The following is a 202,674-nucleotide window of genomic DNA, read 5'->3' as shown; positions in this document are numbered from 1 at the left end:
CCTGATATTCAAGGGACTTTGCTGAAAGAGAAAAATTATTTATTTCATGGGTTTTTCTCTTCCTATTATTGCTAAAAGTGTTTGTCTATCATTCTCCCCTGACATCTACACAGTGCATAATTTTGTGAGATCACCCTTGGCTGCTGCGGCACTCATTACCTCACAAGCAGCAGGAGGAACTTCAGGAAGGAAATAAACTCCAGAAGCAGAAGGAATCTGAAGAAACCCAAACTTCTTATTTTCACAAATACATCTCTGAGAACAGAATAAAAAGGAGAATAAGAAAGAAGCCAAACTGTGTATATAGTGGCACAATCTCCATTATGATATCGCTATTTTCCTTTTGCAGAAGACCAGAACATGCAAATGACAGAATCTCATGCCTATGAGATGCTCAGCTTTTTGGATGGAATAATAAAGCTTTAGTATGTGCCCCAATGTGCTTCTAAATGTGCCACAGAAAATAATTTCGTACCATCTATCTATCAGTTCATAGAGATCTGTATGTGATACTTGGCTGCATCCAAGTTATTTGGTGGAAGACAGATACTGACAGCAGAGAGTTTGTAAGAAGGTGAAGGTTTCTGCTTCTGCATTAACTGACTTGCATATTTCGAAAGCTGACAGATGAAAGTCTATACAAACCTCGAGCTACAGTACCTACTCTGCTCACTTTCCTTCCCATCAGTGGCATGCCACGCTAATTTACTACATGTGGGTTGAATGCTAGTGAGCAACAACTTTCTTGGATGAAAACTGAGTTGATTCAGGAACTAATAAACGAAAGTTACAAAGTTTTAATATTATGGCACCTTTGTTATGCAGAGCTCAAAGTGCTTTAATGAAACTGTTGCATTATGCCTCACAAAACTTTTATCTATGTATTACAGAATGATTCATTACATTTGATGAATTAATCAATTTTGAAGCATAACAAATATTATACTTTTGAAATGCAAATATGAGTGTTGTAGGCCTGATTTTATTTTTAGGGAACACAGGAATCGGCATACGGAAGATGAGAATATGAGGCCCACATTTTTCACTATATGCCATGTATATTTACACAACTTATAATTATTCTAGGCTTTACAGGGTGTCAAAAATAACGTACCACTCAGCCACAGTACAAATTTTGTTAGCGACACTCTTTTCCCCACAAATCAAGCCACCTAAATCAGGAGGAAGGACAAAGATTGGCAGAAAGTTGTGTTACCACCCTTGTTTTATCATACAGAAACCATGGCATGAATTTACTACATAAGGTTAGGTAAGAAGTCTGTGGTGAAACGAATGAATTCTGGGGAAAATATTAGAGAATGCTCATGTTCTGCCTTAAGCACAAGGCACATGACTTAACCTGAAACACCCTGGGCCCAGTTCTGCAGAACGGCGAATACCTGGGTGCGTTGCCCGGTGCTGGCAGACGCTCACGGAGGGCAGCACCGCACTTCACCACGGAGGAACGCCAAGGGAACGCTCCTTTCGAGAGCGGGGCCCGCAGCTGCTCCCCAAGCAGCACCTCCAGACCCGTCCCGGGTTCCCCCAGACCTGACTTGCAAGGCGCGTTCCCCCCACCTCAGGGAGCCCTCAGGAGCTCAGCCCTGCACTGACAGACGCCGGCGCCTTCCCGCCGCTGCCCGGGCCGCGGGAAGCGGTTCAGTAACGGCCGTCCCCGCCCCAAGTGGCCTTCGGTCGCTCTAAGCCTTTGGGCCCCGCCTCGTTAACCGGACTCCCCTCCGCCATCACAGTGACGCTCGGAGCTCTAGAGGCCAGGCGTGGTTCGCGGCTGTTTACTTGGGGCTGGAGAAGGGAAGCCCCGAAGTGCAGCCGGAGGCTGTGGTGGCGGAGGACAGCGGAGCTCCCTGACACCCACTAGGGCCGGGGCAGGCAGGCGGTGAGGAAAGAGCCGCACCGGCGGGGCGGGGAGCGGCAGAGGAAGTCTCGCGAGAGCGGACGGGGCCGGCCGCCGCCGCGCTCCTCCCCCTACCGGTCCCGGCGAGCGAGGCCTGCGCCGAGGCCGGGCTGTGCCGTGCCGGGCGGCGGGTAGCGTCGGGGAGGAGGCGGCGGCGGCGGGCCGGCCGGGACCCGGCCCGGCCCGGGGCGCTGGGCAAGATGCCGGGCGGACGGGTGTGCGCCGCCTGCGGCTGCTCGGAGATCGAGGTGGACGCGGCGCGCGGGGACGCGGTGTGTACGGGCTGCGGCTCGGTGCTGGAGGACAACATCATCGTCTCCGAGGTGCAGTTCGTGGAGAACAGCGGCGGCGGCTCCTCCGCCGTGGGGCAGTTCGTGTCGCTGGACGGTGAGCGCCGCCGGGGAGGGGCGCACGTGCGTCGGGCCGGGCCGGGGGCTGTGGTGTTGTGTGGGGCCGGGGGGAGCGGGGCGGGCGGCGAGGGTGCTGGGGGGGGGGCCGGGGCAGTGCGTGGGGAGCGGGTGTGAGAGGAATAAGGGGTAATGTATGGAGAGAGAATGTTGGAGAGACAGGGGAGGGAGTGTGGGAGGACAAGGGACAGTGCCTGAGGGAAAAGGTGCTGTGAGGGGTATGGAGGACAGGGACAGTGCTCGGGGTGAGGGCGCTGTGCTGGAGGGTAGGGTTCTGGGGGTGGTAAGGACAATGCATAGGGAAGACGGTGCTGTGCAAAGAGGGTACAGGGTTAGCGCGTGGGGGGCAGGGTGCTGTGCAAAGGGATGTGGGGGACAAAGCGCGCGGAAGAGTGTGTTGTGCAAAGGAGGGACAGGGATGGTGGGTGTGGGAGCTAGCGCTGCACAAAGTGGGCATGGGAGATGGTGCATGGGGAGGGAGGACAGCGTGCTGTGCGAGGTGAGACAGGAGTGGGGTGGGGGGAGGCTGGGACGAATGGGGGAAAAGAGCTGTAGAGGATGGGAGAGATGTTTTGTGTTTGACAGGAGTAAGTGCATGAGGGACTGCTGTGTAGTGTGAGGTGGGTGCATGAGAGAAAGTTTGGGGCTCTGTGTGGAAGGACTGGGTACACGGGGAATGGGGAGGTATATGAAATTATTTGGGGCAGAGGACAGCAGAGTTGGGTGTTTGATGGGTAGAGGGAGTACCTGGAGGCACGGTGGCAGTGTGATGGAGGAGAAAGGCTGGAAGCGAAGGGTCAAGAGTCTCCTTCAGTAAATAGATGGGTTGAGGTGTTTGTGTGAATGCCCTGGAGCATAAGGTCTGCACACCTGGAAAGGGCCACGAGAAGAGGATATGGTGTTTGGAAGGGGAGAGAAGGAAAATGCATGTGGGGAATGTGCATAAGGAGAGAGAAACGTAAGCAAGAAGTATGGGAAGGAGCTTAGCGGTGAAACGAGGGGCAGCTGATGGATTGTATGGCTGTAGGGAAGAAAGAGAAGTGGTGGAGAAGACAGCACTGCATATTGGAGTTTGGGAGTTTACTGTAGACTAGGATTTGTCTGATGCCATTCTTGTCTTCCAACTCAGGGTGCTGGCATTACTTTTTTATAGCTTATGAGCAGCTCTTCTATCCTTCACTTTTCCCTGTAGTGATGTGGAGACTACATTTTTAAGGGCTTGTACTGCTTTTTCCCTCCCACCCAAATTATGCAGGACAGATGGCATGCAAACAAGAGCTCATTTCGGGATGCCTTTATCCTACGGGGGAAAAAAATCACAAGGAAAAGAGAGAAGCGCACCATACTGAGTCTTTTTCTTCTGAATGAATGAATTGCATGGTAGTTTCCGAAGTTTCTTTAAGGGACTTTTTCCCTGTTGTGCAAGTCCTGAGATGTTGCTGTTGGCTGATATTTTTTGATGGGTGGTGCATTCATTCCTTGATCTTTTAAAGCTAGTTACCTGTCATACCTTACTCTGAAAAATAATTCTAGCACCCATGAAGACAGATAAGCACTGGGCTGATAAGTGGGTGTGTAAAACTGAAAATGTAACTGGATCACATTCTAGCATGCTTATGGTGGCTTTATCTGGCTGGCACAAGGTGTGGTTGCAGGGGCTTCCCTGTGTGTTCATACTGTGATCTTCTAGCAAGTCCCCATGTGCGTTAATGTATGTATTTTGGTGAAGTGTTGTTTGTGGAAACAATACAGCAGGACTTTCAAAACAATGCTGTCTGTAGATTTGCTAAGTTACCACAAGGATGAGTGCAGGCCCTGTTTCACACAGTAAATATTTTAAGGAAATTTGAATGCGGGTGGTTTAGGCTGGTATAATTCTTTATGTTCCAAACCAGATGCTTCTGTTGTGAATAACTTTTTTTGCTTGATGTACAGAGTGATGCAAGCTAATCTGAAAAGATGTATTTGTGCTGTAGTAACAGTGTCTTCATGACGTGTGCTTATCTATTATACTTGTATGACACTGATGAAAGTCCGTGGGAATGGGGAGAAAAGTCCTTTCCTGTGTAAGCAAGACAGAATTTTTATCTTTGAGTGTTGTGCTGGCTGGAGAATTTCCAGTGGAACTTATATTTCTTTTAAGTCAGAAAACATGTACTTGCTGAAAGCAACATTTTCTGGTAAGCTATAGCTTTCAGTGACTTCTGATTACATAAGCAGGTTTCCATCAAAGTGACCTGTTTTTAGTACCTTTACCTGTCATCTTTGTTGGCTTTTTAGGTCTGTGGCTCTGAGGGATCCCCTGGGTATGAAATGCCTCAGGCTGAGGCTCCTTGGACTGCAGTCTGGTGTTCACATGCAGCCCTAATGCGTGAAGCGTTTGCATTGTCAGGGGTGCCTGGGCTACTGTTTTGGAGACCCTGGCTCTTGGTTGGTAGGGCTAGGCGACTCAGAGACTGTTGTCTAGGTATGGCAAAGTATGAGGGCCGTCAGGTTCTCTGGTGCAGAGCTGGGAGTTGAATGGGGCTGTTGGTGTCTGTGGAGTTCAGAGTTCCTGGTTGTGCAACAAGATGCCCCATACCCTTCCAAGATCCATGAGGGCTTCTATTTGTGCGATAATATATGTCAAATAGTTATAAATGCCTTTATTCATAATTTATTTTCATCTTCATTATAAAGAAGCAAAAGGGAGTGGAAAGCACTGAGACAGTGTTGCTGACTTCTCTTTGGTACATCTAGCAAAACCTTTTATTTTGCCAAGCTGTGTGGTAAGGATTCAGAATCTTGGATTTGTTTGCTGAAGGAGGAAGAGTCGTGCACTTCTCTATGTTAATACAAAGTGGCCTGTCTAGATCACACCAAGACCTTGCTATTAAGCCCAGCAGTCTCCCTATAAAACATGGGAAATCCTTTCTTTTGTTTTCTCAGGGTTGGAAGAAGGTGTGAGATCACAGTTAAGTTTTCCCAGGCAGTATTTACATTCAGCTATCAATGTGCCTAGTGTAGGAAGCCACAGCCTCAATGCTGATGCCTTTCACAGAGAAGTTTGGTACAGCTGATGTTTTCCAATGCAGGTGTGTGTGAGTTTGTTTCTTTCTATTGTTTTGACAGTTTTAACACCTGATCATTGGTGTGCTGAGAAAGTGTGGGCTTGTGCTTGGATGTGAGTGAGAGGTTTTGCTTTGCTACTGCATGAAGGTTGGGGAAATGTAGGCTAGTAAGTCTGTTGGGCAAAAGGGTAGAAGCAGTGAAGGACAAAATAGGCGGCTGTACAGGTAAATATGGGGGAAGGATGTTTTTTGGTGAAGTGGCGTGCCTTGTGGATCCTTTGGAGCTTTCTAAAGAAGTCAGTAAGTGGACAAAGCAGATTGTTGGATTTGCAAAGGGAGGTCAGCGAGATCCTTCACCGGAAGCTTTTGAAGAATCTGAGCTGTCATGGATAAAGGAAAGTACTTACAGAGCAGAGTAACTACTCAAATTATAAGAAACATAGACTAGAAATAAATAATAAGTCTCCTGAAAGAGTTGACAGTGAAGTTCCATACATTCTGGGCTGATGATCTGGAAAACAGGTGAATGGTGAGTTATTGAGGTTTGCTGGTAACACTAAATTATTTTGGGTAGTAAAGACTGTAGAAGGACCTGTTGCTCTTAGTAGCTGGGTAGTAGGATAGCAGACAGGATCGAGAGTTGCAGTGAGAGTTAGGATTGTTCCTTTCTTCCACGTGTGAGATGGTAGCATCTGGACTGGCTACTATAACATGGGAAGGAGATCCCTATGTCTTAATGGATAGCTCTGTAAAAACATTTAGCTCAATGTTCATTCACTATACAAAAAACCCCCAACAACCAAAACAGAGTAGGAAGGGGAATGTTAGAAGTTACCAGGAAAAGAAAATGGCAACATATACATACACTGTTACATATTCACAGCACTATCTGCAACTTAAATACTGTGTGCAGTGCAGGTGTGTTTCTCTGTTTTCTTCCCCCTCCTCAAGAAAACCTCTAATAGAACTAGAAAAGATTCAGAGAGGAAGATGGGGTGATGAAGAGGAGGGCTTCTTGAAGAGCTTCTCCATTAGAGTGACTGAACAGACTCAGCCTCTTCAGACTGGAAAAGAGATGATTGAACGGGGGCATAGTAGAGGTCTGTAAATACAGTAGAGTAGCATGGCAAGGATGAGTGATTGTTCACTATCACATAATGCAAAAACTAGGGAGCACTAAGAAATCTAGCAGCTAGCTTATTTTAAAGGTAGCAAGTAGGAGGTTCAGAAGTATTAAGATGTTTTTTTGTTTGGTTGATTTTGGGTTTTTTCCCAGAAAAAAACATTTAATTAAATTGTGAATCTTAAGTTGTAGATATTAAAAGTTTTCATGAGGTAAAAAATGATTGGGCAAACAGAATAAAAAAGTGTCATGGCCACTAAAAAACCCCAAACTATTTCTGGCTCAGGAAATCCTTGAGCTCTAGACTCTCGGAGATTACTTGAGAGAAGTATCGCGACAAGCTTTCCTCCTCTGTTTTGTGTAGGTGTGTATATTAATGGACTTTACCATTCAGAGGCAGGGTACTGGACTAGACAATCTTTTGATCTGACTTGGCACATCTGTTCTTTTGAGTCCTCAAAGGATGGTCATGTTCTTTGAGCTCTATAAAGATGCTTTTGAGGATTTTGACCATTCTTTTAAAACTGGTACAAGAATTGGAGGGCTATGGTTTTGCAGCATAAAGCGTAGGTGTCCCTAGGTATTAATACTGGGGTTTTCTCAGCTTGTGTTTTGGAAGGTGGTGAACATAAAACTCCTCTGACTTTGACAGATACATAGATATGTTCTGTCTTGAAAATACTTAGCTAATTTTTCTGATCTCCTTGTGATAAGTAGGTGGTAGAGATACTTAAAATTGCGAGAGTCTGTGAAAAGAAGTCCAGAAATGCAGACTGCAAGGCAAAGATTTATTTAGAGTAAGGTTTATGAAGTTGCATATGCAGTACTTTGTAAAAAGGACCATGAAATCTTACCTGATGGTAGTCAGGGCATATAAAAGGAGATAGCATGCTTATATAAATACACAGAGAGCTGGGCTGCCCCAGTCCTGTTGAGATGCCCTTTGGAAATGGTTATGACCTATCTATCTCAGTGTAATAACACCAGTGGTCTTCATTGCTATGGTCTTGATGGAAATGGAGGATATGATCGCAGGTTAGCCGAATTCCGCAATTCTTATTAATGGTGTTTGTCTTGGGGAGTGGCAAGTTGTCTCTTCTTGTGAAGTACCTGTCACTTGCTGGGTCATGAGCTGGTCAGTTCTTTGACTACCAAAGGAATGCTCTAGATGGGGGCTACTGTGTATCTTTCTATTGATCTTCTGAAAGTCCTCACAAAGCACAAGCTAGTGAAAGCTTTGATAGGCTCTGTACTGGTCCGGTTAGTTCTAATTCTTACTTCTGTTGCAGGTGGTCATGGCTGGGTAAGAGTCCAGCCTCAACACTTAACCCTGGCCATGTTACTCTCTTGCAGCTTGTGAAGGCCATGCGTTGAAATTGAGTTTCTGAGCTTGACTGATTTGACCCTGGATAAGTCAGATACTAGTGGAAAAGGGTTGCCATGTGCATTTGAGCTCCAAGGAGCTCTGTCAATTGCACAGAAAATGTTTGAGGCATGTGCTTTTCCTTTCTGAGTCTAGTTTTGAAGAATAACTATCCAACTTTAATTGATAGCCAGTTCAGGCTGTCTCAAAAGAGGTTGTTCTCTGTGGCTTCTTGTCCAATTTGAGGAACATTTAAATTAAAATTCCTCATTCTGCTAATTGGAGTGAGTGCATCTTGGTTTGTTGTGTTTTGTTTTTTCTCCTTCATACCTAAGTTCTTAACAGAGTCCTATCAGTCATAACATTTGAACGCATCACAGCATGAAGTACAGCAATGCAGGGTGTAAGAGTGAGCTACGCTTCTCCCTTTCCTCTATAATGTAATTGCATCCTGGAAAATGGAGGTCCACCGAGCCCTTCGCCAGTCTGCATCAGTTTTATGGCAGCTGCTTTTGCAGAAAGGCAAATTAGGAGTTGTGTGCTGCGTTTGAAGGCAGCAAATTCTCTGATCACTTTTTCACTCTGTCTGGGTGGGAGTCCCCTGTCTTGTGGTAGTTGTTGAGAGAAACTGTTTTCATAAATATCTTCCATGAGGCTAACAGGAGAAAAACTAAGTACAAAGCTGGAGAGAGTGAGAGGAGGAAAGCCCAGCATGGAGCAAACATTGATAGTTCAGATCTTCAGGTTTTTGTTTAAAGCAGCTGAGAAAGTGGAAGTCTGGGGCTTCTGACACTAATCAAAGGATGAGAAAGCAGTCCAACCTGAGAAAGCTGATGTGCAGCAAGCTGGAAGACCCAACTGAGAAAATACAGCATGAGAAAAGGGCACCGCAAGGTGTGCTGAGCTTGTGATCCTGAAACGTATTAGAAGCTCAGCTTCTTTTGTTCCAGAAATTGCCTATAAAAGCTTGATAGTATGTTGAGAAAAATAGCATCTGATAAGCTTCTTGGGGACAAACCATAAGGCAGTCTGGAAACCTGCCCTTCGGAAGCGTCAGGGATCTCTGTGTGCATATGGTCCAGTGGCAGTGAGCTGCCCACTTTGCCAGGCACTGCTGGCCCTTGCTGTTCCCTCTTACCTAGCGCATCTTCCTCAACCAGCTGCCCTTTTTTTTACAAAACTGACAAAAACCTTGCTGTTTTGAGACCTCTGTCGCCCTCTCAGGTTTGTCTGAAACCACGCAGAGAGAGGACAGGGCTGGGCAGCGCTGCTGTGTGTGCCATTTCCCTTGGGGGAAAACAGGATAAAAAAAATAGAGGTTAGCATAGTGAAATGTAGCTTCCATAGACTGAGGCAACAGAACTGTGGGATGGAGAAGACAAGTTGGTGGAGCTAGGGGCATTTATCAGCTCCAGATGAGACCTATAGGATGCTTCACCCTCAAATGCACGTTGTGGAAAGCCTCAGTAGGAGGGCTGCGGAGTAGGCTGGCCATCAAGGTGGGATTCTTGTCCCACAGGACTTATTCTGCCTTGGGGTCTGAGGTAAATGAACGTCACCGGTGTGTCTGCGCAAGACTGAACAGTGTGACTGTCTTAAAACAGGTTTACTGTTTTATGGTTGATTGCTTGGAATTTCTATTTGTTTTGGTGGCTTTTGATTAAAAAATATGTAATAAACTAAATTAAAAATGCATATTCTTTTCTTTAAATGCTAAGCTGGCATTTGTTATTTGGGATTTACAATAACAGGTGCGAATTAAAGTCTTTTAATGATTAAGCCAGTAGGTTTTAGGATGATGACAACTATACAGACGTAGTCATAGAAATGGGAGGCTACAAGGGGCATTGACAGCATTAGTCCAACTTCAGCTCACATGGAGCTCATGGCTCTTGTACAGCATACATATGTTAAGACTCTCCATCTCCAAAAGTACGTGAATTTGCAAGATGCTAATTTGAGGCTGGTGGGAAGAACGTTGCTTGTGGAAGGTACCTGCTTGCTTTTGCTCATAGGGAGAAAGGAAACTTGTGAGCTAGTAGCCCTTAACACACCAACAAGTGTTTGTTAAAACTTCCTAGTGTAGGAGGCTCCACAGCATTTGTAAGTGGGCTGTTTCAAATGTTAGAATATCAAGTAAAAGTTTCTTTCTGCTAATAGGTTTTTTTTTATTGCAAGTAGATTATAAGCAACTTGATACAGCGACCCATTTGCACTGCCATAAATGTGTAATGTGTACTCTTACTCTGCAGTGTCCCTTGACAAATTTAATATAGCTTGCCCTTTAGTAAAGCTGTGGTATGTTGAGTTTTTCAGGTATGCCTATGGAAGCTTACTGAAATATTTTGTATATACTACTTTATCCTTAAAAACTTCTTTGTTTTTACATTGAGGAGTGTGAGCTACATTAACCTCAAGTGTAGAACTTGACTGGGGTTTGCCTTGATCTAAGTATTTCAGTCTTTTGGGGTTTGTGGAAATGTAAAGTTATGGTCAGCAAACTGGAAAGAAGAGAGGGACTAGATACAAGGAGGAAAAAGCTTTCATAAAATTTAAGCTAAGCTTACTAGCCATTCATCTTCTATGCTTTTTTTTTTCCCCTCTAGAACTTTGTAAGATGGACAATTACTGTCACAGTAAGTGCTAGTGAGGCAGTTGGTAAAGAAGAGGAACTCTGTATCAGATTCTGTGGTTTTGTCTGGTCAGTTGTTACATACAATAAAGGATTCTTCTGTATTTTTCAATATTACAGAAGTGGAAGGAGTGTGTGTGGGGGTTTAATTAGTAGTTGTTAATTGGTTTCCATATAGGATATATTGATAGACCAAATCCCGACAGAAAATATTTCTTGTAGTGCAGCCTTGAGCAGTCCTGAAGCAGGTTCTGCTAGTAATACACACACTAAACTTGAAATGAAAACTGGATACTGAAAAGTGAAAATAATATCAGCAAAATTCTTCTTACTTGTGGTTCAGATTTCTAGAGATGACACTAATTCACAGTTAACTTTAAATTATGTAGAGTGGTCATGGTGTAACTTGCAACACAGAAGAAAGTATGGATGTGTTGGCTTTGCAGATCATTTTGGGAAATCCTGAAGAGTAGTTAGCTGGTTTACTTCGTGCTATGTTTTCTCATTACAAAACTAATTCGTAATCATGTTGTGTTGGGAAGGAGGAGGGGAAACTTGCATCTGCTTCATGCAAAAAAATGATTATCCATTACATGTTTTAGGGAGATGAACTGAATCAATTTTTGCTTCTCTTCTGAAATCCTCCAGGTGGCAATCTTGCATCAGTTAAGTGTTTTTTTCTGGCACTGAGTCTTTTATGTGCTGTCCTTGTGATGGCAACAAATGCTTGTTTGAAGTGCTGCAGAGTATACTGCTGTCGGTTGTGAAAATGCTGAATCTTGCACGTAACTTGGACACAGAGTGGTTTTATAGACTTGTGCAGCTCTAAACTCAGACCTGGTGGACGCAACAGTATATTTATCTTTTTGGTAGTTCTGAAAATAAGCCCATACATAGCTAGCTGTGGTGGAGTAGATTAAAAGTTTGTCTATGTAAGTTTATTCAGCAGTACCATTTCAGCAGGCTGTGGTGCATGCAGATCTGTTAACTTCCCTGTAAAAATGGCTGAGAAAAGAATTATTTCTGTTACAGACTTCAGTAGTTTTGTGCGTTCAGAGAACACATCATATTGCTATTGTAGGCATGAATTGTAATAGGACATTGACTTACTCTCCTTTTGACTTTTATGGTCTAACTTAAAAATTAATGAGCTTCCTACTTATCGCTAGATTATCTAGTCTACCCTGATTATGAAACTGTTGGTATGATGCAGTCTGCTTTCTTTACCAGACACAGATTTTATGCTGGGTCTGTAAATACCTGGGTTTTAAATGGCAGGTTTTTTCCTACCTTGTCCTGAAGAAAGGGCTGGTATTATTTGGTTTTAATTTCACAGGGAAGGATTTTGGTAGGACTGGTCCTATCAAATAGCAGATAGACTTCAGTTGAAGTTGCAAGCTGCTTCAATGCTGCCTTTCCTTGCTCTTTTATGTAGAGGAAAAAAAATCCATAATGCTGGGAGTGAATCTGTTTCTTCTCCAGGTGTTGAATCTGAAACTCAGCATGTCACTAGCTCTCAGAAAAGTGTCCTTTAAGCTGCAGATGCCTGAGTGGCTGCTCTTTGCCTCCTGTATGGAGGGATGTGATAAGTGGTGTTCCTGATATCTGTTGTCTTGTTGCTGTTCAAGGATAGCACAGACTTCAAGCTTTGCTTGCTCCTTTTACTGCTTGAGGAACGTTTTTGTAGAGAAGCAGAGTGATGTGACTTCCTTTGTTAGTGAGTCAGTGGAGCAAGCCAGAAGCAGCCAAGGTGCCTGGGTCTTAACCCTGCTCACGGCAGCTATGCCCTGGGCTGTGCTGCAAGGAGCAGGTGTGGGGACGGCTGCTCTGGGCTGCTGGACGGACGGTCACTGTAGTTCAGAGCTTGAGTCATGTGGGGTTATGGGCTGGGTCTGCACCTGCATAAGCTTTGACCGAGTATCATCAAGTTTCCAGGTATGTCATCTCCTGCATCTTCAATTCTCTTCTTTTGGTATCTCAAGGTGCTGTAGCCCACTGAGAGGACCACTAAAGAATTGAGTAGCTGTACTTTTGAGCTGCCTAACACATCTCTCCACACCTTCTGTTATCCAAGACTTCATGTAAATGTCCAAAGCTAACTTGGAGAGGAGGCTTCAGTTTTGCAAAGCTGAGAATCTGCATTAGTTTCTAAAAATAATCAGTAGATGACAATGTACCTTGGAAGGCGCCACCTCATGAAGGAGGGTATTTGAGTTGGCTTAGGGAAATGTTAGTGTTAACGTTGAAGATTTGGCAGGCAGTACTTGAAGACACCAAATACTTCTCGGATATATTTTTGTATATCTTGAAAGCTGAATGTGAAAAACCAAAAGCCTGTTTAATTCACTTTTGAAGTTGCAGAGGGAAAAATGGAAAAGGTCAAGAAATGTAAAAATTTCAGTTAAGTTGGGATGTTAATTTGGTTGTGCCTAGCGATTGCTGTTCCTTTCCTTTGTACTTTTTAAATGACTAGCTTTGTAGGGATTTTTGTCTTTAAATGACGATTTCACAGGTTTCTTTTTTAAGAGTTTATCTTTTTATTACCCAGCTGAACAGTTATGTTAATGAGTTTGGTTTGCATTCTGCCTGTAAAGATTAAAGCTGATGGTGAGACTTCATAGTCAATGGCAACGTTGGTTTGCAGTTCTGAGAGTGTAAGTGCTCAGCAGACTAGTTTTCTGTTGGTTTTCAAAGCCAAATGCTAATTAGAGATGTACAGGCTTTCCAGTTAACGCACTGAGAAATGGGCATATAAATTCTGATAGCAGAATTTGTCTTTCAGATAGGTCTGCTGGTATCTGCTGCAGACTCTACAGCTTGGAAAGAAATGACTTTTATGTACAATGTTACATCCTGATGTCTAATGAAAAAACATCTTAACAAAATCACTGACATCTCAGCTTAATTTTATTTTGTTTGTATTCTTTCTGGATTTTAGCTTCTGAGTAAGTTAAGTTATTTTTGTTAATAGTCTTGTTTATCACCACTGTAAGATTGTTTTTGCACCAGCTTTTTAGTAGTAAGAGGGAATCCTGTAAAAGAGTTTGTTTTGGCAATGATAGTCCAGTCGAGTTCTGTATTTTGATGTATTCAAAGACAGAGGGGGCTGAAAAGTGGAGCCTTTGTGCGCAGGAAGGGGCAATGGTGCCTTTGACCAGCAAGTGCTGGATGAACCTGCTCCCTCCAGCCCGCCCTGCTGTTTGCTCCTGCTCTCGTCCTCCAGTTTATGGCTGCCACCTCCTCTATTGATGCTTGAGCGTGTGCTATCCTGCTGCAAATCAGCCAAGTGAGGTAGCCTGTGGTAAAGCAAACCTTAGAACAAAAAAGAAAAAGAGAGTAGGAGGCAGAATTTCTGAAGTTAGATTTGCTGCTGAAGGAAAGGAACATGAACCTCTTGCTGCTGTTGATATTTTTTTTTTTTTTTTTTGCCAGGTAAACCATTCTCATTAAATATACACCAAAAATGTTAAGTGTGCTAGGGTGGTTTGGTAACCTCTCTCTGTTTTGCCTCATTGGTTTGTTTTGGACCATTTCTGCAAATATGAGACTGTGGCTGTAAGAATGGCAAGGAGACATTGCTGTCTGTAGTAGTCAGGAGCAAATTCAGAGTTGTGAGGGTTACCTCTATACCCAGTGAGGAGGTCACTATTGAAATTCTTTCACTTCTAATTAGGATGTTGAACTGAAGTACTTAAGCTGTGGGGCATTTACGTGAGAGCTTCTGATTACTGTTTGTTGAAAGGATCTGTTAATGAAGGGAAGGCACAGTCAGTTTCTGTGGTGGATAGCCCTGGAAACCTAATTTAAAGGTTGTATGGAAGATTAAGCTTCGAAGGCTTATAGACAGTAATTCTGCAGGAATAATAGATTTTCTGGGATTTTTTTCTCGACATAGATGTACATTAAATGCAGCTGAGAGGAGACTAGCTAAGAAAGTCTAGCAAGAGTGAACAATTTAGGTCACAGTTTCTCATCACTCGTACCTGCTATGGAAATAACTTACTCAGCTGTGTAGGAGAAATGGCCTGAACTGCTTTCACTTGGCTCCTCTGTATGTTTCTATCCCAAAGCCATTCTAGTTTGTTCTAGAGGACTGGTATAAGATGAGAAAACGTGGCTACAAGAACTTGAGGAAAAACTGTGGGCATCATAGGCAACAAGATGACTTTTTTCCCTGTTCTGAAGAGCAGAATACTTGAATTGAGTAGAAGTCAAATCACTAACAAATTACTTGTTTTCAGTCCTGTGCAATTTAGCTTTTTGGTCTCACTTGCTGTTAAGCTGATAGATTCAAATATCCTGCTTGAGGTAGCCTGACTGTTTTTTAAAAACTTCCTGCTTTAGTGGGAGACTATTTCTGTCCTTGATAGTTTAATTCCCTGTTCTGCAAGATTGGTTTGCTTGAGTAGTTCCATTGACTCCCAAAGGACTCTGCATTCAGGCTCCTCGGCATTGGCACGGGTGCCTAAACCAGCCTCTAGTTTATGCTAATTTACAACTCCAACTTATTTTAGTCTCCAGCCTTTCAGGGTGTAAAAGTAGCAGTTCCAGACTTGCAGTTTTTGTAGCCGTAGTTAAACTGAAGTTATTTAAAAGTGTTACGTCTGTAGTAGCCAACACAGTCGTTATTGAATGCTAAACGTATTTTATGTTCTGTACTGCCAGTAATTAGCTATTAAAATTCTGTATTGAGTAATCTTCAGATAAAAAATATTAACTAAGCAATTGTTTCATCATTTACTTTGAGAAATATTTTATGGTATTGATTTTCATGTTCTGCCTAAAATAGGGGTTGCGACACTTTTCTACTTTCTTTGGAGCTGAGATTGGGAGGGCTTATGGAGCCATGTAATTCTTAAGGTATCCCAAGGAAGAAATAAATTGCACAGGATTTGTACTCAGTCTTAAGCCTTTCAAGCACTTCTGTTGCCCTTCGTAATGTAATTTGGCATGTTGTAAATTATACAGATACTGAATGTAGTGGTACAATAAATTTTCTTTTAATACTTTAATTCAGTTATTGTGTTTGACATGTCTGTCTATATTTTTTGTTTGTTTTTTTGTTCTCCTAATAGGTGCGGGCAAAACACCGACTTTAGGAGGAGGATTCCACGCCAATCTGGGAAAGGAGTCACGAGCACAAACGCTACAGAATGGTACTTGCAAACTTTAGTCTTGTTGATATGGCTTTTTTTTATTAATATGGTTGATTACAATTAACTTTTAGTTTTGACTGTGACCTCAAAACCTTGGGAGGCTGCTCATTAGTCAGTAGACAAGTCTGCCTAGTGCTGATTTTACATTGTGCTCTCATTTGGTTGTTATACCTTGATCTATGAGGTCAGGTAGCTGGCTGACAAAGGGTAATGGCACCTGGCAATGCTATCGTAGTTTAAAAGGGCTTTTTCAAGGTGGTCATGCCCATTGCACCTTTTGTTATCTGTTAACCTCTTGTGGCTTTTTATTTTATCAGTTTTCAGGGTTCTTGAAATGCTTTATGCATGTTTATTTTTAAGTGTAATTGTTCAAATGCTTTTGTTTTTATGCAGTATAAGTGTGGGATAATGCATATATTTATGCACATTTAATAGTAATCGTGCTTAATATGTGACTGTTGAACAAAGAGGATAAAAAAGGAAGAAATATTTTAGTGTCCAGAGGATATTTAAAGAAATATACATTTTAACTGAGATCTAAATAATCTACACTCTTTAAAGAGAGTGAATGATCCCAGCTTTTATTCCAGAAACAGAATGGTGTTCCAGTTTCAATTGCTGTTACTCATATCAATGGACAGGAGTTGTCATTTTTTGGCTAATTAATACTCTTGTCTCCTGACTCTTGGAGATGACAGCTGATGGACTGTCATATCAAAGACTCAGAAGCTGACATGTAATTAACCAAGGGATGTAGATGGGTTTAACTGATATGGTGCTCATTTTGGGGGGATATTTTAGATAAAGGTATTTTCCATAATTAAAGTCTTATACTTGCAACAGAAAATCTTATTTGATATTATGCCTGCATAGCCAATAGGATAAGATTGATCTGATACTGTATCTCCATAGCTATAGAAAGGTTAAGATTGATCTGTGTTATTGAAATATAGCCAGATTGCTTTACTCAGCATTATTCAGATGATTTATATACAGATTGTTTTATACAGAGAATGTTTTATTCAGCTGTTTGTACTGAACAGTATTGAGCCCTGCTTGTTTGGCAGAGTAAAGCTCACACTTTGTGAGCTAGTTTCAGTGTTAGTCCAAAGTTCCTATTTTACAAGTTTTAAAAATTCCTGTATGAAGTGTAACCTATCTAAGCAGTAGAATAAAACCACTACAATACCTTTTACAGTTAGTGAAGTTTGTCTTTGGATGAAGGCAATTTAATCAAAACTGTAATTTTGCGCAGGCATTTCAAAAATAAATTGGCTTGTTGTGCTTATGGACTGCCCAGTTCCTTATCTTTAATTGTAGAAAAGCAAAATGCTGAGGGGAAAAAAATGCTGTCCTGTTGCTTCTTGGAGTGTTTGAATCCTTCAAAAGCCCTTTTGGTTATGCTGAAAGGTAACCGCAATTAAAGACAGTGTAGGCGTTTTTCTGGAATCTAAACACAGCTTCTTTCTCGGATGAGTGTTTGCTGGGGAATCTGTCTGAGCATCTTCCTTCCCCACAGCTTTTGTGTGTGGGGCCCCCCTAATCACACACAATGATTCTGACTTGGCTAAAGTCTATCAGCATCATATACAAGAAATTATAGTTGCTTTAAAAGAAATTATCTCCCAAACAGTTTTGAAACAGGAAAATAATTTGTCTTTTTACCTATACCTCTCTGAGACTTTCACAGGTTTTCTTCTCTTTTCTTGTGGCTATCCTTTATATGAGAAAAAAGTATTTGGTCTTTGATTTTTGTAGCCGACCTGCATTTGTCATGCTGCCAGTCTGTCTCTGGGAAAGTTCTTTTCAACGAGCTGAGTGATGTTCTTGCTTAGTCCCAGGCATGACAACAGCAGCTGATATTTCAGGTAGAGCAATTGGTGTTTCAAAGGCTTTTCTTTCTCTGCTGTATAATGAGCTAGTTGTCTGCTGCACTTAATCACACTTTTAGCTTTACATAGTTTTTAATTGCAAATTGAGCTATGGCAGTGAACTTACAAAATCTCACCCTGTCACTGTGTGCCCATGATCATGGCTTTTTTTTTTTTGGTGAAATTATGTTAATATCCATTGTGTTTAGACTTGAAAGGGTAGCAAGGTAAATGAACTTACTGTATATATGTTAAAGAAAAAGTATGGGGTTGTTCATTGACTGAAACTTAAGTGCAGTGATAGTTGACTATTAAAAATGAACAGTTATCCTTGGAGTGCTATGCTGTCTGATCAGAAAAAAAAAAATGCTGAGCTACTTATTTATTTATTTGCTGGTACTACTACGTTTGCATTTCTAAACTTAACTGAGTTGCAAATGAACTGCTGAAATTAGCTCCCGCCGGGATGCTGTGCAGCACAGCTTGTGAGCACGCTTCGGGAAGCCTGTTCCTGCAACTCGCTCGTGGCTCTTACGTCAAGCCTGCCTGCTACCTTCAGTACTGTAAGCAGATGATATTGTCCTATATGGTGCTCTGTACAGGCTATTGCCGAAAGGAAGAACCAGACTCTGAAAGCAGGGATGGGCGGTGGAGCCCAGATTGCTCTGGAGTTGTCCCCAGTGGATTCAAGAGCAGCTGAGAGCGTGTGTGTGTGTGGTCTGAGCGTGCTGGCAGGTCTCACACTGTGCCTGCTCTGCTTGCCAGCAACCTGCAGGCTTGACACGATGCGGGGAAAAGTCCAGCAACTCGCTGTTTTTTAAAAAACAACCACCTCCCCCTGCTTTCCCTTCCCTCCCCCATGTAGTTTGGGCCAAATTCTTCCTTGCTGTAACGTCTGCCTTTTCAGGGGAGGTGGAAGGGAGGTGGTCTGGGCTCACTGTCTCTTATTTAATCACTACCAAAGCAGCTGGGGTTGGCTGAATGTATGGTGCTGCTATTTTTTGAGGCTCTTAATGAAAGGATGTTTAGAATTAGATGAAAAACAGTTTTTCATGAGAATACCTAAAGCAATAATTTTCCAATTTTTTTTCTTTTCGTCCATTCTAAAGTGAAGAAATGCAGAAGTAAAATCTCCCAACAACTGCTCAACAGTTCTGGACTCTTCTGCAAAATCATTTTATGCGTTGATGTTTTCATTTATATATATACACACATATATACGGGTTTGCCCATGGCTTTTTACATATATATATATATGCGCTCTAAACAAAGCCATCAGCAAAGCCTGAAGGTTTTATAGTTTCCAGGTTTATGTAAGGATGTGTAATACACAGAACTAGTCTCCCTTAGCACACATGCCTTTCCTCACTATTTATAATGCGGTGGTGCATGGCAGCTCGTAGTCTCTGCCTTTCTTTGCTGAACCAGCTGATGTTTGTGGGTGTTCATTTGGGAATTGACTGCTTATAAAACCTGGAGTCTTGTTTACACTTGCTATAATATTTATGCAGAAAAGACCTAATACTGTTGTATTTGTTGATAATCAGTTTGATTTTCAGTGCGCAGTAGTGTGCTAAGCTCCACAAGTTCTCAGATCCACAAAATGCTTTGTATCTGTTCATATAGAGCCCATTTTTGTAGTAAAAACCTGCACATCTATGAGATGTTGAGAAGAGGTGTTTCAACTTTGTTTTAAAGGATTTCATGAAACAGCCAAACAGTACTGTTCTTGTGAGAGAGAAGAATTGTGAATAAAATAGTAGTTTTAGAGAGGGGACCATTTGACAAGACTTCTTCCTCTGTTGTCGGAGCCTCTTCAAAATGCTACAATATTGCCCAACTTTTATAGTTACTTACAGGGCTGAAATGCAGAGTTCTGTCTCTTTAAATCTCATTTTACAGCCCTGCACTGCATTACATAATCTCTCTAAATAGCCGGTTTATTCTTGTTTCCTTGCAGGCAATCTGCTCTCACTATATCCATGTCAGAGTCGTAGTTACAAGGGAGTTGTTCTTGACTTGGAGCTCTGATACTTTCAATAGTCTTCAGTGGCCAAAAAGAAAAGGGAGAGGGGAAGGAAGGTCAATGGCGTGATTATAACTTGAAAGCTTCAGTTGCAGATATTCAAATTTGGTTTAAACTAAGTTTGAAGATTGCAGCTGCATCTAGCTTAATCCAATTTCTGAACTGTTGTGCTGTGTTTCTAATTATTTCTTTAAATGAATGCGTGTTTTCCCTCAGTCCTCTTAAATACCAAAACATAGCTAACAGTATTTTAATGCTAAATGGGAAGGCATTTCTGAAGATGTTCTCTAAAGCATTTTCAACTGTTTAAATTTAAACTATTTGCTTAATTCTTTAACCTTCATTGTCATCACTAATTTCATAGCTGGTTTATTACAAGTGATTGTGGAGGGCTCTACTTCCTGCCAGAACTATACAGTGTGAATTAGACCAGGACAATATATTATACGCGTGAAGAATAGAAGTATCCAAAGAATAGGAACAGAGAATGCTATTTAACAAAACTAAAACAACAAAAGAGGAGAGGATAGTAGAATCCTAGAATAATTTCGATTGGAAGGGACCTCTGGAGGTCTTAAAGGTGGTGGCTTTGAAGTTGCATTAAGCTGCTCAGGGCCTAGTGCAGCTGAGCTTTGGGTGTCCCCAAAGAAGGATATGATACAGTCTCCCTGGACAACCTGTTCTCTAATGCTTGACCACCCTCACAGTGAAAAACTTTTTCCTTGTATCTAGTCAGAAATTATTTTGATGAAATGTGACTCTTTGCCTCCTCTTGTCCTTTTGCTGTGCATCTCTGACGATCCTGGCTCCATCTTCTTTATAACCTCCCACTGAGTAGCTGAAGACACCCATGAGGCCTCCTGCTTAGCTTTCTCGCCTTAAGACTGAGCAAATGCAGCTCTCAGTCTCACGCCATGTGCTCCAGCCTCCTAATCATCTTAGTGGCTCTCTGCTGGACTTGCTCCAATATGTCAGTGCCTTGTCTTGTGCAGAGGAGTCCTGAACTGGACAAATTTCTCTAAATATAATCTCACAAGTGCTGAACAGGGGATAATTATCACTTCCCTTGACCTGCTGGCTACAGTCTTAATAATGCAGCTCCAGGATGCAGTTAGCCTTCGTCACTGCCATTGGGTGCCGATCAGTCATGCTAATCTTTGTGTCCATGAGGAATCTAGATCCTTTTCTCCAAAGCTACTCCCTAGCCAAACAGCCCCCAGCCTGTATTGTTGCCCTTCTTCTGTCCCAGGTGAAGAAAAAAAAAAAAGGCATTTGCTTTGTTGAACTTCATGAGGTTTCTGTCAGCTCAGTTCTGCAGCATCTTAAGTTTCCTCTGAATAGCAGCTCTGCCCATCAGTGTATTGACCACTGTCCCAATGCGATGTTGTCTGCAGGCTGGGAAAGGGAGCCTCTTGTCCCATTGTTAATGAAGGCATTAAACAGTACTGACCTCAGTATCAATCTTACTTGTAGGTCTGATGGTTAAGGTGCTGACTGCTGCCCTTTAAACCTGGCCAGTTTTTCACCCAACTTGCAGTTTGCCTGTCTAGTCTGCATCTCCTCAATTTAGCTGCCAGGTTACTAAGGGAGAATGATGAAATGGGATGTGGGAAGATCAGTGATTACTGTTTACCTTGACTGCAGTCTGGCTTTTATTGCAGTCAGGCACAATCTGCCCTTGTTAAACCTGTGCTGGCATTTCCCAGTAACCTTCTTACCTTTGTGCGTCTGGAAGTGGTTTCCAGGTAGATTTGTTCCATAGCCTTCCAGTAGTCTGAAGGGATGCTGACTCACCTCTAGTGTCCTACTTCCCCCTCTGGAAAAAAAGCCTGATGGTTGCTGCCTTCTAGTCATAGAGAATCTCTCCTGATTCCTACAACTTTCTAAAGCTGGCAAAGATGCCTCTTTTTCCCCGTTCCCTTAGCATCCTCAGATGCATCCCATCCAGTCCACTTGACTTGTAAATGTAGAGTTTGCTTAACTTGTTCAGTCTTTCTCTGCCATACGTACTGCTTCCTTTCCTCCAAAGTCACATAGAGACCTGTGAGACCTGAAAACAGACATTGCAACAGAGACCAACGAGGCTCGTGAGCTGCTATAAAGCCAAGCAGCCATGCGCCCTGTCTGCTCAACTTCCTGCACATCAATGTGGAGCATCATTGTGGGAGATTGTACTTGAGGACTGATCGGTCCTCCTGGCCCCTTTGGCCTTCATGGCAGTACCTGAAAGGGTCCTGCTTACCACTTCTCTGAACAAATTGAAGCTTGTTCTCTGAAATCCAGGGTTGTCATTATGTGACCCATCTTCTTTATGCTCCTCAAGATCTTAGACTGTATCGTCTCGGGGTTGCTGTAACCAAGCTTGCCATTAAACTTTACATTCTCTACCACTTCTTCCTTTCTATGAAGAAAATTAACCCTCTCAGCTGAAACCAGGGCATAGGTGTATCATGGTGCTTCACTTCACCTGTTCCTGACACATTCTAGAAGTCCACTGTTTTGCTTGTGCCCAACTGTGATTCCCTTCCAGCAGATGCTGGGGTGGTGACACTTCACTATGAGAACCAGGACATCTTCCTGGTGTCTAAAGAAGGCTTCATCTTCAGGATCAGGTGGTCTACAGCAGGTACTCATGACAGTGTTTCCTTTGGCCTCACCTCTCATCCACACCCATTAACTCTATTGGTCTGCCACTTGTTTTTCAGCAGAGCAGGTTCAAGCTGTTCTTTGTGTAAAATGAGTCCTCTGTCACCTTCCTGTCCTTCTTCTGGAGCCTGTAACCATCCATCTCATGAGCTGTTCCACCATGTATCACCCCTCAGTGAATTAATAGTTTTGCAGCTGTGCATAGGCTTTGAATTCTTCCCGATTGTTTCCTTTTCTGGATGCAATCTCTTCTTTGACTTTTCCTCCTGTATCAACTCCTGTCTCTGGCTTCAATTTCAATAATGAAACTTCTAGTCTAGTCTCTCTACCATTTTCTCATCCTTCTTGCCTTCATTTCTGTTGGGTTAGAAGCTAATCCTTATCCTCCCATCTCCACTTTCAGTTAGTACCTTATTGGGTTTTCTCTTGTTGTCTTTTAAACTAACTGTTGCTTAAAGTTCTCCTTTTCTGAGTTTGTCTTGTATCTTCCTAAATTTCTTTACTCGCTGAGGCTTTGAAAGACTTCTAGCTAGACCATTGCTTCAGTTTTACCCTCTTTGATCTACCTACTGCCTTGTCCCCTGTGAATCCTTTGTTATCATTGACAACTTCTGTCTCATTCATTTTCTTTATCTTTCCAGTTGATGTGTTAACTTTCGCCATCTTTCTTTGAAGGAGGATAAGGGGCATCTTCCCTTCTTCATTTGGGATGATCTTACTTTTTTTGTGTGTGTATGTGAGTGTGTTTTGTTGGTTTTTTGGTTTTGGTTTTTTTTTTTTTTTAAGTGCAACCTTTTCCTTTGGTAAACTACTTCATTCTCAGCATACCTCTTCCATCTAGTCCTACGTCATGGCTTGAGTTAGGGTGGGATTCAGCTGTCAAAGTTCAGATGTCTGTGTGAGCTGGTTATCCTGAACTCCTTTCAAGGTCTCTGCATAGAGGCACGCAGATTTAGGGTATGATTAACTTAATCCCAAAGGAAGTCAAATGACTCATTCTCTTAAGTGTCTATTTCTCTTCACTCACTGAAAGGAGGTCTAGATTGACTAAAATCATATGCTGATCTCTGAAGATAAGGGTGATGAATCCTACACTTTGGTGTCTGCATTTGTGTATCTCCTTGTTGACACAGACTTAACATGGCTAAAACTGAACTACTGAATTGCATCCTACTGCTCTGCCCTCTTGCATGTTAACAAGTTCAAGCTTCCTCCCTTTGAGGCCACTCACGGCTTTCCCTCGTCCTGTCTTGTAGATGCATCCTCTCCAGCGTCTGCTGAAACATGGATGTGTCCTAGCCATAACACTCACATATTTATTTTTTGCACAAGTGTCTCTTGACTTTCATTGCTCTTCCACTCTGATCAGAACAAGCTCCAGAGCCAGGAAAGCAGAAAAGTTGTGACCCGAGATGTTAAATCTTTGGTACCTTAACATCTTCATCAAAGAATTTTAAGAGGAATGTTATTTTCCTAACCCATTTGCCCATTCATGTTTGTGATCGCTTAAAACAGTTCCACAGGGAACATTTGTGGTGTTACTGGGCTGTTGTGTTTGTGTTCCAGCTTGCTGGACCTCTGTGCTTCTGAGACTTGCTTGAGTCTTAGTAGGTATGGACTTCCCTGGTCCTCTGCTTTGACACAGGCTCTCTTAAGTCACAGAAGCGTAAGCCACAGCTCAGAGGCTGGAGTCCCTGATGGCTCACCTTCAGGGTATCTCAATAGCTTACACGCCTTTCTCAGAACTTCAGCTTTCAAGGTTTGCAGGCAACTTCACTAATCATCAAAGACTTGAAGAGACAGACAAACTACTTTTTTAAGAAACGGAAACAAAAAACCCTCAGAGGCAGAACCCCCACTCTTTAGCCATTGTAAGTTATTCCAAGAATTTGGATAAAAGCAGTAGAATAATGTACTTCTCTGCGTGTTTCCCTGTTACTCTTAGGGATCCATGGAGTTTGATTCAGAGGCATCTGAGGAGGCCAGGATCCTTCTGCTACTGTGGCCTCTCTTCCAGAGCATGGAGAATCTCATCTTTCTCAGATGGCTGATGAGATCCTGTGCTTGATGGATCTCCAGTTATCTTTTGTCAAAAGACCAGTCAAGTTCATCAGCTGATCTGGGACAACCTTTTGGTCATGCATTGATTAATTAGTTCCTATTTGAGTTCAGATTTGAAAATTTTTATTGTCTTAAGCCTTGGCCATCTTTGTGTTTTGATAGGGAATGATGAATAAAGTACCTGTCTGAGAGATGCTTTTGATGTGCTGCTTGTCCTTACAGTGACAGTATCGCAGGAGAAGAATCCATGTCTCCTTTACTTAAAGGATCTCAGCCCCTCTTCATTAGAAATGTAACAGATCTCATTAAAGAGCAGAAGATCTGCTGGAGGTACTGTAATGGTAGCATTTTGCTAAGAGACTGATGGACAACCTAAAACTTTGAGCACAGCATTCCACCTGGTTGAAATACGTGAGTCAAGCTATGCTGGTCTTCCTTATTTCGTTCCTGTGTTTGTGTAGCCAGAGGAGGGAAAAATTAGAAAAGGCACTTCTGAAATTTCTTGGAGCTGTTGGTTCAGTCTGTGTGTAGACTCAGAACAATCTCTGTTGTTACTTCTTTTAATTTTGAAGATTGTCCTTGAAGTTGAAAAAATAATGAGGAAAAAAATTGAATGAATCAAATGAGTAAACACATGACTTCTGTTGTCTTAACTAATAACAAAATATTTATGCGTTCTGGAGTTAGACATCTTTCATGATTCCTTTGCTCTGTCTCCTCTCCTGTCTCTGCTCTGTCTCTTAGTTTATTAGTTTTCTGTGGGCAAGAAAACTGTTTTACCAGGGAAGCACAAATCTCTACTTCATTTTGACAAACAGAAGAAGAAATACCTTCTAAAATTCTGCATGCTTGTGAAGTTTCTTGCTTGGATATTGAAGTTTTGGCCTCTCGTATCTTAAACTTTCTTCCTGTTAACTTTGACGATTTCTACATGACAGAGTAGGACAATATATATCACGTTTGTGGAATTCACTGATGGAGATTTATTGCCCTACAGCCTTGTGTAGGTAATTGGAACCTGTCATTTCTCTTGAGAACAATCCTTTATTTAAAGGCAGTTTACCTAGCGGGCTAATGTTTTTTAAAACATTCGCTTTTTGTAGTACCATTCACAAGGAAATGAACTCGGATATTAATAAGTCTATCTTCCTTGTACAGTGTGGCAGAAAATAGGCAACTGCCTCTCCTCCTTCCTCCCCCTCTAGTAATGTCTATAAAATTCTGTGCTAGTAATCTGCGTTTTCTAACAAGCTTCTGAATTAAACTATTTTAGCTTTGGAATGTTGTTAGGCAAACTTAAAATATACTTCAGGTAAGGTAGCTTTGGTTTAAGTTCATGTAGCTGCTGCTGTCTTTTTTGATAGTGGAAAATGTGTGCTGCTTACATGGCATAGGACTGTCTTTTAAATGTTCAAATGTGAGTTTCGAAGTGTTTGTGTTATTTTACAGGCACTGTCGTTCAAAACCTGAGGGGGAGAACGTTGTTGTTCAATGCTGTGTTCTGTAATAGCACCTAGTTCCTTTTTCATGTGTAGAAAGTGCTATCTTGCTTTGCCCTATGAAATAAATTGGAGAGCTGGTGATGTGACAGTGCAGGGAAGCATCCCCTAAGCCTGAGGGTCTGCAAGTGTGCTTTGCTGGTGGAGCTATTGCAGTTTTCTTGGAAGATGGCTTTTCTTAAATAATGGCCACAGCATTAAACTTCTGGACCCTCTATAGAGTGAACAAATAACAGAAAAAATTCAGTGCCTGTATATGCTGTTTTTATAAGGAAGACTATGATTTATTTGCTTGCGTTCTTGCAGACACGTTTGTACTAATTTCACCTGCACTTTGCAGCTGGACACGCGTTAGCTGTGATCCCAGGCTGCTTTCATCTCGTCATGGCTGATGGTCTTGGAGGAACCAGCACACGTCTGTTGGTGTGGGACAGAGGTGGCATCAGCTCAAGTGTGTCTGTGAAAGGACGTGCAGACACGTTGTACTCCTGTTGTAGGGCTGTAATAACACCTGTCCAGGCACATCTGGCACAGTATCTCACAGGCATCCAGCGGTGGCCAAGGGAGCTGTATCAGAGCAGTGCATGTAGTGATGCTTCTCCACAGCATTATCACCTCATTCCTTGCGCAGAAGTGCGCGTGTAGCTTTGTGTTCGTTGCCTTCCCGGTTGTGTGATGTGCCCTCCCAGATGGCCGAGCACTGCTGTTGCAGACAGGACACAAAAGCCATTCAGGCAAAGGCTCTGCCTCCTGCTCAATCCCATTGCTACAGCAGACTTTCTCAGACAAATACAGTACACTGGTGGAAGACCCAAATGTAAATGTAGGTATTAGATACAAATGAAGAGAACCTACAGGATTGTGTACCAGGTACGAAATATGTGTTTGGAGGGAGGGTCCTATGTCCAATACAGCCACACTGGCACATGCATCAGCAAACTGACCTATGTCAACCTCCTGCTCAAAAAAAGAAACCCCAAAAAATTTCAAAACCAAACCTTGGTCCCAGCCCGAACCAGAGCAACTCTGCACACACATGCAAGTTATTTTTAACCTGGATGATCGCTGTGCGGGGATTTGCTGTGCTCCCAGTTGGTAGTTGTGTCAGCCTGTAGAGCTGACGTGCCGTGGTGCGTGGGTGGGAACAAGGTGTTGTGTAAAGGGTCAGGAATGCCATCAAGTGGTATCGCCATCAGAGGCCTTTGTCTTGTAGAGCTGCAGCTCTGGAGTCCAGTTCCACAATAAGCATCTCTAACAGCAAAGCCAGTTTGATCCCTGCCTTTCCCATCCATCCTGACCTGCCCTTTCCCGTCCAGATATGCTGGGCTTTTACCTCTGGCAATGCATCTGTTTACTGGGGCACTGGAAAGATCTGGGTTTCACAAGCAAAAATAAAAAGAATCAACCCTTTTTTCTTTTCTTATTTCCGTTTTATCATTTCACTCCTTCACATGTCACCACAGAGAGGAGGAGGGAATGGATGATGTGGAGATGAGCAGGAGCCTCTTAAACCAGCTTTGCAGCAGGAGGCGCTGAATACAGGACCACGTTGTGAGCGTCTCTTTCATTTATTTTTTTTAAATATATTTATAACCCCCTGTCCTGTTACATTCAGTCCTGCACAGTCAGAGTGAAGGAAGGTGTTTTGTGTTCTTTTGGCTTGACTTAATATGAGTGGGAGGCTTTTTAGAAATGTTCTGTTCATTGACTGCTGCTAGCAGATGGATGCTCTCTGCTTGAAGTGCCTCAGGCCTTTATATCTTCCGTTTTCTCCCCCTCCCTCTTCCCAGCACACACCCTGGAGTGCGCAGGCTGTGCTAATTTAGTCGCAACTTAAAAAGGAGTGATGAAGAAGAAATGCTCAACTCTAATAGAATTCTTGTCGCTCGTGACGTCTTTAGGGAGCACTTTTTCCTTTCGGGATCTCTAAGGATTTTTCCAGCAATGTATATTAGCTGTTCTGCAATACTTCACTGGAAGAGCAGTAAAATTCTTAATTTGTTAGGACCAAAATGCTAATTCTGTTGATATATTAATAAATTCAGAATATACAGCATACATGATATCCAGTTTGATATTTCAAGTGATTTCAATAACCTAGGGTTAACTGTTTCTAATTCTGAGGTGGCCTTTCCATCTATATAAACTATAAACCAAGCCTTTAATCAAACAGTTCATTAACCTAGTGTATTAAACCATTTGAACAAATTCCTGAATTTTACTAAACTGGCTGTTGCTATGTCAAGAGCTTTCCCCACATATAGGTAGAAGTCAGCTGATGTTAGCTCTGATGAGTTTGGTTTGTTTTCTTAACAGAATCACGAAATGTTACTATTTGCTGTTACAAATTGCATATATTTTTAACTGAAAAAAATTCCAAACTATACACAACTACATTTAAAGTCTGTTCTTCTATGCTGACTGCTATGCCTTAACTTAGTGGGTGTCTTAAAAATATTGTACAGCTAAGACACCAGGTGGTGCTGTTACACACTGCTTCAAACACTTTTTCAAAATAAGTTTAAATTCTGCCATTGTCATAGTTATTCAACTGTAATTTCATGGGAGGAGCGGTGAGAAAGAGAATTTCTTTCTTTTAATCATATCTTTAAAGTAGAGCTTTTCCTGAAAATTTTGGGTTTGCTCTTCTGCTAACTGCTCGGAGTTTCCCAGGCGTAGTTTAGGATCGCCTCCAGTGTAAAAATGGTATAATGGGATAATTTTGGAGGTTGAAAGCTGGGTGTGTGGGACCATACCTAGGCTGCAGCCTATGTGATTCCCACTTGGGCAATGACTTCATTAAGTCATGAGGAAGGATAACATGCAGGTACTGCTTGTTTTATTACAGGTGGAACAATGAAGAGTGATGTCTGCTCATAAGCTGAATATAATCTGTTTCCCGAATGACATTTAATTTAACCTTGTGAGTTTTGAAGGGCAAGAACTCCAGCCTGCTCTGGGAGGAGATTCCTTATTAAAAAAAAAAAAATAAAATCCAGGCTCCTAATACGTAGCTTCTTTTTGATGTCTTCAATACATGTAATGCTCTTCCTCTTATTTAGAAAAAAGTTCAGATTGTACATATAAAATAAAGTAATTTTTTTCCCTCTACAGTAGTGCAGTAATTAGAGTTGTAAAGAAAGTTGCTTTTTTCCTAAGGCTTTGCAGAACTGGCTGTTTGTGGATAAACTGTGGAATGGGAAATCATGAGTTTAAAGTTGCAAACTATTCCTTCATCTTCCTGGATGAAGATTATTTCCCTCCCCCCCTCTTTGTACTCAAATAATTGAATCATTTTGGACAATAAAGATAACATAAGTACTAGTCTGCATAGACTAAACCTAAGTACCATCAGCCATGTAGGTAGAAATGAAGGAAGTTTAAGAAGGAAGGAGGAAGAGTTGTCAAATGCATACCTCTCCTGAAGGCATTATGATTGCTATCATTTTAGATGTAATTTCCTACACTGAGAATGTAACACTTGAAAAATGAATTATATTGTTTCCTATGTAGCGATTTTTTAAAAATTTGGTTTTCTAATAGAAATTATAAGCAAATGACACTTATAAAGTAGGGACAGAAGTACGGGATGGTCTCCTCGAACCCAGGCTCCAGCGTGAGTAAGGACTGCCAGCGGTGCGGTGAGGAGTTGGGTTCAGCATGCTTAAACCTGGTTTTGAGCTATGCTGTTTAGACCTACTCTGGATGCCAGTGGGAGCTGTGTTTGCTTGGCATTATTGTTTGGGATCCCAAATATGTACCTAGGAGTCTGGCTTTAATCACCTAGATTTAAAGCCTTCATGCTGTTATAACAAAGCTATCCCAAACAAACACAGCATAAATTGAGAAGGTAATTGATAGCTTAGCTGTTTAAAGTCAGTTCAGAGGATTCCTGCGTTTTCAACCCAAAGAGGCTTCTCTTAAGTTTGAACAATGATCAAACATGGATCTTTCTTCGAAGAAAGGTCGTTAGCACTGAATGCAACAAAACAAGTGGCTAATTGTATTCAAATATGTGATTCCCTAAGAAATTATGCTAATGAGCATGTAAGTGATTTTTGTTTTTTTAAATAAAATCAATTAGGAATGGGATTTTTAGAAGCAAGCAGTATATTCTTCCTTTATGTGCTCTAAAACCACATGGTCATTTAGTAGTACATTTGGGCAGTATATTATGAAATACATAATATTAAGAAAGCGGTTTAGGATCATAGTCCCAGTTTCTGGGGGTATACACAGAGCTAGGTTCATGTGTAGGAATTAGACACACGTGTTCTGTATGACTGTCATTCATTACAGAGAATGTGTATGAATGGTATTTACACTGTACCTTAATTGCTTTTATAAATCAATATTCAGGGAAAGAATTCCATGCATTTTTATGGTAGGAATCGGGGAAATTACTATTGCTACAAAGAGAGCTGTATAAGGTTCAGTAGTTTGCACTTTGTTTTATAGTCCATTTAGGATGAATTTCTGAGAATGGGTTGCTCTCCAGACACTGGCTGTTAGGTCTGGTCTGAGGTGGGGTTTTTTTGATAGCAGTATAGAACATACTGAACCCGAAGGTCATTTGTTTCCTGTTCTTGCAAAATCGATGTGTAAGACACCGCTGCCTTTGATGTTCTTCCTTTTTAGAAGGCATCACGTTATTGTGTCTAAAAGGGAGATGTAAACACTGCAGAATCTGTAGCCACACTCTCATAGGGTAGCACGGGTGCTAAAGCATGGGTGTTCATCCATAGCAGTCATCCTGGTACTTATTTTCAGGGTTTTGCAGAGCCACTTGACGCAGAAAGGCATTTCTAGTTCCTTTGGGCATGTGTGCATGTACGTATAAGCTTATACAGATGCATAGAAATCCTTTTACATGAGAAAAGACACTTTGTAAATCAGGTTAGGAGCTGATGTCTTTGCTCATGGAATATGCATACTGCATCTTTTGAGGGAGTACGTGGACAGCTGTAAACTTCTGCTTCCAAACTCTTTGTAGCATCTCAGACAAATCAGATGAGTTGCCTGTTACTGATGAACAGCTCTCGAGGCTTGCTGCTGTACTTCTTGCCAGTGCTTGTCGCACTTCCCTTCCTTGCTCTGGCTGATGCCTGTAGAAAACTGTCTGCTTTTTCTTCTTCCCTTGATTTGTGGCTCAGCACAAAATCCAAAGAGCACTGGGAGCTGGTGCAAGGGGTAGTGGTGGGATGGATGGGGGATGCCGGATTTCTCCTTTCAACTGTCTCTGGTAACTTCATTCTCTGATATTTTACCTGATTTGGTATAAGAGAATAAAGTAGATTTCTTCTAATCATTAAAAGATTAAGAAAATGCTCTTACAAAATAGAAATGATGAGTACAGCCCCAGCTGCTCCAGTAGTACCTAGTTTTCAGGCTGATGCTTTTGTATGTTCTCTCCTGTTTCTTACCCTAGGTTTGCTGTGGAGTGAAGAGAGGAAAGCAGACTTTATAGGAAAAAGCAGTAAATCAGTAATAGCTCTTAGTTTATCATTCACTCCTCTCTAACTACCAGCCTCCATTTTAAATGTGAGATGAATCCTCAGTACTTGCTAATCCAAATTCATCCTCATTTCTGAAGGTGAGCACAGCTATCTTCCTATTGTCAGCAAATCAGCATCTGTAAATAAGGGAGATTTTAGAAGGGTTGCCTTGTTATTCTGAGCCCTATGCAGCTTGCCAAATCTAAGCAGGTGTTATGTTTGCTTACTTCCCTGGCTGTGAAAGCTCTGTGAGCTCAGGGAAATAGCTAGAAATAAAATTATTGAATGTCAGCTGAAATCTTGTAAGTGATTTCATAGCGGTACTAATGTGGGTGAGTAGCTTTGCAAATACAGTCCCTTTCCATCTTAACAAAATATATTTCTATATCTAAAGGCTTCTTTCTTTTGGGGGGGTGGGAGGTGGGGAAATAATCTGACATTTTTAACTGCATGAAATCTTTGTTTTTAAGCTTAAATACAAGGAAAATAATTTATAAGCTTGCTTAGCGATACTGTGGGAAAATAGGTATCTTGAGACTATTTGAAATCATCTCAAAGTAGATTTAGAAACTATGGTTCCTAACATGCACTAGGAAAAAAAAATACTGCTTCTGGTGCAAGCTGAATCAGTCCTTGAGCGTGTCAAGAAAGAATACCACTTTTCAAGTGATTTTTGGAACAAATCCAAGGTGCTTGTGAGGTGACGTTTGTTGTCTGAGTGGTCTGTGTTATTCCAGCTGGCCCTATACTAAAAGTTAACTCTTGCTTGCTGCCAGCTTCTTTCTTGAGAGCAAATGGGAATCTGTACCTTTGGTCAAAATAAAGTTGTTAGACATCCCGTGGGTCATAAACATACTTCTGTCGCTTTCCATTCTCGGTCCATGGTGAGTCTACCATGCATTGATGGCAGATGGTCTCCTCAGGGATAGTTTGCACCCCATTTCAGATCCTGGAGAACTGGGAACAAAAATAACCTTCTTTCTGAAGGATTACAGTGGTGCTCACATGCTCTTTTTGCCATTGACTAGACAGTTTTCCTACTGTACGTGTGGGTAGTTTTGTTCACCCCCCAACTCTGCTCTTTTTGATCTGACATGTACAACAAATTTCAATCCAAGATCATTGCAGTGTTTGATACTAGCTTTAAGAAGAAAAGGAAACTTGACGTTGATCAAGGTCTTTGACACAGAGAAATAAAGCTTTGAGGTTGTTTTGGGTTTCTGAAAAACATTGATTTGCCAGGGAAGTCAAGTTGTGGGATTACAGTGACATTGAATATTAAATCTCAAATACAATCCTAAGAAAACTTCAGCAGAAGATAAAGATGAACATAAGGGAGTACAAGTGGTGACATGGAAACAAAAATCAAGTTCTTTGAAGAGTACATTTGGAGTGGTTTAGTCTCCTGTGCATCTTGTAGCAGATGTGAAGAACTGCCACCTGCCTCTGTGGTTCAACGTGGAGAATCGTATGTGTTTTTTCATCTCCTCCAGACATACTCGCTATTAAGCTAAGAAGAAGGATCCTTATGTCAGAGATATCCATTCCTGATTTAGCCTGTGGAAAGCATAAAAGGGAGGCAACATAAACTTCAACAACATTTTGTTCCAAGTGGCTGTTATTGAGTGCTGTGATTTCAGAACGCTAAGAGGCACAGTTACCAGAAGCTAAAACCGCAATTGATTTGGGGCCCTCAGAAATGTTTGGCTGTACCAAGTTCAGCTTCACATCTGTAGGAGTGTGGCTTTCAATAGAGTTGAATACTTACCGTAATTAAAGCTGGATTTAATGAAGCGGCACCCGTACTTCTTGTTATGTGATAATGTAGTAGGATGGTGTTTGACCATACAGAAATGTTAACTTCAGTGTGTCCTGTTGCTGTTGTAGCTGCTAGAGCCATGGATATGTGGACGTAAGGTCATCTTGCACAACGCTAGGCAGAATTTCATCTGCCTGTCTGGTTTTCCTAATGCTCTGGAGTGAAATACAAAAGGTAGGAAGGAGGACGGGCCAGATTGTAATTGTTTTGTGGAGGAAAAACGTGATCCTTGAGGTTGATTAATGTAGCAGTAGAACTTCTGAGGCCTTCAGTGAGGAGCTGCTTGTAGCATAAACAGGTCTGAGGCAGGCAGTTGACTGAAGTGTTTGTTTAGTCATGTGGATCTTAAGAGATCAGTAAATAGAATTTACTCTATGGACTCCACCAAAGCAATATGTTAGTTAGATTCAAGATGATGCTGATGTTAAGCGATTCCTTAGGGCACCTTCCTTGATTGCAGCTCCACAAAGTCAGAGAGGACAACAGTAAAAACTCATTTTGGTGTTTACAGCACTTGCCTAATTGAAAGTCTGAGGCAGGTAGTGGTTTATAGCCAATTTACTTAAAACCAAGAGATTTTTCCAAATGCTGTCACTAATCAGAAAAATGCTATAAAATTGAGACTTGTCTCTAGTCAGACAATATTAAATTCAGATAGATCATTCTCACAACTGGCGTAAGAACTATTTCTTGGGTAGATTGCAATCAATATTCTACCTTGTGTTGAACATCAGCGTCTACTCACTAGGAGCAGTGACAGTATCAGGGGAGAAGGATCCATGTCTCCTTTAATGAGATCCGTCAGGTTGCTGCGTAGCAATCATCACATAAATCCACCGATTTCTGTTTAAGTCTTTAGTCGGTATGTTCTCTGGTAGCTATTTTTCACCATGCCATATTACCTAGGGGAAAATGAATTAATAATGCATCTAGTCTTGGCTATGTATGTTTAATGGATGATCTCACATCCTATCTTGGAGCTGTACTGCACAGAAAAAACCCTGTTGTAATTGATCTTTGAGGTTTAGCATATAAAGAACAGAAAAATGTAACTGTGCTTACGCAAAATTTTCTTTAAGTACTAAGGACTGGCACGCTGGAGGCAAGTGGATTGTCTAGAAGAGCAAAAGAAGTTGGTATTTAAAGATTTGGTTATGGACTAAATTTCTCAGACTTTGTTACATGAACAAGTTTTTGGTAGGGTATTTTGTTGGGTTTTTTTGGGGTTGGTGTTTTGGTTTTTTTCCCTTCCTTCTCAAATGTGGTTGATACAATATTTAATTTCGGAAAAGTAGAATGGAGTGGTGACTTCAGGGGAAAAAAAAATTAAGTAGCGGGAACTTGAGTAGGTGGATCTTTGCTGTACAGGTCAGTTTGGTTGGTCTGATTGACACTGGGTCTGTATTGTTCTGCTGCCAAACTGCAAGCAGGCTGGCAGGCTGTTGTACCCGGTCAGCAGAGATGGCTACTTGGGGAGGAAAGGGGGGTGGATTTTTTTTCCCCTGTTCTGTACATCCAGAATACAGAATGATTCTGTCATGCAATCTCTCTCTCAAGCTTTACAGTTTTTGCAAAAGCATAAGAACTTTAACCTAGTAAATCATCTTCGCCCATTTTTCTTATATGGGTTCATTCCATATCATGCATTTTTTTCTTGTGTTTTTCCTTTCCTGGATTCATGTGTTCCAAGCTGGGGGTTTCCACCAGTTCCCTTGGGAAACTATTATGAGGTCCAATTAGTTTTGTTGTAAGTTCCCGTTAACGTGGTGCTCACATTTTCCTTTAATTTCATGTTATTAGTCCTTAGGCATGAACTCATGCTTATATCTATTTATGGCTTAAACTTCCATTGTCTTCCAGAAATCTAATGATCTGGTCTTCTTTTAAGAAATCATGTTTGGTAATTTGGTGCAGGCTGTATGTCCAGTCTCTGGGTCTTTAAATGCCCCTGCTGTGCTGTCCATCTTTAATTCTAGGGTGATTAGGGTTCCTGAGGAGGAGAGCAAAGTCTAGTGAGAATTCCTTCCTCCCCGAAAAGTTGCTGATGCTATCCTGTATGTAAAGAATAGCTTTGTATAGATGGAAGAGATCACACATGTACAGATAGATGTTATTCAAATATGCTAAATATTTTCTAAGAGGGCCACATTGACTCTGAAGAAATACATAGGGGGCATTGTAATTTTGGAACGGTCTGTACATCTGACTTATAGAAATGTTATTGTTTAAAGAAATATAAGGCTGTTCCTGAAATATGTGCATTCTCTCTTTAAACATAAATATCCTTTCAACTCCAAGCTGAAGTAGATAGCACAAGAGACTGGCTTAATAAATAGCATCACTGATTCACTACATTGTTTAGCTGAGATTTGTGGCAACCTTCTCTTTTTTTTTTAGTTTTAAAAGGAAGGAAATGCAAAGTTGAGGCTGAAGCACTGTTCGTAACTTCTTCCATCATCTATGGGCAGTACACAGATAAAATTATCGCGGGCAGTTGTAGCTCTGATCTAAATAGGCCTTTTGTAGTGGTAAAAGAGAGCAGCCCCTCAGATTCATACTCCTTGCTTGTTATCTGTACCTGATGGACTCAGCTGCCAGGGACAAACTAAGGGCAGAATTTCATTCTTCAGCTGCAGCATGAATAAAGATTGATGCTCTCTTACCTAACTGCCAGGTTTCTTATCCCTTCCATATAAAGGAAGAAGTATTTGACCGCTCTTGTCAGCTTCATATAAAAATACTTTAAATAAGTATTAACCTAATACAATCTTTCTTGCTTTTGTAACAGCTCTGTGCCTTTCCCAGCTTGATTTCGCTGCTTCGCTCTTTCTGCTTCCATTTTTAGATCATGTTTTATCTCTTATGCCTTTGATATCTTTAATAACTGCCTCTTTTTCTTCATCCCCCTCAACTACTTCTCTCTGCATTCCTTTTCCCTTGGTCCCTTCTCGCCATATTTCCATTTTTTGAGATTATTTGAGAAATTTGCCAATTAGTTGATATTTATGAAATTTTTACTTTTGGAATTACTGTCTTATACATCTTTGTCAGTCAGGTAAAGGCTGGATGATGACAGAGTGCCTTTTGTTAGTTTTGCAAGTAGAATTAGAGGGGGAAGGAGAGAAAAGAAGAAGGGAAAAAAAAGAAAATGACCCAAAACCAGAACCCAAAAGTAGCTTTGGGCTTACAGACCTTTTTCAGTCCTGAAGAAGAAGCAGCAACCTTAAGTCAAGCACAGGTTGAGAGCAGAGTGAGTATTAGTCTCTGTCAGTAAGGTCTTTCCTGCCTGCACAGCCAGATGATGGAGAGTGGAAATAACTTACACTAACAGTTGTATTTTGACAGAACTACTGGCGTGTAGAGGAGCAGGCTGAACTCTACGGGAAGAAAATTGTTGGGCACGTGTCTGAGGACAAGTAATTTATCAGACATGTTTTATAAAAGGTTAATATTAAAGGTAGAGAAGGAAAGTAGGGAAGGTTTGCTCAGATGTGCTCTTGGCAGGAAAAGGGAAAGGCTGGGCTGGCTTTTATAGCAGGGAAGGTGGATTAAACAGGAAGATTTCTTTTTTTATTTTTTTAAACAATCTTAGTATGCATGACCTTAGCTAATAGTTGCTGCAGTGCAGCGCAGAAGTGGTAATTGTTCAGCTGTGGTAACTCAATTACTTCTGCTCTTGTCCCTGTCCCTTTGGTCTCGGTGGTACTTCTGGCTAGGGGATACCTTCAGCTCCTGCGTTCTCCTCGTCCGTGTGAAGCACCTCGACTCCCGGGGCACCTCTCCTCCTGCCTGCTTCCGTGGTGTCCGCAAGACTCTGAAAAATGGCTCCTGTCAGTTTTCACTCTTCTTTGCCTTGCAAAAGCCCTGGTCTGCAGGGAAAGCACTAGAACTTGCTGTCAGCTAGCAGATAACATTGCACTGATTTATATGCTGCTCGCATCTGTAAAGTTTTCCATTGCAGCAATGGATCCTTTTGTGTTGAGTCTTCATTTTTGTTTTGTTTTAAAGATGCTGATAACTTTTACCAATAGGCAACGGATTTTTTTTTTCTATATTGTGCTGTGTTCTTGAATTTTTCTAGCAGTGTAGATTGATTACAGTTGCTTGGTAGTGAAATGCTTTTTGCTTTGTAGGTATGAAACAAGTTCTGATCTCTCTAATAATGCTAGCATTACGGGTTTTTAAAACTTTTAAAAAAGTGAGCTTTTCAAAACTGTCAGATTATGTCATGAGCAAATCTTTTTCTTTTTTTCTTACAGTGATGTAGAAATTATTTTGGATGGTTGAAGGTAGTGCTTGGATCAGCAGTAATGCTGTGTGACAGCAGAAATGTTTCATTTCTTGTTATGACAAGAGTAACAATTGGTAATTGATAAATGTGGGGGAAAAGCTTTACATGTATATAGATATAGAAAAATCTCTAAGAATAACTGTCATTTAAATGTAATTTAAAAAAAATAATAAATCACTGTCCAAACAAAACAGAAGAAGATTAAAGCAAAGCCTAGCTGATGGTGCTTTCAGAAGGAAATCTTGCATGCTCAAAAGCTACCACTGCCTAAAAGTTCTTGGTATCTTAAATTTTTCATTCTAATTCCCTTAATGTCAGATAGGTAAGGACTATGCTACATTAATCATACATGTGCTCACAGTTCTTGCCAGTAGTGCAGCCTTCCAGCTGTTTCAACTTTGAAACAGCTGCAAATCTTACGTGAGTAAAAAAAATGCAGTTTACAAAACTTTTGGAATTAAAAAAAGTCCATATTTGCTTGCTTCCAAAATTAATCTCAAACGACCTGAAACGTTCTGATATACAAACAACAAATGAACATGTTAGCGTTTGTTTAAACTGTGATAAGTCAGACTTTTGTGTAAGCACACTTGTATGAGAAGAGTGGCGAGGGCTGGGAGCAGTAGCAGGGGAGCAGGAGGAAGCGTGGGGATGGTGTGTACTTTTCTCTTTGACCCATTTAGGCTGCAGTCTCACATCTGCTTTAAGTTGACCCACGTGTACGCTGCTGCTGACAGCATTTCTCCTCACCCCAGCCACATTCTGCCACCGTTAGGGCTTGGGAGGCTGCTTGTTGAACTATATGAGGGAACTGGTCCAAATGAAAATGGAACTTTTTGTTGTTTGGGCTGATTTTCAGCAGAGCAAGTTCCCTCATCTGTGTTAGCGTGTGGCCGCGTAAATGTCGTGCCGGAGGTGGGAAACACTGTCTGCCCAACAGCTTGGGCTTTAGCTTGACTTAAAACATTCATGATCCCATGCCTTCAGATGCTAGTGAATCAACAGACTGGCTTTTTTTGTTGCCTTTTTTTTATTTTTTTAATGTCAACATTGGCTGTGATTTTCCAACTCTTGACAACAGAAGTGAATTTCAGTAAGGACTTCATTAGCTGGTTCTTTAGCTGTATTAAAAAAATAATTAAGGATAAGAAGCAAGCTGCTGTCTAAGGATGATGGGACAAGAGTAGCAATAGGTTAGGTGCAGCCCATGAATAAACCGTATGGCTTCTAGTCTGTTGTTTTAGATGGATAATGGGAATGAAATGGCAGCAGTAGAAATACCACCTGCAAGGGAAGCAGAATTCAAGAACTGAATGCAAAAAGTCAGAGGAACCGCTTAGGATGCCAAATTTTTCAGAGTGGGTAAAGCAAATTAATCCAAATGGCCCGTTGAGGTCTATGCAAAGAGGCTGCCCACGTGGGAGTGGTATCATATAATCGGGGAATGGAAAAAGTGCTTGAGGAGGGGGGTGGGAGAAGTTACGTGGGTGCTTTGCAGGCTTGCTTTGACAGTAAGGGAATACAAGAGCCAATTCTGAGGGAATGAATACTTCAAGAAGTCCAGATAAGTGCTGGGAAGAGATGTTAACAGCAGATTTTCTAGGTGAAAGAAAAGTAGCTTAGTATCAAATATTTAAGTGGTTGGAGTAGTGACCACTAGCTGGATTTTTAAGACATTAATCTTAAAGATGCATGTTAGTTCTCTTTAGCTGAATGAATGAATGAACATTTGACATGCAATGGAAGGGCTTTACCAGGAGAGACGGGGAGCTGCACCTGGTAGTTGTGGTGCTCTCGTGGGAGGCAAAATGGATGGGCTGGACTGTTGTCAGCAGGCAGAGAAATTGAATACAGGTCTCTGTGCTGAGATAGTCTGGTTCTGGCCCTAAGAAGATAAAGTGGAGGCATCAATCCTTCAGCAAACAGGTCTGGATTAAGGCTTTTTTAATTTCACAAGGTTATTTTTAACAAGGATCAGTATACTGGTTTGGTTTTCTGTGCATCCCCACAAACAGTTGTGCTGGCGCAGCTGGTGGAATATCACAGGGAAAGGGCCAGGAACTGTTTTACTCTGCTGAGATAAGAGGAACAGAGCATACTCTTGGGCAGTCCCCGAAACAGGTCTGCCAGGTGGCACAGGCACCGGGATGCATCAGTTGGAGGGGGACCGAGCATGCACGGACCTCAGGTTGCTCAGCCCTGGGGCTGACACATCCCATGGAGGAACTGGGAATTCTCGTGTGAAAGAACACGGGTCTGTGGACATGGGGTGTGCCCGCAATTAGATGGTGGCAAAGTGGGGATTTGGGGCTAGGCTGAAGTTAGGCAGAGCGTGGGAATGAGGCCAGCACGTTCATCACTTTGCTCATAGGCAGTTAGGTGTTACTGGGAATAACTCGTAGCTATCCTTAATAAAATTAAAGTTGGTCTTGTGCTGGGTGAGCACTGCTGTAATGTCCTGCTGTTCATTGGCCTTAGTCATTACCGGCTCGCGGAGATAAAGCTGCTTCTCACTCTCGGAGCTGTGCGTGTTGCTGAAACTGCTCGGTGTGATCGCTGCAGCCATTGCCTCCTTGATTTCCTCCCTGCCTGCCCCTGTTGTTTGGGTTTTAAATGTTTTCTTGTCTTTGATCATGGGACTCTACCCTTGATTAGGTTTCTGGGACCAGCCTTCATAAGAGTAGCCCTACTGATATTCCTGGACTTTCCCTGTTGTGGCTTTGTTTGTTTTACTTATTTGTAATACAAATAACATAGAAGCCTGGCATGGAGCAAAGAGCAGGAAATTCATTCAGGCTTTGAGCTGGGACTTGCTGAAATTGAAAGATATAGCAAAGCATGCAGGCATGCCCACACAGAAAAACTACTCTTTTTTTCCCTTTTTCGGGAGTTCTTTTGGGGAGCCATTTCAAAGAAGGAAAAGGAGTAAAAACCCAAATGCAGAATAAAATCTGCACAGATAATTCAGTCGGTAAAGTAATTCAAATTCTGGAAATGAATACCCGAGCAAAAGCCATCCAAAACGTTTCCTTTAATAGAATCTAGTGTTTGTTACCATAACAATCCTTTTTGCAAAAAAAAAAAGAGGATTAGTGCTGTTAACATGACTCCATTGCCCGATTCAGGTAGTGCTAGTTTCCAGGGCCCCTCGAGCAAATTGCAGAAAGGGGGGAAAATCTGTATGCCTGGATTGTGATGATGCCGTTTAGTATCGTCATAACAATTCATTTAAGCTCTGGCTGTGTACTGCCTGTTATTTCCCTGGAAACTTATGCTTTGTATTGAAAAGTGCTGCTTTAAAATAGCAGTGTCAGTTTGAGGGGAGGGTTGCAGATGAGCAGGGAGAAGCCAGATGAGAGTAATATATAGCTGTAGCTGCTTGACATTGCTGACTTTTAAGGGATCCAAAAAAAGGTATGATTCCTTTTGAATAGGGGAAGAGAACAAGATGTTTCTGTAGTAACGAGATCATAAAAGAAGGAAAATTGCTTGTAAAGAATGGGTCTGATTTTCCCCCTTTTTCTATTTTGCTCCTATTATAACTTAAGCTGCAGTTTTGCTATCAACTGCCTCTTGTGTAAGCATTTAATATTACCAAGATTTTCTGCAAATCTATTTTTGTGACAGTGATTTCTAGCCTACACATTTTGTTTTGTAATAACCACTGTTTTCTCCATCAAAAGAATAGAAATTTTCTGAAATAAAAGGATAGTAGCATTCAGCGGTCCTATCTGAACTTGTCAGTTCAGGTCTTATGTGCCAGTTCAAAGCATTGAGGTTGGCATTGGTTGAGAAGATGATGGCATTTCTTTCAGCATGTTGGGAGTAGATGGGTAGAAGCACTTTTTTTAGTAGGCTTGGAACTAAAAACTGAAAAGGGCCTTTTGTTTTTAGATGCAGATTCAGGAGCGTGATAAACTTTACTTGTTGGTAGCCTGGGAACTTGATTTTGTGTGTTGCTTACAGAAGTAAAAGCTTTTCTCTCTCTCTCTCCTCCACCTGCCTCCCCCTCCACCCCGATGGTATGATGAGCCTTTGAGAAATAAATGGGAACTGCCTGGTATGTGTCCTCTGTTGCAAAATTTCTGTAGTTTCTAGACTTTTGTTCTTTTGCTCTTTAAAGGAGAATAATTTTACTGTTTTACTGGTGAGGGAAGGGCGAGGATTTTTGTAACCTTGCTGATGAACTTGTCCTGCCTTTTTAAAAAGACACCGTTCCTTGTCCTTTTCCCAAAGATACTTAGGCACCACTTTAATGCCATCACTAAATTGCAAGGGCAGCACGAAGTGTAAGCTTTGACCTTAAAGGCTCTGTTTCTTTTGGTTTAAAAAAGAATCCCAGGATCTGTCAAAAACCTGTAAGGCCCCAAAGAGGCGACTCTTATTGCAAGTTTTATTAATAAAAGATGCACCAACTAAGAGACTTGTTTTACCCCTGTATATTTAGCCTTATATGTTGTACTCTAGCCTAGCAATTTAGAAAAAAATGCAATACTTCTGACCGTTTCACATGATGATATTCCTCTATAGTGCTGAGGTAGTAGTTGCAAGTTTTTAGGGTAGTATCCCTCTCAAACTTTTTAAAAAAAAAAACCAAACAAAACAGTTTGACTGGACAAAATGGATAAGAAAGTCAGGAAGCTGTTGTCTAGAGTTTTGTTTTATAACCCAGAGCATGGCAGGGTTTAAAGGTGTGGCAGTTCTTTTCTATCCAGTAGAGCAGTTCAATTAATTTGAATTTGTAACACTGCGATGTAATCTGGTGAATAGCAAGCTGAGCAGATTGCTAATAAATTGCATTGTAATGTTGGATACTCCCACTGTTTTGGCTGGGATCATAATGCTTGTTGCATTCTCGCAGATAGCTGGACCAGCTCACTGCACACTGGGACCATATGGTCAAACTGGCGGAAAGGGCATTAGCCAGCCATTAGGGCTGATGGAAGCCACGCTGGTAGTCTAGAGCAAACAATAGAGACAGTCAGGAGATAACCAACAGACAGAGGGGTATAAAATGCCACCCAGCTAGCGAGGAGCAGTGGGAGTGGGAGTGCATTGAAGGGCTGATAGACATAATGCAGTATTGTAGGTTGGCTGGGGGGAATTGCTCCTCTTCCCAGCCCTGTAGCTTGCAGCTGCTGTGCAGCTCCCTCCTGCACTGCCCATCTTGCTGGGGGAGCAGTGGCTTGCGTGAGAAGGTATCTGAATGCTGAGCAAGGTTTGTGGCTACCGTTGTACAGTTATGAGGACTTGTCATGTTGAGGACTTGCAGTATGAATGCGTATTTGGCCTCTGTTCATGTTTGGCTTTGTCAACAGTAACTGGGGCATTGGATAGAGAATTTATTTTGATCGGTTATTTTCTTACGCCCAATTTCTTTAAGTATGAACGTGCTCTTCAGATACCAACAGATTAAATTGCTGTATTTAAAGTTAAATAAAATATTATGGAGACACATTTTTTTCTATGATTTTTCAGCTCTGGAAATGTCAGATTGATGAGATTGGCAGAAAAGGTGGGAAGTCACAAAATTACATACTTTTTGGTTGTCACCTCGCTGGGACGAGGGCACTGTACAACAGTTTGGTACTCTACTGCAGTACTGCGGCAATAGTTATTTAGCTGATGTGTGCCTTTTCTTGAAGATACCTTTTGAATGGAGATGCTTCTTGAATCTGTGAAGGAACCAGAAGGAGTACAAGGTATCTTGTGTTCCCTGCGGAAAAATCTAGAAGCACAATTGCTAATGCTAACTTTTCCAGCTTTTTTTTTTTTTGTTAGTGTTACATAAGATACCAAAAAAATAGAATTTTGTTGTCATGTTAAATTCAAGAGGCGGGGATGATAGTGGGGGAACAACAAAGCTTTTGATCTTTCTTTAGTAAATAGGAGACTGGTTACAGAATGTAAATATTTATCTTAGATGATGCTATAAGCAGTACATTTCTTTCTCGCAACAGATAAGGACAAAACCAAGTTAGTCATCAAGATGCACATAATTTCTAAGATGCTTCTTGTCCTGTGTTTTTCATTTTGGGGATCAACATGATCTTAAAAGTTCTTAAAAGAAAGTTGTCTTATTTTTCCAGAAACTATATGACTGACACAATGCTCCAAAGCAGCTTGAGGGAGTACTAGCACACAGAATTAAAGCCTTCACTGGTCTGCTGAAGGTTGAGTAAAACATTCAATGAAATAGCATTTCGTAAGCGGACGGATACTTTTCTGTGCTCTTAGATCTCTTTGGTATTTGTCAGTAGACAATGACTGGTCACCCCTAACGTAATTGCATTTTAAAATATTGATGCTGGATGAAGAGCTCAGCTAAAAAAGCATATATTACTCAAACAAGCATACCGTTTACCTAGGATGGATTATGATGAATTATATTTCAACATTTGAAATTAAGAAAAGGTTAAATACTCAGAGAATATTAACAGTAGCTTGGGGATGGGACCAGCTCAGTGGGAAAAATAGCTTATGAAAAAAATGAATTTCAAGTATCTTCCTCAATGTTATTTTTTTCTCTTCTGGTATCTTCTTTGTTTCTGAAATGCCCTCCGAGTTGTGGAGCCCTGGATGAGAGTGCTGTTCTTGGGAGAAGGATTACCTCATAATGGGGACGGGCCAGGGGATGGCTGGGGCAGAAGTCTCATTGTCTGTTGCTTGTCTTGTTCTTACTCTGCATCTCCAGCTCATTTGGGCTGTTCTCTGGTGTGTGCCCAGGACCGCATCAGCTGCTGCTGTGTTGGTGGTATGGGAAGCTTCCTCATCACCTCTTTTTGCTTGATGGCCTGCGCCATCCTGGTCCTTGTGTCCCTGCTTACCAGTTCCACCATTCGCCCAAGAAACATTCAGGAGTGCATGTGGCTCTTCCTTGGCATGGGAGCCACTGTTCTCTATGTTTTTACAAAAGTTTTACTTAAAAGCAAAATTCAGACAACACTTAAAACTGCTGAAATTGTTTCTTGTTTTCAGCTGTCTTTGTGACTTTGAGGATATTGAGTTGGAGGACGTTCCCGTCTTACTTAAAGGGAATGCTGTGCACTTGCTGCTGCAGTCATTCCAGTCTGGATCTCCTTGCAGCCAAGGGAGAGATACATGGGCATGGTCATGTCTATTTATTTATTTTTAAATGGTTTTACATGCCTAAAATCTCTTCAAGTTGACAGTTCTTTGTGTCTTCATCTCAGCAGCCATGCATGGCAAAGTACAACCAGATAAAAGAGGAAGCTTGGGTGACAGGAAGAGGTGGCTCTCCATAGCCTCGTTGATCCATGCTGGCCTCCATGGTTGACTTGCTCAGGGAGGGGAGCAACTGGGGAAGCTGCTTTGCTGCCACTGCAAAAATGAGTTTGTTGGAGTTTTTTTTCCTCCCACAGATAAGAACAAACTGATGGATTCTTAGAGTTATTAAAAGCCTTGAGCCTGCTTCAGCGTACAGATTGTGGAGTGTGAAATAAAATTCAGGGGAGAAAGAGTGCTTGTTACTATTTTAATTGAGGGAAGATGCAGTATTTGTATTTGAGAGGCCGAGGCTGACGAGCACCAGTCCCGGGCCTGCTGATGGCAGTGGAAAAACATTTCACTTAATGGGCTTTGGATTATTCTTGAGTAGCTTATTGTACCCACACCTCCTGCAGAAGGTGACGTATCCTTCCTCTGTTGTTACTTCTTCATCCAAATGTCTTACACCTGGTTGACCAACGTGCCTTAAAGGAGATCTCGTTGGTGATTGCAGTAATTGTCACTTGTGCAGGAAGGAGAAGCTCTGGCTTTGTGGCAGCTCCTCTTTGGCCTGAGTCTTGCTGACCCTGGCTGCATGTCTGGAGTCACTTTTTATTAAACCTGAATTGAAGCAGTGTCTTTGGCAGAAGGTTGTTCAGAGGTTAGGCTTTTTTACCATGTTATTAGTGATGATGGAGTAGGGATATGCATAAAATTAAGATGCGTGGTCTATGCAGGTGCTGGAGCATCGTGTGGTCACCATCGCTTTCTGTGAGCAATGGTGGCTGAGGCACATGGCAGGCATTGTGCCCCCCTTCAGCAAAGCTGCTCATGACATCTCTGAAGGGAACAGACGAGCGTTTCCTGTAAATACACGTACTGGAAACATCTGCCAGGCACATTGAATTGAAGGATTTTTCTTGATGTGCTGTCTGACCCCATATGCAGAGGAACTTCAGTGCTCTGTTTTCCTCATGACTTCCCCCATCTTTTTCTTAAGCTGTCTTTTCGGCACACTCTTCCGAAGCCAGAGCTGTGAGGACGGACCGGACCTCGCTTCCCACATCTGTCCCAGCAGCTGTACCGCTTCCTGCCATGAATCATCCGAAGCACACTTTTTCCTTAAATTATTTTATTTAAAGGTGAAGGCACATTTGTTTTACTGAAGCCACAGACTAATCTCGGCAGTCTGGCAGCCAAGCCTTAAATGAAGGCTCTGGTGCGAAAGCGTTTGGAGGAGGGAAGTACCTCCCGTCGGTGGCGATCACGGGCAGGCCTGGAGCAGAGCTCCTTTCCTTGTGGGCTTTGGTTGTGGTCAGAGGAACTGCAAACTTCATCGCTTCTTGGAGAGCTGCAGCAAAGCGTCTCCTCTGCTTGCACTCAGTGTCCCACGATCTCTGGTGTTCAGAAGTTCGTTGCTACAGCTAACCAAGTGCTAATTGTCAAACAGTGTTAAGGGAGGGGGGCATGATATTTTGTCTGAGAAGTCTCGGCTGTGTTTCGGCTCCTCTCTGGGGCTGATGTTTGCGGCTTCGTTTTCCAGGGCTCATTGGTTCCATGTATTTCAATTCCAGCAGTCCAAAATGAGGCATTTTGTTGTCCTAAGCAGCTGAGGATATAAGTTCCTGAAACTTGAGAGGTTATTGTATTTCACACAGAGATGAAATCCAAAATCCACCCCCTCAGTTTTGTCTTTAATAAAACTCACCAAAAAACCCCCAACCCAAAAGCACATTAACTACAAAATTGTTGATAATTCTTTCTTTTTTTTTTCCCCTTGTTAATTTTTCTAGGGAAACGTCAGATTCACCACTTGGGAAACCAGCTTCAACTCAATCAACATTGTCTGGATACTGCCTTTAATTTTTTCAAGATGGCTGTGAGCAAACACCTAACGCGGGGGAGAAAGATGACCCATGTAATTGCTGCATGTCTCTACCTGGTGTGTAGGACAGAAGGAACTCCTCGTATCCTTTTCACATTTAAAATAAAGAAATAAATAAAAGACATACTTTTAGCAAGTCAACTATCCCAGTTAGACCTTGTTTCCAAATTTGAAAAGGTAAGTGTTTAGGAGCTAACTTTGTCACTGTTGGTTTTATGTAATGAAGTGAACGGGAGTTTTTTCTGTGGTTCAAGTAAAATTTTTCCCTTTCTAAATGTATACTACTTAATATTTACAAGGAGCTATAAATGTCACTCTGCCTCCCATCAATAACTCTAAATTTCTTCGTTCTCAAAATTTTCTTCTACTATAAAACAGCACTTTTCCTGTGCTTTGTGAGGGATTACTTGTTTGTGATGTATTGTTTTGTTTTTCTTTTTTAAAACAAATGAAAATTAACCCCAAGCCTCCTGCAGTGTCAGCATTAAAGAACAGATTAGAATTCCGGTGGGTTTTCCATCAAGATATTTGGATTTCCTTCTTTTAATACTTGTGAGAAGGACAATGTCTCTCCCATTTTAGTTTTGGGAAAAAGGCATTTCATAAATTCTGAAATTTGCTCAAAGATCATACAGGAACTCAGTGGCTGGAGGTGGGACTGCACACAAGCCAGATTTTGCAAGTGGTACTCCTTGCTCTACACCATCCCTGGTTTTGTATTGGAGAAATTCATTAAAATCCGTGTAAGCTTTAAATACTGATGACCATCCAAATGTATTTGTTGTATATATTTCTGTTTCTTTTATGTTGTGTTTCAGTTGCGGGAATTTGGAGTTTAGTATCAAACAATTACTTCTGTGTTATTTTGGTTCTTTTCTACTTTAAAGCAGTATGTGCATATCATCAGTATTCTATTTGATTTGATGCTTTTTCTGGATTGTTGTTCTCATTCTGTATTTTAGCAGTTGAACAGCTTAGCTTTCCTTTTAAAAGATTGAAATTTTTTTTTAGTTTCAGAAACTACATTCAGTATTCTAAAATTAGTGCTTTCTGATAGTGTTGTGGTCATTGCATTTGTATGTTTTAAAAAAAAAATGTGGTTTTGCAGGAATAATGGAATTAAAAGGAAGGCTTGCCTATTAGACTTGTCTTTTCTACTGTAAAATCTCTGTGTGAACTTTGAACAGTATAACTCTTATCATTACCATAAAGATGGTGTTGACTTAAAAACATTGCTGATATTTTTTTATGCGCATGTCACATTTTTAAAGTAATTTATTTACAGTTGTTATTTGATACTACTGAATGATAGTCTGGCCATAATACGCAAGTCCATTTTTCCCCGCTGATAGTGATAAAAAAAACATTGGAAGCAGGATAACCTGTAATACGCAAATAGGTACATTGTAGCATAGCAGCCATCTGGGCAGCAAGTGTGGCTAACTTGGCTAGCAAACAAAAAAAAAATTCCTTTGTTTGTTTTATATCTTTCTTTAAAGTATTTCAGCATGTATCTCAGTTACATGCAAGATGCATTGGTCTGGTTGACACTTCATAAATACCTAAATTCATTTCCCAACTTTTTTCGTTAAATGGAGATTATATCCTTTGTGATATTTCGCATAAAATACTAGGAGTAAAGTATGCATAAGACTGCAAAGATGGGCTCTGTCTTTCTATATCAATACCACAAAGTACTCCATCTTCATTTGCATGGTTACTGTGCCTCCTGGGAATCAAGAAGTGGTAGTGTATGGCTGTATGGCTCAATTTTGTTAGTGTTGATTTTTTTTAAAACTCCATTAGATAAACTTAATTTTGTAGTTGATATTAAGAACTTAATTGTGTTACTTTGGGAGACCGAGTTCCGCTTCTGCCTGTGTCCTGCTGTTTGGGTTTTTGGTTTGTGTTTTGTGGGGGTTTTTTTAGTGTTTAAAGTCCAGTGTAGTTTGAAAAACAAACCCCAAATAAATTATGGATTCTGAACATTGAAATCTAAGTTCCTTTTCTGTTATCTTATCCTTTCATTAGAAGCTTGAAAACCTGAGAGTTTACTGACCTTTGAAATTAAAATAGGTTCAAGCCTCCATAGATTAATTACGATGATCATTATCAGTGTGTTATATTTGTTTCCAGGCTAGATCTGGCAGTATCGAAATGTGCTAGAGGAGGCAGGTGTGTTCCCAGGGCCGTTGGTCCAGAGGGTCCAAGAGCACGTGTAGAGGATGGCCACGTGATAAGATGCTTTAGCGAGAATGAAGATTCACGTTCAGGGAAATAAGCTTGCACTTGGTTTTGACTGTCAGGAGAAGCCAGCAGAGGATAGCATGGAAAGAGAAGTATGCTGTATAATATACTGTACAAAGGACATACAGTATTTGTAACACTTCAAGATTTATAGACACTGCTAAATAGATTTACTGAGATTAAAGTGTTCATTGTCCTTGTGTTGGTTATAGAAGTCTTACGAAGAAATTTGGGAGAAATTTAGAGAAGGAAGTTAAAGACTAAAGATTGGTGAAGGTGCATTAGAGGAAAGAGAGAACGTGGAAGAAGTGAAGGGCAGGAGCATCCTCAGAACGCAGAGACAGCACCTTAGTTTAGGGTGGCCCAGATGAATTAGTGGAGTTACTTGGGAGTCGTAGAGGAAAGAAACATTACCTGGCAACAGATTAGTCTCTGGAGTAGAAGACAACATGCTGCTTAAAAAATATTGTGGTACAAGGAGCAATGTGTATGTATGTGGCCTGGGGAGGTACAGTGGGGTGCAGTTGGGCTGAAGTGGCAAGGAGCGTTGTGTTCTCTCCAGTGGCAGAACCAAAGGAGTGGGAAGCGTTCGGAGAGGGAAAACAGGATTTAATTGTGTCTGCATTGAGTTCAGTTTGAGGGAGAGGAATGTATTTATCTGACATGGATATCTGCTTATTCTTCTATTTTCATAATGTACATGTTGCCAGCCAGCCTCTGTGAAAATGTGAGGAAAACTGGAGCCAAGTCTACTGGTGCAGTCTGAATTATGCCTGAATAAACCTCAGCCTGAAATAGGAAAACATTAAGTTCTCCTTGGTTCTTATGCGTTAATTAATGCAAAATGCAAAATATTCCAGTAACACAAATGGTTTTAATCTGAAAAAATAGTTCTAGAACTTAAAGAGAACATAAAAGTTTATTTATCTAAAGTGTGGCTTTTATTTATAGTTATTTAGAAAATGTAATATATTATTTGAGATCTGAATTGATTTTACATCAGTTTATGGTTTTTATTAGCTTATTTGACACAAACGCCCACAATGCAGCAACTTTTACATAGCTTTTCATTTGCCTTGCTTATATTACTTGTCAGCATTAATGTTTTAAAGGGAAGATGGCTTACTAGCTATTAGCTGAATTTGGGAGGTGTTTCATCCTTTTGATGAGCTACTTATGAAGACAGGCTGAGAGAGTTGGGCCTGTTCAGCCTGAAGAGGAGAGTAGGCTCCGGGGAGACCTTAAAGCAGCCTTCCAGTATGTAAAGGGGCCTACAAGGAAGCTGGAGGGGGAGTATTTACAAGAGCATGGACAAGGGGTAATGGCTTTAAGCTGAAGGAGGGGAGATTTAATCTAAATATTAGGAGGAAATTCTTCACTCTGAGGTGGTGAGGCACTGGAACAGGTTGCCCTGAGCAGTTGTGGCTGCCCCATCCCTGGCAGTGTTCAAGGCCAGGTTGGATGGGGCTTTGGGCAACCTGGTCTAGTGGAGGGTGTCCCTGCCCATGGCAGGGGGGTTGGAACTAGATGGGCTTTGAGGTCCCTTCCAACCCAAACCAGTCTATGATTATTCTCTTTATAAAATGTGTCTATATTATCAGTGTCAGAAGTAAAGGTATAATGCAAAAAATACATCTGAAGGAGATAGTGATTCTTAAATGCTAAGTTTGATGGAACTGGTTGTCCTGCTCCCAGGGGCTGAGCGATGCTGAGTGTTTCCAGTGACATCTGACTTGAGCTGGCACTGCCAGTGCTCTGGGCATTTCAGACTCTGGTTCTTAATTTGTTTCTTGGAATAGTAACAGTCCTCAGTTGTTTCTCTTTAATGTTTTGAACAGCTTTTCCACCCCTACGTATGTTTGAATGGAAACAAAGGGCTCTTTAGCTGGTCCTGCCGTTCCCGAGAGAGGGGACTTGGGAGGAGCAGGGCAGAGTGTTCGAGTGACTTACGGGCTCGGCTGTAACCCGGGGCTGCCCCGGGGTCACTTGGGAACAATGAGAGCCTGGCCAGGATTTTCCAGGTGGAATATCAGTTTGTTTTAATCAAGGAACGTTTCATGCTGTTTGTAATCCTTTTTACTGTACACAACTGTTAGAAAAACTGTACAACTGTCCACTATTTTTTGGTAATATTTTCCAGTGCTACCACCTGGGGTTTTTTTTACAGCAACATTTTACATGGTAAATGTCTTTTATCCCCGCCCTCCCACCTTTTTATTTATTTATTCTTTTCCTTTGAAGCTCTCTGGAAAATGCTCCCTTAGTTGTAAAGCAAATCCTGTCTTGTTAGAACTTAGTAAATAAAACCTTTTCCACATGAGAAGAGTCCTCGCAGAGTTCCCTCACCAGCTATCTTGTGTAAACATCCCTCTGTTTGCCTCTGGAGGTAAATTCAGGGCAGGTTTTTCTCCCCCACTAGTAAAGCTGATAAGTCTCGATGCCAGGGGGGACTCGCTGAGCCCTTCCCACCACCCAGGGCTGGGGCAGCCTCCTGAGCTCGGGGTTGCTCATGTTATTCGGGTGGGCTTCAGCAGCTTTGTGTGTAGTCAGAGGAGAGAGCCCCGGGGTAGGTCCAAGGCAGCCAAGTGAGGCCTCTCTTCTGAGTTGTTTGCAGAAGAACCTTTCTGCTAAATGTCTAAGAAAAATAACCTCTTAAATTTGAGTGTTGGGAGCAGAAGGCTGACAGGAGGTTTGGTGCCTTGGTGTCTTTGATGTGTAAACTTGTGTTGGGTGGGAAAGCGTAAGGCGCTTTTCTCCTCCCCTGCTTCCTCTGCCCCGTGAACCTCCCTTTTGTTTGAAGGAAGATCACGAAGGCATTGCAGGATCACAGCAGGCAAGAAGGATTTGGAAAAAAAAAAAAAAGGGCATCTCCTTGCTGAATGGGGCAGTACTTTGTTATTTCCTATTTGTCTGCAGTACTTGCACTTCATTGCCAAGCTATTTGAATGCCTCCTGGTTTAATGTGTTTATTTTCATGTCACAGAAAGGGAAGTTGTGAGTATTTATCTTCATTTCCAGGTGCAGAACTGAGTCTAAGTGACATGTTCAAAGTTACCCAGAAAATCTGTGATGGAGTAAGGAACCGGTCTCTTTAATCCTAGATCAGGCATCAGCTACTGAGCCTTTCTGCCTTGTTGGGCTTTGCAAGAGAAGTTCAGCTAATTTCCTTTCGAGCATTAGCAGGCTCTGTTGGCTTCCATACTGTCTTGGGAAGCTTTGTATAACCTCGCCATGAGCGCCTTTGATGGATACGTTCTTTGTTTCCCTACTAACACTTCAAGGTCTATCTTTGCAAGCAAAAGGGCAAGACTTCCTTTTTTATTAGAAATGAAAAATTAGATCTCTAGCCATCTTTTGACCTCTGCTAAAACTTCTTGGAGCCAGCAGTCCCTGGTGTTCCCAATTAAAAAGTTAACTTTTGAAATTAGGCTTTAATCAATAAAACTTTAGAGCTTTGGTTAGGGAAGTTAATAAAACCACTTTCTATTTCGCTTTGGTTAAGGACTTTCTTTTTAGTTACCGACCTTTTACTTTTGATTAAATACAATTGCATTCAAAATGTGTTTTGTTCAAGTGTTGAGCATGATAAGGACATAACAGATTAAAAATGGATTTTAAATTGCACAGTTAAAAATACATATAATATTTACAAAAGCAAATTATTTCATTTCATTAGATTTTTTTATTTTTTTTGTGTCTGTGTGGTCAAGGACACCAAGATCTTCATAGAAAGTTGAATGGAATATTTTCAGTTGGAAGGGACCTACAATGATCACCTAATCCAACTGCCTGACCACTTCAGGGCTGACCCAAAGTTAAAGCCTGTTATTAAGGGCGTTGTCCAAATGCCTCTTGAGGCATCGACCACCTCTCAAGGAAGGAAGCCTGTTCCCATGTTTGACCACCCTCTCGGTAAAGAAATGCTTCTTAATAAAGCATTTGCTTGAACTTGAAGTCTTAGAAAAGCCTTGTCCGCTTCATTTCAAAATGAAGTTTTAAAATTGGCATGCTTTCAGTGGCTGGATTTTAGCCGGGAGAGTTTCAATCTCTTAATGAAAAATTGCCACCTTAAATATGGGGCAACATGAGCCGCACCCTACTATTTGCATCTATTTCCAAATAGTTCCTGTGTTTGGTAATGCTGGGCTTGTGTGATCATTCCTATTTGGTACCACAGGAGAAAACGCTGGAGATGTAGGGAAGAGGGCAGTCAGGGCAGCAACAGAAATTTAATTTCTGCACCTTAATTTCTTCCCAGCCAGGGTTGGGACTGCTGAATTTCAACAGCAGGGCTCGTGACCTGAAGCCAGCATATCCAGTCTCCTTTTCCATGGAGTGAAGGAGAATCATACGCTTTTTCACTTGCAGTACTGTCTTGCGCTTTTTTGCCGTATAGAGAGATACGTATAAAGGAAGTACGTTGCAGAAAAAATGAGGTGTTTCATGTTTCCCATTGGTGGGAATGTAAACTTTTCCTTTCCGTGTGCTCGTTGCTGTTGCGTGCTCCGTTGCGTGGCTCCATTCTCTTCCCCGCTGCATCCCTTCGCTGCTAGGGCTGCTCCTGGCTGCTCGTGGACGGGCAGGAGGAGTCGGGGCTGTGTCACTCGCTGGTATCTTGCCTGGCCTCCAGCTGTACTGCAGAAGAGCCCGTGTTTCCCTAGGTCCTGTGTCGTATCTGTCAGTCCCCTATGGATGTCTTTGTAGTATCTGAAGTGATGCTGGGTATTTGAATTGTTCCACTTGTATCTGGAGGATTTGCAGTGAGAATTCCCTCTTGAAGAAAATAACCTGAAGGCTTTCAGACTGGTTGTACGGCCCTGCACCTGGGGGACAGGGCTGGGGAGATGGTTAGTGGCCCTCAAGTTCTCCTCTTGTCCCTTGGCAGGGGGGAAAGCCATGAACTTACTTGTGCATGACTCAGTTGTGCAGGAAACGGGTGAGTGTGATTGCTGATGAGCATTATCCTTCAGGGTGCCCTGCTGCTGAAAGTCATCGAAGCTTTCCACAGGGAGACCATAATTTTAATATGGAGATTCTGTACTTGGGTGATTTTTTTTTGATTTTTTTTTTTGTTCCTTTAAGATTCTGAAAATATAAAAGGGGAAGGGAACTTTACATTGTGGTGTGTGTCAACTCAACATCTTACCATTTAAATCCTTGTGCTGAATGCCTATTATGGATGCTGCAGGGAGGGAGGGGAAAAGCTGCTGTAAGTGCAGCAGTGATAATTGACCCACTTAAGAGAGCTGCTCTAATTTTGCATGTTACAGCATCCTGGAAATTCAGATAAGAATGTTGATCTCTCTAGCTAATAGGATTTCTAAATATATCATCCAAAAGAAGCAGGAGGATTGTAATTTTGTGTGTGTGTGTGTGTTCAGGCTGATGTTTTGTTTAAGAATTGCACACTCTGAAAATCTGCTTTTCTGTTAACTTGTTACTAACTCAGAATAAAATAATATTTGACCTCTGGTGCTGGCAAGGGGAGACCTGATCCTGCTGCATTGAATTTGCTGGTGAAATCTCACCAGCTTTTGTGTAGAGAAGTGAGCAAGTTTTTTCCTCTCAGGATGTTGGTACCCAGCAGGTGGCTCAAATTGTCAACTTTTCCATAATGCAGCATTAAACAAAGTATCTGCAGAGATGGAGAGGGGGAGAGGGTCACAAGATGGCCTATCAAGATTACAGATTTTTGGCTGGTTTTGGTAGCTTTGTTGTTTGTTTTCCTCATTTAAGGGAAATTTTGAACAGTAAAGGTCAAAATAATCCTCATCTGAAATTTGACTGCAGAGATACTTTATTGCTTTACAGAGCAGAGTGTTTCAAATCTCTCTCCGGGCAGTTATTTCTCAGATCGTATCAGTGGGTATGACTGCTGAAAACCATGGGGTTTGTGCTCAATAGAGCTGTTGCACCTAGATTGTTTTAATTTTGGAGGTCCTTCACCCTTGCCGGTCATACCTCTCTGTGTTGGGACAAAACCAGTCACCATGGCCCCCCTTTGAAAGGAAGGGACAGGCTTTACTCTGTAGGCTTCTGTATCAGGTCCACTGGAGCCCTCGTCACTGTGGGCTTGAATCCCTTTATGGCAGGTAGAAGAAGCGTTTATTGTTTGGCAGTCCCACGCTCCGTCACCATTTCGGCCTTGTGTAACGCAGAAGTACTTACAGCAGAAGCATCTGAGCCAGATTGTTAATGCACGTAATAGTGGTCTGTTACTGCGTGCATAAAAATAATAATTAATAAAATTAATTGCATGGTTTGTCCTCTTAGTAATTAGGTTCCAGTTTGGGGTTTCTGAACTGGTGAGACATTCTCGTGGTAAAGGTGAAACAGGGAAAGGAACAGAAGCCAGGAACAGCAAAGCTACAAAGGCATCGGTAATACCAGGACAAAAACACGAGGGGCAGCCCTCGCTTTCCAGCAGCCCTGAGAGGGGGTGATGCTTTGAAACATGGTGGCAGAGACACGGGAACTAATGAGGGGAGCGAAGGCAGGACGAGTTCTGGGTGATGGATGAGGGCAGGGAAATGTGATGGCAGAGACACCTCCTTCCAGGGAAATAAATACAAAGGAGGGACGATAAGGAAGGGGATCACACCTCTGATGTCTTTGACCTTCAGCGATCCTTACATGCTTTTGAAAATAAATATTTAACAATCTTCTTAAAGCTTGTTTAAAAGAGGAAATGATTAGGTTTGCTTAATTCAGAAGTTTATCTCTGCATCTGAATTTTGGTGCTTATGTCAGCAAAACCAGCATTATAACTGGGTGGTGTTTTAACGTGATGGGAGCTAATGTGTTGCAAGCACCAGCTAAATAAAACCCAGTGTGGTACAGCCGGTCATTGTGTAGCACATTCTTGCTTTTGTCAGAGGATATGCTGGATATGGTGTGGGATGTGGAGGAGACGCTTCCCCTTCCTTCCTTGCATGCCCACCCCCCTTAAGAAAAGAAAGAAAAAAAAAAAAAACGCATTACCTGATGCTTTGTTTAAATAAATCCTGGTAGCAAACATGATCAAGTACGGTCGATGTTTTTGATCCGATCGCTAAAAAATATTCCTGGTTGTAGCCATCACTAATGTTTTCTGAATTTTAATACTTTAGAAGCCAATTAGAAAATTAAATGCTTTCCTTCATTAAAATAATTTTGAAGATTGTGTATTTGCATTTTAATGCAGTAAGAATGATGTCTTAGAAGACAAATTCACATTATTAAATAGTTTAATTAAGATCAGTAATGCAAAATAGGCTGAATAAAAGCCAGTGCATTGAGACCTGTAAGCACTTCTGTGCATGCTATCTGCAAATATTATTTTAGCTTGAGGTCTTCTAAAACTGTGTTTACTTTCATCATATACTTAAGCCTTACGCAGCTTTTTTTTGTCTTCACTTTTTGATGTTTTAAGAACAAAGTGAAGGTATATGAGAGAAACAATATTACCTTTCAAATTTGTTTTGGAAAAACAGGATTCACTCTCATACCTGGCCTGTCCTCATATCTGAAAGTGGTCTTGATAATGATTTCTTACATCCTAATAAAGTATAAGCCTTTTAAAAATTGGTAAAAGTACTTCTCAAGAGCTGTCTTACTTCTTCAGATGTTTGTCACTAGGGTTTTTTTTGCACGACATAGTCTTCATATACAAACTTCATACTGGAAATGCTTCTCAATGAAAGATTTGCAGGATTTTGTAATCTCATGCCAAGTAAAATTGTGAGCTGAGCCTTTCCTAACCTTTTCACTGTTAGCCTGCCTTTACGGCAAGTCCGTGTCCTTCCTCGAAGGCAAAAGAAAATGTCTTTTAAGTTAACTGCCACACTGGCTCACAATTGTTATAAGTATGAATGATGTAATACTCGATCACATGGTGGTATGTCTGCTATTTTCCCCCCTTTGAGAGAGAGAATAATCTTTCCATTTTATCCCGTTTCAGCAGTTTGGGAAAATAGCCTTAAATGAGACGCAAAACAACCAAAATCTTGATTTCTTCCAGAGCTCTGCTTTTGAAGCCAAATGTTCCCTATGCCTTCTTTATTTTGACTTGCTAATTGGATATAAGATGTTGAAGATAACATGTGCTTTGAAGCCTGTGTATTTTCTATTTTATTTAGATTTAATCCTTTAAACATTTGACAATAAAATATAAATTGTGGAGCTCTCATCTTTAGATCAGCTGTAAGTGAATCATTTAAGTTTTCAACATCCTTCCAGTTTGGGAGAAACACAGTAGTCTCAGTGATGTTTTGACTGCATGTGTTGGTAAAGTGCTATGAAATTTGCTAATCAGTATTTTTAAATGGAGATATAGAACTGTTTGTTCGATGAAGGAGCAGCTTGTCTGCCAAAAGTAAAGTCTTAGCTTATGCCTCAACAGGGAGTAGAAATCAAAGTCCTCTTCGGATTCCTTTTGTATTGGTAAGCAGGGAGGGAGGGTGAATAGTATATTTTATGTTATGTTATATGAACTACTCATGATGGAAAGCAAATTTTGAAAGAGGGGAAATATATAGCCTGAAAAAAAATAATCCTTTGTGTGGACAAAAGGATTGTGTCTGACTTATAATATGCTATAATCTTTTTAATGTAAAGAGAACATTGTGCAGTAAAAATATATATTCAGCAACATGACATGTACTACTGAAATGTGAAATTCTTTTATTACTTAAAAACCAGAACTCCAAACATTGCCTCTGTCTTATTGTCAGGAGAATTTCTCACCTTATCTGTTTAACAGTATCTTTCCTTCTATAATTGGTCCTTTTAACTTTTATTGTGCTTGCAGAGAGCCTTTTGGCCTTGCAGTTTCCAAGGGGAAACAAAATTGTTACTGTTGTTTCAGGTACTGGAATGTGTGGCACAGTTCTAGGACAAACAAAGAGCTGGTGTTTCCAGTTGGACTGCAGAAAATTCGAGAGTTACCTGAACTTGGTAGTTTCTGAGAAAGCAGCACAGTGTCCTTGCTATGCAAGGATTTTGTCCCCTTCTAGCTAACTTGCATTAAAAATACACTTCCCCCCGCCCCAATGAAGCCATGGCTTCAGAGTAATGAAGTTCTGCCTATTTGGCGCCGCAGGCTGTGAGATTATAGGTGCTTTTCTGTGACTTTTCCTCTTGGGCGAGAGAGCTGGGCTGTCTGAATTGAGAATATTTCTTTTGAAATTTGCTGTTGAAATCACCAGTGGACCATCCCTGACCTCCAGGGAAATGAGGAAAGAAATGTACAATAATTGTAAGTCATTACTGAAGAAGTCTTCTTTTAAAGAAACATCTGGAGGCTTCAGCTGCTGCGTCTCAGTTGGTACCTGAAATCAGAGAACGCTCTACTCTGTACTTCTCTGCAGTTGAAAGTCTGGTTTTCCCACATGAGTGCTGTTACCTTCTGCAGAATTTAAGTTGAATTTTCTTTTCTATATGAAAATTTCTGGTCCTTAAAGGATCAGTCTTCTAGAGAATGCAACAGATGGACTGCATCTGTGCTGCTGTCTCTGAGGGACTCCCAAATCACTGCATTCTTGTCACATCTGGAGGACCCAGTTCATTGCCAATAATTATTTCCAGCACATATTCAGATTATAGTTTTTCAGTTAAAAAATATTTTTGTCAGTGTTCAGTTTAATATTTATTATCTTCCACCTAGACTCTACTAAGCTCTTACTGTGGCACAGGAAAGCAACTTAAGTATTGGTTGCTGCTGTACTCATTCCTCAGTCTTTGGACTGGTGGCTTCAGTGTCTCAGCTGTTTCTCACAGTCATTCAGTGAAACAAGAGCATGCTCCAGTCCTTGGTTTTTGCTGATAAGCTTGGGAGCCCTCCCAGCAGAGCTGTGAACTGGTCACTTTCCTCCTGTTGAAACTGGAGAAGTTGGGAGTACAATTGGGAGCCAAGAACATTGGCTGAGAGGTAGTATCCAGAACATGAGGACAGCATCAAAAAGAGAAGCTAAAAAAAAAAAAAAAAGAGTAGCTTGACATAAGTGTTTCATCAGAACAGTCCTTCCTTCTTACTGCCAGGTTCTAGGATGGGAGCAAAGAGAATACAGAGCATTTACCACCAGCTCTCCAGCAGTCAGAGAAGGTGTGGTACATACATGGAAATGTTTCTGTGGACAATGTATCTGAAGGTGAAGAAGTATGGAGGAGACAATCCAGAAAGCCTGTCTTATGTGGGATTGTAGAATAATTTAGATTGGAAGGGGCCTCTGGAAGTCATCTCTCCAATTTCCCACTCACGCCCTCAGTAGATTGCTGAAGCCCTACTCTGGTTGAGCGTTAGTTGTCTCTAGCAGTGCACATGTCATATTCTCTCTGGGCACCCTATTGCAGTGTTTTACTACCTTTGTGGCAAAGATATATTTTTTTTTTCCTAATATCTAATCAGATTTTCTCTTGCTGCAACTCACATCTGTTATCTTTAATTCTGTGTGTGTCTGAGAAGAATTCGGCTCCGTATTCTCTAATACCCCCCTCACTAGGTAGTTAAGACAGCATTAGATCTCCCCTAAAGCCTTCTCTTCTCTGGGCTGAGCAAGCCCAGCGCGCTTAGCTTTTTCCCGTATATCACATGCCCCTCAGTGGCCCTCCACTGTAGTCGCTCAAGTACTGGAGTTGTACTTAAGAACCTAGACCTGACCGTGGCTCTCGAGGTACAGCCTCATAAGTACTGAAGAGAGGGGAATAACCACTTCCCTCAGCTGCTGGCTGCACTTTTGGTAATACAACCCAGTATGTGTTTGACCTTTCTTGATGCAAGAGCATGCTGCTGACTCCAGCTGAACTTGTCCATGGTGACCTCCAGCTCCTTTTGTGCAAGCTGTTCCTTAGCTGGTCAGTCCCAGCCTGTACTGTAGCAAGGGGTTATTCTGTGTCGGGCGCCAGACTTTTAAAGAAGTTCAAAGACAGATGCAGCTCCTGTCAGCCCGGTTCTCCAACTTGCCAAGATCCCTCTGAATGGCAGCCCCACCTTCTGATGTACTGACTGCTCCCCCAGCTTGGTGTCATCTGCATACTTGCCTAGGGTGCCTTCTGCCTTGCTGTCTCATTGCTAATGGAGACAGTGTTGCCTCCGGGGGTCCCTGTAGTACCCGTCTGCTAGTTGGACTTTGTACTATTAATCACAGCCTTCAAACTTGGCAGTCTGGCCAATTTTATGCTTACCTTCTAGACCAGCTAGCCACACCATGATGTCTCAACAATTTGGCTTTAAGAACACCATGGCAGACCATGTCTTCAGCTCTGCTGAAGTCAAGGTACGCAGCATCCACCGCAGGGCCAGTTTCTCCCGGGCCTGTGGTGGTTAGGGTGCCATGTAAAACGGATGGGTAGGTGACACTTCGCTCAGGGGTGCAGCTGAACTGTCTTCCCCCTCAGCAGTTTAAGTGTTTGACTAGTGCTCTGTACGGAGAATTTCTCTTTCCTGAGAGTCCAGAGCGATCAGTCTTCTGATGGGCAACACAACGACAGGTGCTCATTGATTTTTATTTTCTATTATTATTATTTTTTTAGGCCTGGTGACCAAAGCCTCTTCCCGACTTGCAGAAACCCCAGATTTGCTTCTGTAAGAGGAGTTAAAAGCCGAGAAGGTAGTCAGGCCAAGCCTTGCCTGGTCTCCTTTTGAAGTTGTTGTTGCTGTGCAATCTGAAACACGAGAATTGTGGGGCCAGGAGAAGAGCAAACAAGTGGAAGCTTTTGTAGGTGAATGGCCAGGCTTTGAGAGAGTGTATACCTAGTTCAGCTTCTTTCTCTCAGGTTATTTCTGTGTGTTTATTTTTTTACTAATATATTTATTATATATGAATATAATGACCTAATACGTAAACAGCGCTGGCAGCAGGACTGTAACTCCAGTTTGCTCCCTCCTAGCTGAGTGTCTTGGTGATGGAGGTGTAGAATTTATCGCATTTTATGGAGAAGGTCAGTATTGCAATCCCCATCTTCTGGTTGGAGAAACTGAGGCGTGGAAGGGAAACAAAATGACTTGCTCATCCAGGCAGTACTAGGGCGTAGATATGTTTGTGTCCCATGTGCATCTATACCTCATACAGTAGTATGCTGCCTCCCACAATGTAGGAGTCCTGATCTGCATATTATTCTCCTTTTAGGTTTTGCTAAGACCCCGGAATAGGCTTTTCCAAGTATATTGGCTAAAACACTTGGAATTTTATAGCTAAAATTGTGAAGAGGAGCAAGTTCTGCAGGCTCGCTGGCTCTGCTGTAGTACTGAGCTTGTTATCGAAATCCTAGGCTGAATTTGTAAGTCTCAGCAGTGGGGGAAAAAAAGTTATCATTTTTCTTGAAAGCTTTGCAAATATGACACAATCAGTGAGCAGCTGTAAACACAAGACTCACAATAGCATTCTCGGTTGTTGTTTGGAGCAGAGCTGTATTTTAGGAGCTTGCCATCAGCGTGCTGTAGAATGTTATTTAAAATTACACTGCTTGGTTACAATAAAACTACTGCAAGACGGTGTGAAAGGAGTCTAAGGAGATCTTTCCCAGCATATCACTGGCAGTTTTTATTTTCCCAGAGGCAGATGATATGTACATCATTACCGATTTATTTTTTTCTCTCTTGTGAAGGATTCCAGCAGCCAAGATAAGTTTACAGTTTCTTTAAAAACTGATAATGAAAGAGCAGTCTCTGTGCTGTGAGAGAGAGAAGAGATAAGTGCTTGCCATTGCTACAGCATTCAAAAGAAGATAATACAGGGATAAAAGTTTAAAATGACACTTCAGGAAAATATTCCTCATTTTCCATCTTGATTAAAACCATTTAATGAAGGTTGTTAAGTTCTAAGAACGTGAGAAATGCCATTTGCAAGTAAATTAACTTCAGTGTGTTCACTAACTGATGCTGTGCAACGTTGTCTTGCGATGCTTTGGGAGTTCCTACTTAAGTGAAGTAAATATTGACAGTAATGCCAACAGAATTGCAGTATCTGTGACAAGTAGAGAATTGCAGCAGATTGCTTACTGGAGACCTGAGTTTTCAGCAGGATATCGGTATGTGTATTCTGGCCCCTTCCTACCCTCCTCTCCCCCCACACGCCTCACCCCAGTAAAGGATTTTCCCTATGCTGCTTAAGCATCCCTTCATGAAGATGAATAACCAGCAAACAAGGAGTTGACACTCACTTTATCTTTTTCAACACTGAGAATTGATATGTGTAGTTACAAATTGATTTTAGAGCAAATTGGTGCAAAATCAAATTAAATATTAAACTGAACAAAGGATTTTGAAGTTGTTATAGGAGCGTCTTAGCTAGGTGTTTTGGATAATAGAGGCATGAAAATTAGGACTGAATCTGTGATATGGAGGGACTGAATCTGTGATATGCATTGCATCTCTTTATTATAAGGAGCTCAGGATATCACGTAGCTCATGAGCCCTTTTTGCTTGTTGTGGACAGGGGGACAATTCTATGTTGATTTGCATATCATAAACCCACTAGTTAGATCAGGATGTTGCATTAAGACAGGATGTAGCTTGGGCCATTCAAAGGCAGGGAGAGGGTCTGAAAAATAATTGTTGACCATAAAGTTAGTTTACCTACTGGAAGATTATAGCTGAAATACATTTGAAAGCGTGTTTCTCTGACCCTTTGGAGAGACTTGGGAACCCCAGAGCCAAAATGTGTATTATAATAGTAAGATAATCAGAAGATTTCAGAGTATTTTACCAAGGAAGGGGAAACTGTTGTCTTCATTATAAAAACCTGATAAAGAAGGATGAAATGTTTGGGATTTTTTTTGCGGGGCAGTGGCAAAAATGGAAACTGAAACCCAGTGTCCTGAGGCACAGCCTGGAGTCCCGTTGGGTTTTCACTTTCTTGGGAAAAACTGATTCCAAAAGGGAAGCGTTTACTTCCCACCCTTTTGTGTAGATAAAGTAAAAAGTATATTAAATGCCTGTGACTGTATTGTCCCTGCTTAATAAGTCATCTCAAACATTTATTGTCATAATTGAACTGTCTGAAAAGTTAGTTGCCTTAAAATCTCAGATATGTCATCTTTCTTCCATGCCATGTAAACTCCTCCCTCCACCTGCTGTAATTGTTCAAGGACCAAATTTAATCTTTTTCTAGGGGCAACTTTCAAGATATAATTTGTTTTAAATTTAAAATCCAGTATATTATGTCATTGAAGGGGAATGTGTCATGTTGAGAATTGTATCCATTTCACTTGTCTCTAGCCCTGAAAGGTATTTGAAATTGGTACTGGCTATTTTTAAAGTCGGAAAAGCTATTGCAGTTCTTGTTCTTTTTTTCAGTTCTTCTTGAGCCCTGTTCAGTTGGGCTCTCAGGAAGTGAAGGTATCTTCTCAGCCTGCTGGTGACAGCTTAAGGTAATCTCTCCTTTGTGCATCGCTGTGTGGTAGGAGTGAAGCCGTGGTTGTGTATTGTGTCTTGTCCACAGGTTGGTACATTCAAATGTGCTCAGTTGCTTCTGTCTGTTACCGTATCCCAAGATACCTGGATAACTGTCCAAGGAGGTAATGTGAGTTTTCTACTCCCATACTGCTAAATAAACCTCCCTTGAACACTCAAAGCATAGCCTGTGCAAGAAGCATTATTCTATATTTGGTACAATGCTTTATTAGTAACTCATTTGGGATAAGCCGCTATTTATGAACCATAAGGCAAGCCCAGTCTAGAAAATGTAACTCTCTAATAAAAATCAGCTTCTGTATACTTCTGTGCTGTTATGACTTATGTAGGCTTCTGCTACGGTGAATACATAGAAATCTTTTTATATTTAGTGTAGGCATTTCTTAAAGCAAAGGCATGGGTTGAGGATTTTTCAATCCACCGGTGTGACGCATCGGTTTACCTCCATGTTTTCCTATTTATTTTATTGAAAATGACTAAACCAGACTGCTTTGAGGAGTTGAGCCAGTGTAAAAGTGGCGCGTTGCCCTGACTTCCAAGCACTGCCTCCTGCCCGCTTTCTCAATACCAGGGCTGCCTTTGGTGCATGGCAGTAAGAATCCAGTTCAAGTAACGAAAGAGGTTTCTACAGGTATGTGCCTACCGGCATCTGATACAGAAGGGTTTATTCCATCATTGTGTTACATGACATGTGCTGATGGGATTCTCTTAAAGGCCTGTGAGAATGGGAAATTTAACACATCCGGTTGTTGTGCTTCCCACCAAGGGCTGTTAAGGAGTCAGCAGCCTCAGAATGGCAGGGAGGCAATTCAATTTTTTTGGCAATTCAATTTTTTTAAGCTATACTTTTTCTTAAAACAAAAGCTCTAGCGTCAGAAATTTTCTGCTAAATGAGTGGTGCTGTTTTATGTGTAAGATATTATTTAATGCCTCTGCACGGATAAATCAAATTAAATGATAGTGGCAGAAAAGTAGCATCTGAGTTTCTGTGCAAACTCTGCCACATCCCAGTGCTGGGTACAGCAGCTGCTGCGCTCCCATCTCAGCAAAGGTCTGCGGAGATAATTCTCCGAGGAGCACTTAATACCAGCACATGAGACTCCGTATGGGGATGAAAGCAAAGATGTAACGCTTGGCTTCTAGCATGGAAAATGTAAAACATTCTGTGTCTACAGACTTTGGTTTTGTTCTGGTTTAATTGAGCACTGTAATGCTACTTTTCGAAAAGTATAGCTGGGTGTTTACTGTGGGCAAACCAGAGCAGTACTACGATGAACCTTCACACAGGAACTGTGTATGTACTTAAAACAAGGAAGGTGTTATCAGTTTTATAAGATTTTGCTTTGCTATAAAGCAGTTATTCTGCAGGCTTTTGCTCCTTATTTGTTTTAAGGTTTCTCTTTCAGATAAGGTAGGTCTTTGTATTTTGGAGCAGGCTGGGGAGAACTCTGCAAACACTGTTACTTTAAAGAGAAATTTGAGAAGGTGGGATGGGTGACTGAGAGATTGTCTCAGGCTCTGGTTCTGATGAATGCTTTAAGCCAGTGTGAGCTGGCGCGGCTTCAGAAAGAAGTCCTCTAGCTTTGCCCTTGCCTGCTCCGTCCTCCCCCAGTCCGTCCCCTGCCTTCTATCAGCCCAGGTGTTTGTCCAGTTCCTGCGAACTGGGGAGTTAATCCATTTTTTTTTTTTTTTTAAAGAAAAGGGGGGAGGAGGGGAGAGAAAAGAAAAAAGTATTTATTTCGGACAGTTCCCTAGGCTGGTGTTTGCTGGATTGCTGCACAAATAACAGCCCAGGGGAGGGGGTGGTGATGGGCCAGAATCCCCCACTTTGGGGCAGGCTGAGATTATTCTGTTCATTCATGTTGGTGTAAAGTGTCAGGCAAACCATAGCTCTAATATATTTGCTTTTTTTTTTTTTTCCTTTCTTCTTTTTTTGTATCTTGCCAAACGCTTCCATTTGGAGTCTTTTGAACAGCAGAGTGTCGGGCTTATGACAGTGCTGGTTTTCCTTTGCTGCCTCTGAGCGAGCAGGGATTTTTCTCTGCTTCTACTTTCTGGCACTTCTCTGTCTCTGCCAGCTGCTTCACACTTCCAAACGTGTGTTGCTGCTGTGCTGAATATCTGATTGTCATCTCAGAATAGTAGTTCTTCCAAATCTTCACCTCTGATTTTGCGAAACTTTTCTTTCACTGTTGGTAGAAGAGTCATAACCTTTACAGACTTTGTATACAGGGAAAAGAGAGAGGACTGAACTCCTTTACTAAATCTTTACTATTGGTGTCCTCCTTCCCAGCTGCTTTTTCTTATGCCCACTTTTTTATCAAATGGACATTCTGTGCAGTTCTTTTGACTGCGCAATTTCTTACCCGCTTATGTGTTTGAACTCTCTTCAGACAGAGGATGTTTTCTGCAGTGATTTTACTGTTTACTCATGTTTCTTTTTCCCTTGCAGCTTGAGCTTTGCTCCTTTCCTGGTGCCTCTCTCCCATTCTTGTCTGCCAGCTCCGCTCTTCTAAGTTCTTCCTTAAACCTTGCTTCTCCTAGCAACCTCTCTTGTTTTCCCTCACCAGCCCTTGTTCAATTTACTGTTCAGGGGACGGGGTCTCTCTTTCTTGTTTGGAGCCTTTTTTTTTTTTTTTTTGTTTGAATATAGCCAACTGTTATTTATACATGGTCACATCATCCAGGTTGAAGATTAACCTTGTGTCTCTCAAAACTTTTAAATTAATATTTACATTTTCATTCTATGCCTAAATTTTCTTTTCCCAAAGTAAATATACTAACTAGATTATCTTTCAGTAGCTTAGTACAGATAGTCTTTGCATATTTTATCTATCTGATATTCCGAATAATTGCAAGTTGACAGTACAAGCATTTTGGGACAAGAAATTTTTTTTACTTTTTTTTTTTGTTATGTTGCGCTGTCTTATAAATTTGCATGTGACTATGTAAATACTTTGCAATATCCCACAAAGCAGGTTATTTGCTTGAAGTCAGTAACACGAGGGATACAGCCTAGCCCCAATCCTTTGAAGACTGTATTCTCTAAGGGCAGCGTTTTCAAAAGTGCTGAATGCTCGCTGCATATTCAGCTAGCCTGGCGTGCTTTTGAAAATGTTCCTCTAAATGGGAATGGCTCTGAAGACAATTATTAAGAGAAGCTACACCATTAATTTAGTAAAACTGAACTGTACGTGCATGGGGGAGTCTGAAGGTCAACGTAGCTTGCAGGCATTGGATCCATCCAGTCTAACCGGCTGTGGCGCCAGTCAGCAGCCCAGTTGCCTGAGATTTTGTCTAGTCACTGGAGATGGAGGAGGGGAGAATTGGTGTCAAAAGCTAATTCAGATCGCAGGTGAGATCTACCCCTTCTAACCCCTTCCGTTCACGCCGTGAAATGAGACAGGCTGCATGCAGCCCAAAATGCCTAGGTGGTCGTACGATGCTGAATTACTGCTGTTAACTTTGTCTTAACTATGAAGATAGTGGCGGTGCATGTGCTGAAAGGGAGCTGCTAGAGAAACATCCTGATTTACCTGGGGAAGGAGTGCGGCACCGCTTTTTGTCTTTCAGTTGGGGATTTTAGAATACAGAATATAGAAGAATACGGTTTTATGAAATACAGACGTGCAGCTGTGTGCAAAGAAGGAAAAAAACCCCACAGACCAAGATGCAATTCTGATTTTGCTCATGCATTAATCTACACATAAATAAAGATAGCTTCTTATGAAAATGGCATTTGTACTTACCTGTTTGATTTGTTGAATGCTGTTTTCATTTGTATACTCGAGTGCAAGCTGTGCTACGTGGACTTCTTTCTGCAAAATTGCAAACTTAAGAAACTTTGGAAATTGGCTCTGTAGAATTTCAGCCTCATAGCAAAGCTTTTATTAGAGTTATCAGAAATGGGTTTCCTACAAAAGAATTGGGTTTGGTTATTATTTTCTAATTGTTTTAGTTCACTGTCACTGGGAAAAGCAATGTTTACTTTAAACAATTAGTGCTGTCAGTCAGTTTTAATTAATTGCTAATTAAAATGGTGTAAGCTTGTAAAGCAGCAGAGATATAATCGTGGTAAGTCATAATCAGGAATCACTTGGTGTATGAAAATATGGAAGGGGAAGTTTGTGAATTGGCTGTTGAACTGAAAGATGGAAAACTGGGTCCGGGGCCAGCCAAATGCTGCCACTGGTTTTTCACCCTGGTATCGCTCCACTTCTATGTTCACCCTCCTCCTGTCTTATCTCCACGTGTTTGTTATTGTAAGTGCTTCTGGGAAGTTCCCATCTCTTGTGTAGCTTATACAGAGCCCTAACACTGAAATTGCAAATACTTCATTTCATTTAGAACTTGAGAAAATTTTTTTTAATATTCAGAATTGTTTTTGCTTTTCAGTCAGATTTTCTCTTAAGCTTTGCTTTTTTGTTTGCAACCAGCTGAATTGCTCTTGTTGAGTACAGAATGCTTTATGTTTAAATATTTTATATACTTAATGGATCTGGTTTTAGTTTTTGTTAGAAACAGGAAGCATTTTAGCTTCAACTGAAAAAAGGTAACGCTTCATTAGTGGACAGCACAGCTCATATGGATGTCAAATTTCTGCTGAGTGGCTAGCAGTCATGATTCCTTGGCATTAGTCCTCTTCCCGTGGTACGGCTGATTTTGTAGTAAGCTTGTAAAAATAAGTAAAAAAGTTCTAAGGGTAACTTAAGAAAACTAACTAAAATAAATACAAATCATCTGTTTGAAGGTTTCCTGATTATTGTAGATTGCCAGACACTAAAATAAAGTTGGATTTTTAAATTTTTTTTTTAGGAGGGGGAACAACTCTATTGTAAATGATAGTTGTTAATTTTAAAAGCATCTTCCACAATTTATGCCTGGATCTCTATATATAAACTTTGGCAAATGGCAGTTTTGCCTCCTGCTAAATGTCAATATTGAAAACCAAGGGGATTTTGCTGCGTATAAGTACTTTAGGATTGCTGGGATATGTAAAATGTAGGTCTGTCTGAAGGACAAATGCATGCTTGTTTTGGTATTTTGGGTTTTAGGTTTCCGGTACTATTCATTTCATCATGAACTTTTGTTTCCTCTGGTGCTGAGAATGAGATCATTATTGCTGTGATTCATGGAGCTCTCCATTATCCACAGATTACTAGATTATAAAGGCAGAAAGGGAGCGTTCTGGCTACTTGGTCTGACCTCTTGCATCACGTTGGTCAAAGGATTCCCTTGAATTAAATCTTTTGAAGTAAATTAGCCTTTAGACTCATCTCATTGTGATTTCAAAGTTTCTAGTGATGGACAGTCAGTTGCATACCTTGGTGAAATTAGCTTAAAGAATGAACAGCAAAGGAAAAGCAGTTGAAACTGTTAACGCTTTTTTCTTTTTTCTTTTTTCTTTTTTTTAAGTTGGGTGCATTTATAACCTCGTGTTTATGTCATGTTATTTTGTATGTGTATATCTATAATATCAGTAGCCTTCTATCCCCTTGAGAACTTTTTCATGTGCTAGCAGTCTCTGTATATAAAATTATTGTTTTCTTTCAGCCTCAAAGAAAACATTTATCTTACGATTGTATAATTTTTGAATACATATTAAGTATTATCTGCTGTTTTCAGCTGTTGTCGTATGTTCTTCTGAACTGTTCCAACTCTGAAAAGGAGTTTGAAAACAACTGCCTGTTTTTACAACTACTTCCTGCTGATAATTGTGCTCACAATATTCACAGTAAAGGCCAACCCGTTGCTACTGCGTGACTCAAATTTCCCCTTTGCTTTTTCTTTGCTGTAGCAGCTACACGTCTAATCAGGGAGAGAGATTGCTGGAGGCTACCTTAAATGAAATCCAGAAATGCCACATTTTTACTGTGACCTTTGCTTACAATTTCACTGGACACTTGAACTAACTTCTCCAAGGAACAAAGCAACTGTATGTTAAAGCATCTATAGTTTAGCTCTAAATTGCTTCAGAGCTGCCTGAATCCTGCAAGTGAATTTCCCAGCTTCTTAGCTCTAATCTCGCGTTGTTACAAATGCATGCAACGCGCTCTGTTTATTCTTACTTGGACAAAAAGGTGGTTTGGTTTTTTCTCACAGTAATAAAGCCTGAGCACTCATAATGTGTTACTAAGTTCAGGTCTTCCACCAAAGTGTTTTTAACAGTCTGAGGGGGATGAAGAACACTTTGGTACACAGAGTTCACGACTGTAACTGAAACGCCTCGGTTAGAGAACTGGCTCTCTGGCTCGCTGCAGATGTGCGTCAGCACCCGGCACTGATGCTGTCCTGACTCCTGTCTCCAGCGCCAGCACACAGACTCTGAGATCCAGGACCACTCAGGTGCTCGCTTTGGTGCCTCAGTAACCTACGAGGTGCTTTTCTTTTGGTGGTGGGTTTTTTTAATATTTTATATAGGTTTTTTTCTTAAATTGTGATGAAATCTATCCGATATGAATGATAATTTTACTTTACCTCACTGGTGAAGGTATCTCAAGGTGAGCATAAAGTAACCAGATGTTTCAAGTCAGTAACGAGCTACAAATATTTTCAGACCTAGGATATTTCTCAAACATAAAATTGGTGTAGTGATTTCTTCCTAGATCTGTTTGATGAGCTGACAGTTATCCCCTGGCAATAGCATTGCTAAAGTCTTTCCATTTTCTCCTTTCTTACTACTTTGACCAAAAAGTTGCACTGAATTCAGCATTGCTCTGTGTAGATTTCTAAGCTGTATTTTTTACAAATTGATGTTGTTAGCAATTTCCTTACTGTGTTAAAATTTAAGATTACTTTAATATCTCGCATAATATTGTCTATAATGGATTTTTGATTTTTTCAGACATGCTGTTTTCAGCTAATTAAATAGCCAGCTATGCTGTGTTTTTTAATGCTAAAATTAACTTTCACCAAATAATATTAACATAATATATTGAATTTTGTAACAACTTCGGAGTACTAAATTCATACAATTTCAAATGCAAAGTAAGGATAGAAATGCTCAAGGATAAAAATTTGTAGTGAGGCAAATGTTTATGTATAAACTGATTACGTTATCTGAATTACTCTCCTTCCATGGCTGATAATACTTAGGAGAAACGTGTACTATATTACTCTGGCATACGTTAAGAGGAACATACGCTAATACTTGCGTTACCACAACGTACCAAACTCTACTGGTGTCCCTGTATTTTGTTTTAATACTGGATTTCCCAACACATTGCTACATACATAAATGCGCATACTGGCCCGCATACATGTTTTCTTTGCCTGCCTCTCTTTCTCTCCTTCTCTCACACTTTACTTTGACACTCCTTTTAATGGTAAAACCAGAACCCTTTTACAAGGTGTATGCCACGCCTGAGCAGCTGATAGGAGATCCAGCATGTGTTCGTTATATAGCAGCGAGGCTACCTTTGCACCTTAAGCTTAATGGTGCTTGGTTGTTTGGGGTTTTTTTTTCCTTTTTAGATACTGCTAAGATACAATGCATTTATAAGTGTGCTTACTTTCAGTAAAATCTAATGGAAACTTTTAGTGGTTTTGGCTTCTTTTTAGCCAGTATGTGTTCCAAGTGTGCTCGTAATGAGTAGTAGACGGTGATCTAATATTTTTGCAGCAGCATAGGATATGATGGAGGGGGGTGAAAACTCAAAAGTAACAGCTGATGTTCTTGGTCAGAGAAGAGAGTAGCCAAAGTGGCTTTCTCTTCCCAGCTCTTTGACTGGTCCTTGTAGAAGAGGACAAAAGAAGCTTACTGTGGTTTTCTTAGTTTGCTCTTCCATCTGTTTTTCTGGGATCATGGGCTCCTAAGCTGGCATAGGAAACTGATAATGTTTATATTCTTAAATGAAGTGTAATAAGAGTGAGCATTCTATCTTGCTGCTGCTGTTCTTTGTTTGTTGTCATTGAGTCTCTCTTAGGCTGCGGTAAATGGTGAGTATTGTAAGTCACACAAGGTGTTGGCTTGTTCATGGAATCACAGAATGGTTTGGGTTGGAAGGGACCTTAAAGATCACCTAGTTCCAACCCCCCTGCCATGGGCAGGGACACCCTCCACTAGACCAGGTTGCCCAAAGCCCCATCCAACCTGGCCTTGAACACTGCCAGGGATGGGGCACCCACAGCTTCTCTGGGCAGCCTGTTCCAGTGCCTCACCACCCTCACAGGAAAGAAGTTCCTCCTAATATTTAATCTAAATCTCCCCTCCCTCAGTTTAAGCCATTCCGCCTTGTTCTATCACTCCATGCCCTTGTAACCAGTCCCTCTCCAGCTTTCTTTTAGGCCCCTTCAGCTACTGGAAGGCTGCTCTAAGGTCTTCCCAGAACCTTCTCTTCTCCAGGCTGAACAACCCCAACTCTCTCAGCCTGTCGTCATAGAAGAGGTGCTCCAGCCCCCTTATTCTGGGAGACCATTGCTCCACATAGACAACTTGTGCAGTAAATGCAGTGGGTGCTGGCAGGATTTTTGGGGGAGTTGAAGGGTTAGCTGGATGCTGGCTGTTAGCAGAAGTGGTGCACCCAAGTACCTAGTCCATATTTGGTTTCTTTGACATTTAAACCTCGTTTATTTCTCCCTTTTTTGAGTTGCTAATGAAATTAAGAAACACTGCCACATTCAACAAGCATGTATATTCCTTGACATCTTCACAGATATGTTACTTGACCTCAGTGACCTTCTTCAGGTATTGTATCTTTTTTTTAATTTGAAACTTTTGTTATATTGTTAAAGTTTAATTGCAAGCAAAGAGCTGTCAGCATGGGCTGTTTGGGATGTTTTAATTTCTCTCTAAAAATTCTGAATTGGAAAAATCACTGGGTGTGTAAATCTGAGTCATTGTTCAGTAAAATTAAATGTCAAATATTTTTTTGCTTTTAATGCTGCAAATAACGTATCAAGAGTTAGCACGATTCTTTCATCAGGATGCAGAGTGACCGCAATGGCACTGGGTCAGATGTTACACATTTTTAAAACAACAGTTGTTGAAGACAAAAATAACTTTTTTGGTAGGTAGTACTGTGTAAATGGATTGGTACACTACAGAGACGTGTTTTATAAAATGTATTTTGAGAGAAATATGTACTTGCTCTGTATGTGGAAATAGAAAGCTGTATTGACATGTGCTGTCTTACCCTCATTCTCCATGTTACAACTGTTTTACATACAATGTGAGTAGGTTAGTTGCATCTATTTTTGTCCTCCCAGCTGTCTTGTTAAATGGCATCCCTCTGAAGACTATTTATTGCTTGAAGCTATCTGCTGGAATTGCAATAATTAAATGAATCTTTAATTCTTAAAATGAGTAACTTTTTTTCTTTTCTAAACTCTTATTGAATTATTTTGATTACTTATAACCAAATACTGCATGTGTAGAATTGGAAGTTTATTTACTTCTAAACACAGGTGATTTTTCATGGTGACTGTTATGATACAGAATGATCATAATAATATGAAGAATAGTCACACAGTGTAAAGAAGGAAGAAGAAGAGGTATTGTATCTATAAAAGAAAAAAAGTATTGTCAGCAGGAGCAGGCAAGAAAGACTGAATGATTTGTCTTTTCTCCTCTGTACGTTCCAGCCAGAAAAGATGTTGAGATGGGGCGTATGAGGACCAAAACCTTAAAGAGGGGTAACTGAAGAGATGGGAGACAGAAATAGATTAGTAGTAGGGAAACAATCAACCCCGGAAAGAGGAAAAAATACAAAGTTTCAATATCATGATCTGTATTTATGTATATAACTGTGTGAAGACTTCTGATGTGCTCTACTTTATAGCTACTTTAAGGTGAATCTGAGCAAAGAGAAGTCTTAAATGTTATTGGTAACTGTAGCTAGCCAGAAAGTCCTATTTAAGAAGGTATAAACGAGCTTTTCAGGTCGTAGCTTGATTTCTCCCTCACCCTGAGTTTGTTTTTAAACATTAAACAAAACAAAAATAAAAAAACCCCACACAAAACAACCCAAAACTTGGTGGCAAAACATTTATGATGCAGGCAGAAAACTTCAGTACATTGTGCTATAGATCAGCCTTTGCCCACAGATTGTGTGCCTGAAAAAGAAAATCAATTAGTTCATGAGATTGTACATGAGATTGTACTGTATGACCTTGAAGTGCCTCATTTTTTTTCAAGGACAGCTCTCCCATGCTGAAGTTGGGATGTGAATGTCATTAAAGAAAAAGAAAGGTTGTTACCAGTAGTAGTAGTGGCAGTATATATTTCCAAAATATTTAACTTGTTCAGACTCATCTGTATAAAATACGTCATACTGGTCCAGGTAATTGTTTTTCTTGGTAAAAATGAGTAAGGTGTCAATTTTATATCAGGGAAAAAAAAAAATCACATCTGAAAGTCTAAAAAATGAGCTGCTGCTGACCTTCAGCAACTCTTACTAAGATGCTAATAGCAAATTTTGAGATTTTTCTTCAGAATTTTCTACTTGAGGCAGCTCAGTTGCTGCGGGAGGTGAAGTGATCCGCAGGGCTGCTAATCATCTGGCCGCAGGAATTTTTTGAAGAAAGTTACCAAATGAAACATTCTTCTAGAGTGTCTACGGAGGCTACTGACTGAATTACAGAACACCTTGAAATAGGTTGCAGTGCATTTGAGGGTAAAAAAAAAAAGCATAACAACCTTTCATGTATTGCTTCATCTAAAAGCACAACAAAAAGTAAGCTTTGTAATTCCAGCTACCAGCAAAAAGAAGAAGTTAAAGCCTGTGAAAACGGCCATCCGTTGCTTCCTTTTGCCGTCTCGCAGCTGGAAACAATATTAGCTGTGCCATTCCGCATCCCACTTATGGCACCCTCCGCATCAGTGACTTTCAACCAGTGTCTTGCGCTGGGAGAGCCAACACCCTCTGTGGTTCACAACGTAAGAAAGGTGGTGGCTTAAGAGTAATACGAAGGAGATTTGAATCTGCTGTTACCTGCAACTCAGTATTTGTTTAATGCCCTATCGTATTTGTGTTCTTCCTCTCTTGTTGGTCTGTTTAGCCTCATAGGCTCTGGTCTGTACTTCTTGTACAACTGCTTTTCCTGTCCTAACTGAGTTGTTTGGGGATTTGGTCCCTGATTCTTCATAAAAAAAAAATAAAAAAGCTGTCCCCTATAGTGTAATGTGCTTTTAGAATAGTATTACGTAGCTAGAACTTCGCAATAGAGGAGACTAATTTTCACTGTTAATGGCACTTTGTTTAAGAAGTTGTACCAGTTTTCCTTTTATGCTGATGACAGAGATGTGGGAGTTTGTCTTGTTCCACCGGAGAACTGCTGCATTTCATAATAGTTTTTGGAGTTTCAAAATTGCTGCCATCTTGGAAAAAGCCAAAATGTCTTTTTTTTTTTCTTTTTTAATTGAAAAGGCAATTTCTTTGGTATTTTTTCTCCCATTTTATCTTCAAGTGAAATATGTCCTATGTCTTGGAAACCTCCTGTTGAAAGTGTTCTCAGATTCAGTATGCCTCTGGTACCTTTAGACTTCAAAGCATTATCTGAAATTTACTGAAAATGTCCAGACGACTGCTACAAGTCGGGCTCCTTCCTTGTGCAAAGCAGAGCCATGCTGCGCGTTGATGGAGTTGGAAGGATGATCGGTCTGTGACAGGGAAAGTACTTGCTTGTTTTTTCAAATACTGAATTTTACTTGCAAATATAATCTTTAGAGAGGTCTGTAATCAGGCCTTTTGTTTGCTTTTTTATTAGTCCAATCTAAGCAACAGGCCTTGCTTGTTTAGGAGACTTGTGAAGCTTGTCTAGCCTTGGCCCAACTTTTGAACAGTTTAGGTTTGCTCATCTGTTCCAGAGCATCTCATTCATTCCACCTGGAGAACTAGTTGTCTAAAGTTTTGATCTCTTTGTGGTGAAATGCTGCCTTTCCATCCTGGGAAATGGCAGTTTCTTTTTTAGCCTCTTGTAATCTCCAGTGTCATGGTCTTTGCAATGTGATCGTAAAAGACTTTGGGAAGAGGTGTTGGCAGTGCTTTGATCTCCAATTTCATCCTAGTAGAATATAATTTTGAGTGTGCCTTGTGATGTGTCCTGCTGTTAAGTAAGGCTAGTGCTTACTGAAAAGATGTTAGACAGAGCCAGGCTCTTTATAGGAGTGCGCAGCAGAAGGATTAGCAGCAATGGACGTCATTAATTAAAATGAGATGTTTTGACGTGATATCAAGAAAAGGTTTTTCACCATGAGTAAGCCAAGTGTTGAAACAGGTTGCGCAGAGCAGTTTTGAAGTTTCTGTCCATCAGGGTTTTCAAGATCCTGAGCGATGTGGTCTGTTCCTATAGCTGACCCTGCTTTGAGCAGGAGGTTGGGCTGGAGACCTGCTGAGATCCATTCCAACCTCAACTACACTACAGTTTCTAGATAAGGGAAAAGGGTGCACAAGGAGTGAAAATCAGTAGTACTTGCTTGGTCTAGTCCTTCTTCGCTCTCTCTTCCACTTCAAAAAAACAACTCTCACCTCCTATTTCTTTAGCTTCAATTTGTCTAGTCAACTAACAGTGCTTGTCCAGAAGGATTTCTATTGCCAGTTATTTTTGGACACTTGTTGCTTTTATTTCTTCTAAAGGCAGCATTGGCCTCCCTGATTCCTCTGTGCTTGTTGCAAATTATTCTTTGACTTGCTTGCCTAGATGGTATGATGAGGGTTTATTGTACTGCTGTGGTGCTGGAGGAAGAATGCTAGGACCACTGCATATGTGACTAGCAAAAGTAGACTTTCCCTTCGGAGTCGCCAGACTGAAGGCAATGCTTTAAAGCATAGCATGGAGGAAGCTGCTTAATTTTGATTTGTGTCTCTCTTTGAACTGTGCTCTGACAAGCTGGGTTTGGTGTGTATTTGTAGTTTTGTGTATTGTCTTTCGAGTTTAAATGTAATGTTCTGGTTGCAGTATGGATTCAGAAAACAAGACGTTTCAGTTTATTGTATGGAGAAGGGTAAAATGGAGTATTTTTTAAAGACTATACTCACTTGCTTTGGTTTTTAATAACCTTTGTTCATTTAAAGTTATTAACATGTTGACTGCATTTGTCTTTATTGCCCCTATGCAAATTGCTATGTTGATTGAGTTAATTTAAACAACCTGGTTGGGACCTTCAGGCATTACTATACGAGAAATGTTAATAATGAATCAAATAACCACAGGTGCCTCTTTCCCCAGCAACAGACACTCTCCTTAAAAACTCATTTGCTTTTCATGCTTGCTTAATTATTTAGGCAAGCAGCCATGGATGTTTCACAGTGCAAATTCTCATTGTGTTCCAACTGCCTGGTCTTTGTCTTTCTAAAAGACAGAAGACCTTAACCACCATCACCATTTGTAATATTTTTCCAGAATGCCACACCATGGTCTTGAAAAGCCTTTTTGGAAATTGCTCATAGTGAAAGAGTATTGACTTATACATTTATGGAACTTATGGCCCAGCAAAAACTTTCAGTCAATGATTGCAGCTTTATTTTTTGCTGCTGTCCAGAAGGTAAAGTGACGTTGTAACTGTATGAATGGGAGATTCCCTGTTTCCCAAAGAGAGTTAAATTCTGGAAGGTGTTAAACTGATGAACAGCTGAATTCCTGTGTTACTGGAAGCAAGGTATTTGTTGTTATTTCTAAAAGTGGAAGTACATTGGTATTTGTGAACACATCAGGCATGATGTGAAAGCAAGAGGAAATTATGAAAGGATAAGAGTCCCTGTGGAAGTGTCCCTTTGAAATCAGCGTCTGATGACTGACAGATGTGAAATGAAGAAACTGTGTCTCCAAAAAATACTGTGAAGGGCGAAGAGTATAACAAGTAGAAGGATCTTCCTGTAAAGATGTAACTGAAAAATAGGAAGCCATTCCTTCTCCAAATGCCCCTTTTAGCTAATATAAAGTGTTCTGTAGCAAGGGCAGAAATTAACTATAGATAAAGGAGAACATCCAGAGAATCTTAAGTTCTCCTGTAAAAACTTTAGAGTAAAACCAGGGGTTTTTTGCAATGCCTTGGTGAGCACATACATTTTGTCTAAAAGATGTCTTCCTGCTGAAGAATCTAGTTGTTGGGTTTTTTTCTAAAAACAACTCAGTGGCAGGCCCATATGTTTGTACATTTACTCTGTTAAATGTGAACTGAATGTAAAATAATATGGTAGAAACTATCAGGGTACGCAGATATTTTGCAATATTCCCTCTGATAGAGGTTGACGCCACTCTTGTATTAGGTGTTGATGCTCAAACCTAGTGATTGCATCAAGTTTAGGAAATGTTCATATCTGAAAATACGCAAACAAAGAGTGCAACTGTTATGAAAGTTTATTAAACAACTGTTATACAATTTTGATGGGAAAGAGTTTGGGGAAATACTGTTTTTCAGTATGATCCTTTTAAATTAAGAAGGGGGAAAGAGGCCAAAGTTGATGTGGTAAGCTTTAAAACTGCACCAATTCAAGTCTAAGCCAGAGACATCCTCTAGAAGGGCATTTTTGTTTATTCACCATTCTAAGGACTCATATAAAATCAGGTTTTATGAATGCAAATGTCATATGGTTCTAAATTTGGAGTGTTAAGCTTTTGATGGATTGGAGTATATGAATTTTTATAAGAAGTTCTTAATGAAGAAAGAACTAGAAATTAAAGTAGGCCTCTAAATTAATTCTCTTAATTTTCTAAGCTTAATGGAGTGCAAAAAACCCATACAAATGATGAGAGTAAAGAAAGACTATCTATATGCCTATTATATATCATATCTCCTCTGTCACAAGATGTATGTGAGTAATAGTTGAAATTAGTGACAGTGGCATAAAATTTTAGTGAAAGGGTTTTCTTCCACTAAACCCAGAAGTTCTTAAATATCATGTTTCAACAGTTCAATGTTGTTACAGATTTCTGGGTGAGCTTTATGTCACCTTTAATCTCCCATTTATGAGAAATGCCCCAGAATATCTAGTAACTTTTAAAGACGAGAAGCGCATTGAGAGGGCCTGAAGTCTCTTTTCCAACTGATTCGCCAGGAAAACTGGAAGCAATTAAATATTCCTGATTCTTTTTGTGACTTTACCCTGGCATTAAAAACATGTGAGCTTCATGAGGAATACAATATAGAGCACGTAATCCACTATATATTATGCTTTCTTTCTAAATTGGTAGTAACGAGAAACTGCAAAGAAATGCACTTGTGATCAAAAGAAAGAAATTCCCTGATGTACCATTTCTATTTGAATTTGTTATTTTCTGTAAATACACTGCCTACACCTTGAAGTTGGTCATAAAACACTGATGATGTGGGTGAAGTGGAAAAGCAGGTTAGATTTAAGTATGTTACTTCTCAAATAGACCACGGATCCAGAGACTGAGTTAGGCCACCGAGAGGAAGATAAACAGTCATCGAGCAATATTATTATGCATTTGTCTTTGCTTTAGATTTAATTTGGCACCCACTTTGATCGTTAGAACTTCCCTAAAAAAATATGCTTCTTTATGCATCTTTGTATTTATTTGTGCTTTGATGATGGCATTTATGGAAAGTTTGCTTGGGAGGAGTTTCTTAGAAAGTGATGTGGATTGATGCGGACAAACATCAAGTATTTGGATGTCATGACAAAAAAAGCCAGAAGGAAAAACACTTGCCTGAATTTGAGTTGGGTTTTTTTTTTCCTAGGCCAAAATGAAAGAACTAGATGAGTTTGTGAAGCCTCTGATGGAAACATCATATGTACTTGGCTCCACTGAAGTAATTTTATTGATTTGTGCAGTGAAATCGTCCTTGCAGAACAAGATCTAAGTGATGAAGTTTAAGATTTATAGGAACTTGGTCAGCCAACTTAGCTGAAACAACAGCCAAACCCCCACTCTTTATGTTAATATTTTTTAGACAAAAGGTCAAACCAAGCCATTCCAAGCTTGCAGTAGTGACTCTAGAGCATCTAAAGCCAACTGAAACACCGCAGATACTTTGCTGTAGTAATGTCTGTTCTGTGCGACTCGTGGAAAGTCATTTGCTCTCAAACTCCTGTCTGAATTGCCAGATTCAGTAGGTGCTTATTTTTCTGTATAAAATTTGGTGACATTTCCTAAGAAATATACTTCTTATTCAAAGGGTATATTTTGTTCACTTCCTTCCCATAGAACAGTATTTCTATGTTGTCCGGTATTTCAGGAAAAAAAAAGTCAGTAAAATTGAAGACTATACTTTTGTATCTACTAGGCCAGTCCAACCATTGGTCAGACACAGCATGGAAGCTACTCAACACTTTCCACTAAATATGGAATGAATTACCATCACATCATGTACGCTTGACTGAGCAGTCACTTTCAGGGTAAACGATCGTTCTGAGGATTTCTTTCAAGTTCTCATTTTTAATTTTTTTTTTAAATTTGAGAAGAATTCACATTAAGAACATTTTCACAGAAAGAAAAATTTTGAAGTGCTAGGTGAAAACATGTCACTATTTTGTTTGTTTGTTTAAATATATATATTTATTTTTGCTAGCTTGGTAGAAGCATCTATACACTTGGGAGGAAAGCCTGCTTTTAAACTAATGTTGGTAAAGCTCTTTTGTGAAACTGAAAGAGAATTAACTTAGTAACAGGATTTGTTATGTCCATAGGCTTGTACCATAATCCACAACTCAGTTGTGTAATCGGCTGCTTAGTAAACACCTTCACTGTCCTGGCACAGGAAAGAGAGGGGCAGTTCTGTTACATAGAAGCAGTAGAGTATATACTATCCTTAAAAATAATAATAATAAAAAAGTATCTATTTGTTTGGAGTGTAGGAGGATGGAGTGTTTTATACTAACTTTGACCTTTACATATGCCTTGGGGGAGCAAGGTGTTCGTGGAGCTTCGTGGGAATGTTTGGGGCTGATTGGGAACTGAAGTATATCCTGCCTTTCTTGCTGACCACAAAAACACATCTTAAGATAGTGAAAGAAAACTTCCTCAGATTTTTAAAATACAAATGTAGTTGCCTATGCTATAAATTGCAAATCAGAGTATGAAGAGTAACTCCTCCTCGCAGTTTACATCTGAGTGCAGCAGTGAAGGAGGGGAGGGGAGCAGGGCTCTGTCCCTGGCTCCTTAGCAGGTTTGGTGTGGTTTAAGATTTTTCCAAAAAAAAATTTTTTTTTTTTTTTTTGTAATGGAGGGTGATCTGTGGCAATGTCCAAACAGTAAGAAATGACAAATAACCCTTGGGGCATGTAGCACCACTCCTTGCTTTGCTGGAAAAGTTTGGTGTGCGCTTGTGCAATACTTAATTATCCCACTTCACGTGATCATGCAGAGTTGAAATTTGCAGTAACTTGTATTTGCTCAGGTTTTGTTACAAGATAAATGACACTTTATATATATACTGATATTATACTAAAGTCTACTTAATGCTTTAAGATGTCAAGTAACAACTGAAAAAATGTGCAGGTACCACAAGCAACACCGAGCTTGCTGAAGAGTATGATGAGCAACTTTTTAAAATTTTTTCAGCATAAACTTATGCTTTGATTTACAATGCTAATTTGTGCAGCTTTTGACAAGCACCAAGTATTATCCTATACCTATGAATACTGCTTGTAATACTTCAATTGAATTTTTTCAAAGCAGGTTGTTTTATGATTTCAAAGTTGGGGTTTTTTTTCCCTTTCTATATAAATGTTCTATTAAAAACGTTTGTGGCTTAAGATTTAAATAATGTCTTTTTTGTCTTTTAATAGGTGAATGTCTATGTGCTGGGAAAAACTTTCCTTCTGTTGGCCAGAGAACTCTGCATAAATGCTCCAGCCATAGGTATTTTTTTTTTGAGTTGACTTTTGAGTATTTGAGGTATTTTATGCATGGTTAATTGACAATAATATGTATGTATGTGTATTTATGTACCAAAGTGGTAATTTAAAAATGAAGCTGGAATCAATCCAGGCAGAAGAGCATTGCTGACCACGAGAGCCTGTTCTCCTTTATGTAAGAGTTTTTTTGGGATCTAGATGCTATTTTCTTTTACAAATAATTTTGTTGCTTTTTCCGAGAGTAGTTTAGGCTATACTAAGACAGTGAACTGACATAAAACAAATTTGTGTGCATCTACAAGCTCGCACAGGCCTGTCACACTTTAGTTCCACAGAGATGCAACATTTGATAAATATTTGCCAAATTTACTATCTGTTCATCACCTGTAGCTGAGGTGTTGAGTGCCTGAAATACAAGTAGCTTGATGGAAAATGAGGAGCAACTTTTTCCAAGTATGTGAATAACTTTTTAATTAGTAAGTCATCACTGAAATCGTAACACAGTGATCAGAAGGTGGGTTTTAACATGTCAAAAGGGTAAAAAAAGCTGTTGTCTAGGCTGTAACTTTTAAGCCAAGGGAATTCATGCCAATTCATTAAAAGAGTGCGTTTATGGAGAAGTCTTGTGACTGTTACCCACCTCTGTGCAGGAATTTTCTTCCTGTATCTTTACCCACTCTCCCTCCCACTCTCCTTAATCTGTACTAAGAATCAGATGCCTTTTGTGTTCAACACACACCCCTTCAGCTGTACTCAGCTGGGCACAGAACTGCCTGCCTTGGCAGCAAGAGAACCAGCAGCTCACATATTGAGCATCGTCATAATGGCATCCAGATAGTATGTGATGGTGCACAGCTATCAGCCATCGTGGTGTGCTGGCTTCGTTAGCATAGCTGGATGTCTGGTAAAACGTTCTTGTTTTCAATAATTCATACACCTTCTTATTTTTCATTACATTTTTCTTTTTTAAGAGTGAACAGGCAGAATTTATATTGCAGCTTAGTTTCAAGGTGAAAATTAATGCAGCTTAGGAAAAGACAAACAGAAACCCTGTCTAAATTAAATGTAGAGAGGTACTTGTTATACATGGAAAAAACCATTGGTTTATACTGGTGTTTGAGTATTCTTTCCAAAGTCATTATGAGATGAGAGATTTATAAAAAACACTAGTATTTTGAATTGGCTCATCTGTAATGATTGTCAGACACTTGAGAAAAACACCTACTTTTATCACTCTGAGAAAAGTTAAGGGTACTAGCTGTAAAATTACTGCTGATAGTGGATGGGGCTGTGTTTTTTAGAAAAAAATAAGAGGGGGAGGAAAGATCCAGCAGCTGTTGTTTAAGGTGGCTTATTTCTAATGAGTGATGTTGAGTGAACTTAAAAGCTGTATTGCAACTATTTCTCTACTGTCTGCTCCTGAATGTGAGGATAGGATGTATATGTAGATAGTGGCTGCCAGAATTACAGCCCTGGGCTAAATCTGTGTGATAAAGCCTGTCACTGCATTAAGCTTCATCTGTAGGTCTTGACTTTGGCCAGTCAAGCAGGGTGCAGCTTGACAGGTGCCAGTGCTTGCTGGGCAGGCTGGAGGTTAACACAGATGATGTGTGTGAATGGGTGGCAGAAGCTTTCAGATATAACCACGGGATGATTTTGATCAACTTAGATTACACTCATGGTTTGTCCGTCTTCAGCTTAGGCAACACACAAAAACCCCAAGCTTCCACAGATGTCAGGTCCCTTTTTTTGTGAAGGAAAATAAAGGCTGCTGCTGGATGGTCTCAGTTAGCAGGCGAGGGAACCTTTGTATTTGTGGTGATTGCTAATGCCTCGTGTAGCTGCACACAGGGGACAGCCTACAGTATTGTTACCCCTGTTAACTGCACTGTAGATGAATTAACAGACACAAGCCATAAGATCAGCAATGATCAAGTACACAGGACTTAGGGCAAGTAAAAATGTTTTATATTTCACAGATTTGTAAACTGCTCTAGTTTAGAACATTCTGTTTAACTCAGCTGCAGTCTGCAAGTTAGTTATCTATATACAAAATAAATGCACAGTACGTGCAACTTTTAACATTTTTCTGCTTGTTGCAGTCTTAATAATTAAGTCAAATAGCTTATGAATAAATAAAATAAGATTAAATTCAAGAGCATTCCTTCACTTATTTGTATAGCCTGATGTAGCAGATAGCTAAGTAGCATAACATTCCATACTGCTGCAGAGTTCGTAGTAAAACTGAAAAATCCCTTAATGTGCATCATTGCAGTATTGGAATACAATCAAGGTGAAATGCATCATGCATAGAAAATGAGCTCAGGTATTTGTCCTCCTTGTACTCCAGTTCCATTAGTACTGTCCGAGGAACACTGGAACTGGAATGTCACTTTCCCGCACTGCACTTCAGTCATTCCCTCTTGCCCAAAGTAACTGAGTTCGTTACCGTCAAGAATAGCACTTACATTGTAAAACGTGTCTTGCTCAACCTGCACAGGGTGTTCAAACCATACAGAGAAAGTGTTACTGGAGCCGTCAGAGGTAAACTTTGTCAGATTTTGAGCAAGGACAACTCCTAAGCGCTTCAGTTCAATTTTGACGCTGTATTCAGCTTTGCCACAGCTGGACCCATACAATCCCAGTCCTGCTATAAATATCCGTTTGTCTACGGCAAACTGAATACTGTCACACCGCCCTCGGTACCTCCACTGATTGCTGCGATATGCAGATGACTGAAACCGATGGCATCGCTGAGGTACAAGTCCTTTTCTTTTTGTCAGCGGAAACTCTAGTTTGGGTTTATTGGCGGCTGTGTACCATAGGAATATGTTGTGAGTTTCCTCAAGGGTGAGGATGTCAGACTGGGCAGCTCCATTGGCAAACTCTTCCAAAGTCATGGTTGGAATCCGCACCAAGTACAAAGCTTTTCCTAGTACATTCCTCTTGTTGCGTGGCGTAACCGGCAGCCCTTGCCTTTTGCATTCAGCCTCTGCCCAGTTGAGAACAGCCTCGAAAACTACCACTTCCTTGGTGTTGAGTGCCTCCCGGGTTACAATGATCTCTAGTGTTTGTTGATCTATCTCACAGAAGCCCTCTGACTTCAGTGCCATTTCTGCTTGAGCATCAATCACTTCCCAGCAGCGCTGCGTCAGCTCTGGCTCCTCAAAGAGCCTGCTCTGAGACAGCAGGACACAAGCGTTCTTCGCCTCTAAACTGGTCTCCAGAAAATTGACACAAGCCTTTGCTAGGGCCGGCACGATGTACTTCTTGGCAGCATACAGCGTAGCCAGAACAGTGTCAGCTTCCAGGTCTATTTCATCACTATACATGTATCTAGATGAGGAAAAAAATAGTTTCTTAGGGAAAAAAATATATAAATCAATTTTTCATGGCCAATATAGTCATCTTTACTGGCAGTGACCCTGATATTCAGTATTTGTCAGCACATTAAGTAAACAGTAATAAGTGTGTATTGCACAATGCCAATTAGGAGATGTATATTTTATAAGCTACTTTGATTCTGTCCACGTAATTAGTAGACTTGTAGTGGCCACTTACTTTAATAGGATTAGAAAGGCTGCAGGTTCCACATCTGGTATATGGATTTCAGATTTGACCTCTGCGAGATCGCCATAAAACATAGCATAGAAGACAGAGCTACCAACTGCCAAAACATACTGGAAAATAAAGAGAGAGAAGCCTCAGTAATACATATTGGCAATAGCTGAGCATGCTGGCTTTTGATAAGAGCTACACTTAGGGAAAGTTAAAAGCTACAGTGGAGGCAGAAGACTGCCTTACACTGCAATTAAAGGGAACACTGTATGTGAATTACTTGTAGGATTAGACGAGAGCCATAATTAGAAAAAAAAATGGAACCTAGTCGTAAGCAGGGGGGAGAAAATGCGCACAGCAGTATTAAAAAACCAAAAATTATCTGCACAAACCTTATGGGCAGGAACTTTCTTGGATGCCCCTGGCGGGCCCACGATGAAGTGAATGTCAGCCATGAGTTCGTTATTGAACATCAGCGCGTTCCTGCAAGCGAGGGGAGGGGGGAGAAGCCCCGTTAGCCGCGGGCAGCCCCTCACCTGGTGCCCCAGCCCCGCTGGCACGCAGCCGCCCGAGCCTCCCGCCGGCGTCCCCCGTGGGTCCATCCCGTCCCGGGCCGCCCTCGCCAGGGCGACCCAGCCCTCACGCCTGGCCTTGACGCAGGTGCACAGGGCCGGGCACCTCTCCCGCCCGTCCGGGGAGGGTCCGGCGGGGCCTGGCCCTTACCTCTCCCGCAGCGTGGGATGGAAGGACTGCCAGTTGGCGCTCTCCAAGTTGTTGTTGTTGAGGTTTTGGAGCTGGGGCGGCGGGGGCGGCTGGGCGCTCTGCTGGAGCTGCAGGGCGTTCTTCTTGCTGTTGGCAGCGGTGGCGGCGGCGGCAGCGGCGGCGTTACTGTTTGCAATATTGGTGTTGGTGCTGGCAGGGTAAAGTTCTGCAGCCATCTTCTTCTTCAGGGACAGGGGCACTATCTCATAGCATCCTGGCACCTTGCCGTTTGATCTCACGCTCTTTTTGGACTTCTTTAAGGTCTCTGGAAGCAGAAGAAAAAAAGTCAAACACTTCATGATCCTGCCATTGAGGCAACCATGGGGCAGTGGCATGAGCGAGAGAACTAACAAATCCCAAATGCGAGTCCCACTATCTGGATATTTTGTACGCTTCTAAATGCAGGGTGGCTTTTTGGTGTGTGTGCGCGCGACGCACCTTTCCGGGGGGAAAGGGATGCTGCTGTATCGGATCGGTGCCAGCGCTCACCTCGGCTTGAAGCGGGGGGTCCCAGCCTCCACGGCACTGCCACGATTGCAGTGGACAACCCGAGCGGGGCTGGCGAGCAGTTCTTTCCCCCGAGGAAAGAGGAGAAAAAAATAAAAAATAAAAAAAAGAGCCAAAATCCAACAACAAAACCCCACAAATCCAGCCGAGGCGGTGGGTCAGGAGCTAGAGTCAATCCACAAATCCTCCGAGTGCAGTAGCCCGGCGAGGGTGAAGCGCAGCCAGCCGCCCGATCCCCGCTGCCAGCGACCGCGCTCCGCTCCGTCCTTCCCCGCCCGGCGGGGGCACATCCGCGGCGGCCGGGCCGAGGCGAGGCGGCGGCTCTCCGCAGTCCCGCTCCCCGGGCGGCCCCCGCCGCTCGCACCAACTTTCGTCCTCTCCGCGCGGCGGCCGCCGCCACACGGCGCTGCTCTTCCGCGCTGCTCCTGCCCGCGTCGGGGGCGTTGCTGGCCGCGGGGCGCCCCGGCTCCTCCGCAGCGGGCGGGCGGCGCTGCCCTGGGCGCTCCCCTCACGGCAGCGGGATGCGGGGCTGCGCGGCTGGGCTCGGCGCGGCTCTGCCGGGCCCTGCGTCCGCCTCCCGCCCTAATAGGCAGCCGCCGCGCCGCGCGTCACGGCAGCTCGCACCAATGGGAAGCGCCGGGGCGCGGCGGGGGGAGCCGCCCCCCGCCCTGCCGTGTGTCAGTCTTCCACGCGACCCGTTGTGGCCCCCCCCGCGCCCGCCCGGGGGCGCCGCGGCACCGGGCAGCGGCACGGGGGCGCGTGTACGTGCGCAGCGCCGAGCACCGCGCCAAGCACCGCCCTGCCGCGCCAAGCCGGCACCGGGAGGACGCCCCGCGGTCCCTCCGCCGTCCGGTGCCGCCCCCCCCCGCCGGATTTACCGCGGGAGGGAGACGGGGGACCGGCCCCGCCGTGCGGCCCGGGGGCTCCAGTGGCGGAGCAGAGCGGGGCGGGGGGACCCAGGCGCGCACCGCCCTTCCCAGCCGGCCCGGGCGGGGGCGCCGCCGCGCCGCGCACCGCCCCGCTCTGCTCCGCCGCCGCCGCGCAGCTCCCCGGGGGGAGCCGGGCCGCCGCGCTGCCCCGCCGGGGCCGGCGCCGGGGGCGGCTGCGGGCGCTGGGGCACGGCCGGGGCGGAATTATTAAAGTCAAGGGAAGTTGCGGGGTTTTTTTTCTTCTCCTTTTTTTCGCAGCCCCGAAGCCGCTGTACCCCGGTTGTGCGGGCCCTCCCGGCCTGGGTCCCCGCCCGCTTTCCGCGGGTGTTTCAGCGGGGACGGACCCCCCTCGGCCGCGCTCTCCGTGCCCGTTCCCGTGGGGGTGGGCGGGCAGCGGGGCACGGCTCCGGCGTCTCTCCCCGGCCCCGCCATCCCGGTTCCCCGTTCTGGTGGGGCAGTCGCTCTTTTAAGCAGTTTCCTACGAGTTTTTCTATATTCCTGTTAATGGCTATGTGCCATCCAGGTGCTTCCAAAAGTCCGAGTCCCAAGTTGCTACCGGGGTAGGGAGAGAAGGGGAAGTCTTCAGAAAAACAGCTGCTTCTGCTTTAAAAAAATAAATGTTTTTCTTGCTATCTGCTTCATGGTCCCTGCAGTTCCAGAAAGCCAACGGGTTTTGCCCCACTGGAGCTCGCTCGCTGGGTGCGGGGGTTTCAGTCCCAGGGGTCTCCCTGAAGGCAAAGGGGACTCGCCCGGGACCAGGACGCCCTTGGTGCATCCGTGCTTGTTTAGTACACGCAGAGGGAATCAAGATGTTTGGGTTTTACAACTTCAAAAAAAATTTTTTTAAATTTTTTCTTAAATGTTTGTATCCATGTGGGACGTGTTTATGTTAACCTTGGCCCTGCATTTAATTTATATGTCAGTAGTATTGTATTCTAGCCATTTATGGCCTCTTTAAGGCTTTTCACTTAAAAGCGACCTGCATATTCATTTTCTGGCTGTTTGGTAGCTTCAGAATTTAAATTAACGATGTGCAATGTTTTGTCAAATGACCTGTGGGCATGAGTGCCGGCAGAAATGTCTGAAGAGCTACAATGGAAATGTGTAAATGCTCCCGAAACTGGGCTCGGAAGAGAAAGCTGTGGATCAGAAAGCTGTGGATCCCCTTCCTCTGCTCCACTCGGGAGGCTGGAGGAGCTGAGTTGGGCCCTCTCGGGATAGTGAGAGATGGGGAAGCAAACCGGGCGTTGCTTTGTAACATCGCACGTGATTCTGTAGTGCAAAAAGCAGGGTTTAAATGCCTGTTGAAGCCCAGGCTATCGCTTCTGAAAGGTTTGGGGTGTTTTTTGATTGTCATATTTTGGAATTGGTCACTTCTGTTGAGCACGGTTTTACAAAATCATACTTGGAAATACAGAACAACTGCCGTTAAGAATCACGGGAATCAGTTAATCTTTCCTAAACCCTTGATTTTTAGTGTTCTGTTTGGGAGGTGATTGCACTCTGGCATTTCTTCGGTTTTGAGGGAGATGTGTTTGGAAGTTTTTGCTTGATAAATGCTTTCATTTAAATGCTTCTGCAAGGCTGACAGGCATAATCACCTACGGTGTGATCTTGGTAATTATGGATAGCAACAGGGCATCATTGTTAGAACTTGGTGCTAAATGAAACTGCTTTGATTAATTGTAAATCCGTCAGATTGTTCCAGTGTTTCGAGCTGAATTTTCATCTTTATCAGTTTAAGTGCCCACATAGGGGATCAGCTAAGGAAATTGAGTTGAGACTAATAGTTAACAATTTACCGTACGTCATGGATTTTCGGTCAAGTGATAAAAGGCTGGCAGGAAATGAGAAACTGATACCTCAAATAAGAGGTATCAATGTGTTAAGTGTAGCTTTTACAAGATTCTTTGATAAATTATAAATTGGTTTAGGCAAAGCACAAGCCGTACTGTTGGTTGGTCTGAAGCTGATAACACCAACACTTGAAATAAGTTTACACATCTGGAGGCAGATCCGTGGCCGATGTAAATTGTCATAGCGCTGTTGATGTTAATTGGGTTCCAGCAATTTATGCTGATGGAGAGTATGCCTCAGTATCTCTGTAATAAACAGCATTTTGTATTGGTGGAATATGAGTCTGAGAAGGAGCTGGAATTAACTTTGAAGGTACAAGTAGATTTTTGTTTGGGACATGGGATTTTAAGCAAATGAATTTTTTTCGAAGCTTAGTTTGTAGGTCGGTATGAGGCGAGACATGCAAGTTACCTTACTCGTTACTTTGCAGGAGATGTTAGAAATTTTAGGCCTAAGTTACATACTCATTCTGCAAAAGTTTAGCTTTGTGCATAATACCAGTAACACTGCTCACGTGTCAGAGTCAGCATGGGCAGCCTTGGACCCTGAAAAGCAGTAAGAAAAACTTTGTGCAGTGCTTTAAAGCTCTCATGTGTATAAAACAAGAAAAGATTTTGTTTTAACTTAACTGAAAAGGTGCTTCTGAAGCTTAGCGATCAGAGGATCTGGCCCAGCAGCACAGTCCCTGTTGTTTGGCGAGACATGAAGGAAGCCAACCACAACAGCCTCGCAGTACTGCTGCTCAAGTACTGTGTTTCCTAAATCAAAGATTAGGATTAGAAATAATTATATTGTTTTCTGTTACAGATCCGTGTTTATATATTCCTCGTTTTGCGCACATGCTTGAGTTTGGGGATAAGAACCATGAGGTGTCCATGACGGCTCTCAGGCTGTTGCAGAGAATGAAGCGGGACTGGATGCACACCGGCCGCCGGCCCTCCGGGCTCTGCGGAGCAGGTATGTCAGATGCTGGATGTATCGCTTCCCCTGCAGCGGCTTGGACAGGAGAGCCTGGGAGCTGGGAACAGATGAGGGAGTTTCTCATTTCCTTGGTGATGCCATATTCTCTGGGTTTTGTGCTGTCAGGCACCTACAGGTTATACAGGTCTTCACTGAAACAGTTTCTGAAACTCAAACTTCATTTTTGCCCTTGCTCCTGCATTACTTGCTCAGATCCTTTGTATCTTACGTTCTGGATTTTTTTAACCTCCTTTCTGGTGCTCCTCTCGCCCCCGCTCTCTGCAAGTTCTAGCTGCTAAAAGGTTTTTTTGTCGGCTAAAATGACACCATTAGTGCAAGCACTTTGATTTGTGTTTTTCCACAGAGTCTTATGCAAGAAATGCCCTCTTTGACCTGTTCTGTGAAATTATTTTCCTCTCCTTCTTCATCTTTTTCCAAGATCCATCGCTGTCACGATGCTTACAAAAAACCTACCGGTTTGGGAGGGCTAGGTTGAAAGATAGTCAGTACCAGCCAGGGAGGTCAGAGTAATGAAGACTGTAGATAAGTCACAGAATTCACGTATGCGCTTTATTTTATATGAAAGGTCTTACATGTGCGTGCTGGAATGAGAAATAGTGTTCGAACCTTAGGGAACCCAGGACTATGCAATCTTTTTGAAATTTCTAGCCTCTTTTTCTTAATAATGCTTGCTTATTGCACATTGCTAAAAATTTGAGTGTAGACTCTGTGGGAGACCAGCCTGATCTTTGATTCACTGCATAGACTATATCCACATGAGCAATTAATTTGATTCAGCAGATATGGAGCAATAGACTGAAGCAGGTGGTGCTGAGTCCCATCCATCCATCCACCCATCCATCCATCCATCCAGTGGGTTTAGTTTGGTTCCCTGGCCTAAATGTCTGTGCCACACGTTGTTTGGAGCTGCGTAAAGGACCAGTTGTTAGTTCAGCTCTCTTGTTCCCATTAGGAACTGGAGCACTTCAAACACATACCTGAAGCGTAGCTCTGGTTTCGTTTCCTCTGAAAGGAATGACTTTTGCCTGCTTGAAGCTGTTCTGCGCACCGAGCCACTGCACGATGAGTGGGGGTGATGCTTCAAGATGGACCTAGCGCTCTGAATCAACGCGCTAACATAAATGCAGGCAGTACTAGTTATCTAGGTGTATAGAGGGTTTGCATGAGAGTGCTTGGGCACTTGGGACAGTGATAGTGGTGACAGCAATGAGGGTAACAGCTTAAGCAGGTTCAGTGTTTCTGTTCTGGCTTCTGGAAGAATTAACTTGGAGATCTTCTTATTCAGGGCTAGTAAATTCTGCTAAAAAGATGGTAACTTTGAAGCTACGTGAACAGTGAGATGTTCTTGTTCTGTATTTAAGTAGCTGACCATGGTTTTCCAAATGTTAAAGCATAGAATTTTTCAAGGTGCGATTTGCAATCAGTTTATTGGATAGGAAGCAAAGTTTGTAAAGTCAAGTCAATCACCTGTGTTCAGGGACGCATTTACAGCTCTTTAGCTGAAGGCAGGGACAACGGGAGGGTATAGTTATCTGACTGTTTTCTGCCTTTCTTCAGGAAATTTTCCTCTTTTTGACATTGACTTTCCCTGCTTATTCTCCAGCTCTGCTAGTGGCAGCAAGAATGCATGATTTCCGACGTACTGTTAAAGAGGTCATCAGGGTGGTCAAGGTTTGTGAGTCTACATTAAGGAAAAGGTCAGTGCAGTTTTATTGCTTTTATCTTTCGTTTACAATACTGAAAAGTAGTGTAGTCTAAAATGAATGTATATCAGAGAAAACCGGGTTCTTTTCCTTTTCAGAAGTGCCAGGAATAAAATAAGTACAACATGTTTTAGCTGGTCACTTTTAAATACTAACACCTGCCTCTTATGTAAGGCCTCAAATGCTTAGCAAAGATGGTAAGGAGCACTGTGCCCATTGAACAGGTGAAGAGTTTAAGGCAAAAAACGTGGGGTCAGAAATGTTAACAGTGTTGTCATGTCCTGAGAAGAAATAATTGATTGATTCTCAAAGCTGAAGTTGTACACTGGGATTTATTTTTTCATGAATCCAGCATATAGTGCTGAAAAGTCCTGTTCTTTAGCTGTTATTGAACAGAACTTTTCAAAATACCTTGCTAAAATGTTCATTTGCAATAGTTTTGCACTGCTAATAAATAGAAGACAACGCAGTGAGTCTAATGGTAAGTACACTGAAGGGGTCAGAAGTGGAATTATCAGCAGAATGTGAGCCTGAAAATGGGAATTTCCTAAGTGACTTTGGCATGTTTTTCTTTAAAATATCTAGTAGCATTTTCCATATTTTGATGAAGTAAGCAGTCGCCCAGTTTCCCTCATTTTAGTTTTGAAAAGTTGTAACATTTTTCCTTGCCTGTAGGTTCAGTAAGAAATCACCTAACTGTGAAATACCATGCTTTCTGTTGGCCCCAGTTGGGAATTTTTGTCCCACCAATAAATTCTGAAGTTTGTCCTACCAAGGTTTGTCTTTAGGAAGCTCCCCTGGTGTCTCTCTTTCCTCCACCTCACTGAGACCAGCCTAAGCACATCCAGCTGAGTCTAATACTTGTTAATAATATTCACTTCTTAATTGTGAAAAATGTTTTTGCCCCAGAGCTTCATTTGTGGAACAGGAGTGATAGTATTTCCCTACCATGCATGGGTGGTACAAGCATAAATGTAAAGTGTTTGAAGTGCTTTAAGGTACTACAACAGTAAGGATGGAGCAGTACAAATGCTATTTTTTTCCTCTGGTCAACAGGTCCTGTGTTTTAATGTGCATTTTGTATGATTAATGATGTATGCACCCACAGTCTACTTCAAGATGCCTTCATTAAATAGTTAAAGAGTTCGTTCTTCCTAAGAAAATAAGCATAATCAATTAGAGTTGGAAAGAAAATTAATTTGAGCAATTGTTTCAAGCGAAGAAATCTTGCTTCAAAATTCATGCTTTGAAATGTTTACTCAAGTCACACATATCAACTAAAATGACAGCGTTATTTACTTTGACAGGGTAAACGTGACAGCTGAATTATTTTCAGGCAGCTATAATTACAACTGTATTTATCACGAATCTATAAATTTGATTGATGTTTTTCAAATAAGAGCATGTTATATAGTATTTAACGAAGGCAAATAAAAAAATACCTTAGAATAACTCTTTCTGCACTCCAATTTTTTCTTCTTCTGCACTCCATTTTTTTCCTCTCTCAAGAATTTCTTTCAAAATGCCATCAGGTAGAAGTTGTCTAAATTAATAAGCACTTGTTTCACGTTCTTAAAAATTTCTTTGCTTCTCAGTTTGATGTACAGTTTTATTTCCTTTTAATTATTGCTATAGTTACTCTGGTTTGTAAAGAGCTACTGCTGCCTTGTGCATTGTGAAGGTGTTGAGCGTAGTTGAGTGAAGGCTCAGTAATGGATGGTGTTGGATGCTACGCTCGCTGCTGATGGCTTTACCCTGACAGCTCTTGAAGTGAAACCAAACAGGAGTCCGGATAATGCTGAAACTTCCAGCTTGCAGGTTCTGCTGTATGGTTTGATTTACTCCCAGTTGGCTACGTGGCTCCTGGGGAAGCACAGATCATTGGAAGCTGAATTTGCTTTCAGTGATGACGGATTTCCATGGCAGAAATCTGCAAGGGAAGGGGCAGCACCGACACAAGGTGCCTTGTCTCCCCCCAGCAGTCTGGGTTGGACGGGGCTGTGTTCATCAGTGGCTTGGCTGAGGATGCGGGAGCGATGCTTTTTAAGAAAGCCCTGCTTGTCTTCCTGTTTCATAGAATCATAGAATCATTTAGGTTGGAAAAGACCTTTAGGATCATTGAGTCCAACTGTAAACCTAAGACTGCCAAGTCCACCGCTACACCATGTCCCTGAGCACCACATCTACACATCTTTTAGATACCTCCAAGGATGGTGGCTCAACCACTTCCCTGGGCAGCCTGCTCCAGTGCTTGACAACCCTTCTGGTGAAGAAATTTTTCCTAATACCCAAAGTAAACCTCCCCTGGCACAGCTTAGGAAGACCCTCAGCAAGGTGGTGGCAGCCCTTCCCTAGGAAGGGCACTACTTCTAATCCTGTGCAATGCAGCTGATGCACCTGTGTAAAAGGGGATTAGATCACCCCGCTGTCCATCAGCTGGACAGATCAAGCCCTATGTGCCCGTAGTCTGTCGCCTCTTTCACCACCATGTACAGGAGGAGTAGCTCTTAGGAGGTTCACGAAAACGTGACACACATATGGGTCATAAAAATGAATGACCTGATCATAAAGGGAATCTGTTTGGGAAGGAAAAAGCAACAAAGCATGGCCCATGGACCCTGTCACTCATCTTCGAATCAAGAATTCTTAATTTAACCATCTGTTTGGTTAAAAAACAGTGTGTGTTTATTTTTAATATGTGTGGGGTTTTGGTAGGATCTTGGTAAGAAGACTTTGTAGTTATTTCACAGGGCCTTCTAGCTTTATGTTTTGAAGCATACAATTAAAATGTAAAGTTTGTTGCTGTTGTTGAAAGTGGATGTATTAAATATTAATAAATGCACTGATAATTCTATCTCATTTCCAGTCTAATTGAAATGATATTAACTTATATATCACTTTATATATTCAAAGTACTGTACAAATATTAACTAATTAGTCAAATTGTTATTTTCTGCATAATCATCTGTGGAGATAGCAGAAATTAACTTTTAATAAACCCAACCCTTTTATTTAGTTTAATCCTCACATTTGTGCCTGTGTTGAATGCACCTGTCTTGGCTGCTGCCTTTTTAACCTTTACATACTCTGCCCCTTCATCTGTTTATTCACCTATTGCATACTTGCTCTGCATACTAAATTCTGTCTTATCTGCAGTGAGAATAATTTTGGTGATATTTGTCCGTTGTGCATTATCTGATACTGTGTGGCCCTTACGCATGTTTGAAGATCTTAGGCACTTCTTCAATAGAAATTAAAAAAAAAAATTAATCAGTTTATCTTTGTTAACACTTGGGATTTTACTTCTTTGCCTTACTCTCTTTATCTTTAAAATGAGCTGCTTTTTACATAAAAAAATATTTCTTCTCGGTTCCATAAAGTACTATCTGTTAAAAACCCTATTTGTTATGAACTTCAGAAGAAGTAAAGCTTCATTTAGAAGGAATCAGAATGAAAGGCCAGAATGGGTTTAAAGGGCTCGTTTTTGAGGTGAATGTTTTTGCTCACAACAAAATAGCATTTTTTGGGAAATAAGCCTTGTTGCAAAGGAACTCCATTTACCAGGCTGGGTGGAGATGCTGCAGGGACTTTCATAAAGGGGGTACTTTGCTCATATCCTGGGGACCCAGCTACAGCTCTTTCAATGATTGCATTGGTAATTTTCTAGAAAAAATTAAAGGTTCGTGCATAGAGAGAAATGTATTGCCTGGAGCTTTTCTTATTTTCATTTCTGCGATATATAGCTCCCATAAACTTCATGTCCAAGCTCCCAGTGCAGTCTCAAGCCGAGTAGGCTTCTGCGAGCGTACGCAAGGTGAGGAGCAGGTCGATGTGTGAGTTCAGAGTCAGGATGGGAAGAGAAGGTAACAGGGAGGCTTCTGGCCAGGAGGTTAAGTTTTCCGAAACACCAAAGCCCAATCAAGGTCAGGACTGAAGGGAAAGGCACGAAGAAGTCTGTGTTCGGCTGTGATCCAAGGAAAGCCATGCTAAAATCCAGTGAAAGGTAACTGGTGAATGGAATGAGAGCTGCTTACCTAAGGTGTTTGAGCTTGGAGAAGGGTAGAGGATGCTCAGTACGTCAGGGTTGTGTAAGTGCTCTTGGCTGAGGTGAGGAACGGAGAGAAGCTTGCAGAAAGCCGGGCAAGTTACTTCGTGTAAAGGAGCTTGTGGTGGTGCCCGCTCTGATCTCGCATCAGCAGCCGTGGGGTTCCTTCGCTGGCCGCTGTTGTGATAAGCTAAGAAAATAAATTGAGGAATATTTTATGTCTCCGGTTAAATAATTTCAAGTGGCTTATAGGTGATTTCTAGAAATCTTTCTAGTATGGCGAGTAAAATACAGCTTGATCCACGTGGGTTGGTATTGCATACCTTGCTAAGTTGGATTGTCTGTTTTAATGAAAAAAGGTTTTATTTTTGAGGAATCTAATTTCACAGGCAATGTTCCTTGTTATAAATTCAGCTTCTATACAGCTAGTGAGCTAATACGTTAATTAGTTTCCTAATATATTTTAATACTTCATATTTATTTAAAAAATGTCATTTCAAAATTATTTGGTGTCTGTTACTTTTGATACAATAATTAACTTATGAGCACTAACTCAGGCTTAGATGTTGTAAACAGTTTTCTCTGTGTTTGACTTTCTTCATCTGAGCGGCTGTTAAGAAATTAAGCAGCGCGCTATTTTTCTGTTCCAGGAGATCATAGAGGGTTTTTGACAGACCACAGCGGAGGAACCATGCTAACGAAACAAAATTTTAAGGAACGCTAAAGTATTTTGTTTCATTAGCATGGTGTGAATGCTTGAATTGGGGGGAAAAAATAAACCAAGAACAAAAAATTCCAGGTGGTTTAGACTGGCAGAGTTCGGGGATGGGCAGGGAGATTTGTCGGCGGGATTTTTGGTGGGCTAACCGTGTGCACAAGTGTTAACCCGAGTTAACCGCGTGTGTACGTGTTTGCAGAATCAGGGCTTTAAAATGTATGTTAACGAAATTGTGATAATTTTAAATCTCTGTTTTGGTGTGAGCAAGTAAAAGCAACTCATTCTAAAGGGTGCTTTTATTTAGTACAATAAATCTTTCAAGGTACCCATTCTTTAACACTTCGAAAAACGACAGAGAGTTGCCAGCAAATGAGCACCATAAATTATCAGTCACCAGTTAATTTGCAGTAAATGACTGTGTGTCTATGCTCTTAGTCCATTGCAAAAAGAAGTGAAATGTATTCATGTAGTACACCATGGAAGTTGTTTAAGTGACAATATTTTTCTTTACGGTTGCATTGGGCCGGGAACACAGACAGACTAATTTAGCACAGCTCAGGTGACAAGTTGTAAGTTGTAAAACCACAGTAACTGGATCACCTCTGATTTTTTCCTTACCTTTACTAATGAGATACTCATTCATATAGGCTTTAAAAATACCTTTTTACATTGTTGCAAGTACATGTAAAATTATGTATATGTTCAATGGTTACATATAAGGAGATTACACTTCTGTTTATTTACATACTGATGGATACTGGAAAACTTTGATTTATGTCATGTAGGAAGCATTTAGTAACTATTTCGATACATGTTCTGTATTAAGTATCACTTTTAGGGTATGTGTTTACATACCTCCATAAACAGTTCATGCATAAACATTGTATGACTTGGAAAAAAATGGGGAGAGAAGGATGATGCAATAGATTGTTAAATTTGTAGTATAAAAAACAGTGATGAATTCACCACATCAGTGCAATTTCTGAACTTCTCTGCTATGAGTGAGTGCCCCGATTTGGAGTGGTAGGCAGCACTGATGAACGTTAAATTAAAACAGTGGGGATATATTCAAATATTTTGGTACTTCACTAAGGTACAAAAGTAAATCCCTTATTTTTCCAAAATTTGCAAATGTTGGAGTTGTCAAATCAGCTGCCGTATTGCTAGAATATTTGTAATTGATATGACAATTAAGATTATGTAGATATCATCGAAGTTATTACTTAGGGGTTTAATTATATTGTTAATTTGGGAAAAATCAGGGGAATTTAATTACCACCACCAGCTTATCTTGCAATAAAGTTTTTTCATGTATTTCTGCTAACAACATGTCAATATTCAACTTAGGGGTTTTTTTAAATCCATTTAGAAACTATTCTAAGTGTTTTAAAAAGACCTCTCACAACAGGTCACTTAAAGGCTGACTGCTCAGGCTAAATTTCACGTTCACACTTTAAAAACCCAGTTGTCTCTGAAGTTACGCCTTTCTGTACAGTGCTCCAGCACAAGGTAATTCTGGTTTACGCTGCTTGCTTTCTAGAGCTGGGTGCCGATTGCGTATCCGTAGGAGGACTATAGGTGCTGTATGGCTCGCTAGACATCTCTGTTCCTCCCCGAGCTTTGCCAGCAGTTTCAGCTGCTTTCCCTGTCTCCTTCGAATAGGGAGTGGAGGCCACTGGGGCTTTTCCTAAATGGTCCCTGCTCAGAAGTCCCTCTTGGGCTTTGAACTTGGACTCCTGAAGCATTTGTGAGTTGGACTCGAGAAGACCTTGTTCTTCCACGTGCTTTGTCGCACCCCACTGCTGCAGAATTTCAATTAAACGTTAAAACCGAGGGGCTAGCTGCACACGGGAGTCTTTTTTTTTTTTTTCCCTTGGCTGTAGACTGCATTCATAAGTCTCCACTGGACAGTATCCCTGAAACAAAACAAAATAATAAAAAAACCCCCATTGCTTATAACTTCAAAATGACTGACCCATTTTCCCTTACTGGGAGCTAAATTAAGTGTGAACAGAATTAGTTCGCTGTTTTGTGCACAGAAGTGCTTTATCAGAAGGTGAGGTGTGGTTTTGTCTGTAAATGGATGAAACAAAAGCTGTGGAGATTTTTCTTTAAAAAAAAAAAAAGGATTGGGATTAGGGGCAGATGACAGCAAGCTCTGGAAAAACTTTTCTCCCAAGGGAATTTGCTTGAAAGAGTTTGCTGTGAGAAACTGTAAGGGGAGGATTTATACTGCAAGTTGAATCTTAGCCTGAGCTGTAGTGGTTGCCTCTGCTTCGACTATAAATAGAAAATACTTGTCTGCCAAATTTCAATTTTTAGAGCCCTTTTGAATTTGTGCCAATGAAATAATATCTTAATTTTTATATCTGTTTATTTTCCTCCTTCTGTGCATAACTTGAAATGGCAACTCTTATTAGATTTTTTTTAGATTAACAAAAGTGCAAAATGAACTTGGATATCATTTTCATGAGGGACTTAATAATAGCCCGTAGCTATTTTTTTTTTTCATGAGGGCACTCCCTCGCCCCTGAAATTATTGTGCTTGTAATTAAGGTTGCGTCAGTTTTTCTTAGCTGCCAAACGAATGTTACCTTGTTTCATGCGGTGTAGACTGCTGCGTGCATCAGTTTGTTGCCTTCGTGGCATGTGTCCAAACACTGGATAAAATTAAAGAAATGTTTAAAAATATGTAGACAGGATATCAGCCAATGTAAAATGTTGAGGCAGGCAAGTGGTTGGCAAACGCAGGTATTTATTTATATCAAGTTAAAGGAGAAAATGTTGAGTGAACAGCTTGCTGTCCCGCAGAGATGGCGCTCAAGCTGTGATCCTGACCATCGGGGATGGTCCTTCATTTCAGGAGGAACGCTAGAGCCTTCTGGTTAAGACCGGCGAGATGTGAAGAAATAATGCGCCGCTCTAAATTTGGGCTTTGCCAGCAGGCTGTGCCTACACCTCCCCAATGGGTGGTCAGCCCTGGCCTCGTTTGGCTCAGATCGGGACTGGGGAAGAGAAGAGCACGGGCACGGGACTGGGCGCTGGTGGCCGGATCGGATGGTTGAACCATGCTGTGCTGTGGGTTTGAGCTCCTTGGTAGCACCACCAGCAAACAGGACGTAGCTCTGCCCTGTCCTAGTGCAGATGCACTGAAGGTCTTAAGAGAGACCCGTGCTGCCGTTGTAGCTCAGGGCTGCAGCTGGCCCTTGAGTCGAAGCTCGTGCCGGCTGCCGGCACGTTGGCTCACCCACGGGCTAACATCTGATGGGTGCAGGGTACGTGACGTGAGTCACACGACACCACGGTGGACAAGGAGAGGGACAGAGGGAGCCTCAGGTGTCCACAAGGAGACGTGCATGGGGTTAAGTGCTGAAACCCAAGCTTGGTCATCTCATCCCCAACCGTGCTTCATGGACTGGTTTTGCTACTGGTGCTTTCTACGTTGCTCCGCATGCCTGGAGGTGTTGCTGTTTTGGCTGGGCTCTGGGTCTGGCTGCTCATCTCAAACTCAGAGCAAGTGTGGGGTAAATAAACTGGGTGTCTTTGCCAAAGTGTGTGTTGGCTTTTTACAGTGGGAAGAAAATAATATTTTAATGAGGTGAGGCTGGTTGGGAGGAAAATCTTCTAGTGGAGGGTGTCCCTGCCCGCAGCAGGGGGGTTGGAACTAGATGATCTTTAAGGTCCCTTCCAACCCAAACCATTCTATGATTCTATGGTTCTATGAAAAGTCTTGCTGAAGTGGGACTACCTGTGAGCGCATGATTCATACACGGAGAAATGGATGACTGTAGCTTAATGATGGTAGCTGGGAAGATCCTGAAGCGATGCATGGATTTGGCATTAGATGAATCCTGAATTAAAATAATAATAACAATACCCTAGCCAGGTTTTTCCTCTAGCCTGATAGATGAGGCTCCCTCCTGGAAGGTGGGTAGTGCACACTGGAAGCCCATTTACGCTGAGAAAGATTCCTAGTCTATTAATTAAAAGCTGGGTGCTGCTGCTGCCAACAGCATCCTCTTCTCCTTTCCAATTTGATCTTAAAGGGAGGAGGGAGCTGGTCCCTGGTACTCCGAGGGAAAGTTTTGGGCTGTCAGTCACTCCAGATACGTAGCTAATTTGGGGCTTCGTGGAGACGCCTGAACTCCAAAAGCGAGGCTAGGTTTCAGAGGCTTTTTTCTCCTCGGCAGCACTGATTCTGGCCGGCACAGCCATGCGTGGGCTCAGCGTGCTGCTTGCTGTTGGTTTTTTGTGGAGCTGCCCGGCTCTCCCTGCACGTTTCACGGCATGAGATGCAGCGCTTGGCGTGGGCTGTGCTCCGGGAGCAGGGTGCCTCCGGGCAAAGCATCCTGAACTTACGGCATGCCTACGTCCCTTGGTATGGGCTGTATGATCTCAGTTTATCAAAAAAGAAATACAGGGACTGATAAGGATATCGGGAGAGAGTGTGGCTTTATGCTCTTGGCTTTGGCCCTGGAGTTGATTGGAAACTGAATTTCTGTCCTAGAGAAAATTCCTCCTTCGGAAGGAGTTTTGTTGCAATTGGAGGCAAAAGAGAAAAACCACAATTGCATTTTGGGGAGGAGAGATGCTGAAAGATCCTGTGCTGGGAGCATTGAATCACCGGTTTTAGTTTCCTAGCTTTGCAGATGGAAGCTGTTGTCAGCTTTGCTTCCTCTGTAAGATGGGAATATTCCAGTGAAGCAGCTGCAGATCCATCATTGCCGTTTTCCCATGGAAAATGTTGATATTATTAAAAGGGCACTTTCTGTCAGAAAAGCGTTCTGCCAGACATTTCCTGACCTGGCTTTGTACTTAACCTTTTGTCTCACTTTCTCCATCTGTAAAATGGATGTGCTCATTCTCAACCACCTGTATAAAATGCTGAAATTTGTGGATGAAGTTATGACAACGTGGTCTCATTTAAGATTCAGTTCCTTTGAAAGGTTCAGTTGCTTTCGTGGCAGTTCCCCATGGAGCTAGTCCTGTCTCTCATGCAGGTAGGAACTTTTAAAATGCGAACATTAAACAAAACCAAAGTATATTGTTGTAAAATTACATGCATTCATCTATTCCGTCTGTGGAACGTGCAGATGATGCCTTTATTTTACACCTGCTTCTGTGTGTCTGGGGAAGATTACTTCTTGTCCCTCTTCCAGTCTGCTGAAGATATGTGACTTTAACATTTGATTTGCATAAATTAATCATGCTAACATATCAGGAATATTTTTGAGCGTACTCCTAAACTGTGATGGCAGATATTTTAGTTTGGGAACCTGTTTTATTGGTGGTGTTGATAACAAAAGCGACGAGACAGGAGGAATCAGCTGCGTTTCCTGTCTTAGTTTGGTCAGTCTATACTTAGTTGACCTTAGTGGCTGCCGTATTTCTGTTCAGTCTTTGTTCGTCAAAAAAAGCGTGTGTTACGTACTCTAATAAATCAAAAGCTAATTTGTGATATGAAAAGATACTTTCTTTGCAACAGATGAAACAATTAGTGCCACTTCGGTTTTAATGTATTCTGTATTTGAGCCAGAGTTTCTGAGGATGACATGTTTATTCTGTAACTAACTTAGCAGTTTGCTGAATTTTGTTACTTTTAAAGAAGTTCTTAAAGATGTTATGGTAATGTACTGTATGCTTTGGTAGGCTGACAGAGTTTGAAGATACACCAACAAGTCAGCTAACCATAGATGAGTTTATGAAGATTGACTTGGAAGAAGAATGTGATCCTCCTTCCTTTACAGCTGGTCAAAAAAAATTGAAGATACAGCAGGTGAAGTCTGAACCAGATGCTCTTTGTATTTCTCTCCTCCCTCTCTATGTTCCTTTTTGAATCAGTTAATACTAAATCCTAACTGGCCATCCTTTGATAAGGGTTAGTTACATTTATTTTGAGGTTCTTAAGAGAAGGTGAGCATTAGTGCATATGATACCAATTAACTAAAGGATATTTTTTTGTTTCACTGGCAAAGGGATAGCTTCCCAGGTTAAAAAAAAAAAAAAGAAGTTTTTCTCCTATATCATTTTTGCTCACTCCTCCAGAGAGATGTGCTCTTTCAGGTACGTAGCTTCAAATACAGCTTCAGACATCCCCTGATGAGGGATTGAAGTGTGCCTACTGCCTTAGCCAGCTGTTGCGGGAGGTGCAGAGTCACTGCTGTAGTGCACATTGGGGCATCTGGGTGGCCGAGTAAAAGCACCAGCTGAGCTTCATGTTTTGCAGGCTACCAGTGTTTGGTGCTCAGCCCACGATTGCTGCATTGTAGATGAGGGCTCAGCACACTCTGCCCACACGTTCCCCCATTTGCAAGCTGATGCAGTGATCCTAAGCACTGTTCTCTCCTTTAGGCTTACTTTCCCGATGCACGTGTGTTTCCCTTCTTGTGCTTAGACCTTTTATCGAAGCATCAAGTCTTTTTGTCCTTACAAAACTGGAGGCTGTCATGTGACAAGTTAAGCTGAGCTTGTGGCATGGAGGTCTTGAGCAGCTGTCCTAATGTCTGCGCTTCTCTTTTATATGCTGCAAGCACCCTTCCACCCTGCTTAGCAAGGATCAGGGTTGCAAAGGTGTAAGCTTTGTAATGGGATCAGGAACCATGCGCTGTTTTTAAGTGATACTCATGGTCAGGAGAAGTGCCATTACATAGAACTTTTTTTTAAATGCATATGAAAACAATAAACCAATTGCTTTAATGAGACTGCTGGGTTTTTTGCGTGGTACACCACCTGCTTCCACAGAGCTTAGTTCTCAGGTGGCTTAATTTCTTTGCAAAGCATGAACTAAAGCTGGCACCAGAGGAGAAGATTTTACTACCATCATGGCCAGTTCTTACATTATTAGTTTTTCAGGGTTTTTGTTTTTACTGCTCTAAATATGCTATCATTTAAAGGTCTGTAGGCGTGTTTATGATGTTCTCAAGAGCCCGCAGGCTGCTCTAGGTCAGTACTTGAATCTGCCATCACCTGTGTGCTATGTCTGGCCCGGGCACTGCGATTGCAGCGCTGTCCTTGCGCTTGCTCACATCTACAGGTGCAGTCATAGGGGCTGACTGCGGAATGGGGCCTTTTAGTTACGGCTTGCCAGAGTGAAGGTTCCTTTTGAAGTATAGAGATGGGTGAGATAACATTTGAAATCGGTCGGTATTTTGAAACCTGTCTGTCTTACCTGCCTGACACTACAAAGTAGTTTGAGTTGGGATTTGAAACCTGCTTATTGCTTTTAAAATACCCTGTGATTCTGCGTCTCTATGTACAGTTCACAAAGAGTACAAGGTTGGGTTCTTTTAGTAATTTCACATTTATTTTGTTTATTTTCATTTCAGCTTGAGAAGGCGTTATCAAAAAAGCTGGAAGATTTTGAAGGTACAAGTTGTGTTTAGTGTAACATATCACTCATTTGTTCAAAATTACATCAATGACTGCTGAGTTTTATTTTTATTTCATCACCACAGGTGAAATATCGAGCTATCAAGATGAAATAGAGATTGAATTAGAAAACAGTAGACCAAAAGCAAAAGGCGTATTTGCAAATTTCACTAAAGATGGTAAGTCTGTAAAGTCTTACGGCTACTTAAATGATAATGGGTTGAGATCCTGCGGGCGGTCTTAAGCGTATGAACTTCATTGTGATAAATGTGATCAGATTAACGGTTGGACTCGATGATCTTAAAGGTCCTTTCCAACCTAAATGATTCTATGATTCTATATATATGCTTCCATGGTACAAGATCTCTATTGAGGTGGGATTCTCTCTGTCCGTTAGTTGGTTCAAGTATCAGTCTTCCAAACAACTACATTGTTCATTACAATGACAGTTCATTAATGATTTCAGTTGTTTTTCTTTCCTGGTGCAGTATAAGCTTGGCAGTGGCACCTGAGAATGTTCCTTTTCATCACTGAAAGTGCGGTGGACTGGACCCTTCTGTCACGGAATCCCCCAGTTGACTAATCGATACAGAAGGGCTTTGTGCAGGTTAAATTGGCTATTTTTTATTTATAATTATACCAGTAAGTAGCCGCTTTCTCTCAAAGCCCTTTTATCTGCCATAATTTGGTAACACAGTATTTCTATTTTAAATGATGACTGTATTCACAAAAATACATTTTAATAGCTAAGGTAATGAATTTGAAGAGCATCTGGAAATTCCATGTATTCATACATTGTACTAAAATATTGTGTATTTCTTCTACAGATTTTCTCTAAAGATTTTTGTTCTTCAAGTGAGTGCCTCTCTATTTATTTAGTTTCTGTAACAGATGGTATGCAATGATCTGTTGGGGTTTTTTTCCCTTACAGATCCTATAGATGATAGTACCTCTAGCATACTTGGAGAGGAGGAGGCAGAAGATGAGGAACTGGAAGCAGCTGCTAATCACTTAAACAAGGACTTTTATAATGAACTTCATGAGAAGGATAGAGCAAAAACAGATGAAGATGGGAAATGCAAAAATGGAAATGAAGCTCTTGTAAGACCACCCGCACTAGAGTCCTTGCTTGGCCCACTCCCCACTGCAGCTAGTCTTGGCATAACAGAGTCCATAAAAGAATGCATATCCACTAAGGACCGAGAGCCTGGTGAGTAGGAGATCCGTTCAGCTCGGAGTGGAACCTGGACACATGCAGCCAGTTGTGGGTTTATTGTATAATTTCCATGTATCTTGATGGTTACTGTGGTAGCTATTCTGTGAATCACTGTATGGTCGAGGTACGGGAGCTGTGAGGCTGGATGGGACCAGTGGTCGTGGTTGTTGATGTTGGCCGTTGGCATCTGCTCCCGAGGAACCTGCAGGAAAATCTGGAGTGCTGTTATTTTCTGAAGCCTGAGAATGTGTATCTCCTAGTCAAGTAGATTTGCAGTCAGATGATAGCTGATGGGCATATTTCAAGCCATGCAGTCTCAATTAGGAAATCGGAGGAAGCAAATTCCTGTAAATATGACTGGGAATTAAAACCCAAGTATGAGAATTTTAGATCAAGGCAGACTTTCTCAGGAGACATTTTACTGGAGTCAAACATGATACAGTCTGTCTCTCTGATTGTGAATCTTTGCAAATGGCAAATATTTAATACGTTTGTAAGAGGAAATAACTGGTTGTATGCTTTTTTCTTTGATACCAGCTTTGGGGGGTGTTTTGGTGGTTTTGTTCCATTTTTCTTAAAACTCCAGATCTATCTGTAACATATAGCCCTGTATAGTACAGTGGGAGCAGGACTGATCAACTCAGGAAGCCAATTTTTCCAGAGTCGTTAAGTCAGACAGTACTGCAAACAGCCAGTCATCCAGGCAGGTTTGTTTGCTTTTTCTTATGTGTGCTTGAGCTTTATGGAGATGGCGGTTTTTGTAATTCCTTTTGCATCTTAACGACTCCAAGAACGGAACATATCTAAAGGGCATTTTATTCTTTTCTTTATCACAGTTAATTTTTCCATCATAAGACACACCTGTCTGAATCTGTTTTGTCAGCTTACTTGGGGGTTGATGCAGAAGAACATTTTGTTATCCAAACTGTTCTGATGCTAATTTCTGTTCGACAGCACCTATTTATAATAAGATACTCCCTGCCTCAATAGATGAACTGAATGCATTCAGATTCTTATTATGTTAGTGTTCATATTCCAGAAACGTAGCAGGACGATTGCACGTTTATATTTTGTACAAATGAAATCATATAGAAACAGTGGAGTGGTTTTGGTTTTAATTACGATTAAGAAAATGGATGGCTCGTGGCTTGTCTTTCTCCTGGAAATCAGCGATTCATGTCAGAGAGAGGTCAGTAATGGCTAGAAGCTGTTGTTGTCTGGCTAGCCAATGACCTGTAAAAATGAGTTCCCAGTGATGGACGTTTCTCAGCTGGCATCGCTATTGACCATTTTAATGGACAGGCTGAGGACTGAGTTTAGAGATGGAACTGAGCTGGTCTAGCCAGGTATGAGTCGGGCTTCAGGCAGGTGGGCAGGAGAGCGCATGGCTGCTCATGCTATGGCATGTCTGCAGTTGCTGTTTGTTTTCTTTCAAAGGTGGAGGATGTGCCAAGTGAACTGAATTTCAAAACCAAGTAGGTTTCAGTAGGTTCATTCTCTTTTAATGCATCTGAGAAATCATTGCGGGTGTTTGAACAAGTACTTATTTTCTTAATAAGTTATGAAGCTCATATGCTGAATCACTGTCTTTGGGTTTATTTTGATTGTAGATCCTGCCCCAAACTTCTTTTTTTTTTTTTCCCCCAGTGACTCTGCTAATTTATTTTAATCATTTAAAAATTTTGTGTTAAGTCAGATTCACTTTGGTTATGACTGTACTGCGGGGTAGTCATGCTGGGGTGCAGGTTCCAATCTCCGAGTCCCTGCCACGTGGTGCCCGCGTGGTGTGGATGCATCTCGGTGTGCGTGTGCGCGTCATCCCCTGAGGACTTGGTTTCCTTCGAGAAGTCATCTGAGTATAGGAGCAGTAACAGAGCCTCGATGTGTTTTGGATGATCGGGAACCAGGTGGAGCAGACAGGCTGAGAAGTACACCCGGCTTGCAGTTTCATGTTATTATGCAGGGTAAAGAAAACCTCCTGTTAAGATGCCTCCCATTGGTCACTTGTGCATCTTAGCTCTGAACCCCAGTGAAAACTAGCGTAGAAGTTTCTGGCACCTCAGGCAATAAAGTCTTGAGTTCTGCCTCATAGCTCTGGGAAATCTGGGAAAGGCTTGTACCTGGAGGTAGTATCTTCTTCTGTTAGGCTAAGTGGTATAGTTGTTAAAAATTAGACAATTTCCAGGTTTCTGAGCCCTTCTTCAAGTCTGAAAAAGCAGCAGCAGTTTTCAAAAGTAAATATAGGATGAGAGCAGTTGCTTAGAGTTTAATTTCAGACAGCACAATTACAGATCACCTTGAAACAAAAGTAGTTAGTACCTGTGGAGGGAAGACAGAAAGATCATAAAATTTCCTGAATTTATCCTGTGTACTTGTTTTCAGTTTAGTGCAATTTATATTGTAAATCTCAGCTGTCCATAGGGAGAGTCATCATAACATTGCACCCTTAAGGTGATGTTTTGGTCCTTCTCCACAGCTGTGTAAGTCATAAACCAGGAACCTTTCCCTTCCCTCAGCCCTCTCCAACCCTGAGTCATCTTCTGCTGCGTGGACCATCTGGGTCAGGTTGGGCGGGAGACCTTAGTCGAGATGATTTTCTATATCCCCTCTGGTCTCCACATGTTGTTGCATGGGTGTATTATGTGCAATCAGTGCAGCGGTTGCAAACCAGGTGCTTGGTGCTACGTGCTGAGGATTCCCAGCAAACCCTCGTGGTGATACACTGCGTGGTTGGGCAGGTGGCTATTAAATAGGAGCTTGGCAAGCAGGTACAGTATGTGCAATGTTCGTCCTCCTTAAATGCAGGGTATCTCCTCTCCCCTCCTCTCTGTTCCTCAGAAAAATCTCTGCTGTAGGTACCTTCTACAAAGTCTTTTCATTTGGCTTGTGCATGTGGTAATTCAGTTATAATTGCCTACATCAGCTGCTTTGGGAAATCTTCCACCTTTGTGCTACGGTGGCTGCAGCAGCAGCAGAAGGTTTCTCACAAACTGCTTATGCAGATAAGACTTAGGTGCAGAGCTCAAGTATTAAGAAAAATTTAGTGTATTTTTGCTCCACTTAAAATTGGTATTTGAGCAGTGTGAGCTTGTCTATATGAATGTTTTATGGAAAGCATAGTATTTTAGCAAATTTGCATTACAAAGAGAGCATGTAAGGTACCGGGTTAATGAGTAAAGTGCTTAGAATAAACAGCACGTTTGACTGTTTTTTCCCTACAAAGTGTATTAATTTGCAGAAATATTTAGGCTGAAATCTGTTTGAGACTTTGCAAATGGCTTCTTTCTTATTCTTCATGATAAAAGTACTTTATGGTGAGTTCTCAGTTTCAGAGCTGGAGATCGGGTAGAGCAGTCTGGCTGTTTTCCTGGCTGTGCAGCATCCCAGCGTCCTCTCCATGCTCTGCGTGCTCTTTCTGATTCTTCAGTTCCTCAAAACAGAGCACCATTTCCTTTAGGAGTCTTCCACAGTCAAAAACCATGGACTCCAATCTCAAGAAATACATTCTTTGGTGCAAAATTTCCCATTGCAATTCATTTTTCTGTCCCTTTTGTACCACTTCAAATAGTTTATTGCCTTTCTTGGTGTTTCTGTTTGCTGGCTGTCGCCCTGTCCTTCCGATGCCACGCTGCTAGGCTGTACACCACCACTTCATCTCTTCTTGCCACATAAATCGAAAGTCATAAACTTAATTTTGGAAGGTCTGATAATAATAGAGATAAGGGTAAAATACGGGCTGTGAGTTACTGACTGACTTTATATACCTTCTCCTTCGTAATCTAGGTAGTGTTTGAGGCGTGTTTTAGTTTTTCTTTTGAACCGAAATTCACATGCAGTCATTTAGGGCAGAAGTTTCAAATAATGTATGTAAAGTGGGTGGTAACATGCTCCTGCACGTCCTCATGAAAGTAAACGGCTTTTGCAGTGAGGAATCACCGTGCATGTACCGTCTTGTGCTTGGTTAGGCACCCAGCTAACTGCATTTACTGCTAATTTCACAAAGAATACATGAGAAAGATTTTGTGCTTGTTCATAATTAATAGTTCGCCCATTTATTGCTCCTTGTATTTATGCCTCCATTACTGCTGCAGGCATAGTCTGACAGAGGCTGAGGTCAAAAGATGTTGCCATTGATTTCTGTGGGCGTTAAAGACCCCACGCAGGCAGTGGTCATTGATCGCATAGTTACCGTCCCTGTGTACCAGTGCTTTTCAACTTCTTACCCAAGGAGGATGTGGAAAGTGGCTGAAGATGAAGTTGTACAAGACAGGGATGGGCTCATCTTCCAGGGTCTTACTCTTTTCCTCCAGATTTCATTCCCCTCACCCTACCAGCTCCCACTTCATACTTTGTCCTGGCCTTGGGGTTTGACCAATCCCTCCGTGAGCAGACTCAGTTCCCTCACCCAGCAAGGAAAAATAGATGTGGGCAGGGGAGTTTGTAGAAACGTGACATTTCTAGCAGGGTCTGAGCCTCCCTGGAAGGATGCGTAGGGGCCCGCAGGCTGAAAACAGCTGGAGAATGGCTGTTGGTGGCACCGTGTGCCAAGGAGGGTTGTTCGCCCCATCTGGGAGCCCCATCCCGGATTGCTGCGTGGCGGGGAGCAGGCTCACTGCTCTCACAATCGCTGCTCCATCAACAGATGGGTGTTGACCCCCTCTGTGGGTTGGTTTCTTCTTCTAGCATCCTCCTTTCTTCCTCAGATTTTGTCTGAGTACATCAGTGCCAACTGTTTGAAAATATATAAATGTATACATGCATATAAAAGTATACAAAAAGATATAATCAGTAATTAGAGAGAACATTATGAAGCCCTATTAAATCATAATTACCGCATACATGAGAAATAAAGCTGCTGAGTGTAGCGCTAATTGTGTTACATATGCAAAGTACACTTGGTCATCAGTGCAAGCGTGTGTGTCCCCATCCTGATCGCTCTTCTTCTGGCTCTGGCTTCAGCGGTGCGGTTGCTTTTGTGGTTTTAAGCCCCGGCTGTGGCAGTGAGCCGTGTGCGTGACCAGCTTGGTGACAGCTTCCTTGCGTGATGCCTTCTGAGCACTTTGAGGGTTTGATCGTCATCTCCGTGTGCCATTTGCTCACTGGAAGATATTTTCTGTGGCAGGACTAGCTCTTTCCCAGTTTTGAGATCTAAGCCATAAAAACCCTGATACAAGCTAATCTTTCTAATCTAGCCTCTGTATGCCTATGCTTGGCAGTCCTGATAGACTGTATCCCTGATTGAGCCTTCATTAGGCTGTTAATGAGATGTGAAGAGCTTGCTGCAGCAAGCATGGTAATAGGAGACCACCAGCTGCTTTGAAAGCAGTTTTTTGATACCTGAAGTCTTGGGTATGAATTACAGATGACATGATTTTCTTACTTGACTATGTATGTCACTCACACACAAGTATCGCCTGTGCATGTGTTATTCCAAAATCTGTGTACGCATTTTTTCATGCAGGATCTTTGCATTAAAGGATAGGAATGCTATAAATTTGTTCCATATTCATGCCGTGAGTAACTAGGAAGGTTAAGGGATGAAAACTAATCATATAGTTTGGCTGAAAGATTTCCAAACAAATCTAGAGAGGAGTTTTGGAGAGAAACCTGCAGTTTGTTAGAGTCATCAGGGAGGTAAATCTGAGTGAAAGCATAAGCTGAATCATGTGAATACATTTTTAGAACATTTGTGGATGTTTTAGGAATTTTCCAAAGGATTGGTTTATCAATACAGACACTCATTATAGGAAAATGTGTGTCATTTTTGTCAGAAGTCTTGGTCAAGAACAACTGTCCCAGAGTAATGGGTGCTGTGACTGGGAGAAGGTACCAGAGAGTGGGCTTTGGGCTCCTGAGCTGAACGGAGCAGACCCATCTCTTTAATGTTACTTGGCCACGTCCCATGTGAATGAATGCCCTTAGCCCCTGGCTGACCAGCCTGGCTGTCCTGGTACCCCAACTGTTTCGGGGGGAGGGAGTCTCTTTATGCTCTTCTCCTCTTCTCCTCTTCTCCTCTTCTCCTTTCTCTCTTCCCTCTCACCTCTCCTCTCCTCTCTTCTCTTTCTCTTAAAATTCTGGTCTGGAATGGGAAATGTTTTAAAACCTTTAAAAGCTTTTCCAGGCTTGGAATTTTTTTTTTCCTGACTTCTGCCTCATCCTGACTGCTGAGTGGGCAGTGGGCAGCGTGTCTTTTCTGTCTTTAATTCTTCCAATAAAAGCATGATGGAAGGTTTTATTTTCAATTTGAGTAGCGTAAAAGCCTTACATTGCTCTTTGGTGAGAAAGCTAACGTGCTGCTTAAGGCCTCATCCTCCCTTGCTTGAGGAAAAAAAAGGCAAAAAAGCTGCTTTCTCCTCTCTCACTGCTTCAGCCTGCTGCTGGCCGCAGGCTCTTTGGAGAAGGAGGTGGCAGCAGGGCTGTTTCTCTGGTTTGGAGACACGTGGCTGGGAGAAGAGGGTGAATGTGCTGAATGGGGGCTCTGGTGCATCATTCTGCATGTTGATGTTTGACATGTGTGTGCTGCTGCATCAATACTACTTTTTAACGGGGCGAGGAGAAGCAATCAGCCTGAGCAGGTTTTTGTGCGTTGTTTTCCCTTGCGTTGAGGGCAAGTCCAGGTCTGCCATCATCTGCTTAACCTAGGCTTAGGCCTAAGGAGGTGGAAATGTCCAGGAGCACAGAGCTGGGCAAGCAGGGAGAAGAGGAGAAACTCAGCTGGGGCTTTAGAAATGGTCCTTTTCCCATGCCTAAGTAGCAGAATTACGAAAACAGTTGTTCCTCAAATACTAAGGGGGGGTTGTGTTTCATAGTTGACTTAGATTTCTCAGTATTTGTAGGTGCTAATCTAAGATTTTCTTTCTGTTGGGGCTTCTTTTCAAGGTTTTCTCCTGTCTGCACTCCCTAGCATCTGAAAAGATGATGGTTCTTAGCATGGGAGATACTTTCAGGGGCATTTATAATTGCTTCTGTCTTTCCAGGGGCCGATTCTTGGGGAACCTGTGGAAACGTAATCGTCTCAGGGATCACTGCCCCACTCCTAAATCTTGGTTGAAATAGGCTGTGGATTAAAACAAGACGGGGGGAGGTGGTGTTGGGGGGGTGACGACACAGAATCTTACAGGCACGCAGGAAACCTGGCTAAAAAAACTGAATAACTCTCTGCTAGTATGAGAATTATATATTTCCTTTTCTGGACCTGCCAGAATTTGAGCCCATTAATGCTCACAGTTATTTGGTTAGGTGGCCAGTTTGCAGAAGAAACGGACATTCCTGTCCTGCCCTTCTGCCAAAAAAGGAAGAAAAGTCTTTCACCAAAAAAGTCACTGAAAACTGAAATTGTTCATTAGAGAGTTGCGGAAAGTGAAACACGTGGAGGCTACAGAGAGGATGTTAAATTCGCATGGAAAGCTCCCCGCTCAGGAGGATGTTATTTGAGCAATTCATCATGGTATCTGAAATGTCAGGAGTGGAGGTTTGGGTTCAGTTCAGTCAGGCTTCATGGTCTCAGTTGTTATTGAGAATAAAGACTTATTAACCCAGGTCAAGGAGCCACAAAACGTGCCCTTGGAAGAAGGAAATGCAGTGCAGAGAGATTTGCAAGGCTTAGCTAGTTTGGGTTTAATGTGATGGGTAATAAATCCATGCGCAGTGCTGTGGTGGATCCTGACCACTTCACGTTTGTCTTGCATCTTCTGAAAAAGCTGAAATAATCCTCCATTTAGTACTTTATTTTCTTGTGGTACAGGTTCAGCTGGTAAAGGCAATATCTGCAAACTGAAAATCCACCAAAGCAAACCCTTTAAATGGAGTGCTGTTTCTGCAAGGTTTCAATATTTTGGTGTAGCAGTTTGTTGTTTTGCTTTTGTTTGGTAGCTTTGAATTTAGTTTGTAAAATTCAGTCCTATATCCTCTTAAGGATTAACTTCATCACACCCCTACACACTTCATCTGGTTGATTTGTTGGTCTGAAATCCATAGGACTGTCTTAGTAGTCAAGATAAACGTGTGTGCACGGGTTGGACTGCGACTTGCGTAGATGACCCTTGTAATTAGGGATTTCAAATACGGCGCTACAGACTGTTGATGAAAACAGTCATGAGTTTAGCCTGGTATAATTGCAGTTTGACATTTTTGGTTTGCTAAATGCTTTCATAACTGAAAAGGATGTATTATCCAATAGAGGAATAATATTAATGTTGACACTGTTGGCAATTAAAAACAATTTTGGAAACTGAATTTTACTGCTCCTGATTGCTTTTGAAATAATTTGGTTTTCAATGTTACTTTAGGATTGGTTCATTTATTAGGTCTTTTTTCTTGTGTGACAATGAGATAATTGCTATTTATTTTTTATCCTGTAAGCAATTATAATCAAAGCAGCCACATATAGAGTCTCTTTTGACCTGGAATCAGAGTGACCTGTCAACATGAGGCTACTGTATTCTTCAGCTTTTCAATTTAATTTTTTTTTTTGCATATGCACTCACCAGAATGCATTCAGTAGGGCTGAAAAAATTGCGGTTAGAGTTTTCGGTGTTCTTTAATAATTACAGTGGTGCAAAGCCATAGAAACTGGCAGGTAAGACCAGCTTTGAGTTGGTTATTAATAACAAAAATTGTGATCTTTTATCTAGGGTTGTGTGGACTGTGTTGGGTCAGTGTCTGAAGCGGTCGGAGGAGGATGTGCCAGCAGGCTGTGTGAGGATGGGGAATTGAAAATTAGGGAATTGCAAAGAGTTGACTGTGGGGATTTTTTGCAGCCAAGTTTTTCTGAAAGGAAACAGAATTTTTAAAGTCAGCAGTGTAAGGTAAAGCTCAGCTTTCATATTGAAACGTATGTGTACAGCTAAGGTTGTGGAAGTTGTTTTCTGAGACAAAAGACATGGACATTTACAACTGTGTAGTAGGAATAAGGGAATGAATGTGGAATGAGAGGGAATAAATAACGCTGTTAAGTAGTACCTGGAAAGAAATTCAGAGCAAGAAGCAAGGCTCATGAGATAGGTATAAACGCAGAAGCCAGAAGTAAACAGCTGTACCATGGGTGAAAGGTTACTGTTTTTCAGCAAATTCGCTACTTAAATAATGTGTTTGATTTAGTTATAGTGGGGAAGCCACGATGTCCTCACAGATGGGAAGGAAGTAAAACATTGCTCTGTAACCAAATCATTAACACTTATATAGGAACAAGGCGAATGACTGATTTTGGAAGTTATGCTTAATGGTCCTTACTAATTTCCTGCTAATGGTAAAAAATTCAAATCCACATGACCATAGAAGTCATGTATTGAAACGCAGCAGCATCCATATCAACATGCAATTGTGTCACAAGTGGTGGTATTGTATTCTGGCAGTGCTTTTCATTAAATAAAACATACTTCAGTGAGAAGTTGCTTTTCCATAAAGTCTCTCTTTCCACTTCAAACCAGAGTTTTTTGCGCTTAGTGGGAACACTGCTTTCCATGCTACCACCGTGTCTCACGGCTCTGTAGCTGCTGCAGAACTAACACGCGGCTCCTGCGCTAGGTTCTTCCCCAAGAGCAAAGATAAAATCCCTGTTTTATACTGCGCTGTTTGAATTCGGCCTTCAGTTTTAACGCAGAGCCCGTGTGGTGGGATGTGATGTTGTGGGTGCTGTTGGTTGAGGTTAAGAATCATAGAACCATAGAATCATAGAATGGTTTGGGTTGGAAGGGACCTCAAAGCCCATCTAGTTCCAACCCCCCCGCCATGGGCAGGGACACCCTCCACTAGACCAGGGTTGCCCAAAGCCCCATCCAACCTGGCCTTGAACACTTCCAGGGAGGGGGCATCCACAGCTTCTCTGGGCAACCTGTTCCAGTGCCTCACCACCCTCACAGTGGAGAATTTCTTCCTAATATGTAATCTAAATCTGCCCTCTTTTAGCTTAAACCCGTTACCCCTTGTGCTGTCACTACACTCCCTGATAAACAGTCCCTCAGCATCTTTCCTGTAGGCCCCTTCAGGTACTGGAAGGCCACAGTTAGATCTCCTAAGAAGTGTCCTGCCTTACAGGCTCATCCCCCTCGTGTCTGCTGGCGTTAGTGCACGTGTGGTTGTCTCCCTCAGCTGGGTCTGTCAAAAATGTCACGGGCTTGTGCAGCCATTTTTAATAACAGGGTCACTTTGACAGACGCGTGTTAGGGAGCGATGCCTTGGCCGATGCAGCAGCAGGCGGAGGGAAGGGGCACGGGTTTGGGATGCTGGGGGCAGAAACCAGCTCCCCCAGGTCAGCTGGGGCTGGAGGAGCGCTTCGGACCACATCTTTGCTGCAGCAAAGAACGTGTGTTTTGGAGGCTGATAGTGGCATTCCTGCTTGCACTGATTTTACGATCGAACAGGCAATTTCAGATATGCTGTCGCCCAAGATCATTTTACCTGCAGGGTCTTTGTGGAGAGAATAAGGTTGATGCTTGAAGTTCAGCTACAGAAATGCAACACTTAGAAATCTGTGAGCAATGAAGAGGTTTAGTTTAACAAGGTGGGGAGGGAATTCAAAAAGGTACACTGAATTATCTCCTGAAAAAGCCTTCTTTTAAATTTGAAAGTTTATTGCTTTATCTCGACTTTCAGAAAGCTTGCATGAAACTTTCTTGCCTTTGAAAGCTCGATAAGAACTCTTGAAGTACTTTGAACTGAAACAGAAAATTTAATAGTGAGGCATTTCGAACATGGAATGATGTTTGTGGGCGAGTAATTTAAACAGGTACTAATACGAAACTTGAAAGGCTACAATCGGTGTACACACACAAACTGGGTAGAATATCACTGGGAGCAATAAAATGTAGGAATTCTTCATACTGCTTTCATTGCAAACAATTTTTATGGTATGGCCTGTGAAGCAATTGAAATGCAGAGAGCTGGCACATCACTAGATTGATAATTCCTCCTACTACTTACAACTTATTCTCAATACAGATGTCCCCAATTCTTTCTTTCTATCACATTAAAGTTTCTTGTCTGCTTCAATTTCATGCCTGCCTCAAACGTAGCATTTTTTTGAAATTGTCCCTCCAATTTTTTTTTTTCCTCTTTAAAAGTTTATATCAAATGAAATCTAACTGCTGTTTTTTATCCTAAGGTTTATGCTTAAACTTTTAACAATCTCGTTTTTAAGAACAGTCTTTCCTTGAGAGAGCACTTGGCTGATCCATCAATAATTATGTAGTAATAAAGCGACTGCGTAAAAATGGCACCTACGTGCCGAACAGATTGGTTTTCAGAGCCGCTGACAAAGATGAATGTTTATTACATTTTACTACTTTTGGTTCTGCAGATGCAATACAGCTATTTTCTGTTTGGTGTAAGCATCACGAAAAGTAATTTCTAATTGTGGAATGTTTATGATAATAAGGATGTATAACTAGGGAGAGCCTAGACTGACTTTCGAATACCAGCATGAGTCTGCAATGCTGGTAATTTAGAGAAAAATAAACAGAGAACATTTTTTATTTTATGTCTTTGCTTAACAATTTTTTTAAACAATCCCTGGGACAGAACAGACAGGGAACCCTACAGTGTCATGTAGTTACTCTTCTGAATTAATTGCTACTATATTAATTGTTGATTCTCCCAAATTTGGCAAGCTTCTTCATTCTCCTTGCTGCGTCCAAAGATTTCTACTTTTAATTTTACTACAATATGGAGAAAAATGTAGCGTCTAAAAATAACATGAAAACCTCAAATTGTTGTTCTTGTTTCCTTTCTTTTTTTTAATTGCCAGTATAATTAAGGCTGTGATTTAGATGACTTTATATTGTCCAAATCTATCCTCTACTTTTGGGCAAAATGTGGAATAATGTAGTCTGTAAGTTTTTCTGACTGGTAGATATGTAGTCAGTCAGCTGATTGACTGCAGTGTCACCACAGTGATGAAGTCGTCTCTCGGTAGCAGCTGAGAAACACCTCGAGAATTAAACTTTCTGTGGATGCAGAGGTCGGGATCCCTGCCTCTGCAGCCTCCGTCGCTGGCTTTCCTCGGGGTGATGCCGGTGGGTCCAGATGCCTTGGCACAGCCATGCTGGCTGCCTGTCAGCAATGTCCTAGCTATAAGGCGCTTCCATTGACTTGCAAACCTCTTCTGAGCAAAGGCCAAAAGTCACAGGTTCTCTGCTGTCCCTGCCAGAAATAGTGATTTGGCCTTATTTTGTGTCTGTTCTGCCCAGTTTAGAGTGAGGGGTGCCGTTGGTCCTGCTCCCAAAAGTCTCTCCAGTGGCATAGCTCCAGCTTCATCCCCTTGTTCCCTGGGGCGATGGCAGAGTTGAGGTCCACGTGCCTGGTTGGTCTCAGCAGGAGGTGAGGAGCTATTCTGCAGATGCGTTTGCTGCCACAGCCCTGAAGTCTTTGTGGCAACTTGTAGCTACGTCAGCAAACACTTTCAGCCCAGATCATTCATTTCAGTTGGCAGTCGCTGACAGTAATGTTCCTTTGCTTGGCTTTATTTTAGCATTTAAAGATTTTTATGTTGATTTTGATGACATGAAGGGAATTGCATGGGAGTGTTTTGTCTGGACTTCAGTATTCTCTGCTTTATTTTGCTGGTAAGATTCAAAATCTTACTCTTTCAGGAGACAGGGCTTTTGTCTGTGCACCTTGCTAGCTCGTTCCTCATCCATCCTTTCTGTCAGCCCATTATCCTGGACTTATTTCACTGCACAGTTAATGATGCTTAAGTCTGCTGTGGAAAGAGTTTACCTAGTTAAAACTAACATAAAGAACAATCCATCCTAGTCTTATCTAAAGAAGCAAAAGAAATAAAGAAGTAAAATATAAGTGAATATCTATTTCATAGGAAAGGATAGTAGGTCTGAATTTGAAATGATGATCTGGTGGGTTGGGTTTCATTTTGTAATGAAACAGTAAAAAGTTACCCAAAGCTTATTTTCAGGAGATAACTTTGTTTTAGCTAATTCAAAAGAAACTTTACTGATTTCAAAAAAATATTGCATTTAATGCTGAATGCGTTGAAATAAATCGGTACGTGAAATGCACATCCCTCTCTCTGAATGGGCTGCAGACACGTAGTCGTGTTTCTGAGAACTGGTGCCATAAGACAGTATGTTATAGTGAACTTAGATTAAGCCTCATGGGAAAGCATCATTATTCAGTTAATTAAAGAAGAACAACTTTGATACTATGCCATATGCTGTAAAATAAAATGAGTGCATGGCAGAATGAGCCATGAATCCTTTTAGTCTGTGTGAGACTGAGCCATGATTTGTGACTTTCTTCTTGCCTTTGCAGTACCATGTTAAGTAGATGCCTAATATATTTAAATAAAGAATTCATTACATGTAATAGCATGCGGGACCTTATCTTTTCCAGTGCTCTCTTTGCAACGTGTTACCAGTCTACCTGGTTTTTGAGATGTACTAAAATCTTTCCAAACTCATCACTTTGCTGTGCGTCTAATCAGCATTTAAACAGGGGTTTTTGTGTGCCTGTACCCCAGAGAGTGGCAGATTGGTGAGAAACTGTAAAATCAGCAATACGTAACCTAGTGAAAATGACATTAAATATAGTCCTGTTACTATATAAACTTTATATACAACAGTCAGATGTTGAGATTAATCAGAATGACAGGTTGTACAAGCATATGGCTGGCCTTTTTGATAGCCATTAGCTTGAAAGGCCAGCTTTGAAACTGGCTCCATTATTTATAGGTGAATCATGCTGCTGGGCTTTGTCGGGAAAAGGTTATTTCTCCAGCTCCACCGAAACCTCCTGTGCGCTGAAGTGCCTTTTTCCACCGTTCCTGGAGAATAAGACAAATTATTCTCCAGGAACTTCTCCACAACTTTCTTCTTTTGGAAAGTTGTGGTGTCGCAGGGCATTCCAGCGCTGTAATGATGGATCTCAAGCATATGGAGTACACATGCTAATTATGCTGTGCTTACAGTTCGGTCTATCCAAATGCCAAGGCATTGGGGCCTCAGAGCTGCTGCAGGCAAAATGTTAAAATCCTTCACCACTGTCTACTGTGCATCTAGGAAAATGTTCGCTGCAGTCCCTAAAACATGAGGGGAGAGGAGGAGGAACAAATGCATGTCCTCTCGAGGAGTTTGCTGCAGTACATGTGCTGTCTGCAGCAGGACTGGGCTGCAGTTTGGCTGGATGACCAACTGAGCTCGCCCTGCTCCACTCTCACCTGGAGCCACCCAAGCAATGCCCCTACTTTGCAGAGGTCCTTATATGCTTCATATAGTTGCCTGAACGGACGCAAAAATGCCCTGGTCCGTGGAGCAGGGCTCATAAGTGAGCTCTGTTTGGGTTCAGAGCAAGATAGAGAAGTACTGTTCCACCTACCTGTTTCTCAGCCATTAGGCATGGTCAGAGACAGTAAGATAGCTCTTCATCTAACATGAAACGACGCAACCTCCGTGATTTTCATTTAAAAGCATGGTCTGTGCTGGCTGGAGCCATCTCTTGCATGAGGGACTGATGCTTTCAGCACAGAGATGCATTTCTGTAGCTGCAACCTTTTAAGAATTCAAACCCATGTCTCCTACCTCCAGGTTTGCAAACCCCAACTGGTGGTCCTGATCAGTGAACCAGAGTCAGGATCTTCTGTGTGTGATCTCACTGCTCCATGTCTCTGACAGTCCTGGTAGCATAAAACACTGCCCGGTAGCTGCTCTGAACCATCCATCACAGAGGCTGTCTCCTTTGGGCCAGGTTCCCACCTAACTGCTCCATTTATGAAGCTTTTGCTCTTTGCAGGGGAACTTCTGCTCTTGCCTGTTATTCTACTATAGTAATAATAACTAATAATAATAATAAGAAACTTTTACCTTCTCTTTTCTCTCCTCATCTCTGTAATTCCCTGCTTGCTATTTCTCATTAGCAAGGAAGGAAGGAAGAAGCTGGGTAACAAAATGAGAAATTTCTTACCTGATAATTTTCTTTCAGTTAACAGCTTCTCACCATTCAGCCCGCCCGGACAGTGCAATAAATGGCCAGGATACAAATTGATTTTTTTTCCCCCCTCTAAATAAAGACTCAGGTATATAATTTAATACACTATATTGTGGTGTTCTCTTAATGCTAATAATTGCCTGCTGAAGCATTTCTGTAGTCTGGGTGGCTTCTGGTGGCTGGTGCTGAGCTTGTCGCCAGATCTACTGTAGACCAGCTCTGAACCTCAAAGGAGGGGGTACAAGTTAGCCCGCCTTTGCTGAGAGAAGGTAACGGTAATTAGAAGAAAATTGCAAGTGGAAAGTTCAACTGGTTCCTCTTTCTCATTCGGCTGGGTGAGTTTTTGCTACCTTAATTTTAACCCGGAGGAGCCGTTTGGTCCAGATCGTGGTGCTGGGAGTAAGAGGAAGACTGCTTCTTTAATGGGAGAGCTGACACAGGCCAGGTTCACGTGGACGTGAGTCTGTGGCCGATGGACGCCCAGCGCTGGCCTGTGTGTCTGTGCCGGAGGTGGGGAGCTGTGGGGTGGGAGTGCAAGGCTAAGCGCGGTCACTCTGACGGGGCAGGAGATGTGTCGGAGTTAGGCTGGGCTCTGGTTTGCACTCCTTCGTGACAGTTCAACCATTTGTACTTCTGCTAAAGGAAGTTTGCTCTAATTTTTGGGCCATCACCTGAGCCAGTGATGTCCTGGGAAGATAAATTAGCTTTGCTTTGGAGTTCCAGTCAGTCAAAGTAGCCTTAAAATGCTGTATTGCAAGTCTCCTCAAATTATCCCTGTGTCTTTGTAGCTTAAAAACTGTGTGTGCGCGTATATGACTGTATACATTTACAATTTTTCCTGGTGGAATAGAAATTGATTCATAATTTAAAAAAATATCTAGATAAAAATAATACAAGCAAAATTCTAGGATTCGCTTTGAAGTTCTCAGTAGTGCAGAGCTCCGTGTCTCGTTTTATTTGGTGCAGGGAGGGCGGCACATTACAGGAGTAGATTTACTTCTCAATAAAACATATGTCCTTCTGCTGGGGTGGCTGAGCACCGGCCAGGCAAGGATCCTGGGCTTGCAGGGATGGACAGCGGAGCATTTAGCGCCCACAGCAAGACCTGGCTACTTAACCGTCTAGCTGCAGTTGCAGAAATGATGCTTCAGCACTTAAACGTGAAACCAGCTGTTCCCTTTACGTCTGGCTTGGGCGTGAAGTGCTCTTGCTGTTTTACGCAGTGGTCTGGCAGCACGGGGAAAGCGAGCTGGAGGCTGATCCGAGCCCGGTTGCCTTTGCTGTCGGCTCTCCAGGGTGTCGTACGGTCCTCGCCTTCTGCAAGAGATACGGCAACGCTTTGCACTTGCGGGGTTTGGAGAGGGGAACTGATTAAGATGCTGGTCAGTTCTTCTCCCTGGCCTCTCCCTTTATATAAACTGTTACTGTTGGATACCCCTGCAGAGATTTAACAAAAATGCAGAAAATACTGGCCAGAAGGCGCCAACAAGAAGGAAGGGTGGGGGAAGGGGAAGGAGAGAAAAGATGCCAAGAACAGCATAAAAGGCAAAGGAGGAAAATACAGCGAGGAATTGGTGATCGGATGGAAAAGGGCAATAAGTAGGGGAAATCTGTCTTTATAGTCTCCATTTTTAAAACTTTTAAGTCCATAACTGCTCAGGCAGGAGCGGGTGAACATGTGGGCAAACACTGAGACATGAGTGTGTTGCACCTGCGGCCGGAGTGCTGTGATCCGTCTTGGCATTGCTAGACACAGAAATCATGAGTTGGAGAAGACTTGTGTTTGTGCATGGGAGCTCGTACCATTTCTGGGCTTTGGAGCTGACAAATGTCATTTGTGGTAGCTAATTAATAAGTTTCTGGGTGAGTATTTGTCAAGTTGATTGTTGATGGTTATTGGTTTCATCAGCAAAAAATGGCTTTTGCCATATTGTTGAGCTCAGCTGGCCTCTGAGCTCTTGGTCGTGGCAGCAGGGTTGTGAGCTTAAAAAAGAACGACGTGGTGTGTCAAGTAGGTTGCATAAAGGATGCTCTTTTTCACTGTTTTCAAAAGGTGTTGGGGGACACACGGGCATTATCCCAGAAGAGGAACATCTGCTGTTGATTTTGAGGACAGTGTCAAGATGTTCTTTGGTTCAACAGCTTACCTTTCAGCTGTATTTATTTTGGGAGGTTGAAAGGATTTTTTCTTAAGGGCTTTTTATATTGCTATGTAGTTCAATAAGCGCGAGCTTACCTTTTCAAAGGAAAATCTTCAGAATCAGAATGGCATTGTTTATTGCTGGACTATTTTTGTACTTTAAAAAACATATGTATTGCAGGGGGAATTTCTGGGAAGAATGGAGTAATTAACTGTTTTTCTCATGAATTAGTGTTTAAGTTAACAAATCTCCATGTCAGTTAGACTGGTGGCATAACCTTTAACTGGATATAAAATGCATGGATGTGGTTTGGTTAGATCCTCCATGACGGCAAGGTGAAACAATAGCATTTGTTTCAGTGTGGATGTGCTGCCATAAAAGCAGCAGGGTTGGAGGGTAGTTTTGGGGTTGGGTTTTTTTTTTAAAATTGAAACTTAATTTATTAAAAATGTGTTCAGTATCTAATAAAAGTTCTGTGAGAATGACTGGCTGTAGGAAAAGCTTTTCTCATAATTCATTCCCATCAATCATTAAGTACACAAATTAGAAATTCTGTTCCTGTGATGGGATAATTGTTCTGCAACCGGCGGCTAGTGCGGGAAGGCCATCGGATGTCAGTCAGCTGCTGCAGGACAGACGTAACACCTGGAGCTTGAATCTCGGTGTGAGGAAGTAGAGATGTGGGCACTTAATAAAGATGGGTTTGTAGTTCTGCGCAGGGTTAAGGGCGAATCTTGTAGGAAAACCTCCTTCTGCCTGCAGTGCCTCTTGATGCAGTGACTGCAAACCAGCCGGGGCTGGTCCCGGCTCTCGTTCCTCTTTGCTCTGTGAGTAGGTCCAATTTTCAACAGATAGCAACGAGGAAAGAGCTAACGAGCTTGTACATCCCTGCTTTTGGACAGGCTTGCCTTGCACAGCTGCTCTCTCATGCTTGCAATAATAGTGTATGTAGCAGATAAGTGGAATTTCTTTGTTTTTATTAGGTCGTGTCTTTTCCCTCTTTGCTCTTCATTTGCACCCTTTTGGGCTTTGCCTCTACACTTCTTACAGTCCAAGCGTGAGGAGCTGGCCGGCGATGCCTCCCACTGTCCCTTGTCGGCAGGAGTGAACATTTTTGGGAGGAAGGGGCCTCACTCTGCGTGGCGCGATGTGTTTGCTTTCTCGAAGCAGCTAGCAGGCTGGAAACTTGGCTTCGGCTGGGGAGGACCCCTTAACCTTGCCTTGGCAGAGGGAAATAATAAAGTGACAGACTTCATTTATCTTTATGCTGTATGCGTGGCCTCGAGTGCTCCATACGCCATCAGACCTAAATCCTGGTGTCAAATTGGCACTGTGAAGGAGTAGGCTGTAATTTTCAAGGTGGCTTCAGGTACAACAAAATAAAAAACGTTTTCGCTTTAAATATGAGCATACACGTCATGTGTTTTGTGACCTTATTTTGTCAGTAAGTGCAATTAATTTTGCTCTGTCCTTACGTTTTGTTTTTGTGGCATACTTCTGTTGTGACGGCACATGATGACATCGCCAAAGGTGAATGGGGGACCCTGAGCCCTCGGCAGCCGCGGGGCGCGTGCTGTGGGATGGGGGCACGGCGGGGCTGGCTGGGATTGCACAAGGAGGGACCTTATCCCAAGCAATGAGATTGGCAGCAGCATAGGACTGCCGGGACAGCCTCCCAGCCCGCTCCGGAGGCTCCTAGCCCCATAGTAATAAAACTCGCAGCATACCCTGCTCGTACGGCCCCGCGGACTCTGCTCACACCTTGATGTGCGGCAGGTTCATTTGCACACCCATCGATCCTCGTACGCCGCACGTCATGCCGCGCTGCTGCTACCGCAGCATTTTCACATCCATTTCTCTTCCCTACCTGATCGCTACGGCACTTTGTCTGCCCTGCGCCGCCGCTGCTCCCCTCCCAGTTACCCACGCTTAATGACTGTTCTCTTCACGCCCTTCGGTAAATCAGTTATCTTCCCCTCCAGATGGGTTCTTGTCCCCTCTGATCAGCTAATCAATTATATTCTGGTGTGGTTGTGCAGTGCCTTTTCTGGTGCTAAGCTGCTGCCTTCCCTTCGCTGTCCTTGCAGCTCCCAAAGCGGCACCGGCACCGCTCATCAGATTGAGCTGCAAAAGCGTTTCTGCCCCGTCGGGTTCCTCCGACAATCTGCGGGAGCTTTCAGTGGTTCCTGTTGGTTTTAATCCCTCCCTGGAGAGCAACAATCAATCCCACTATTTCTGATGCCCCAGGCTCTGGTCGTTTGGTTTCTGCTTAAGGATTTTTGTTAGTGAAAACTCCTCTCCCGGCTATTTTCAGATTTAGCTGTGCTCCAGCCCCAAAGTATTTTGTAAATGCTGGGGGTGCTTGGCATCTGGCGTTGTACTGAATAGGTGGAAGGGTGCTTTGTTTAAACTCTTTCGGCTCTTTGACTGCTACGAACCGGTGTGACGGAGGATGTATTTGCTGCGTGGGACCAGAGCACCAAGTGCCTTCTATTATATCTGCTCCGGAGGATTTCCTGGGAAGCGTTCAGCCTCCATTTCTGTCTGTAAGGAAATCCTCTTATCTGGGCAGAGCAATAAATAGTGCTGCCTCCTGTAATAGAAACAGAAAAACACATTCTTCACGTGGCTGTTTTTAAAAATGTGGGGTTTAAAATATATCGGCTGGAATGATTCTTCTGTAATAAATCCCCATAATAGCGTGCTATGTATACATTTAACTAGCTGCACAGAGGTGGGGGGGGGGGGGGGGGGATGGTGTGTTAAAAGAGGGTTTAGCGTGCATTTTCTAATGACAAGAACAGTAAATAATCCTACAGGTTTACAAACCTAATCCCCAGTGTCTGATTGCAGCCCTCGCGTCTACTAGAGTCAGTTGGAAAGACGTTAAAAGGCTGTAAAGAAAAGGCTTTTGAGGGTTTTTATTTTTAAATATTGGGGGAGCTGGCTGAGTGACTGATGGTTTAAGTGGTGTGAATGTAGATGATTTGGGACCTTGATGGAAAGCTCTAGAAGAGCCCATCCTCCTCTGCTTGCCACGGAGACGTTAAGTGAGGATGCTTCTTGCCCCCTTGCTCTACGCTCTTCCCGATGGTACTTTCATTTAAGAACTGGATTTGGGGGAGTTCTGTTGGTTTTAATGCCCAGCTTATTTTTTGCCTGTTCCCTGCAGTAAAGTGGTTGTTTTTCTTAACAGAAGAAATCCGTGATGTCTAAGAACCGTGCCACGTGATGCCATTGCTTTTAAATAAGCTTTTAAGAGGTTGGACCAGATGTTGGCCACATCTGTGGTTTTTTTTGTCAAACATTTCATTTCGACCCTTTTATTAAAGGAGAAAATCATCATTTAGAAATAGTTTTGAAAAGTTTAGCAGCTGGGAAGATCTTTCTGGTATATAAAAAAACAAGGGATTTACTTTCCGTGCCCTGGAGTGAGCCGTGTAACATTGAGCGGACAGATATTTGTGGCTGGTAGGGTCTACTCATGTTGGAAATGATTGCCGGAGACATTTTCAGATCAAAACGGATGTATTCTGTTTTGAATTGGCATTCTGTAACAAAACACGTATTTTTTTTCCACAGTGGAAGCATTAAACTAGGGATTTGAAGGCACCCTCTCTTCTGAAAAGCCCCTCGCATTTAATGAATGCCTATCGCCTTGGCAGGAAAAAGGACGACTTGTAGGCAGAGAGATATCCTGCAATTACTCCCTCTACTGCCGTTATGGGGTCTAAGAAATGCTTATTATGTATAACTTGCTTCTGGATTCTTCTCTGCAATTTACCAGTTGGAGAATGAGTTTTCCATCCCTGTTGCTAATTGATCCAATGAGAAAAACTGGCACCTAATTCAGTAACAAGTTATATTTAAAATGACATGTGAAATTGTTCATGGTGCCTGAAATTACATCATTTTCAGTCTGGCATAGTAGGGCTGTATAAGGGAACAGACACCTACTGTACTGTGACATATTAAATTTTAAACCTCTGATCCAAAAGTACAGCAGAGTATAGGAGAAGTGAGGTGCTTAATGATGAATAAAAGCAGTTGTAGCTTGAATTTAGCGGGATAATTTTATTGTTCTTAAGATGCTGTGGCAGTTTTTGCAACAAATAATTTTGGGATGTGCAGAATTTTATGTGAAGTTGAGCAGAGACTTGAGTCCAGGGTCATTCTGTCACCACTTCCAAATTTTGGTTGTCTAGCCCGCGATTTTCAGAACTTATTAGTGATTTTTGAGGTTGGCTTCCTTTTTCTTTGTCCCTAATTCCAAGCCTGTGTAAATAGTGGATATATTAGTTTATCTGGTGCAAAGAATATGGAAAAAACCCTTAAAACAAAACAAAATAAAACGAGTCCTCTCTTTGCTCAGATGAAACAAATTGAAAGTTGGGGTTTTTCCTTCAAAACCTTGAGGAAACGAAAGGTGGATAACACAAAGAGAGGGGAGACCCTGCTCCCTTCTGTCCTACAGCTTAGTGGTGAAAGCACTTACCCAGAATATGGGAGACCCCGTTCGAGTCCCATTTCTGTATGAACTCCTTCTGACCCAGGAGACCGGTTGTTCTGGCCTGGGCACACTCTTACACTCTGCTCTCAAGCTATTTTATTTTGTGTAATGAAACATTTCTTGGACTGAGGTGCACAGTCTCCTGGGAAGGCGTCTCAGACACCAGACTACAGTATTTACTCCTCTCCTCGGTGGATTTTTAAGCATTTTGCTCACTGGAAATTTCTGTCTCGGTTCCAGCAGCAGAACCATGGTGTGCTGTTTTGCAGAATACCCTGGACTCCCGTGGACGATGCGACATATGATGCTTCCTCTCTGTGCTGATTACAGTTTGCTAACAAACAAACAAACAAAAAAAAAAAAAAATCCAGTGGATTATATTAAAGAGGCATCAAACCACCAGGATATCTTTTGTCACCTTGCTTTTTCTCTCCAGCCTCGAGCCAAGGCGTGCTTTGCCGTGTCCTCGGGTCACATCCCTGCCTGCATGAGGAGGCGATGGCCCCGATGCAGAAAATTCTGCTCTTACTGCACTATATAGAGATCAGAGCAGAAGCATATGTACTGAACAATTATATAGTCATTATAAAATCTTTTACGCTTTTACAGTGTTTTTGAGGAAAAAGTAAAGTAAATCTGGTGCCTGGGACTAAAGTACAGTTAATTTCTAAATGTAGCGGCAATGAGAAGTGTTCCTTAAGGCCTTTTCAGTCATATTTGCATCAGACTGTCTGAATTGGTAAAGTTGATATTACGTTTATGAGACAATCTCAGAAGAAAATCAAAGCGCAGTGTTATGCAGTTCCTTAGGAAGGGACATTTTCTTTGGGATGAAACCCGTTTCATGTATGACTTTGTATGGAAAGAGTTTAAAACTTTCTGTTGGTTATTTAAGGTGGAGTTTGAGAAAACATTTGTAAGCGGTCGGTGTCTGATTCCAATAAATGTCTGTTGGGTTGAGCAGCCAGATCCTTTGCACCACGGCAAGAAGCACAGTCTTTATTCCTAAACAGACATTGTGGTGGGATTCCTGACCCTGTGGTTTCACGTACTTGAGGCAGCTGGTTTAAACACCTGAGTTTTGCCAAGCAGAGCATCGTTCGTATCTTCTGGGAATGCTCATAATTCCTACCTTTGCTTGTCTTCACCCTTTGGTGCTCCTCAAGCCTGGAGGCTCCGTGTTGCCATAACCTGCTGTTGGGTCGAAGAGCTGCGGCTGCCTTCCCCCTCCGCCAGAAAGCACCAGACTGGGGAATCAAACCATTCAAAGGTCTTGGTGTGTGGGAAGGCACGTCCCCAGGACTGGGGAGCAGGAACCGTGAAGATGCCAAGCTGTTCTGCACCGTTTCAGTTTGAATTTGTTATTGCAGATTGTTGAAATTTAATTTGTTTAATTTTTTTCTGCAAGTAAACTGGTTAGGTCATCTTTTGTCTAGTCTTGATTAGATTTAATGGACGTGACCAAGAAGATTGCTTCATTCCCCAGCATAAGTCTTGGCTGAATAATTTATTTTCTTCTCTACCTACACTACATTAATAGTGTATTACTACTGTACATTAATGTGATGTGGAAAATCAGATTTTGCTGTCATACATTGTGCCAGTCCCAAATTAGGCCTCAGTTCTGTCCTGTTATGCTTTTTAATGGAGAGAAGATTAAAAAAAGTGTTCTCAGAAGTCTTAATAAATACAAAACTAGAAAAATTACAGTGAAAGTATAATTACAGGAAGTCATTATTGTTTAACCTTTATCTAGACCCTTCCGCAGCTTTTAAAAATTATTTTTAAATTTGGAAATATTTTAATAATTCCCATTTTACAGATAGAAAAACTAATACACATGTTTTTTACAGAACTGGTATGAGGTAAGTGGTTCAAATGAGAGTAGATCAGAACCAAGAAGAAAGCCATGGTGTGACTGTCGGCATGATGTGTTACTCAGTGCTCCACACTGCTTCCCTGAAAACAGAAAACATTTTGTAAGTCGTAATTTACTGATGAATCGTTGACCTATAGGCTTTGACAGAGGAATTCATGTTATGATGAAAGAAAAATGCTCATCTTTTTAAAATGGTTTCCTCAGCTTCCTGCTGAACATTTGTGGCTGTAAATTAAAATGGGGGAAAAAAGCAACTGGAAGTGTCCAACAGATTTTTAATACTGAAGAAGACCATGCTGATTCCTGAATTTTAAATTAATTCAGCATAGTGAATTTGTGCATTCGTGTACCCCCATATTGAAAATACTCAGCAACACATTAAACCTCCTGGCTGAATGTGGAAGGATGCAAATCTCTGAAGGACGATCATTAAGTGTTACTTTACCGTAGACCTTGAATTGCGATTGATTTTGAACAAACATCCACTTAATTAAAATGTGTTCTTTTCTGTAGGTGAGAATACAGGAGACGGTGAATTAGACCTGAGCGGGATCGACGACAGTGAAATAGATCGGGTAAGGTGTCCTCTTATCCTGGGTGTCTCTGCTCTTGGATAGCCGAGAAAGACAAAATAGTTCTTATCTGGTTTATCCTCTCCCCTCACTGCCTCTTCACTCTGATGTATAGAGAGGTTCGAGTGATTTCAGTGGTCTGAGATCAAAACTAATGTTCACACAAGCCTGTGAATTTGGTGTTCCTTGCCCAGGTTATATATATATGAGACTGCTGCTGCTGCTTGCTCTTACCGTGCTGGAATAATTATGTTTTAGAATATCTTTTATTCCGAAGAAGGACTTTTAAAAGTTTGGTGGAGCTCTAAATTCATTATTTAATTAAGATATATTCAACATAGGAGGCTGCCATGGAAACCAAACTGTAAAACCAGCATGTGCAGCTTCTGTGTTCTTTCAAAGATTTCTATAACATTTTCTGGATTTCTTATTATTTGTGTGGCAGCGAAATATACCCTTTACCATATAGCCTGAATAGGACAGACAGCTGGACAAAAGAAGGCCACACAGCAGGTCAACGCTTGAACATGTGACAGAGTCCTGCTCTCCTGACTCTGAGCATGATGTCCTCTCCAGCCGCCACGCTGGTTTAAAGTGTCATTTGAACAGATAACGCCAATGCTAAAACTCCTTTTTGGGGTACGGAATCATTGAGAGCGATGAGGTCACGCAGGGGTTACTGATCTGCAGAACATTGTTGGCGATGGCTGAAGGAGCAGGAAAATGCTCAGCTCGACTCCAGCCGTGAAGCGGGTTTTGCTAGGCTGGGCGTTAGGAGGGGTCTTGTGAATCGAGCAGACGTGGTATGGAGGGAGCGGGGAGGCTGAAGGTTTTCAATATAGCAGGTCCATAATTTAAACAATCACGAGGGAAGAACAAGCACATTTTCTCCTCCTCCTAGGCTCTGTAATGAGGTCATAACTCTGCTTTTATGACCTCATGTTCATTTCCACGGCAATAGACTGTAATATTGTAAGCCCAAGATTATGAACTCCCTAAAAGCATAAGAAGGATGAATAACTGAGCTAGGAGGAAGTGAGTTTTACTATTACAGCTCACCTTTAATGGAAGTAGATGAAAGAGTGAAAATATTGGTCTGATAAACCAGGACTTGCACAGCTTTTAGCTCGCCTCGTTTGCCCTCAGAGGAACGACTCCTCCCTACATTAGTTTCATTTGACTGGAGTTATTTTTCTTGTAAAACCCTATATGTACATTTTACTTCGGAGAAAACCTTGAATGCTCAAACCCACAAGGTGGAGAAATCTCAAATTGTTTTTCTTGCACTTAAGCATCGTTTTACAAGTCTTGGGTCCGCTGCTTAAAAATAGTGTCTTGTTCATGAAGGATGACCCAATTTGTCTTGTCCGTTCTGCAGAAGTTCTTCGCTCCCAAAAAGCATCAGCTGTAGAGAACTTCTGTTTCATGGACAGTTGTGCTAAATACTGGGTTTATTTTTACATTTAAGTAATTGAAGAGGAGATCTATCTGTTTACCGACTTACCAGCCCTACCTACCTGTTTGTTTATTTCTGTAATTTATCTGAATAGTTCTAGTTCTAGTTTTACAGCTCCACACCTAGTAGTGCTGCTACCGAAACTAAGGGGAGTTAACTGAAGAAAGTCCAGATGTGGTCACTGGACCCAACTCTCTGAAATCTAGAGGACTACAACTCCAGCAATCTAAGCTGGTTTCCTTCACACAGAGGTGGCCATTGAGCAAATAATCTCAGTAACTGTGCCTAAACCTTCACAGAAACCTACCCAGAAGACACATGTTTCTGTTTTGGTAGCGCAGGGCAATGGTTCCCATACTGTTTTGAATTACAGACCACCATCAACATGCAGAATTACTTGCAGACGACCATGTTGTCGTGGTACTCTCTCATATCATCTGAAAAAGATCATAAAACCGGGATCGTTTTAGGTTAATTACAGACCACGTACAATGGGTCCTGGATGGTTGTTGGTCACCCCGTCATAGTTCAGAAACCAACTGCTGTTTTTTAAAAACATGCCATTGTTTTTTGCTAGCTTTAGAAGTTACTAGAAATGCTCTCTGATTATCACGTCTCAGTCATATTCTCTTTTATTAATGTATTTTTAAAAACAGAATGTGAATTGACCTTGCCAGTGGTTTTTCAATTCAGTTTCACTCTGTGGTTTTCAAGTTGATTTCTGAAAGTAGATAAACTTGTTTTGTCTTTTAGTATATACTTAACGAAACAGAAGCTCAGATAAAAGCAGAGCTGTGGATGAAAGAAAATGCAGATTATTTGAAGGAACAAAAAGGTAAGCATATAGGACTGAAATTCTCCTTTTGGGCAGTGTTGCTGAAATATGCAGTCTGTGTAATCTTCATGCTGGTTACCCTTTTGTCATCTTTCAGAAAAGGAAGCAAGAATAGCAAAAGAGAAAGAACTTGGGATTTATAAGGAACACAAGGTATTAAACTGTGCGCTAATTGTGTCTGTTTGAAAATGTCCTGGAAATTCATTTTACATTTGCTGATCAACTCCATGTAGGATGTATGGGCATAATGATACAGGTCACCACTAAACAAGCAAAGGCTATTGTATCTCTACATGTTTTTGAAATACAAGGCTATAATTTTTCAGGTGGTGAGTAAAACACTTTCTTGCCCAAACTTTTATTTGAAATTACTGTTATGAGAAAATTCTGTGCATGGCAAAGTCAGAGCTGGCTCTTTGCATTTATGATTGCTGTCCTAATTGCTTGCTTATTTAAATCCAGGTCTTATGACATGCCTAATTTTTTTTTTTAATGTGTGCATGGGGAATTTGTTTGTACTTGCCATAATTTCAGTAGCTTTCTTTGCTCTTACAATAATGATTTCTTTATGAAGAACTGAACAGATCCTTGTTACAGTCACTTGAAGGAATATTTTGTTCTACCTTTCATAAAGAATGCGACAGTTATGTTAACAAATGGCATGTCCTGTCTCTATGTTTAGCAGTTTAAAGCAGCCTAATTGGCCGTATATTCACGATTTACAGCGTTAGTATTTTGTGCAATTGAGCAAGTGACAAGTCAAATCTTCCACATGCAACTAAAACCCATGTTAGTTTTTAGCGCGTATATCCTCTATCTTTTTTTCTGACTAATGCAAAAGACAGAGTTTCCCACTTCCCCTAGGTATTTCAACAATAAAAACAAAACCAGACAATGAAACACTGTTTTATGCTTCAGAGTTTCTCATTCATCCTGCGCTTACAGCGACGTGGCAGTCTACCAGCAATTTTCAAAATTGTATAACTCGTTGGCACCGCCAAGCAGCCCGAACACCCACCTTTTTGTTCGGACAACACAGGAGTTTTTCTCTAACTCTGTATTGTTTCTGACAGCTCGAGTAGAACTTGATTAATGTAGTGCTTTCCAATTTCAAGGTAGCACTTGACCCATGTAGGTAAACAGAGGGGCTATTATCCATTAAAAAATAAATCTCCTGCAGAGCTTGGTGTTAAAACCTTCCTTTGAAAAGGAAAATGCCGAATGAGAAACAGAGGTTCTTTTTTTTTTTTCGTACCTACCCAGGCATGGGACATGGATAGAAATGTTCTCCGATGTCATTTCTCTTCGGCTCTGCACAGCATCAGCCTCCGCAGCGCAAAGCTGGGCTTGGGCTTGCAGCGTTTGCCTGGGAAGGGCAGTTGCAGGTGACGTTGCCGCTGCGCTCATGTGTCTGCAGCCTCCTGCTTCCTATCCATCGGCATTAATGCCCGGCCACGCTTAGAAAGCTGCCGCTGATGCTCTTGGCCTTTGTCAGTGTGGAGAAGGAGTTGGGTCGATGCTCTCCCACGCCGCATTCGAACTTGGTATAAAATACCATTGCGGTTTTGATACGGAGTTGTCAGTGCTTAGGGGAGTGATGATCCAGCTTGACTCTAACAGCAATTTTAGCAGGGGAATTTCTTTATTTACGTGCTGGGTGATGCTATCAGAGTGCCTGTTCCCGTAACAGGAGTTCACTCCTTTTTTTTCATGCGTGAGAAATGGCCCACGTCTCTTCTCTGGGCAGCATTACCAATACTAAGTAAAGAATTTGTAATAAACTGTGTGGGCATTTGGCAAAAAACGAATGCTTACCTCTTGGAGAAAAGAGACCTCTCGGTCCCATTGAGTGGCAGGAGAGGGAGCGCTGGCTTAGCCCGGCCGCGCCACCTGCATCCCCGCATCAGCAGCACCTGAGCCAGGACTGCTGAACTGCAGCTCGCCCTTCTGCTTCACAGAAACTTTGTTTGTATCTACATCACTAATTTTATATTTTAATTAAGCCAAAGAAATCTGCAAAGAAGCGGGAGCCAATTCAAGCCAGCACAGCAGGAGAGGCAATTGAAAAGATGTTAGAACAGAAGAAAATCTCAAGTAAAATTAATTATAATGTGCTAAGGGACCTGAACAGCAAAGGAAGTAACACACCAAAGAAAGAGGATGACAGCACTGATGACAGCACCAACACCAAGAAGCTGTCAAGAAGAAAATCTATTGCCAGTAGGAATATAGCCAACCCTGTAAACAGTGTGGGAAAAAGGTACTGCAATTGTTCATTTATCTCTCTGTCTGTGAGACTGTCCATGTATCTTTCTGAGCCAGACAATGTAGGGACTGAAACATTTGTTTGAGGCTAAAATAATGTTGTGGCTCTGTTTTTATTTATTTTGCCTGCAGTGTTGCGGCGGCATCTTATTTATAGTTCACGTATCAGAGGTCTACTTTGGTGCAAGTTAATCATCCTGAAGCCAAAAAAAAAAAAAATCAATGGAAATTTATAAACGTGAATCTTTCAACCAGGGACACGTTTTCTCCATATACTCCTGACATTTGCTGTCCTTCCTTTCTAAGTTGTCTGTATCAGCTGACACGACACTAAATGTTCGAAAGCTTTGGCTTTTTTGCTTGATTTGAAAAATATAGTTCTCATCTGTTTTGACAGCTAGCTGTTTTGATTAGCTTTTATTTTAGTTTTATTCCAAACTTTTGTTGTTAATTGATGAAACAAATATAAAGCTTTACAGTAAATACGCTTGTCGGTTTTCTGGTCTGCATTTGCAAATGTTTTATAGTGTGATGAAAGCTACTATTTTAATGAGTAAAATATTTGACTCTCTGGGCAGATTTGTAGCGTGCTGTAAAGTGTATAAGGAGATTGATGTGTCCTATCCGCAATATTCAACTATTTTATTCATCTTTAGTTTATGAAATCATGTCGGATGATCATTTGAATCGTGTCTATGTATAGTAATTTCTTACTTAGATGTTATATATTTACTTACTGCCTTAAATACATAGTCTTTTGCTTCCAGATGTATAAGCACGACACCACAAGGAAATTTAGGTATTTAATTCTGAAACGTAAGATGGTGTCTTTGCACTGTAGTTCAGATTCAGGCGTGTGTTGTAACCGAGAGCTGGTAAAGGACCAGGGAGAGTGGGAGGGCAGCGAGAAATCATCTATTCATACAAGAATGGGAGACATAGGATACCTGGAAACATAAAGCTTGGAGGGTTAGTAAGCGCACATCCCTCAGAAACTAAGCAAAATAAGGCTGACTAGACCCAAACCCCTCATTTTGACTTCATTTGACAGTGACACCAGTGGCGCATTCTTCAATTTTGGCTGAGATGCCAAATGCCAAAGCCAAAGCTAAGCTAACTGGGATAAAGGTTTTTGTAATGTGCCAAACAGCTTTTCTTTCTTTGCTGTACCTTCTTTATTCTGTATTTTACCAAGATAGCTTAATTCTCTTTCAACTTCTCACCCGTCGTATCAACAGCTTTGCTTTCCAGTTCTTGACTCACTGGGGCTTTTAGTCTTCTCTGTAAGTTGCTACTTGAGGTGATGTCTAATGACCCAAGACCATAATTTTTGCACTAGTGAAGGAACGGATTAACTAACGGCATTTAGTCCATGCTTTATTTGGATTTGACAGGTATTAATGAGTCATATTTCTGGTATCTCTAGTAAAAATATGGCCGATTCAGTTGTCTGAAATGAAATGCTGTGGTGGGAAGTAGGGGCTGGCCAGGATCCTGGTTGCATTTCAGAGCTCAGCAGTAACATCCACGCTCGAGCTGCTTCACCGTTGCGGACCCTTGTCCTTCCTGAGCTTTGCAGAAATGTTGGGCACTCAGCGCTCCTGTTGAAGTCAGCATGTTAAACTCTTAACAGGTGTTAAACTCTCTGGAAAATCATGCCATAAATATTTAATTTGACAGTGGTGCAACTTGTAAAGGTTTCTAAATAAATACAAATCAGTATTTTCCAAAAGCAGCTAATAAAACATGTTTATTTTTCCTCTTGAGAGCCTAAAGTACGTCCTTAAGATGCATAACAGAGTTTCCTGATGATGATTAGCAGATCTTGGATACAATGAATTTTGCAGCAGAACACTTCAGAGGAGGTTGGGGATACATGCAGATATGTAAGTTAAGGAGATTTTGCACTCCAGAAGCAGGCAATGTTCTTGCTTAAATAATATCAAGGACTTGGCAAACCATTAATTGGACTTTTTTTTTTTCTTACAATTAAAGATTTATTACATGCTTTTGCTTTTTTTTGCTAGTAGTCAAAATGCCGTGCCTTTTAAATGGCATGCATAAATTTCTGTGTTCTGCATTGTTCTTGTATGCCGTGCATTCATTGCCTTCGTTCAGCATTGTTCCTCTGAGAGGTGAATGGCTAAATACTTTCCCAGTGATATAAAAATCACGGTAATTTATATGCAATTAATAATAATAAAACCCCAGAACATTGCTCATTAGAAAATGAATGAAGCGCATAATGTATCTTTATCCAGGAGGCATTTGCAGAGATCTTGCTAACCATTTTGGTTTGTAGTGATTTACAGACCTGTGTGTTTATCTTTATATGTCTTAAATATTTAGTGAGCTGTGTTTGACTGCAGCAGCACCTTGCATAACCGTGCTTTGATCCAGTCCTTTTGTTCATTTGAGTTACAGTCAGATTTTAAAGAGCTACTGATTTAGTCCTGATCTCAGTTAGAAGGTAGGAAAGGAGATTTTTTTATGAAGAAATACCTTTATTGCTTTCCTTTTGCAAGCCAAGATTTTACATACCTCAGCAGGCTGGGACAGATGATGGAGCTGAGATTGTCATGAGTCTCAGGAATCATCTTCATATACAGTGTGTAGCACCCTAGAAATAGGAAGCTGATCTTCATCTCCATCTTTCTAATTGTCCCTTCCTATAAAATACTGCGCTGTTATTTCCAGATAGAGGACTTCAGATTATCTCCAAAAAAATGGTTACCCCAGCCAGACATTGTGCAATCTCTGGGTGGTTTTGGTTTTGGGGTTTTTTTTAATATGACATAAACGAGCAGTTACAGTGTTAATCAGTTAAAATATTGGAAAAGCATTTGTTTACTGATGTGATAATGATAAGCAAATTTTACCATCTTGTAAAAAGTTGCTGATTTGCAAGAAATTTATAAAGAGCTGGAATGCTAAGTATGGTCCCAGGAGCATGATTAAACTGGATATTCTTTCAGTTGGTGGCCCTTTTAATATAGCTTTCTTGCTACTGTAATCACTTAATGGTTACTTGGATTCCAAAAACAATATAGTTTATCTACATATTATTTCATAAAAAATCCTAATTTTGAAATCTCAGAAATGTTTGGTATTTTCTGAAATTTTGTTAGGAAGCTACTTTCAAAGAATTCTTCCAAAGATCATGCAGATTTCTCCTTTTTAGATGAGTAGACGTTATATACATCAATATTTTCAGCTGCAAACTAGATATTTGAACAGGTTTCTTTACTGTGAATGCTGTGCAACTTTCTGAGTTTTAGAAAAAGACGTGCTTTTCTCAGGCACGTCTCCCAGAATTACACTGGGCTTTTACTTATTGTATCTGTCAAGATGGTAGAAGAATGGTAATGACAATGTAAATAATTTTAGGAACTTTTATGTTGCGTAAATGTATTTCATTACATTTCTTAATGCATTTTTGTTCCAGTGGGTATCACGATTGGTGCTTCATACGCAAAAGCCATTTCATTCTCTGTGTGTTAGAAATGTGGCACAGTGGATGTTACCATAATAGATGTTGCAACTTTAATTTCAATTACCAGTGGCACAGTTTATCTTCACTAATGTCTTCTGTGCATATGAAGCGTAAGAATAATATGTTGAACTCCTAGAAAAGAACAATTGCCACTTTGAGCTACTTAAAACCTGAACTCCAGTTAGACCTGTATCGTGCGCTGGAGCTCTTCAAGTCCAACAGGGAGGGGTTTTAGGTCTGGAAGCTTTTGGTTAGAAGCTTAATAATTTATTTTATATTTACTTGAGCTGAATCTTACAACGCTGCTTGTGAAGTGAAATGTGTTGTACCAAGAAAATGTGGGAACAAGAAAGCTTTCAAGTCACTACTCCTTAAAAATTTTAAGCCTATTTATTGCTATGTGCTTGAAATTGGTAATGATATCAGAAAAGACAGGATATATTATCGGGGGAATAAATGTGTCAGGTTAATCTCCTGAAGAATTTGCCCTGGAAGAAATGAAGCAGGACTGTGAAGCACAGCTGAACCCATTGTAATGAAACAAGGTTGTTCTGAATGGAAGCATATGAATATATAATAGAAAACCAAATCATGCTTGTTACGACTATGACAAAACCCCTTGGTAGAGATCTCAGATTTGATTAGATTTGGAAATTCACCTCCAGATTCTCTCCATGGTCTCACTTGTATTTTTCAACCATCCATTTTGCTCGTGTGTGTTGGCACGTGGCTCCCCCTGTGCTTCGGAGCCACGGGTTCTGGATATGGCGAACCGTGCGTTTGCAGTGCCGGGGACTTGTTCTGCTGCTCAGGTTCCTGCCCTGGGATGCACACGTTGAATTAGCACCTGCTCCAGCTACATTTTTCTTGGCTTATCAATGGGTGTCACGATCCCAGAAAAATCTCCTTTATTATTAGGAAGAACGTATATAATACTTTTCTGCAGCCTAGTGTTCGGCATCTCATTTAACCTGATCAGTTAGTTGGTACTTTCTTGGCTCTGATTGGAATCACATTCCCCCAGGGGGGTAAAATATGGGCAGAAGCCTAATTTAGGTGCTTTGGAGGAGCCTGACAATCCCACGATCCACGCTGCAGAGGGAGCCCGGGGAGACAGTCACCAGTGGGAGCACTGCCCCCGCCTCCGACCTTCTCTTACAGGTGGCCCTTTCTGCTGTCCGGGGTGCGCATAGTCCTCCGTCAGGTAGAAGTCTGTTTCGATCTCATTGGCTTTGCAAGATTATTTTTGGTAAAGCTGTGGGAGGGAGGGAGCATGGCGTGCTATTTATCCCACCCAGCCTCAAAACTTTCTCTTTGCTGGTTGATATTGTGGATGTCCAGCAGAATCTGTATTTATTTCTCCTGGGGAATAAGGACGGAAGAAGCCCCAAGCCACCTGTTTCCCTCACATCCAGGATTACTGATAATGATAATCCCTTTATTTGTAATTTTACTGTTTCGGTGGGTGGAGGTGTTGTGCCGAGTGCCCTGCCGCATCCTGGCTGGGTGCTCCTAACTCAGCTACAAATCTGATTGTCCTGAATGCTTATTCTACATTGGCAACGCCTTGCAGTTTATTTTTATAAACCCAAAGCAAATGGGTTTTTTAATGTACAATATTTTTAGTTTATTTTACATTATGAGACTGTTATTTGTGGAGGGGAGGAGCGTGAGCTCATGTTTTCCAGATTACTTAGACCAATCCAAGCCGGCATGAAACAAAGCTCAGTTTGAATAATCCAAGGGATGCCTGGGTGTCTGAAGTCCCCGTGTTTGGCAGATACGAAGCTTTTGAGAGGGAGTCTTTTCTGTACTAACTCTGGTGGTATGCATTCTCTGTACAAATTGGCCCTTTGAGATGGGAGCTTAGGAGTGCTTTTACGTGCTTTAATTTTTCCACCATATATTTTTATTTTTCAGAATTGCCTTCAGCTCTTTGTCTAATTTACCTTTGATATCCTGTTTTTCTCTCTCTGCTTTGAAGTCTGTTACATGGCTTGGAATTCACGTATATTTACTCAAAGTGAGATATTAAATTTTATTTCTTGTCTTGTGCTGCTTCAGGCCTTCTTTTTATATGTGACTAACACGCTAGCATCAATTTCCCACCTGGAATAAAATTCTTTACAGAAGATACTGATAGTACTTGTTGAGATGCTAGTTAGGAGTTTCTTCTATAGCTTAATTATTATTTGGTTGATATTTTTTGGTGTTTCCTCTAGAAGCGGTCTTGTGTTAGCTGCGGGATTAACTAGGCTGTGATTTCTGGGTATGAATGTACATGTGGGAGCCTTCCCATTGAGCCTGTGGAGCCAGCTTTTGGTTTGAATATTATGTATGTGGTAAATAAATTCTCTAACCACTTTGACATAACTGTTTTCTTATGTGATCTGCACTTTGAGAATTTCTTTGGAGTGTAATTTTATGTATGTTTGTGCTTTGCTGTGGTATATAATCATTTAAATCAAAGATTAATCAAAATGATTAGTCATTTTGAACAGGAAAACGGTGACATTTGATAAGTACCTCCACTTAAAATAAATCTTACCAGTATTTTCCAGTCTTGTAACTTCTAGAGGGACAAGCTTATACAAATTGTGTTTAGTATTTTATTTACAAAAAGCAAAGCCAAGAAAAAATGAATTCAAGACTTCCAAGGTTCTGCTTTTCAAGTCATACATCTGCTTTATTAAAGTTAGCTGTGCAGGGGAGAGCTTTATGAATGACCTTGAAAGGAGCTGACACATGCATTTACTTGTTCACAGTTGATTTGAGGAGTTGATCTAGTAAAGCCTGTAGTAATGTTGTAACCTGGCTAATGCTGCAGGTTACTGTTGTTCCTGTGAGCGAAGAAGCCTTTTGTAAGAAGGAGATAAATCAGAGGCAAGAACTGGAAAGAAATGTATCTGACCCAACATGTTTTCAAATGACTGTGTTTTTAACTTCTGAACGCTAAAATGTGATGACCAGCAGCCTTTCCCTCTTCATTAAGTGAGAACACAGCAGGAAGAATGCATTTCTTCTGCGCATAGCACCGTGCTCCTGAGCGGCTGCGGAGTTAGGCAAATGCCACCGGGAGAGCGGGGAGGCAGGAACCAGCACACTGTCCGGGAAACGGAGCGGCAGGTTGTCCCTTTGACACTGAGATAGGACAGAAGGATGGGGAAAGATTCCCTCCCCCCACCCCCCCCACCCCCCCAAAAAAAAAAAAAGGAAAAAAGAAAAACCAGGTCCCCAAGCCCATCCTTCCAGAAGCTGGCAGGTGTTTGTCAGGATTTGACATTTATTCTGATTACTCAGGTTATTTTGAAGATCAATTCCCCGTGATACCAACGATAGCGTTTTTCTTTCACAACTGACAGGCTTGATACCCCTGAAAATACAGCTTGCATTAAACTCTGAAGCACGTTAGGATAGTGTTTCACATGGCTGTGCTCCGTACTGTCGAGAAGGGAGCTCCTCTCCAGCCATCGCCCGGCACAGCTTGCACCCACAGCCCGCCGGGTCCGGGCGCGCTCGTGCTGCTGCTGCAGGAGCTGCTTCTGCCGCTGGCTCCCCAGTCATCTCAGCGGTTACTCCAGCAGCTCTGCACCTTTCTGTCACACAGCATCGATTCGTTAGGGTGAGATTACCAAAAATCTCATTCCTTCATCCCGTGTCCCTCAATCCTTTCCTTCCTCCCGCAGGAGGTGAGTTACAGAATCGTTTTTGCCCTTTTCACGCCTGTTCTGCCAGTGAGTTAGCAGAAATGAAGTTACAGGTTTTCTAGCTTGTTGTGTTATTAAAATGGAGTACTTTTCCTAGGAATCCCAGTTTTGGAGTCATTAGTTTTTGAGTACTGGAATTAGCTTTTGAGTAGTGGAATAAATTGCCAAAATTTCAGTATGGCAACTAACCCACCTGTATTTTCACTCTGTAAAATATAATTGGAGAAAAATGCCCCTGGAATAGCTTAATGATAGGAGAAATAATGTAAAGAAGCAAGTTCAGTGATGCTGCAAATCATCTCTAGTTGTACATCATTCATTAAGAGCATTCAAATTTTATAGTACAGACATTTAATGTTGTCAAAATTTGGTTTAGTGTAAGGATAAGGGAACGTGGTCTGCAGGGACTGCAGAGGAGTGCTCCTGAGCTGTCATTTATTTCAACTTAGGAGAACCTTTGAGAAATGTGTATAAATAAACCCTTCAAGATTGGGTGAGGACACATCTAGGCTTGCGGGAGTGTTTCAGCAATAACAAGCGTCTGCCGAATCCAGTGCTCAGTTCCATTTACCCAAAATGATTAGAATGGCTTCAATTTAAAACTAAAAAGGCATTGATCTGGCTCGACCTCATGGCCCAGACCCAGGTCAAGTCTTCTTATTTTTACGGCAGCCTTCTTGTTTGTTTAATATAAATTGGATATTGCTTTTCCGCCTCCCACTCAAGAAAATCATCTCCTTGCTGGAATCCAGGGGAGGTCGATTGGGCAGCACAAAAATGCAGAGGGGATTTTTTGGTGACTGTCTGAAATAATTTCATCTTACGCTTTAAGACCAAATAGGAACAATTTTAGCCCAGAAGATAATTTTGTGTGACAGTTGGATTGCGAGCGCCTTGTTTATCTATGGTCTTATTTTCAGGTTGGTTATAAGAAAATGCTCTGCGAGCTTTTTTCTTCCAAATTACACTCAGTGGGTCTAATGGGAGATTTAATATACATATGTATGCGCAGTCTCTTGAACTTTAATAGTGTGTTAGCAAAAATAGTTATATGTGATGTGGGGGGTGAGGTGAGTGGGAAGAAACAAAGCAATCGGAAGTGTTACGGCTCTTGTTATCAAACCCTGGAGGTGCATGTCCTGCTGTCACGGCTGAGAGTGCTTCAGCGCTGTGAAATGCTCGTTCTCAGTCTGTAGATTTTTCCGATTTATTTCTTTGTGTTTTCACGGGTGGAAAATGGTTGGTTTCTGAATTGATTTTCCTTTGACTCTAGTCCAGCAGGGTCCGCTTGTTGATCTTTACAGTATGTATCTGCTCTTTTTTTTTAGTATAAACCAGAGGAAGCGTATGTCTGATGTGTGTCAGATTTGCAAATGAAGTTGAGTCTTCAGTGCGTATTTGTTAAATGTTGAAGGAGATGGAACAAAACAAACAAAAATTAACTTTTTCTCACTACAGTATGGCTTATGTTATTTTACCAAGACTAATACCCAAAGCAGGAGAGCAGTCACACGAAGCTTCTTGTTTTTTTGATGTTTGCACGTATTGCCAGACTGGATAGCTGGCAATCATTATGTGGTTATGACTGCAGTTCTTTCACCATGGCTGGATAAAGTATTAGAAAGTTACAGCAGTTTGTTACAAAACTTGGAGTACTGTTTGTTCACATAATATTTAACAGCATCCACATAATTAGTTTTAAATTGGCCGGTGTGCTGTAACTTAGTCATTTATGTAAGTGCTGTTCCATTACCCAGTGATGCTTCTGGTGTGCTGACTGATTTCAGTTTTACCTTGCTGCAGTTATTACTAAATATAGGATGAAACATTCTGAGATAACTTCTAAATGTGGTCTTGGAAGATACATGCAGCAAATTTAACTTTTTCTTCTGTTGTTGAATTTCCAATTTATTGTGAGTCAGAAATTCCTGCCCAGCATTTTCCCCTTCCTCCAATGCAGCACGATGATAGACTGAACAAACCCATTGCCCTGTTTAAGATACGCAGGAACCAAGGTAACTTCCCCACCTGCTCTAGAGCAGCCCATCTCCTTCTCTTCTCTCAGATAGACCCCCTTCCTTGTGACCCAAAAAGAAGTAAGGGAGTAAACCACCAGCTTTTACATACATTTTCCTCTCCCCTCATATTTTACACTTGAAAAGAAACCTGCGCTGCTACACAGGTTGGATGGGAAGGTACAGAGTAGAATATAGTGTATGGACCTCAAGACCTACAGTCCATCTCCTAAGTGCACGTGCAGGTGGAGAACCTCTCACCCCAAGTGTTCTTTCAAGGCATCGCCTGGCTCAGCAGCTGTCAAAAACTGTAGACAATTTGAAATCTTTCCATTCGAGCAGGACTGCGATAGCTGGCAGGGAAAGGATGCAATGAGGCTATTACAGTGTGCAGCGTGACATGGTGCGACAGATTTGAAATCTGTATTGATATTCAGAGTTGAGTGCAACCTTGCTGAATTGGAGCACCGGGAGATGCTTGGACGTTGAGAGCACTCTCAGGTCCCACGCAGAATAGAAGCGTTGAGCATTTTTTTAATAGTCTGTTGTCTCTTTATTCAGAAACAGGTCTAGATGTGGTATTTATATGAAAGAAATATATGCTGCTTTACAGCATAGTGTTCCTTTAAGAAGTTATCAACGTATTTAATCTGAGTGTTTTGAGACCTGTAGTACGAAGGACACGCATACAAATTTGGAAGCGGAATGAAGTGGCCGGCATATTTATTTTAAGTTATCTTTGCCTGTCTAGAGTGGTGACATGGTAGTTTTAGTAGAAAAATGGCTTTGTACACTTCTGCATGGATTTTATCATGCAGCAATAAAGAAACAAAATCATTTGGAGTCCTAACTAAAACTATTGTTGCTGAAGTTGAGCGAGACAATCATGAGATTAAAGCTGTAGTTGAATCAATCAGTCATCTGATGAATTAATAATGGAGATTAAAGTCAACAGTGAATCAAATTAATAGATGAAGAGAAGCAAGACAGAAATCGGAGTGGTTTAAAACATACAACTGGTTATTACGAGGCAGTAAGCCCGGATACCCAGCAAGCATCGCCTGCTGCCTGGCTCCTGGAGGCAGGGACGGGCCCTTCCAGTTTGTGCTTTAGAAATTCACTTTAAGGGTTAATTCTGTGCCTAAATGTGCTACTTAGATGAAGGTGGTTTAGACAATTGTTCTTTTTCCATTTCCTGCCAAATAAACTGTGTGCAAGCAATATTGGTTTAAAAAAATTTATGTGCAAATATAGTATGTCTTAAACATGTTTGCAGTTTATTCATACCATTTGAAATATTACAGAAAAAATTAATGAGAACAGAGTAGAAGAAAGGTGAACTCCTTTGTGTAGGTTGTTTGTGGAATAAGGTGGGTAGGAGAGCAGTTGGGGTTGCTCATGTTACTGATGGATGCCTCCTGCGAGCTTTCTCTGAGTATTCCTTCATCAGGCTGTACCTTCTGGGGTCTCTCCTCCTCCTCCTCCTCCTCCTCTGGACACTGTCCAGGAGATTAGGATCATTAATGACTCTCAGTGATGTGGCAGTGAGAAAAAACTGCCTTTTGCTGATGTGTTCATTTGTGATAACACCTCTGCCACACCTCTTCAAATCTTCTGAACACTTTGGTTCTAAAATCAGAACTTACATACTGTAGAAGTGTAAGAGGAAAGCTGGCTGAAAAAGCTTCAGTCTCATCATGGGAAAAGTTCAGGGTACGTATACCTTAAATTTCCTTAAATCCCGGTAGGAATAGAACTACTTTTTATCCGTGCATCCATATTTTCATTTTTCTATTATGTCTTAAAATATTCTTGTTCCTTTCCACCAGCAAAGCATTGGGGTAATGAAATAATTTGATTTAACTGGATTACATACGTGGATCTTGTATGGCTCGGATAGACCGTGTCGTGCATTTAGTGAAAATAAACCTAAATACTGATTCATCAACTCTAAAAGCATGAAATAACAGTACTTAATTCTGTTCTATTAAAAAACAAACAAACAAAAAAAAAACAACAGAGGGAGGGGAAGCATGAAGGGAAGAAAAGACCAAGAAAGGACTAATTAAGGATTTAAAGCCACTGGGGTTTGGGGGTTTTTTTGCAACTAGTGAACCGAGTCCAATGTAAAGTGTGGTATACGTAAGCAATAAAAAATCATGAATTCAGTAGAATGCAAAGTAACTTACTAGCAAGTGACTGACTAGCTAGAGGGGTCTTTGTTGGAAGGGAAAGGTTTCTGTAAAAATTAACCTCATCTCGCTGACCTTTGCTGACCCCGGCTGCCTCTCTCTTAATCTAACCTGAAGCGATTAGAAAACCCCTTAACATCAAAAGGAACCGTAGACACTATTGTCTCCCGGAGTCCCATTGTGTTTAGGAGTGATTTATCAGGAGGCAGCAGCCTGCTCCTTGCTCCGGAGCCTTCACCCGCTGGCACCAACAATGCGGCCGTGGCTGTAGGTCAGGCTTACCATCTCAAACCCAGCCTTGGAAAAACAATGCACGGCTCCCAGTGTGATGGATGGGAAACCTGACTCCAGGATTCATTTGCCCAAACTTGTTTGGAAGATTTGCTGGTTTTACTGAATCAACATTTTTCAGGTGTTTCCTGTATTTGATCCAGGAGTGGATAAATAACTCCTATTTTGTTCAACCTCAGAAAACAGGAATGTAATTAAATCACATCGAAAGTTTGTCTTTCAGCACATAGTAATCTTCAGGCTCTTGATTCTTTCTGTGTGTATATATATATATTTTATATATATATGTATGCGTATCTATATATAAACACAAGTTTTACAGAAAAAGTTGTTTATATAGCTGTCGGAGGAAAATGCAGGTTTTATGCATTTATTTCTATCTCATCAGAAGAATTGACAGAGAACATTTCTAAGACGTGATGATTACTAGGCTGTATTTTTCTGTTAGCTTTGGGTTGCAATTTAAAACTACTCCTTAAAACATAAGGAGGTCTTAAATTATGAAGCAGTAGGAAATCCAGTCCTGAGACCCAAGGCATTGAGTGGGCTTGCAGTATAGTTTATATTTATTGTTTTGTTGCTACTTCAGTAGCACACAGGTATTAAGTACAGCATTATATTAACTTTTTGGTGAAGACCAGACACTAGAAAACGCAAGTTTATGGTTCAGCATTTGCCAATAGGATTTGCAACTCGGGGAAGTTCAAGTTTAAGATGGTTTTTGCAGAGTACTTGCGAGAGGCCAGCCGCGGTAACAGATGCATTTTTGTCTAAATTACTTTCCCTCTCTTTTCAATTTCAATATCTGCTGATTTCATTTTAAAACCCATTTTAAAGCAAATGAAATAGCTAAGACTTTTTCGAGCACAGTAATCAAGAGCTTTAATACCCTACGTCTCTACAAACCACAGTTTTAAGAGATGATGTTTGTGGTGCTGTTACCTGTGCTGGGTGTACACTGTGGGAGACAGTGGAACTTGAGGGTACCCGTATTAGGCTCTAATTTCAAGTAATTTGAAAGGCTGATCAAGATTTTCAGGCTTTTACGGGAAGACTTACCTTTTACTAAAGCGCTCTCAACAGTGGAGCTCCTCTCGCCTGTACACCGTGCTCCACATCACAGCTCCAGAGGCATCTGGCCAGCTTCCAGTTTATATTTAAATAGGGTAAATCTGAAATGATTTAAACACTCTCAATTTACCACCATAACCAAAGGGTCAAAGCCAGGAGCTATAGAATCACTAATATTCAAGAGAGTTTTTAAAGAGGAATTGAAACGTAGCTGCTTTTAAAATGTCATTAAGATGAGATAGGGAATGCTTTAGGTAAGTGATTTCAATCACCCAAGTCTTCTGTTACTGTCTCACCTTAGGATTTTCCGTACTGTAACATACCTAGGGCTGGATTTTGTCCCACTGACCTCGGTGATGTTTGGTTCATGCTGTCAGATGGTGGAGCAGTGTGTATTTTGGTATGTATTCAGGCACCGCAAAGAATTGTGAGACTCGGTCCCTAACGAGGCAGGTCGTTGACCAAATGGATGTTCTCAGGCTTTGGAAAGAAATGGTAAAACAATCTACTTAAGAACATCTGAATTTTTGCCAATTCGTGCTACAGCTTTCCCTGATGAGTTACTAAACACGCTGTCTATCACTATTGCTGCAAGTATTTTCCTTTCTTTTCTTTTGTGAGATATTTTTTAGGATGGGCATCACCCTTGTGTTTAATGATCTTGCTTTTCTTTAGCTCTTATCAAGTGTATCTCAGTGTTGTTTATTGTCTTTCTGTCTAACTTAGGCTCTTAGGTGCTGTTTTGACTGCAGTCTCTCAAAATCTAAAAAGAGAACCTTACATTTTGCACGAAAAGGAAAAAATAGGTGTGTTTTTCTTTTCCTTAGAACTTCAAAAGCACAAAAAAAGATTAAATAGGAAAATAGAGAAAAAATAATTCAGAAACATTGAAAGGTGCTCACTGATTAAACTGTAGGGAACATTCACATATCTGGCATTTGGTCTCCCGAAGATCAATACTATGAGACTAATCTATGATGCTGCAGCAGCCTATAATAACTCTAACGTATTATCTTTCAGAGTATTATTACTGGAATAAAAATTGCTGGTTTTAAATTTTGAAGATATCGGGATACTCATCCTGGCGTTCATTATTTCATAAAATGGATCAACAGTGCTCTCTGTGTGCACACACAGTTCAATATTCTTTCCAAATGATATTGAAGGGTGATCATGCTGTTGCAGTGATCCCGTCCAGCACAATTACACTTGGATGGATGCCAAAAAACCAAGCAAATAAACCAAGCAAAATGTGACTGCTTCATATCTGATGCTCAGCATTACAAAGGTGTCACCTCTCTTGGTTGGGTGATGAAGGGGAGGCGAAGGAGTGTGTGCTTCAGCATGATTTTGCCCAGTGAGAGTCGCAAAACCAGCTTGGAAGTTTTTTGCCTTGACTTCTGGCCTTTGTAAGTTAGATACTGGGAGTTTGTAATTTGGCGAGGAGGGAGAAGCACCTTTGTACTTATTTCTGTACTGATAGACAAGTTATGAAGTTTGGGCTAATCCCAAACTTCAAAAACGCTCCTTTCTGAAAAAAAAGGTGCTGTTTAACATCTTTGTCGGCGACATGGACAGTGGGATCGAGTGCACCCTCAGCAAGTTTGCTGATGACACCAAGCTGTGCGGTGTGGTCGACACACTGGAGGGAAGGGACGCCATCCAGAGGGACCTGGACAGGCTTCAGAGGTGGGCCCATGCGAACCGCATGAAGTTCAACAAGGCCAAGTGCAAGGTCCTGCACATGGGCCAGGGCAATCCCAAGCACAACTACAGGCTGGGTGGAGAATGGATGGAGAGCAGCCCTGAGGAGAAGGACTTGGGGGTGTTGGTGGACGAGAAGCTCAACATGAGCCAGCATTGTGCGCTTGCAGCCCAGAAAGCCAACCATGTCCTGGGCAGCATCAAAAGAAGCGTGACCAGCAGGTCAAGGGAGGTGATTCTGCCCCTCTACTCCACTCTTGTGAGACCCCACCTGCACTACTGCATCCAGCTCTGGGGGCCCCAGTACATGGGCCAGAGACATGGAGCTGTTGGAGTGAGTCCAGAGGAGGCCATGAAGGTGATCAGAGGGCTGGAGCACCTCTCCTATGAGGACAGGCTGAGAGAGTTGGGGTTGTTCAGCCTGGAGAAGAGAAGGTTCTGGGAAGACCTAATTGCAGCCTTCCAGTACCTAAAGGGGCCTAAAAGAAAGCTGGAGAGGGACTGGTTACAAGGGCACGTAGTGATAGAACAAGGCGGAATGGCTTAAACTGAGGGAGGGGAGATGTAGATTAAATATTAGGAGGAACTTCTTTACTGTGAGGGTGGTGAGGCACTGGAACAGGTTGCCCAGAGAAGCTGTGGGTGCCCCCTCCCTGGAAGTGTTCAAGGCCAGGTTGGATGGGGCTTTGGGCAACCTGGTCTAGTGGAGGGTGTCCCTGCCCATGGCAGGGGGTTGGAACTAGATGGGCTTTGAGGTCCCTTCCAACTAAACCATTCTATGCTTCTGTGATTCTATGATTCTAATTATAATTTCCTGTGCTTCCGTAAGTGAATTCGAAATGACTTGTTTGCTCTTGTGCTGTAGTAACTTTTGTCATTTATTCTTTTTTCTTTCAAGCAACTGAATGCCATATTGCCTCTTAATTGGGAAAATATTAGATTTCCTTAGCCTAATCATAGAGTCTTGTTTTTGCAATTATATTTTGAAACAGTGATGGACAATAGTCAGTGAAAGCAAAAAGACACAGTTCTTACCGAGGCCAGATTTGGAAGCCTCTGTTGAAAATATGGTTCTAAAGCAACCTATGCCATGATTAGTGGAACTGGCAGTTTGGTTTTCTACTAGAATATCTTTTTCCTTAGTCCTTCCCTTCCTCTTCTGGAACAAGAGCCCCAGCTCTCCTCTGTGAGCCTTTCCTGCAAGTAGAGATGGGTTTTCTGGTGCAAGGCACATCGCTGTTGGCCAGCTCATACCTGCGTGGGACATGGTCAACTCTTTCCTCTTTGGTGGTGGAACTCTTTTGGGTCTCTTCTTCCTACTTCTGATTTTCACAGAGCATAGGAACTTGGTTATTTTTTTGATTTCTACCTCTGTTGGATTTTTCGGTCCCCGGATGTTTGGAGGGGCTGGAGTGGAGTGAGAGACGGATGGTCTGTCAGCCTGTCACATAGTTGTCCTATTATAATTATCTTTCCATGCAGTGGAGAGTGCACCTGTGTGTGTAGGCAAAGACTTGAAAATAAGGAGTGAATTTCTATTACGCAGTTGCTGATTTAAGAGGATTTGGGGAGTTTGGGGGGGGGGGGGTTTGGTGGCTTTTTTTCTCCCCAACTGCGCTACTATCTAAATAGCTGCTAACATTTAGAAACTGTTGTTCTTTTCAGCAATTTTTCAGAGCATATCCAAAAATCACAGCATTGCTAGGGAAGGAATAATCTTTAACCCTCAAAAAAACCCCTCAAAGTTGCCCAGTAGCAGCAATGAATACATAGGTGTGATGCATTTTATCAACTTTGCTTGTAGTGAACCAAAAGGAGTTTGTCATAACACGAGTTGCTTATTGATGACACAGTTGTCTGTGATTGATTAAAAGTGGCAGATTTATTTCAGCCTCAACTCTTTCCATTAGCATTCCTATCGACCATCTGGCAGTGGAAAACCTCACTTGTGAGATAGACTGGGATCTTGTTAAAAAAATTACAAGATTTCTTGGGGCCTTTTTTTTGCCAGTGTCCTGATGAGCCAGAAAGTTGTCACTTTTAGTGACAGTTCTTCTTGCCTGAAAGGGTTGAGACTGATGCTGGGTCAGCCTGTGACTTGTTTTTAATGGTTTTTAATTATTGCCTTGATCACAGTAAACAGTTAATGGTTATGCAAGTATCATTTTGTGGGCTTTGTAGCTTTTCCGTAGCATTCAGTTGTTGGTTAGAATGAGAAGGAACATGTTGCTGTTTAAGTCAGAGGAACAGGGCAAACAACTTTTTTCGAAATGGTACCTACAGAAAACTAGAACTTTCCTTGAATTACTTGATTATGAAAATGTCATATTGTGATCAAAATCATTTAACCATGCTTAAGATACCCTAAACAAAATCATTAAAGATCACGTGCCAAGGAGGGATGCTTAAAGGACAAAAAAATGAATTCTAAATTAATTATGATTTTCCAAAATGTGGAGTTGCCTATATGTCCATTAAATGGTAGATATATGCACTGGTATGAGAGAAATATGGAGCTGGTGTACAATGGGTGATGAAATCTCAGGACATTTAGTGCAGCTCCTGCAACATAACTATGAATTACATCACGAGCTGAAGCGCAGCAGCTGCTCTGGCCCTGCCATCCCCTGATGAGTAATGGTGTATCAGGGCTATCTTTGGTAAACAGCTTTATGAGGCTTTTCTGTTGCAATGTTTGGCACTTGGAATTGTAATGCTGGCTCTGGCATCCCACCTGCAGCATCCTCTGCTCCCCACAAATACAGTAATTCAAAATAAAGGCATGAAATCTTTTGGTTAGGACCCCTTACGTTTAGATTTTATAGGGGACATTGTAAAGATTAATGTTATCTGTGTGTTGCAGAGAGGTGACTTATGGACAGAGAAAACACATTCTATATGAGTTTCCCTGTATCCACAAGGTTTGCTTAAAACAATGTTTTTAAGTCTTTGTTAAACATACTTTTTTTTTTGGGGGGGGGGGAGGTTTGAAAGAAATACTTCTGTTTCTCAGAGCATGATAGATTTCTGTCCAGGATCTCCAGGGGTTGACCTTGGTGGCTGTCAATATTTTAAACAGGTCCATGGATATTTCAAGCTTGTGGCTTGTTGAGGTGTAATGCACAAGGGACTTCTTAAACGGGCTCCTCACTGCACTTAGACTCACACAAACACTGCAGCAAGTGAAGGTGCTACAAAAATATGCGTGAAGGTCAAAGTGACAGGTCTTATTAGGAGATTACTGGCAATAGTTCTCCTGAAGAGTAATCATCTAACAATTTATTCTCAATTTTGTATTCGATTTTGGAAATTGTGTTGAGGCAGCATTAAGAGTTACTTGTGCAATATTTAGCATCAGAAAGGAGGTGAATCCCATCTGGTTTTATTTTGCATCGTTAGTAATGTTTATGCTGGGAGAGTATGCAATTTCTGAAAATGAAATGTTTTTGGACAGTTAGCAGGGATTATCTGAAACACATACATTATGTATAGTGTAATTCATTTGAAGGTCTCCTATGTTATCCTTTTTTTAGTCTGAAGTAGGATAACATTGGAGTAAAAATTGGGAGGAAATTTATTGAGCCACTTGAAGGCATTTTGTGGAGGATTAAAATTTGTTTGGTTTTAAGTGTTTCTCAAAAAGTGTTTCTCTTGTCCTCTATTTTAATTGTGCCATCACATCTGTGAAAGATCATTATCATATTCTTCTATATGGGCACGCGTCAAAGCGTTACTCACTTCCAACCATCCGTAGACTATTTGATGCAAATGCTTCAAAAATGGAGCTAATAGACAAGGCACCATCTTTGTATCAGAAAGTTTCTTAAATTTCCTCACCTACAGGTTTATTTGCCCTACTTACTATGTTTCCTTTCAGAAACAATGCAGCTCCTGTTGTGTTCATACCAGTATTTGGATAACTGGCCAGACTTATGCACACCACCATCTCAGTGCACTCTTCTAGATCCCTTGCCAGTTGTCTGCTTGAACACCATCTGTTCCTGGCAGGAGTTACCTTCAAATACCTAACAAAACAGGTCATGGGAAAAACCAAAATCTTCCAGGAGCTAATGGTGTTAACATACCCTGCTTCTCTAACACCATTAGCATTTTCCTTGTAGCACTTCAGGAAACGTGGACTATTTAGGCAGATTCTCTTACCCCAAGACCTTTCCTTTTGAGGAGTACCATGTCTGCCCAAGCAAACAGTGAGGACAGTGCTAACTTGCAAGAAGATATTTTGTGGAAAGCTCGAACAATGTGTGAAATCAAGTCCTACTTCATAATGAGATGGAGAACTGTGCTAATGAAATCTGCAGGAGACAATAAAGTGAGTCATACGGCAAAGATGACTGAAAATGGCCGTGCAAAGCACTGCCACTAAGAAAAAAAATATAACTGAGAGCAGGAAATAAAAAAGAGCATCTTGGAAAAAATCCAGGCTAATGCATCCAAAGAAATATAATCTGAAATGCAGACATACACGGGAGCAGAACCTGTAAAAGCCATAAGGCTGAAAGAGATAGAGAGATAGTGGGCTGCAAATTAGATATGAGGCTCTACGAAAGGACCAATTTGGGCAACGCGTTGGAGAAGCAGCACGTGACAGATTAGGGAGGCATTAAACCTGTCTTGGAGAACCATTCCCTTCTGCAGATGAGAGAATTGGAGTGATTAGGATGATTTCAGCAGGACACAAAATGGTGATGATCTGGAGGAAATGCTGAAACGCTATCTGTAGTGTGATGATAGAGGCGTACGCATACGTGAGCGTGTGAGCCTTTGGAGCGCGGATGAGGAAACAGCAGCATATGGCATGGCAGAACTGGGCTGAAACTGAGGAAAAGGCTGATTTCAGTGGGATGGCAGAAGGAAAGTCTCGGTGGCAGTAAGGTTGAGTGCCATGTTTGAAGACAGCATAGTCAAAATACAGGTTGAGGGCCAAATACTGAAGTGACATAAGGAGATCCTTGTCTCTTTTTGGAGATGTATTTGATTAGATTAAGTCTGAATTTGTTCCTTAAGGCACTCATAGACTTGAAGAAAGAGATAACTGGTGATGGTGAAGCATTTACGCGCTCCCGTGGGTCCTCGGTAGCTGGAGGTGAGCGTACGCCATGTCCAAGCAGAGGGTGCTGCACGTCCCGGTCACTAATGGGCGAGAGAGCAGGATGCTGGGCTGGACCAGTTTCATCTCCCTGCATGGGAGTCAGCACCCTCAGACTTTTTTTTCAACTCATAACATAAATAGAAGTGCAGTAGGGTTTGAAAACATCTTAGAAGAAGTTTGTTTCTCCTGCGGGAGTTTAGCTGTTGCAGGGTCCTTGGGGTGGGGGGCAGCCGAAAGCTCCTGCCTGCGATGGAGGGGAAGTGCCTGTGAACTGCAGCAGCCGCCCCGCTGCGAAGGGGACTTGTCTTGACCTCTCTCCACCGTTGCTTCTGTTGACCCTGTTAAAGTGGGTTTAGTCTTAGAGAAACAAATCTTCAGCAAATTATTTCCCCACTCTGGTTGCCATTCTCATAGATATTTGACCATTTTAAGTAGGAACAGTTACTTTGACCATTTATTCTTTTTTAATGCAGCAAGCAGAAGGGGAAACTAAAATCTGATTTACTGTGATCCTGGATGCAGGTCAGCTGTTCATGTCAAAAAGGTTATATGGAAACAGGTTACTTGGTAATTCTGAAAGTGGTCCAGCTTGCTGCTTAGTGGGACTGCATTTTGCAGAGCCTGATTATTCAAACTCCTTTTTCTAATATTAGTATTAATTCCCTTATAGCAGTATTATAAAGTTGCTTATTCCTCAGGCCTTTTAAATGTGGGAGCTTGTCTGTAAGCACAGTAGACAGCTTATCAGCTCAGCAGCCGCCGCTGCCTGCCAGTATTGTATGTTTGGTAAATGCTCGCAGTCAACCTTGAGAGTTTACGGACGTTGGCTTGCATTTCTTTCTCTCTGTATTTCACTGCACCGTTTAAATCAGCGATATTAAAAATCCTGCTATATTTAGAGAAAGAGGGAGTCTGTGAAGACACCAGCCCTGCCTCCTCCCAGAGAAAATGCATCTCCTGGCCAGCGAGAGCTGGCGCCAGCAGAGGTGTGAGGGGGCTCGGGATTTTGGGGGGCTCTGCAGACCTAAGACCAGTTTTGTGGGTGCGAAGTGAGCCCAAAGGTAATTTATGATTTTGTCAGAGAAATGGAGAGAGAGTAAAAGAGCCTCCAAAATAGCACTTTTAATAGCTCAGGGTGGGTTTTTTTCTCCTTTCAAATGTTTTTGTTTTATTATATCTGACACCAGTCAAGGAGAGAGGAAACTCTTTAACCTTAATGCAAATAAAACAGTAGTGCTTTAGAAAAGCACTTTATACCTCTAGGGCGATGGTTCCGACAGACTAGAGAATTTAAAAATAAAATTACTCATTAGTTGTGTTTTTTCCTTAATTTGTTTAGCTGTGTGAATCCATTTGAAGCCTGATTTTTGCTTAGCAGGAGTGAAAAATTACCTATAGCAATAAATCCATCTGTCTGTCATGCTGTTTATCTGTCTATCTACCCATCCCCTAAAGACTTTAAAATGTTGTTTTTTATTTCTATACCATTGCTGAAAATCAATTGTGACATTTTCTGTTTAGGCTACTAAAGGTTTTGGCAGATAGAACATGGATTTTGTCTTTTGATGGTGAATTCAATTCAGCATTTATTGCAAAGTCCTCAAGTGTTTAAACGTGTGGTGATAGACAACTAAATCTCCCGCTGTGCTAAACTCCACCAGGTCTCTTCAGTAGTTCTGCTATTCAAAAAGAATTGGGACTTGTTTCATCTGTTTTTAATAAATGTGAGGCTTGCGCACTATTTATGTCAGAACTGAAGCCAACTTTGTGTTGCAGTTTGACATGTAGAGTCTAACTTTTTAGCTCTTGCTCCTAAAGACACCTACTCAACTTATGATTTTTTAAAAATGGGAGGGGCTCGTCCATCATCTTATCTGAACTGTGATGTTGAAACTTGTACATGAAAGGAAAGCAAAAGTTGGTCTGCAAAAATGCTGGTCGTGCGAGAGACTACACACCTGGACTTGCTTACTGGCCAGGGTGAGTACCACCAGCGTTTGGGAGCAGTTGGCTTTGGTCGTGTCCGTCATGCTGTTGCTAAAGCGGGGGGGAGTCCGACGGAGTCCTCCTTTGAATATCAGAAGACGAGAGGAGGATGGAGCTGGGTTCGCCGGGTCAGGTGTCAGCATCAGCCTGGCATCTCCTGCGTCATCTTGGAGAAATGGTTTAGGTGATGTCTGCAGGAAAGGGTTTGGTGGTCCCAGGCTCCTGAGCTTCCTGGGAGCTGTAACACCCTGTAGGTATGTTTTTGTGTCTGAGCTAATGTGCATTAAATGCTGTCAGCTGTTAGCGGGAGCCGTGGAGGTATCGCAGGGATCGGTGTATGGCAGATGAGGGAGGGCTGTTCCAACGTGGTTTTGCCAAATGCTGCTTGTGCTGCCAGAAGGACTGATGGGCCAGGAGCCCGGGGTGCCACCGCTGGGACAGCTCGTGCTCAGTGACTTCCCCGTATTTGTTTTGTCCAGAGATAAGAGAAATCTGCTCCAGGGTGCTCTGCGTGGTGCTGCCATTTGGTAAAAACACCACATCACTCGAATGCCGTCTCTGAAGTGTATTTTGTCGCTTTTGTCCTGTGAGGTAGATGGGGAATTTGAATGTTCGGAGTGCTTTTGTGGACATCATCATTCAGTGGGAAGATGCAGAGGCAATAAATAAATTCAGTATTGGGTGGATCAACTTTTGCCATTATTGGTAATTGTTTTTAGCACCTTTGTGTAAAGCGGGTTCATGGTAGAAGCATATATTTTGTTAATGAAGAAACCAGAGGTTTATGCTGCTTTCTTGTTCGTCTTTTAAGATTTTCAAATAAGATATTGATACTCAAAAGCCTAGAGGTAACAAGAACATTAGAGGAGCTTCAGCCGAAATTTCCCCATCGAGGCCAGGCAAAACATAATGCTTCTGAACTAATACATTCTTGCTCTAAGAACGAGTGTGAAACTTCACATCAGAGAGTCATAAATTGCTGCCAAACTAATTTCCAAATGTGAGTCTATTGTGTATGTGTTTAAATTTGATTCAGTTCCTTTAAACCCGTTTACTCTGAAAAGCTTTTTCCATAAAAACATGCACAGTGAAAAGTGTTTATGTTACAATATGGCAGTTACATTGCATTAAAAAAAGTACTTTATACATCTATTTATTTGCTGTAGCGTTTTATTAACCAACTGAGCAAAGTGACACGGAGATCTGTGGTGTCGTGCTAAAAGCCCAAGTGTTAGGTTGCCAAGTATTGATGTTCCCACGATACTTCGTAGACACAAAAAACTAAGGCGAACTGGAATGATGCTGTAGGGCTGATAAAGGAAATACGGCGTATGGAGATTAAACAGCTGAAAGGCAGACATGTATTACAAGTGAGTCTGTGCAGACTGGTGTCTCACTGGGGCCAAGCACTGCTTAGGCATTTGCTGCATATTTTGACCAAGTACAGAATGTAGGAGATCTGAACTTAACACATTCAAGACTAACGTTTCTTAAAAAAAGAGGGAGGGTGTCCCTGGTTTTTTGAATAAGAGGGGGTTTTTTCTTAACTGGTGTTTCAGAAATGCCTTTGGAGAGCGAAATGAGCATGGCGATGAAAAAGAACGTAAGCAAACTTGCTCGTTAGACTTGGTTAAAGCTAAGTTGATCATCGATCCAAATTTGCATTATTTTCCCAGCGTGGCAGTCTGTAACAACTTTCCTCGGTGTGCTTTTGTTTCAGTTGACATTTGCCTGAATGGCGAAGCGAGTTGGCAAATTTTGTGCTACTGGTCTTTGAAGTTGTGACTTCAGCCCAAACAGCCTCCTCTTTGTGTACGGCTGGGAGCCCCTTCGCTTTGGGGAGTGATGTGTGCGGCACAAAGCCTAGAAAGGGTCCGTACATACCAAGTCTCACAATACTTCTTAGCACTTAAAGTGAAGTAGCTCGGGTCTTCTAGGAATATTGGTTTATTTCCTGTGAATTTTTAATGCAGGGAGTTAAAGTCGAAAATAAAAAAAAAAAATCTAAAAAAGCAGAAGATTAACCCAAAAGTACTTTTTATATTGATCGTCAAACATAGGTTAGTATGTAGAAGGATTTAAACTACAGTGGGAATTTACTGCCTGCTCTGTTCAATACAATTGTTATTTCATGACGGGGTTCGAGTGCAAGCTCTCCTAGGTACAAAGAAAGAAGTAGGGATTTACTTGGATCGTGTTTGTTTCGTGTTTTACTCCATCTTACTAGGCTTGTACTGAAATCTGTTGTATGTCAAAAATTATCTGAAAAACCTGACAGAATATGATGACAAAAGGTGAATGATAGGATGGCAAGAAGGAATTTTATATAAGCAAGACCACGTATAAATATCTATTTATTGTAGTATTTGCACATTTCATGGTCAGTTGAACTCCTTTCACTGTTCGCAGTCTGTATCTTAATAATTGTGATAGGAATGTAGCTTGCACAGCGTATTCCTTCTCAGACGGCCTGATGTCATCCGTAGCTGTACATGTCCACGGGAGCAGTACGGTGCTGAAAGGCAACCGCAGCCGTTAGAGCTTTTCAGTATTTCCGTGTACACAAAGTTGAGGATGAGCATGAGCGGTTCTCGGATGGAGCCTTGTAGCTGCTGTATTTTCTTTTTAATGCATCTTCTGTAGCCACTGGGAAGTGAAGGAAAGGACGTTGTTCAGCAATAGGAATCGCTTACCTGGCTTTTACACTGAGCTTTCTCAGGACCTGGATTTTTTTTGGCTGAAGAACTGAGTAGCAGGGGTCATAGTTTCTTTGAAGGGATGGCTAAAAAATGAGGTGGAGGAAGGATTTTTAAGCAGATCTCATCACGTGGGTTTTGCTGGGTTTTACTTTGATAAGGAGCGGCTAATTCCCAGTTACAAAAGTTTTGGCCATCTGAATGTTGAAGCTTGGGGTCAGCTTTCCCCCGTCCAGGTGAGGGCTTGGTGGGGAGGAGATATCGGGAGCCATCTGGGTGGGCTGTCAGCCAAGGTCAGGGAAACGTCTTCCCAGCTGAACTCAGCCGCTCCTTGCCGTCCCTCAGATCTGCCGCCTGACCTGCTTTTGCAAGTGCCCTTTAACTGATTTTGAAAACTCCAGCAATTTCAAAGGGTAATAGTTAGCAAAGGCCTCTTTAGGCTGACCTGGCTGGTTTTGACCAGCAGAGCTGCCCCGTTCACCAGCCCCGTGCAGCCGGCTGCGAGCAGCACAGGCTTCACCTGGAGAGGTTTTCTAACTGATCCAGTGAAACCAGCACGAGAGGCTGCAAGGGGCATCTCCCCTGCAGTGTGAATGAGGTGTCTATGGGTTAATTTGTGTCTGTTAACACTAGTATTAAGCTGTATTAAAGCAAACCACTATTAAATGCTTTACATGTAGGATCTCCTACAATAGCTATCCTAACTTAATTACAGACGTGCAACGTGGAGCTTACACAATACATGGAGAAGATGGTGCTGTCTGCTCCCCACATCAGAAGCAGTGTCCTCTTCTCTTGAAAGGAGTTGCACATATTGTACACAGATTTTAAAACAGCATTTAATTTTGTTTTCCTTCCTAACATTTCCATTTGGAATTTTCTTTCATAAGAAAATGTGGCTACATTTTTACACTCATCTATTTATCTGTACCAGATGCATTGCTAAGGAGATAGGCTTTTTATAACATGAAGGGCTTCTGCAACCCAGTTCAGTGATTCACTAGTCCATAAGAGTATGTGTGAGCAAGCACCCGTAGTGTGTAGTAATGCATCTTTTAAACTTGTGTCATATTCAATGGTAAATAGCCATTTTCCCAGTGATTTGCACTTTTCTGCACTTTATTATCCATGCATGCTTATACCTAAGTAGAGATCGCCATGCAAGCACCATTCAAGGTTGGAATAAAAGAGTACAGTTTACTTTTTGGGCCTTTCTTATGTCAGTACAGGTTGGATCCAAAATTGTGAGAGACTTGTGTGAACTTTCATTTTTACAGGAACTTTGACTTGGAGGGATATTCTGCCAGTAGAGCATCCTGTTGGGTTTTTGGGATGAGATGTGGGATCAGCTTGATTTTGCCTTTGAAAAAGGCTGTACAGATAAATGTATACATGTTCAACAGTGTATGCTGACATCTGACCGATTCATGCACTGGTCGCGGTCTGATCTCACCTGTTGCTGAAATGGTGCAAGTTTGGCTCTGTCGTGTTCCCTAGTCCCTTTGGGATCAGCATCTCCTGGTGAGGTGAGAACAGATATCCCACAGCGTACTTGTAAGGAGCAGGGAAGCCAGATGCAGTCACGCAGGGCATCACAGCATCCGTAGCAGCAAAGCCTGGCTTACCCCATGTGGCAGAGCTGGGTGGAAGACCTGAGAGACTGGTCCTACAGGCTTCCTTCAGGAGCCCAGTTTACACAAGACGGAAAGTACTCAGGTGGTTACACAGCAATCCCATGCCAGCCTGACTTCAGCCATCAACAGAGCATCACTATGGTTATTAGCTAAGTATTTCCATAATCTGTGTCTCTACAAGTTATAATTAGAGCCAAGCCTGCCCCTAGCTAATTACAAGCTTGCTTAGAAGTATAGTTTATATAAAGCTTTTAAAACTTTCTATGGGGAAGATACACATCCACAGGCATAATAGGAACGACGCCTTATTTTCAAAATGAAATTTATGGGCTTTGGTGTCTGTTTCTCCCTCCCTTTACAGTTTTGTACAGGCTTTTTTGTGGCATCCTCATCCAAAGTTTTTGCCAGAAGTATTGCCCAAGTTTCACCAACATCAAGCAAGCAATTTTTGAGTTTTCTTCTGAGTGTTTCATTCTCACTGCTGAGAGAGTAAGCCAGATGTTAAGATGTCTTTAAGCTTTGTGTTCTGAGAAGACTAATAAGTAATACTTAGATCTCTCATAAAAAGAAGATAAGGAGTCTTGAAAGTGGTGAAACCTTTTTGTGAACACATCACTACAAGGACTATGTAAATAATCATCCATCTGTCGTGACTTGCTGTGCGCTTGCTTAGGTGATGCTGCACCCGTACATCCTCAGCTCAGTCTCTTAGGAATAAAGCCATGCTGGCAGCACAACCCCCTTAGACCCTGAAGCAGCAATACGGGCAAGCCTCGGTGAGGAGACAGGTTGTGAATATGACACATGGATGTAAGGTGGGCTGGCGTGGCTGTGGGTCTAACGCGGCATTACCTGCACCCAGGTGGTTGTTGCAGCACCACATGCCAAGCACCATGCCAGCCAAGCACCGTGATGGCCAAGCGCCGTGCCAGCCAAGCACCGTGCCGGCCAAGCACCGTGATGGCCAAGCGCCGTGCCGGCCAAGCACCGTGCCGGCCAAGCACCGTGATGGCCAAGCGCCGTGCCGGCCAAGCACCGTGCCGGCCAAGCACCGTGATGGCCAAGCGCCGTGCCGGCCAAGCGCCGTGCCGGCCGAGCACCGTGATGGCCGAGCACCGTGATGGCCAAGCACCATGCCGGCCAAGCACCGTGATGGCCAAGGCCACTCTCTGCGATGACCCTGGGTAACTGTACGGCAAAGGCAAGGCCAGATGGTGCTGACATGGTCGCCACTGCCCTTCCAAGGTGTTCTCTTTGGATTTTCTGATTTACTTGCTATCTTCCATTCCCCACTTCCAAATGCTGCTCTCTCAGGTACGAATGGTGTCTGAAAAGGAAAGGGAACACAACGGGGCCTGCAGCGCTCATGCACTTGGCTTTTGACACCTTTGGTACAAGGGGATGCTCACCTAGCCTCCATCACCACCACTTTTTGGGAAGAAAAAAGTGGGGTGCATAACCCTCATGTATGGCTGAGGAAGGGAAACGCATGAGATTAACTACTGCAGCTGATGAATTCCCGCTCCTTGCTTCTGTCTATCCAGTTTTGAATTTGGTATTTAGTCTAATTATTCAGGTCAGATCAGATTTAGGTCAGTTGTGATGGATTTTTTCCAAATCCAGTTCCCTTGATTCCTACTGTAAACGCTTACCAGATGACACGACATGAAGCTGGAACAGACTTGAGCTGTATGATGACCAAATAAAATCTCAGTGGGAACCACTTCCACGTTCCTGAGATCAGTTTCTCATGTAATAAATTCTGTATCCAAAATTGTATCAAATACTTTTCTGACAAGAGTGAGGGTTTTTTTTCTAACGGACAAATCCCAGCAGAGCTATTTATAAGAAGCCTCTCTCTTGTGTTTGCACTCACATGCCTGTTGCTCAGACCTACACTGAAGAACAAATGTAAGTAAAAACTTTTCTGTGTCCTTGCCAGTGCTTTTGGACCCACCCTGTTTGGTCTCGTCTGACCTCCTCCTCTACATTTCTTTGATATTGTTCTGTTGGTAAGGGTTGCCATAGGAAACCATTAAAGACTTCTCCCCGAAGGAATAATCTGGATTTATTTGGTGACACCTTCTCTTTGCAGACCATTTCACTCCTTTGTTCTGCCTGATCCTCTCCCGGCCATGAGGCATGGGGAGGAGTGATCCGAGCGAGTGCCGTGCTCGTGCCAAGTGCCACGCCGTATGCTAACACCTGCAAAACCTCGTACGGCCGAGAGCAGCCGAGATGGCGAGCACGAGCAGTGCGTGGTGTGTCCTTCGGCTTGGGAGGAGGAGGCCAGTCTGTTTCTCAAATGCAAATCCATGCACCAGAACAGCTGCTTGAGTTGTTTTTTTTAAGTATTAGAGCTACGTTCTTTCACCGTTAGTTCCTAAAACGAAATTAGAAAACATCCAGAACTTCTTACTAGACCAACCTACAGCTTCTTCTCCTGTTACAGCCTCTTTGTTCATTTCCTGATACAGTAAAGGGAAGCCTTGACACCAGACTTCCCTGAGGTGTGTCCTGGCTCACGTATCCCTACATGTCAATCTCTTCTGCATTAAATCAGCCAGGTGAGACCTGTGTTTTCAGTTTGGAAAAGTCCTGGTATAGCTGGGGCACAGGGGAGAGCAGGTTCTTCCACGCGTGTCTCCTCGGTGGCTGCAAAAGCCACGTTAAATCATCGTTCTACCATTCGGCTGCTTGATTAGATGTTCTGCGCGTACCTCAAAATATGTGATGTTTTAAAGCTAGATTTGCTATTTAAATAAGAGGTTTGCCTTAATTGGCTGTTGTAAATTACAAGCAAGAAGGAATGATTTATTGCTTATAATTAGAAATGAGTTACGAAGGGGAATGTTGGTAATCATAAAATAAAGCTTGGAATACATTGATTTCCAGATGGCTGGCAGTAAAATTGCTCTTTAATGTATAATAGACCAGACACAAGGAAAAAAAAATCTGTCATCCATCTTTATTCCTTGATGGATTACTTGTATGAATCTATAGTTACCTGAATTTTGAAATATTATTTTTGGCTGCATATTCAGAGGAGGGAAACTTAATTTGCACAGTGGTATATGCTATCAGAGGTGGTGGAAGAGGTGAGTTAGTATTTTGCCTTGCATGATTTTTGTCCTTGTAATGTCAACGGGGAAGATCTAACGATAAATCTGGCATCACCTTTGGGTATAACAGTCTCAGTGGATTGTTCTCAGAGACTGCAGGTTACTAAGATGTTTTTCTTTTCATCTTTTGCCTCATTAGCTGTTTTTATGAGGTTGAGATTGATCAAAACACCTGTCCAAAAGCAAATATCTGTAATCCTCCTTGCTTGAGTCTAGAAGAATATATTTGCACCAGAAACAGAGATGACAGTGCTACTGCTGAGAACTTTTCAATAGCATAATATTTCTTTTCAGATGATAATGTGTTCATTTAACTTTTTAAATTTCATTTCTGTTACTGTAGTTCCAAGCATGATTTAAAAATGATTTATATTTGCCTTATCTGCTAATAATGGTGCTTTCTGCCATAACAGATGCATTCTGCACTGTTGCCATTTGAAAGACTGTGCTACAAGGTACTTAGACCTATTTGGATTGTCACCACATGAGTTGTCTCACGCCCATGTTTTAAAAGTGACACTGTCATTAGACTTGCTTAACTGAGACCATCGTGATTGCTCATTTACCGTCATTAAAATGCTTCATAGCTTCCTTATTTTAAGTAGCTTTTCCCAGCAAGGTGCAAATCTGCCTTGCTGCCATCATTTCATCTGGAAAAATTTCCATGGTGAAAGGAATAGCATATTTTCAAGTAATATTTTCCTGACCTGTGGAGAGATGAGCTCATCACTATCTTTATTGACAAACCCAGGAAGAAGGTGTGTCGACCAGAAATATTAGATCAGTCAGCCTTTCTTGTCCTGGAGCAACTGTAATTTCCCATGGTCTGCAGCAATTTCCTTTAGAAGCAGATATGTGCAGATTATTTTGGATCTGCTGCAGTAGCATAATTTCATTTGGTCCCAATAAGGTGGCCTTAGATTTCATTCTTTTCATTTTTGCTGTTGAAAATCTTTTGGTTTAGTCAGTGGAAGGAACAGCAAGTTGCTATTTTACAGCATCTAATTGAGGAATGAGTGCTGCAGCTATGGAGAAAAATATTGCTCGCTCTGAGTTAGGTTATTGAAGACAGATATCGTGGCTTCTGCACCTCCCTGAAAAGCCTGAAATAGGTGTTCAGTTCACTATACATTAGCAAAGTTCCTGCTTTTCAAAAGTGTATCGGTGTCTGGCGTAGGCGCTTAGTTCCTTGCTGATAAATACATCCTTTAGTGAATGACAGAGATTCTTATTTTTTGCCAGTTTACTCCTGTGAGCTTCGGTCCCTAGATATTTAAGCCCAGGCATTTGCTAGAAGAGGCCAATCTCATTAGCGCTGAAGATGTTCTCAGCGCTGCGTTGTCTGATGCTGCGCTGATGAAAGTGAAGCTCCTCTGATCCAGCATGAAAGAGGACTGAGTGGGAATCAGAAGTGGGAACAATTTCTCATTTCACTCTAGTTTTTGTTGTCACTTCAGTTTTGCTTTTTTCTGCTTGAAATGGCTCTTTCTGTAGCATCGCTTGTTCAGATCAGGAGGAAAACATTGGCTGTGTTGGTGGAGTTGGTGGAATTCACGCATGCGTGTTGGAGCAGAGTTTGAAGTAGCTGGCTCAGGCACTGCTCAATGCATCCTAGTCTTGCTGCCCAGGTGTCTGGTAGTATCTAGCAGGGTTCAGACCCTACCTGCGGCTCCGTCAGTCACATTTGTGCAGCTGGCAACATCGAGGTTCACCAGCTCCAAGGGACATTGCTATGCGTGAGCTGAGCTCATTGCAATGTGGACGTACCCTTCAGTTGGTGTCTTTTGGTCATTGGTGGGAGTCTCTGCAGCCCTATCACTGGGGAGAGGGATTCCAGGAAACTCCCTGGGGCTTTCACTCTGATGGTGAACTGGGCTGGGTGAAGTGCTGGTCAGCCTGCCCTTCAGAAAGCCAAAATACCCTTGCCTTCCTCACCTTTGGGCACACATGGCTTCAAAGTGTGAACATCAGAGATGCTTTGTCTTTCTGCAGAGCGTGATGTTGTCTGTGGTTGTGTCTGGACTTCTTCTGGTGTACCATGGTGCACCCTTACACCTCAGCCCTGTCCTCAAGGCATCAGGCAGCCGTTCACCGGTGTCACAACCATCCATGGCTTTGGCCACACGACTTGGTTTCCTCTCTAGGGGAGGGAATGGCTCTCAGCCAGAAGCAGATGTAGGAGACGGTGGGATCTGCAGCTGGATGTGTAAACCCCAAAGTGCTCCAGGGTCGCGGTTGTGATTGCAGTCTCTGTTTTGCCCTCTGGAAAAGAGCAGCGGTCCGAGTTCAGGAGAGTCACCCCTTTGTCCTGACCTGATAGCAGAACAGTGGGTCAGTATTTCCTGACGTTGTTGTGTTTCCCACAAGAGCATTAAATCCTCGCAGAGAGGTAATTCCCAGCTTTCCGGTAAGGATAACATTGACGGTACCTAATTAAAGGGCACTTTTAGCCGGGGTAAACATTTATATTAATTTCCTTCTCACGCAGATGTCTGGTAAACTGACCTCCTGAGGCAAAACCATCTGGCCTCAGGTGGGAGGAGGACCTCAGCCAGCGTGAAGAACCTGACCGGTCTCTCGCCGAGTTGTTTCTCAGTAGCTTTGTCTGTCACTGAAGTGGCATACGTATGAAAGGCCTGTGGTATGGATATATAGGTTTTATGGGCATTTGTCTTAGATGACCCGCATAATTACACTGCAGGCTTGTGGCTGCGGGCTCCATTGTGTCTCTGCTTTCCATCGTGTATTCTGGGATTGTCCACGTATAAAATTAGTATGGGCGGTAAGCAGCAATAAGATGTTCCCTACTTGGATGGATTAAATTAAAATTCAGTAAGAAACAGAGCTTTGGGTGAGTTTCCAAATTACTTGCAGGATTGCACTGAGGAGATTGTTATGGTATCATAAACCTTTTTGGTGGGTGAACAGCCTGATGCAAGTTAGGTGGTTTCATTGCCTCGCAGTGCTTTTTCTTTTTTATGTACTGTGCTGTGTAATCTTTTGTTATTAAATAATAAGCAAAATAAAAACAGTTGTTTGTCACAGCCAGCTTGTTTTTCAGAGAATTTGCTCGCTTTGAAAGTTCAGTCTGTGTGATCTCCAGCCTTGTCAGGAGCTATTATATTGAATCTTCTTTTAAATTGTTAAGCTGGAGGACAAACCTAGACGTTATTGTGCACATCTCAGCTGAGAGCGGAGCGGATTCGGCAGGGAGCAGCCTCTGATGCCATGTACCGTGCCATTAGTTTTTGTCGCAAACATGTCAAGATTATCTGCTTCCAGAGTTACATGTGTTGGCTGACATGAGCATTTGTAGATCTGCATAATTTTTGAAGTAGTTTGAAATGCGGATGTAACACTTGAGGCTGTGTACGGATCACATTGCTGTTCAGAAAGTTGCGTGTTTTGTTGCTCCCTCCCACGAAGTACTGTATTAATTTGCAAAGTTCATAACGAAAGTGCCCCAAACTAGAAATCATCATAAATAGTGAACAACTGCTGAAACACTTGGTAAGACCGGGAGCCCCATTACTTTCCAGTCACAACGTTCCATTTTAAAGAGAGGCCCTTGTTGCTTTAGCATATATAGGATCGTATCTTAATGCAGGATATTATTGTTATTTATGGAACTTGGCAAGCCTGAATTCAAACTGGACTTTGATGGACAGGATTTTTCACGTGTAGTGTATATTTGCATGTGTGTACCTTGGTAGCCTTTCACAGCTGAGGTTGAGTCACGCACATTACAAATTGCCTAAGATACTTCGGTTACTTGTTTTTTCAAGCTGCTTTTTTGATCATTAATACTCAAACCTATCCCGGCCTCAAAAACAGTCATGCTCTTCCACGAAGACACTTTTTTCCGCCCTCTGTGGTGCAGCCAGACAGCAGAAGGAGCCCGTATCTGTAGCCATGGCAGCCAGTAATTTATTGCTCCATATGGCTGGTGTGGCAGCAGCTGCTCTGGTTTAAGGAGGTCAGGGCATCGGGGCATTGAAGAAACAAAACAAAACCTCACTATAAACCCTTCCCAAATGGCTCGGTACACTAATAGTAGGGTTCTCTGTAGGCAAAAGGAGAACTGAGGGAGAGAAATTAACTTATCCTTTTCTATATTTATAACTTTTATGCATTTTATATAATTTTAATCAAAGACATTATTTCAGGGGCGGGGGGAAATAAGTTTTTGTCCCTCTTTGCCATGTTTTTACCTTTTTCCAGTTTTCACCGCTAGTGTTTGTAGGTAGCACATAGTACGGAGGCACAGCGAGTTGGCTGGTGAGCCCGCACGGCAAGGGACCCCTTCAGATCCGCACTGCAGCAGGTACCCGACAGCCGGAGCAGGAGCAGAATCTGACCCGCTGCTTTTGGACACATTAGATATTATGCTGAGAGAGAAACTGTATTGCCCCAATCGAATGGCAGCGCTATATTTCTAGTAGGGAAGTGAAGAAGTATGCTTTGTGAGCAATTATCATGGAACAGAAATACAATTCTAATTTCAGTTGGAGCGTGAGTGTCACTCGCTGCTGAAAAATAGTATAGAAGGGCTCTTGGATTTAGCACTGAAGTTTGCAAATAGGCTTTTCATAAGCGTGAATCTTTTTATTTTCATTAGGGGACCATTTTAATTAAAATGAAACTGGAATGTTTACTCTTTGCTTCCTATAGCCGTGATTGTTTTCTTCACTGTGTGAGCACATGTATAATTTGCTCTAAAAGAAGTGTCAGCAGTTTCTGATTACCTTGTGAGTCTTACTCAACAGCTTGATTTTAATTGGGGGGAGGAAAGATTTCAGGGTGCTCCAGGGAGGTCTGATGTCTTTTGGTAGCAGGAGGAAATAGGCGCTATCTTTGGTACAATGTTAATTGCAATAATCACTACTACTGGCTTAAAATAAAGGTCCTTCATTTCTTACCCCTGTTGGGTTTTTTTCAGTCATGTCAATGAAATACAACCTGTTTGGCAATTAGCATCCTTCAGCTACATAACCTTTTGACATTGCTGCATCCATATGTTTGTAAGCATCTAAACGGGGTGACTTTTGGAAAACAGTGATTGACAGTAGGTAGGTAGTATCAAACTTTAGGAAATAAGAAATTTTTTATGATGAGGGTGGTGAAACACTGGTACAGGTTGCACAGAGAGGTGATAGATGCCCCATCCCTGGAAACATTCAAGGTCAGGTTGGATGGGGCTCTGAGCAACCTGATCTAGTTGAAGATGTCCCTGCTCATTGCAGGGGGTTGGACCAGATGACCTTTAAAGGTCCCTTTCAACCCAAAACATTCTGTGATTCTGTGAAAACTCTGCCATTCAGGTTAGATGAAGGAAAGAGAAGGCCAGGCACATAGGGACGAGTGTGTCCATGCCTTCAAAGACATTCTCTCTAAGCCCAGAAGCCCACCAGGATTCGTAAGTAATAGGTAGTTCATGAGGGTGTAGAGTATCTCTTGAAATTTTTCATAATTATGAAATATGACAAAAGTATCTGTAGCAGAATAATGAGTTCTGGATCCATCAGTGGTACAGCTCCTGAAGCATTCCTGTGGCTTCTTTTTGTTTAGATCTACTGTAAGGAGGCACCTTGGACTATTTTGGTTGCCAAAATGCCTTTCTGGTCTTGCAAAGCATTGCAGAGATGACCAGTTTCTGAACCTTTTTGGAGCTTAGCCAATATCTTGTATTTTAATATTGTCTTCTCCATCAGAGATAATGATCTGAGTCTCCCGTGCTCATTCTCTGGGGTTTTGTTTCCTCCTGCTGATTATTTGAAATAAATAAATAAATAAATAAGTAGGAAAACACCTAGTATCTGTGTGTTAACGGGGAGGAATGACTAATAGAAAAATGAGAGGAAAGATACTGCTTATCATAAAAGACTATATCTCTGGAGACACAAATTGGTATTCATTAAGTTGTTTGCCTAGACTTAGCTAAAAGATGTACTGTCTGAGCAGTGTTTCAGTAGAAAGCAAGTCATCCTCTTCATGACTAGATAGATCTAGAAGAGGAGGAGAGACCAGAAAGCAGCACTAAATGATGGATTCAGAACAGCCTTCATGGCAGTAAGGAGACAACAGGCTATGAAATGTTTTTCAGGAAGAACAATATTTAACACTTAGCTATAGAGTAATACTGATCCATCTTTCCTCCCCAAATAAGCAGGTCTCTCTTGTATCTGATGTAGCATTTTTAAAAATGCTTATGTTCAATTTCTGTCATCTTTCATTCAAGGTATGCAGGGTCCCCTTGGTCTTGATTATGATTTCTGTAGCTGGAGGTTAGCATTTCATCTGTGATGATTATGATATCCTGCATGTATAATCTTACTGGTATCCTGGATATATCATCAGATACAGGGAAGTAGTTGCAGAGTGTTCCTGGGTAATTCAGTGCGGCTCGTTTTTGCCATGTCTGCATTCTTCCGAAAAATCGGTTGAGTCTTTTGACTTTTGTAATATGTGACAAAACCACCTATTACAAAGACCGTCGAGCTGAGCCGGGGCTGCAGTGTGAGATGAGATTCTGCTTGTTGACTGGCATCTTTTCTTACTATCGTGAGCTGGGGCAGATGCTTACAAGGGAGTGTGCATATTAATTATTGTGGAGTCTGTGGCTTTCCGCTCTTTACTTTATCTTCTATCTTTAAAAAAGTAATTGCACAACATAACACTAGCAAAGTGCTTTCACAGTTTGGAGAGTGAATACTCTGTGTCAAATTCTTTTGTGTGTGGTGTGAATTTGCTGATGTTCACCATTTCTTCTTTCCTTTTTTTCAGATTAAGACCCTTGATTTCAACACAGCTTGCTAAAAAGGCTGCCACTGAAGAGGTATGTAAAGTCCAGCACTTGTCCTGGTGCAACAGTTTGCGTTTGAGTTTGGAAATTCCCACAAGCCTCTCAGCCCAGCTCTGGTTATGTGGTAGATAACGGCCAAAAGAAACAAGAATCTTGTCTGATCAGACCAGGAGCTGGTTACTGCAAACACTGCAAAGCTGACATTGCCTGTTTTCTAACCAAGATTTGCCCTTACTTATCCATCAGTAACCTTAGCACAGCCTCATAATCCCTGGTTAGACAGCAAAAAAGAAAAAAAAAAACCCCTCCCTGCAAGCATCTAAAAAGGTACGTATCACACAAGTGGGCAGGAGGAGTAGGAGAGGGCAGAGCTTGGGGCTGTGTCTCAGCACTTGGACCATCCCTGCAGAGAAGGGGGACGATGCAAAATGCCACTTCTGTGCAGCCAGCACTGACCCAAGGGAAGCGCCCTGCTTCTGCAGGAGACGGGAGAGGAAACACAAAGTGACAGCTTACCCTATATAGCATGGCTTACTTTTTGTTTAGTTCCTTTGTTTAGTTTGAAAATATAATAGTGCCATAGAAAAGTTAGCGCTAGTGACTGGCCACTGCCAGAAACCCTCCCTGGGTGGCTTTGTGAAGATATGTCTTCTTCCGAAGGGATCGTGATTATTTTCAGTCACAGCCATAAGTGCTTTCTTTCACTATTATACTCACACTGTACGAAGTAGACATATGCATTTTGTGTATGATAAAACAACTGTCTACTGCATACCTAAAAATTCTGTTCCTAATATACCAAAGGTATTTGTCTTCCAAAGGTATTTGTTTTCCTTGTTTTTCCCATGAATGTGTGACACTGACACCCTTTTGAAAGTGAACCACTTAACTCGGTGTCCTGGTTTCAGCTGGGATAGAGTTAAATTTTCTCCCTAGCAGCTGATATGGTGCTGTGTATTTGATTTAGGATGCGAATAATGTTGATAACACACTGATGTTTTAGTTGTTGCCAAGCAGTCAGGGACTGTTCAGCTTCTCATACTGCCCTGCCAACATGAAGGTGGGGGGCGACCGAGAAGCTGGGAGGGGACACAGCCAGGACAGCTGACCCAGACTGACCAAAGGGATATTCCATACCATATGACATCATGCTCCATATATAACTGGGGGTTTGCTGGGAGGTGGCACGTGTCAGGAACTAGCCGAGCATTGGCTTTGAGTGGTGAGAAATTGTGCTGTGCATTGCTTGGTTTGTGTATTTATTATCATCATCATCATCTTCCTTTTCTGTCCTATTAAACTGTCTTTATCTCAACCCACGAGTTTCCTTTCGAGTCTCTCCCCCATCCCAGTGGGAGGGGGGCAGTGAGCAAATGGCTGTCTCGTTCTTTTAGCTGCTGGCTGAGTTAAACCACAGCACTTGGCTAGTTTAACATGCTTTGACACTTGCCCAGCCATACAGAAAGATATATGCCAAACTGAAGTCCAGGATATCTGGAAGTGAATTCAGGAAGTTTTATTTAAAGGCATTGTTTGACTGCCTTATTTTCAAAATGACTAAACCCCATTGATTTTCAGAAACAGTTTGATATCCTGCCTGGGGAAATACATTTTCACATCTTATGCTATGCTCATTAGAAAATTCTGCACATTTTTAGAAGTATAGCAGTCTGGAAGTGGACATGATAATTAGAAGAAGGTCAAATTTTAATTAGTGCAGTGCAATTTTAAAAAATAATGACTCAATTGTAGCTCCTTTATATTCACCCACTTTTTCAGAGCAGATGGATATTTTTAAGCATATAAATTGATATATATTATGATGCTGATTAGTCTCAAACTGTTGTGTCTATTTCTGCTTAGAAATAGAAACCTAGATGGACTGAATTTGATCACTCTGGAGGCAAAAGCAGTGGTAGGAAATATAAAATAAACTGGAGGGAAGTTCCTCTAAATAATATGATTAATTTGAGCATTAAAAAATCATGAAAACCTGTCTTCGAATGATCCAAATACCTAAATACTTGATTTTCTATTAAAATTAATGAGTGTCTTTTGCCCTATTAATGAGCTATTGGAGCAAACCCTTAGGTGACTTTGAAAAACTCAGGCTGATACTTTAGGTTGACTGGCATGTTATATGACAAGTTAAGGAACAGCTTTGATGTGTGAATAATTAGACTATCAACTTTCTGGTACAGGGACTTTCTCTTATGCTGTATCTCTAAAGTGCCTGGAGTTACAGGGATTCTGGGAGTTAACTGCATCCCAAGTAAATACATTTATAAATAAATAAATAAAAATAAATTACTATGCCGAATCAGAATTTACTGCCAACAGAATTGGAGAAGATGCAGCAGCACATAGTTGTGTGCTGTGATTTAAAACCTAAAGCACTGTAGGACTTTTGTTGTGGTAGGGACCAGAGGAGTTGAGGTTTCCTGGTCTGCTTTGGACCATTTGTTGTTAGGAGCACCTTGCCACTGTCCTTCCCAAGGAAGCGGTCCCAGTCTTTTCCATCGTGCTGATAATTGCTGACTAACGACAGGTACTGTTAAGTATTCCCATTTTTCAAAAACTGCTTACATGACAAAGCAGCGTTAATAGTTAATCTTTAATGTTCTTCAAGTTGCCGCTAATGGGATGTCCTTTTTGGGCCACAGGCTCTAGTGTACAAACCCCAAATAGTCCAAGTACAGAAGGGAGGTGAAAAGTGCCCTGTTACAAAGCTGGTGGAGATAAAGCTCCTAATGTTTGTTCCCTGGATGAGAGAGGGAGGTGGAGCCGTACACTGAGCACACCATGGGAGCGAGAGCTCCAGAGAGACCAGAGCCTGGGCTGTGCTGGGGCAGACCACCTTGCGGGTTCCTGCCCCATTCCCAGATCTGTCATTAGTGAACCAAAGACAGTATTACCTTCTCCACATTCACCTCTGTCTCCTTGCCGTGCTGCCCTTTCTGTCCCTGTGTCCTTCCTAACCTTGGAGCAGCTGGGGAGGTGCACGTACGGAGAGGGTCCCGTCAGTGATCAGTGCCCAAGTTAGGGTTTGGAGATCATTATTCTGATGAATTTCATAGGTAATGGTACAGGTGCTAGCGTGTATCATCAACCTAGTGCTCTGCCATCACATTAAGTGCTGTCTAAAGAGTGCTATTTGTTCCACAGCTCATTGCGCCTCCAAATAAATCCAACCAGAGCTGTCAAAACTAATACACGTTGAGGTTTTTCTGATTTGAAGGGTACATTTCTACTATCATTAAAGTGTCAATAACGTTGTTATTGTGTAATAGGCCTGATGTGAGCTGAGGAAAAGGTTGTAAGTTTTCCTGCAGAGCTCTGCTGAGGAGCCTTCACTCCCGGATTTCTCCTTATGTTGTGCTTGCGAGAGGATCCTTGTTCCCTGGGTATTTCACTTACCTGGCTATGAATTATGTGAAAACTGTGGATGTTTGTGCCTGACTTTCATTTGGGCAGCATTTCACTGAGCAACTTTCATGTCCTCTGGAAGAGCTAAGCCTCTAGCACTGGATGTGGGCTTCCCTGTGTGGAAGCTGCTAATGTTTTGTACAAATATTGAACGAAAGGAAGGACTGCTTTACTGTCACCTTTTCTGTTTTGCAGGCGATCTTCCCAAGCACACAAGCAGAAGCCCCTGACTTACAAAAACCAGCGGCTGTGCTAGTGGAGAGTGGTCCAGTAGCTTATAACCCTGATGAAGAGGTGGAAGAGGAAGAAATAGAAGATGATGATGATCACTGCATGAGTGCCTTGCAGTTAATGGGAGGAAACGGTAAGCTGGGATGCTCTCTAAATTACCATTTACTGGTGCTCTGGGGTTCATCATTGCAGGGCTGAGGACAGACAGGGTCCCCCTGTCATCCAGCAGCTCATCCCATGCAGAGCTCCTGCCGCCTTTCCGGCATTGCCCATTCCTGTGGGAAAGCCTGGAGTCGCCCTTGTCCGAAACCTGACCTTCTTAGAGACTCCTCCTGAGAAAACTTTACGTCTCGAGCTTTATGCTAAGGGGGCTTCTCAAGAACAAACTGATGTTATGCCTTCTTCAGAATTAGGTTTATTCCTGTGGATCTGAGGAATTACAGGGTCCGTAACCCCTCCGTCAGCAGTGCTTGGAGCTCGTTGCCTCCCGAGCCGAGCCGCCCTGCTCCTGCCTGCCTCCTCGGCTGGGGCTGCAGCCACGTCCAGCTGGTCCATGAGCCCTGGGGACCTGGGGTCCAGCTCAAAACACAATGGATCGTCACACTCCATTTCTGGGGAAAGTGTTAGGAGGAAAGAGTTCTTCACCAAGTACAGAAACAGCATTGATAGCGTATGACGTGCTGGATGGTACACAGATGTGTGCTAATTTCTTTGGGTTACCCAGCGAAGCCACTCATTTAATTAGGTTTCTTTGCTAGCAGGAAAAGGCAGTATCCTCTCCACTGCAGTTTTTCCTAGCTGGACACATCCACATTTATCCTTTATTAAAAACTTCCCCTTAGAAGTTAAGCTTTGAAAATATACAAAAATATTTTTTAAATGAGAGCTGCTAATTATGGGTTGTGAAAAAGCAAGATGGGAATAAATTTCCTACTGAAATGTTATTTACTGCAAAAATCTTTCCAGCGCTATTAATTTAGCTTTCATGGACAGTATGTATACATTTCACAAAAGTGTCTGTTGCTTTTAAATTGATTTCTCCACTGGAAAATAATTGCTGAACCGTAGGAAAAACAGTTTGTTGCCTGCATTTATTATTAGAATAATGTTCCCAAGAAAAGGCACCCATGTGGGGGAGGGTGGGTCTATGTTTATTAATAAACCCCTCACAAAAATAGAATAAAGGTCACTGAGCTTTTTTTCTTTGTAAATGTTACTATTTTTAAACTATTCTGAGAACATTCCACTACTCCCTGTCTGGTCTGGACGACAGCTGAAAAATCAGAGTTTAAAAAAAAAAAAAATGAAAAGGAAAGGAGTATTCCCAGAATTCAAACACAGGTGTGGGGAGCTGCTCAGCAGAACAAATAACTCCTTTCTAACTGCTTTCTTCATGGGTTTTAGACCTGTCCGCCTGGAGTAACTGCAGGAATTACAGATGGTGAACTTCACCCATTCTACACAAATTATTATAGATTACACTTAATTCTGCTTCTGAAGATTTGCTTGACTCTTTGGATGAAATGTTGCACTGTATTGAATTTGGAATATAAAGGTCAACTTTACTGAGTTCTCATATGTAATAGTTATCCTTAGGTTTGACTATGCAACAGCAAATATCTGTTTCACTGCATTCAGAAGCACACAGAAGAGAAATTGGTGCATAGTAACACACAGACATGCCTCCTGACACATGCATCACACAGTCTTTTCACTCAGCATTGTTTAAGAAAACAAAACTGGGTTAAAAAAAAAAAATGGGCAGAATTTTAAGTTGTTCCTCTAGGATTAAGTAGATCGGAGTCAGATACGTTGGTCAGGATGCGTTGCACGACTCTTTTGATGTTGATGGGAACTCTGAGCTATCTCTGAACCCTTGCAGTTTCAGCTTATAAATCCATGAATACTATAAACAAGCCAGGTTTTTTCTTGGTGGCTATGACTAGTGAGAACCGTGCCGACTTGTAAATGTATGCTGCTGCTTATCAGCCACCGTGTTCCAAATTACTTGTGACAATCAGGCTTGATCACCTTAACCTCTAAATTAAAGCAAGTATTTCACATATCCATGTGCCAAGTATTCCTAAATGAGGGTCCAGTGACAAGTGAGAAGAGATATTTACACATACCTGCTTACAAATAATTTTATTTCATCGAGGAAAGTACACGCAAGAACTTATTTAGCTCTAAGAAAATACATGATTTTTTTAAAATGCTTGCTTAAGGCAAAACTTACCATCTAGTTACACAGCAGGAAAACAACCTGAAAGTAGCAATACTTTTGTTGTATCTTCCGTCTGCCTGGAATATTTGCATTTTTATATGCCTTTGTGTGTTTCAGATTATGGCTGTGATATGGACGATGACGATGGCTATTAGTTCCGTGTACTTCCGAAGGACATGGACTGTGTCTTGTTCCCAGCAAATCTTCAGACTTCAAACTGTATGAATAGTGAAAGCAGCTGTCTGTGGTCAGCAAATGTAACCGAACAATCCTTACTTTTGTAAAGCGAATTTTAGGTTGGCATTGACTCTGGTCAGTTTACATTGACCCATAACCCAGCAATAAAGTTTGGGTTTGTACTTGAATTTTTTTTTTTTTAATTTTGGTGGATCATAGTTTGAGGATGAAATTAATGACAGTAATGTTTCCAGCGAACAAAAGAAAAGAGACAAAACTGTGTATAAAGCATGCGTGGCTGGAAGCAACGCATCTCTTATTTCTGTGACTGCTTTTAGGCATGCTGTTGAAAGGGAGCAGATAGGAGGACAGGTGAAAATGAGAAGCGTGCCTGTTGATTATTTCAGTACAGTAGCATTAGTTATCTCATAATGCTACAACCGAAAGAAAGAGAACATTTCCAACCTGTATTGTAAACATGACCCTGTTATTGTATACAAGCTTCCTTACCCAAGCCTATCAAAAATTAATGACAAGTTATATATTTGCAGGGCAGTATCGATTTCTCTGAAATGAAGTAAATACTTCTTTATATTAATCAAGTCATAGATTTCTTAAAAGATGTGACAATGGAAGGCAATGTTGGCAGCGAAGAATCATCTTCCACTGCGAGTCCAGTGCGGTTTACGTGGAAGGAAGGAGAAGACCTGGGTGAGGCAAGAAGTGTAGAGAGCAAGCAGGCGACGGTGCTGTGCTCCCGTGCCTTTGCTGGGCGTCCCTAGGGACAGCCAGCTCTTGTTGTGGCTGGTATCGCTGCAGGAGAGTCACTCTGGCCACCTCTGTGGAGCGGCTCTTGTCCGACTGACTTAGGGTGAAGGTCTGCTCCCAAGAGCTGCCTGCCTGTAAAACCAGTTGAAAGAAGGAGAAAGCTGAGCTTTTTAACAAATAAGCTAGCGTCTGCTTTGGCTGAATTTAATTTAATGTAATTTATTTAACTTTCTATGAGTAAATTAAAGGTCACCGTGCAGCAGTCTGACTTTCATGGCTTAAATCCCACCCTTGAACAGTTGCTGCTACATGAATAATGCGAGTGCTCTGGCCCCGTGTACCCCGAAATGTGAACAGGCGGGTCCTTCTCTTCCAGATAATCAGCTCTCGCAGTGCCATGAGAGCGGGGGTCAGGGATGGAGCCCCTGCTGCCGGATCCCCCCCTGTTGCCTTCGACCTGCCTTTCCCTGGCACCACTGGGTCCAAAGCTCTCGTCTCGGTGGGCAGCGCATGCTGCATCACGCTCTTGCTGACTGCAGCTGCAGGACCCAAGATGTTTTCATCTCTCTCCCTTTGTCTAGTGACAATCATGTAGCACTGCAGGCTTGTCTCACACCGGGCACAGACAGATACTTATCTTAATGATGTGGTTTCTGTTAAAGCCATCTGTCCCGGTCAGCTCGTCCTTCCTACCCTTTCTGAGGAGCACTCATCGCTAAAGCACCATCCATCCTCCCGCTGCGGAGGGTGGGTTGTGGCAGGAAAAGAAGCTGCCTTAGGAGGCTCTGTAGCTACTGCCAGCCAGAGTGACGATGATGCTCCTACCTGTGGTCATCAGGAAGGGCCATATGGCCTTCCATACTTCTTCTGTCCCTCTCAGTAGCATGCATAAGAGGGATCATGTAAGTAGAGCAAGAGCAAGTGCTTTTTTTAGGAGCAGGCTTGATATTATTTGGCTGGAAAATGTAGTTTGTTGGGTAGGTTGTATCTGCTAGGTATTTTTGAGCCCTATATAGTATTTCTGCAATGTCTTCTTAAAAGCAGAACTTGGTAACAAAAATGATGTAGTGAGGCTGATGGGAAGAAGAGCTCTTCTGAACCAGTTTCCAGTTCCTTAGTTTGCAGCACTTCAGTGGAAAGAAGAGATTCCATATAATTCTTAGGGGAAAAGCTGGCATTTTCACCAAAAAACTATAGATTTTTTCTGATACTTTATAAATACTGCACAGAAAATGATACTGAGGAGATAAACCTTTCTACCTCTCTTTTACCTATACTGTAAATTAAAAATCATGCTATAAGCAGACAATTTTTTAAAAAGTAGTTTGTTTTATCAAAGTTCATGCTCTGCAAGTCTTTGAGACAGTTACGTTTGAGCATTTGGGTTTGAATTAATCTGCCAATAGCACTATTAGAAATACCCATACTCTCAGTATATTCTCAAAGCTTGGGTTTTATTCCAAGGTACACATTATTCTCTATGCAGGAAATAAACATGCATAAATAAACATGTGTACGACTCATGTAGGTCAAGTGCTTTTCTCAAATGCATGATGCTGGCTCTTAAAGAAACGGCTAAGATGAATTCTTTATTGCTAAGGGTCTTTCCTCCAGTCTTCTGTGTAGTACCCCAAAGGATACTAACCCTGCTGCCAATGTGGTGATATTATGTGCGGGAGCTAAGAGGCCACCCAAATAACTGCTGCTAGTGAATTTGAATTTCAGTAGCACATTGCATTTCTGATAACATCGTTTCCTGCACTGGAAGTAGGATTGCAGTTTTTGAACACTTTTGTATGATTTGATTAGGAAAGGCTATCGCATAGTCTGCTAGAAGGGCACTTGGAGAGCAGGGGGGGAAAAAAAAAAAAAGACCTACAATTCCATATCATCTCAGTATTTCTGGTGAAGTTAATGGCATAGTTTCTGTACAGGAGTCCTAAAGGGAAGGCCGTGGTATTGGATAGGCAGACTTCACTCTGAGCATTGTAAGGCTTCTTAAGCTATAGTGGTTATGTACATTTTTAATTTATTGGTGACTTACCGGGATTTTTATAATGTTCATTCCTTCTTGATTTAACTAAGCTCAGGAAATGTAAACAGATTAGAACATGCTAGTTTCTGTTTTTATAGCTAGTCATTAAAATGTAAAAAGATTAACACTGCATTAACTCTGTTTACTACTGTTGATGTATCTGGACAATTTTGTTGTATATAAGTAAGCCTAAATTCACTTGGAGTAATTTGGACCCTGCTTTTCTCAGGATTCTGATTATAATGAAGAGAGCTTATAAGGCTTCAACATTTGTTGTTCTTAGATCTTCTTATTTGAACCCCCACAAGCTGTACATCATTGGTTTTGTTGCATAAAGCATGTCTCTTGCTGCAAGTCACTTTGCTTGACAGGCAAAACCCTCCAGCTGTTGCATCCAGCTTGTCTGCCATGCAGCCTCTTAACACTTTTTTATTGTGGGAGTAAAAAAATGACAGAAATAAGGAAAATAATGGGATTCTTCACTATGGTGAGTGCATTTTCAGTGTCTTAATCATCTATGACATTTCTTTAAAATCACTGTGTTCAGTACAGCAACTTTTAAATGGTGCCAGACAGCCTTGTCTTGAGGGTTAAACATGTTTGTTGAAAAAGTTCTTGCCATCCTGATGGCTTGTTTGTATTCTCTGGATTGCATTGAAACCCCAGTCGCAGATGTGTACAGTTAATGTAGAGTTTGCCTAATAAATGTTCTGTTTCTTATTTTTGTGTTGAATCCTTACATTTGGTTCAGTTAGTGCCAAGGAAATTAAACCTGTTTGATGTAAGCATATGTATCATCCTTACACAACCACAATACGAGCCATGTTAAGCTTTTTTACTGTAATATATTTGCTGTAAATAAAAAGTAAAACCCTTGCATAAGCCATCTTTTATGATATTCTCCTGGTAATTTCTGATTTTTCTGTCTTCATTCTTATGAACAGTCATTTTTGTTTGCTGCATGATTGGTTGATAGTGGCCAAAATTTGTAATTCAGGGCTTACTTTCGTCTCTACAAGGGAAGACACGTCTAATCAGTCAAGTGTTTTTTGCAAGATATTGTTCCACTGATAAATGTAGATACTTTCTGTAAACTGCATAACATTAACGAGGTTTTTCCACTAAGCTATATAATTAACTGACTGTGGGAACAATATATACTGTGTGTGTTTAGTGGAACTGTTCCAGTGCTTGTTTCTGAAAGTTGTATCTTGATAAATAAGGTGTGTGCTGAGTTAAAAATCATGTTATTGTATCAACATCTGGTCACCACAGTTTGGAGGCCAAAATCCACATCTACCCTTTGTGCACATGGGTGTTTGCTCCTTTTATTTTTTTCTGGGCAGGGAGCTACTACTAGATCCTTAGGACTGTCTACTGTGAAGTTTTAGCATATAGTAGGACAATGAACAGTAGTTTTGATAAGGCAGTGTGAGTATGGGTCGGTCCAGCATTTCACTGCGTTCCCATAATCTTATCCAGGTGCACTTTTGCTCTCCTTGACATCGGGATGTTTTTATTTTAGTTTCTTTGCAGCTGTTCCAACCCTTTCCACTGGCACTTGGGAACTTCTCCAGTGATGTCTGTCACTGATGCTCTCACTCATAACGTCTAAGCTGCTAAAAAGTACTGGCCACCTTGGCCTCGTGTCTTCTGCTCTTCCCAAGCTATACCATTATTGGCTTTGTCCTGTAATTTTTCTCTTCCCTACCACACCAGGCTTTCATAACCAAAACCATTCCGTGTGTGCCCCCCCCAGCCCAGGCTGTGTTCATCAAATACACATCCTTTAAGGGTCTGAGAAGTTAAATAATGTGAATAAAGCTGAAATCTTGCAAAGCTTGCTATTATTAGCTTCATTTGTCATCAGCAGATCACAGCACACTTGTTCTTAGGTTCATGCATTGTAACCCAGAAAAGGCTGTTGTAATTTTCTACTCCTGTCACACGTGTAAGAAGAGTTACAGCATATTATTTGGTATTTCTTATGCCCGCTCCAATACCTGGCAGTGGTCTTGTGAGTGGTGGCTGTTTAGTGAAAGGGGTTAGGCACACAAGAAAGGAGGCTGGGTGAAAATTCATGACTTTTGACAGCATAACAAATTTACATGGTGAGTTCTTTCATCGTAATTGTTTTTTTCTTATGGGACTATTGCGCATTTTCATGGAAATGAGGGAGGCAGATACATTTCATAAAAATGCAAAATTAAATTCCCATCTTGTCATGTGACTAGGAGCACAGGATTTAATGACTTCTAGACTGAATCTTACATTTGTTATTGTATGTGTTGGCAGAAAGTGGTGCTGTACTGGACACCTGGAAGGCAGGCATTGTATTATCCATTTCTATTGCAAAATTGCAACAAAAATGCTTTCTTCTAGAATCACAGAATGATTTGGGTTGGAAGGGACCTTAAAGTCTATCTAGTTCCAACCCCCTGCCATGGGCAGGGACACCCTCCACTAGACCAGGTTGCCCAAAGCCCCATCCAACCTGGCCCTGAACACTTCCAGGGAGGGCAACCTGTTCCAATGCCTCACCACTCTAATAGTAAAGAATTTCTAATATCTAATCTAAATCTACCTTCCTTCAGTTTAAGGCTTGTTCTATCACTCCATGCCCTTGTAACCAGTCCCCCTCCAGCTTTCTTTTAGGCCCCTTTAGGTACTGGAAGGCTGCTCTAAGGTCTCCCTAGAGCCTTGTCTTCTCCAGGCTAAACAACCCCAATTCTCTCAGCCTGTCTTCATAGGAGAGGTGCTCCAGCCCTCTGATTGTCTTCATGGCCTCCTCTTGACCTGCTCCAACAGGTCCATGTCTCTCCTGTACTGGTGACCCCAGAGCTGGACACAGTACTCCAGGTGGGATCTCATGAGAGCAGAGTAGAGGGGCAGAATCCCCTCCCTCGACCTGCTGGTCACACCTCTTGTGATGCAGCCCAGGACACAGTTGGCTTTCTGGGCTGTGAGCGCACGTTGCCAGGTCCAGTGGAGGATATTGAAAAAGGTAGGACACCTAGCCAGATGAGATGGCGAAGTGTCTTTGTTTCACTTGAGTAAAAACAAAGGAGACGAATCATTTACAGTGGTTTTAAGGGCTGTAGTATGATGTCAAAGAGAAAAACAAGCTGCGTTAAGAAAACCAGAAAGATTAGGGAGTGTTTCTTTGCAATGATGTGCATTGGACTGTGCAAGAGGCAGTGAGCATAGGAAGGGACCAAGGATAATATTCACATCTCTGGAAACCTGACTGGTCTCAGAGCTGCATTAAAAATCAAAGTCTTTGGCCATGCCACTGTTTCTGACATGCCTCTGCTTTTGTCGGGTCAACATGTGATTTCTAACTCTGTCCTGAGATGTCAGCTGCCCCAGCTCTGGTTAATGGACAGCAGCATTCCCTGCCCATGGGTTGGCAGACACATTCCTGGCTTGGTGCAGATGTTTCCTGCCCCCCAGCCCATAGCTGCTCATTCCCAAAGAAGAATCTGTGAGGGTTTTGGGAAATAAAAGCCACATGCTCATTTCTCAACTCTGCTTTTTTATAACCATGACAAAAAAATAGGCTAAACTGCTGACTGCACAGCCCAAGCTGGCCTTGCGTATCACCTTGCAGCAGAGCAGTGGTGCGTGTTGGAGGACCGCGCTCCTGGCTGGGGCAGCCATCCATCCACAAGCATCTCGGCAGGTAGTCTAGCTGGCAAGTGTTCTCTGACTCCTGTCCTCCTTTTTGATGAGGGTCTCCTAAGTCTGCTGTTCTTGTAGAGGTGCTAATCCTGGTCTTTGTTAAATACCCTTGGGCACGTAAGGATTTAAGAGCAAACGTATTTGAGTAAAAGTCCCGTGCGAAGAGTGTGATCTGTGCCCTAAGCAGATGTCTGTTGGCAGTCAGGGATCTCAAGTTCCTAAAAAATGCAAACAACTAATAGGAAGGTGATGTGAAAATATCCATGATAGATACTCACAGTTGCTGTAAATTGGTACAGTTCCTGCGACCACATCAGGCAATAAGGGCTTTGCTCTTTTACAGCAGTTGAGGATCTGTGCCGTTAGCAACAGTCTCTAGAGGTGGTAACAGTAGTGAAGGAAGGGAGAAAAGTGCTCTGGGGTGAAAATAGTCTGTAATAATGTAGAATGTCACCCAAAACCACTTCTCACTCCGTTTGTCAAGCACAACTTACTGCCTTGCCTAATTAACCAGCAAAGTGGAGTTACCTATTCTGCCGATTTTAAAATACATGAGACAAGGGAACTTCAGTGGTGATACAGCTGTAGTGTGCGGCACGTAATGCATCGCTCTTCAGCTCTGCATGGGGATGGCCATGGCTGTCAAAATGTTCTCTCTCTAGGTGGTCATGGACTAACGTGGATCTGTTGTAATTGAATAATGGGTCTTCAGAGCAGCATCGTGTCTGGGAAACGGGCTAAATCCTTGTATCTGCTGTGATTCCTGCCCATACTCTGGGAGCTCACCAAAGGAGAGTTTACACACACATACCAGCACAATTCAAGTAAGATTCATGGGTTGACACAGGGTAAAATATAGCTAAAACAAATGGTTTCAAAACTCTAGGCACTGTTTTCAAGCAAACTCTTACACAAGGCCACTGGGAAATTGTCTGATACTGCTGCATGCTGCATTAAATCAGTAGGACCTACCGTAAACTCTGAGGTCTCCAACTGCAAATCAGTGCGATGTGAATCATGTTTACTTTCTGGACCATTGGGCACCACGAGGAAGAGTCTGAGTGGATTTTGCTGCCTGCAATAAGATGAAGGATCTTTTATCTCGATGATCTTCCCTGTATATTTTACATTGGCTCAGAGGAGCTGGCTGCACCGCATTAATAAAATGCCATCTAAAGCACTTTTGGCCAGTGTTCCTAGCACTCATGCAAGTGTAGACTTTCTGATCTTCCCTGACCACTTGGTAAGCAAAAGGTCTCTATCAACAGGGGTAGTGCCAACCCTTGTAAAGCTGCGCAGCATAGACGCCAAGTATTGTCACTGCTTGTAGGTATAATACTGGTGTGAAGGGGGCTACATCTCAGATAAGAGATGACGGTACACCACTTCTTAGGAGATTATATTTGTCCCAGTCTGCTGCACACGTAAGTGGGGAAAAGCTGTTGTACAAATATGTCTATGCAGAGAGGTAGGTTGGAGGTCCCAAGGTTCAGCCCATGGATCAGTCCAGTCCGTCAATCCACCTTGACTACCGCAGCAGGTATGATGCTCAGAAGGAGATAAGCAGTTGAGGCCATCTGTGACACCTCAAGTGAAGATCAGAAGTAGGCAAGAAGACACAGCTATTACAGGACTTAGCTGAGGTTTGGAAGGAAGGCTGTGGCTCTTCCAGTGTCATTTCAAGCCTACTTTCTCAGCCAGGCTTAGCTATCATTAAATTCTTGTGTAGATTTTAGGTTAATTGGGGCATAGGGTGCCTTGCCGTCCAAGAAAGTGCCTTTTTGGGGGGGGTGCGGGTGTGTGTGGGTGTATGTTACTCCCTCTACTGCCATAAATTGCAAGGACCTTGTTGGGGATTGCAGCTTTACTTCTAAGCAGAGTCCTCAGTGCTCAGCAGGAGTAAACAATCACTACTGAAGAGCAGAGATGTTAAATGATACAAAAAGGGGGAAAAAAGCAGCACAGATGGAGAATTGCAGTGAAGTGTGGAGCATGAAAACATCAGTTGTTCCAGGTGTTGGAGCCAGGGATGTCCCACATCAGAGGTAGAGGAGCAAGCTGCAAGCAGAGCGGAGACCTGGTCTGGTAAGGTGTGACCTGAAATTCCTCCCCATTTCATATCTGAGACAGGCTCCGTATTTCCTAATTCTGCAAAGGGGAGTGGTGAAACCATCTCAGATGGCTCCCTACAACATCCCTTATTCTTCACCATTAACTGCTCACATGGGCATGACACTCAGCTTGCTCTCTTCCAGCTAGTGATTACAGCTCGCTCACTGCCAGATCCTGCCCAGCTCTGTGGCTCAGCAGGCGAAGGGACTGGGGCATCACAGCAACAGCTCCTTTTCCTGGAAAGAGAGCAGTGCCGTTACTCAGGGTTTCACCCATCCCTTTGAGTCTGGCTGCTTTGCTGTCTCTGATGATCTCACCTAGATAATTTCATATTTCTTGTTTGTAGCTTAAGGAAATGAACATGGGAGCTGAAGGAATCTAGAATCACCAAAGGCTTTTGGTAAATTGGCACGGGGCTGCTAAGTCCTCTTTATGCATAGACCCTTTGCACCTATGTTGTCTGCCCTTCTCCGTAACATACCAATTGCTGGTGGTTTTGGAAGAGGATCTTGTGAAATAGTTGCTGGAAATGCTGCTCTCGGTTGCTGTGTGTTAGGCAGTGTGGCAAATATTGTGAGATCAGTGCAGAAAGCAAAATGTCCCAGCCACAGCAGCATCCAGGAGTGCCAAAAAAGGAAGCCATAAAGAAGAAAAGAGTCCTTGTGTCTGAGGGTGCAATATGTGAGAAAGGGCTGAACTGGGAGTATGGCACAGGCAGTTGGGTTTAACTGGAAAGCAGGAGTGACAGCTACTTCCCAACCAACGCCGGAGGAGAGCTTTAGGGATAAGAGTGGGTTTTGGTTCTGGATGGCAGCTCATCAAAACCTTGGGCTGCATCCTCAGCTGGTGCAGCCATTGGTGCTAGGTGAGACTCAGTCCAGTGCCACAGAGTCACCCTTATGGTAGGGTGGAAGTCCTACCTCATGGTCAATGCGTCTAACAGCAAAAAGGGAAGATGTCTCTAGAGGAAACAAAATTGCCCATTGGAATCTCTGCAATCTGTAATAAATATTTGAGGTGTAAAAAGCTAACAAAATGTAATGGAGTCAGACATGAAAGTGAAATCTGCCTTTTTTAACTTGAAAACAGTGTGATATCAGCAATACTGCAGTGTCTGGGAGCAGTCTGAATAAAAATGTGGATGCATTTAGGAATTATGGTATTTGTACAAGAAATGTTCAAAGGGGTGAAGTCGTCAGTCTCTTTCATTAGTCATGGGAGTGAACATCATTGGCTTTCCGTGAAAGAACAGCAGATTGTTGCTGTTCTGTCTTTCTAAATACATGTCCTGTTTCCCCCTTAGTATATTTCATTATAAAATACAATATTAAAGCTTTAAAAAGTCTTTATTAGCTAGCAGATGGTTTTGCAAGTCATTTTAATGAGATGAAGAAAACTTTAATGGCAGACATTTAAAGTTGTGCTTAGACAGACTATTGCCTTCGGAAAAATCTTGGGAATGTTTTCTCCTTGTTTTTGGTGGAGCTTGGCACCAGATTATGTACAAGGAAATAGAAGGGGATGATTTACGCCAACCAGTTCCCTCCTGAGAGCAGTTTTACATCAGTGTAACATCATTGAGTTCCACTGTCACACCATGATTTACAGAGGTGTAAAGGGAGAGGGAAATGTCATTAACTTGATTCAGTTCAGGAGAAATACTACATTTCTTGTATACTTGCCTCTTTCCATTGCTGCAATCAAGACATTTTTTGGGAAGCTTACAGACAGCCCCTTGCAGGCAGGGCAGCACTGTGCCAACTCCTTCTGGACATCTCTTTGTGGATATCAGTGTTGGCAACTTGTGGGGACAAGAAAAAGGAGCTGGTAGAGCCCTGAGACCCTGTCCATGTGGGACAGCCTTTCGTGTCTTAGCTTTCTTCTTCAACCCTTGCTAAATTTCTTGAGGTATAAGATGCTTGTGCTGGAAGCATGTAGGAACATGGTTGTTGTCAAAGAAACCTTTGGACTCAATGGTTCTTCCAGGGCTGTATTTCTTGCTTGAGCAATTACTGCCGCGTTCTTTAGAGGTGCAAGCTGTCTCATAATACATATACTCATATCTGGAACACCCAGTCCATGACAAAGAGGGTTTATATCCCTTTAAATATGCGAGTTATTGTTTGTGGGTTTGTTGGGGGTTTTGGTTTGTTGGGTTTTTTGTTTTTGTTTTTTTTTTATTGTGAGCGGTTGCTGACATTGAGACCTGCTTCCTCCAGGGGTTTGTTTTGGCTGTGCAGGGTCTTGGCCTCATGGGAGCAGGGAGTGGGGAGCGCGTGGTGATTCATTTGCACAGCCAGAGGATTGACTGTCCCTGCACATATTAAGAGATGAATCATGCTTCACAAAAGCAATAAAAAATGCCTATTAAATGAGTAATTGCCTGGCTACCTTCTTTGTCCAACCCTTTGTTCCTCCTCTGGACTGCTGACCCTGTTACACCTGGCCAAGCTTCAGCATCAGCTTTTTGCACTGTTGGACACCTTTGTCCTTCTAGTTTTCCTAGATCTAGCTGATCTAATCTCAAAAGCCATTTTTCAGATTCAGAAAAGCCCTGCAGCTATATGCGCTACACAGGCCATTAAGGAAAGCCTTCCCCTTTCTCTCAAGATAGAGTGTGTTGGATCACTTACACACCAGCAAGAAATAACATGTTGTAATGTATCTAGGAGCTATAGTGATGGACTCGTTACAAATGCGTTCACCAATGTATAGGAGGGAAAACAAGAAAGTTTGCTAGGACATTAATACTCAGCAGAGGAGAATTTCTCTGCTTGTGAGCCCTGAGGACCCTAACAGTTGCTCTGAAAAGCCCTGTGAGCTCCAAAGACTTGACATGAAGAAGGTTCCTTCTAATAGCAGTGTGTTTCCCTGCCCCACTGCTCAGGAGGAGCTTGGGAAGGAGGTTGGGGTGAACTGTCTTTCAGGATCCCAATAGCAAAGGTGCCTCTGTATCAAGGGAAGTACCAGCTCTTCATCTTCTCCCCTGCTTTGCGGTACTAATATTAAGGAGCAAATAGGGGGCATCCATTGACATTTTGTCACCATCCCTACAGTGATCTCCATTAGCTCCTGGCCTGCTCTTTGGTAATAAAGACCCTTGCCACATTCTGCTGTTTTCTCTGTCCATGGGTGGGTATTTCTGTGGAGGCCTGTCCTGAAAGAAAGGGTGCTTGCCAAGAGAAGAACAATTTCTCCATTTGCCAGGGAGAGATGAGAAGCATCTGTGCCCCCAGCAGCAGATGCACTGTGTGATAAGAACATATCTTCAGCCCTGGCACATGCCCTTCGTGCAATCACAGTGTTGATGAGTAGCAAATTGCCATCCACAGTGTTGTGACTCCTGCAGAAAGTCAGCACACTCCTGCCAGCTCTGCCAGTCTCATAATTGCTGCGGTTGCAGTACCGAAGTCCTCTCAAATTACAGTGTTGACTTGCATGGTGGCCAAGGGGACAAAGGAGCAAGACAAGTCTCTGTCATTTCATGTGGGTGAAGAAAGGTCATCGTGCTTGGGCAGGTTTCCAGGCCAGATTGTTCTGGGAACAAAAAGACCCACCTCTCCATGGTCATAGAATCATAGAATACCAGGTTGGAAGGGACTTCAAGAAGCATCTGGTCCAACCTTTCTTGACAAAAGCTCCGTCTAGACAAAAGCACTGTCTACATAAGATGGCCCAGCACAGGAACCTATGAAGTTCAACAAAGACAAGTTTAAGGTCTTGCACCCGGGAAAACACAATCCAGGAGTGCAGCACAGACTGGGATCCGCCTGGCTGGAGAGCAGCTCTGTGGAAAGGCACCTGGGGTTCCCGGTGGACAACAAGCTCAATGTGAGTGAACAGTGTACGGCAGTGGCAAAGAAAGCCAACAGGATGCTGGGTTGCATCAACAAGGGCATCACCAGCAGAGATGAAGTCATTTATCCCACTCTACTTGGTGCTTGTCAGGCCACATCTGGAATACTATGTTCAGTTTTGGTCCTCACTATACAAAACAGATGTGGACAGGCTGGAGAGGGCCCAGAGAAGGGTCATGAAGACAATCGATCCATGGTGATGCAAAAATGTACAGGGTCTCACTTATCTTCTTGCTGTTTTGACAACATACCTTTGCTGTGGCCTATTTATCCCACTCACTCCCAAATTCACCTCTCCATGCTCTGAGGTGTAGCAGTGCCAGCCACGCCTCCATAAATGCATGTGGACATCTACTCTGTAGAGCTCTAGACTCTCTAGGAAGGTTTTGCTTCATTTAAAGGCATCATCTTTGCTTGGTGACTCCCTGGGCTGCCTGTTTCTGTCCACCGAATATAAACGTGCTGCTGGTGAGTTGTTGGGACAGAGTGTCTGCCTTGTAGGCATCAGGAGTGAGGTGAGGTGAGGAAATCCCATTCCCACCTCTCTCAGCCTTCATTTAAAGTCCTAATTGTTCTAAACAGCAAGAGGCTTGAGTGCCTCCGTTCTGCTATTAACCAGCCATCATGTGCCACAAAACAAAAGGAGAGAGCTTTTAATTTATAGCAAGACTGACTAGGCATTGTAAAATGTTGCACCATAAATATCTCAGATTAATAATTTGTTTATTTGCCACGTCACAATAGGCAGGGGGAGCGTTTGTGAGGCTGCTAAGCGATGCTCATTGCAGCTAAATTTGACATTTAAAACATGCTCATGCAACAAGCATCACAAAAACTTTGTGAGGAATGGAGGCAATTTAAAATGTCTGAAGCACATGCAGAATAAATTGCAGCTGGCCTGTTTGCCCTGCACATTAATTGCTGCTGCTAGCTTCTTTCTCTGGAATTTCCCACACTGCAGTTTTAATACTAAAGTTGTGTCATGTCCTAGTGTGTGTGCATGTTTAATTTGGGCTCCATCAATGAAATCTGAAGTTCATGTGAGCCAAGTTAAGCCATCTCCTTAATGCTACGGATCTCCTCCTGTACCTGGTCCACCACTGTGTTGCCTGTGTCCATGTGCTGTGGCTTGGACTCATCAGAAACCCTTCAGGAAAAATCCCAGAGTGCTTGGATCCCTCCAGAAGTGACTGCTCTGACTGCCTTGGAGGCCTTTTGACCCAGAGTCACGGTGACTGTGAACTTTCTGCACCCTCTAAAACTAAAGTACATTTTGGATTGAGTCTCTTCCTGAAAGACCACATGGGTTACAGTGTCATATGGAGCTGGAGATGAAACTCCTGCCCACTACTGACCCTGAAAGCTTGTACTCCACAGCGCTGACATCCGTAACAGGGCATCCCCAGCAGTGGAGGTGCCTGGTGTTTCACCGAGGATGGAGACTTGAAGGGTGGAGATGGGAAAGCAGGAGCTCATTAGGGCCCAACACCAGCTGCCCTCATACCTGGACTCAGTAGCTATACACATGCATCCATGTAGATGTTTGTGCCAGCCACAAGGGTTGGAGAAATGCTGCATAAAGAAGGTCATGTCTCAATGAAGTTTCACCTAAAAGATCTCATTGTTTCCAAACACCCCAGTGAGATGGGGAAGGGAAAGGGGAATTTGTGCCCTTCTCTGGGCCAGGGAGTCATTAAAGGGCTGGGCAGATGCCTGAGGCTCTAGGAGACACTTGCATCCCATGGAGGGCAAGCTCTCCTTATTTTGGTTGAGCAAAAAGGCAGGCAGGAATGTGCTGAGTTTCTGGGAAAAAGATAAAATTTGTCAGGTCCCCTGAAAGACTTCAAAGGTGGGCTGTGGGCACACAAGGAGGATGCTCCTTCTCACTGGTGAGGTGTGCCGTGGGGTCAGCTGGCAGAGGTGGCTCAAAGCACAGGGTAGCTGTTTGGCTGGGAGTGAGGGAGATGGTGAGATGGTTCATATGCCACCCTAGGGATGCTAGATGCAAATATTTTTTATTTAATTTCTCCCTGGCTTTTACAAACACTTGTGATGGTGGTGCTTGTTTCACAGTCTCTGAGTAAATAACTGCTGCTATTGACGTTTTACCTTCACCTGGCTTGTGCAAGCCAAGCGTGATTTAAGGCACCTGTGTAACTCTGTTGTTGTTCTCTCTCAGGAGCTGGGCAAGCCTGTGAGCAGCGCACTGGGGTATAAATTCCAGTGCAACACCTTTCCAGTGTCCTGTGCTGGGGTGGTAGAGGGATCTTGTGGGTTTGGGTAGAGTGCTCACTGCAGGCTTGGGAGATGCCATCAGCAAAGCCAAGGAAACCAAGCAAAAAGAGTTCAATTCCTCCCAAAACAGCTCTCTGGAAGAGACAGTGAGTTTGAGGTGCTGCATGTCTGTGGAGAGCAGAGGTAGGTGTGAGCTGCCCTGGGTCATGGTGGGTGGGTGGATGGGTGCACCTGGAGGACCCCTGGCCATGGCTGGATGGGCAGAATCCAAGTTAACAAAAGGCATGGAAAACTGCAGGGGGACATATCCCAGACCTTTGAGTCATGTGGGAGCTATCATCATCTTGTGCTTTGTTTTTACATGGCTGTTGGGGTTTGAGACACTTCCCTGTAGTTATGACTGATCAATAATGATCATTTTTATAGGGGGGAAAACAGGACTCTCTATTCTCTTAGGAAAGACAAATGGCCCCATCCAAGTTGTGCAGTGTGCTAATATTTCATTTAAAATTCATGTGTGCATTTGTTTGTGAACTGAAGTGAACATGTTAGAGCCTTGTCAAGACTGTCATCTGGGTCTCCCTTGACATGCAGCCCTGTATTTTGCCCCTGCAACCAATGACCTTGTTTCCAACATCCTCTGCCCTCTCTCCTCTCCTCTCCACAGCTCCATGTAGGGAAGGCTTTCACCTTTGCTTCCCTCTGGCTATTTAAAATGTTGGGATTGACTCTGGGTCTCATCACTGCTGCAAAACTGGGGCTATGGATGTGTCCATGGGAGAAGAGCCCCAATTTGCCAATGCAGCTCCTGCCCTGGGAGAGCCGGGCTGGGGAGGTGGCCAGAGAGAGATGCAGAAGTCTGGGGATGCTGCCTGCTGCTGGGGATGAGGCTGTGCAGAAAGGCAGTCGTCGTGTTTGCTGTTTCCCAGCTAAACTTGTTTGGATAGATATGGGCTGCATTTCTAAACGGGCAGTTTTTAGCCACTTTTTAACACTAAACTCAGGCCCAGGGCAAAGCTGCAGTAGAAATTCCCGTGGGAATTAGTACAGAGCCGGAATGGGAGAGTCTTAAAGCTCCTTTCACTGTTTTCCACAGCAGCACTGGAATAGGATGGTATGTCAGCCTTAAACTGGAATTTCCTGTAATTTGTCAGTTTTCACAATTCTGCAATTATTAAAATGAGAATTTTCTCTTTTTTTTTCTTTGCGTTTGCTGGATGCCATGAATCAGAAAGTGGCTGGAACAGTTATCTTGCTCCAGTGTAATTTGATTCTCTTTCCCCCCCGCTTAGTATTTGATGAGAAACCTTTGTATTTTCATGCTTTAATACAATCTGGCACATAATTACAAATGACTCATAGATAATCTCGGTCATGGAGCTCTCTGAAATTAGATGATAATTTAGCCTGGAATTTCTGTAGAAAGAACGAAGGAAAAGACAATTATAATTATTCTAATCAAGATATCTTTTTCTTTGCCTGGGGTATTGCTCTGTGAACTGCCAGAGGCATGAAAGTATTTAGACCGTTTCTGCCGCTCACTGTTTCCCAGGCAAACACTACTTATCACCACGTAGCTTCATCACCGTGAAATTCCCGTAAATGCTACTGACAGAGAAGACGAAATGTGTGGGGGCAGAACCACAGAGCTGCATGCTGGCGGGGTGCGAGCAGAGCAGCCACCGGAAAGCCACGGGTCCGGGAGCTTTGTGCAAACCCCTGGGGTTTCCCGCTGGGTGGGACTGGATCCTGACCGGTGGCAAAAGGACGTTTTGTGACATCCACCACCAGTTCCCATGTGGCAGATTGAGGCGTTGCAGCTGGCCAAAAGGAGGGTTGGATGCTCCCGTTCACATCATTGGATCTTGTGTGTCTTCCCTTCCGGGGCTCTGATGCTGGTTTAGGTGCTTCCAGTCAGGTGCTGGGCTGCAGGGACAGTGCCACTTCACACAACAGAAACCGTGTCCTTGTCCTCACTGCCACAGCCGGTGCTTGGGGGCCGTTTGCAGAAGGGATGCCTGGCCCATGGGATGTTGAGCAAGAGAGGTCACCATGAGGTATGGCCCTAAAGGGGAAGGGGCTGGTTGTGTGAGGCTGTCCCTGGCCTGGTGTGTGGCTACTAGAGCTCATGTCCTGGTCTTTCCTATAATGTGGATGGAAATACAAACAGATTGTTAGGAAAATAAAGCATTTGTCTTAGAGACTCGGAAGAGAGTGGCTTGTCTCACCCAGCAAAGGCAAAGAGAGGATTTGAGTTCAATCTATAAATACTTCAAAGGGGCAAGCACCAGGGAAAGGAAAAAGCAAAGAAAACAAGGTTGCATAAGAATAAGTAAGAATAAATTAACCATGAAGTAATCTAGGCTGAAAACTGGAAGGTTTGTTGGTATTCTGGGGAGTCTCTCCTTGTTTTATGTCCTGTTTATTCAGGAGCGGGAGATAAAGGCTGCTCCCTTCATCCCAGAGGATGTGTCTGAAACATAATGACCAACCAGGTCCATGCCAACATTGCTGACTGTCCTGCTGCTGATTGCTTCTGGCAGCAGCATAAAATGAAGGTGCTTATGAATGATGCCCAGCCCTGCCCTGCATCCCTGATGGGCAGCACCTTCCTTCCTTCCCATCCCACCTCTGGCGCTGCCTGGGGCTGGCTCCTGGCAGTGTCTTGAATGGGCTCAAACACTGGTGATGCAAAACCTCTCTTGGTTAGAAACCAAGAGATGTTAGGCCAATATAAAAGTCAAATAAACCAAACAGAAAAATGTCACGGGAAGAGAGATGGGATGGTGCTGATTTGCATGATCAATCTTGGCATTCAATGGAATAAAATATAGTTTTCAATTGATGGTGGGTGCAGGTTTCTCAGCCAGCTGCCTCTTTCAATCTGTGGGGAGTGCAGCAGCATCTGGACTCCTCAGGACCTGGTACACCAGGCAGGTGGGACCCAAGATGGCTCCAGTCCTCTGGGAGATGAAGGTTTCTGGCACACCAGTCCCTCGCAGCAGCCCTTCTGCAGGTTATACATGAGCTTTATCTTGGTTGCCCGCCTGATGGAGGGGCGAGGGCTGGCAAGGTGACCTGTGAATGCAATGAGCATGTCTCCTTCCCCTCACATGGTGGGTGCCAAGTGCTGCTTGCACGGATGAAGCTATGTGTTAACAGCTGAAATCTCACCTCAGGTTTTTTTCCCTGCACCTTTATAGCTCCTGGCTTTTCCCCTGCCAGTTCTTTTCCCACCTACCACTTCCTAGCACACATCATATTGCAGTGTCACACCAGTCACTTGGTGAATGGACTCACTGATGGGGAATGGGCAGAAGACTCCTTGAAAGGAACTTGACCAATTTTGCATTTATTTCTTCTTTAAGTAAAAACTCTCCCTTGCTTCCCCAGCTATGATGGCATTTCCAGCGCGGTGCGTGCTGGGATGCCATGTCAGCGCAGCTGGCAAACAAAGGCAAGGCGAGATGCTGCGGCCAGGCAAGGATAAAAGTCAGGAGTGCTAACGTGCTACAAAAGCCACTCTGAAGCTGGGGAAGGTGATAATTAGTTAATTCTGTTTGCCAAGTCACCATCTGGTTTTGCAGACGTGTCCCCAGCTTCTGTTCAAACCCTGCTAGCAGCGATATCCTGGAGAGCGCTCTCCCTCCCCGCGTTGCCTCAGGCTCTGTGAGGGATGAGGGCAAAGGGGTCTTGCTACAGTGAATGAAACAGGAGTTTCCCAACTTGCGTTAAGAGCCTCCATCTGAAATGGGGTTATGTGCTTTTCCCAGGAGATCGCGTCTGCAGGTTCTTGGGGATGAGCCCTCTCATCCCCAGTCTCGATGCATCTTCCTGCTGTGCCAGTTCCGTTTGTGCTTGCAAAACAGTTCAGCATGACTGTTAACTGTTGCTGTAGGATTATGCAGGCAGCACTGTTATCCTGATGGAGCTCATCCCTTCACTCTCCAGGACGGCAGCCAGAAGAGGCTCAGATGGCTGGGGGAGGGATTTTATCCTTATTTTGCCATGACGCTCCAACGCTGGTAAAGCGGAACGTGCTGGCCTCAGGCTGGGCCAGCGCAGGGGCTAAAGGAAGCAAAACAGCAGCTGGTTTCACATTTCCCCCCTGTATTTATTAATTGCTCACACAGGGCAGGCTGTGAGGATGGGGGGGTGATCGGCTCCACCGTATGAATGAGCTGTGGCTCTGGGGCTGTGGATGAGCTGGGCTCCCTGCAGGATGCTGCTCCACTGTGGGGTGGTTTGCAGCACACCTGAGAGCATGGCGAGGCAGGGCGCTGGCAGGGCTGCTGGGCAATGCTGCCACGTACACGATGTCAAATAAACACCTTCTCCATATGTCATGCAAAATAAACACCTTCTAGTAGGAGGAGCAAAATACAACAGGGCTGGAGGATTCCCTGGGGCTGTAGGTCCAGGTTCCCACCCTGTGGTCCCACAAAACTCAAGGAGTTGGGGGTTTTTTTGGTGCAGTTTTCAACAGAAGCAGGCGAGAGCTCCCAGTTCCTCATTGCCCAAGCCCTAGACAGCAGCATAGCAGAAGTGCTGCTGATGCCACATCAGATTTTGAGCATAGGGTGTGCATGGAGAGGTGCTGACCCTGCGCTGGGTCAGCTGGACAGGCAAAGCTGGAAACCTTTTTCTCTGTCTCACCCCCCCTGGGCTTGGCTGAACCATGCCAGAGCAGGTATCTGAGCAAACCCTGGCAGTTCCCACTTTCAGGAGGATGATATACTTATTTTACGTACCTGCAAACCCTCATTAGCTCTGCAATAGTGTGAGCAAACTGCTTTGCTGGAAAGCAGCTTGTGAGAGGAGGGCTTGCTCTGCCAAGGGTTTCTTGGGGCTGCCCTGCTTCCCAAAGCCTGTCAGAGTTGGGTTTTAAGATGCTGTAGAAGTAGCAGGAGACTAAAGTCTCTGATAGATGCAAAAATAGCAAGATCAGAGAGAAATGAGATTTGATTCAGAGCAGCTGCTGGGAAACAGACTCTTTGCAGTAAACCGAACTGCTCTCAGCGCTTCGTGTTTGTGCACTAGAATGAAAACATCTCTGGTACAGTAGGTTATTTTAACTACAGAGGACAGAACCTGTCAAATGAATGCACGGCCCCTGATGTGAGCTAGTTCGTTTTCATGTGTGTGTTTTTCCTGCTCTTTGGCAGCTGTTGTAGGGCTTGTTGAGGCTGATTTACTTGTGCTGTGTGGAAGGTGGGCTTTATGGGAAGCCACCACCTCTGATCCCCATGCGGAGATGCATTATCTGTGAGCTCAGACAAGACGGAAGAATAGGCAGGGTGATGATGGATGTTTAGATTTACCAGCTGAACTAAAACACTGAAGGGAAAAAAAAAATGCAGTTCTAAACATTTTGCTTGATCTAAATCCAGATATCTTATTTCACTTCAGATAAACTGTGTATTTTGTAATATTTATCAGCCCCTCCTCCCCTTAAATGTAAGTTATAGTTAGTGTTCATTTGCTCTAACATTTACAGTAAGAGGCTATATGTAAACTTTTGAAACGCTGCTTCAAAAAGAAGCTTCAAATAGAAAATTAAAAAAAAAAAAAATTGTAATCAAACTCCCCCTCCATCAGACAATCCTTCAGCCTCCCTTTTGCTTTAACCAGTCTGACACTGACCTGTGAACTCTTTGGGTCCATCTGAATCCGCATTTTCAATTGCATAAGCTCTGAACAAAGAGTTTTCCTCCCTGTGTTGGAGAAAGCTGTTCTGTTTCCTCTGCCCCCAAAGCAATCACCTGCCCCTGCTCCTCTCCCGCCTTTTGTTCTCAGCTGGGAACTGTTTGCATCGCTCTTTTGGTCCACCGGCAATTTCAGAGCGTAAATTAAGGAAGCGCCGTTGGGTATTGATGCACTTGGTGTCTTCAGGGGTATGGCCGGGGCGTTACGGTGCTCCCCGCTCCTGGCTGTGCTCTCGTCTCCGTGGGGACAGTTTCTGCCTGTCCTCCTGCTGACTTCTGAAGGAGAAAATTAATAGGCATGAAGCCAGCAGCTTTATAGAGGTGGGACTTTGTGACAGAAAGGGACTTTGGCGGTGCTGTGAAAGGAAAATTATTTCTATACAATTTAACATGAATGAATGTCTCTTGAAGATTTAAAAAAAAACAACCCACAAAAAACACCCACCACCTGAGGAACACGAAAGAAGATGCGCTTGCTTTTAGCACCACTGTGGTTGTGCTGCTCAGTAGTGGACGCTGGAGACCAATGTCTTCTTTGCCCAGGCAGCAAGGACAGCAGGGCTAGAAGAAACTTGCATCTTCGCTGGTGGAGCGATCCCAGCAGGAACAAGGCTAGCAGAGCTTCTGTAGACATGGCCAAGGCCCACTCTTCTTCAGATGCCCCAAGAAACCTTGTCCCATGTAACTCTTCCCCCTGTGGCACCCCAGAAAAACGTAAGGAGACATGCATCTGCTCAGCTCACCAACGGGTCTTGGCACAGATTTGGGAATGAACTTCAGAAGCTTGTTGGCAGGGAAAAAGTTTTGCAGCACTGTGGACGCAGGTCCATAACGTGCAGCGTGCAAATCCACCAGGTGTCCATCTTGCTCAGCCCTTCTGACGTTACCCTTGGATTCCTGTAATTAATCAGCTTTTCCTATGAAAAACCTACCCAGACCGTTGCAAGCCAGGAATGAGAAAGTGATTGCTCATAGATATGTATCTAAATTGCTGAACTGGTACCAACCAAATAACGAATGTTATTTTGACAAATGTTCCTACCGCAGGCAGAAGGTACAACGCTTTGAGGAGCAGAATAACTCAGCCAGCAGGTACCCGACTGCAAAATTAATGTTTGATTCTCAATTCCATATTTATTTTGAGGCGTCACCTTCATTTTACTTTCCCCTGCATCTACCTGCTCGGGGACGATTGGGTACAGAGGATTTGACTCGCAGTCAGCGCACAAAACCAGAACAGCCTCTTGCAGCATCGTCCATGGACCTTGGGAAGCACCATGGTGGCACACAGCCCTCGAAGCCCAGGACCAGCTGCTGAGGTACAAACCTCAGACGGAAGAGATCACGGCTGGACAGATACAGTATGTTCACAGACAGAGAAGGATTTTTGTTTAAATTTGATTTATGATAAGTGGAGAAAGGGCGGGACTTCCCAAAGCAGCTAAGGGAATTAGGTGCCTGATTCCCATTGATTTCCCTCTGACAGAGATTAATGTACTGTTTTCCACTTTGCGATGTGCCCAGATGCGTTGGCGGGGGAGGATAATATATCAATCAGTGAGTAATACGTCTGCTTATTAACTTCGATGAACGGTAGAAGGATATTTTACATTAGGCTCTCAATCGGGCTTTTGGCTGCTTATCGTATTTTGGGTTGGGTTGTGTTAGTTGTTTTTATTTTTGGTGATCGCAAGATGTGTTTGCAGGGGTTTATGGGATACTGCACCAACAGTGGGTAAGGCTGAACCGCGGAGGGTTTGATTTTTTTTCATGGGGTGAGGCAGCAGCAGGTTTTAGAGAGGGGAAAAACTCTGGTTCGTTTTCATTTCCCCAAATTCACAAGCAAATGCAGGAAGAATAATTTGACTAAATGATATTTTCCAACCACCTTAGGGGTTTTGCTGAGGCTGCATTTGCATGACAGAGCTTTTTATTTTCCACCTTCTGATACTCAGCAGGAGAGGGACATTATTGTCACTAGAATATTCCCGATTCAGTGAAATTTGAGTGGGCTAATTAAATAATGTAAAAACCTTGCCAAAGCCCAACAGTTTTGTGTGAAAGGAAACGGCACGGCGTCCCCTCTCTTTATTTAAATGGGAGAAGAGGAAATATGTGAGTCTAATGAACTCTATAAGTTCCTGTGGCTTATTCTGAGCAAAGCAACCTTTCGCACTATTTGCATTATTAATATCCCAGATGGGGAAACTGGCTGACACTTGACACCAGATAAAAATCACATGGAAAAAACTTTATTAACTTCTTCCTGCTGTCTTCTTGGGATTCGTCCTCAGTCTTGGGGAGCAAACACCACTCCTTGGAAATGTGCTGGAAATGGTGAGCGCTTTCTGTCTGTATTAATTTCATATTCTGTTTATTTAAGGACTGGAAGCTTCAGCCTTGGAAGTCAATACCAGGCTCCCATTCATGACAGTTGACTTTGGATGAGGCACGCATTGCTCCAGGTCTTTTTAGAGAGGGATGTGAACTTCCATCTTGGCAGAAGGAAGCAGCCAGGGCTCCGTTCCCACCAGAGCGCCACATTTCTTTGTTTTTAGGGATATTCAAAGTGTTTGCACACTCCTCAGACTCTCTACTACCTCTGCAAACCCTTCCTGCTTACCCGGTGCCACTGTGGTACCCATGGTCTAACCAGGGGCCCTGGGGGTTCAACAGCACTGCTGGGTCACATCTAGATGTGACAGAAACACAGACATGTCAGGGACAGATCACCATGCCTTTATCTGCCCTGGTGATGGCTGAGGAGATTTTTGAGTCCCTGCATACTGAATCCCTGAAATAATCCAGGTTTAAAATACCCTTCTTTGATACATGCCCTTTTAACTGCAGGTTAAAACCAAACCAAACCCAAGATGATTTCAGTGGTCCCATTTGCAATCAGGGCTGTGGAGTCAGCTGGGAAGGAGGAGCTTTGCAAACTGGATTTGTCACCAAAACTGGGGGCTCCTGAATCTTCACCCCCTTGGCTGTAGCAGAGCTGCCTCCTCAGCAGAGCAGGTGCAGGAGGCCCGAAACACACCTTGTCTGGGGGGCTATACTTTGGTCTGTAAGCTGAGGATGCTGCTATTCTCCTCGCCCATCCTTCTTCTGTCCATGTGACCGGGACAGTAAACTCAGGGGATTAAGCGGCTTTTCTGGTGTGTGGCATCACAGGAGGTGTCTATGGACTCGTGTGGAGCATTTAGGAACGCTGTGTTATGGCCAGGAAGGAACTACAAGAGAAACCTCAAGCACAAACTTGCAAATAGCTAACAGGGATCCCAGGCTTTCCAGGAGGGGAGCTGTGGGAGGATCCCACCTCCTAATGTGCCAGGTAACCCTATGCAGAAATGATGTCTCTTGCTCTCCAGACCTTTGGATTAGGAGCCCGACAGGTTAGATTTGCCCTAGGAAGATGTCTCATGGTTTGGTGGTTTGGGTTTTTTTCCTGTATAACATCCGAGATGTGGTGAGAAGAAATGCTCAAATTGTTTTGTGCCCAGATTGCTGTTACAAGTGAGCAGCGCCTCAGGCTAAATGTTTCTGAATGATTTCACTGTCTGGTCAGGATTGTTGATTCTGCTCCATCAGGTGCTGGCAGCTTGCTGGATGTGTTAAGAATTGCTGGGCTTTTAAAAGGCCTTTAATATATAGTCTGTCCTTGCCAGTGCTCTGAGAAATTTTGTAAGGTCCCCAAAAGGTCTGGCAGACCTTGGAAATGTCCCAAAATGTTTGCTGGAACAAGAGATACTCTTCTGATTTCACCGTCCTGTGCAAGAAGGCACCACACCTGCCTGCCAGCCCCTCCGAGGCCCTCAGCTGCAAAGTGTGTAAGCGTGTGCTTGTTTTTAAACAAGTGAATAATATTGTTAAAACCAATAAGGACATTCACATGCCTGGCATTTGGTTTGATTTATGTTCTGCTTTCAGTTAGGGTTTGATGTTTTATCAGCCTCCCTTTGTGCTTCTGCAAATTCATCCCCGCTCCTGTGCCTGCTCCAAGCCCCCGTCCTCTGCGTGGCCGTCCCCCCGCCAGCTGTACATCCCTCCCGGTGTCACTCCCTCGCTCAGCATCGGCGTGGTCCCCCTCCGCCTGCCTTGCCGTAGGAGCATTTTGCGCAGCATGAGAGACGAGCGACCATTACCCCTGTTGTTCCCCAGCTCCACTCAGTGGCCACGTAATGGAGAGGCCAGAGAAGGGATGATACTGCAAATGCAGTCAGGTGGGATGTGATGAACTGAAGAGAAGCGTTATCAAAACTGCAGCAGCTGCAGGTTGTTGAGCTGTGCATAAAAGTTGGTGGCAGTCCTGCTTCCTTTCTTCTGGGAAGGAAGAGCAGCATGTGGCCCGTGCCGTGTCTGCGTGGGATTGTGCTCATTGTGCTTGTGCATCGCCATCTCTCTGCCTGAGCTGAAATCTGCAGACCTCAAGAGCATCTGGTGCTTCTGTGGGACGGGGATGTGAGTCATTGCTGTGGGGCAGGGGAGCCACCTCGTGCAGGGCTGCATGGGGCTGCACATTCCCTGGTGAGCGCAGAGCAGCGGCCGCGTGTGCGCCAAGGATGGCTGCCAGCCTCGGAGCGGGGCACGCGAGCTGGGTATGTGCGTTTTGTGCTTGAAGGATGAGACTTCGCAGGGCTGAGTCTGGCTCTAGGGCATGACTGAATTGTGCCAAGGCACGTGGGATGCTGGAGACCACCGCGGCTCTGGAGATGAGCTCCTGCAATCATGAGCAAGAGGTGTCACGTGGAGGAGGAGTCACAAAATGTCCTTCTGTAGGTTACAAATGCTTCTTGGCATCCTGTAGCACCCAAGACTTTTCTTTCTTTTTTTTAAAAAAAAGACCAAACGCAGCAGGAAAGGTACTGAGGAGGCTGAGAAGATCAGCAATGCCTAAGTCCCTGCAAGAATGATTTCTTGCATAACCCCCCTGGGAAGCTGCCTGTGCTCCCACGCTACAGAGGGGGCAAGAAAGTCCTTGCGGTCCCTGCCAGTCTGATCGCTTGGCTCTGGTGACAGGTTTAACTCCAACACACTTGGAGGCAGGAGGAGAACTTTGTGTCCTAAAGCTGCCTTCTCTGCTGGGCCAGTTCTCGTCCTCCCATTTTATGTTCTTTCTGCTTTCTATTTTTATCTGGTGCACAGGTTTGCTGAGCAAGAGTGCCCTCAGCCACTCCTCATCAGCTGCCTCCCCAATCATGTCTGGATAAATAGAAGTGTAACATATGCCCCAAATGGCAGAAGAACTGAAAAACTTCGGTGACTAATCACTGCGAAAGGGTGCATCGCAGCCACCAGAGCCATTTCTGCTAAGCTCAGGCTAAAAATCCCAGGGCGGATGCTATTTATGTTGTGCAGCACTTCAGAGGCAGCACTGCAAGAAAGCAGACAGACAGAAATGAAGGTCAGTCCAGGCCTTTTAAACACTACATTACTTAAATGGCTTTTCCTGCCTCAGCTGTCTTGCTCTGAGATTAGCCCAACTCCAAATGAGGAGGGGCTTTTTTTCCCTGCCGCAGTAAATCACGCGCATATTTCTGTGCTAGTTCTGAGGCTGGAAGATAGGGAGCGATCCTACACATTTGCAAACAATTGCTCAAACTGAATGCCTGGCTGGAAGATCCCTTCTAAAATAGTTAACAATTACCACATAGCCCCAAATTGCATCAAACCTTTGATCTGCTTGGTGTTTAAAAAACCCCAGCAACTCATTTTCTAAATTGCTGTCAAGTCTTTAATTTTTTTAGATGCATAAAGCCGACATGTGAACACACCCATGGCTATAGCATAACCTTGGCTTCTCTGAATCTATGAGAAGCTTGGCAAAATTTGAATGATTGAGTTACTAAAATAACTTTCGATGTAATTAACATGCATTGCCTTTCCAGGTACTGGGGAAATTGGGTAATTGAAGTCCAGGTGACAGAGGTTGCACGGCTCTTTGTAAAAGCACAGAGTGTCCGCTCTACCTCTTTGAAGCGACCTCATTAAAATCAATAGAGCAGCCTACTAAAACACTGCATAGTTTATGTTTTGGGAATAGCTTCTGTTCTTCTGTTGTCATTATTTTCTGATAGACTGGCTGGAAAACTGGTCAGGTGCTGGTGACTGAGGGCTGGGTCACGGAAGATGCTGCGTTCAGGGAGCTCTGGAGATGCTGCGATGACTGACTGAAGTGTTTGCGCCTTCCGACGCTCTGCAGGGGCAAAGGGCAGACTCTGCATTTTCAAAGCAAGTGTAAATCCAGATTTAGCACCCTATGGGTTACAGACTTAATCCAGTCTAACAGAGAGCAGCATGTGGCCCATACTTCAGACCTATCAGTGGTTCTCGAGTAATAAAGCAGTGGCGCAGATCTGAATGCCTCAGAAACCATCTTTTCCTGACTACGACCCCACCCTGACAACTGCGTGCTGCAGGAATGCCTGTGCCGTGGATTAGAATTGCATTTACCAACATAGAAGTTAACTCAGCACTTTTGTAGCGTTTGTAATTTGAGTGGCTTGTAAAGGCCTCTGTGTACCAAAATGAATATGTCCTTGACCTATTGCTATTTAGGTAGATTGCCAGATTATAAATTTAGTTATTTTTTCCTATGTTGCCTTGAGGACCTGTAAAACAGCGTGGCTGCCCTGCGAGCCATCTCTCCATCAGCTGAGGGACGCAGCCCAGAGACTTTTGCTCCAAGCTCTCAGCAAACTCAAGAAAAAGCCTCTGCATTTGTTCCAAGCTTTGTAGCTTTTCCTTGGAAACAGAATTTCTAAGGCTTTTTGAGCCATTTGAGACACTTGCCTGGGCCCAGCTTTCATATCCTGAGAGGAACTGGGCAAGGCGGGAGGTCCCAGTGCTCCCTTTCACCAGGTATCAGAGGAGTGAGAGATATTTTTTGGGTCATAACAAAATAGGACGCCCATTTGAACACAAGGGAATTGCGCAAATGCTGGATTTCTTTTTTTTTTTGTTCATTGACCAAACTGAAAAGGAAGCTCAGGTTAGATCAATTCAAACTAGATTATTTAAAAGTAGTTTTGCAAGGTGAAGTATTAAGCAAAATGTTTTGTTTTACCAAGAACATAAAGTCTAACTGCTCAGATACTTAAGGTTGTTATTTTTTCATTATGAATTTTGAAACAAAGCCATGTATTTCATGCCTGAATTTCCAAGAATTCCACTCCCCTATTATTTTTTTTTAAATTTGGAACATACCCAAGAACTTCAGTCCAAGCTAATAAAATCTGACCATCTTGAAAACTTAATTTTTTAATAAATTTTTGTTTTTGCCTATTTCTGGCTGGTTTTC

The 202,674-nt window shown here is 42.4% G+C and overlaps 2 protein-coding genes across 3 annotated transcripts; one reads left to right on the top strand and one right to left on the bottom strand.

Annotated features, from left to right (window-relative positions):
• Nucleotides 1–1,971: 1,971 nt before the first annotated feature.
• BRF1 (BRF1 RNA polymerase III transcription initiation factor subunit) lies at nucleotides 1,972–178,670 on the top strand. Its single transcript, XM_054825930.1, has 18 exons — nucleotides 1,972–2,302; nucleotides 15,566–15,646; nucleotides 46,375–46,548; nucleotides 71,757–71,788; nucleotides 80,796–80,868; nucleotides 89,285–89,434; nucleotides 91,062–91,155; nucleotides 101,574–101,700; nucleotides 103,250–103,289; nucleotides 103,379–103,471; nucleotides 104,224–104,502; nucleotides 128,486–128,547; nucleotides 130,754–130,835; nucleotides 130,933–130,988; nucleotides 132,839–133,095; nucleotides 168,905–168,956; nucleotides 172,545–172,713; nucleotides 174,922–178,670. The coding sequence occupies exons 1-18, from the start codon at nucleotides 2,116–2,118 to the stop codon at nucleotides 174,957–174,959; spliced, it is 2,046 nt and encodes a 681-aa protein (XP_054681905.1). The 5' UTR covers nucleotides 1,972–2,115; the 3' UTR covers nucleotides 174,960–178,670.
• BTBD6 (BTB domain containing 6) lies at nucleotides 82,811–86,316 on the bottom strand. 2 transcript variants are annotated; one of them, XM_054825932.1, is made up of 5 exons: nucleotides 85,674–86,195; nucleotides 85,146–85,449; nucleotides 84,815–84,905; nucleotides 84,426–84,544; nucleotides 82,811–84,200 (listed from the first exon to the last, which is right to left on the bottom strand). In XM_054825932.1, exons 2-5 carry the CDS (start codon nucleotides 85,358–85,360, stop codon nucleotides 83,168–83,170), a joined length of 1,458 nt encoding a protein of 485 aa, XP_054681907.1. In that variant the 5' UTR covers nucleotides 85,361–85,449; nucleotides 85,674–86,195; the 3' UTR covers nucleotides 82,811–83,167. The 2 variants fall into 2 exon arrangements, with proteins under 2 accessions (XP_054681907.1, XP_054681906.1); XM_054825931.1 differs by having other exon boundaries at nucleotides 85,146–86,316.
• Nucleotides 178,671–202,674: the final 24,004 nt, after the last annotated feature.

This window comes from Grus americana, chromosome 5, assembly GCF_028858705.1.
Source record: "Grus americana isolate bGruAme1 chromosome 5, bGruAme1.mat, whole genome shotgun sequence".
Lineage (NCBI taxonomy): Eukaryota > Metazoa > Chordata > Aves > Gruiformes > Gruidae > Grus > Grus americana.
Note: the sequence above shows the minus strand (reverse complement) of the source record. Positions and strands in the feature narration are given on the sequence as shown.

Excerpts from the sequence above, each read along its gene's own strand:
- BRF1 (XM_054825930.1), top strand. The coding sequence starts at position 2,116 with ATGCCGGGCGGACGGGTGTGCGCCGCCTGCGGCTGCTCGGAGATCGAG. Across the intron at positions 80,869-89,284 it reads CATAAATGCTCCAGCCATAG|ATCCGTGTTTATATATTCCT; the intron begins GTATTTTTTTTT and ends TTTCTGTTACAG. Across the intron at positions 128,548-130,753 it reads ACGACAGTGAAATAGATCGG|TATATACTTAACGAAACAGA; the intron begins GTAAGGTGTCCT and ends TTTGTCTTTTAG.
- BTBD6 (XM_054825931.1), bottom strand. The coding sequence starts at position 85,519 with ATGCCACTGCCCCATGGTTGCCTCAATGGCAGGATCATGAAGTGTTTG. Across the intron at positions 84,545-84,814 it reads AGAAAGTTCCTGCCCATAAG|TATGTTTTGGCAGTTGGTAG; the intron begins GTTTGTGCAGAT and ends TTTATTTTCCAG. Across the intron at positions 84,201-84,425 it reads GCCTTTCTAATCCTATTAAA|ATACATGTATAGTGATGAAA; the intron begins GTAAGTGGCCAC and ends TTCCTCATCTAG.